Genomic DNA, 241828 nt, shown 5'->3' on the forward strand with positions numbered 1-241828 from the left:
AGGGTTTTATAGGCTTTTCTCAATACCAGAAGATGGACTCCTCAACTATCAGTAAGCATTTCTTTAGCAGTCATGCATTAGTGCTGCGTTTGCTACCCAGTAGGTTATAATGAATAATAAAATTCTGGTAGTCTTAGGCCCAAGTCAACTGCTTTTTCTGTTAAGCTTCCTACTTCACTCAGAATGAGTGAATGAATGAATGAAAGTTTGAATGTTTACCTTAAGGAAGGCAGCTGTTGTTTTTCTGGTAGACATTCAGCTTAGACTACAAATGTTTAAAGTAATATTTTAAAATGCAGTAAAAAGAATCCACATACATTGTTTTAAATTTTTATTTGCTTACAAAAGAGAATGGAAATAGGTTTGCAACAACTTATCTTCATGTACAAAGTAATCCCTGTAGATGAGGAGAGGCAGCCCCTGGAACATAATGCTGGATAAATTGTTCATCAAAATTGGATCTCTTTGCATCAGAGCTGGTAGAAAGTCATTATTTTGCATCAGTGAAAAACCACTGAAAAAAACTAAATCTACCTTTAAAATTACCAGATTCAGAAAGGTTATATTCTAACATTTAGTTTTGGATACCCGTGAAACCAGTTACCAAGTGATCTCAGAGTTGGACAGATCAATTAAACAAGAGGTAGTTTCTCCAATAATGTCCCTTTTTTCTTACCAGCAACATCATTCCCATGGGGGTAGGAGTAAATGGTATAATCTTGGACTCTCTTTGAATTCTTTTTCTGCTGGGGCCCCATTTCCCTCAAACACAATCATATCTGTTTTGTTTATCTTAGAACTTGAGAGAAAGGATTCCAGGGTTCCATTTATTTTTCCCAATTCCTCTTTGAGCACTATTCTCTGGAAAAACAAATTATCTGGCATGCCATTAAAACAGCAAAGGGAAATCATTTCTACGGTGTCATAGATTAAGGGGATTTTTTTAAAAAATATATTTTTTGTTAATAACAATAATATTAACATTATCCAAAGAGGAGATTTAGGCTGCTGAAATGAGCCCCCCAGAAGTAGCATACAAACCACACGACAATATTTTCTCAAAGAAGGTTCCTTAAGAGTTCTTGCAGTTGGCCTTCCAAGTTCTCCTGAGGTTATCAGATCCCGGGGCCCCACAGTTCCATGGCTTCCAGCTCATCTTGGACAGGGGTGAATTCTGGCTGATCCGGACGCGAAGCTAAAGAGGAAAAGTGGGGGTGGGGACTTGATAGGACCCAGAAACCATAAATTGATATTCTCCCCTCACGTGGGTCCTGAGAGACACAGAGATATCCTGCTTGGGCAGAAAGCAGCAGGTGCCTTAACCCAGCACGCCCCTCGCACCTTCCCCATGAGGTTTCAGACAGTTAGTAAAAGGAGGAAGAAAAAGACACATTACAGAAATTGTTAGAAAATTAGAATCATAGCCAACTGCTTAAATATCAAATTTTATTTACAAAAGAAACCCTGAAAACTCAGCAGAATTATGAAAGAAATATAAATTTTAAAAACCAATCTCATGTTAGAAGTCCATCACCAGGAAAGAGTGGGGAGGGTGGGGCAGGGAGGGAGGAGATGCCCACCCCCCTGCGTGGGGATGGGAAGGAGGAAGAGGCACAGGTAAGTAACTTTATCATGGAGCCTCCACACAGGGGAGTTTGGGCTAAACTCTTGGCCCCCGACCATAAATCTCTATTTAGGCTGACATGGAGCAGCCAGTTTCTATTACAGTCGACATTTATGATTTGGTTAAATTCCAATGTTATCACTCCATTGTGTTTAGAGCAGGGTGGGCAAGAGCTGTGAAAGTGGGAAGGCAGGGAAGCGGGTGAGGCAGGGAAGCGGAGTGTCGGTTATTAGGGGCAGGGGCTTGGTGGTGGTGGTCAACAGGACAGTTCTGTATCTGTAGCCAAATGCCCAGGCCAATGTAAATAGAGTGGAGGATTTCCACTTCAGTGCTGGTAATCATTGTAGGGGATCAGATCTTAATAAGGGACGGGGGATTTGAGGGAACAGGGAGGGAAAAGATGAACAGAGAAAAACACATCAGCAAAACTTTGACCAATTCCTCTGGTAACTAAGGTTAAATTTCTCCTGAAGCAGAAAATTTCAATTAATTAACTAATAAGTTCATCACCTCGTAAGCAGTCTCTGAGCCTCTCTCTTGATGCTTCCAAGAGTGGCTATGTCAGAAAAGGAGCCATTGCACGGCACGCCAACATGCAGACTACAGATGCTTTTAGGAAGCTTAATCTTTCAGGCTGGGAGTTAGTGATCAGACAAGGACAGCATGGTGACTTTGGTTTCCTCTTAAAACTATCCTTGGTCACCTAAAATGCATGTAGTGGGCAAGATACCACCCGAAAGAATCTAGGGAGCCCCTCTAATTATGGGGGAAGTTTGATGTTTTCCCAAAACATGAGCAAAGTTTTGCAGGACGTCATGGTCTCACCACAGCAGTCACATAGAATGGAGGCTCCAAAAGAATGTTCAACCATGTCCCCCAAACGAACAAATATGAGATCAAAGGCCAAGTCTATGGCGATCACCATTTGAAAGCAAGGAAGACTTAAACATGCTGTTATTTGGAATTTCCTCTTAAGGTTTTGAAGGAGTAGCCTCTATAGTAATTTGCACTTTATAGAAGATGTCTCTGGATGATTTAAGGTAGTGAGGAGAGTTCAGGCTCTACTTCCCGCCCATAACTGGCCTCTTTTCATGGCATCATCTCCCCATTTTGGTGTAACCGTAGTAAAATATTGCTTTAAAGCCCACAAGGGCAAGCACTTACCTCCCACACCGTAGGCAGAACATGATGACGGGTCACAATATCCAGGCTGACCGGAAGGACCTTGTGGTCCAGGCACCCCCAGATGACCTGGTGGACCCCTTGGTCCGGGAGACCCAGGGGGCCCAGGGCTGCCAGGCCGACTCTCCCCTGAAGGTCCTAGGAAGCACCCACAAATAACATTTCGAGGGTGAGTTTTGAGACCACCAAGAAGTAAACTAACTCTTACAAGAAGTAAACTGGAGGACAATTAGGATGATCTGCTTCCCTCTGCTCATTGAGTTTGTTTTCTTAAACTGGATTGCCTAGGCTGAGGGTCATACTGTAATCACACATCCTCCTGTAGGTCAGTGCTTTTAATTAGCTCCAGAAACTAGGAAGCAAATGTATTCTTTTTTATTGCCTCTTGGATATTAAAGGGAAAGGAACATGCTACTCCCAACCTTCTTTTCTTTATGGAGCTTTTGTTTCCCAATGCAGTTCCTTATGAATCCAATGTACGGACATGAACACACTCAAATCTCACCCTTACAATTAGTGAGAATAGCATGCAAATAAGTACTGGTCCATGGCCTTAGATAATTAAAATAAATTTGTCTGAGTCTGAAAGAAATTATTCTGGAGGAGACAAATGACAAGTCTGAAATTCAACACAATAATACTTACCCAAAATTTCTTTAGGCTAGTTTACATTAATTGAGAACTTAGAGTGCATAAAAATGAAAGAGGATTAAAATTGTGAATTTAAGAAGTTTATCAGCATGAGTTTTTTTTTTTTTTTTGGCTTGTATGTTTTTAGCCCTATGTTCCAACAGTGTTTATAAAGCAGACTTCAATTCGAAATGAAATTCTTCAACTAGAACTGAAATTAAAAGTAGGAACAAACATCACCTTATATTTGAATAGTGTAATGGCTCTCAGACACATTCAGCTCCATTCAGTCAACACTCCCCAACCATCAGTTCTGTGTAATTCATGACACTAGGTCAGTTCCTCATTACTGTCTCTAACAGCAGAAATATTTACACTCAGAATGAATCTATTGCATTAGGAACCTCTTTTAGAAAGAGTATATTCCAAAATCATTATTAGATTGGAACGAAAAATCTGTAAAGCATTTGACTCAATGTGGCTAAGACAGATTATAAATATACAGCTATACTTCTAACAGCAAGTCTGATCATCTGGAGAGCATTCTAAGAGCATGTGATACACAAAACTCAAAACTTCCACAAAACTCATTCAATAAGACTGTGGCGGCAGGAACAACTTGTGCTCACCAAATAACTTTGTGCCCCTCTAGGTTTCATGTCTCCCTTGCAGTTCAGTTGGGGCTCTGTGACTAGTCCCAGACAGTGAAATATGAATGGAAGTGACACGTCATGCTGTTTAGGAAGTTGAGACTGAGGTACCTTCTCTTGGAGGCCATATGATTCATGGTGGAGGTCATGGCTTCCAAAACGGAGGAGTGCTACCCTACCCACATCAAACTGTGTAAGAGTGTGAAATAAAGCTTCATTGTGTCAACCAACTAAGGACTTGGGATTTATTTGTTACCTCAGCATAGTCTATCCTATCCTAACTCATGCAAACAATAAAATCCCAGAATATGCTATAACTTTTTGGCCTTGTATAGGAGGATTGTTACTAACAAATTAGCCTCTGGAGAAAATGAATGAGAAATACAGCCATTTCATTAGATGCAAGAATGTAATGTGGCCATTTTCCTTACCTATGATGTCAATAAATATAAAAAATTACATCTTGCTGTTTTTTGTTGGGTGGCAAAATTTACCTGCTGGTCCAGGAGGGCCTCTTGGACCTTGAGTTCCAACACCTGGACTTCCTTTTTCTCCCTTGATACCAGTTAGACCTGTTTAAAATAAAATTTTTTTAAAAGTTCTCTTTAAAATGAAATCTTGGTAGTTCTGTTTTCCTGGGTTTCAAAAGTACCTCTCTGATGAAGACACTGAAGTGGATTGGTTGGAGGTTATGGGTACCACAGGACTTTTAAAATTAAATTCTGACACTAGTAGCTTATGCAAAATCACATGTTGAAGGCTCGTTATGTATCCAAGCGTGCAGCCTGAGTTTGCTATACTGCAAGTCAGTCTTTCTCCCTCCTACTGAAGTGGTTCAGCCTGCCAGGAACTGCTCTGTGTCTCTGCATGCACCAGGCCATTCAACGTATGCAGTTGGCATTTCACAAGTAACACAATAGAAATCACAAGTTAACACGTCTAACATTTTCCTTTTGGTCCACCCTGTAATGTATCTGCAAAAGGCATGAATTATAATTAGGCAGCAAAGTTCTGAGGAGCGTGAGTTTCCATTAAAACTTGGAAGCTTCAGAAAAGCCTGTGTTTGATTTGGCTGATTCAGCCCCATAAAAATTTAAACCGATTCATGTTTCTTTTCCATCGAGCAGACCGCTTATTCCAAATAATTTACAGTACTATTAACAAACTATACATTTTCACAGGCAAACAACAAAGAAACATACACGTACTCTGACACCTCATCATCCAGATCCTATCACAAGATCACCTGACAGGTGAGAGCACCTATCTTGAGGCCCAAGACAGGGCTGCATTAGACTGGGGTCTGGGTTACCCTGGCTCACATACAGACAGTCTCTGCTGTCTGTTTTTCACATGCAACAATGCTTTGAAATAGCAAAAGGCAGAACGGCCTCTCTGTTTAATCACACCTATTGAGAAATTATGTTGAATTGTCAAAGCCTAGAAAGAAACATAAATAAATGAAAATAGCCAATTTGACAGGTAGCAGGCATAGAAGGGACTTAAAATTTTTACAATTACAAATAACTTTGTTTTGACTATAAATGTAATGTAAGTTCACTGTAGACAAATTAGAAGATACAACAAGCAAGAATCCAGCACTTAAAAATAATCACTTTTAATATCTCAGTTGATAATTTCCAAAAAAAAAGGTGTTGATATAGTATTTTTTCTGAGAATAGCTGGTAAAGAAGACTCTGGTGAGCAATCCATCAGGGTTTTGTGTTTTGTTTGTTTATTTTTGTTTATTTTTTTTTTACACTACACATACAGTAGTTGCTCCTGATTTGCAGCTTTGGCGTCTTCCGTGCTCCTAATAAACACTTCTTGGGGTCAAGATATAATCTGGAATCTTTTTTTAAAAAAGCCCTTTCTAATAGTTGTCCAGGCTGGTACACCCACTGGTATACTTTCCAAACACCCGATTCCATTGCACGTGACCTTGGTGGTGTTATCTGAGCTCACAAAAGACCAATACGTCAACGAGAGCCCAGAGCACTGACCACCGTGCCTGTTCCTACCACCAATTCAGCGGCTGGTGCTTCTCTGAGAAGCCCAGCAGGAAGACGATGATTTCTCCAAAGTAAAAATGCAAACTCATCTGAGTTTTCAAAGCACACGGCTAACTCTGACTAGTCAACACTTAATGCTTGATTGCTAATCAAACTGTTTAGCGAGAAAACCTTTATGGGTAAGTCTACTGGGATTAGTTTAGTAGCTAATTGGAGTTAGTACTTTTTAGCTGATAGGTACAGCCTCAGCTGTCAATGCTTGTGCCCTTATATGCATCTGGGAGTTTAGCAGAAAATGCCTCTTCTTATGCTAGAATTGGAGTCACTTTCCCCACAGGGAACCACTAATTTTGAAAGAATTAGAACATAATAAAATATACTGATGACTAACACCAGGCTGCTCCTGATTAAGTGCGTTGTGACTCAGCGGCCTCTCACGACCTCAGGAGGCCACAGGATCGTCTTGGCAACATGGCTTCCATGGTTCTCCACAAGCAAAAGACATAGATCAGTCTGAACAGGACAACCAGGAAAATATTCTCGGGAATAATCTCCTAATAATAGTTTCCTGACTTATCCTTTCCTGGCTCATAAAGAAAGTAAAAGGTGGGGAAGAGTGGCAGTAGAAAATCTGGTTGTTTTAATTTTCTAATTATGTAGAGAAAAATAAGTGGAATTTGATATTATCTGTAACATAAGTCAAGGTTAGAGAGGAAGAACAAAAATATTTTAGCTCCTCAAAATGCCTTAAATAAAGAAGAAAAAGTTAAATGTATACAATTTTGTGTTATCAGGGAATTTTAGATTTTATTATCCTTGAAGCTATTATTAATATATTCCAAACTACATATAAGCTAAATATATTAACATTTGTCCATATATTCATTTATGGTTCTCATACAAGGAACTATCCATGTCCGTGACAACTGAACTTGGCTATAGACCATTTTTTGGAGTGAAAAAAATTAAAGGCTAAACTTGGAGACTTCAGATCTCTGAAAATACACCTGGCTATATTTTTGATAAGTCTTGTAGGGCCTAATTAAAAAGGAGGGAAAACAAGTGTCCTAAAACATCTTCATGTGACTGTCCATGAGATGCCTGCAGGCAGCAGAGCCTGGGCAAAAAGTCATTCTTTACAGGCAAAACACAGTCATCACCCATCATAAATCTCTTCTGCGAGGACTCAAGGTGGGGCCATCTGCTGTTGAGATGGGGTCGCCAGAGCTGAGTGCCTGTGTCCCTTTCTCAAAGGCACGGAGACTCAGGAGACCCCTTGGGGCTCCCAAATGCAAGAGAAATTCCCTCTTTCCAAAACACCCTCTCACCTTGTCTGCCTCCATAACTCCTCCTCATTCTTCAAGACCCAAATCAAAGCTTCTCTATAACCATAACAGGCAGAGCCATGATGGATTGAAGAGGGCAAGGAATATCTATCTTATTCATGGCTATATCCCTATACTTTATATGGTGTCTTCCACATCATATGTAACTCAAATATTTGCTGAGCAAACTAACAGATGAATGAATGAATTATTTGCTTCTGTAGTATCTTATCCCATTGCATTACCTATTCTCCTGACCATTTGGCCCCAAACTAGGAGCCTGTTGACTACAGGGACCATGCCCTATGTATCTCTCTAGCATCAGATTCCAGGAGAGTCTCACCATTAGTAGGTGGTCCAGTGAATACGGGAAGATTAACTGACTGACTGAGTGCCTACACCAACACTCAGCTGCCTGTTATATGTGGCTTTGAAGGATCAATAGACAAAATTCCTTATTCTAGAGCTTCATTTTTACTTTTCCACTCCTGGGTTATGTAAACACTGCTTCTTTTAACAAGTTCCTTGTGTGGTGTGTGGTGATGAATGTAATTGGCTCCAAATAAGTTTAAGGTTGGGCAACTTTTTTTTCATGAGCATAGATAATTTATATTGTTTATTTATATGAAGATTCAATTTGCCAAAAACATGATTTAGCTGAAATTAAAATACTCTTAGTTTTCTGTGGAGTTGCCAAAATAATAGGATCATCAGAGAGAGGTATCTTCTGTTTCCTTTTTCTCTCTCTTTCTTTATTCTTTATTCTTTCTATACATTTATACTCATACTTTACAGTCTCTTCGAAATCCATTCAAGGCTGCCTGATTCTCCTGTCCACTAATCTAACACTGACCCTCCAATATTTTCTATTTCTGGTCCACAAAAGCAGGAACCTGTTTGTTTTAGATTGTGTTCCCAGTGCCAGTCACATATTAAGCACTCAAGAAATATGGTTGAATGAATGAAATACAAAGTTTGATCGCAGACTTTGACAAAGCAAAAATGTGGCCCACAGTGTATCAACTGTGCCTATAAATTACCTCACTAATTTTTGAATGCCAGATGCTTGACATGTACAAACTCATTTAATCTTCATAAGAATCAAGAGGGCAGGCACTACAATTAACCCTGAAAGAGGGCTAGATCCAGAGAGGTTAACTCACTTGTCCTCAGCTAGGAAGTAACAGAGCCAACATGTCAATGCACAGAGATTGGCGCGGAAGCCTCTGTGCTCACCCACCGCACTCCTTGCCTCTGGGCCCTACGCTGGACCTGCAGGCTGTGTTTCTTGTCTCGTGTGCGGTACTTGTGGCTTCCTGGAACTGCCTGCCAAATCCGTCTGTGCATTCCCTCCGGCCCCACACCCAGCAATCAGCCCTGCGTTTATCACATTTCCTCAGCTACTTCTTCAGTTTGTACGCTCGCTCTCTGCGCTGACCAAGATTTGGGGCTGATTTTAAGAGGATTTATATTGTTCACACTGACTACATATCCAGGGTCTGGCCCTTGGTTGTCTGTTTCCTATTTTCTTTGGCCCGGTAGGCTCTGAGTTGGGAGATTTTACTGATTTTTATGGCCCCCTGACCACACCAAGCACTCCAGGCTGCAGTCTCATGCTGCCCTATGGAGCACAGTGACTCCTTCCTGATCCCAGACATTCTGAGGAACTTCCAGGATCTATGCCCAGGAAGATGTGCAAGGCCCGGGGAATGCTTTCATTGTAATTGTACCAAAAAGTCACAGAAGTTGTAGACCAAGGCTTGCCGTGTTATTATTGTCTGTTGCCTGGGAAACGCTGGTGATAGATTGCAAGTATGGTCTGTTCTTCATTCAGTGTGTGTTGAATGCCTACTAAGTGCAAGGTACTGGACCTAGTACCTAGTTACAAGAAGGCAGGTTCACTTCAATAAGTATTTTATGTACTTTGCAAAGCTCTGCTATTTCTATATGTTTGGTCTATAGGACTAGTACCAGCATGTGGGGCTCCAAGCTTTGTGCTAATATGGCCAAGGCTGGAAAATAAATACATAGTTGTTTACAATGTAAACAAATGACTGCTAAAAGTCTCTCTTCCTATTGCCTTTTTCATGTAACAACTGGCCATCTACTATGCTTTTATAATTCAGGACTCTGCCAAAGAAATATAAACCACTCCAGATCTTTCAGGAAGAGAGAATTTAATACAGAGCCTTGGTAATGTGGGTGGTGGACGGGCTTAGAAGACAAAGATGCAAACCATAAATTAGCAAAACCAGGGAGCTACCATCACCCCTAGGAGTTCAGAGACAACAGGCAAAAAAGATATGACTGGAACCTGCAGCCCAGAGCCTTCTGGTAGGATCTACGAGCAGAGGGAGACAGTATCCAGTGGAAGCAGGAGAACTGAGGGGTTGTTGTGGAGAGAGATACCCTAGATTTGCCCTTTGTCCTTCCCTCCAGGCTTCCTCAATGCCTCCACTGGCTGCTCCTGCCCAAGAGCAGAGGCCAAAGGAGCCTGGATGATAGGGCCATGCAACTATAAAAGAAAGAAGGGCCAACTAAAAGCAACCTGCCTAACCCAGTCGCAATATAAAGCACTGGGACTCCAGAATCCAAAGCACCCTTCCCGCATGTACTAGGTCACCATGCAGTAGGGAAAACAGACAGTTAATGAGTAGTTATAACCCAGTGTGAGGATGGCGGCCATCTGTGGGGAACTACAGAAGTTTCCCACACGCTGATTCCTGAAGTGACGTCCTGAAAAGCAGGAATTAGCCACACAGAGAAGCAAGGGTGGGCGCTGTGGCAAAGGGAAGTGCACGTGTCAAGGCTTGCAGGTGAGAGACAACAGGACATGCCCGGGGGACTAGAAATGGTTTGGTATGGCGTTGGCAGCTTCAGCTTGCTTCCCAAGCAACAGAATAGGAGGCCAGTCTAGGCCAGGGCATTGACAAGCTATGCATGCCAGATGACGGAGTTTGGAAACGACCTCACACTGGCATGGATGGTTTTCACTACCTCCTACCCAATTTTTTGTGTTCATAACATTTTACTCTTTTTCTTCAAAGGGAACCCCAAGTTGTTTAATCTTCAGGCCCCACAAAACATGGATTTGCCCCTGCTGGGTGCTACAAAGCATGATTCATTACTTAAGGCAGACTGGAGTCTTGCAGAGCTCAACTCCACCAATAAACCCTCTGCTAGTCCCACAGAAAAGCCAGAGGAAAATGTACTAAATCATTAAGTGGGGCTACTCAGTGGGCAAAGGAAACCACTAACCAGACCAAGATCAAGGCAACAGGAGAATTTGCACTTCAGGTCTCTCTTTTGGTTTCTCTCAGACAAGACAATACAGTGAGAGGGTCCCTTGGTATTCTGAGCACAGACACACCTAAACTTGGGCGGACAGTGCCAGGGCAGAAGGAAATGCAGCAGAGAGGAAAGATGTGAAGTAGGAAGAGTGGGAGGTGAAAAAATAGAAGCGTGGAGAGAGGAAAGGAGAAGAGGAGGTGAAAAGTCCATCAGCGCACACCAGCTACTGTTCACAGCTGCAGGAGTGGCAGAGGGAATGGGGGTTAAATCAGGCATCAGGAACCCTAGCTTTTTGTTCACCCCCCAGTCTTGCCACTGGTGCTGTGACCTCACAGGTACATAAGAATGTCAGACCAAATGCCAATTTATTACTTTCAGCTCCAAATTTTATTTCTCCTTAAATGCCATTATATTATTTATACCACTGATTATTGAGAAAATTTAAATTATTCAAAATGAGTGAAAAAATGAACAATTTCTATGGCTTAAAAAAATGAACATCTCAGGTTCAGCATGAATATGCAACCAGTGGATGATATTTAAATTAGAACTTGGTCTTCATTCCCTGCAGAACTGAAAAATGGTATCATGCTATCCATGGTGGAAAAGAAAGCTGTTCCAGGGCATTGGTGTCCACGGAGTTTAATATAATATTATATATATAATCACCAACAGTCTTTCATAATAAGCGTGAAGGACCCATTACTAAGATAAATGTATCTTTTATCTAAGATCCTCATCATGTTTTTCCAAACTAGCAAAGAAGTTCAGAAAAGTCAAACTATTTTGCTATATTTAGGTAGTAATTTAATGCCAAAGTCAAATCTAGAACCAATGAAAATGGAAAGGGTTATTAATGAATATGTCTATTCTATGTATCTTTTTGTCAACCTTTAAAAATGCATTTTGGAATATTTATAATATATATTATAATATATTTTTGCTTTGAAATCTATTTTAAAACATTCACTGAAATTGGTTCATCATAGCTAATACAAAGAGCTTTAGTTTTATCATATAAACATTATATTTCCATTTCACTTGTTTATGTTCAATGCCTGGAAATTTAGAAAATGGCAAAGTACATTCCTACATTTTAAAAAAGGGAGTCTCTCTCACTCTTTCTGTCTCTCTCTTCTATTATCCAGTACAACCAAATCTCCTACTTAGAAATCTTACCTTGATTTTTCTGGCTAAATTTACGCATGATGACTTGAAAGGAAATGCTTACATTGTTAACTTGGCAGTAATTTTCTATTAACATGATGTCTCGGGATTGATGTGCTATAACCACATGGGCTTTTGCTTTTATAGCGGCTACAGGGTGAACGAGGAATGGCAGTCAAAAAGCTAGCCAAGAGGTAATCAACACCATAAATCACTTATGACTTATGAAATAACCATTGTATTTCAGGTATTATGAGGAATAAAAGAAAAATATACATCAAATTTGGTCTTTAGGGATAATGTAGACTCATTGGTGAGATAGGATTTACAGAAGGGAAATTATTAAAGGCCAATTCAAGAAAGTATATTCTGCTTGGGTACTGAATGATATGTGTCACACACTAATAAGATTTTCAAAATTTTTAAGCAACAGAAACAATGATATTAGCTTCCATGGCAAAAAGAAAACAGAGTACCAGTTACAGCTTTTTATTATTGCAACAATGTCATATTCTACTAATGACAAAGGGTGGGAACATAATTTAATGGCAATTTAAATTTGTCAATGACTTTTTTTCTCTCATTCTTTGTGATTGTTTGGAAAATAATTTTGTCATGATTGTCATTAATTTTAGAAACGGGAACACAAAAGATGTTAGTATTCTACATCTTTCCATAGGCGCTACTCTTTTTTAAGGTGCTTAAACCTACATCTTGCATTCCCCGCTAAAAAGCTATAACTGCCATTTGAGTGACTTTATAGAATACAGGAGAGAAAAACACATAAATGGTGAAAACAAGCAGTCACAGAGTGAGCCAATCCTTCACAAGTACCCCTCATTTTTCAATGTCCTACACTTGGACAATGTCCGTCATACTGCTTGGAAATCATTTCGACGGATGAAAGCATCACCCTGTTTGGATGGCCAGGCCAGAAGGCCTTGGTTTAATTTCAGAGAGTGTGAATATTTAAATATAATCGCAAATTCTTTGATATGCCTCCCTCCAAAATCTATAGCTCAATTCCTCTCCACCTGAATGTAGGCTGGGCTTAGTGACTCCCTTATAATATACAGAATATGGTAAAAGTAAAAGCTTGTCATTGCTGAGACTAGATGTCACAAAGGCACTGTGAACTCCTCCTTGCTCTCTCTCTTGGATCTCTGGCTCTGAGGAAAGCAGCCACCATGCTTTGGGAATGAACACTCAACCACCCCCATGGAGAATTTTGGGGTTAGGAATGGAGCCCTCCTGCCAGTAGACAGCCAAGGCGTGAGACTCCCGCCAGCAGCCCTGTGAGAGGGCCATCTTGGAAGCTGATCCTCCAGCTCTAGACAACCCTTCAGATGACTGCAGCCCTGGATGACATCTTGACTGCAACCTCATGCAAGAGTCTGAGCCAGATCACCCAGCTAAACCCCAAATCCCTGACCCACAAAAACTGAGATCATATATGTTTGTTGCTTTAAGCCACTAAATCTTAAGGTAATTTGTTACATAGTGACCGTTCGCTAATACATAGAGTTCCTTTCTGCCGCCATAATCAATGTAAAGAGTCAGTTTGTAATAGGAAAAAAAAATCTGAAAGATGATGCAAAGAAGAAAGAAGGAAGGTCATTGCCTGTCTATGCCTTAAGGTGCCTATGCATGAGGAAAACACAATCCATCAAACCTTCCGAGAAAGATATTGTTCTAAAGGGCATTCAATTGGACTTTACCAGATAAGTATTAGGTGAGAAAAGAGAAAACTCTATCTTTTTCTGTTTTTAATCTCTCAGAAAATGAGAAGCAGGGAATGGGTAAGAAAGAAAGGAAGAAGGCAAAATGTATTTCAGCAGATTCTTAACAGCACCGAAAAGAAATATGTCTCATGCAACTGAACATCAACTATAATACAAAATTGCAGGAAAGACTTATAAATATTTAAGTGCTGACCAGCAAATCATAATGAAAGCTCCACCAGTGCTCTATCTTTAATCAAGCTGATCTGTCCCATAGAAATCATTTTTCCAGGAATAAGCCAGGATATACACAGGGCATTAAGAAGTTTCACAGAAATGATCCTTCCCATCACCGCATTCCTGGCTTCAGAGCTGCTATGCTTTAGTATTCTGATTTCTTACCAACATATTCTGCCAAACTGATCTTCAGCTCTAACAGCCCTTTTAAACCACAGGGATACTGAACATAAGAACTCTACTTCTCTCTCCCAGCTTTAAATCAATCTGGACCTCAGTTTTTTCTCTAGGCGTCTTGGCTCTGTTGGCTCACAGTTTAACATGGCCATGAGGGACACAGGTTTAGCTTTTACAGCATTTCCCTGCCCTGCTGCCATTTCTGAGTCTCTGAGAGGGACTGTCACTTATTTATGGTGGTCAGAGCAAGACTGATTCCTTGTCTACTTCTGTTTGCTTAGAGGAGTTCTGTTTGCCAATGAGCATGTGGCTGAAAAGAACAAGGCAATTTACATGTATCTGCATAATGCAATCATGTATTTGGTATGTTAGTAGATTGTCACTGTGAACACAACAGAGACAAATACAAAGTGACATAAGTCTTTATAATGGCATCCTGAAGGAGAAATTGTAGAAAGTCTATTCTACATTGCTCTTAGGATCAAGTTCAAAGTCCTTATGAAGACTCACAAAGTGTGGGTCGCATCATGTGGCCTCTGTCTATGCCGCTCTTCTCCTGGGTTTTACTTTCCTCTTTACTCACCATGCTCCACCCATGCTGTTCTCTCCTCTTGTTCAAAGCAATGGATCTTAGTAGCAGCAGCAGTGCCATCCCTAGGAGACATTCTTGATACTTGTAGGGAAATTTTTGGTTGATGAAAAGATTAGAGGTTGTTTTTACAAGTAAATACATGTTAGAATAAATACTTTCTTACTGATATGCCAAATTCCTACTAAATGTACAGGCCTCAGCTAAAACATCACTGACTTTGTAGTCTAAGTCAGAGTCTCCTTATCTATGCTCATATAGCAGCCTGCATTTTTTCACAGCACTTATCACAACTGAAATTAAACTATTCATGTATTGTTTGTTTAATATCTGTCTCCCAACTAGACAGTAAAGTGCCACGAAAGTCAAGAAATATATGCCCTATTTACCACCATATTGTCAATGCCCAGTGCCAAGCCTGATGTGTAGTAGATGCTCAGTAAGTACTGGGTGAATGTAGGGATAAAGATTGAAAGAGATTAGAGTTTTTATTTGCTTGTTGGTTTCTGAGACAGGGTCTTGCTCTGTCACCCAGGTTGGAGTACAGTGGTGTGATCATAGCTCACTGCAGCCTCAAACTCCTGGGCTCAAGCAATCCTCACGCCTCAGCCTCCCAAGTAACTGGGACTACAGGTGCACACCACCATGCCCAACTATTTTATTTTTTGTAGGAATGGGGTCTCACTATGCTGTCCAGGTTGGTCTTGAACTCCTGGCCTTAAGCAATTCTCCCGCCTTGGTCTTCCAAAACCCTGGGATCACAGGCATGAGCCACGGTGTCTGGGCCCAAGATTAGGTTTTAAGCTTAAGTAGTTAAGATAATACAGCTAGTAAATGGAAAAGCTAAAATCCTAACCTGTATATGATTAGGCCCCAAACCACAGTCTTTCCTTTCCATCATGCCACTCCCAGCTAAAGCAACATCACAAATTAGTGAGGCAAAAATGGTTTCCCTACTAAAATATCAGAAGTAAAACAGAATTGAATTGCATGGTTCCAAGTTTCTCCCCTATTTGCCCTTAGGGTGAGATATTATAATAGAAATATAACTTCTATAGTTGTACCCCAAATTGCCAGATGCATGACTTAGAATTTCTCTGTAATTAATTCCCCTTCTTGGGCTCTTATATAGTCTGGGTACATGCTAAGATCCTAGAAGAATGGTCAGGTGCCAAAACGTGTAACAATGGAAAATGTTTTTATCACATTCATATTTACCCAGTGGATCATCCAGCTTTACAGGGTCATTTGCCTAGGCACGAGTGCCCCAAAGCTCTCCAAATACAGCAAAACAGACTGCACAAGGAGCTTGTAAATAGTATAACTACAACCCATTAAGACATTCTGCTTAATTCAGCAGGTCACATGTTTTGAATTTGTGGTTATTAGAAGTCATCCTGAAATGGGGTTCACATAACCCTACATAGCTCTGGCCTCTCCTCTGTGAAACCCCACTAAACAAGTAATTTAAGGGCAGCAACAGGGCACAGTGGAGCAAGCACAGATATTCTAGAATCACATATATCAGGATTTGGGTTCTAGTCCCCTTACTGTTCTACTGCGTGACCTTGGACAACTAACAATGGAGCTGAACCTCAGTCATCTCACCTAAAATGGGGCTAATACTGATCTCATAAGATTTTTATGAGCATTCCATAACATGCTTAGCAACTGGCAGAGTAGTTGCTTACCAAACGCTAGCACCCTTTCTTCTCAAAGACCACAGTGATATCTTCCTCTACGTTCTGACACCATTGACTTTTTTACTTAAGTCACTTAGCATTTACCATCTCCCAGCGTGTACATTCACTAAGGTTTCATTTTCCTTCCTTATCCAAACCAGGTCTTCCGCTTTACCCAAATGAGATAATGTGTGTATCTCGGTCTGAGCACAACAATTGGCAGATACCTTATGAAGCCTAATAAGTGAAAGTCATAAATAATAGTATTATCTCACACACTGCCAAGCCAAAAAGGCTTACATAGACCCAGCATTCAATAAATATTTTGCTGATTTATTGTATAAAAACCAGATATAAATTCCAGCTGTTGTGGACATCTAATCTAAAACATGAAAATCTATAGTTATCTGGTTCCTCTGATTTCAATAATCTTTGGGGAATCATGGAAACCGAAGGGTTTACATAAAGGCTGAAGTCAGGGAAATTTCCTAATTCTTTTCAAGTAAATAAAGAAACTTGGTTAATACATGGTTCAAGATGCCACTGTGGATAATGAAGATTTAAATGAACAGAGTAAGGAAATGAACAGAGGAATCATCTGGGAATGATACACAGAGATCAGAATTAGAAAAGGAACTATTATCAAGAATGGAATTACCTAAGGCTGTGATTGGAGAATGACCTAAAGTCAGAACAGCCCGCACTGGATTGTCACAGCTCAGTGAAGAAAAGAGGAACCCTTAGTTCCGATTCTACCCCTTCCTGAATTTTGGAATACTGAGAAGACAGGTTATAAAAAACCATTTCCAAGAAAAAAAAAAAAAAAAGAACTATTTCCATGAAGACAGTGCAGGATTGAATGGGGAGAGGTAACCAAAAAGCATCTATGGAGGAGCCGCTTTTCTTTGACATAAATTGACAGTGAAGTACAAGTAACAAGGAAAAGCAGGTGAAAAATTGGGCTGTAGAAGTATGATGTCATGCAATGGAACCTCTTCAACTCTGGGAGCTGATAATTAGACAAATCTAAGTTGGAGTTCAAGCTTTAGGTAGAAAAGTTTAACGATATGAGCTGCAAGATCCTTTTGAATACTTAAATTCCAAGGATTCTCAACATATTACAACCTATGTGAGAAGATAGCTAAAAGACTTCATAAGTATGTGTTCCATGTACACTTAGAAAAAGATTTAGTTTAAGTTAAAGGAGACAAAGGGTTAATAAGGACAGAGAGAGACAACTAGACAGAGCAAAAATATAGTCTTTTGTCAGGTCATAAGGAAAGTCATGAAAAGTCATATATATCACATTGCTAATACGAAGGGAATTTATGTAATTTTTCTTCTGCTCTCTAAAAATGCATATTCTTTGGCTATTTCTCTCATAACGATGGGATTAATCAAAGATATTGCACTAGAATAGTGTTTTTCAAACTGAGATCTGGAAATCCAAGGTCTCTCCTTGGCCTTTTAACAAAAGAAGAAAACAGAACACAATGGTAAGGGTAAGTACATACACTTTTATGCATCCGGATGCATAAACATATTGTGTCATGATGTCAGATGTATTTTTTTTTTACCGTGCTTCATGCTTTTAAAAGTTTTAAAAACTACAATAGAAAAATAAGATGGAGAATTTCTGATGAAAAATTAGGCAAAATGAATGGAATCATGGAGTTTTTTGGGAAGACTCATATGGGGCTCATATAGAGCCGTAGCAGAAAGTGGGTTCAGTTCAGTGCTATGCCAGACAGCTTGACAGCCACATTTCTTTTAATCTTGGTTTGTAGTTTATTGTTTGTCTAAATACACTGTCTAGTAATAGTACTTATTTTTACTCATTACAATATTGTGTCCTTTTGAGATGATAATAGAGGATAATGATAATCATATTTTATACACAGCAGAATAAAATATGGTCTCTGGTTCTTATTTTCAGTCCTGATGTTGGCTGACTTTGAGTCTCTTTTGGCCTCAATATCTTCATATGATATTTATATAAAATGAGAGGATCAGGAGGTAAAAAAACGGCTGAAGAGTCCTCAGTTTTAAAATTCCACTGTTTTGATTTAGTGGAAAGACAGACATTTTCCTCTTTCATTCTTTTCTGGGTATTGGGATCACAAGGCAAAGAATGAAACATCAAATCCCAGCTGCAACTAAAATAACTTTGCTGGGAATAAAGAAGCCCTTGGATGCCGGCCTATAAACCCCAACCTAGTAATGCCCAAACCACACCCTCAGCTGGTGATCAACTAAAACCACCTTCCCTCATGCTTACAGGGCATTTCTCACTTTCTCTTTTACTGTCATCCTGCACGTATTTGTGAGATACAGGACCTTGCTTGTCTAATGTACTCTTTAGGAATATATATCAATACGTATATAAGAAAATTACATTACAAAAATTCATATTTTGAAGGGTTGTCTGAGCTGCTCTTTTAAAACTCCTGGATGATTTTTCTCTGGTCTAATCATTCAAGTAGTCTAGCAGAGTAGGAAAGACTCAGTCTGGCAAGAACAGGGCCAGGATTTCCAAAAAGAACAAAGACAACTTGTGACTTGCTGGGAGTGACTCAGGTGCTGGCTCTGTGCTCCCTGAGTCACATTTTTTCCACCATCACCAACAGCATCAGAGGGTGCCCTGCTGACAGAGGGGGGACACCTTCCAGGCTGCCTGTCTTTGGTGTGTTGCAAGAGAATTATGCCCTTTTCTCTGTCTGCTCATTTTGTGCCCTGACACAGGGAAAAATCTTCAGAAAGAAAAAATCAGAACTGGGTCACAATCAAAGCAACAACTATCTAGTGAGTACCTATTAAGTGCAAAGCATTGTGCAAAGCAATTCAGACCCCATCCCTGTTCTCAGCAATCTAGCTATTCATTAACATACAATGAGAACCAAAATGGGAGGAAGAGATGAGGAGTGCATCAGGTATTCAGGGGGTGGAGACATTTGTGGTATGGAAGGATCAATAAAAATTTCATTCATGAAACAGGCATTAAGGTGAGCCTTGAACTAGGGTTAAAATGTATGGGAGACAAGGAGGGGGGAGGACATTTCCAAAGGGCGAAATGCACGAGGCCTGTTGTCATGGATCAAGAATGAACATGAAATACTATCTTTGTAATCTGCATTTTACACTTCAAATTTTATGAAATGACTATATCCTACCCATCTCACAAAAGTAATATGACTCCCAGAGCAGATAGGTAATAGTTAGCTTTTCCCCAGATCTATGTTCTAGAAGCCGTGTCTTGGAAAATACTTGGTCTCTCTTTCCCACCATTTTCTTCATGGTTAATATGTAGCCTCAACTTTGCACATCTTTTATCTGCTTCTGGAATGGGAGATCTTGGCCAATTATAGGTTCAATCAAAGGAATGTTATTATTGTATTACACAATACTTCTAATACCTGTACATGGTAGAAGAAGAGGCTAAGCAAAATCTCTATTTTAATGAAACTTTAGTAGAAAAGACAAAACATTGCCCCATAAAACTATAAAATAAACTGCTGCCTTATATTATAGGAAGATGGACCACAAACAGTACTTTAATTTGAAATTTATAGCCAACACGCTTTATATACAGACATGTGAACCACATGCTGATATGATTCATGACTTTTCTCAGGACTGCCACTGACTGTTAACCAGTTTGGGCACTCCACAAAAAAGCACCAGATCTACTGGAGTAAGCTCTCTGCTTGCTGTAACATAGGTGTGATGCCATATCCGGCCAGAGGGGGACATCATTTTCTAATTCTTCAACCTGGAAGGGTTAAATTCAACCTTGAATTCATTCTTCCAGAGGGAATAGCTCAAAAGCCTTTCAGAGGTGAGTCTGGGGTTCTGACCCTTCTCTTTCATACAAGTAGATGTGACTTTTGATAAACACATTTGTAGATTACTCGATTTTCTCAAGCTCGAGGATAAAAAGAAACTGAAGAATAGATGGAGTAGAATTAATTTAAGTCCATTATTTCAGACTTTACCATTGAATGAACACCACTGTGATGCTTTGCTTCACAGAGAAGTTCCAGTGAGAGAAGGGGCCCAGCTTACCTCGTTCTCCTGGGGATCCTGGCATGCCTGCATTTCCTGGGAAGCCTGGTGTGCCTGGGGGTCCTTGTTCACCAGGGGCTCCAGGTGAGCCTGGTCTCCCAGGCTCCCCAGGAGGCCCCTGGATGGTCCGGGTGGATGAGGAGTGGCTGGGAATCTGGTTGAGGATGGCTGTGTACCTGGCCATGTGACCTGAGCCACAAAGCAAAAGAAAGCATTCAATGAACACAAAGAAAGGGAGGATGAGGGGTATTATTCATTAAGGCTCCAAAGAATTCTGTTAGATACCCATCAAGGGAAATAGCACATCCCTTGGAAATATTAATATGTTAATTTCCAACTTAAAATTTTTTACATTTTACTTTGGATGATATTAACAACTGGATTGTATTCAAGTTATATCTCATGTGTTTGGAATTCCACAGCTCACGTGAGCATCTCAATAAATATCACCGAGCAGAAAGCATAAATTTTATCTTCACCCTCAATATTTATCTGATCCCCTAAGTCCACACCCAGCTGCCTTTTCTCTAGCATTTCCCTGCCCCCTGCCAAGTTATTTGTCTTTTGTCCAATCCACAAAGCCTCCCCACCCTCTTGCTTACAAATCCCCAGACAAGTGCTCTGTCTCAACTCCTCCCTTGGTTGCCAAGCCCTTTTTCAGGAACCTTTATGTGGGTCTCAGCTGCAGAAACTCCCACTAGCTTTATAAAATAAGATCTGGTACTCTCTCCCCCAATCCCCTTAACTCAATTATGCCTGTAAGAATATAGCTTAATCATTAGAAGTATAGATTTATAAAGTACTTGATACTATAATGCTTCATTTTTCCAACATCATCAGGAGATAAGATTTTTCCCACATAAGTGAATTTTCTAGATTACTATTATTTTTCCCTTTGGAAATGTTTAAAGCTAAATAAAAAAATAGTAACCATTTTTCAAGGAATTCATTCTAAAATATATCTGATGCATTATTTCCTTAAGCAGTGGACTGTGACCATGTCTAGGGACCTCCCTGATGACTCTAGGGCTATTAGGAGGCACGTCAGCTGTTGCCTGGGTGACAAGACGTTTCTGCATTCCAGCTGTCATTGCTTTGGCCTTGCACAATTTCCCATGTAACCCTTCCTAGCATAATTCTTCTGATTAACTGTGAACTAAAGACCAGATAGCTGATCTTACGAGAAACTATATACTAACTAATAAATCAAGTTCTGAGTGGGAGCCTAAGGAGTAAAATTAGAAGCTCAGAGAAAGCTGAAGCAGTATTTACGAAGACGGTTGAGGTACAAGAATACAAGCCTCTGAGGAGGTTGGGCTTTTCTTATCAAGTGCATACAATCTCTTCAATTTCCTTCTCTTACAACTGCATTGACAGGCAAGGCTTTCTTTCATATATATATTGTTTAGGTTTTCTTATCTAACCCTTTGCTGGCTTTCACTTCCTAGAAGTCATTCACAAAAGTCTCAAAATTCTTAAAGGGAAAAGCTCAATTTTGAACCCTCCATTTTATTTTAATTCAGCATATTATGGGGGTATAAAAGTTTAGGTTACGTATATTGCCCTTACCTCCCCCTCCCCTCCCCCAAATCAGAGCTTCAAGCGTGTCCATCCCCTAGACGGAGCGCATCGCATTCATTATGTATGTATATACCCATCCTCTCCCCCAGCCACATCTGCCCAACACCCGATTAATGTTATTCCTAAATGTGCTCTTAGGTGATGATCAGTGAAACCAATCTGATGGTGAGTGCATGTGTGAACCCTCCATTTTTATGCCATGTTTTAAATAATCATATATTTATAGAACACTTTTTTTCTCTAGTGGAATAAGAAAACACCATGAAATCTTTCTCATGTGGTCAGTCAACCATATTAAGATTTATCCCTTATGTTTTCATAATATAACGAACTACTTATTTACATTACACACTTGAAACGAAAAACCTACAAAATAATACAAAATACAGGTTAGCTTTGGATGCATTCTACTACAAAAGTGACAAATGTTCAATTTCCCTTTATAATTTATTGTGTTTTTAAAGATCCTATTTTGTCATTAAACTTGAACAGTTACATTTAACTGGTAAATTCTCTCTCTCACACACACACACACACATACACACATACATAGTTTGGGCGATATAATACAAAATTAAATAAAGTTAAAATACAGGGAGCATCACTACCGTGTCTGAATTTGGTAGCTTTGTACTCCATTTGCCCTGATAGTTTTGTCTAAATAAAAACTCTTCCAAGTCCATGCGGATCTTGACTCCATTCCTCCCCTAGGGTAAGATTTGGATTTATCTCAGAACCACAGATGGAATTTTAGACTCAGCCAATAGGGCTTTCTTGGACATTTGCAGGGCTCCCCTGGCCTAACTCCCAAACTTCCTTGGATTAAAATAAATATGGGGGCAGAGAGTCAAGATGGCTGACTAGAGACATCGCTTGTTGGACTGTCCCAGCTGGAAGGTAGAATATTGTACTGAGGAGAGCAGGGAGGAGTCACAACTCAGGTGTGGATCACAGAAAGAGACAACAGAGATGTCTGGAAACCCCATGGAGAAAAAGCGTGAAGCCGAGAAAGAAGAAGGTAGAGAGGAGAAGATAGTGATGTGGATCAAACTCAGAGAGGCTTGGAGCCCAGTGAAAGGATACCCAGGTACAGGAAGCTCAACAGACTCCTGGGACATTCCTTGCAAAGAGGCAATCACCATGACACACAGTCATCAGACTGGCCAAAGTTAACAAGAAGAAGGAACGCCTACAGTCTGAAGGCAAAAACATCAGATAACTTGCAAAGTAAAACCCATCAGACTGACAGTAGATTTCTCAACTGAGACCTTACAAGCCAGAAGGGATCGGGGCCCCATTCTCAATCTTCTCAAACAGAATAATGTCCAGCCTAGAATTCTATATCCTGCAAAACTAATTTTCTTTTATGAGGGAGAAATAAAGACTTTCTCAGACAAGCAAACCCTGAGGGAATTTGTCAAGACCAGACCTTCCTGGCAGGAAGTACTTGAATCTGCATTATATCAGCACAATAGACACCCACCAGTATAAAACCACCCAAAAGCTAAAGCTCAGAGCCCATATGCCATAATGGCTCAACAGGTAACACAAAGCAAGCAATAAGGTTCTACTCAACAGGATGAACAGAAATCCACCCCACTTACCAATTCTTCCAATAAATGTGAAGGGCTTGAACTCCCCACTCAAGAATCATAGGCTGGCTGAATGAATAAAAAAAAAAATACAAGCCAAGTACCAGTGACTCCAGGAAACACATCTAACCCACAAGAACTCCTTCAGACTCAAGGTGAAGGGAAGGAAAACAATATTCCATGTAAATGGAAACCAAAGGAAAGCTGGTAGAGCCATTTTAATATCAGATAACATAGACTTCAAATCAACAAAGATGATCATTATATAATGGTAAAGGGAACAATTCAACATGAAGACATAACAATCCTAAATATTTATGCACCTAACACAGGTGCACCCAGATTCATAAAGCAAACCCTATTAGATCTAAATGAAGTGATAAACAGCAGCATTGTAATAGCTGCAGACTTCAATACCCCAAAGAGAGAACCGGACAGATCCTCCAAGCAGAAAATAAACAAAGAAACACTGGACTTAAATGGAATTCTAGAACAAATGGGCCTATTCATTTATAGAATATTCTACCCCCAAACTACTGATATACATTCTTCTCATCAGCACGTGGAACATTCCCTAAGATTTATCAAGTCTTAGGCCATAAAACATGTCTCAACAAATTAAAAAAAAATAGAAATTATTCCATGTATCTTTTCAGACCACAATGGAATAAAATTAGAAATCAATTCCAACAGAAACACTGAACTCTACACAAAGTTATGGAAATTAAACAGCCTACTGCTGAACAATTATTGCATCAAGGAGGAAATAAAGATGAAAATAAAAAGATTCCCCAAACTAAATGACAAAGGAGACAGAAGTTATCAAAAAAAAATCTGTGGGATTCAGCAAAAGCAGTACTAAGAGGAAAATTCATAGCCTTGAATGCCTACATCAAAAAGACAGAAAGATCACAAATCAACAATCTAATGAAGCATCTCAAGCAATTAGAAAAGGAAGAGCAAACCAATCCCAAATCCAGCAGAAGAAAGGAAATAACTAAGATCAGAGCAGAACAAAAAGAAATCAATAACAAAAGAATTGGCTGGATGTGGTGGTTCACGCCTGTAATCCTAACACTCTAGGAGGCCAAGGGGGGAGGATCACTTGAGATCAGGAGTTCAAGACCAGCCTGAGCAAGAGCGAGACCCTGACTCTACTGAAAAATAGAAAGAAATTAACCAGACAACTAAAAATATATAGAAAAAGTTGGCCAGGCCTGGTGGTGCATGCCTGTAGTCCCAGCTACTTGGGAAGCTGAGGCAGGAGGATCACTTGAGCCCAGGAGTTTGAGGTTGCTGTGAGCTAGGCTAATGCCACAGCACTCTAGCCTGGGCAACAGAGTGAGACTCTGTCTCAAAAAAAGAAAAAAAGAATTATACAGATTAATGAAACAAAAAGTTGGTTCTTTGAAAAGATAAAAAAATTGACAGACTTCTTGCTAGATTAACCAGAAACAGAAAAGAAAGGACCCAAATAAGCTTATGCAGAAATGAAAAAGAAGATATTACAACTGATACAACATAAATACAAAATATCATCTCTGAATACCATAAAAATCTCTATGCAAATAAACTTGAAAATGTTGAGGAAATAGACAAATTCCCTAGGCTCAATCCTCCCTAGGCTCAATCAGGAAGAAATACAACTCCATAGAAATATAACTCAATACACAAATCAATAGCATTTCTATACACTAACAACAGTCAAGCTGAGAATCAAATCGAAGACTCAATACCTTTCACATAGCAACAAAAAAAATAAAATACCTAGGAATATATATAACCAAGGAGGTGAAAGATCTTTGCAAGAAGACCTATGGATCACTGAGGAAAGAAATTGCAGAGGATATAAACAAATAGAGACACATATTATGGTCATAGTTCGGCAGAATCAACATTGTTAAAATGTCTACACTACCCAAAGTGATTTACAGATTCAACGCAATGCCCATTAAAATACCAACATCATTTTTCACAGATATAGAAAAAGTAATTGAACGCTTCATATGAAACCAGAAAAGAGCCTGAATAGCCAAAGCATCCTTAAGCAAAAAGAACAAATTGGGAGGCATCACTTTACCAGACTTCAAGCTATACTACAAGGCTACAGTAATCAAAACAGCATGGTACTGGCACAAAAACAGACACATAGGCCAATGGATTAGAAAAGAGAATCCAGATATAAAATCATCCTCATATAGTCATCTGATCTTTGACAATGCATACAAAAACATACAGTGGGGAAAAGAATCCCTATTCAATAAATGGTGCTGGGAAAATTGGATAGCCACATGTAGAAGACTGAAACAGGATCCTTACCTCTCACCACTTGCAAAGATTAATTCAAATGGATAACAAACTTAAGCCTAAGGCATGAAACAATGTGAGTTTTAGAAAAAAAATATTGGAAAAACTCTTCTAGATATCAACCTAGGCAAAGAATTTGTAAAGAAGACCCCAAAGGAAATCACAGCAACAACAAAAATTAATAAATGGGACTTGATTAAATTAAAAAGTATCTTCACAGCCAAGGAAACAATCAATAGAGTGACTAGACAACCTACAGAATGGGAGAAAATATTTGTGTGTTATACATTCCATAAAGGGCTATTAACAAGAATCTACAAAGAACTCAAGCAAATCAGCAAGAAAACATCAAATAACCCCATTAAAAAGTGGGCAAAAGACATGAACAGAAGCTTTTCCAAAGCAGATAAACTAATGGCTAATAAACATTTGAAAAAACGCTCAACGTCTCTAATCATCAGAGAAATGTAAATCAAAACCACAATGAGATATCACCCAACTCTAGTGGCAATGGCTTTTATTAAAAAGTCCCAAAACAACAGATGCTGGTGTGGATGTGGAGAGGAAGGAACACTCATACACTGCTGGTGGGACTGCAAACTAGTACAACCTCTATGGAAAGTAGTACAGAGAGACCTCAAAGAACTAAAAGTAGACCTACCATTTGATATAAATTCACACTACTGGGTATTTAACCAAAGAAAAAAAGCCATTTTATCAAAAAGACACTTACACTGGGCTGTTTATTACAGCAGAATTCACAATCCCAAAAATGTGGAATCAACCCAAATTTCCATCAATTCATGAGTGAATTAATAAAATGTGGTACATGTATATCATGGAGTACTACTCAGCCACAAAAAAGTGGTGAACTAATACCTTTTGTAACAACCTGGGTGCAGCTGCAGCCCATTTTCCTAAGTGATATATCTCAAGAATGGAAAAACAAACACCACATGCGTTCACTATTAAATTGGAACTAATAGATCAACACTCATGTGCACAAACAGAAGTAAAACTCACTGGAAATCAAGTAGGTGGCAGGGGGAATGAGGGGATGGATGAAATCATACCTAATGGGTAAAATGCACACTATCTGGGTGATGGACACACTTATAACTTTGACTCAAACTGTAAGCAAAGCAATTCACGTAGCCAAAACATTTCTACCTCTGTAATATTCTGAAATAAATATTAAAATAAAATAAAATAAATATAACTTCTGAGCTGATAAGGTAACCATTTGGGTAATGTCAGCCCTAAGGTGCAGGGTGCTAGTGGGGTGGGGCCCCAACAGCAGAGATAGGCTAGAGCTAGGTGGGGTTGAGAGGACTATTTCATCTCTAGTTGGCCTCAAATTTCCTGGAACAAAACAAATTACTGGCAAAGAGAAAAGCCCACGTGAGTAACCCTCTGGTTAGTCAGTGGGTAGGAAGGAAACATGCAATTTGGGAGTACGTACAGTGCTGTCGAAAAGCTCAAGTTTCAAATGAAGAAATGGAGCAAGTGTTGTATCAAGTGTGTTCTGATATAATTTTTGGCACAAAGCTCATGTGTCATATCAAATGTCACATCAAGCCTCTCCCGTGTGTGTGTGTGCATGCACGTGTGTGTGTATTTTGGCAAAAATCCTAAAGAATAAAGGGAAGTACCTTAGGCTAACCAGAAGGTAACAGATATGAAATGGATACGAAGGAGACATTGATTTAAATCTTGTGAGTTAATAAAAATCAACACCATGTTATCATCTTTTTGAAGGTAGATTCTGAAGATGTAGTCTGGCAGCTTTGAAGTGCTAAGCACTTAAGAAGAAAACATATCCATTTAGAGAAATGAAAAAGAAATAGAAGATTTGATCTGGGCAGTCAAGTTAAATTTACATGGGCAAATAGACAGTTCTTGGACCAATGACACAGAGGAATTTGGCTTCCATATCACTGACTTAGAGCTCTACAGTAATCTGTAATGATCTCCTAGATGGATCAGTGAAGGCTGTTTTTAAAGCTTACTTGTCCTCACCAAGACAAAACTTTGCAGGAACTTTCCTTAATCATTATGCTCATGGGAAAGACAAGCTCCCATTTGGACAAGTAACGGGAAACAACCCCGTTAGCTATAATGCACTTACTCTGGATGAGCTGTTCACATACTTGACGTGCCACTGCTCTCACCATGGCTTGAGACTGCAGGTCACCCTGGATAAGAAAAAAATCATATTCCCGACTTATCCACAACCCAGCCACATGGCCAGTACTTCTAGGATGTGAATCTGACTTGCCCCATTGTTCCCATTAGGGCTCTTTGGCTCCTAGCAACAGGTAGGATTGGCCGCCATGGTGCCCACAGAGAAAGAGTTAGCAATTTGACATTCACGGTTCAAGCTTCCTGAATGTCCGCATTAGATCAACGAGCTCAAGTAAGTATTTCTGGTCCCAGATTCTAAAAAATTTAATAGTTTTGAAATAAACCCATATATATTTAATGCCTTGTTTACAGGTCTTTAGAGCTTATAAAATGCAGCACTTTCTCAAGCAGTGGCTCATTTTAATACTAATAACAACCCAGAGGAAAGATATTAAACCCATTTTATAGCCAAACAGCATTAAACACATTCCCTAAGGTTTCACAGAGGTAACTGGATGAACCTGAGGCCACTGCTATTTCCACTACAGCCAATGGCACAATTATATCAGCAGCTGCACAATTGCTAAAGGGCAAGAGAAGACCCCTCAATTAAACTGATTTAAGTTTTGGGGCCAGTTCTTCGATTCTGCACTTGCCATTGTCTTCCTGGGTGCCAACTCTGGAGCATCAGGAAACACAGGAGCCCTATGCTATGACCTGACATTTGTATAGAGCTTTTATTTTTCTGAAGCCCTTTCACATCCATTATATCATTCTCTCATCAAATTTACTTTGTGAGTTAGATGAATTTGATTCTTCCCATTTTATCCTTAAAGAAATGAGCCCAAGAGCATTGAACTGGCTGGTAGCAGATATGCAACTAGAAATTAGCTCTACTGACATCCAGCCCACAGGGGTTTTGCCACAGGAAAATGTGCCCACAGTCAGATGAGTTGGGGAGAGAGAAGAAGAGGAACATCAATGAATAACCATAGTGGTAAATGGCCATCCTTTGTCAGGCTTAAGCAATGGAAGGTGTGCAACCTGCTGGGGCCAGTAAACAGAGCAACAGGGTACTCACTCGTTCTCCTCGTTCTCCCTTTGGTCCAGGGACACCCTGCAAAAATAAAAAAATTGTCAAGTTACTTATGATACTGCACTCAGCTAAGAATGATAATGCATCTTTTATTACTTTATGAAGACATTTTTCTTAGCTCTAGTAATTCAGCAGCAAAAATAGTTACATAACAACAGGAAATAGCAACCTGTAATCCCACCACACATAAATAGCTCTTTTAATATTCTACTCCTCCAGCCTTTTAATGCAGAGACATGGTATTTTATGGCCACAAAATTGGAGTCATGTTGTAATACTGCTCTGTGACACACATTTCCACTGAGTAGGTCCTTCATATCTTTCCATGCTAAATGCCCTCTATGTATCGCACTCTACTGAAGCTTCATAACTTATTTCACAAATCTCTTCTGAATAATTAAAGTATTTTAATTTTTTAAGGAGTATCTGTAAAGAGAAGGAAAATATCTCCTCCCAATTTAGGAGTTCAAGTAATAGATGAAATCCCACAGACTTTCTGTCTGGCATTATGGCACACAATTTTCCCTAATTCTCCCCAATATGGGAGCTCATATTTACATGAATTCTCAGCTGAATTATTATTTTATGTTGTGGCTTAGCTATTCTTTGACCCATAAGAAACTTTGCTATAACTGTAAAAATTTACCAAAAAAAGGTGGCGTTTTCAGTGTTTCTGAAATGAAATTACACTTATAATGCAAAACATGTGTCTTCAGAAGGATTTCATATTTTTGTTTCAACTCTGAGGCAATGTTCATTGAACAACATTTTTATAGTCACTAGTAAAAAGGAGAGTGAATGGAATTTATAAATGGAATTTGCCACGTTGTCAGACCGTTTCCAGTTGTTACTTCAATCTCAACAGATTCAAAACCAAACTCTGTATCTTCTCCAAAATCTCTATTCAGTTAACAGTTACTGAAACTCAAAAATTCTGGTTTCACCCCATGGTATGCAGGTAAACTGGCTTTCCAGTAAAAGAAAATGCCCTGACTTGTAGTGTTTGCTCATTTCAGGGGTACAAATGCTTATACTACCACTAATTGCAAGCTATTAATATAAATATGCTGTCACCAAAGAGGAGGTTGGGAAGGAAAGAGAAGTGCATAATCGACCCTCCTGAGCAGATACAATTGGCCCACCACTAGTTCTCTTTCTTCTCTCCTTTCTTGCCTCTCTCATGTCTATTCAACACACACACACACACACACACACACACTTTTTTTTTTTTGCATTGCATTGCAATTCCTCTCATATCCATCCCTTCTATTTCACCACCCAGGTGTGACCAGGGCATCTGCCACATCCTTCTAGCTGACTTCCTTAATGAAACCTGTTCCTTCCAATTCATCCTCCATATATCCACTATACTTATCTTCCTCAGGTACCACTAGCACACAACATAGAAAGCTCAGTGACTGTCGACTGATGGCTGCTCTTCCTCTATTTGGAATCATTCAGTGATTCTTAGACATTCATGTGACAAAGCCAAAGTTTGTGAATACAGTCTTTTGTAATTAGGCCCAGCTTCTCTACTTCCTACTCCCCAAAATTACAATTTCTCATTTCCACAGGTCCAGTCTACTCAGCATATGAACAATTTGAAACGTAGAAAAGTATTCAGCATACATCTTATAAATTAAGTACCAATTGTGGAACTATTCCGATGTAGTACTTAGTTCGAGTATCAGTTACTTGACAGCAGATTTTTGTTATTATATGTATTTAATTACATGTCAATGCATGGATTTCTCTTCCCTCTATGTAGATGGTAAGATACCTAAAACTGGGGACAATAACTTATATTCCCCTTGCAAGATTATTTTGACTCTGTAAAGTACAGTTGGTTCTTAAGATATTTTGGACCCTGGAATTCTGTGAATCTCTGAAGAACGTGATGGAGTCTCTGTCTATATAACAGCAGAAATAAACATATATGCACACAAAAAAATAAATAATAACTTATATTACTTTTTATTTCCAAAATGCTGTTCAAGTATTGGAGGAAAACACACACACACACACAAACACTACACAAATCAGCAAACAAAATAAATACTCCACATTTTTAACCTATTAAGAAACTATAAATACTAGTCATTAATATTTAAGCTGCTTCACCATGTCCCAAACACTGTTCTTGGTGCTGTCAGCACGTTAACTCAGCCCTTATAACAGCCCTGTAAGATTAATTTATTTAATCTTTATAACACTCCCATAAAATTAATTCATTTAACCCTTATAACATTCCTCCATGATGAACACATTTATCCCTTAGATTAGCCCTATGAGATATTACTTCCATTTTACAAATTAGGAAAATGATGCACCGAGAGGCTAAATCACTTGGCCAAGGTCACACAACAATGAAGTGGAAAAGCTGAGACCTGAGCCCAAATTGTGGGCTCTGGAATCTGTGCACATCCTGAGTATACTCTACTGCTCCACTGAAAGAGAACATTGTTTTTTCTCAGCAAGTCCGCATCTTCTATTCCAGTGAAGATAATATTTTTTTCCGATTAAAATAAAACAAAACAAGCAAACATACCATCCCCAAAGCCTAACTCCAATAATTCAGAACTGGAGTCATTTTTAAAAATCCATTTTATCTTCTATATTTTTATTTCTGTACCATTATCCTTTTTGACATTTTCATTCTTACCATTTATTCAATTGGCTTGTCTGAAAATGTTTCAAATGTAGAGAATGGAATTATAGTGCAAATCCGATTGATGTGGTAAATGGACAGCAATAGTTATTGGCAACGTCTGGTATGTAAAGATGGAACTGTTTAATTGGGCTGGAAATTTCTCAACTCCAGTCTCATGATGCTTATTACTAAGTAGCTAAAAGACACAGGCAATCTCACTGAAAGATCTTTTTAGTGAAATATCTGTACAGCAAAAAATTATTTTTTATTCCAACTTCTCTGACATCTTTGATTTTTACAAAGCAAAACAAAAACAAAATAAAAATTCCTGAGCAAGTGAAGGCCCATAACTCCACTAAAGTATGCTTTGAGGGAAAACACATTCCCTGCAGATGTAGGGAGGAAAAAGTGGCACATTTTCCTTTAATTTCAGGAACATATGAAATGTAAAGAAAAGAAAATACAGTAGCTACATTCATAGATTCACAGAAATGTAGTGCTGAAAGGAAGAGAAATGATCTTATGGTCCAAGTGCCACATATTAAAGATGTCTGTTAAACAAAATCAAAACAACTTAGGCTGGCTCTGAGGGTCTTCCATGACCTGACCCCTAATCTATAAGAACAATCTTCTAATACTCTCCTGAACATCAGCCTGTCTAGAATGCAAACATATTTTCTTTTCCTTCCTTCAATAAAAACATATTAAGTACCCTCTGTGTATCAGCTACTGAGCTGGGGTCTAGGAACATAAACACGAAAATGATAAAATTTCTGTCCTCAAGGAACTATCACTTCAGTGGAGAGAAAAATGTGAACAGTTTAATGAAGTCCCTAACAGCCTACAAAAGTAAGGGTGGCTTTGCACAGGAGATGTGTAGTCTTAAAAAAAAAAAACAAAAAACACCCTGGAGCTCACCAGACGGTGAAAGGAGGAAAAAGCAGCCCAGACAGGCAAAAGGGCATCCCAAAAGGCAAAAAAGCGTGAAACACCATGGCATATATTAGTGGAGCTTTAAGTAATGTTGTGTGACTCAACCCCAAGGGAAGGGGTGATGGCAGACAAAGTTGGAGGGGATAGCACCACACCTGCTGTGCTGCACATTTGGGACCATCCTCTAGTGAAAGGGATCTGGTGAGGACACTCAAGCCAGGGAATGACACATCGGAGTTGTACTGAAAGATGTTCCGGAAGCTGGATAATGAACTAGACCAAGCCTAAATCGGAGGCTGGGGCAAATTAGAGCTTTTTGTGATAGTCTTGGTGAGGAGTGAGCAGGGCCCGAAATAAAATTTTGGTAGTTGTGATGTAGCTAGAGAGAGTTGAAAAATAGTAAAATGTATAAAAGACAGGGGGTGCCCTGTGTTTCCCTATGTTTTCCTACAACTCGCACCCAAGCATCGCCATCTTTCTGTCTTTGTGGGTGGGAATCTCACCCATATTCCTAGATCTCATTGCAATGCTGCCTGTTTCTGGAGCTGCTACTCACACCCCTCTGCTTAGGAGGCACTCCCACCCCATCTCTCTGTCTCTCTCCCTCTCTCTCCCCAGCTCCCTCTCTCCTTCCCTCTCTCCCTCTCTCTGTCTACCCTCTCCCCAATGCCCGGAACTTTCATGGCAACTTCCTTGTCTTTCCCTCAAGGCATTTCACACTATCTGCCATTGATAATAGTTTCTTACATTGAAAACCTCATTCTCTTTAGATTTTCCATGAATGTGGAAAAATGTCTTGATCACCTTTTGTACCTCTCATAACCTCTCCCCACCATGTAATCTTGTACCCTGCCCACTAAATATTTTTAATGAATGAACTACAAAGTGGATGCTATGGAAGGCTAGATGGTTTGCTTAAGTGATTTGGCTCACACAGCTAGTTCGGGGCCTGTCAAGGCCACATCTAGAAGCCGGGTATCCTGATTTCTGATGCAATGCTCTAGCCTGGACGTATCTAGCCGGCTAAACAGCAGTGAGCAGCCCCTTTATGCAGGTGCTTCATCACTATCTGCCACTACTGCAAAGGAAGGACCATATTGAAGCCAACGCTTAAAACTCAGGAAGGAACTAGGACCTCAGCAGCAGCAAAGAACACTCTGCCCTGGGGAGCCGGCAACTGAAGGCAGAATGCACGAAAGCAAGCGTTTCTGGCACCGGCTGTAGGAAACACGTTGCTATTTTCAGTCTGTCCCTCTTGGTCTCTTTCCCTCCTGCTTTCCTAGACAGACATCCATGGGAAATCAATCAAGGCCAAACACCGTGACATGGAGCCTGCTGTAGCAGTCACACCAGTCGGGCAGCCAGCAGGCATCTGGGAGCTGGCAGCCCGAAACACAGGGAAAAATCTGGGCTGGACAGTTCAGAGGACAACTTGCTTTTGAGAGGAAATCTCCAAGCCTACCGTGGTTTCCCTATCCAGCACCTAGAGAACAAATGGTTTCTGCCTCTGATTAAAAGTGCCGATGCATGAGGGCTCCACCTGCCACCAGCAAGGGCCCTTTTCTGCTGATTCATAACAAAGATAACATTGTCAGCAAGAGTTTTATTTGTGGGTGAAGTTTATTGGTATTTCTGTATGCCCCATATTTAGAGTCTAACCCAGAGCCACAAAAGGCCAGGTGGGTCAGCAGGGTGCTGTCCCACTTAAGGAAGTCCACATCCCGTTTTAACTCTCCAAGACCCTCAGAGCCGGCCCCTCTTTCCTTCGCCCTCTCCCATTCCATCCTTCTTGGATCAGGATCAATCTCTAGCTTGCCCTTTCCTAGCCTGGGTTAAAATAAACTAGTTCTAGGAGATGCCAGCAAGAACAGCAAGATCACCTCATGCATAAATATGTTTTTTCTCCAACAAAATTAACCTAGTTCTTTGGTGTTTTCTTATTTTATTTCAGGATGTCTCAAATTCTTTGATATCTTAAAATTTCCCATGACTTTCTGAGAAACAGATTTAGCATGTACTGTTTCCGACACATCTTTGACCAGGACCCCTTGCTCTCTTAAGCCCTGTTGACATATTCTGGAACTCTGGTTCCCAGGAGCACATTTTGGGAAACAGGCTGAAGCCTAATAGCAGAGAGTGTATTTTTACGTTTTTTTGTTCTGGTATGAAATGGCCTAGAATCAAATGAATAGATAAGCTTGCAATGGAAGAATGGTAGAGACGGGAGCATGCGTGTGTGTGTGTGTGTGTGTGTGTGTGTGTGTGTGTGTGTGTGTACTTGGTAAATTCTTTTAGGATAAAAAGAATGTGTGAGGATAAAGCAGTCAAAATTTTTTTCTGTGATCCCTTACTAGTTTGATTTGAAAAGAGGAGATCTAAAACTGTTTTGGACAAAGAAAGTGTAGTTGGAATAAGTATACAGCTTTATAAAGTGACTACTAAGGACAGCATTTATTTGGATGTGAAAATGAGAATGCATTTGCTAAAATCAAGATGCACGTTTGATGTGCATACCTTGTATGGGTTTGCATACTTGCACATGTGTCATATGAATCATAGCCTAGAAAAACACTCTGAGGATAAAATAATTTTATTAAAATGAGTTTCAAGAAGAAGAGTAACAAGACTACCTGGGTAGTTAGAGGAAGAGAGGCATCTTTCTGAATGAGAACTAACATTTCTGTTATATCTTGTTCACTATGGCAGGCAGAAAGAAAGGCCCCTAAAATTTCCATGCCCTAATCCCCGGAACCTGTGACTATGTTACTCTACGTGGCAAAAGGGACTTTGCAAATGTGACTTAGTAAAGGACTTTGGGATTATTCAGGGAGATTATCTAAAATTATCAATGTAATCACATAGCTACTTAAAAGCAGAGAACCTTTCCTGGCTGTGGTCAGAGAGAGGTGACTAAGGAACAAAAGCCAGAGAGATGCAACTTTGCTGGCTTTGAAGATGGAAGTGGGCCACAAGCCAAGGAATGTGGGTAGTCTTCAGAAGCTAGAAATGGAAAGGAAATAGATCCTCCCTATAGCCTCCAGAAAGGAAATACCGGCACTGTGCTTTAACCCAGTGAGATTTGTGCCATATTCTGACCTACAGAACTGTAAAGATAAATTTGTGTTTTAAGCCACTGAGGTTGCTGTAATGTGTTAAGCAGCAATAGAAATATAATTCATTAGCTTCTTCCGCCCTCATCCATCAGATTTCACTATTCCACAAATTATTATTGTGTTTGCACCAATACCTTTACATGTTTCAACTGTTTTAGTTTATGGATGCAGACTTAGTACTTCACAGGTAATATCTGAATGCTGACTAACCCTACACTTAGAAGGAACAACTTGCAAGTCACCAGAAGATGCCACGTGTGGCTCCAGAGGCCATGCAATGCAATTAGCTCATTTTGCAGATGAGGAAATAGGCCCAGATGTGTTCATTTCTTTTCCTCCCATCCTCTCCCTCCCACTGATGACATTTAAATGCCAACCTGAGACTTAGAAACACAAAAATGGGAGGTGATGAGTTCCGTGCATTATGCTTTCATTTACACCACTGTTCACTTATGTGTGAGTGTGTGCTTTTCAAAAATTTATTTATTTCAGGATATTATGGGGTTACAAACATTTTGGATACATGTTATGACTTTACCACACCCAAACTCTGATTTGGGGTGTGCCTTTTCCCCCCTACAACACTCACCACATCCCTTAGTTGTGAGTGTACCCATTCCAAACCCCTTTTAATGGGAAATTCTGTCTTGCAGAACTTAGAAAAGAAAAATCTATTCCCACTCTAATTAAACCTTGAAGCTCTCAAGCCTTGTATTTTTTCCCCGTGGGAACCAGGCTTGATTAACACATGGCAATCGCACCAATCTCTGCGAAGATGATATTGAGTTTACTTAGCCAAATACAGAAAAAAACAAGCAACAGGAACATATATAAGCAAAAGCACGACTGATTATTCCGTTAGGACCATCTGTCTTTAGCAGTGACATGTGCACAATCTGATTTTAATCTTTATTCTAGGAGCTTCTCCAGTTTCCTTTATGGATTCCCATGGAGCCCAATTCTGAATAAGCATTTCTGACCAGCAGAGATGCTGGTAAATTTAAACACACAAACAAATGTGATGACTGGGCACACGTCCTGACCAGCTGCTATTGCATACTTACAGGCGGTCCCAGAGCACCTTGTGGTCCCATGCTTCCTGTAATCCCTGGGACCCCTGGAGCTCCAGGAATGCCCTAACAGAGAGGCAGAAAAATAAAACAAAGTGAGGACTCGCACATTCTCATCAATGACAGCTAACTTTCAAGCAGGAGTAACAAATATACACCATGATACCTTCCCTCCATGTCATCACCAAGGCTTTAGGATTCATTGCTCATTCCTGTTCCCACCTACCAAAAATGTAGGGAAGACTTTTCTTTTTAAGTCTCCACACTATAGGTCTGGTGTGGTTCTTTCAAATTCAGGCCTTACCTGTGCCTAATAAAAACCTAAATCAATGCAAATGATCTTATGGCAAAGTGGCTCAGAGATAGAATAATCAAGTTATATGGATATGTTATTTTTTAAAGATGTTTTAGGGAGAGTTCTCTACCAAGGGATGAGTTGTTATACTACAGCAAAGATAGCTGCCAAGTGAAAGATTTGGTAAAAGAAAATCTCTCAAAAGAAATAAAATGCAGCTGAGAACGATGGCTCACACCTGTAATCCCAGCACTTTGGGAGGTTGAAGTGGGAGGATTGCTTGAGGCCAGGAGTTTTAGACCAGCCTGAGCAACATAGCAAGACCCCATCTTTACAAAAAAATAGAAAAATTAGCTGGTGGTGATGGTACACACCTGTAGTTCCAGCTATTCAGGAGGCTGAGGATTGATTAAAGCGGGAGCTGCAGGTTGCAGTGAGCTATGCTGACGCCACTGCACTCTAGCCTGGGCAACAGAGGAGACTCTGTCTCAGAAACAACAAAAAAGAAAGAAAAGAAAGGAAATGCTATAAAGCAGAATATGTCCCAGTAGTTTCTGGAAATACTTACAATTGGCCCTGGTGGTCCTGGAGGGCCAGAGGAACCATCCTTTCCTGGAAAGCCCTGAGGAAAAGAAACACAGTGTATGTCAACTAATTGGTTCCTTTATAGACTTTCAGAATAGGCTCACCTAGTTCCTTTTAATATTTGGGGGTCAAGTCCTGCCACTTGCTCTGAACTACCAGGGATTCACTGCTTTTAAACTCTTCCTGGGAATTGTTCTTGGCAAGATTTTTATGTCTGTTGGCTCCATTAAATTGTCCAATGCAAGAATTTTAGGTGTAAGAAATGTACTTAGAAACTTCAACAGGAACTTGTTTCCAGAAAGTGTTTTTATTAAACTAAGCATAACAAATGAGAAGGGGGCTCAAGTGCTGGTAATTAATGACCAGACAGAAAGATGAATTAGTGCCTTTCATGACCTGAGTTTTGGGCAGGTATCTATATTACCTTAGGAATACTAAAATATCTGCAACTCTGCAACTCTTTAGGGGCAAGATGGAGAATAATACAGGAGGGTTTCCTGCTGTGATGATTCAGTTTTGACTGCTGGGCAGATTTGTTGAATGCATGTCATCCCAGGCTTACAAACGCATACATGTTTGCTTCCCATTCCATGGTGGAAGAATTTAAAGCAGAAAGCAAACGATGTTCTTTATAAAAACATCTTCCTAAATTATTGAATATGTGTGTGAGTTATTTTTATGTGAGTGTTAAAAAACATAGCAGCTGGAATGACTTGCTCTTAAATGTTTATAGTTCTTAATTGTGAATGCTGGCCTTTCCAATGCAGTTAACATGAGAGAGGATCTTCAATCTAAATTTTATATTAGGTTCATAAAATTTTGTTCCAAACACCACCTCCAAACATAGGGGGAAACAAAATTTTCACCATGAAATTTGTCCCCTATCAGATTAATTATTAATATTTCCCATCTCAAACCAACTCAGACCTCTCCTGGCATCCTCGCTGTCTCTCCCAACTCCCTTTCTGACATTCCCGCCACTCATGAAAATCTATCTTTTAGGGCTCCCCATCCATATTCACATTATCTCTCCACCTCAAGGCATCAAATAAAAGAGAGTAAAGATAAAGCTGGAAGAAAGGAAATGGTGTGTAAGTTGTGTGTGAGAGAGAATGTGAGTGGTGGCCCAAAGACATGGGTAGGACACATGTACAAAAAAATCACTGGTCAGCAAGGCACTGTATCAAGCCCTCAATCTCAGAATGCTAGTGAATCAGAAAACCAGGTAAGACAGAATGCTTCAGCTCAAGAATATCCATGGTTTCTTTTTTGATCTGGATACATTTCTTGGCTACATTTTGCAGCTGCCTCACAATTATTTTAGAGCCACATGACTGAGTTCTAGCCAATGGAAAGGGCCCGGTTTCAGTCCTGGTCATAAACATTTCTAGTGGGTGATCCATCACTTTCTTTTCCCCTTCTGGAACAACTTTAGAGGCCTCATGTTGGAGATGAGAGTGTTTCAAGATGGAAGGATCCTGGGTACCTAAATGACCATGTGGAGCAGAGACTCTTCCTCCATCTACCCTTGCCAACAGCACCGGATTGTGAACAAGCAATACATTTTTATTTTATTCTATTTCATTTTATTGCATTAAACCACTGAGATTTGGGGGTTGTTTGTTATAGCCCTTATCCAATCCTGATAAGCAAGCTAATAATTTACTATTATTAAATGCTTCTGTTTCTTCACTTCATTCAAAAATATTGTAAGTTTGAGAAAGCTGTGGTGATAAGCCTTGATACAGATTAAGCTATATGTGCACGCACACATACACACAGACACATACATATACACACAGACACACACACATCTTTCCTTGGATCTGCTAACTGCACAACAAAAATTAATACTGATGTAGGTTGAAAGAAATTATTTTAAATGGAGTTTAAATATAGCATGTCCAGGAAGAAGGGCATATGGCAATCAGAATATATGAGAGATAAACAGGACCTCAGAACTCATCTAGCTCAACTCTCTCACATTACAAGGGAGAAAACCTGGGGCCAAGAGAGATCAGGAAACCTAACCATTTTTTAAAGAAAGGAATTTTTAATTATATATTCTTATTTCTTAGATGAAGTTCTCATAAGAAAAAAATGGATCCTGGGCACATATTCAATAACTTAAGGAGACATTTCAAAAAGGACATCTTTTGCTTCCTGCCTTAAAACTCTTCCAGCACTGGACAGGAAGTGAGCATGCACTCATGTATCAGCACACACAGGAAACACAGCCAACACAACGCCCAGCAGTCAAAACTGTGGCATTGCTGCAGAAACCTTCCCTGACTCTTTTCCAGGCTGTGTCCAGAGGGAAAATATTTTAAAAACAAGTGATTTCAAACTTATTCACAGAGGGAGGCAAGCCATGACATATTTTCTTAAAAGAAAACTACAGAAAATTGCATTGTTCCAAGGAAGATCAGCAGGAAATAACACATTTACCCTCCCCTCCCAATGATGTGGGAAAAGGTTTCAGAAAGCAATCATCTGTCAGCGCTGTCTCATCTATGATGACACTGTAAGGATATTCTTGTGAACCACCTTGAATTCACTAGATTCATAGACACCATGTGTGTATTATCTGGAAGGAAAGACAATGAAATATTCCTGCATAGGAGCTTCATCTGGCTGAGGGGCTAGTGCTTTAGTGTAATCAAATCAAAATTGGAGACAGGATAAGATGTCTGTTTGCTCTAAGTTCTCCTATATAAGGAGCATCCTTAGAAGCTTTTCTTTTTTTATTTTGAGGGCAAAAATTATGTTTTATTGACTGTTACATTTCTAACACTTTTGTAGCACATTGCTGGCAGAAAATAGGTACTGTACCAACTTAAATGCTTAATTTGAATAAAATTGAGGCTCCTCGAAGAAGTACTGTATTCTGCTTATCATGTTGAATGACTAAATGTTAAACACAGGTAGAATGAGTCTGAAAATGTATAGGGCAGAGAGGAAGTGTCATTTCACCTTGCTCTTGAACCCTTAACAAGCATGTTAGAAAGGCACTGGGAGTCATCCTACCCCCAGAAGTTGAAATTTCAGTAAAATCTTATGGGTAGTTTCCTAGAAGCAGACCTGGATTCTTGTATAGCTGATTTATTGCTGGAGTGTTCTTGGAAGAAACCTACAAGGTAGTGAAAGAAGCAGGATGGAACAGGGAAAGAAGCTAGGTGGAGAAGTGGGTTGTCTAAAGTTGGGCCTCAGCCTGGTCCCATGGGGAGCTCTGGAGTGTGAATTTCACATCAAATTTGACCCATGATAAGGTTTTATACAACCACATCAGTTACTCATTGACCAGGGGCTGAAATGGCATTTCCAAGGGCAATTCTCTGGAGAAGGGGACGATTGTGAGTTGTTGGCAGTTAACACCCACAGCAGCTGGGGATGTAGTACACCTGCCAGGTAAAGGGGATCTTAGCAGGGAACCAGCAATGTCCACTACAGTGCATTTTATTCTGGCATCCTTTTCCATAGACTGTCATGAACAACTAAACATTTTTACATATAATAATTCAAGAACACAGGTGCTTTCAAGGCCACTGTGAGTTACCTGTTTCCAGCATCCCAAATTAAAATTTTCCTATTACAGATTATTATAACTAGAAGGATGTTAGCCTTAACACCATTTTTAAAGCATCTGTATTCCCCAAAGTTCATCCTAACCCTAGAAAATTAAAGATGTTCACATTTTTCATCTCACAAAATGTTTTTCTTAACATTTGAGTCATACCAGTAAATTCATCTTTGAAATATTTTTATTTACAAGCCTCACATTTGTCACATTATTCAGAAATATTTGCAGAGGTACTACGTGCTGAGCATAGTGCTAGGTTCTGGGTAAACAACAATGAGCAAGGCAGTCACTTTCCAGGAAGCTTACAGTTTTGAAGATAGTCAAACAATGAAAAGAAACTGACAATGTGCTACGATGATAGACTACAGTGTTCCATGGGAACATGTAGGAAGAGCACCTAACCCAGGGAAATTTTCACAGAAGAGGTGGCATTTAAGTCAAGTGACTCAAGATGGTTGGGCCCACTGCATTAGTCTTTCTGTTCGTGTTACCACTGCGATACCCATGTTATAGCCCACCCTGAGCAAGCCAGTCAACTCTGAGAAGGGCAGGATTTGGGTTCATTTCTTCACCTCTTCATCTCAGAGTTAGCAGCAGTAGCAGAAACTTTTTGCATAAAAGCAATAAACTTGGTGAAAAGAAAAATTTTGCAAAAATATCTGTATTTTGCAGAGCAAAATAATTGTCAAATTCTAACTTTGTGATTCAGTTTCACTGTTATCAAACCTCACTGAATGGTCTTCAACCCTTAACAGCTAAAAAAGTGTTTGCCTTTCCCAAAACTTTTCTACATCTATAAATTTTCCATTTCTTATCATGGAGTGAATCTGAGAAGATGTGTGTTTATGTATTAAGCATCCTCATAAAAAGCAGAAACCCTTACTTAAGCGATGCACAATGAATATTAGAAAATAAAGGTTAAACAATAAGCATAGTATGGGATTCACTTAAGCCATCAAATATATATATATATATATATATATATATATATATTTTTTTTTTTTTTTTTGGAGACAGAGTCTCACTCTGTTGCCCAGGCTAGAGTGAGTGCCGTGGCGTCAGCCTCGCTCACAGCAACCTCAAACTCCTGGGCTTAAGTGATCCTACTGCCTCAGCCTCCCAAGTAGCTGGGACTACAGGCATGCGCCACCATGCCCGGCTAATTTTTTCTATATATATTTTTTAGTTGGCCAGATCATTTCTTTCTATTTTTAGTAGAGACGGGGTCTCGCTCAGGCTGGTCTCAAACTCCTGAGCTCAAACGATCCACCCGCCTCGGCCTCCCAGAGTGCTAGGATTACAGGCGTGAGCCACCACGCCCGGCCTATATTTTTTAAAGTGCATGAAATCAGCCACCCACAAACAGGAATGTTTCATAACATGAATAGCTGCCGACATTTTTCCTTTTTGATATTCTCACCTCAAAATATTAATATATACCCACATCCCACATTAAAAATAATTTTTGCTATAAAAACTTGAAAGGATTTTTATAATTTATTTTTGAAAACATTTGATTATGAGTAAGTTATTAAGTTATGGTTGGCTGTGATTTATCAGCAAAAGGAAGTCTAACCTACAATTTGCTTTCAAAATCACTAATATTTGAATGAATACTAAATTTAACTATGGCTGAAACTGGCAAGGCATACTGTTATATAGACATTTAATTAAACACTTATTAATTTCCATTTTGCAGTTTTCTTTTCCATACTGTAGAGCAAATATATATGCTTTTTTCAGGTCTCAAACATTTTTTGTAGGCTCCTTAAAAATTCTGTAGTTTCTAGGTACTGTGCCTATGGTGTCTAAAAAATGAAACTGATTCACCTACAAAGAGTGCTGCACCTGAATTAAAGTCAAAAGCTAGAATGTTTAGGTTTATATAGCTATCAGAAACAGTGACTCATTATGATATTCATCATCCATGTCTTCTTTGACCATGTTAGGTCATGATTCTAACCTTAGGATTTTGGAACACAGGCAATTGTTAAGGTCCTTCAACTGATGCTATACTCTAGGGTACAGTCGGATCTGTAAGAAGCTGGTACCTGATGAGTTTGTTGAAACCAGCCAGACTCAAGCAATGAGGGTTAGAGAAATGCTTGAGAAACCCCTGATGCACCATTTCAACCCTGTGGCATGGCGCTGGGCTGCTGCGAGCAGAGCCGTGTGGCAGTGGGCCATAGGAAATAAGGCTGCTACTTGCAGCAAAGGATTGGGACCAACCACCAGATTAAGAGGCCAAGCAGCAAAAAGCCACAGACTCTACAAACATTGGCCCAGGCTAGAGACCCAAGATCAATTCTTACCCAGGACACTATTTTGGGTCACACTGGGGAATTTTCAGTGACACAAACACATTAATCTTCAAAATGTATGTGTATATATGTACATATAAACATACACATTGATTTATATTTTATATACACATACACTATTTTCAATACATATATATTTATGTATAATTTCAATGTATGTATATATATAAATATAAACATATGTACATTTTAGTAACCTTCAGTGAATTAAAACAAATAACACCAGCAAGAGTCTACCAAACAAATCACTTTGACATACAATACGCTTCACACAGTAAACTATCTAGCAATTTCAAAACCCAGCTGGTTATCAGAATCATCAAGCTTTTTAAAACTATACATTCTTAAGTCATGCCTAAGACCTTTTGCATCTGAATCTCGTAGGTTGAAATCCAGGAATCTGTATACTAAAACATAAAACAAAACATTAAAAAGCAATCTAATGAATTAAGTTAGGGAACTGCTGGTTTACAAATATAAAAAAACATTTGGCCTGACCCTGAAGGGCAGCATTAGAATCAGGGTGCAAAGTAGACAATGTTTGCACCACACCTGTGCCCCAGTAGACATACTGTTAAAGCCAATAATGACACAAAACTAAATATGCCCTAGAAGCTGTTCTCTCAGATGTGCCCAGATATGCCACTACCCAGGTAAAGGTGTAAAGTGATCAAGGGATCATATTTTTGTAAGTGAAGTATCAGTATCTGCTTCTTCAAGAAAGTAACCCAAACTGGGTACCTATTGCCCCCAAACTCTAGGTGAGACATCTTCAGTGTTGGAGTCCTGCTTATCAAGTATCTCTTTTGTGGAAGATTTTCTCACAGTAACAAAATCCCACAGTGATCTTTATCAACTTTATTTTGTGGAAAGAAAGTGTGAAGTGTTGGAGCCAGAGAGATGGGTTAAAATTTGGGCTCTAACACTGAACTTACTATGTGGCATTGTTCTAGTTCCTTCAACTTTCTGAGCTTCAGATTCTTTGTCTGTAAAATGAAGATAACAGTGCCCAGCACTTGCTTTTGGGGATCAGAGAACATGACATTTGTAAAGCCCTTGCACACATTCAATACTTAATGGTAGTGGTTGCTGCTATTTTTATTAAAATAATCTGTCAAGTCTCAATTGCATGTACTATCATCATTGTGGTTAACTGTGCAAAGATTTCCTGGGTTTTTATAAAAATCCAACTAGACCTACAAAGAAGAAAATCAAGTCATTCTCTCCACTACTTTTGTAATATTTTACATTTCCTTTTCCAAAGGAGAAAGATGCTCAAGGGAATCATTATATTGAATCTTAGTATTTCACAAAATATTCCTTAGATGAATCTCTCATCACTGTTTAACATTTATGATAACAATTAAATCCAGACAGTTGACTCAAGTTCAATTTCTCAAGTGCATTTTAAGTTCAACTCACTTATGATGACATGGTACCTTCATCACAAATGTAGCCTTTGTATACATCAAACTCACATAATAAGGAAGCATACTTCTAGTGTTCTTTTAAGATAAAATCTAAGAAAATTTTTTTAAAAACTTATTTTGTCTTTAGACTTTTTTATTTCTTTAAAATCTTCTAAGAAATGTTAATGTGTCAAGTACAGGCATTATAAAGTATTATAAAATGTCCTGGCTTGTTAAGTTTACCTTGAAAATAGTGAACACTAATAATATTAGCTAAAATTGAATTTTTATATAGAAACACTTTATATGAATTAATCTCACTTGAAGCTCTAACTCAGATAAGGCAAAGGCAATATATGTAACCCAAACATTTATACCCCCGTAATATGCTGAAATAAAAAAAAAATGGCCGGGCACGGTGGCTCACACCTATAATCCTAGCACTCTGGGAGGCCGAGGCAGGTGGATCCTTTGAGCTCAGGAGTTCGAGACCAGCCTGAGCAAGAGCGAGACCCCGTCTCTACTAAAAATAGAAAGAAATTAGCTAGACAACTAAAAATATATAGAAAAAATTAGCCAGGCATGGTGGCACCTGCCTGTAGTCCCAGCTACTCAGGAGGCTGAGGCAGAAGGATTGCTTAAGCCCATAAGTTTGAGGTTGCTGTGAGCTAGGCTGATGCCACCACACTCCAGCCTGGGCAACAAAGTGACTCTGTCTCAAAAAAAGAAAAAAAAAAGACTTCTAAAAATAAAGTCTATTAATAAAAAGAAAAAAATGAATTAATCTCCATGACAATTCTGTGGAGTCAAATATTATTTTTTCCACTTTAGTACTAAGCAAAGTGAAGCTTGGAATTATTAAGTAATCCATGTCTTGCCTGTTCTTCCTAGTTTCTCTAAGGACCACCTGGAAGTCCTTAGAGACTAGGAGGGGGAGAAACGTACCACACATTAGAAGAGCTCAGAGATCACAGGATAGGCCCTGAGGTCACAGACACCAAGAAAAGACGAGGAAGGAGACAAGAGGGAGGTGACAAGATTTACAGTGGAAGTGAAAGATGAGACCAAAATGCTTTTAGCTGGAATGGCCTGGAATGAAAACTGGATGTGTAAATGCATTCAGCTGTTAAATCTGAACTTGTACTGTTGCTTTTTAAAGCGTGGTCCTATTGGACCTGTACTCATTTGGCTTCCCAGCAAGACGCTGAAACTTGTTCAATGAAGAAGTCCAGTTTTTGCTGGACCTGCCTATGGCCTCAAGCCCAGAGTTTATTAAGAGCTGCCTCTAAAAGTCAAAGATTCCCCTTTGCAAAAGCCAGAATAATCTAGAAACATTAGAAGAGAAGATGTTTCATCTTCTCCTTTTTACTATTTGTTAAGATCTCCCTCCTTCCAGGCAAAATTCAGGGGTAACCCTGGCACCAGCTTCAGGAAAGTGGTGCTAACCTTTCCCTAAGCTAATAGTCAAGTTGATAGTATTAGGTTTGGGCTATGAGTTCTTGGCTGTCAATAAGAGAAGGCAAAGATTAAAAAGAAGGAAGAATGAGCAGTAGGGAGTAGCCCATCACCCCTACAGCACACCTCACTTACTTACTCTCCAGACTCTCTAAGGAGCTAGAAGCATTGATGAGACACCACCACAAATATTTATTGCAGTTTCCTCTTTCTTTGCCTAGAATAGGCTTCACTCATTCAGGACCAGGGGAAATGAAGGCACAGTAACATTAAATTATTTAAGTGCTCAGAGTGAAAGAAAAACAAATAGTCTTGCCTTCCTGATTCCCTGGGAAATCAAGCCTGATTGGGGAGTTTTCTGGAAGAGGTTTCTCAGTCATTTCAGCAATAAGTCTCAGCATCCTGTGTTCACTCTCAGCCTGTTTTATATCATGGTTGCGATTGTTTTATTTTTTATTTTTTCTGAAAGCAGCTTTGCCTTTTAGGGTGGCCTAAGGCAGAGCAGGAATAATTGTGAGGAGTTTGTCTTTACTTTTTAAGCAGCCCCTCCTCTCCCACCGCCTAAGCAGGGAGACCTGGCCCTCCAAGAGAGCATGTCTTCTGGGGTGCTCCATGCCCTAGGTCTGTCTACCACCACGGAAGTTAGTCCTGGCCTTCTTCTACCTTACAACTCTGCTAAGTAACTATGTAATTGTTTTAGATCTTTGCTATCTTTAACCCCCCCACCCCCCGCTCATTTGACTAAACAGATTGGAGCCACCTAAATACCTCTGTTTTCACCCTCAGTCCCTTCCCTCCTTCCTTCCTTCCTTCCATCCTTCTTTCTCTACTGTCTCTGAGAAGACCCATTTGTTTTTCTGGTCCAGGAGAAAAGTCATTCTCTAGACCTATCTATCTTCTCCAGGTAGATGGTCTACAAATTGTTTCCCTTAGCTATTGACATTCTCTCCTCTTCTGGATTCCTCTCTGCAGGCAGTAAGGGACAGCTCTTTCCAGGTTGAGCATAGTACACAGCACATTGTATCTGCTCAATTACGATATGGCTGATTGAAAAAAATATGTGGTCCTTCCCTCAAGCAGGGTGGCCAAGGTTCACAATCCCAGGAGCACCATTGTGTTTTATTCCGTGTGAATGGCATCCCGTTGAGGTGCATTGGAATGGTACTGCCCTCAAATATCTTTTCTATAACAATCGTCACAGGATTCACATAATCTTTTTTTTTAAATATGGCCCTATAAAGAATGAGTATCCTCTGAAAACCAGTTTAAAAAAGCAAGTCCATTTCCATCTAAGAAATTTTTGAAGCAGGAATTAGGCATACCCTAAAAGTTTTAATTCCAGATTGAGGGAGAGAGGAAAATAAAATCCAAGTACAGATAACTTATCTTTACTACAGCTGTAAGACTTTTAATTCTATAGTAGAACACATGTTTGGAGTAATAGCAAAATATTTATAAAAAGTCTGTGTTGGTATATTGGTTTTAAAAGAAAGAATTCCAAAACCAAATGATCCAGACATTAATCCAACAGGTTTGATTTGAGAGTTCTTTGCCAAGACTGGACTCCATGCACAGATAAATCAAATAAACTCACTGAACAAATCTTTAGAATTGCTGTTTACAGAGTTTCAGCAATCATGAAGGAATCTAGGTGTGTAACCACACAGGATCTTAGCCTGAGCCCCTTGCCAAAACATATAAATACGTCTAGACACTCCTTCTACATGTACACCAACCCAACATAAATCTAACTTTACAAAACACCTTCTTTAGATACATTGACCTAAACATGTTTCACAGACTAATTCCATTTGATGAACAAGACTACACTGAGATTTAAGCAAATGAAAATCTGATGTAAAAAAAAGAAAGCAATAGGGATTTAAGTTTCCATACCTACACTTCTATAGAGTAAAACAATTTCCGTATTCTTGAGCAGTATAGTTACTCTGAGCTAAAGACAGGCCTTGTTTAAGTAAAGAAGCAAGTCTTCTAGCCAATTGTTTGCCAACCTAGTGAGTTGTACCAAACACACCAGTGAATGCCAAATGTGTTGTCTTTCATTGAATTGGATCTAAGTGATTGCCACTCCATTTAATCCAGTCTTGAGAGAAACTGTGGAGCTGCTCACACATCTAAATCAGTGGAGCCCATTCTACTAAGTATCACAAGAATGGAAAAACAAGCACCATGTGTATCCACCATCAAATTGGTATTAACTGATCAACACTTATGTGCACATATAGTAATAACATTCATTGGGTGTCGGGCAGGTTAGAGTGGAGAGGAGAGGATGGGAGCGGTGTGCATTGTCTGAGGGAAGGACATGTTTGAAGCTCTGACTTGGGTGGGGCAAAGGCAATATATGTAACCTAAACATTTGTACTCCCATAATATGCTGAAATTAAAAAATAATAATAAAAATAAATCAATGACAACTTAAGGAAGACCAGCCTCTTTCTCCCTTGCTGAAAATTTAATGACTTACTATTGCCTTTGTGTTAAAGCTCAAAATCTTTTGTCTTAAAAAATAGATGATTTAAGTGACTTTGCGCGCGCGCACAACACACACACACACACACACACACACACACACACACACTGCACTCTAATCTCCACTCATACTAAACTATGTGCAATGCTGGAAATGCCCTCCTTCCATCCATCTCTACTCCTTTGTACATGCTGTTCTCTCTGCTTGCAATGGCTCTACTTTCCTCATTCACCTGGCTAATTTCTCTTTCAATTGAGACTCAGCCTGGATGGTACCTCTTCGGAGAAACCTTCCTTGACCCTTCAAGTCTGGCTTAGTTATCCATTCTTTGTGTTCTCACAGGGCTCTGCCCCCATTATAACCTATAATAAAGTTTTTTATTTAGTTATATTTCTTCCCAATAAGCTATAAACTCTTTGAGAACAAAAACCTCAACTCTGGCTAAGTATGAAAATTTGTTGACTAGACAAATACCAGCGTTTAACTTATCCTTCTCCTGACCATATTTATGTTATTTTACTATTATCTACTTGAATAGGTTAAAAGAACAAATAATTGAATTATACTAAAGAAATGGAGATTTCCATATAAACCATATTATAGCTAGCCATTCTACTTACATTTCAATTCATATGATTCTTAATTTCCTTTAGGTTTGTGCCTTCAGGATTTGAAAGAACTGGAAAAATCTACTAAACCAACGTAATTCAGTGTAAACTATATTCAGGTTATACCCTGAATTTAGAAAGGGGTGTTGCTAATGTGGTAAGTTTTGATGAAAGTTCTCGGGTTTTGATGAAAGTAACGGACATATGCAAGATAGATGGGACATACATAGACAGGAGAAAACAAAAAACAAAAACTGGCATGACTTCCTTCTATAGAAACCTGCCAGCAGCAAAGAAAGACTTGGTGAGAAGTCTACTTTGCTAAGAACCAACTCTGGGCAAGTCCTTACCCTCTGGCCTGGTGAACCATCACGTCCTGGTGAACCAACGCCTCCTGGGATACCCTACATAGAACAAGGACAAAAAAGAGCCAGCTTCACGGGAATGAGTCACCCTCTCACCCCGCTTCCCTGAAATAGATCAAGCCCTCCAAACAAACCTAATAGCACTATGATGAATCCTTTGCAACCACTTAGTATTCAGACATGGAAGTTACTCAGGGCCAAGGAATGTCTCCCACCAGGGCCCCCCTGGGGAGCATCAGTGTGGCTCTCAGAGGCATTTAAGGTAAATGAATATAGGTAAACAGTCTTTAATATGGAAAACACTTAACGGCAAGATCACAGTTCACATTAGAAGCTGCAGCCTTTTTCCCCTTGGGAAACCTCTATATCTGAGAGCAGTAGATGAAAAAAATAAAAATAATACCTGTGGACCAGGAGGGCCAGTATCTCCTTTCTCTCCTTTGTCACCTGTCATTCCCTGAATATCCAAAAGTATACGGAGTTAAGTTCATGTGGGTAAACTCTTAGCCTTTTCTTTTCCTTCTCACTGTTTGAACATTTTCAATATTAAATTGCTTTCACACTAACATCCAAACAGAGCATATTTCACTTCTCACATATGCTATGCCATTTATGTAAACATTCCTATAGAGCTGAATGTTTATATATAGAATAGTTTCAACACGGAATATACAATCTGATATGGCTAAGCCGATACTGTAAATATATGGAAGGGAAGAGTTGAACGTTTCAATATTATTTATAGTTTAGATTTTTAAAATCTCATATCTATATAGATTTGTTTTGTTTTGGCTGGAAAAATATAAAAATGGAATATAAGAATGGAAAAACAAACACAGAACATAGTCAGTAGTAAGACCTCAACAAATGTTTATTATTAATAGTAGTAATTACACAAATGGGCATGTTAATACTTTCTAAAATATGAAAATAACATTGTAGGGCAAAACTTCTCAGCTAGGGAGACACAATCATGTGTGCAAAGAGATTGCTAAAAATGTGCTTAAAAGGATCTGTTTGCTTCAAATATTAATTACAAAGCTTGGTTTTATTCTTAAATCTAGATATCCATAATAATATTAATGAAGATCAATGAATGGAATTGTTTGTTTTTAATGGTACAAAATAGCTTTTCAAAGAAATGTACAATATTGGAAACCTAAATATCTCACTCAATGGACTGCACTTTGATGTCAGTTGAGATAAGGATCATGAATAAATGACTTTCATTAATCCACAGCAACAATTACTACAAATAAATAATGAATAACTTAAATTTGTATAACATACTTTCTAGATGCTATCACATCCATTAAGGATTTAGTCAAACAAGGAAAAGGGTTACACATGTTAAGCCCTGTTTTTCTTTGATAGACACACTGCTTGTGAATGTACCTACTTCCAGAGCATGTACCTGTTTGTTAAAAGATCTTCACCACTGAGCAAAAAATTGGCTAAGGGCACGGCTAATGAATGGACTCTCAATCATTACTCTCAAAGGGACTGAGGCTCATTATTAAAGCACAGATGACAAAAGTTCATTCTTTGTAACCTCATGGAAAATTCATGATAAAATGCATCTGAATGTCTGCACGCAACTTACAGGCATTCCTTGAATGGACAGACCACTTGGTCCTTGGGGTCCAGGGGGCCCCTGAGGTCCTGGAGGGCCCGTTTCACCCCTAGGGCCATCTGGTCCCTGGAAGGCAAGAGAGAAAAGTTATCCTAGAATTAGTTAGACCCTCTGATACCTAGGAGATATTTCTACTTAGGGAACTTATAATTTATTTCCTTATATTGCTTTTCCTAGGATGTGAAATACTCATTGGATAACAAGACATCAAGCCTCAAATGGTTCACCTCCCAGCCAAAATGTCATCAGGAAACCGTATGAGTAAACACATAAGGATTGCTGCAACATTTTTTTTGCATCCATAAATAAGAATGCTGTGCCAAATATGTGAGTAACTAGATCCCCCACACTCCATAACAACTTCAAAAGGCTTTAAGACCACCCTCCCAGTCTGCGGAGGTTCACACTGTCTGGGTGAACTACATTCTCTCCATCTTTACTATTGTCAACTTCTACCTCCAGGGCATTCCTCTCATTTATTGAAGACTTTGCACTTAGCCTCTATTTTCTTCCTCACCTTGATTTTGCCATCACACTATGCCTCTTCAATGTCCACTGAATGGCCCTAGGTTTGATATTACTTGATTTCCTTTCTTTTCAGGATCTGACATCCCTTTCACTTCAGCAAACCTTGCTTGCCTCTATAGTTTGGAACTTGTGGTTTGGCTAAAACTACATTACATCTGTAATCTTAGACCCAGAAAATCTACTTATCCTCAACCTCTTCTTTCCCATCTCATTCTGCGACTCCACCTAAAGCTGTTCTTTTATTAAATTAAGACCTCCAATACCTGGGTATTATCTTAAATGTGAGATTGGTAAATCTATGATTTGGGACAAAGAAGAAAAAGCATAATGGGGTCACGTGTGGGTAAATAGTGAGTGAAGACTGGGACCTGTTAAGAGTTAGGTGTGTGGGAATAACCACATGGAAATGTCCAGCAGTCTGGTAGTGAGGCCAAGGTCTGAGCTGGGATGGATTTTGGAGTAGTTGATGACATGTTTATGGTTGAGGTTATTAAGGAGAATGTGTTGATGGAGTGAAAGAGGAAATGGATAAAAATGAGATGAAAATCAAGTAGAAGGGAGAGGAAGAGAAGCCTAGGAAAGAATCTGAAATTAAAAAGCCTAAGGATTAGGAGGAGAATGCAACTGGGTGGCGTAGTGATGTAGAAAAGGCCAAAAGAGGAGAAAATTTCAAATACAGAAGTGTCTAATTGTGTCAAATTTTGTAGAAATCTCAAATAAGAATTAAACCAAAGTCTATGGAACTGGTAATAAGCAAGTAAATGGTGACTTTAATGAGAGTAACTCATAGGATTTCTAGGGGAAGAGAAATCACACATGGCTGAGAATTATTTGGGAGTCGAGGATATAGAAGCACTGAACAACAACTATTCTTACAAGCATGTGTAAGAGGAAGGGAGAGAGAGCTAAAGTTTTAACATATAAAAAGAGGAGACAAGGCAATTTATAAATATTACTTAGTATTTATTATAGCTTAATAATATATCATTTCAATAGATAATAGTTTAATAATATAGTATTGATGAATTGAGAATAGAGTAGAAGGGCAGAAGTAGGTGGTCCCATTTGATTTTGTAAAATATGAGACAAAAATGACTAGCAGAAACCAGCAATAAGATTACTTTGTGCTTCCAAATTTTTATTATTTGTGGGTCAACACAATAAAAAATATTTAATAATACTTACCAGGATTTTCCATATCAAAAGTATTAAACTATACTTTTACAGTTCTTACACTGTCCACACTGGTGGACCTGTGAGCATCCTTCGTTAAATAAGACATTTTTCCTAAAACCAGTTCATACTTGTATCTGTGATTCATCAAAATCATTACACGGAAATCACCATATCAGTAGCAGTCTTGTGGGAAAGAATAATTGGAGGAAATGCGTGAATCATGGGATTACCAAATATCTATGAACTAATTTATCTTCATGATTAGAACCATCATCCTAATGGATGGATTTAGTCAAATGAAAAAAAAAAAAGGCTCAACATGTTAAGCCCTGTTTTTCTTTGATGGGCACACTGCTATGGGAATGTCAGAAAACAATGGAATCATGTGGATAGAAGCATTGGGACAGGGAGCCAGAATCTATAGGAGCTCTGGGGCCGTGCCCTTGGATGAAACTGAGGAAGGCCCAGGGCATCCTTATTTAAGAAGACGCCTCCAACCACCGGCCTTTCATAAAGCACCATAAGAGATGGAGCCAAGTAAGATACATCAAGTCTGTCTCAGAAAACAAAATAAAACAAACAAAAAAGGAGACATGTTATGGTCTGAGTTTTGAGCTGGCTAGTACCTGATTAATTATCTTTAGCCTTCTTTCATTTACTTCTTTTTTATCCCCATATTTTGCCCTACCTTGTTTCATATGTTTCCAATTTTTTAGCAAAAAGTCTTGTATATTTTCTTTGCCATGAATAAATGCTATGCAAATTTAATAAGTAAGCCTATTGAAGCAGTAAGTCAAAGAGATCACATGGAGCATCATGGTGAAAATGAGATGGGAAGTCAAATTACAAAGCACCTTGAAGGCCATGCCAAAGAGGGTGAGTTGTATTCTTAAGGCAATAGCACATGTCTGCAGGTTTTTAATATGATCCACTATAAACTTTAAGAAGATTAATTTGGGGGCAGATGTGAAGAATCAATCGAAAAGTCAAGCCATGGGGGATAGGAGACTAGTTAGAAGATTTGCCAAAAGCCAGATAGAAGATGGTGAGGCCTGAACTCAATTAGTGGCTGGGCTTCTGCCAGTCCTTAGGATGCTTTTGTGCAAAGTAGAAAAATGTGTGCCTTGACATGGCTTGGTCCTATTGGCTGGTGACTTTATACAGTGTACAACCTGAACCACCACACTTGGTGACCATGGGCAGTGAGAATAGAAAACAGACTGCGTGTTTGATTACACATAGTGGCAAGAGAGGAAGAAGAATCCAAAGCCTGAGAAATTACCTGGAAGGGAAAGATGAACAAGAGAGAGAACTACTTTGGAGACTAAACCACTCAGAACATTGACACTCTTATTTCTGACCCAAAAACCTTTCTTTTCACTGAGTTAGTAAATATTCTTTTTGACTAAGAGCACAGTCTTTAAAAATAAGAGAAATGGGTTAGACATAACTTTTATAAAAATATAAGGAGCTTTAAATTGCAAGGGCAAATTAAGTCACACTTAACTCCAAAATGAGGGCTAGTTTGAGAGGGACAGCGTGCGTGCAGGTGCATACATTACCTTTGGGCCTGGTTCACCTTGTTGCCCTTTTGGTCCTCGGAGTCCTGGACCACCCTGGCAAATAGATGTTAAGTATTAGCTCAAAGACAAGTCTCAAAATAGTATATTTCATTCATTTTTTCTTAATAATATGAATTATGTTAGGATTCTTTTATATCAATGCCAAAACATTGTGTAATGGTAACATTCATCATAATCCTTAACTGGAAATTTGCTGCCCAGCCCCAGCCTTTTCTATGGAAAATGTTCTATGCCAAATCCTTTTAAATCTTGAAAAACTTATAGAATTTATTTATTTAGTGATTATAGAAGACTACTGTTACTAACGGATGCAAAGAATAAAATACACTGTTAATCTAAAATTAGGTATGTTTATGCTATAACTTTGAGATGATTCAATTAAATTGTAAAAAGCATATGAAAGTAGCAACAATTTAATGTTCTCTACTTACACAGAAAAAAAGTCAATTAGTTTAGTGTTTCTGAAACTTCAGTCATTTGCATTTCCTCTCAAGATTTTTGCCATATTAATGCACCGTCTACACTATTACTTAATAATAGTTTTCTTTATATAGATACATATCTACATACAGAATAAATATGTGCATGTATTCTTTGTATATGTTTATGTGTGTCTAAATGTATACATCTATACTCCCTGAACATTTCAATGGACTCACTATTTCACTTAAGTTTATTTTAAAAGCAAATATAGCATTACAGTAAATGGAAAAATGTATTGCTTGCTAAAACTATAAGGTAACATTAAAAATAAATATACTATAAATGATTTTATTAAATTTAGCTAGATTTTGTTCCTGTTGAAGTCTATGAACCAAGCATTTGCTCTTTGATAAAAAGGGAGACGAACAAGTACCAGCAGGGCGCCAGACAGAATTTCTCTTTCACCTGAGCAGAAGGATTGAAAGATCACTGAAAACAGAATAATTTTCTATCTGTGTGATTCAAATTTATTTCATGCTATGTCCAGGATTACTGAATATGATTTTATCTACCTTCCACAGAACACTTATGTCACTTGGGAAAATACTGGATCAAGTGATCTTAAGAATTTCTCCCAGCCCTTTTTTTAAAAAAATCATTTAAACGTACTCCCTCTTCAGTATCAGTTGGTTCCTCATCTTCCACATTTTAAAAATACAGTTAGAAAATTTCATTTTATGTATGTACACATGTGTTTACACAAAATACTGCCTATAATATTTGGTTTTATTTGATGTATACAGTTATATGATATCACATTTTTACATAGTTCTAAGTTTTTTAACTTAATATGCCTTAGAGATTTTTCATTGTATTACATATAGATCTAAATCATTTTTCTTAACATTTGCATAGTTGTCTAAACCCTGGATATAAATCAGTTTGTTTAACCATTCTTCTATTATTAAAAAATTAGGTGGTTTTTTTCCTCACAAGCTTTTGCTATATAAATAATACTTTAATTAGCATCCTTACATAGCCTTTAAGTAAAAATGTTAATATTTCTCAGAAGATACCAAGAAGTAGCATTATAAGTGAAATTTGACAAATATGCAGATGTATTATAAAATTGCATTCCAAAATAGCTGCACTAGTTTATATATCCATCAACAGTTTGAGAATCTGTTTCCCTAAATCTTAATCAACACTGAATATAGTCAAACTTTACATTTTTACCAACCTCACTGATAAAACATCTTACTATTTTTTTAATTTTTATTTCCCTGAAAACTATTATAATTGTATCTTTTCATTACTTTTGTCTATCTGCATTTTATCCTCACTATGACTACCTATTTATGCACTTTACCCGGTTTTCCATTGGGTTACATGTCTTTTTCTCTTTAACGTGTAGCAATTCTTCACAGACAGTCATGTGTCACTCAACAATAAAGATACATTCTGAGAAATGCGTTGTTAGGCAGTTTTGTCATTGTGCAAATGTCACAGAGTGTACTTACACAAACTTAGATGGTATATATATATATATATATATGTATATACATATATTTTTATTTATACATATTTCTTTCATATGGAAAACCAAATGTCCCAGAACCATTCCTGAATATCAATCATTTCCCCTATGTGATCTGCAATGCCAATATCAAGTGTCATATATCAGATGTCTATATATGCTCCATTACAATCTTATGGAACAACCATTGTATACATGGTTCATTGTTGACTGAAACATTGTTATGCAGTGCATGACTGTATTTGAATATTATACCTTTAACTGTTATATATAATAAACACATATATATGTCATATATGTGGCAAATATTTTCCCTAATGTGTCAGACACTGATGGCTGGCTACATAAGAGCCTTTTCTGACCCCTTTCTCTCTTTTATGCCTGCTACTATAAAGCCCAAGAAAAGACAGATATTTGTGCTTTCTCAGATTTTCTTTTTAACCAGGAATGGTCATGTTAACCAGTTTTGGCCAATTTGATCAAGAAGCAACAAGCCTAAAGAAAGCAACGTGGGAAGCTGGAGCAAGCTCAGGTCCTTGATGAAGACCTCAAGCAGCCTCAATTGGCCTTCAGACCATCTACCTCTGAAGCTTTTGTTGAGCAAACAATAAATGCCATTGTTCTAATAACTTGCTGCACCATGTTAGCCAAATTTTCTGTCCCTTGCAGCCTAATGCATCCCAGTTAACATACCCAGTCTGTCACAACTCTTTAATTTTATTTGCATCTCTTAAATGGTTGGTTTCTAACTGAAGATTTTATGCAAATATATTGTTTATCTCACAGATATATATGCCAGAGGCATCAAGTCTAAAAGCCAGGGACCATTTTACACTTGTAACTTACTTTCCACCTTATCCCTGACCCTCATCACTGAGTATATGACAAGAATTCAGCAAATATTTGCAAATGAAAACATCCATCTTTTTAATAAGAAAGGGTTAATCTAGGCAAAGAGAATATGGTTCTTCCACCCATGCCTTCCTGCAATTCTTTTATAGTTTTTATTGGCACATCACACTACTATGTAAATTCTTGAATGAGAAAATAAAGCTATGTTCACTCATCAGACAGGATTTATTACATATTGCTTGGGATACTATTTTTAATTAGTTTATTATACTTTATTTAGAATATAAAATTTCAATATTTGAAAATTTTGAAATATTTGAAAATGTGAATTGCTTTTTTTCTTATTTTACATCTTTGTTTCCCTCGGAGCTAAGCCCTTCTATTTCACTTCTCTGCTGCTTTTTCTCATTAGAAAGTTTGATGCTTAGATCATAAATAAATATTGTATGACTTCTTCCAGCAGTATTGCAGATGAAAAAATTTGAAAACCCTCCAGCTATAAATGCTTATTTATGCAGGCTAAAATAAAATAAACATTATTGTAATTAAGAACTGAATCCTTAAGTACCAAGGATAAAGAAGAAATTAAAAAAAAAACATTGTATACTCATGCACTGAGACTGCTCTCAGGGAGGATAGGAATGATGGTTGAGGCTTGCTGCAAAGCTTGTGTTTTAGAGCCCACACAAAGCTTTGTAATGTGAATTTGGGCCTATGATACGTGATAGAAGGGTTGAATATAAACCATTCTTTAAAACTGAAGAGCTTGAAAGGCTACATTCTAAATGAGCCCACTATCAGGTGGATGACCAAAATGTTCTTTCTCCTTTAGCTATGGATGCAGTAGATAATTTCTCCCCTGAGCAATACTACCTAGGAACTGATTCTCATATAATCTGGGGACCAGAATTTTCACTACTCATGAGGGTAGTGAACAAAACTCCAGTCAAATCTTTAAAGCGGAGTTGATTATACACTCAGGAGCTTAGCAGAGCAGACATAGACATTCTCTGAAGGAACAAAAGCTCAAAATATTCCCAAAGAAAAAGTTTCAAGTAATATAAATTCAAATACACACACACACACGTACACACTAAAAAAATGTGGAGACAAGTTATCATGAGTAAAATCAGCAGAAAAACAAATGGCAGAATCAGAATCACATACATTGCAAATTTTGAAAATATCACATAAAAATATAAGCTATATTTAATATATTTAGAGAAAAATTGTTTTGAAAGTATGACAAAGAAAAGATGATACAAATTACCAGGAAGATTTAAAAAGGTTAATTATTAAGAGATCAGCTATAAAGTATAGTTTTCAAACTAGTGGAGGGTAAAAGAAGAGAATGAAAATAAAATCAAAAAGTGAAAACAAAAGTAAATAAATAAATAAATAAAATTTCAATCAAGCATGATACACACACACACACACACAGACATATGCACACATGGAACAAAAAAAAAGCAAAAATTAAGGAATTAAGAAAAATCCAGAAAGCAAAACTTAAGGCTGTGGATAGAAATCCAAATAGGTCAATTATCATAAACAACAGAATAGACTAACCTACAAACAGAAAAATTGTAAAAACAGGTTAAGAGCAAAATCCAAGCTTATGCTATTTAAAGACAAATTTCTAAAATACAGACATGGAAATGTTGCAACTAAATGGATGAAAAAATATATATATACCAGAAAAGGAATCCAAAATACAAATATTGAAACTATATTAATATTAGATAGATTAGACTTGAGGAAAAAAGCATTACTGAAGTTAAATGGTTCAGTCCACAATGATTCACATAGCAAGTCAATAAGAAGATTACTGCTCTAAATTTTTGGACATTTTAACATAGTCTTAGGATATATAATGCAGAATTATGAAGAGACTTTGACAAATTGACAAATAGAGTGGAAGATTTTAAACTATCTCTCTTGGTAATATATACTACTACACACAATAGCATCACCACCCTAAATTGTCATTATTATAATCTTTTCTATGTATGAAATGTTTCATAATTAAACATGAATTTATTTAAAATGTTATAAAAATGTATATATTTTTAATTTTGGCAAAGAAAACAAGGGAAATAAAACCATCTGTGAGTAACGCAGGTCAAGTCAGCTCTACCTCCAAAACCTACTCAAGCAGACCTTTGTGAGCATACTCAGTACCTAATCCCTAATTATTGCTTTCCACTGCATTTGAAGCCTTATTCCTGAAAGTACATGCAGATTTTCTTTGAGACCATCAGTGACATATACATATGTGTTGTGAACAAACTTTGGCCATAAGTCAATGAACCTCTAATATTCTGAAAGAAAAGCATCTAGTCCTTTTCATGTCTTAGTGTACCCAATCATTCTTGATTCCTACCCCGCTATGTCAGAGACTTTGCATTTTTAACAAGTATCCCTGGTGATTCTGATATAAGCAACACTTTGATAAACCAAAGCATAGCATATAATATTGCTTTTTATTATTCTGGAGCCTGAAGGAGAATATGCAACAGAGTTGAAAATAAATCTGTTTTCAATTCCCAGATTAAACTAAACACATCACTTTACATTTAATTAAAGTTTTATAATGCACATAGTACTTAAAGCATTAACTACTGTCTTAAAGCATTAAATATTATCTCATGTATTCCTCACAATACTAGTAAAAGAGGTGGGTACTATTTTATACATGAGGAAATGGAAGTTCACAGTGGTTCAATGACTCACCTAGTCATACGATTTAAATTTAATGCTTCTACCATTCATTGCTCCACACCTGATTCTTTGGGACAAAGAGTTTTTTGTTTAAAAAAAACAAACTGAGTCCTACATCCAGAGCTTAAAACAATGTTCTTTGGGCCAGAGATAAAGGAGAAACTTCTGGAATATATTTTAGATACATTTAGCAGGTTCGCTGCCTTTTTGTTCAGCTCAGGAAATATGGTACACAAATGAAGGAAAGTTAAGTTGGTGAAGCCAACGTGGAGTGGACTCCCACGCTGCAAGCCAGCTGTCAGTGTGGGCTGTCTGCTGCACACACGCTGCCAGTGCCAGGCTGCCTCTGGCAAGTCAACGTGCAAGGACAAGTCAGGCATGAGAATATTCCTCCTGCAAGGTCTGGGTTTCTTCATTTGCTCCTGCATCTCCTTTTCCTTTGTCTTTCTTCCTTGCTACATTTGCCATTTCCTGACCACAGAACAGCTGTAACATTCTTATCTTAAAGACACACTGATAACCCCAGGTTAGCAGGTTAGAAATAAAATGAGCATTTAAATGTATCACAAAACAATTATCATGGTAAATTCAAAGATAGTGTAATTATTTACACATATTCATATTTTACAAAAATGTTTTTTTCTTTTCCTGTTTCTCTTTTCTTCCTTCCTTCTTTCTCTCCCTCCCCCTTCCTTTCTTCCTTTTTTTTTTCCCCTGTAGGAAGTTCTACAGGAAGTTTTCTGTAACGAAAAACTTCATACACAGATGGAGTACTCTCCCTGGAGAATTAGAAATCTTCCCTTCACATACAAATTTTGATATAGAATGAGCAAAAGAATGGTGTGCAAATCTTACAGGTACAAGTAGAGGGCCCAGTTTGAAACATTCACACAGAAAATAAACCATAGCAGATTAAAGGGCAGATGTTGACTACATGCCAGTATGAGAGAGCATATGGCACGGTAGGGACGAGTATCGTCTCTATGAGTCACAGAAACTTGGATTTGAAGCCCAGCTCCTCCAAGCTGCACTCTTTAGCCAAGTTACTTAGTGTCTCTGTGCCTCAGTTTACTTGTAGGATTAGGTGAATAACAGCCATTCAGTACAGTAGACAGTACATATTAGATACACAAGTGATAGTTACTAACATTATTAAAGAACATTTAAGGCCAAACTAGGCCAGACTTACTGGTGGGCCTGCTGGTCCCAGGGCCACTTCATTGGTTTCAGAACAGGAGCAGGAATGTGGAAGGTCTGGGCAGGACTCGTCATCCCTCTGAAAAGAAAAAAAAATTATATGACCGTTAACAAGACAGTCTATACAAATGCTTTATGGATTCAAAGAAAATACTTTGATTTAAGACATTTTTAGATTTTTAAGTGTTTATTAGTCTAGAAAGGCAGAGAGTATTCACTCCTAATTACAAAATCTTTTTTTTTTGTAACGGAAAATGGATGAATGCCTAGTGAGTCATTGATAATCACTATTATTGAAGGATGTTGCTAAAATTAGCTTGGAAATCCAGATGAGGAAAGAAAGTCAGAAGTGGGTGCAAAAAAAATCCTGGTTACTATTTAATTCAGTTGGAGTAACAGTGCTCTGTGAACTAAAGGTCCTAAAAATGTTCTTCATGCTACAATATTTTTCCTGTTTTGAAGCATAAAAGAAAACTTGTTGGAATGTTCTATCAAAACAACTGCATCTATACTAATACAAAACCAAAAAAAAAGAGCCCCCAAAACAAAAAAATAAAAAATAAAAACAATGTTTAAATACATCAGCAATTCCCTGTGATAATTTCAACAACTGGTTACATTCTGTGTTTGAAAATAAGAAAAACATCATGATGTTGATCTAAGACTTTGGAACAGGAGAACATTTTTCTTTTCTCTTGGGGAATTTTATTGTCATGTGACATTACCAGCTAGATTATTAATGGAAGGCTGAATGTATCTGAATGAGTTACTGGAATGTAGAGAAAGACAGAGCACCTGCTAACAGCTATTGAATAATTCATAAATATTCCAAGTGCAGCAGCAGCCAAAATGAACTCAGCACTGGGATAAGAAATTATAGAACTTCAGAGAGTCCATCAATCCCTTTGGATAGAGAGAAAATGAACCTCATTATTTCAGACTTTGGGGGGAAGTAAAGTTAGAGCTAAATAGAGCACAGATAATAGTTAACTCACTACATTTAAAATAATCTGAGTCTCTGAAATGTTCACAACACAAACCCCCCAAAATACTGAGCAAGAGGCCTGTGTATACTGTCTATACTTTTCTCTAAGTGCTGGACAATAGTCAAAGATTTCAGTTCACTTGATCTTAGCCAAAAGTCTGAGAAGAGATCAAAGATTTCAGTTCAAACTGCCTGCTAACACATCTGGCCCGACATCTGGCCAGATAGAAATAGAAACTTAAGTATTCTGAAAGACCTCAAAATATGTCTGACAAGGGGCCACCTGTGACCAGAGACTCAGTGACGGTTTTGCCATTGCTGCTGGCTTTGTCTCTACTCGTGTCTCCCCACTATGGAATTTATGTCACTTCAGTGAGAGAAGTGAAAGGAAAAGCAACGAGAAGGGCTCCAGTCCTTCCTAGGAAAAGTGGTGATCACGTCTTTGCTTGATACAACACAGGATTCTGAGTGTTTCTCCTTCCAGTTTCCAATCCACCTGCACTTAAGCATAACATCAAGGTGTCTCTGATTTCATTTATCACCAGAGTTTACTAGAAACTTATTTTGATAAAGAAAGAGTAAATTAATTCCTTCTCATACAAAGGCTGCCATGAATTTAATGCCTGCAATATACGTTGTGATCTGGTGTAAAGTCTTGTAAAGTCAAATCTCATAGACTTCCTCACGCTCATTCTCCGGGTTTAGTTATTAAGACATGGCTACTGTCCAACCATGACAGGGTCACCCATGCCAGCCTACTTACCCTAAGAATCCTAAGCCATGAGTCTATTTTTCTGTTTTTATATATACAGGCGTACCCTCATAAATCGCACTTGGTATAAATGACAAAAACATGCTAAGCTTTCTAGGAGCATCATATGCAGTTTATATAGATTATGACTACAGTTCCAAAATTGTATACCAAGATGCCCTGGGGTGCCATATTGAACTCACAGGAATCCTGTGAATATCTTAAAAATGTAAGAAAAACACAGCAATATCCATCACCCATTGGACTTCATGTGAACAGCTAGCTCGAGTTAGTTCATAGTTTCAACATTAGATTTTGAAATACTTTTTTTTTGGATGATGTCCTGTATTTGAATATATAGCTGCTATGATGAAAGACAAGTACCATGGGAAAAAGCAATGTGGAAGAAGTAGTGAGGATGGTGATGCCCAACCTGATTCCAAGATACGAGAAAAGCTGCAGGGCCCAGTAGGCACACACATCCCATTAGTAAAGAATTGTGGTCATTTGAGAGTAAAATAAAAGCATCATTTTTTTTCTTTCAAATTTAGGTTTGTTTTTTTTTTCATATGGCTACTGAGTTGTTGGGATGTGAATATTTAGTAAGATATTTGGACCTATTTACTTCATTAATGGAACAGTAAGGTATTTCTTTTGTCCTAAGGGTACCATAAAAAATGTTGAGATGCCAAGGGCTTTGTGAACCATGAAATTTGGGGACATTCTGAACTATGTGTACATGGCACCCCCTGAATTGTACAATTCACACCATATGTGATCGTATGTTACACATATGAAATCTTGTCCATTTCAGGCACTCCTCCTTCTTAACCTCTTCCTAATTTTAATTATCATCACAATGAACTATCTATCATATGAGTGTTGAAGAATAGCATCTCATTTTCAGAGAAAATTAAATATAATTTTTAAAAATTTCAACAGAGATGAAAGAATTCTTACCAGGCCTGGAAGTTCACAGCATTGGTCTTTATTGGCCCATGATGTGGAGCAAACAATATCAAACATCTGTAACTGGAACTACGATTTAAAAAGAAAATTGTCATTTAATAAAAGATACTTGTCCTTATAATTATAATGATTTCACATTACATATTACATAACAGAACACCAACACTTTTATAACACATTACAGTAAGTAAATCAGAAAGTAACTCCAACAATAAAAAACTAATTTTGTTCCTCAAGCATGTAGTGATCTAAGATTTTGTCTATAATTACTCTTTTCACCATCCAAACTCTCTTCTTGTCACAACCTCCCCTTCCCATCTCTACCTAAAGAGTAAGCTTAGCTTCTCTGCTAAGGCTTTCCCTGTAAAGCCCACCTCAGCTACTCCCAAATGCCTCCATAATCACACAACACTCCATATGTCTCTTTCATGGCACACCTGCCACTGTACAATGCAATTTATATTATCTCCTCCTTAGACTCTTCAGGAGACAGGGAAACACTCATCTTTGTGTCACCTATTATAATATGTGGCATATAATAAGCATTCAGGAAGGCTTATTGAATTAATTCTTACTTCATTCCTTTATGCAAATACTCAGCAAATTTTTCTTCAGTGCATAACATAAGCCACATACTATGTGCACTTTTAGGATACAAAAATTTCAAAAATCATAGTCCTGCCCCAGAAAAACTTATAGGGAGCAAGAGACAGGCACATAAATATGGATACAACATGGTAAGTGTCACTACAGATTTACATTTGGTACTGTGAGAATGTGAGCTAAATGTATGTCTGTTTAAGCCATTGATCATGCTGTAAATATTTAGACAATCTTGCTCCTCAGGCAGTCTTGTTCCACTCAGGGATATTGGTGATAACTCAATGTACATGTTGAAATATACAGAAACATTATTATAACATCATTTAAGGCTAACCCTAGCTTAATGACCCAACCATTTCTAATATATTTCTTCCTCTATTATTTTCAAATATTAAGAGTGTCATAAATTACAGAGCTCACAGAAGGATGAAACTCTTTTCATTTTAACTGCAACCTTTCTTCAGTAAGTGATGTTTTCAGCAAAGGCTAGAAACTATTAGCGCCTTATTTTCTCCCAAAGAATGCTACCCATTTCTTGCCAAGAGGCTTCTAGATGAAAATGAGAATGCCCAAGTAGTTAGTACTATTGAGAGAGGTTACTAAAAATGCATGCAGTATCACAAAACAACCTTTTCTGACAATAAAAAGAATGAAATCAGGCTTTCTGTCATTATACTCAAGAATAACTGTGCCTTATTGCCAACATTCATTTCAACTGACCAATAAAATAATCCTTGAATTTTGAAAGAAAATTTACGAGTCAAAGTATCTTATTTTCTTGATCCTATAGACTACATACATCTATTGGGCTGTTTGCAGAAACATGTGCATGGCTCTCTGTTTTTTTTCTAGATGGTTTAAGGTCCCCCTCCCCTCCACCCAAGGGTGTAGTACCTGAGTCCATACAGGGCAACTATACAATAAAATTATGACCAACAAAAAAAAATAAGTTTTTAAATTTAATACATTTTAAAAAGTACACTACAGCTGATTTTTATAAAGAACAACAGCAACAAATATTTCAAGAAACATAGGGATGCAGAGACTGTGGACTTCCAGTTGTAGTTCCTGACTCCTTTACTGACGGGCTGAGTTTATTTATTTACTTGTTGTTGTTGTTTGTTTGTTTGTTTTTGTTTTGGGGGATAGGGTCTCACTCTGTTGCCCAGGCCGGAGTGCAGTGGTGCAATCATAGCTCACTGCAATCTCAAACTCCTGGGCTCAAGTGATCCTCCTGCCTCAGCTTCCCCAAGTAGCTGAGACTACAGGTATACACCACCATGCCTGGTTAATTTTCTTTTATTTTTTGAGGAGATGGGGTCTCACTATATTGTCCAGGTTGATCTCAAACTCTTGGCCTCAATCGATCCTTTCACTTCAGCCTCCCAAAATACTGGGATTACAGGTGTGAGCCACCATGCCCAGCCAGCTGAGTTATTTTGAACAAATTAATTAATGTCTTGGAGTCTCAGTTCCTTCATCTGTAAAATTAGTATAATATTTAGTAGCTATTCATGTGGTTGTGAAGATTAAATTAGTTAGTATGGAAAAATATTTAGAACAGTACCTGGAACATACTTATTATTAATAATAAATATTATTTTAATGTTCTATGCACAGCCCTTTCATAATTGAATTTTTTAAATATAACATAGAGGCCAAAAAAAGTAGAATCAAAAGGAAAGTGACAGAATTGAGAGAAGAAATATAATAGTAGTTTGTTTCCACAATAATATTATCCATTTAATGTTTTGATTGAGAAAAATCTTAGCAAGTAACAACAATAGCAACCAACATTTGTGGAAAACCTACTACGTGCCAGGCACTATCCAGAACACTTTGCATATATTGTTTAATCCTCAGATCACCACTATGAGGTATGAGGATAGTAATGTCCATTCTGTAGAATAGGACCTGGGATAAAAAAAAAAAAGCTTAAATAATTTAACCACATGTTTAAAGCTTAGTTCTGGTTGAGATTTGAACAGCACACCTCATTTTCTTGTGGTTTATTTTCCAATCAATAGATCTTTAGTCTAACGTTTAAAATGCAGATAGGCCAGCCTAACATTACAATACCATTTTGTCTGGGGACATTTATTAAATGGGTCCCATTATGACAGCATTGGATAGACCCAGCTAAGTCTGCAAGTCAGTCATCCATTAAGAAACTTTCCATTTCTGAATAGTGCCCTCAGTGCAAAAACATTTTCGTGAATGGAAAGACTTACTTAAAGCAAAGGCCTTTCACTAGCCCCAGTAAGCACCAGGATTTCTTGAAGTTTTTCAAATAAACATTCACCACCTAATCACCTATAAGACTAATGTTTACATACAAACCTTTGGCTAGACTTCTGCCGTATTGAGTTATTGGACTCTCATGAGCTCAGTTTATTTATTCAAGGGGTTAAATGCCTACTGAGTGCTGAATGAAGCCAATACTATCATTTCAGGAATGTTACGTGGGCCGACTTTTCTTTTGCAAGTTAGATGATGTCAGCAGCTTTTTCTTTCAGTACAACAAATTTATTCATAATTGTTTTGCATTCATAATAGTTTAGATTCCTCAGCTTTTATTTAGGGACTTCTTTTCTAATACACATTTCTGGGGATTGATTTAAAGAGAAAAAAATATCTCTGGCTTTTATTCCAAAAGCAATGCCATATATATTTGTATCAATTTTTCAGGAGACAGTACAGAGATGTAAGTTAAAAGATCTCATATTTGAGAGCCTTCAAATGCAAGGCAATGTGGCTCAGAATAAATCATACTTTAGGCAACTAATGCAAGAAGCAGTCCTTCTTTACTTTTATAATTTTTTTCTTTGTAACTAATTGAACATTATAAAAGATATATCTGGGCAGAAAAAAAAAGAGGGAGAGACACATAACCTCCTACTTTCCCTTTTTACAATCTCTTTCAAGGGAATACTTAGCCAATTACAAATGCTCATTTTTCATTATTGGACATTTTTGTCTGGGTGTAGCACAAAAGGCAAGTCATTGGGGTCAAATGTTAACATGAAAATAAGATTAAAATATTTCTCAGCAGTTGAGTCATTTTGATCTGTGAATGGGAATTAAAATGTATCCTTGGCTCTACTTTCCACTCAGTACCAGATTTTATTCTCCAATTTTTTTCTAACATAATATAATAAGTTAATAATTTGAAGTCAAGTTGTACCTTAATTTATACAAATATTTAAAGAGCTTTACATTGCACAAGAATACTATAGAAAGAGCACGGAGGACCTACGCCATTTTCTGTTTTTAATTTGATGTCTAACGTTTATTGACTCCATCACTCAGCTAAGATTTACTGAGTTTTTATCACTCATCAGCTATTGAACTGAGTGTTTTTACTTGTTCTCAACCAGTTTATTGAATTTAAGGGAAATTATGAAGGCACTAATTATATTAGGAAATGAAAATTAACAGCTGGTGTACTTGGTAGTAATTAGAATGTTCAGGTATAGACATACTTCGTGGGGTAAGGTTTGACCATGTTTACTTTCAAGGTTGTAATTCAAATAATGGTTGAGTCTTTGAACCTGTCAATGAATAGACAGGGCATATGGTCACCGGTACAGACCAGACTCCCTTCTCTGCCTGCAGTTCTGTAACAATCAGAGTCTGACCAAATGGAAGAAAGCACTAGCATGGAAGGCACATGATCTCACAGAAGTCACGTACAGTCTCTCATCTCACTTTCCACACGTTTTGAAAAGGGACCCCTCCTTAACTTCTTCAAGTCTCAGTTTCTGCATAGATAGAGTACGGACTATGTAAGTATCTCTGGATAGGGTTACTAGAAGATTAAATGAAATAATTTCAGAAACTTCCACACTACCTAGCCCATAGTAGGCATACTATAAATATTAACTACTATTATCATTTTAAGGATTAAAAGAGATCATTCATGTGAAAATACACTAATTTTTTGGGTAATTTAACACTTATTTTTGTATTGTCATCAACTAGTCTTTTATTGATTTCTACATAAAAGCTTTAACTCAATGAATAGAATGATAGATAACTCCATGGCATAACTCATACTTCTTTTATTTGAACAGCAGAGGGCTAAATAAATGCCAATTGGATAATTATCTAAGTATTAGATTTGAAAAGGTAGAAGAAAGACACCAAGAAACATGATCCTTCACCAGCATCTCAAAACCTTTCTAGAATCATCTCATTAGGTATCAGAAAAGGTAGAAGAAACTTCTTGGGAGAAAAATGATTAGAAAGGAGAGGCACAGTTGTTAAGTTTCTTTCCACATGTGTTTTGATGGCTAAGTTAAGCCTGCTTATTAGTTTAGTCCCACTAGGGACTGTCACTGCCTATAAAATCTTGCATTGCTCAACACCAGTTGATTATATTGAGAATGTGAGTAATTTATATACAGTAGTTACTGTATGTCTAAATCCATTAATCTATCTTCCACTCAACTATGTTTTAAAAAGAATATATATTTTTTAAAGACTGAATCTTGAGACTCTTCCACCATCTGGCATTTATTAGATCATTGTTGAATATGGCAGGGAATATGGACCTATTAAGCTACTAATCTCTCTCATAAAATAATTATTCCTCCTAAAATGATCTGAAATATGCACAATACACATTCCCTTTTGTAGGGTATCGGAGTACAGATGTATATCAAGATTAGGTTAGCAATCTGTAATTTCTAAATTACAAACTGAAGATTGGGGCTTCTCTTAGCTTATACTGAAATGATTAAGTAATACCTCAAAAATCTTAGTCTGAGTTTCCAATCACATTCTTGAGATCTAACCTAATATTATCCACTTCAACATAATCAAATTCTTCAATAAGTGGGCAGACTGAAAATCTATTAGTAATCCTTTGTAGACTTCTAGATTCTAACAAAAGCTATGACTTTTTTCCTACTAGCCTTACAAAGAACTCTTTAATTATTGACTTCTATAAATTCTCCTTTGTCTGCCACTCGTTGGAAGTTACCACAGAGGGTGCTCTGTTTAATTGCATTTCTTTCATGGCTAAAAGTAAAGATTTAGCATCGGTAGGCCTGAAACCTAAGGCACTTTTGCTTTCAGAAACAAATTATTTGATACTTAAGTGGTTATTTATTTACAGTTCAATTATTACATACAGTGTAATTTGAAGTACAAATATTAAAATTGTTATCATAAAATTTTAATTGTAAAATACATATTATAATTAGGAGACGGTATGATATATATTGCTAGGCTGCTGTCAATGCCACACATGGAATATAAGCAAAACAAAATTTTAAGAAAAGACATGATACAATACAAACACACAACATTCTATTTAATTGCCATCAAGTGTTTCTTAAGAACTTACTCTGTTCATAGTTACTGATTACTGTGATGTAGGGTAGATGGGAGTGATTTCAAACAAAGACCATGACATAGTATCTATTTTGGGGAATTTATACTCTAGCTAGAGAGGTGAAATTTGAATATATGAAAGAGCAAAAAATACTATATAATTATAAACAATCAAGTATTAGACAAGTGCTACAGGTCTAGAAAAGTTGGAAGGAAAAGGAGATGGTATTATTGACTTCCTTCAATAATAATAGCTGCTCTTCATTGAATGCCTACTAAGTGTCAGGAATTTTGTACTCATTATTTCTAAAATAATAGTAAAATAAGTAAAATAATAATAATAGTACTAAGTGATTTGGGCCCATAATCTCAGACATCTAGAATTGTTTCTCTTTCTTAAATGAGTCAATTCATTCATCCATCCAGGCTTCCAATTCTATATCCATTTATGCATTCAAGATATCCTTAGTTTGCTAATTCTATATTCTTATGACTCTATCATAGGAGTATCTTCCACTAAACAGAAGACAGTGTATTTTCTTTTTTTTTTTTTTTTTGAGACAGAGTCTCGCTCTGTTGCCCGGCTAGAGTGAGTGCCGTGGCGTCAGCCTAGCTCACAGCAACCTCAAACTCCTGAGCTCAAGCTATCCTGCCTCAGCCTCCCGAGTAGCTGGGACTACAGGCATGTGCCACCATGCCCGGCTAATTTTTTCTCTATATATTTTTAGTTGGCCAGATAATTTCTTTCTATTTTTAGTAGAGACGGGGTCTCGCTCTTGCTGAGGCTGGTCTCGAACTCCTGACCTCGAGTGATCCACCCGGCTCGGCCTCCCAGAGTGCTAGGATTACAGGCGTGAGCCACCACACCTGGCCAACAGTGTATTTTCTTAATCAGCATGAAATAGCACAAACTAAGAGGAAAAACTCCTAAATATTATGTAAACACTCTTAAAAGTCTCTTACCATAACTGAGAACAAGAAAACCTTCCATAGCTTTTATATTCTTTTTCCAAATATCTGATCCATAGTTCTCCAGAGCAAAGTAGAAACAAAAGAACTTTTAAAGATATGTCAAAGCTAGGTGTTAAACTAATTAGGACATATCTACCCATCAAGGTCTAAACATGTCCTCTCCCTCATTTGATAAGCATGGGGCAGTTTTAATCTTATTTGTTCATTTGACATAGTATAACATTTCATCTGTACAAGGTGATCTTCAGTTTAAAAAAACTTAGAGAACTACCAGATCTTTCTAAAGTTTCATATAGCTGGCTAATTCTACAGATCTGCGAAAGTAGAAGACAATAATAGTAATTCATGATTATCTTGATTATTCTATAATATAGAAGAAAAATGTAGATTAGAATAGTTGGAATTGTTTACAAGAATAAAATGCCTCACTAATTATAGAATGACTCAAATTAGAGAATGCTGCTAATTAGCTGCGAATACATGGTATTAAAACAAAAATTTGTATACATTATTCTTTTTTGTGGGTAATGAGTGAAAGGAATGTGATTTCTTTGCCAACTGGAAATCTCCCAGATTTAAATTCCATGTTGTATGATATAAAAATATTATCTTAGAATGATTTGCTACTTAATTACTAATTGAAGGGTAAACTTCACATTAGTGATAGCAAAAACCTAGTTTTAACATGCCCAAATCTAACCCAAATTAGAGGCTTATGTCAATATCCTATGTATAATATTCACAAATTTTGTATGAATCTTTATTTGCTTATAACATAAATGAGGTTCATTTACAGTTTTAATTCTCTTTTAAAAAAAAACCATTCATGCCACAAACCATGTGATAAATATTTTACTATTGAAATTGTCAAATGTATTTTGAAAATAAACTAGCCTAATTCCTGGAGCATTCTCCATATAATACAGCAGAAGCATACTGCCCAGAGCTTTGAATGTGCATGTTTTAGTTAATATAAAGATGGCATTATCTATTTATCCATCCATCCTTCCATCCATCCATCCATCCATCCATTCATTCCTTTGTTAAACTTTTTCCCTGGAAAATAGCTAAATATATTTTAAGAGGATTTTTCTCCCTGCAATAATAACACAGCTTCAATTGTCTACCCACTTACTGGTGCAGAGTTTCCATTTGGTCCTCTTGATCGAACCATTCTCCCTAGAACTTCAACACCATCCGATGTGATATTAGCCGATGCATTAATTGCTTTCTCACCCACTTGCTTGCAGTCAATGACCACTCTGGCCAAAGTCTCACTGACAACAATGTGTAGCTAGGTAAAAGTAAAGACGTTTTAGGAGCTAAGAAGCAGGAGGAAATATCAGTCAAATTTCCATAACTGTATGACACATCACAAAGTATGAAAGAGAAGAGAAGGAATTCCGTCACCATGTACTTTATTAGAGGAGAAAATTTCTACTTTTATCAACTCCATGATTTTCCCACGTTCAAGTACCATCTCTATTTTTATCTCATTAATACTTCTCTTTAAAATGACTATGAAATGATTCACTTTTTAAAAATCTAGCTTTACTCAAAAGCAATATCATCTTTGAAATCACAGGATTGCTGGACTAGCTATGCCTCTTCTGAATGCACACTAAATGTAAAAATATTAAAATTAAAAATTCTTGTTGGTTTATCACCAGTAATAATCTAAGGTACTCCCAGTGGTTAGGAAACCACACCTTGATAATACTTATCTAATTTAGAATGAGGGGAGGGGATCCAGAATCCGAGGAGGTAGGAGGAAGGCTTTCTGGTGACTCCAGGCCCAAATGAAATAAAGCCCTTTTGCTTAGTGTATGATAGAATTTTCTCAAACTGGAATCTCAAGAATCTGGAGGTTCATGGTCATATTTTTAGAAATCTATACATTCTTTGTGAAGATTTGTACAAGTCTGTGTGATGATTTAGGTGATAGTCAAAGGTAAGTATATTCTAGATGAACTAGATAACCATACTGTGACCAAATTCTGCCATTAAATTTCAGTGCTTATACATGCATTTCAATTTATGATGGCATTAGCCTCATGAGTACTATAGTACTTGTTTGTGGCAGGCTAATGAGCTAAAAGAGTGTAATTAATAAGTAAATAATGATTTCACCTTAAGTGAAAGCCAATAGAAGTTACAAGTAGCTGTCTAAGGGAAGGGATCACTGTAGTTGAAAGAGAAAAAGTATTGGGTAATATGAATCACGGTTATGAGATCTATGGCAGTTAGTACTGAATTCATACTGTGAGCAGAGGTTGAATGTCAGTGAAATAATGTCATCTTTCCTATTAAAATAGTGTTACTTTTAATTTTATGGGTTTTGTTCAACCTGAATTTATTTTTGTTTCATTGTTGTGTAAGAGCTGAAGGCACATGGATTTATACCAATTTTTATTTAACGTTTTGTTTAAGTTACATCATGATAAAAATAATTTAAGTTAATAGTGGAACCCTTAAGGATCTTTTTCCTTCAAAAAGGAGTTAACCATTACCCAACTAGAGAAATACTGCTGGAGTAAACCCCACCACATTTCTTGCTTCTTATTACAACTTCTATTATAATCATTCAGTATGGTGTCACTTGACTCTTGTGTGGTTTTGAGTCTTGGGACACTTTTCATTATTATAAATTACAGAAATTTTGATGCTGGGTGCTAAAAAACCTAGCATATAATATCTAGCATATAATACTTTGAGAACTCTTAACTTGTGGGGAGATTTTTCATATGTTTAAAAAAATTTTGCTTAACAAAAGTAGATGTTGAAAAGTTTTCAAAAATAAATTGCTTCTTTAGTTGCACTCAAGTGCCCATTTATAAAATTATTAACTTTTTGAAATTGACCTTGAAGCCACACTTCATACTCAAAGTGTGAAAAATAAAGCTAACTGAAAACCAATGAGAAATTAAGGTAAAGTATTTATTCACTTATAAGTCTATGAACAAATCAAATTTGATTTCTACAAATGGAATATGCATTAAGGTTTTCCATTAATAGGTCTATTATAAAGTATTTTGTTACATGATAAGTCTTTTTTTTGTTTGTTTAGCTGTTTGGCTTTGTAAAACTTAAAGTAAAGGAAAGTCTTTCTTCATATAACTTTTAAAACCTTGAAGGTTTATAATTTTAAAATCAATTTCTAATGAACGTCACTTCTAGGTCTTTGGTTCTTTTGGGAAGTAAAGCTTAACATTCACCTAAGACTCATAAAGGATTCTTTAGAATGAGAATTACAAGTTCATCCCTAAACCAGAGGCTAAAATGACAATGTTTCTTTTAACACTCATGATATCTCAAATGCTTTATATCTCTCTTACAATTTTTCTTGACTACTTAGCAATTGACTCTGCATAACCAAGAAAAGAATCATGCCAAGAGGAACTTGGTGAGTAAACAATGCTAAGTGCAAAGAGCTGCTAATGGCACCATTTTGAATCATGAACCAATAAATCTCCACTGTATGTGCTTTTCAGATACCTTTATCTCTGATAGTATAGTCCTATTAAATAGAAAAAAATAACAATTTTATTAAGCAATTGTTCTTATGCAATTATGTAGTATGCCAATATCATATCAAAAACCACAGAAAGTAGCAAAGTTGTGTAAATTAGATTGATTTGACCACATTTTAGGTCATGAGACAGAAGCCAAGAAGAAGATTTCTATGCAACTTTACTTCTCTCACTCTAACAGGGCAGGAAGGGCCTGGTTTGGAGATAAGGGTTTTTTCTGCAGCACGTGGTAAATGCTCTGCTAGTCTTGCATTCTAGGTGCTGCATTTCTAAATAGCCCAGAGTTCGGTGGGATTATTGGTGGGATACAAAGGCAACAATAGATGTTGGAAGAAAGCATGTCTATACCAGTGATCAACACAAGTGTTTCTGAAGTAAATTTTAGGCAACATAGTTCTCTCACAAGTGCCAACTTATTAAAATACGAACAAGTTAGGTTTTACAAAATTTTTCCCTGGGGTAATTTTAATGATGGCAGTAATGTGTTGTATTTGTATGTACATAAAAATATCAGTGCAATCAGTTACCTCTATTGTCACATTTTAAGATGATTCGGCTGGCTGTGCATTCATCTGCATTGGTGACCAGGTAGACCAGCAATCTTTTCTACATCATCATGCAGCAAATGAGCAACCGTGTGTTTAGTAATACAGTATCCTTAACTACATTGTTCCTTAAAAGAGAAAACTGGACCATTCCTATCAATATTTTCTGGAGTGCCTGATTAAAAAAATTCACATTTCTAGGGCCCGTCTCAGAACTACCAAATCAGAATCTCTGGACATTATTTAGAAGCCCGAAGGTAATTCTTACTCCAATTGAAATTTGAGATCATAAGCCCTATGGAATTTTTTTTATATCTCTCTGTCGTTTGCCCAATAACAAATAAAATAAAGAATATAGGTACATATGGCATCACTAACCTTATGAAAACTTCCATAGAAAATTTTTCTAATTTCAGGTCCTTCAAAAGTAGCAGTTTGAAAGTCCCCACTGTGGTCATAGTTGAAATATGTTAGGGTTTTCCCACCATCTATTCAAAGAAAAATAAAAACATCTTAGAAAGAACTAAAATAGGTGAATAATTTTTCTCAAATTCAACTCAAGACTGAAAAGAATGCATCCATTGTTTTGAAATGGAATTTAGAACAAAGTGATGGGTGAGGAACTGATCTACAGTCCTCGGGTTGCTGGGTGCTACAGGCTTTTGGTTGGCTGGATTAACTCATCTAACCAGAGGCAAGGACTGCTACACATACTCTTCCTCTGTACTTCCTTGCCTACACTCTCATCCCCAGCACCCTCTTGGGAGAGATTGTCTGAAGCTGGAGAAGAGACAGACAAAGAGGGAGAATAAAGTTGATTAAATCTTAAGCAATAAACACCGGGTTGTCTTTTTAAACCACTATAGCAACCAACTTTCCCAGGACAGGCAACTTATGCCACCCAAGATGTTTCATTTATTTTGAACAAGCAAACAAAAGCCTTCCTAATCTTAAATTCTTCCTATGACAAGGAATATTTTATTATTTAAAAAATAGGAATATTTTACTCACTAATTCAATCCTACAAGACACTTTAATTCTTCTCTTTCCCTTCAAAAGGAACGAGTTAGTCTTAACCATTTTGAGAGACTTTGTTTTCATGTCCTGGGTGTATATGGAGCTAGTAACATACCATTTTAATTTACAGCTTTCCCTTCGTTTCAATATCAGTGCAAAGTGCTTTCACAATATCATATTTAGTTGTTGATTCATTTCCATGTACCAAAAAGTTCTTTAACAAATACTAGTTGGAAATAAGCTTAAAATACTTTCCTTACCCAAATGTTTGAGTTAACACCTAGCAACACAGCCCCCAAATTTTGTTTCCTAGCTTTGTTGAAATCCTAAACCAAAACCAGATTTGGAAAACCCAGTGACATTAACCAAAAACTTGATGATCCTCTTAAATGCTCATCATGTGCAATATTCAAGAGCATGAAGTTGAGATGCTTCCTTCACTGGTTCTTCTTCAATGTTCCAACCTCCAAACTTTGGAGTTTCCCAGCCTCCAGACTTATTCTCTCTTTCCAGACTCACTCCCTGGGTGACCTTGCCCAGTATCATGGCTTACATACCTCATACACACAACTTCCAAATTTATATCTCCACCCCAGAATTCTTCCTAAATCTGCTGCTGCCAATCTGACATCTTCTCTGGGATATCAAACAGGCATCTCACATTTATCATATCCACGTCCAAAAAAAATAAACTTCTGGTCCCTCTCCTCCCACTGGCCTTCCATGAACCTTGTTCTTTCTTTAGTCTTTACTGTCTCAGTAAAAACTGTTTGTCTTTCTTTTCCTTGCCCACTACTGCATCCAAGAGTTTAGTGTGCTGGCACAAAGTGGGAACTCAAGGAATATTTGTTGAAGGAATGAGGGAATAAATGATTGAATCAAATGCTAATATATAATTCATTGTTTAGTATTTGCACATTGCATAAGGTAAGTGAGGCACTCTGCAATGGACACACACAGGCAAGACGGCATACCACATAGATCACTCATACCTGTGTGTGCAAATGTTATATAAATAAATATACTTACTATCTAAAATGACTCCAACCAGTGGGTCAGAATTTTTATTCAAAATCTCCCAAAGAGCAAATGGCTCCTGGGGAGTATTAGGAAGAATTCGGAATAGAAAACTGATTGTGTAGTCAGAGGGCAATCCTTCTGGATGCAAGTATCTGAAAGTAGAAAAAAAATGTTTTATTGTATCCTTCCTCAAAAAATTATTCCTCTGATTATAAAGCAAATATATTTTCATTACACAGGATTTGGAAAAACAGAAGATTACCGCTAATCCCAACCAGATGATTGCTTTGGTGTGGTAGATTTCTCTCCAGTATTTAAAGAATGTGTTTACATGTTTGTCCACTTTATATCATTTTGTCCCTTTATTTTCTAAGAACCATTTAATAAACATTTTCCATTTCCCTGAATGTTGGTAAGAGCATGATATTTAATGGCTACACAATCTTCTCTGGGTTGGCTATTTCATAACTTATCTAATCAGTCACTTCTCATTGAACATTTAAGTAGTTTTTCAAAAGTTTTAGTATACTAAAAGGATGATCTCTAATCCTTTTATAAAACTTAAGACAATGTTACTTTCTACCATATATTGTAGTTAATTGCATTCCAGCCTGCAGTGTGTGCTGTGATGCACCATCCAGATCTACCTTCAAGAATTAAGAATATGCTACCCATGGTCCTGAGAGTGTTGTCTGCAGATGGCATTCAGACCAGCCCCCCTTCAGTAATTGCCTCTGCTGAAGAAAGATGCCTCTGTCAAGGTCATGCCACCTTTCTAGGGCCCCTCTTTTCAATGACTCATCTTTCAGAATATAAGGACCAGTGCCCCTGATTCCAATGAGAGACAACTCCAAAGGGTCATCTTATTTTCAGAACTCCTCTGGGTGGTCAGTTGAAGCTTTTGTAGAGATGGCTTCACAGTTTGACTTCACCCTCTGCCCTCTGCCCTCTGCCCTATCCTGCTTCCTGCTGTTCCCATCCACAAGGACGCACCCTCATCAACTTCTCACACATGAGTCTCTACCTTAGAATCTGCTGCCTGGGAAACCCAACCTTCTATATCATCTTATCTCTCTTTGTAACAACTAACCAGATCACTCATTTGCTTTTTTAATCCTCCCCAAGCAAATAAATACAGCACTTTATATATAGTAGGAACTCTGTAATAATTATTATGTGAATGAATAAATGTGTGAATATGTGGGAATTTAGCACAAGTTTGAAAAGTTTGGTTTGCATAGATAAAAATAAATATTTCATTTGTTTATTTATTTATGTATTAGTGAATTCATGTGTTCATTCAACAAATATCTATTGAGTGCCTGCTATATGCCAGACATTGCAACAGGCATTTAAGATATATCAATGAATAAAACTGACAAAGATCCTCTGATCATTAATTTTAGGTGTCAATTTGACTGGATTAAAAATACCTAGAAACCTGCTAAAGCATTATTTTGGGGTGTGAGAGTGTTTGCAGAAGAGATTAGCATGTGAATCTGAGTGGACTATGTGGGGAAGATCTACCCTCAATGTGGGTGGGCACCATGCAATTTGCTGGGGAACCGGAGAGAATGAAAACAGGAAAAAGACAAAACGTGTCTGCAAAGTGGCTAGATGATGTGACTTTTACATAAACCTGATACTACACTTCAGCTCTCCAGAGTGGCTGTTGTGACTTCTCAAAGATAAAACCCATTTGAATTACGGCACTATTGTGAGAGCCTGACTGCTGGGTGCAAATCCCAGCATTGCCCTTTAACAAACTGTGTGATCCCACTCAAGTCATTTAGCTCCTTTGTGCTTCAGTTTCATCATTTGTAAAACTGAGATCATTGGATCTACTTCATAGAGTTGTTTGGAGGTTTGAGCGAATTAATATACAAAAACATTTAGAACAATGCCTGGTATACAGCAGTGCATATAAGTATCAACTATTTTTATGTATTTTCTCAGATCAAGAAATGCTAAAGTTCAACCAGCATTATGTGTGAGATTGATGTTTTTAAACAAAGAAATGTAAATATCATCTGCTCTAAACATCATGGAAAATCCTACCAGAAACTACTACAGCATATTTCAAGTTGACATCAATTTCACATTGAGATATAAGAAACAAATGGTTTGCTTTTATATCTTCCAGTGAAAACATACTTGGTTGGCTGGGAAACCAGGGCATCTTCATGGAGTTGGTAACATGGATACAGGTTGAAGGTACCAGGCTCCATGGAAACCCCTTCCACTGAGGAAAAATCCTTTTCTACCAAACCAAACATTTCCATCATCTTAAATCCTAAAAACAAAAACAAAACCCCAATAGGGAAAAAAAATAAACAAGCATGTTAGATTTTCAAATTTCAAGATTTTTCTATTAAGGGTTTAATAAAAAAAAAACAGACACGCAGACCTCCAAGTGGGAGTTATAGAATATATTTGGAAAAATTGTGATAACACATACCTGCAAGATCAATGCCATCCTTGTGCACCAGTGGGCAGGCTGGAAAACCAAACAAACAATATAAAACCCTAATTTAGATTAATTTAGATATTTTCCAAACATACTCTTCCCCTGCTCTGTGAATGGGAAACTAACATAATCTTTCTGGAAGTCAATTGTGGAAGAAATCCAAATCAGATGTGCCTATGGTTTGCTGTGGTTCCGTAAAGATTGAAATGCTCTCATATCCCCAGCTACATCCATAAGGTCATAACTTCCTTCTCTCCTGGGTCCATTAAAATCAACGGTCTTCACTTGACGGCATGTATTGAGAGATGTCTCACTGCTAATGTTGCCCTGATGAGCAGTCTCAATACAGCTTTGAAAAATATGTGATACATCTTTTTAAGCACAGTCACTTTTAAATATAGACTCTCATTTATTTAGGGAAGGTCTTTATCAACCTGAAACTCTAACCACAGGGGAGGGAAAGTTTATTTCTATATGTTCAAAACCATAAAACCTAATGTCTATGTAACAAACAGCTCTGGAAGTCAATATTCTTTCCCCAGATCAAGATGGGACTCATTAGTTAGCCAGTATTAAATATTTCAGCCTTTAAAAAACATCAGTAAGTACAAATTTCAAAGAACTAACTTGCTGATGCGGTTTCGCAGACAAAAGTAATTAACTCATCTTCAATTTTCCTAAAGGCGTCAAAGTCATCCACAAAGAAGACATGGCGTGCACTGGGCTTACTGCCAATGCTAACCAACTCCGAGTAATCTGCATCAGCCACACCAATGGCAAAAATGCTGTAGCCTGTGGCAGAAGAGGAACAGATTTCGGATTACTTTAAATTCTACAAGATATAAATAATGCAATATAAGACATATCCAAATGCTTAATATATGTTTATTTAGGAAGCCCAGTGGGGGTGGATTTTTTACAGTTCATCAGAATTCTGCATGCACATACTGCATTATGTGATCATTATTCCATCATTCCCTTAAGAGATTTTCCATTTTAAAGAAACTCTAAGAGGCCAATGACCCAATCAATGCTTGAGATAAAACAGTTCCCATTTGAGTAACATCTCTATGGTCACACATTTTTAATAGTTATTTTAACATTTATGAGATGAAATATAAGTGACACAGAAAAACTGAGTTTATCTCGTTTTTTTTTTTTCCAGAAGCAAAATAGGCCTGGTACTCTAAAGGGGATCACCATTCAATGCTTGCCAAATAAATATTAAATTACTATTTGCCAGGCATATTTTGTACAATTTAATCTTCACAATGGTCCTTTGAGAATCTCCATTTTACAGATTAGGAGGCTGAGGAGTTCTGTGAGAAGGTCTCCCCCGGCCCTGTATAGTGGCCCTTTTCATAGTATTGCATGCAATTGCTGAAGTTCCTTACCCAGGGCATCCTGTATGTAACAAAAGTATTAGAGGAAATGACAAATTTTCTCTAATAAAACTGTATAATAACAGATCTGTAAACTGGAAGGTATTTTCAAAATCACATTGTCTAGTTAATATTAAGAAAGATTTAGAAACATTTAAGTAATGCTGATACAGCTTATAATTTTTTTCTTGAGGCATAACAGAAGCACATAATTTTGGGGGTGCATGTGACAAATAATACAGTCATATAATTTGTAAAGATCAAATTGGTGTACTTGGGGTATCTGTCACCTTAAATATTTGTCTTTTCTTTATGCTGTTATATAGAACCATTTCAATTCTTCTCTTCTAGCTATTATGAAACAGACAATAGATTATTGTGAACTATAGTCACCCCACTGGTCTACCTAACACTAACAGCCTAGAAAACAACAATGCTAACATTATTTTTGGTAGCTACTATTGTTTACGTGTGTGCGTGTGTGTGTGTGTGTGTGTGTGTGTGTGTGTAAAAAACTTACCCTCTAATTGCATCTCCCTGGAGATTTTGTTCACATCATCTTGTGATCTTCCATCAGTTATAACCACAATAACCTTCGGGATGCCTCTTCTTGTGCCTGACTCTGCAGTAAACAAGTTATCTCGAACATGCTTAATTGCTTTTCCTAAAACAAAGGAACGCAACAGTTCAATTTCACTCCCTGTCATTTTTGTTTTGCTGGGGAGGAAAGGGTGGGAATAAAGTTCTTAAATCTATGAAAAATCTTTTAAAAATTATTATGTCTCAAAGAAAAGCTCATTTCAGTAGTTACTAATAATTAATTACTTTGAGCTTTAGCTGTTCTGTTTTTGATCTTACCCGTTTTTGTATTTCCTCCTTTGTATGAAATGTGTTTAATTGCATCAAGAAGAGTCTCTTTGGTTTTGTAAGCATCAAGTTTAAATTCTGTTCTGGGATCATCAGTGAATTGAACCATTGCAACCTGGAGAATGAAGGTTCATTTGTTTTTACACATATATAGACTTCCACTGTGTCAGAGAGCACATACAATGGCACAATATGATCTACAATTTTAATTTTGTCCTTAACCCATTCCACAATCTCCTTGGATTAAAATTTCATACAAGTTACGTCCCATATTTGAAGACAAATTAGATATCATCTTCTCTCAGCACTTTTCAGGAAATAGTTTTTTAAAAAATCTCTCTCTAAAGCATGTAGGACTTCTGCTACTTCATTTGACAGATTAAAAATGGCAGCCTAAGCCTTGCACCTTGACAAATGTCAGGGAATCAGAGCTAGATTCTTTACAAGGACTTCCTTATGGAGCAAATCTGTGAAGTAATTATTACTATTCTACCCACTTTACAGATGAGGAAACTGAGGTACACAAAGTCAAGTAACTTGCCTAAGATCACAAGAATAGTTAGTGGCAGGGCCAACAGTTGAAGCCAGGTATATCCTATTTCAAAATCTGAGTTCTTAACCACTACAATATACAATTCATACATAAAATTTTCATTTCATACAATTCATACAAATTTCTTTTATTCCTGTGGAAATTTGGGGCCATTTTTAATTGATTTTTTTATTTGTTTTTCAGAGCTATGCTGAAAGGAATAAAGATAGCACCTTCCAAGTGCTTTCTTTGTTTATGTGAGCCTTCAGCTGTTACCAGTTTATCAACATCTACTTCAGATGTCACCATCTTTAGGAAACTCCCAGTGATTCTTCCTTTCAAAAGAAATTTCTCCTTCACTGACATCTCTCAGCACTTTCTCTATTCTTCTCTGATAATATCACTTAAATCCAAATCATCCAAATTTCTTAGCCATTCCCCCACAATATATTCTATTTTTTTTTTTTTTATTTCAGTGTATCTCATCAATACTACCTTAGTCCAGGCCACCACGATCTCTCTGCTGGACCATGAGAGCATCCTCCTAACTGGTCTCTCTGCTTCCATTCTTACCCTGATTAGTATTCACATGCCACAAAGCAGTCAGAATGATCTTTGTTAAAAGCACATCAGAACTTGTATCTTTTCTTCTTAAAACCTTCCAGTGGCCTCCTATTGCATTTATGATGATACGTAACTCCTTCGATGGTCCACAAGACCCAAGATGATCTGGTTTTTGCCTACTTCTTCTAACTTTGCTCATACTCCCACACTCTCATTTACTATATTCTGGCCACAAGTTTTGGTGTTTGAAGTCTCAAAACTCATTTTCATCTAAGGTCCTTTGCACTTATTATTTTCTCTGTCTGGAAATTCCACTCTCTGACTTTCCCTGCACCATGCACATCTCAGTTCAAAAGCCACCTCCTCAAAGAGGCCTTTGCTGACCACACAATTTAAAATAACTCTCATACACGATTTAGAATAATTCCCACTGACGTCTTTAAGTCACGTCACTCTGTTTTCATAGCTCACATCCCTGTCTTGTGAATTTATTTGTTTGCCTATTTATATCTGTCCCTCTCCCTTCTCTCCCTACCTTGAAGAATATGAGCATCACAAATTGGGCATATTGATTGATATTCATTATAACAGTACAGTGCTTGGCCATAAGAAATACTCAATACATATTTGTTAAATACATAAATTAGTTTCATGTTCTGCTTAATCTATGGTAATGTGTGACCCTAACCTTTTCCTTTCAAGATTTTAATGTCCTTGAGGGAAGGGAAAATACTGTGTATGTCATTATAGAAGATATTCCACCCTGAAATATAAAAGAAACATCCCCTGTCATGGCCTTTATATCCTGTTTTAGTTTGCTGAATGCAGCAGCTGTTAAGAAGTAGCATCCTCTGGAGCTCCACCAGGTAACAACTGCTTCCAAACACAGACTTGTCTATCCCCTCATTTAGGGCTGAATCTGATCATTATAGTTCTTTACCTATAATTCCTGACAAATAGCCATAATAACAGCTGGAGAAATAATTTTTGAATATATGGAATGGATTAATGATTGATGGATTAGCCTTACCTGAGTTCCATCTGTGCCAATTTTGTTCAGGGCTCCAACAGTGCTATACAGAAAGTTGATGATCTTATTGAAATTATCATCTCCAATGCTCCACGATCCATCCACCATAAACACCAGATCTGCCTTTGCAGCTTTACATACTGAAGACCAACAACAATTTTGAGTCAGATATAAAGAGAAAATACAGCAGTTATTACACCAATAAGGCAGATAAAGGTTGCCCTCTGGTAACTAAAGCTCTTTGCCAAAGGAAAGACATAAATTTGTTAAGGCTCGTATTCCAAACTTTTGTTCATTATTCTTCTTCACTCCCATTTCTATTCTATATCCAAAGTTCTTATTCATGACTAAAAAGCTCTATTATGCATGAAATGGGGAGGAAAAAAGTCCACTAATCTCAGCCCAAAAGAATAAAAATGAGGGAACAGGAAAACATGGACCAAAGGGATTTGGAGACAGAAGCATAAGCAAACACTGTCTAGTACCTACTGATTGGAAGGAAGGCCAAGCTATCATGCTGCATATCCTGTCCTTTGCTTATTGAGTTAGTAAGTTGACATCAGAGAGATTCAAACTCAGAAGGAAGGCATGTGATACAAGGGAAGCAGATTAATCTACAATTGGATATGCATTTGGGCTGAGGGCATAGCAAACTTTAATTTTAGCCTTGCTCAAAAAATTCTGTCTCTGCCCTTCTGCCACACATTGGATACATGAGAATAACTGTACATTAATGGTAGCTCAGGGAGACTATTATCAGTAGATATTAAAGATATCAACACAACTAAACAAGCAAAAAGAGAAAAACAAAACAACCTACACCAACAGAAATCTACTCCACTGAAAGCATTTTTAAAAAGTTCTTTTTTGGTCTCATGTGCTGTTTCAGATTATCTATGCCTCTCTTCCTCTTTATTAGTGTAGATCATTGTGGTTAACTCTGTTTTATGATGAAGAAAACAATTTACTCTTAGTAATATGAATCTTTTAATCTTAGGCCAGTTGCACACAAATATTCTATGAGATAATATGCCTTTCTCCTTTCTTTAAGAAAAAAAAACTCCCTTGGTTTTTATTTTATTAAGTACAAGTTCATTCCCTTAAAGCTATTTATAATGTAAAGTAAACCATCTCCGAGTGAGGTAATACTCTAGGGACAATACAGATCTGGTGAGGTTGTTCTCATGAGTTCTTTGAGTTATAAAATTTTACAAATTTGTGGCTTGAATTTAAAACTGAAAGGAATCACAAGATCTGTTAATTATAAGTTTATAAAAGAAAACCAGGTTCTTTGTTTCCAAGAAAAGATGAAATGAAGATTAGGTTTCACCTTCGAAATGAGAGAGAATTTTATTTAAAAATATACTAAGTATTACTTTAGTAATATAAATTTTAGTAATATAAATTTTTAAATTAAATGCATTCAGGGCAAATAGAGCCTAAAATGAACCATTGCGTTCAAGTTGCAAAAACTCCACCATCTAAAACCATCATGATGAAAACTTCAGAACCAATGTTTCTACTTTGTCACTATTGGAACTGAAAACAGAATCCTAACAGATGAATTTACTAATTAAACACTTCTGATGCAGATATTATATAATTCTCTAAGGTCAATATTTTTATTTGTAGCTAAGCATGGATGTCATTCAGTAAACATTCAAGAATGCTTATGAAAGACTTTTATGCAATTTGACGGGTCTATGGGAAGAAGGTTGACAAAGCAGAAACATTGGTTCTGAAGTTTTCATCATGATGGTTTTAGATGGTGGAGCTTTTGCAGCTTGAACGCAATGGTTCATTTTAGGCTCTATTTGTCCTGAATGCATTTAATTTAAAAGTCTATAAATTTATATTATTAAAGTAATACTGAGTATATTTTTAAATAAAATTCTCTCTCATTTCAATATTGAAACTAGAGAAACCTAGATATGAAGATGGAAAAAGAAAGAATTTGGCATTCCAGGTAGAGTGAACGACATTAAAAGACGCAGAACAGCATGAGACATGTATAGGGAACACTGAGTTGTACAATTTTGCCATTACATAACATAGTCTGGGACATGATACTGCAAAGTAAGTTGATCAGTGAAGACTTTGCATCCTATGTTAGGATGGAAGTTGAGCTTTATTAGAGTTTCTCATTTCCTCTTTTTTTTTTTTTCATTGTTTCTTTGCTTTCTTATGTCTTTCACTCTGTAGCATTTGACTCTACTGACTTTAAGTTCCTGTGTGACTTAAAGTTCCTGCCACACAGGAAATAAGTTCCTTATTTTTCATTGTACCCTTCGTACTATTGTAATAGGTACTTTAAAATGCTTGATGAATGGAAGAACTCTTCCAACGCAACCTTCCGACCACGTGTTCTACTTTCTCTGACTATGTGTTCTACTTTCTCCTCTCCTTCCTCCAGTCGATCCTCCCCATTTCACCAAAGTTATCTTTTTTAAGCACAGATTTCATCAGATCACCCTTCCTTCATACAAATTTCTCATGGCATGCCATTTCCAGCAGGACAAAGCCCAAACTCTTAATTCTAGCATACAAACCACTTTTTAACTCTATCCCCACTTTTTTCTCTGTGCCACAGCAAAGCACTTATGGTTCCCCAAACACACTTAGCACTTGGGTCACTCTATGATGTGGAGTGTAAACTCATTTTTCAAAATATAAATCAAATTCCTCCTCCTTTATGAGTCATTAACCAGTAGCAGCATTAACATTCTCACTTCTGGGCTACCATAGTATAATCTCTATTTTATAACTCATATCCCCGACTTGTAATCATCTAGGTAAGCACCTATTTTTCTTCAATAAGCAGAGAACAGCAATCATGTATTGTTATTGTATTTCCCATGTCTAGCATAAAAGCTTGGAGAATAAATGCTCATTAACAAAATTTAAAAAAAATTAAGGATGATTCATTTGTTGGGAGGCTTTTTAAAAAAGTACCCTAATGGCTCAGGTAAAAGGTGATGAGGAACTACCATAATGAGGACAGAAAAAACAACTGAGACATTTCAGCCATAAGCTGAGAAACCATTTCCTTCTCTGCAGAATTATAAACTGGATCTTCACTTACAATTATGTAACTAATTCTTCCTTGGTGAACATTTACTACTCTGATATTTTTAATGAAATCAATATTAAGGAATTCTGTTAGAAAATCCACTCTTAGTGTATAGAGTTTATTATTAAATGGATATTTTTAAAGCCCATCATGGTTGATATGCATTTGTATGAAGGAGAAAAATGGGTATCACAATTAATATCTGTTATTAACACCTTGGTTTTAAATGCACAAATAAACAAAACCAACCTAAACATCGACATTGCTATTGCATTATTCTTTTACCTTCTTTTGCTGGTGGAATAGTTGGAGGAAAAGTTGGTGGTTCAGTAGGAAGTGACTCTGTAAAGCAAAGGAAGAAAGAACATCAATTACCCATCACATCTGTAGGGAAGAGTGGGAGGTTATGCAGCAATAATTATTCAGGAGAGTCAATGATTTTGACAACTGTCTTCTTTGAGAATTTAAGAACTATTATAAATCAGCCACAGCCTGTGAAATCTGACTCCATCCATCCTCTGAGCCTCAGACTGGAGGCCTGAGATGCCATTTTGCCACACTTCAGCTCACCCAGCAGGAGTCAAGGCAATCAAACCGTCAACTACAAAGTGGACCTAAGGTTGATTTAAAGCAGGAATCCTGCCAACCCACTTCAGATTTAGTATCTGGCTACTTTCACATGCACAATAAACTTCATTTCCATTCTGCCTAGCTAAGGATTGACCATTAAATCCTTGCTCAATAGCACTTTGCCCCCTTCCCACCCTGCATCCCCCAGGATGTTGGTCACCAGTAGAATTCGATTTACTCTCTATTCTGCTCATACTATCTCCAGAAAACATGCTTTGGTTTTGAGGACCAAATATAAACATTGGCAGGCTAAAGTATGTTAGGATCTTTTCGACCTAGATCACATGGAATGAGAAGTCCATGTACTATCCAGAGGTGTGGTTTGGTTTAAGGACTTGGGGACAGTTAGATTAGAGTATTGATTCTCATACCAGCTCACATGGCAAAACAGCAGGAAGTTATGGTGTCATTAGGTAAACATAATATATTATTTTATTATGTATTCATTTCTAATTTCTGTTTGACACTAAAGATTTGAGAAAAACTAAGAAAATTCTTCTCCCTATCCCAGTTTAGTATTCAGGGAAACCACTCTACTAATCATAGCCCTTCACAGAGGTGATGTCCAGCTTCCAGAGACATTAAACACCACCTAGCTAGAACTATTTGAGCTCAGACAGATGGAGAATTTGCTGAATGTTGTAAAGGCAATTTCTTCATTGGTGGGAAGGTTGGAAGAGGTGAGTTTTAAGGTCTCTTCTAATTCTAAGATCCAATAAAATAAAGTTATTTAAGTAAAATGATTCAACATTAAAAAATGAGGTAACTAAATATTAGCAAATGAAAAAATATCCAAGATTAATTATGTGAAATAAAGCAAGTCACCAAATATAATGGCATGACCCAATTTGTGAAAAATAAAAGATATCTATATAGATATGGCAAAATTTCTTGAAGGAAACCAAGGTAGTAAAAGTATTTCTAGAAAGGAAGAATAGAGAAAGAGGGAAGTTGGTGTACTTTATACACTTCTGTTGTACTATTATGCATATATATCACTGTTATTTTTAAAAGTAATTTTTTAAAGCTAGAAAGTTTCAAAAATAAAAAAAATTGAGAAATCCTAGTATTACAATTAGCATTGCAAAACTTTCTTTTAATAAGTATAAAATGTTTCTGAAGCCAGATTTATTCATCATAACGGGAAGTAGCTGGTCTTCTTAATAATTGTGTATCTTAATTAAATTGAGGCATATCCTAAGTTAGGTCAACAAATCAAGAACCAAATCAATGAGAGACTATGGCAGCCAGATCAATATGTTTGGGCAGAACATCTGGCCAAAAAATCTCTTGGGTAAAAAGAACCACAATGAACTGGTGACACGTGTTTATACTTTGTATGTGGCATACAGATGGTCCCTGTCTTCTAGGATGTGAGAGGCTGTCACACAGAAGAGGGAACGGTCTTGCTCTGCATTGCTTCAGGAGGTTGAACTACAGCCAGTGGGTGGAAGCTACAAGACAGATGCCTCCAACACGAGGAAAATATTTACATCAAACAGAGCTATCCAAATTGGAATTTTAACCCTAGGTTGGTAGTTAACAGTTGGAAAATTAAGGTTCGGGGAGGTGAAGTAGACATGCAGTCTCAAATACAAACGTTTTTAGGGGTCAGGAGAGTAATGAATATGAGCGAAGAACTTAGCCTAAACATCAAGGAGCGGTAGCAAACTCAAGAGCACATGCACTGTCTAAGAAGACAGCAGTTAGTCGGTTCCAGTAGATTGGCACCACGAAGATATATGAGCTCTGGGTTGCAGGATCTTCTGTTTTTTAAAAAAATACTTTAAAACTTAAAAAAAAAAAAGTACAGCCCAGATAAAACACTTCTGATAGTGAGATCTATCTCCACGGCTTTCAGTCAGTGACTCCCAAGAAGATAATAATAATGGTGAAGACAAAAAGTACTGGTTTAATGAGATACAAGGTGAAAGGCTCTTCAGCAGGTACACTTTTATCGGATCTTTACTGCCACCACTGGAATTAAGGGAGTAGGTATTTTATTTTATTGATGAGCAAAAAGAAGCTCAGAGATGTCAAATTGCCCAATGCTAGAAAGGGGCAGAGCACCAAACCTGGTTTGACTCTAAATCATGTGTACAACCAGGCCACTATTAACTTCAAAATTATATGATCTACAAACCATAAAGTGGATTTCCATTTAGCAGTAAAAAGAAACAAACTACTAAAACATTCTAAAACATGGATAAACCTCAAAAAAATATGCTAAATGAAAGATGCCAGATGCATATTATTTATTTCCATTTATATGAAATATCAAGAAAAGGAAACAGTATAATAAAAAAAAATAGATTGCCTGAGGCTGAGGGTGGGACAGGAGACTGTGATGGGCAGGAGAGACTGCTTGGGTTGATGGAAATGTTCTAAAATTGGACTGTAGTAATGGTTACACCGCCCTTTAAATGTACTAAAAATCACTGAATTGTACATTTACAATGGCACTTAAATTTTATGGTACGTAAATTACACCTCAAAAATACATGTGTAATATAAAATGTTGAATATGTCAGTGTTACAAAATAAAGTCTTTGTATTACAAAAAACTTAGATGATTCAATTTATGATAATTTCACCCTCTATTTTTAAAGGTCACACATTGAAGGTTTTTTTTCTGCATACGCCAGAGAGGTTGAAAGATCTCTACATAGGCAGTAGTCCTTTCTAAATGCCATATACATGATAGAGGGGCTGCCCAGAAGGCCCACTGCCCACTACCTGTTCAGACACTAATCCCCAGGAATTTCAAGTTTAAGTTCAAGATATGGAGTTAAGCACACAAGTATCCACCAGAATTCACTACATTTCAAACCACTTTATTGTTTGTGGCCCCTGGGTCAGGAATCCTTGATTAAAAAGTCATTCCAAGAAGTTGACACTCTCCTTGCTCTCTGGAACATGTAAAAAGTGCTTTGTTTTAATTTTATACTTTGCCTTTTCCTTCATTGCATCAGATCTGCAGCCAGCTTGGAAAAAGTGCAAGAGCCTCTTAAGCAGGCAATAACTCTAGGGTCAGCCAGCTGGAACATCTTGGCTCCATTCCCACCCTCGTGGCTGTGGTGCTATGCCATTGTTTTAATGTCAGAACCCAGTCCTTAAACCCCATTTCACACTGCACATGCCACAAATATTCCTTATGGATATGGATCACAATATAAGTCATTGTTTCAAGAGCTTTGCCATCATGTTGCCTTCTAGCCCCTTGTGAGACATACATGGAGGATGGAAAAAAACCCAACCTGATGACATCAGTGGGCCACATGCAGTGAATTCTGAGCTGGGATAAGAGGAGCAAAACTTGCATTACGTATAGTCCTGGGCAGCAATAGCTAATAGTCTTCTAAATGAAATAAGGTTTTTGAACCAAAGCAGGATGCCTAAAATACCGTTTGTTCATGGGGAAGGGGATCAGGAGAAAACACACTTGACTTACGTGTTTTTTCCATTATGCTCACACTAGGTCCCTCGATCTCCTGGAGCTTTGTGTAAACACTGATTTTGTATTCTGTGTCAGGCTGGAGGCCATAGAAGCAATGCCTGGTTGTCCCTCCACCCACAGTGGATTCTCGCTTTTGTGGATCTGTAATAAAAACAAAATAAAATATACACATATGAAATTATTTTAAAAAACAGCCATCCATACATGATTTGCTCCTAAAATGCTTAATACACATACATCTGATAACTCCAGAATGAGTTATACTTGTTTGAAGTATTGTATCTTTTTCCAAAGAGTCCAGATATCCACTGATATTTTTCGATTGAAAATCACATTTTACAAGTTTCAAAAATGAAACTTACTATTACAAGACTCCTGAGTCAATCCTCTACTGAATGAAGAACTATTAATGCACATAATCATATGCACACATGTTAATTGATCTGTTGGACAGGTGTGGATGTGAGGGTATTTATTTTTTTTAAAAATCTGAGCTCCCTTTCATTCAACAGGATTCTCCAAAACATGGTCAAATGACTCAGTGTTGTAATCACTCCATTGGACGTAGCCTACTTTGGTGGCTTTAATTACTGAGCTTCAAAAGGGTTTTCCTCATAGGCATAGAGTGTTTATTTTTTTACCACAATGGATAACTGGTCAAAAGGAAGAATCACTGCTACTGTGAAAACAATTATTCAAATTTCCCTCTAGATTCATCTACTGATTCATAAATGGTATCTGTTTAATCAAAACCTTATAAAGCTTTATTTCCAGGAATTTAAAAACTAGTGTTAAAAACTGCATTGATTAAATATATTATACATATTATTTAGTGGTTAAAAAAGAACTATCCACTCCTTCAAAATGTTACTTGCAGAGGAGTTTATTAAAAATAAACAGAATATAGAAAATATAAAAACAGATCAGTTGTGTTTTAAGTATAAAATGCAAAAATGTCAAATAACCTTTACCTATTTTTCAAGTATCTAACCTATATTTCAATTTATATTTTAATATGCATATACTGAAACCAAATATATGTGTATTACAATATACATATATCATAGTAAACATAATAAATGTCATTTCAAATTTTGTCTGTAGACAAATATTGTGGGTATTAAAGAGTTTCAAAAATAAACTTTATAATATAATCTTTATTAATTTATTTTTCAGAATGAAATACTGTCTAAGCATATATTATGTAAAATGGTGAAATAAAAAAATTGTTAAAATATTTGTGAAGTGATATATTATCGTGAAAGGAGTTTGATAGTAAGCCTGGTTCTCAGGCTCATAATCTCACAATAGTTGTTTCTCTCTAACCCTTAACCACCCTTAAAAGCATCCTGGAAGCTTCTGTGAGCACCTGTAACACAAACATTGCCTGAGTCCTGTGCATGGATCATATCACTCTATCTTGACAAAAGCTTCCAGGAATCAATTCTAGAAATGTATTTTTCTGTCCTTTCCTACTTCATGTAGATACCCATGCATTTAAAGACCATTGAAAACAGAAGATAAATAGATTTTACCGCTAAAAAACATCTATTAAATATAAACCATTAGAAAACTGAAACAAGTACTGTAAGATTAATGGCAAACAGTATCAGCTTGATTTCCAATACTAGCAAAGAGGGGCTACATGAATGGGGTGTACCCATGTTGCTTTTGGCAAGTGTAGTTCAGGTCTAATGGCTTTGCCTTAAAGGAAAACATTTAAACTGATCAAATGATGACTAATATCCTCAATCTTTCATGCCAAAAGCAGAAAGTTTATTTTTTTGGAACAGGGGAAAAAAAAATCTGCTTTTATTTGTGCACTCATTCTTATGAAGCAAGGCTAAATATATTCTCTGAATTATTATTATGCTGATAATGATGCCACCAACTTGACTTACCAGAATGTCCTACAGGTAGATACTGAGGTCCACAAGCAAAGGATATCCAGGACCCATGAAACTACTCTGATATTTATACTCCCCAGGTCTCTCAAATACCCTGATCCCCAATCATAATGTCACTGCTTCAAAAAGTTTAATTTTGAGAATAGGTTTTGTTTCATATGACTTTTTTTAAATCTGGTCCTTGGTAAGGTAGCTTCTCCACTATGTTGCATTTCTCTATCTTTGTCAGTGAATAATACTGCAAAATTGACATCTCAGCACCTAAATAGAGAAGACAAGTGGAGCATCCTTGGAACCTTTTTCTAAGTAGGCTATAAAGAAGTTCACCAAGTTATGGTGATCAGGGAGGGAATGGAGTATTTGGGCCCACATGGCATAAAAAATACATGAAATTGAGGTGAAACACTACTTCCAACCGTAGGTCCCAAGTTTACTCAAAAACAGCAGGCAAGAGGGACAGAGCCCCAGAACATCTGCAGAAGTGATGGGCGCTCTCACAGGGTTCTGAGTTACCCAGGACCAACCAAAGTCTCTCACTTTGGTCTGTCCTCGAATTAACCAAAAGCCTATAATTTAATTTGGCAAGTGCATGACTGACTCAAAAGCAGATTTTTATTTCAGTCTTTCCTCAGAGGACCTTGTCCTTCTGGTAATCTTTTTTTTTTTCCTTCTTGGCCATAAAAATGTCATAATATTTACATGGGTAGAAGACATCTGTTGTTTTTGACTGTCTGGCATCTAATTCCTCTTTTTTTGAATCCATTCCTTCCTACTCTTGGTCTTTATGGCTTGGGGAGGATTGAATACCACCACCACCTCCCACTGCCACCACCACGAGATACAGGGGTGGGAGACAACCAGGTCCAGAAAGCTGGTTTATTTCATGCCCTTGAACTCAATGACAGATTTAGGGGTCTGTGACCCAAACCAGGCCAATATGACTCAGTCCCTGGACTTCTGTTGGAACTATTGAGAAAGAGAAGCTCTCCTTTCATCAACACTGTTAAGCTGGAAGCTGGGAGGGTATAATTCTGGATCTGACTCACAGAGCCTGGATGAGAATGAAGGCAGAGGAGAAAAAAGCAGCAAAATGGAACAGGACTTTATCTTCAAGACATTGCTTGAACACCTAGATCCAGCTGTGCCTGAAGGTAGAGACTTTTGGACTTCTCAGTATATTAGCCAATACATTGACCCTTTCGATTAAGTTCCTTTCATCTAGGTTTCTGTGTATATAACAAACAAACCTGAATGATACAGCCTGGCTACTGTACTCACAGAAACTTTGGACATTTTTAGGTATTGCCTCAGTTAATAACCTCAAATGAAGTAATTTTACAGAAACTGAAGTCCAGAGAAGAAAGCTGACCAGCAGTTGTGGTTATAGTGGAGACTTTTCCACTGATTTCATCTTGGAATAAAAGTACACATGATCAGGCTATGGAACATACATGGCAGAAAAACTGGAACAATTACCTGTCAGACTATAGCAATTTGACAGAGGCATTTAGAAATAGATCGACCTAGAATAAAGCTTTTCTCCAATAGCTGGAGAAATTGGGTCCCATTTCTCCCTAGTCCTAGTGGAAGGACTAAAATTTTTGCAGGGGCAGCGTATATATGTAATACATGGAAGAATGGACGTTTTACCACAGGTCCTTTAAAGGCAGTAAGTCAGGATGGTGACCACATTTCTCTGTAAAACTCCACCTAATTCTTCCCCATTCCAAAGTAGAAAGAATATTCCTTGATCTAAATTGTGTAAGTTAAAATATCTAAATGCATCCCCTACTGCCACCCCAACACTCACTCCGCCACCAAACATTCCTTTTCAAGGTTGTCAATTATAATCTCTTGCTGTCCAGTTGATAAATAACATTCAGTAAGACAACTGGGTGAAGGAGATGTAGGCTAATTTTTCTCATAAATCTCTTAGCTATGAATGTTGATGAGAAGTAATTTGAACAACACTTTTGTTCATTCCTGTTTAATTGAGACTATAAAGTCTCAGTCGAAAGGTTTCTGGCAGCCTAAAAAATAATACTGAGGGAGTACAAGTTAACTTAACTTGAAGATAAAAAGCAAATGTGGATTCATGGTCTTTGCCAGCAAAGATCTTGGCTTCAGAAAGAGCTTATTGCAGTTTTAGCTTACTGGCTGAACGTTATCAGACAAATTAATCATATGCTATGATAAAAATCTCATTGTTGCTTTGCAAATATGCTCAATTAAAAGAATTTAATAAAAAGTACTTATGAATCTTGCTAATTCCATTTATGAAGCCAGTTTTGGTACATCTTTATGTCAATCTATATAGTTATAATTTTTACGAAAGGCAATGAATAGCCACAGGAAGGAAAGTCCCTTCATTTCAACTTCTTAAATGATATAAAAGGACAAAAGTATTGTAGGGTAGTGTGGGAGTGTGGTTATTACACTTATTAGTTTTTTAAGGCTTAACAAATACCACTAAATGTCAACCCTTCCATATTAACATATAACTTGTAGAGATATATGAAACATAACTTTTCAAGATGTTGTAGTTGTTCTCAAATAGTTGCATATGCTTTATCTACTTCTGCTTAAGCATCCCATAAATCATATTTAACACAACCACAAAATCCATGTGACTTCTCCTGACTTTGTCTTCCTCAATGCTTATTCAAGATTAGAGCTACTCCCTTATGTCTAGCCCATGTCAAGCTGGAAGGATGCTGACATGTCACACAGGGAATCAAGGGAGTTGTGACGCAAATCTATAAATGTAATATACCACATAAATAGAAGAAAAAACAAAGACCATATGATCCTCTCAATAGACGCAGAAAAAGCATTTGACAAAATTCAACACCCTTTTATGATAAGAACACTTAACAAAATAGGCATAGACAGGGCCTACCTAAAAATGATACAAGTCATATATGACAAACCCACAGCCAGCATCATACTGAATGGGGAAAAACTGAAAGCATTCTCACTTAGAACTGGAACCAGACAAGGTTGCCTACTGTCTCCACTGCTATTCAACATAGTGCTAGAAGTCCTTGCGAGAGCAATCAGGCAAGAGAGCAGAATCAAGGGTGTCCAAATGGGAACAGAAGAGATCAAACTCTCACTCTTTGCTGATGATATGATATTGTATCTAGAAAACCCCAAGGATTCAACCAAGAGACTCCTGGAACTGATAAATGAATTCAGTAGAGTCTCAGGATACAAAATCAATACATGCAAATTAGAGGCATTCATATATGCCAATAACAGTCAAACTGAGAACCAAATCAAAGACTCAATACCCTTCACAATAGCAACAAAGAAAATAAAGTACCTAGGAATACATTTAACTAAGGAGGTAAAAGACCTCTACAGGTAGAACTATGAAACACTGAGGAAGGAAATCGCAGAGCATATAAACAGGTGGAAAATCATACCATGCTCTTGGATCAGAAGAATCAACATTGTTAAAATGTCTATACTACCCAAAGTGATCTACAGATTCAATGCAATCCCTATTAAATTACCAACATAATTTTTCACAGATATAGAAAAAATTATTTTATGCTTTGCATGGAACCAGAGAAGACCCCGTTTAGCAAAAGCAATTTTAGGCAATAAGAACAAAATGGGAGGTATTAATTTACCAGACTTCAAACTATACTACACGGCTGTGGTTATTAAAACAGCTCGGTATTGGCACAAGAACAGGGACTCAGACCAGTGGAACAGAATTGAGAATCCAGATATAAAACCATCCTCATATAGCCATCTAATCTTTGACAAAGCAGACAAAAACATACTCTGGGGAAAAGAATCCTTATTCAATAAATGGTGCTGGGAAAACTGGGTAGCCACATGGAGAAGACTGAAACAGGACCCACATCATTCACCTCTCACAAAAATCAAATCACAATGGGTAACATACTTAAACCTTAGGTGTGAAACTATTAGAATTCTAGAAGAAAATGTGGGAAAGACTCTTATAGACATTGGCCTAGACAAAGAATTTATGAAGAAGACCCCAAAGGCAATCACAGCAACAACAAAAATAAATAAATGGGACCTGATTAAATTAGAAAGCTTCTACACAGCCAAAGAAACTGTCATGAGAGTAAATAGACAACCTACAAAATGGGAAAAAATTTTCACATGCTACACATCCGATAAAGGACTGATAACTAGAATCTATTTAGAACTCAGGAAAATCAGCAAGAAAAAAATCAAACAACCCTATCAAAAAGTGGGCAAAGGATATGAACAGAAATTTTTCAAAAGAAGACAGAAGAATGGCCAAAAAACATATGAAAAAATGCTCAACATCTCTAATCATCAGGGAAATGCAAATCAAAACCACAATGAGATATCACTTAACTCCAGTGAGAATGGCCTTTATCAAAAAGTCCTATAACAATAAATGTTGGCTTGGATGCGGAGAGACAGGAACACTCATACACTGCTGGTGGGACTGCAAACTAGTGCAACCCCTGTGGAAAGCAATATGCAGATACCTTAAACAGATACAAATAGACCTACCATTTGATCCAGCAATCCCATTATTGGGCATCTACCCAAAAGAACAAAAGACATTCTATAAAAAAGACATCTGCACCCAAATGTTTATAGCAGCACAATTCACAATTGCAAAGATATGGAAACAACCCAAATGCCCAACAATACATGAGTGGATTAATAAAATGTGGTATATGTATACTATGGAGTACTACTCAGCTATAAGTAATAATGGGGATATAGAATCTCTTATGTTCTCCTGGATAGAGTTGGAACCCATTCTACTAAGTGAAGTATCCCAAGAATAGAAAAATAAGCACCACATGTACTCACCATCAAATTGGTTTCACTGATCATCATCTAAGAACACATTCAGGAATAATATTAATTGGGTGTTGGGCAGATGTTGGGGGGTGGGGGGTATATACATACATAATGAGTGCGATGCGCATCATCTAGGGGATGGACACATTTGAAGCTCTGACTTGGGGGGGTGGGGGGGAAGGGCAATATACATAACCTAAACTTTTGTACCTCCACAATATGTTGAAATAATAATAAAAAAATAATAAAAAATTAAAAAAAAGGAAGTTGTGGCCCAGCAGGTCTGTTAGGACAATCTCTTGGCTGGGTTTGGTGAGAATTTCTCCTAGTATGTTCCTCCTATTTCAGCTCATATTCTACAGGGGACATATTTCCCAATGCTCTCAGTACTTTCCTAAACTATGTTCTCTCCCTTATAGATCAGATTGAAAGTAAGATTTATGGATTTTGAATGTAGTAGCCAGGGATATGGGCTACTAAACCCAGGCTTTCCAGACCTAAAATAATAAGCTCTTTGTGCTTTTTTTAAAATGGGAGAACCAAGATCATTTGTCTAGAAAGAATGGACTAAATTTTAAACAATTTTACTAGCAAGTTTGGAAGGTAAAAGAAAAATCATCTGGGATTCTCTAGTGTTTGTTATAATCCCCACAAAATAACAAGACATATCTTTTCTACTGTTTATAAGATCTGATAAATAATTTTCATTATTTGATTTAATCTTCTAAATATTGTTCATTCTGAACATATGAAAAGAGGATTAAAAGACCTCAGATGATATTCAATTTTTTTTCCTGGAATTAGCCTTTTGTTGTTCTTCTTGATATTTTTAATGACGACAAGGAGACATTTTTAGTGTTTCAAGTTTGGAACAAAGTCCCAAATCTTAGACATACTTGTGAACTGTAGGGCTGAAGGACTTGTTCTTCATGGTGTAGATGCATTAAACCTTCTCCAGAATGAGAGTTTGCTGTTCACCAATTATCCTCCCCCCAAAAATAAACACTAAGAAAAACATTAAATTCAAGCCTGATCCCTATGGAGTGAATACCAAAATTATAGTGCCATACAATTTTAATGTATGTTAGTCCTGGCTATTTGGCTGCTACTACCAATACCAGTTAACATTTCTTGGGTGCTTCCTGTGTGCAAGGCACTGTTGCAAGTGCATTACACCAATTAGATTAATCTTCACAGAACCCTAAAAAAATTGGCACTGTGGTTATATCCATTAACAGATGAGAAAAACCCTCCCTTATTTCCTTCCTTCCTTCTTTCCTTCCTTCCTTCCCTCCCTCCCTCCCTTATTTCCTTCCTTCCTTCTTCCCTTCCTTCCTTCCCTCCCTCCCTCCCTCCCTTTCTTCCCTTAACCAGCCAGTCTGACTCCATGTGCTACATGATTGACCACCATACAAACTGCTTCCTCCTGAAAAGACTCTTGCCTAATGTTACTTGTGTGTTGTCCACAGTGATTTGTATAGAACCAAGTACACGAGTGCTTAACAGAAACATAGGTGGTGGATTGTACTTACCCTGGCGGGATTCTATAACTATCCTATAGGCTGTGGCATGACGCTGCATCTGCCACTGAGCACACAAGCTGGTCATTTCAATCTGGTTGGCTTGGAGATTGGTCACACCCAAGAACCCTATAATGAAATAGAAATATAACTGTATCCCACTTCAGACGATGCTACAAATGTCCCCCAAGACTGACATGAACTTATAGTAAAATTTCCATTCAAATCTCCATACTCAGAGATGAGAAATCCATCAACTTGCAATAAGTTAGTGTACAAAAGATAAATAATATTTTATGACTTGAGAAAACAGGTTGCAAAACACTATGCATGCTATGGTCTGTGACATTTGTAAATGAAAAAGGAAACATATATTCACAGGAAAAAGACAAGAGGCAATGGATAGTGAAATTATGGGTGATTTTTAATCTTCCCTCTTTATTTGTATTTTCTAAGTATTTCACAAGGAACATATAATACCTTCATAATAAAAAAGTAAATACAGTATGTGCTTATCAACCAATGAGATAGCCATGGCCTAAACAAAACGGAAAAGCAAAGCACACATAATGGAAATGTTAATCTTTTAATATTACCATGGCTATCATTCTCAAGAGTGGGGTAGATACTGTTGACAGCACCTAGGATTATTTTAATTAGCACACAGCTGAACCATTTTTATTTTTGGTCATTTATGTATTATCTTTAATGTGTATTAAAAATTCTAACCTTCTGTTTGGGCTAATTATATGAGTTTTGAAAAGTATTTAGGTCAAACACTGTAAGTTGATTTGAAGAAATACATAACACAGATGGTGCGGAGGTGTAACAAACTTCGAGAATATGGAACATACATGCTGGAGTTTGGAAAGCACTGCATTTTCCATGGGTGTCTGGGAGTGGTGTATGCCAGTGAGAAGTCCCAGATGGCAGGCAGGCAGCATAAAAACCCTTAAAAGAGTAGAGAAGAAAGTCCTCCGAGTGGCTGGCATGGCATGTACTTTTGATGGATGGTGTGTGTGTGTGTGTGAGTGTGTGCGCACACGCACAAGTGGATGGAGCGATGGCTCTGAGAAAAGACAAACTTCTCTCTGACCCAGCTTTCACGTTGGCCATGTCAGGCTATAGGCTGTTTGGAAAATTTCACCTCATTTGAAAAATGCCAACAAAGATTTTCCAGAAGGAAATCCTATCTGCAGTGGTCAAGCCTATGTGAAAGCCAGGTGCTGACATGCCGCCTGCCAACCAGGACTCTGAATACGCTGAGTAAAGAGCACACCTTTCTTTCCAGGAAGCCCCATCCAGAAAGGGCAACACTGAGGAAAAGAAAAACCAACCACCCAAGGGAAGCAGGGGTTGGGATACAAGTGACAGTGAAAACAAAGCAGCAAAACCCCCGTGGGGCCGCACCGACCGGACATGGCTCTTACATGTCTTCACCAGGCCTGACAGGGCATCGCTGAAGCCGGAGGCCTGGGAGGCAAATATTTTCACGTTGTAATCCATTCCGCTGAGGAGGTTTGTGATAAGAATGGTGTTAATGTCAGCTCCCACAAAAGTTTCCAGTGTTGGGCCTGGAACTAAAGGAAAAAGAGTCTACATTTTAGTTACCACAGAATATGGAAAAATGGAAGCACTCTTGGAGCAAACTGTACTCACTCAACTGCTTTTCAGTTGCCCAGGATCATACAGCAGGCAAACGGCAGGGCTGAGGTCTGAATCTAGTCTCAGCTGGCTCTAAATTCTAAATCCTACATATAGGCCAGCCATGTTAAAGGTTATGTTAGGGACCTAGTCCTTTTCCCAAATATAGCTTTTGCCATTGTTCTTATTTTAAAAAGTTGGTTCACCTTGCAGTCCACCATCCACCAATTGTGAGCTACTATCTTGTAACAGGCAATCAAGGCACTTGCCCAGTTGAAGAAAGAATTCTCAATTATCCCTTCTCGGACACCCAACTTTGTCCCCAGCAGGCACGCAAGCAAATTTTATCATGGAGACCAGGCCATACCTTGCCACATGGGGACCAGCATGAGTGTTACCACCGTAGTTCTATCTACTCCTTTTAGGATTTTTAATACCAGATAGATGATGCTTTTATCCCAAGGCCCTTGATCATCTGCCTTTTTCAGACCTTTGCATCTTCACCTCTGTTTCAACCCAGTAGGGTCTTTAATGAACTATTAAAAACATTTCTTGCTAAATCCTATACAAATTTATTTACCTCCTACCTCCGTTACATGCTCATTCTTTAAGAGTTCTAAGTTAGTGACAAGTTCCTAACATACTCATGTTCATCCGGAAAACTCCTTCCGACAATATATTCATACATTTTGGTACACATGTGTTATTTCAGTAGCGATTTTCCCATTCCCTAAACAGTGCAAATGATCATGTATAGTTCTCCCACTTGGCCTAGAACAGGATTTTTAGCTTCCGAACTATTGACATTTTGCGCTGAATAATTCTTTATTCTGGGGCAGGAGAGTACTATAAGTTGTAGGATATTTAGCCTACCCATTAGATGCCAGGAGCAAGTTCTCATGCCCTCTAGTTGTGACAATCAAAAATATTTCCATTGGGGGACAAATTACACCAACTGAGAACTACTGGCCTAAAATAAAACAAAGCTATTTGAGCTCAGGAAACCTGATAAATACTCGTAAAATGATTCAAAGATCCAATTTAGCAAGACTATCTTGCAAATTAACACATGTCTCAGGCCTAAAACAAAGTGATAAAAAAAAAAAAATTAGGGATGGTTCACAAAGAATCAACCAGGAGCAAACTAGTGCATCATTCTGATTACATCTACCCTAAACTAACTAACACTGACCATGCTAGAAAAACCTTTTCAGAATAGGTAAGAGGCTTTTCTTACTTCCTTAAAAGAATTAATAAAATAAAGCATACATAAAATGTTAGAATAAAATAATTTATCTTGAAAGACATTTTAAGTGTCTACTCATGATACCAATAATATTACAAACCATTACTTACCACTGACGGGTTTGTAGACAACCCTATAGCCCTTTACGGGGGCAGATGGTGGATCCCATGTAATTCTCAACCGGTTATACCATTCCTCTGACACCCGTAAGTTTTGGGGAGCAGAGGAGGGCACTGAACAGGAAAGAAAAGGAAAAGTAGGGATTCAGTGTACTTTCCTTCTGTATGACCTATACTGTTGTCACCAAAACCTAAGCTATTTTCCCACAAGGTTAAAAATATTTACAAGGGAAAGTGCACTAAAACACACAATGAGAAGCCTTTGACGGTCTGAGGTTGTTTTAAATATTAAATATACAGAAAAGAATTGCTTTTGTGACAAAACACTTTTATCTGAAATTCAGAAGTTCATTCAATGTCATTTTGGTCCACTTTCCTTCAGTTAATTTTAAGTAAAATTGAGTTGAATAGTGTTTACTAAAAATTTCTGTCAACATGCCACTCAGTTCCACTATCAAAATACACGTGTACAGCAATATTGAGGATGATGGTCACACAATATTAATGATGATTATTCTCAGAGGTAAGATTCTGGCAATTTTTTTTATTTTTTTGCTTCTTCATATTACCTATATTGTTTGAAGTTTTACATTATTGTTTATCAATTTTTATCAAAACATTAAAGTCATTTTTATGGAGGACCTTTACAAAATTTTATGCATATTATCATTTTGTTGTTCGAATTTAGTTGTGGTTGACCACTGCTTAAAATAAGTAGACCACCCACTAACACTTTGAAATAATTTTACTATATAGAGATTGTTACATGTCATAGCATTTCTGCAATGAGATTTAAGTCATATTGCTATAGCAATATTCTTTAAATAGTCTTTATTTGTGCTAGGTAAATACCACTGAATTTTCTTGTTTAATTATTTAAGTCTACAGTTTTCAAACAGTTGTAGTTTATAGCAGCAAAATACCAAACTATGCTAGAAATTCCAAGATATAGGTCAAATCAAGACACCAATGTACAGGTAAAAGTGAAAAGCTTGAAACTCCTACAGCTCTGCTCTTCCCTGTTCCTTCTCTCCTTCCAAATGACCCCATAGGCAGTATGGGGACTCACAACCCTATGGGTGATCCTTAGCAAAATGTGCAGGCTTGGTGGGAGTCTGGGTGAAGGCACACCTAGCTCAGGCGTGGGGAGGGCAGAAGCAGTGCCAGCACTATTACATGAGAAGATGATACCTATTTGCTTGGTTGAGCAGAAATTAAGACTGTGGGCTGCAGAATTTCAATGACCTGCACAGACTTAGTTAAAAACTCCACATTTAGGTGCCCAGGTACAGAATTCAGCCTTCTGCACCTAATCACATGTAACTATTTGGTAATTATCATGGATTAAAGATGGTCACACATTTTTTGACCCTCTTTCCATTGAGAGGCAGAGGCTATGACTCTCTCTTTGAATCTGGGTGTGCTCTGTGACTACCTTGACTCACAGTCTGCAGCAGAAGCAACACTCTGCTAGTTCCAGGCATGTCCCAGCAATTTCCACTTTCTGCCTCTTGGAACTCTTGCTCTTCTGGTCCCAAGTGTCGAAGTAAGAAATATGACTACCCTACTGGAAAGACCACATGGAGTGGCTCGGAGATGAATGGAGAGAGAGACTCAGCTGAGTCCAGCCTTCTAGCTGTCCCCACCATGATGCCAGGCATGTAGGTGAAGTTGTCTTGTACCCTCCAGATCAACCCAGCCACCAGGTGAATACCACCAGGTGAAGTTAATCAATCCCACGTGGAGAAGAATTATTTCCAAGCAAGCCCTGCCTAATTTCCTGACCCATGCAATAGTGATATGGAATAAAATGATCACTGTTTTAAGCCACTAAGTTCTAGGATAGTCTTTATGCAAGTATAGACAATCCTAACTGTAATGAAGACAACTAAGACTCTGTAGAGCTTTAACCAAGGGTTCTCATGTATCCTCCTCATTTAATGATCATGGCCAATTCTTCTAAAAAAAACGTTGTATGACTCTTCCTCTATGCCACACAGTGCTGCAGGAGCTTGGCACACAGAGGTGGACAAGATAGATTAGGTCCCAGGCTTTCATGATGCTTGTCTTCCAAGAATGGGAGACAGATGACAAGCAAGTACATGAGTAAGCAAGAAAATACCAGAAAATAAATAATGTCATAACATGAGCAGAAAACAAACAAATAAACAAACAAAAACCAGGACAATATCATAGAGAGTGGGAGCTACTTTGCAAGGCACAGTCAGAAAAGGCTGAGGAGGTGACATTGAGCTGAGACCAGAATGACAAGAAAAATGCAGACACGCAAACATCTGGGCAAAGGTATTTCACATGGAAGGAATCGCTAGTATGTAGGGCCTGCGGCAAGAACAACCTTAAAGAGTTCAGTGGCAAGCAGGAAGGGAGGCCTGGCTGGGGGAATTGCTAGGAGGTGAGATCACAGAGATCAGCAGGCTCCAGCTCATGCAGGTTTTGTAGGCTGTGGGAAGGATGCTGGATTTTATCCTGAGTTCAATGGCAAGCCACTGAGCCACTGGCTGGCTTGAAACAGAAGCATGACATGAGGTCATTTTCATCCTGAGAAGCTCCCCAGGCTGCTGCAAGGAGAGTAAGGGATGGCCAGAGTGGGGGCAGCAGGATCCAGCGGGAGGCAAGTGCACTCATCTGGGCAAGATGGACAGAGTGTGGCTTGGACTGGAGTGGACCCATCAGATGAAGAGCAATCGGCCACACATGCAGAATACATTTTGGCGAATCAACAGGATTTGTGATAAATTGGATACTGGAGAAAAAAAATAGAGTGCCTCTTCAAGTCTTAGTTTTTATAGACGAGAAACTGAAGCCCAGAGCAGTTAAGCAGCTTGCCCAAAGTCACATAGCTTGTATGTGTGAAGACAGGATGCCGACACAGATTCTCTGTTTTTAAATCTCTTTTGCTCTTTTCACGACATTATACTGTTTCAGGGTGCACTACAGGGGATGAGCATTTCCAATTAATTAGTCAGCTAGTATCCAAAGGGAGAAAGCGTCACTTACAGGTTTTTCCAGGGGCAGAGACACTGACGCCTTCTCCGTCCGTGTAGATGGGAGTCACCGTGACTTTGTATTCAGTGTCGGGAAGCAGAGGCTTCAGAAGGAGATTGTTCTGGCTTCCAGGCACCATAACCTGAACAGAAAAGCAAAGGACCGTGGTCTCGGTGAGATCCTCCCCTGTTCCCAGTGAACTATAACTTTAGGCATTTTGAAATAATCAAAAGCGAGGAGATGTGCTCAGAGAATGGTGAGAAAAGAAAGGGCATTCGTGCAAAAGCATTTATTTCTGACATTCCCCTCACAGTAACCCTTAGTTTATAATCACTAATATGGAAGGTTTAAATTTGAAGACCTTAGGCTGTAAGGAATATTCTTCTCTCAACATCTCTGCATTTGTAAAGTATCCAGAAGAGGGAATAATGGCCCGTTTAGCTAGCAGGTGTTTATGGACAGGGAGCGTTCATTCTATAACCCAGCCTGCTGCTTATCATTTTTGATTCTTCTTAAGTATCCTCTTGCAAATTCAGCCTTCCATTTTTTTTCCTCCTTCAGAGATAATCAGACCCCAGCATTTCCTTCTTTCAATTAGAAAGCATGGATCCTAGCCAAGAGCAACAGAACCACACACTGAAGCCAAGTTCTCCGAGTTGAAGCATATTTACCAGCAACACTAAAGAATGTGGCAACTTTGTTTTTTATTATTTCTGAAAGGAGATGTCTTCCTCAATCTGGACTCACTGTCACTCTGTGTCTAAAAGGCTGCCAAAAAAGAAATGCAGCGGTGGGGTGGACGTCGCACAAGCGCGAGTGCAACGCACTATGTGGCGTGACAGTGCAGACTCTGGCATCCCGAGAATAGTGTGGACGAGAAAAGCCACATGTTCTCAATGCTGAAACCACAAAACTTTCTGTCTGTGCTCCAGTCGTCAGATGCTGGCACATCACTAGGCCATTTAGGAAACTTAATCACGGCTGGAAAAGCGCTAGGACGTTAAGAACTGACCCAAACGGGTTTAAGGGAGTCACAAGACCAAGACAGCTGGAGATACTTTCCCATTCAAGGGCTGGGTAAGATGCCAGCAGGCAAAGGGCAGTGCTGTCTACTTCTGGATGAAGGAAGGAACCTATAAATCATGGAATAAGCCCTAGAAAGCCTCAAGTTGAACCCAGAAGCAGCTGTTGCTAAGAGATTGCTAAGCTCTTAAAAGCAATATTTTTTAATATGAAAAAAGGAAGTCTGAATTAGGTGACTTTATATTGGATTAATATGATGTTGCTCCTCATAGAAAAGCACATTGAAATGTGCAGGGTTGTATTGATGTGTGGACTTGGCGTCCTGGGAGTGAGATATTTTAAAAGAGGATCTGTTTGATTCTAGGATGATTTGAACGACCCTGGCACTAAAGATACATAAAAGAAGAACTGGGGTTGCCCTGACTTGTGTTATGCCATCCATGTAGCTTCCTTCAGGGTGTTTCTCTTAGATGCAATTCCTCTGGCGTGCAGAACGTGGGCATTCGTTCCAATCTGTCTATTTAGCGAACCACCCATGTTGATGTTCCTTAAGTACATTCATCTCTCAATTTGAGAAGCACGTGGCCTGGGAACCAATCAAATTTAGCCTGTGGAGTACCAAAAAGCAGTGTCAATATTTTGGAGAACTCATTTAGCTTGCCAGGAAGTAGCTGCTGTGATTTATAATATTGACCCTCACCTAGCAATTATTACATGTCAGGTGCTATTTTATGTATTCTAATACAGTATAGGTTAAGTACCCTTATCCAAAATGCTTGAGATCAGAAATATTTCAGATTTCAGATTTTTTTTTTGGATTTCAGATTATTTGTATATACATAATGAGATATCTCAGGGATGGGACTCAAGTCCTAAACACAAAATTAATTTATGTTTCATATATACCTTATACATATAACCTGAAAGTAATTTTATACAATCTATTTAATAATTTTGTGCATGAAACAAAGTTTGTGTGAAATCCTTATGCAAAATTTTCTACTTGTGGAGTCACGACAGTGGCTCAAAAATTTTCGAATTTTGGAGCCTTTCAGATTTTGGATTTTCAGATTAGGGATCCTCAACCTGTAATTTGCTTAATCTTCACCACAATCTTTTGAGGACAGGGTATCATTACACTCACTTTACAAATGGGGAAACTGAGGCCTACAGAGCTGTTGAGTAAAGAATCCTTACTGAAACCCCAGGAATCTGGTCTGGGCCTTGCTTTAAACTTTGCCCTATTAAACTCCAGGACTGCACTGTTTGAACCTTTTCACCCCAATGATAGTCATTCCCAAGAGTCAAATGGAAATCTCCCCTTGGGTATGCAAAGTTCCTTATGCTTGACTTCTGCTTGTTTGGACAAAGCAGAGTGAAAAAATGTGCTCCTACTAAAAACAAATGCTGCCGGTAATAGCAGACGGTGGTTTTATTCCTAAAACAATTCTATAAAATATGCTCATGGTTAAGTGGGATGCAAATATAACCACTAAGCTTCATGTTTTTAATTTTTTCAGAAATGCAACTTCATGTCTGGCTCTAATATCACCCAAAGCTCTTCAGAGCAGCCTGGACCACATCCAGCAAGCTGCTCCTGCAGTGGAAAGAGGATTCCCTGCATCTCATTGTGTTTCCATCTTATGAAGCTCAGTTCTAGACAGCAATTCTCAAAATATTTGTGGCAAAGGACTAGATGTTGGTGGTGGTGTCATTGTTTTAATTCTCATCATTACGGACAAATATTTGTATAAAATACAATGAAATCAAATTGTTACAAAAGTGATCATGTTCTTGGATTGTTGCAGCAATGTTAAATAGCTATCAACATCTCTAAAAAGATTAATCTTAATACCTGAACTTATCTTGTAGGAGACTGAGACACATTTTGAGTAGCCCTACTCTAAAAAATTTCTTGCAATTCAGAATTCAGTTCACAGTTGTAGATTTTGACACTTAAGCACTAGGAAAGTCTGGAATCCTTTCCAGCCTTTTATAAATAATTGAGAGACCTCCCTACCCTGACAACAAAATTCAGGGCAATGTCATTGCCACTCCTCCATATTTCAAAGTAGAGTTGAAAGTCAATCCTTATAAAATATTTGATAAGTACTGCAGTTTTATTTCTAAGAGTTCAAAGATTTTTTCTTGGAAATATTTAGTAGATTTAATTATGTCTAGAAAGTATATAAATACTTGATTTACCTCAACTGGAAAAGTAAATGTAATTTCCCTTCTTTTACATATATTGAAGCTGAACTTCAGTTTATAATGTTATACACATATGCTATTGTTCAACTTCAATACACTATCTTATCCTTTCCCCATGTAAATTTAATAAGCTTTTATAGTCAAGGGAAATTTGGTATTCCTCTTATCTGGATACATTTCCTCTCTTGCTTTTATAATATGTTTTAGCCATCTGCCTTTCCCTGCCATGCTTCATTATTTTAAGATATCATTTGGTCCATGTGATTTCAAGACTTTGACATAAGTCTGCATCTGCCTGCCCTACCATAGATTCATAATATAAATTTACATGACACCCACCTTTTGTCTCCAATAATAACACATTACATTTGTATAGCAGTAACACTTCATAAAACACAGATAAAAATTTTCAGTCAATCCTCAGGTGAGTTCCTGAGAAGGTGCCTGTAAATTAAGTGTGCACATGACCAATTTAATAAAAATTCACTAGAGGAGCTTGATACTTAAAGAATTCTATAATAGTTTCTCTGTATAGCAAAAAAAAAAAAAAGTTTTGCACAGTAAATAATCACCACCAAATTTATCAATATTTTTCATTTTTATTAAAGGTTTGTTTAACTGGGGTAGAATGTTTAAGACTTTTGATCTTTTTTCCCCTTCATGTAGGTGGTCCAAGTATTTCAAAAATAAACAGTGTGAAATGAAAGAAACTAGCAAAGGGAAAATTATCTAGTGACAACCCAAAGTAAATATTATTATTATTTTACCTGGTGTAGCTTACAAGTGCATGCATGAGATTAAATTGTTATTCTTTCCAAATTAGCAGGAATAATTCACTAAGAACCTTAATGTGTTTCTTGGAAAGAGTAAAAAACACAAAGCAAAAAAATAACCTCTCACTCTGGGAAGATTTATGAATCTCATTTTTAGGAATTGAGGACAATAACAGGGAAAATAAAACATCTCAAATTTTATCTTTAATTACCATTCCTAAGCACAATTTTAATTTTTTGGAATTTGTCAATGTATGGGCTGAGTGAATTTATAATTCAACCTATTTTGTTGAAGAATTCATTAACATTTCAAAAGTATTCTCAGACCACTTTCATGGGCTTTCTGGCTATTCACAATATACATGGCTATTCTTGGGGCTATCATTGTGTTCTGTAATGTTTCCTCTCTCGGTCAGAAATAAAAATATTTTCCTTAAAGAATTTTGGGCTGAAATAGTTACATTTATGTAAGCACATAAATAAAAATAATTTCCCATCAAAGGCTTTGTGAATAAAGAAGGTGAATAAAAGATGTTATTCTTGAGCAATAATACATTTTGGGAACTTCTTTCCTCAAGTGTCAAAAATAATACAGCAGAGGGCAAGAAATGCAAGTAATAAAGCTAAATACAGCATATTTCATGACTAAAAAGAAAAATTTCTTTTGGCTACAAACTAGAGCTATCTGGTCTGGCTGGAAACATGCGTAAGACACAATTTTCAGGTTCTAGACTAAAAGGAATGATGTAGTGTAAATTCAGAAAACATAGGAAGGCCATGATTAAGAGTGTACCAGATTTATCATTCAGAAAAAGAAATATAGGTAAAACAACTTAAAGAAAACTCAACATATAAAAATCTAAATCCCTGAGGGGAGACACCGAGGCTTAAGAATAAATTAGAAATGACTATAAATCTGTTCAATAAGAGTTGATGTCAATGAAAAATATAACTATTTGTTAATAGATGGCATTTCATTAGGGACACTTCAACAATACCATTTAGAAGACCTTTCTTATGTGCTTTGCTTAAAAGCTTTTATTAGATTCCCGAGGTCAGAAAAGTTTATCTATATTAAACTTTTATATACATATATACATACATATATACAGATACAAGTGGCCTTTTATGACCCAGCTTTGGTGCTCTAACAGGGGGTCAAGGCATCAGAAGCAATATTGGAAATAATGTTCAGAGGCTTTATCAACTTGAAGCAAGTGGCATGTGGAGCAAGTTTTGGAGATAGAAAGATCATCAAGAAATCAGCAGTGAAGTTTGAATTAACAGGGAACATTAGTTTCTAGAGATGGCAGAGTCACCAAGAAATGAGTAGTAAAGCTTGCATTCATCTCTGGAGATTGCCTTGTTAGCTCTGTTAGTAAAGCCCGCGGAGTTCCTAGTGAGCTGTATTTATACAGACCATTCCTACCACTTCTTCCGCAGGGTCCCCTTGAGCTGTCAGGTAGGTCACCCTAAACTGCTGCACGTTGCTGTCAGAAATGTCCCATTTTACCCGCAGGCTAGAAGTGGTTTCATCACCTACAACCAGGTTTCTGATTCCTGTCTGGAAAACTGGAATAAACACAACCAAGGATTAAAGAACTTTTAACCCATCATAGTCCAAAACGAGCCACAGAAACTATTTGCGGAGTGGCAACAAACATCATTTAGTGTTATCTCCATAATATAGACCCATATGAAGCAAGAGCAGCTCTGCTTTAGTGGTTCATAGGGAGTCATGATACCTATGAGTAGCGACCAAAAATGGGTTTAAGAGATAATCACAAGATGAGCCCAAGGAGCCCTCAAAATGATCAGCTTTGTATATACACTAGTACGGAGAACTGGAGAGGAGCCCTTGGGCTAGTAAACCCGCCCCTGGAGCCCGACAGGGAGCACGCTCACAAGAACCTCACAGCAGTGCTCCGTGGAGAAGCGGGCATGGTAGCCCAGAGCAGGTCAGCCTCCGTGTGCAATCCAGGATCCAGCACACAGCCCGTCCACGTGCCCCCACCCGATTTCTGTTTCTAACACTTGCCACTCAAAGCACAAACCTCCACCCAGGCTGCTTTTATCCATTCAGCCCACATGGATATGATCTTTTCTCTGATATTTGTCCAAACTCCTTTACTCGTGTTCTTGGGCGCATTTATGCTCACCTCCCAAGGAGCCTGCTCGCTCATTTCTTCCATCTTTTTCTTCTCCTTTCTACCCTGACTTCCTTTCTTTCTGTTCGTCTCCTCTGACTGCTCTTTCTCTTCATTCATTTAATAATGCATTCAGAAAATATTCATCGAACTTTTCCTGTATGTCAGACTGTGTTAGGCCTTTGAGATATAGAGTGATTAACTCTTGACAAAAATACTAAAAGGGTCACAGAGGAAGTAGAAGATTGACATTTACATGGAAAAATTGGGGGTGGGGAATACTAGGCAGTGGGAATAGGAGGGAACTTCTCATATTTAGGGCAAGGAGTTCTGGATGGCAGCAGGAAATGGGGGAAGCATAGGAAAGACGGTTGAGGCCAGGAAGGGAAAGAAGCAGTACCCAGGCAGGCAGGACCTGCATGTTATGAAAAAGAGGTTTTAGGGCACAAAGAAGGGCTGGAGAGAGATTAATTGAAGAATGAATGAATACATGAATGGGTAATGGAGAGCCACTGATGTGTGTTTTAGATAAGAAAATAAATATTACCAAACTTGTGTTTTTCCTAGTTGACTCTGACAGCTAGTTGGGAGGTGTATTACAGTGGAAGGGAAAGCTAAGCTGAAGGGGGAAATAGCTGATGTAGAAAGAACAATAGACCAGCCAAGTCTCAGTTACCCAAAGAAATGTAAGGAAAACATGATATGAATAATTCTCAGCAGAGAGCAACAGGAGAAGTCACTGAGATAAAGAGGAGGGCAAAGACCACTGGGGAGGTTGCTATGTTAACATCCTCTGAAAAGTGAATGGGAATCCAAGACAAAGATGGAAAAGGAAGAGAGATGTATCAGTGAGATTGTGAACTACAAGACCGATTGGCAGTTAGTGGTAAAGAAGATGTTGATAGGTTCCAAGAGGAGTGAAATTTGAACCAGTGTGCCAGAGAAAGAAGGGAGGGGCATGTCTTTTTCTAAGTAATAATACAAAATAAATAAAGTTTGGATGATATAACTTCTGTTTAAATCAAACTTTTTTAAATCGGTAAACGGGCTCCTATTTAACCTTACCTGAAGTCACAGGGCTGGTAGGTACTATGGTTGTAGCTGGTTCTGTCCAAACACTGTCAACTAAAAAATATTCATTACTTAAAAATTAAGTACAGATAATAACTCTATACATTTTTGTACAGCATTTTATAGCTTTCAAAGAAAATTTCACCACTAGTATCTCACTTGCTTCCCACAACAAACTCCACTATGGTTGGAAGACAGAAAAGTGAGTTGTAAGTAAGGTCAACATATTTGTTCCACAGGTAAGGAAATTGAAACCCAAAGAAATTAAAATTTCTCATCCCAGATATCAGACTTCATACAAACATTAGAATTACACCTACAAAATTGTGAAACTTCCCAACCACTTTGAAATAGGGCCATAGCCATGATGATTAATGGAAATTAAACAGTGCTGTAGACCAAGTTGTGAAAAGATTGCCAAACAAGACCACCAAGGAGTATATGTGCTTGGGCAATCTTCTATTTCTCTTATCCACCCTGGGCAGACAGCAGAATGAAGTGGGTGTGTGGTGCTCTGCTCAGATCCCTGTTCCAGTTCAACACATCCATCCACCTAGTGCTGGAATACTAGTTGCCAATGGCTCACAGCTCTGGGAACTGCCTTGCCTGAGGTCATAGCCTCTGTCAGGGGATGAGCCACCTCCAGTGCTGTGGAATCAGGGGTACAAAGGCTCAGCCCCTTATCTCAATTTAGGACAACTCAGAAGAGTCATCCCAGCTCTAGAGCTCCTAATAAGATTAGCTGGGGACTCAGTTTCAATTTCTCCTCATGCCCAGTCCTGCTGTCCTCAGCTCCTTACATAAGCATCTCCCAAATGCACTCTTCAATAAACCTTCTGGATGCAATTTTCTGTCTCAGAATCTGATTCCAGCAAATCCAATCTAAGACAATTTAATATGTGGTTCATACCTCATATTTTAAAAATGAAGGGATGAATGAATCAGCAAGTGAATTTTACACAAGATTCTTGGAACCAAGGTCAACTTGGAAAATTCCAGAGACTCTTGGACATGTTAGCCCTAGGTTTAGTTGTTTTCCAACTTATTCATTCATAAATTATTTTATCCATCCATCCACCCATGCATCCATCCATCCATCCATGCATCCATCCATTCATCCATGCATCCACCCATCCACCTATCCCATCTGGTCAACAAATATTTATTGTACAGTTAAAATGTGCCAAGTATTGTCTGAAGTGCTGAGGACAAGATAGATATGGTCCTTCCCTTTATAGTGATCACAGTCTAGGTTGCTAAGATGCTTCACATATGGGTTTCATTGAAGGTGAAGAGATATGAAAAATTCTGGGAGACAAAGAAAAACTGAAGCGTCCGTGGCCAGGACTCAGGCTGATGGAAAGGGAAGTGATGGGGTGAAGAGGGGTCAGAAGGGATGGTGGGAGGGGTTAAAGCCCACTGTGGCCAGACCAAGACTTACGTGTGGTCCCAACCGCAGTTACCACCTCACTCTCACTCCCATCGTCAAGCACAGCCAACAGTGAAACTTCATACTCCGTGCCAGGCTCCAGGCCTTCAATGACATATGAGTCCTGCTCTTCTTTTAAGGCAACCTGAAAAGCATTTGGTGCTTAGTAACTAGGCTTATTTGAATAAAAAGGGGGAAAAATAAAATTAAAAAAAAATAGAAAAAAGGAAAATGTTATTCTGAGCATAAGCAAAAACAACCAAGCATAAAGAAATCCAAGGGTGTTAAAGTCCATTTTAAAGTCAAGCCAGAGACTTTATTCCTTTCAATCCTCTCAGTAAATAATTTAATAATATTGCAAAAGTGGCATTTTAAAGTTTTATTAAATGTCATTTATTAAAGTCATAGAAGCTGAAAATATATAAGGTATATAACTAAAGCCCTGGCAACCATTCATTTTAATCTTTGAAAACTCATATGATTTGACTTTTATAGAACTCCATGCCATAGAAAATATTAATTACTTCTGGGATTCTCAATATAATTTAAAGCGAAGACCAACCCCAATGCAGCAGTCGGTATTCACTCCCAGATAAAATGCTGCAGACTGATTTTCAGTCTGCTTCAGACAACTCACCTCCTCAGTCTTCCCCCCGTAGACTGGAATCCACATCAACTTGTGTAGCCCTTCTTCAACAGAAAGGGGATGCCAGGTCACCCTAAAACTGTCTGTCGTCACCTCATCAATTTCCAAGTATTGCTGGGCTGGAACCTCCTCTGTAAGCCCAGGAAGGAGAATTTTGTCAGGGAATTGAGAAGGGAAGAAAGCCAAAACTCAAGCAGCTCCCGGGGGTGCTGCAGGAAGCACAGACCCTTTGAGGAATCTTTTACTTTGGGAAAGTAGCACCAATCAGTCCACGGCGGCCTCACATTCTGTTTCCAGAATTTACCAACATCATAAATCATGAAAACCATGGAAATGACAAATTTTAAAAGTTTTCCAGTAATTTCCAGAACTCTTAGCTTCTCCATTTGGCTGTTTTCATTAACTGTAAAAAAACAAGAGCTCCATATTCATTATTTTACAAAAATATTATTTTCCAAGGATCTTGAGGAAATTAAAATGGTGCCCTAGGGGCCTGAGAAACGTTCCCTTTTAGCTCTATTTGCTGTCGTGGCTAAATCACTCCCTGGTAATAAGTCCTGGAGAAGAATCTTCACCCTATTAACTTGTACATACAGCAGTCATCCAAAGTGAAATATAATTTATTAGATCTTCCACTACTTCACAGCTTACACACTCTGGGATGTACAACAGAAAGCAATGCATCCAACTACACACAAAATAAATTGTCAAGGTATTGATTTTTATTATTTGAAACCCAGGTATTTAAATCTCTTTGATAGGACACCATGAGAATTCCAACTGGAGTTTGCCTTCATGAGATTTAGTGAAATTACTGAATTTTTCTGTGAACATTATTTCCCAATCCAACTTCTTTCTCATCTCTCTCTAAATTACCTTCTCATTTCCTTAATATAAGACTAAATTTGTTTCCAAGTGCAATCAATGATAAGTTCAGAAACCAAACAATACAGGATTATTACCACCAAGAAGCAAAACAAAGTTTTATATTTTTAGGGTGATTACAGATTTTTAGGGTACATACAGAAAAGGAAAATAATGTATTCATGTCTTATATTTAATTTTAGTATTTAAAATATTACTTATTGTTGTATGAAGATTTCAGGCTCCAGGAAAATCACTATTGGCTATAGACTGATGTAATAGGTTAAATAGTATGAAACTGACATTTTTAAAGGTCAAAAACTGTCAAATATCAGAAATTTTGGAAGTTCAACTTAAGACACATGCTCATATGAATGGAAGAAGGATGTGGAAAATTTTACACCAGGGAACAAAAGAAAAAAGTATGAGATTAGAAAGAGAACAATGTATGGTTTTTTTTAATTGAGAACTTTTGAATTTAGGTGGTCTTTTCTCTTTTCCTTGCTTTTATAGAAACTAATTAGCCAGTACTCATACTAGTCATCTAATTGTTCATTTTTAAATAATAATATAAAAGAAGTAAAAATTAAAATGCAATCTCCTCAAAATCACAGCTGAACAAGATGCTCCAGGTTCTGGTTTCTACATGGCTACTCCAAAAAACCTCTCAAACCATAATGCGGCTTACCTGTGGTGAAAATCCCGGTCAGGGGCTCCGACTGCCCTTCATCATAGATGGAGAAAATGGAAACAGTGTACTCTGTGAGGGGTGTCAAGCCTTTCAGAGGGAATGTAGTAACAGGATCAACTTCAACCTGCAAAAGTGAGATGTCATAATAGCTGTATCTAATACTTTCTAAATACAGTTGTCATTTTATTATTGCCTGTCGTTCACTTGGCTGGCAGCAGATCTATAATCACTGCAAAAAAAATTACTGAATTATAAAATCAGCCAGTTTATATATACACATTTCCAATCTTACACACTTAAGTAGATTACCTATCAATTAATTCTCAGGACAACTTTGCAATAAATATTATTCCCATTCATTACAGATATAAAGTGCAGACAACTTAAGATGATACAAATATATGTAATGTTTCTAGCCAGATCTGCTGGGAGTAGCCAGTTTTTGGCTTCACTGCCTAAACTCTGCTGGCTCCATAGCTAAGTAATACACAACAACTCCTACAAGAGTTGCTCAGGTGAGCAAAAATGCAGAAGAATAATCAGGGAACATTAATTAATACTAAAGAAAACAGTAGGCCGGGCACGGTGGCTCACGCCTGTAATCCTAGCACTCTGGGAGGCCGAGGCGGGTGGATTGCTCAAGGTCAGGAGTTCGAGACTAGCCTCAGCAAGAGCGAGACCCTGTCTCTACTAAAAAAATAGAAAGAAATTATCTGGCCAACTAAAATATATATTTAAAAAAAAAATTAGCTGGGCATGGTGGCGCATGCCTGTAGTCCCAGCTACTCGGGAGGCTGAGGCAGTAGGATCGCTTAAGCCCAGGAGTTTGAGGTTGCTGTGAGCTAGGCTGACGCCACGGCACTCACTCTGGCCCGGGCAACACAGCGAGACTCTGTCTCAAAAAAAAAAAAAGAAAAAGAAAACAGTAAATTTTTGAAATATTCCTTTATCTTCCACAGAAAGACATATTTGGGGAAAACAATTACCAACCTCATTAGGGCACATAAAATATGTGAAGTCCTGAGGATAAGGACCAAGGGTGTAAGAAAAGGGAAGGATTAGAAAGGAGAACTTAACAACAAAGAACAGACCTTGGAAAAATAGACCATGAAGTAAGAGAAGATGAGGGCAGGACCTGGAAGACAGAGCCCTGATGAAGTCCCCCTCCAAGAAAGAGAAAGAACAGACACTGCTCTATCCCTGCGGGGGACGAATTGTGCCCACTGGGTAATTTTTCATCCCTCACCCTCCTCCCACCCTCTCCCCGTTTGAGTCTCCAATGTCCTTTACACCACTCTGTGATGACAAATCTTGATCCTACCCAAGGTTAAGGGGAAGGTCGTTACGCTCACTCTATGTATTTGCTCATAGCAAAGTGACCTTTACAAAAATATAAAATGTCAGTTTCCTGCTTAAACCTTCATTGGCTACCTATTGCCTCCAAATCAGAACCAAGCACCCCGAGATGGCCTCTTGATCTTACATATCTGGGGCACCACCTTCTCTCTGCCACGCTACCAATGGCCCACTGGGCTCCAGCCACGCTGACCTTCTGTCAGGTCCTTTTATTTCTCACCTCAGGGCCTTTGCACATGCAGTTCATTCTGTCTGTGACCCTACTCCCAGCTCTTTTCAGAATCAGGCCTTCCTCGTCTATCAGGACTATGCTTAAATATCCCCACTGCAGAGGAGGTTTCTCTTTCCTCCCATAAGTAGGACTATTTTCTAACAATGCCTGTGTGGTTTCCTCCCTGGCACCAATGACAACCTGAAATTATTTCATTTCTTTACATACTTGTTTACCGTCTATCTCCTGCATGGAGTGTAAGTCCCTTGAGGGCAGGACCCTGTTTAGTTTCCTCATCACTGTATGTTAAATTGTATTTTTTTTTTTTGAGTGAATAGAATAAGTAAATGAAAATGAAAATGGAGGCCCCAAAGAACCTTTTTAAAAGAGATAAGAAAGGGCTCATCTAAACTAAGAACCAGTCCAGAAACCATCTACATCCCTAAGGAATCAACCATAGATCGCAAAGAGTGCAAACCCTGTGGAAAGGAGCTTTCATTTTACCACATCGGAGCCCTGGGCCACACGGCAGGAGAGGCCAGCCCGCCCAGCCTTTTCAGTCTCTCTAGTTGGGAGTGAGGTCATCCTGGAAGTTCTAGTCCAGTCAAACTCCCAGATGAATGTGAGAATCACCCCAGCTGACACCACATGGCAGAAAGGCGCCGTCTCTGCCGAGTTCTGCCCAAGTTGCATAATCATGGGCTGTATTTTAAGCTGGAGTGCTGGTTACACAGCAATAGCGAACCAAAAATATGTACTGTCGTCTTCTGAATCCAGGATCGGTAACATGACAGATCATTCTTAGAATTCAGAGTTTATACCCCAGCCTGGATACTGTCTGCATGCTTTATGTGCATTAATTGACTTAATCCTTACCACAGTCCTGTAGAGTAGCTAATTATTACTCCCAATTGGAAGATGGCAAAAATGAGACTCCAAAAAGTTAAGAAACTTGTCCAAGGGAAACCAGCTGGTACCTAGGACTTAAACACAGGTGTTTCAGCCTGTAAATCCTGTGCTCTTAAACACTATTTAATGTATGGCTTCACTATTTAAACTCATAGAAAATACAAATCCATATTTAAAATGTGAATTCAAGACATATTTTCTTGAACTATACTTATGTATTGCTTTCTGTTGTTTTGAATTGTCATCACTAAGATTTATTGAGCACTTACAAAGTATAAGGAAGTGTATACACACAGTCTTATTTAGAGCCTCTCCCTTTTTCTCTCTCTCCTTACCCCATCAAACCCTAGGTACTTTTATAATAACTATTTTCCACCAAAGAGGAACCTAAAGCCCAAACAGCTTAACTAACTTGCTCTGAGCCATACAATTATTAACTGTAATGCCGAGTTAGGCCTTGACCTTCTAATTCTCAAATCTGTGATAAAGGGGATTTTGCAAAGATATCAAATACACACAAAAGCAGTTAAAATCAAATTTTCTTAGGTATGCCAAGGAACTAAAAGGGAAAAAGTGTGTATCTGTTAAAAAGGATTGAGTTTATTTATTAAAGGATTTGGTTTGATGCTGAAAAGACTATATTTTATATAATTTCAGAATTGATTATTTTATTTCATCAAATCAAACAAAGGCATTTAGGTATCATTTATTTTTACTAAAATATCATATTTTAAACTATTGGTCCTGGAAACCAATTTTGTTGGTAGTATTTTCAAGATACAGGGGAAAAATTTAAGGAAATGATAACAAATGACTATGATCTCATTGTTATGCAACTGTTTCTGAGAATAATTTTCAAAGATTAGCTAAAAGCTTAACTTCAGCCTAATTTTGGAAGGGATGAAGAAAGAGGCCTTGATGAGGAATGAGGGATTTGGGCTCCACTCTGGACTCTGCTGCTGAGTCACTGCTCTTGGGAACTGGCCTCGCAAAGTCTAAAACCTGTGACCTTTGCATTTATAAAACTCCAATGGCAGCACTTAATTCCCCATCATGTTTGCGCGCTTCCCAAATCTTTTCACAGTAAATGCTATCCGAGATGGCTTCTGTCCTTAGAGGTTCTCTCTGCAGAGCACTTAGAACAGTGCCTGGGTGGTGGCAAGCCATTCAACAAGGCTTAGCTGCCATCATCCTGTCATCATCGTCATCACATTTGTTCAAATGTCCTGTTTTATTTTTGCTGCTTGATCTCCAAAGAGTTGGGGAGAGGCGTAATGCAAAAAAGACACAAAGTGAAGAAGAGGATATGAAAGAGGGAAGGTGAGAGGAAGAGGAAGTAAAGCAGAAAAATATTAATGGGGTATAAAGCAAACACCATTATAATGAATTACATGTTATGTACTAAGTAGATTTTACTTGGGACATTTTAATGGTCCATTGCAGAATGTTTTTGAGGATTTCCTAAAAATCCAGTGGCTGCACTGTCTATAAATAGAAGCTTAAATTCATAGAAGTTCTATAATTTTTAATTATATAATTACATTATTTATAAATATAACTGATTATATAAAAGAAAATTTATTTTTATTGTATTAAAAATTATTACCAAAGGAAGGTGCACTACAATGAACAAATATTTATTGGTGATTATAGTTGTGTTATTTTGATTGTTCAGTGAGTCAACATTTTTACATTGGTAAGTTTTATATATAAATAGAAATTGCTGGACTCTCTCCCTGAGTCCCAGGATCTGGCAGCCCCTGCCTGGGTTTCTCTGCAGCAGCAATCTGCAGGAGCTGAGACTGGCTGCACCTTAGGTGCACATACACTCCGTCACATCAGTCCCCGACACATCCTAGTGTCCCTGCCACCGAAGCTCAATGAAGACCGTTGTCACTTATCATTGGTTTTAAATTACTGTCTTTCCTTCAGTAGAAATTTTTTTCTGTACCCATGTCCCTAAAATATACCCCAAGTTGGCCTCATGTTTCAGGAAAAACAGATGAGTGTATTTCTTTGCATTTTTTTGTATTTCTTCACTCATTTATATTATCCACCTCATCCTCCTACACAGGTGAATTTGCAGCCATTGGGAAAGCAGTTGATAGATTACCGGAGACAAAGAGACACCTTTTGCTCAGTATATTTTATTTCAATCTTTCTACTGCTTCAGGCTTCAAAAATAAAGCAAGTAGTCCAAATGACCCCAGACTCATCAGAATTACTTACTCTCCAGGATTTAAGAAGGTTTAATGAAGGATGTTGAACACGCTTTGCTGTATGTTAAAAAATGTGCATTTACTGTTCATCCATTACACAATGTCCCTTAGGAGGACACATTCTGTAAAATATTGCTTGGATTTAATTGTAAGCAAAAGTTTGCCTCTGCATATGAAAACATTTGCTTTATTTGGTCAGAAAATAGAAATGATGTAATCCAACATATTTCCGTTTTTGTCTTAGCTTCCTGGACCAAGATAAGTAAAAATAAAATAAAAATAACCTTGCTATCTTGCTAAAACATATTTCCAAGTACAGAATTTCTGAAAGTATTAGTCACTGCATGTAAGATATTATGTCTTCATGAGTTTTTAACAAGTTTTATTATTTGAAAATATCTTCCTACAAAAAACTTGAATTATTTCTTTTCTAAATTTAGTCTCATCTAACTAGGGTCTTTCAGATGCTTGTTTATTCAAAAGTGGAGGGGTAAACTGATAACACGGCATTACTTCTAGTTTGATGCTTCCATGAATATACATACTTCCCCATCCCCATGCCCTGTGGCATACTGTATTTTCCAGAGATGGTCACATCAATGTATACCTTCCATCCTATGTGCTCCGCTTGTCCTGCAACTGGCATGCTTCTCACCATAGGTGGGGTCTGTGTTTCTCCCCACCTTGAATCCAGGCAGGGGCTACCAATGGAGTGTGGTGGAAGTGACAGCAAGTGACTTCTGAGACTGGATCATTAAAGGTGGTACAGCTTCCACTAGAGCTCTCTGTCTCTCTCTCTGGACATACATCAGGAACTACTGAGCCAACTCTCTGGAAGCTGCATGCTGGAGACATCATGTGCAGAGTCTACCTACAGAGACCTGCTCCAGCTCCCAGCTGTTTTGTCTTCCCAGATCAAGCACCACACATAAGTGTGGAGAAGCCACTGAGATGATGCCAGACCCAGCCACCATCTGGCTATAACCTCATGAGTGCCCCCTCCCCCCAAGTCAGAACTGCATATCCAAGCCCCAACTCCTGACCCATAGAAACTATCAGAGAAAATAAATAATTGGCATTGTTTTAACCCACTAGGCTTTGAGATGACTGGCTATGCAGCCACAAATGACTAGCACACACCGCCTGAAAAATATTCATCATGTTCCACAACTTACCTCATTGATTTCAGTGCCGTCTGCATTATTATACACAATTCGATAACCAATGATCTTTCTTGAAGTTGGGTCCCAGGTTAATCGAGCACTGTTAGAGCCAACATTGGAGATTCTCAGGTTTCTTGGTGGATTTAAAGGCACTTGGCAGTAGATGGAATAGAAAATAATTAAAATTTCAAAGAACATACACATAAAAAAGATAATAAACAGCATCTCTGACTTCTGAACTATTTACATATGAAAAATGTCATCCAGATAACAACTTATAACCCTGAAATAACCAGTGCATTGTCTCACAAAAATTCATAATATTCTCTATTAACAAAGAAAGTTTTCCTTGTAGAGAATAAATAGTAGTAATAAGCTACACATGCTTAGAAATAAGTAAGATTTAGGTAAATTTTCCATGCCTATCACTTTAACCTAATATTAATAAGAAAATGGATCAAAAACAAGAACTTCTGAAATCAACTCTTAGCTATTCCACCATGTGCCTCTGGCAAAACTCTACTTTTCAGCTCCACACTCTCCCACGTGTAAAATCAGGGAATGCCCATCGATCTGCCAGCTCCACATGGGTATCTATGAGACATCCCAACTTAACTGGTCCAAAACTGAAGTGCTGACTCTTGCCGCCTGCCTCTGTCTCCTCCTCATTCAGTCTTTCCCTCTGAGCAAATGGAAACTATGCTTCCCATCACTCAGGCCAAAAGTCTTGGAGTCATCCTGTATTCCTCTTTCTCTCACAGCCCATTTCCAACTCATTGGCAAATCCTTCCGTATTTATCTAGATATGACCACTTCTCTTCACTCCCCTGCTACCATGTTGGTGAAAACCACTATCCAACTCCTCTTGGCTTGGATTTTTGCCATAGTCTCCCAGCCAATCTCCTGGCTTCCATCTTCCCCCACTATAACTATTCTTCAGTGAACCCCTAAGAATGCTCCTTTAAAAACATAAGCCAGATCATTTCACTGCTCTGCACAAAACACTCCAAATGGGCCCCAACATCCTCAGAATAAATCCACAGTTCCTACAGTGGTTTATGTGACCCTACATAACCAGTCCTCTTATATCCTGCTGCCCCCGTCTCCTGCGACTCTGTCCTTTGTTCACGCTGTTACTGAAACCTGCCAGGCATGCTGAGTGCTTTCACATGCCCCACTGTACTTACTCTTATATCAACCACATGCTGCAAGATTATTGTTCTTCTTTCTACAGACTCAAAAAAAAGTTACATCACTTGCCCTTTGTCACCCAGATAAAATGTCAGTTGAGCTGGGATTCCCATTTCAGCTGCTATGATTCCAAATCCTATGCCCTTCCATCTTTATTCTGACCTAGCATTTGCATTTAGACAAGGAAATATACAGGTGGAATTATCTGCAGGATGCCAAAGTTCAGTTCCAGCGTCCATATCACTCATAATAATACAAGATTGAAGAAATATATTTCCTACCTCTAAATAAAATACATGATTTTTTAAGTTACAATTAGCTCTTAAGAGGTTTCAACCTAAACTAGTAGTTCCAATTTAGAATCCCAACATTTATTGGGCTTTTATTACAGCATTTCATCTGAATGACTGTACTGCTCACATGTTGTTTCTTGTCCTGTAACAGGATCGCTGGCCTCTTCTCCAAACATGGCATAAACCGTGACTGTGTATTCGGTATTGGGCAACAAGTCACTCAATTCAATATCTGTGTGGGTCTCTCCAATTTTCATCTGAAAAGAACACATGTTATTAGATCATTTGCCCATGTGCATTATTCATACGGATCTGAACTGAATAAAGGTGAGACCTCATGGAATAAGACTTCCTGTCTCCTCACACACAATCCCTTCATTAAATAGGCTTCAGTCATAATTTTTTAATTGTCTCATGTTGTTTTATATTAAGAACAGATACTATGGAACCATATAAAACTGAAAGTACTCATGTGTGCTGTGTTAGGATAACTCTTTGCATCTGGACAAACAGCAACTGCAGCCAGAATCACAGTGTTTAGTATATGGTCCCCAGGAGAGGGTGGGTGGGATTGAATCAGAAATGTTCTCTTGAGAGCTCCAAGCCAGTGTGCTGGAGGCAGGGCCAGTGGGCATCTCTCACTACTGGCTAATTCTAACCAGTCCTCTGGCTGGATGCCCAGTTTTTGCTTCCAGCTTGACAGAGCTGGGCCAGTCTTGCCACCCCATTCAACAAGGGGGCCTGTCCAATTGGACTGCAAGGCCCTTTCAGTATTCAGAAGAGATAAACCCACCTTGACATCTAACTTGGAAATTTGCTTTTTGATTCTGGGATAACTTTTCTGACTCTTGGATTCAGTCAAACTAGCCAACATTCTCAGTTGTGAGATAACAGAGTGACAGGATAGTTTTATGTTTTGGAAGAGAAAAAAAAAAAAAAAAAAAAAACTCCATAGAGGGTCTGTAGTGTATTATGAAGTTAACATTTTTAATTTTGTAATATCTTAACATAAATAACATAAATGTTTAGAAAACAATATAATACACCTTGATGTGCCCACTCTTCAAATTTAATATCAAAATTCTGTCATATTGACTTCAAATTTTATTTTTAAAAAGAATTAATATACTCAAATAAAACAAGTTCTTTCTCATTCTTGCTGTTCATGGCCTCTACCCTGATGCTGATGTATATCTTATTGCCCTATTTTTGTATTTGTAAACAATATATGGTCCTGTATATTTAACAATGCACATAAAGGGGACCATATCAACACAATCTTTATAATTTGTTATTTTTTTCTCTATCAATATTACAGTTCAAGGTTTATCTACCCATGTTAATTCACAAGGACAGAGTAGATATTATTAATTCTTTTACATATTCTTTGGTATAAATATACCATTATTTTCCATCCCTCTAATGATGGGTACGTTAGTTGTTTGCAATGTTTTGTTTTGATGAAGTACCTGCATTGAAAAATCCTTGCAAGATGTTTATAAAAATAGTATGCATCTTCAACAGGATGAAATATTTCAGAATATTCTCCAAAGCAGCTGTACCAATTTACATGCCCACCAGCAGTGTGGGAGTGCTTTTCCCACATGCCCGTTAACACTAAGGGTATTGCCAGACCTTAATTTTTTTTGCTAATCTGTTGCTTATAAACTAGTTTCCCTTCAATTTTTATTTTTCTCTTTCCTAGTAAGAGGCTGAGTATCTTTTCAGCATCATTTTAAAGTCTCTCTCCTGCCAAAATAACTTAGGCCAACTTTAAATCCAAATAGGCAAAAGCTGGAAATAAGAGGATGCATATCATCGGTGCTCTATTCTTGACACTGTATTTTCGACCTTAAATATTTTGGTCATCAGAGGCAGGTTTTACACAATGTGAGGGAACCAAGTTCCAAATTGCCTCACTTATTCACTCCGCTTGCCTGGTCAAGACACTTCCAAGTGCTAGCGACACTTTCTCCTCATTCCTTAAATGTCTGCATTATAGCTATTGTCTCCTATAAATTAAAAATGAGGCCTAAAATTCTTTCAAAGTCAAAGATTCATCATTTAAAATGGAATAAATTCACATCAATGAGATATATTTGTCTACCTCTCAAATTAGTAAGAAAAAATTTAATTTGTGCATGGGGAAGCACTTATGAACTGCATATAGGAAATAAATTCTATAAAATTTCTCTAGAGCCATTTGATAATACCAAGTTTAAGCCTTAATAACTTCAATATCCTTTGGGGAAAAAGAACTCCATTTCTAGGAATTTATCCTGAGAAAATAATTGAACAATCATGTAAAGATGTATGTTGGAAATATTCACAAAAGCATTATTTATACAGCAAATTATCTAAAAGTCTAATAACATGAGGTTAATTAAACATGACCTGTTCAAACCAACAGTGGAAGACTATGCCTATATAAAATGACTATATCAAATATTCTTTAAAAGTATGGAAAGATATTCACAAGAAATGAAATGTAAACAGTAAGCTACAAAACCATTTCCATTTGTGGTATTAAAAATGCATTGACAAAAACTATTAACTAAATGTTAACAATGGCTATCTCTTGGTGGTGGGATTACAAGGGCTTTTTTTTCTTTTTGCTAATCTGAATTTTCTAAATTTTATCGATTAAAATTTTACAGTAAAGAAAATTTATTTTGAGGAAGTCAAAGATTCAAGGACTCTAGCAGGTGGCAGGTGGTTACCTCTTTTTCATCCCCAGCCAGACCCTCTGTTAGAGGAGCATAAAGGATCAGGTACCCTGAGGCCCCAGGCACTGCATCCCATCTGACCCGCAGACTGTTCTCCGTCACATCGTACAGTTCAAGGTCGGATGCCATGGGCAAGGAAACTGCAAGAGGAGAATTTTTTTAAATGTCCAGCCATTTATAAGCATCCTTGAGAAAATGGAATAATCAAGAAACAAGATTGGCCATATTTGAAGGGTAGAGAGAGATTAAGGGTAAATTGCAAATTCCTGGCTTAAACAGTGCCAGTGAAAAATAGGAAACATTGCTGTTTTCAAATATAATTCTAAGCCCCGCTACTCTTCTAACCATGATGTCAAGTTCAGGACTTTCCCTACACTTGTAGCTCCTTGTGCACACTTCTATTGGAGTGCCTACAGCACTTCATTGCACTGATTTGTTTGCATGTTCTTGGTTTGCATGCCCTCCTCTTAGTGGACTAAAACACCCTTGAAAGAGGAATTGTCACTGAAATGTTTCTGCACAGTGAAGGCATTAATACTCACCTTACAGAATGTTGCCAGGAATAAATCCAACAATTATACAGAGTGGTTATCATAGTGCCTGACACATTGTTATTAGTTTACCTTGTTATTGCATGTGTTGTTTACATTGTTATTGTTCTACCAGAGGCAGATTTTTTTAGATCAATTTTGCATAGAGCCTAGCATGTCATAGGAATTCAATTAATGTTTGATGACTAAAAGCCTGGGTGACAGATTAAGGCCCTGTCTCTATTAAAAAACAAAAAAGATTATCTCTTTCCATGATTCTCAATTCTCTGAGTACGTGTGTGTGCATATGTGTATTGTGTATGTATGTTATCATGTATCTGTTATTATGATAGTGCCCAGGGAATGAATTATTAGTATTCATAAGCTTGTTTTAATTACACTGATATGAACAATGAAAATAGATGTAACATAATTATTTTGGTATTCTACTGGGCAGGAGAGCTATGGAACTCCTTCACTACTTCTACTGACAAATTCAAGCACAGTTCTTGATTCATAGTAGGCATTTACTAAATATTTGCTTAATAAATGAATGAATTTATTAAAATGCATTTTGTACCCTTTATCACCAAATCTCTCTTAAACATACCAGAGATTTATAACATCCTTCTCAATACATTGCACCTGCAAAACTGCAGCTACTACAGGGACTAGCACCACATATAGCATGACAACTATTTTCTATTCATTTGATTCAGGATGTCCATCAATACAACCTAACCAAAATTCCAATTTAGGAAAGGCCACCTAAGCAGTGCTCTACAAAGTGAGAAGGGGAGTAGAATTAAATACATACGTGTAGTTTCAGTTCCCCGTAGGCCTTCGCTAGCAGTGTGGGCATATATTGCAAAGACTGCTATCTGATACTCAGTTAAAGACATCAAGTTTTTCAACACTGTGGAAGATACGCTTCCATCCACCACCACCTGTTTAAAGAATAGTTTGAGGAATGAGAGTATGGAATGTCTTATATGCAGAATTGAAATCAAAAGTAAAAATATCTTCAGCAAGAATGTTTCATTTAGTATTTTCTTATTTGTGCCACACCCTCTTTTCCAGTGTGGCAGTCAACTCTCTTTGAATTCCTTCATGAACCGATGTACCTTCTACGGAATATGTTTAAAAATCCTTTATTAATTCATATCTAACATAAATTGTGTCATTGTTAGGCTAATTATTATCCTGTTCACATCCATTTAATAAGAGTAGATGTGATATTTTTTCCATGGAGCTTTGGGAATCATTTAAAAGGTTTATTAGTCATGAAAAAGATAGAACATTGGAAGCACTTTGATTTTTTTTTTTTGGTACAAATGATTTAAAACTCCATGATCTACTTCTCTAACACTTAAAAAAAAATACTAAAAACCCTGCCATAATACAGAAAAAAATTGTGAAACATGTCGAGGTCAATCAGCGGTTAGAACAACAAAAAGAAAGGAGGATTTCATCATGTTTTAATATGTTCCCTGTGAACTGCTGTACCAAAGGTAGGAAATAGGAAGGATCCAGTCATCTGGCAATAGGTGTTCTCCCCTCTGTTGGCCAAACCATAAAATATGCTGGCAACAGTGGCTTTATCATGGCTTTTCTATTGCACTAATCCTTACAAATGTCCAGGAAACACCAAACCCTGGAGGACTAGTCCATTATAGGACCACATAATTTGGAACAGACAGACTTCCCTGAGGCAGAAAGCTCAGACCCCTCCCAAGTAGAAAGAATGCACAAAAGCAAAAGGAGTCCTGGCCAGATGATTAGTTACTAACACCCTTTGCTTTGGAATTCATTAATTTTAAGAAGAAACATAAGCTGTATTAGAAACGCATGCCTGACCAGTTCTGAGGCTTGTTTGATGGAAAAATGAGAGAAGAAGGTGTAAATGCCATAAGCCAGAGAGATGAGAGAACAATATGGACACGTGGAAATGCATTTCAGTCAAATTATTTAAAATGTTTGTGACAGAATAATCTCCTTATACATGCATTTCTGTCTTGTTCCCACTACTGTACAAGACTTGAGAGAACAAGAAGCATGGTTTGAAAATATTGTCTCATACTGCTTCTTGGCCTTTTGGCTAAAATCAAGTGAAAATACCGTCTCCTTATTACCTCCTCTGGTTTTCCACCTCTGGTGGGATAATACACAACTCTGTATTTTTCCACTTTTCCTGGGGCATGAGTCCAGTTAACCATAAAGCTTCTGGCAGTGACTTCAGAAGTAATCAACTCTGTAGGTGGCCCAATGGTGGCGAGGGCTGAGGCTAAATTAAAGAAACACATCAAGTAAACCTCTTTCCCAAAGTTATTTCTTATGAAGCTAAGAAATGCCATTAGTCAGCAGTGACTATTGATTTCATGCTGCCTCTAAGATTTCCATCTTCAGATAAGTTGATTAAGTTATTCATTCCTGCATATTTTCATTCAAACATTCAAGTGTGTATTAAGTACCAGGCACTATGCTAGGTTCTGAGGATACAAACTTAAATAAGACATAGTCCTTGACTCCAAGAAACTTTCTTCAATTGAATATATTGTAATAAAAAACAAACATTAATTGAGCATGTATGTATCTAAAAGTACTCTACTGTGCCCTTTAGAAGTATTATATCAATTAATTCTCCACAGTTACTATTATTGTTTATATTTTATAGGTGAGAGAACCAAGGCACAATGAAGTTAAATAATTTGACCAAGGTCTCACAATTAGTAAGTATCGGGCCTGAGATTGATATCTGGGCTCTTGTCACAAGGAGCCTGTGTTTGTAAGCACCAGAGAATACAGCCTCTATACTGACGACTTCAATTCAACAAATGACCAATATCTCAAAATTCAAAAAGAAGAAAAAAGCAATTAACATATACTGAATGTTCCACTATGAGTGAGACACCATGTAAACATTTTGTGTCTATTATATACATGTTAAAGTGAATAATGCTATAAAGATTTGGGGCATGCACAATCTGAGTGGAGATGGAATACAATGTAAAAATAATAATAAAGAGTTTGAATGTTAGGAGTTCTCACCCGTTAGGGGCACTTACCCAAAGGAACTTTAACAATCAAAATAATGAAAAACAAAGCTTTGAACACTAACTGTGGCCAGGAACTGTATGACATCCTTTATCATCAACCACATGTAGAGTATTTGTTCTGAATCCTACTGCTTGGATATTCCAACCCAGCCCCAAGAGATCTGGTGCAGGGAAAGGGGGGTGACAGAAGAGAGAAGGACACGTAGCCAAATAGAACCATTTCACATTCCTGGATACGACAGAGGCAAGGCATAAAACCAGACTCTTCTAAGAGAACTTGGATATTACTACCCTCTTCTCAGATCACAGCTCTATAAGCCAGTGTAAGTTGCAGACCAAGGATATTGTGAGGGGCAAGTATAAAAAAATCCATGATAAATTTGCTCCCAGATTGATAGATGTACTTGACACTATTCCTTCAGGAAGTGTAACTAAAAATTCTGACAATTACATAGAAGACAAGCAAAGATCAATGGCTGATGGACATCAGGACATAAGGAACAACACAGTGGTGAGTTCCCTTTTCCTGTTTGACTCCTATATCCCAGACATGGAGCCATGGAGCTAAACTGTCTTATAACCTAGAAACACCAACAGATACAGACGAAAGAAAGAAAGAAAGAAAGAAAGAAAAGAAGAAGAAAGAAAAGAGAAAGAAAGAAAAAGAAAGAAAGAAAGAAAGAAAGAAAGAAGAAGAAGGAAAGGAAGGAAGGAAGGAAGGAAGGAGGAAGGAAGGGAAGGAAGGAAGGAAGGAAGGAAGGAAGGGGAAGGAAGGAAGGAAGGAAAGAAAGAAAGAAAGAAAGAAAGAAAGAAAGAAAGAAAGAAAGGAAAGAAAGAAAGGAAAGAAAGAAAGAAAAAGGAAGGAAGGAAGGAAGGAAGGAAGGAAGGAAGGAAGGAAGGAAGGAAGGAAGGAAGGAAGGAAGGAAGGAAAGAGAGAGAGAGAGAAGGAAGTGAAGGAAGGGAAGGGAAGGGAAGGGAAGGGAAGGGAAGGGAAGGGAAGGGAGAAAAAACCCCAGTCCCAACAAAAGCCTATTCTCTCCAGCCAAAGAACCAGGTAATGGCCAGCCTACCCAGACAGAAAACTTTTAGGCAATAATTGGTCTAGTCTAGACAAACAACACAGGAAAACAAACTGTGGCCCTCACCTTTGCCCATGCCAGCAAAGACTGAATGGAGAGTCAAAAGTTCCACTCTTTCTTGGCTGTATTAAGGTGCCTCAACATCGATCACCACCTCCTCACCCCAGTCAGGGTAGTGTAAGAGAAGATCAAGTAGAGAAGAGATATTCATCCCCAACAGGTGGTAATGAGTCTTTCTCCCCTCAGCTCCATCTGTGATGATATCAGTGGAGACCACTCGAAGAGTCTGCCCGGGCTTCTAACCCCACCTGGTAGTAATGAGGTGCCACTCGCCCTCCACTCTGTGAGGGTGTCAGAGGAGACCTAGCGGTGAGTCAAGACTTTCACCAAGGTCCAGCAGTAAGGAGGCCACAGGCACAGCAGTGTCAGCGGAGGCCAGGTGGGGGACAGTAATGAGGGCATCCTGCTCCTTTCATGGGGGTGGGGGTATTAGTTGAAGCCTAGTGAGTAGCCCCTAGAACTGACTTAAAATGAAAACACAACATATCAAAATTTGTGGAATGCTGCCAAAGAAGAGCTGAGAAGAAAATTTATGGCCTTAAGTTCTTATATTAGAAAAGAAGCATCTTAAGTCAGTAATCTAAGTTCCCACATAGAATCTAGAATCTAGAATAGTAACAGCCAAATAAATTCAAAACCAGCAAAAGGAAGGAAATAATAAAAATATGAGCAGAAATTAATGAAATTAAAAACACAAAAACAATAAACAAAACCAATAAAACCAAGCAAGAGCTGATTCTTTGAAAAGATTTTTTTTTTCCTTAATGGACATACCTCTAAGGTTGAAAAATAAAAAGAAAAAAAAAGAGAAGACACAGATTCCCAATATCAGGAAGGAAATGGGATAGCACTAGGCCCTGCAGATATCAAAGGAATAATAAGAGAATACTATGAAGAACTCTACACACATAAATTCTTCAAGTTTGATAAAATGCACCAATTCCTTGAAAAGTAGAAGCTTTCTCCCTACAATGGGGAATAAAGCAAGGCTGTTTATTCTCAATACATTTATTAACATAATACTAGAAATGGTAGCCAGTGCAATAAGGCAAAAAAAAAAAAAAAAGAAAGAAAGCAAAAGGTACAGAGATCAAAACGGAAGAAATCAAATTATCTTTATTTGCAAATGATATGATTTTCTACATAGAAAATCCTCCAAAATTTAGAGAAAAATTCCTAGGCTAATTAGCAAGTTCAAATAACAATGTCATAGCATACAAGATACATGAACAAATATCAATTGTATCTCTATTTACTAGCAATAAATATGTGTACACTGAAATTAAAAATATAACACAACCAATATCACTCAAAATAAGATTAAATACTTAGGTATAAATCTAACAAAACCTATATAAGGCCTGTATCCTGAAAACTATAAAATGCTAATGAAAGAAATGAAAGAATATCTACATAAATGGATAGATGTGCTATGTTCATGGATTAGAAGAATCAACGCAGTAAAAATTTCAATTCTCCTCAAATTGATATTTGATAATTCATTCAGTGCAATTCCTATCAAAATCCCAACAAAATGTTTTGCAGAATAGAGATTATTTTAATATTTAACTGGAGGGTAAAGGAACTAGAAGGGCAAAAACAATTTTTAAGTAGAATAATCAAGTAAGGGAACTCAAGTCTACCCAATTTCAAGATTTGTTATATAGCTACAGTAAATCAAGGCTGTGTAATATTGGAGGAGGGTTAGAAACACAGACCCAATCAATGGAACAGATTAGAGAATCCAGAAATAAACTCACACAATCAGGCCTCACTTATACTTGAACAACAAAAAATCCAATTAGAAAATGAACCCAAGATATCAATAGACATTTCACCAAAGAGGAATCACAGACAGAAAATAAGCATCTGTATATCCTCTTTGGTGAAATGGAGTTGAACATATGTTCAACTTCATTAACCATGAGGGGAATAAAAATTAAAACCTTAATGTTATAGCATTACACACTTATCAGAATGGCTAAAATAAAAAAACAGTAACAACAACAAATGTTGGTGACAACACATAGAAACTGGATAGCTCATATATTGTTAGTGGGAATGTAAAAAGCTACATTCTGGAAAATAGACTGGTAATTTCTTAATGAAAACTAAAATCAACTAAACATGCAACCAGGATATGATTTAGTCAATGTATTCTGGGCATTATCCCAGAAAAATAAAAACTTATGTTCGTACGAGAACCTACATATGAATATTTGCAGCAGCTTTATTCATAATAGCCAAAAGCTCTGAAAACAGCTCAGATGTGCCCTTCAATAGTTAAACAAACTGTGGCACATCCATACCTTGGAATCTGACACTGCAATAAAAAGGAAAGAGCTGTTGACAAATGCAACAACTTTGATGAATCTCTAGGGAATTATCCTGCATGAAAAAAGCCAATCCCCAAAGGTTACATACTGTATAATTCCATTTACATTATATTTTTAAAATGAAAAAAACCTTAGAAATGGAGAGAAGATTAGTGGTTGTCAGAGTTTAAGGAGAGGATGGGGTGGGGATATAAGTGACAGTGGCTGTAAAAGGGCCACAGGAGTGATCCTGTGGTGATGAAATGCTCTGTAACTTGACTGTATCAATGACAATATCCTGCCTGTGATATTGTACTATAGTTTGCAAGATGTTACCATTGGGAAAAGCTGGTAAAAAACACATGATCTTTCTACATGTTATTTCTTACAACTGTGTTTGGATGTGCCATTATCTCAAAATTAAATGTTTAATTTTTTTAAAAAAGTATCTAACGTAAGTAACACTATGGAGAAAATCATATAGTGTTTAAAGTATCCCTCCCTCATGTCCGAGAACACCTGCCAATATACTCCCTTTTCTACTTTGATGACTCATGTCTTAGGAGAAAAAGGAGTCTTTAGAAAGCCAACATGAAAAACTATAAGAATTTTCATAATCCACAATAGATTTTTGTGCACAGTGTTACCAACATCCACAGGACAGCTCGCTGTCGCTCCTTTTACCTTTAATTTCCCTGTCCTGTTCTTCCACTCTGGAGCAGACAGTCCTCGTCAGACTCTCCACAACCGTGTGCATCAGGTCAAATTCAGCAACGTTGTACACGTGGGTGCTGTCTGGTTCCGAGGCGATCTCCTGCAGTTCATTCAGGTCCGCATTTTTCACCCCTTACATAGAGGAACAGAGGACGACAAGAAGGATGGTGACATTAATGCTTTATTGGAAAGAGCAACTGCAGTGGGCCTGCCCTGACCCAGTCAGCCTACATTGCAATCAAAGCATCATCTGCCACTTGGGTTTTCTTTTTTTGATAATGAAAATTGTATTTTAAAAACACATACATGAAATGAAAAAATATAGCTAAATCTTGTGTCTATTACATAACAGAAAACAACAGCTCTGATTCTAACAAATTATGCATGTAGAAAGAAAATAACCAAGAAAAGAGAGCAAGAATACTTATCACTGACAAGATCAAAGATATTACGAGCCTGTGTCCTGATAAATGGCACTTGGGACCCCCATCTCAGAGGCTAGTTCTTACCCTCCCCCTTTCTGATAAACTTGCAGTCTTGGACTTGGTCGAAAGCATTCCTCTTTAAACAGGAACTATTTGTGTCAGATGTTTTTTTTTTTTTAAATCAGCTTTGGAATCATTTTTAAATGATTAGATATTAATTTTGCTTAGTATATCTTAATAGGAAGATGACTTGATGAAACTAACATCTGTCTTGCAGAAGCGATAATAATTAAACTAGTGTTCTAAACTATCAAAGCTTCAGGTTTAAATTTCTATAAAATAAGTTTAAATTGAGGAATAATCCTAGAAGAAAAATTATATATATATATATATATATATATATATATACATATATATATATATATATATAATTATATAGCATTAAGCCAAAGAGAAATCTTGGGGAAAAAAATTTTTTAACCTACTCAAATACAATTTGTTGTCTAGTAGCCATTGTAATTTTGCTAATGCAAATAGGGAAGTTCTGGTCCTTCCACAATATCTATTGAATTCCATTACGACAGGTCAAGCACAATGCTGGGTGTCTGGAATACAGCTGGGAATAGAATAGGACAGAAAGCAGTGACCTCTAACAGTTGAATTGTGCTTCCTATGCCCAAAGCACTGTAGTAAGTGTTTTATGGATATTAACACATTTAATCCTTACAACCAATGCTATGAGTTTGGCACCATGGTTCCACTATATCATACTGCCTCTCAGAATATTGCATGTTTAAGTGAGTAAACTTTTACCAACAAAATTAGAAATAGAAAAGGAGAGGCACAAAGTTAGGTTTTATGCATGTTAAGGTAGACATTTCTCTTCCTCAAGCCTCAGCAAACAAGGATTTCTTTCTAAACCCCTATCGTTTCAATTATCTGAGGGTATTCAAAGACGGTACTATAGAAAGCACGGAAGAGAAATTACCTAGGGCAACATGAATTACTTCTTAGATTCCTGGCCATGCCAATTAATTTATCTTTCAACCTCAACATATTGAGCAACAAAGCATTAGTTGTCTCTGAGCTATTTGCTTTAGGAGGTTACAAGATAATAAATACTGCGGATTTCCAGGTAATTTTCAGAGAAGTCTAAATCACATCTGGATGAATTAGTTTAAAGTTTTGTTTAAAAACCCATCTATTCATCATTAAAAAGAGCAGGGAATGGAGAGTAAACACATAAATTAACCCCCCATTAAAGTCTTCTGCAGAGATTTCCTTTATTGGACAAAGGGATAAGAAAATAAAAAATAAATCTCTGATGTTTCTTGCCTGAAGGACTTCTGTCTACAATAGCTTCTAAAACACACATTGGAGAATCAATATACCATTGAGTGCATGCTGAAGCAATGGGCTTAGTGCCAGTTATGCTTTTTCATGGCATTCAATCGAAACCAACAAGTTTAGGCTCATAGAACAATATCCTAAGGAAAATAGTCCCAAATCTCTCTCTCTCTCTTTTTCTCTCTCTCTTGCTCACCCTCTCACTCTTGCTCTCTCCTTTCCAAATAAAATAGTTTGACTGTTGCAACTGCACAGAAAAGAGAAGAAATGGTCATAATGACTTTGAAGGAATTTGTTTTGTAAGGATTTTGCCTTGGTCATCTTCGTGCCCTAGCACTCACCACAATGCCTGGCACACAGTAAATAAGCAAATTCTTCTTGAATGAAGCATTCTATAAACCACATTTTGAGTAGCAAATACAGGAATAGGTCAGCGTAATTTTTTTTTCATTGATAACTCTGAAAGATGTGATTTGAAACTTCAGAGTGAGAAATGTTAATGCCAAGCAAATTTGACTCAATTCCTAGGATCAAGCTCACACTTATCTTTAGAACTGAAGTTACCTTATGGTTCAAGTCATTTAATTTGTTGCCCATTTAAGTTCTAGGGCTGTGCTGGTAAATGTGGCAGATATTTATTAGTAACAGTCAGCTTTCTGCCCTGATCTGTATCTGCCAATTTCTGTAGAATAAATACCCCACTATGACTAATCTCCAACTACCAAAGTGAGATCACGGGACGCAGACTTGGCAAGTGATGTGCTCAAGTGGCTCTTGCAAACCGGTATGGGCGGGCTCCTGCACACCATTGAGATATAACACCCACACCACCCCCCTACACACATGCACACAAAATAATAAGGCTATAATTCGCCAAAATGAGGTTTGAACATAACATATTCTTAATTTTCCCCTAGGTTTCTTTTGCTCTTTCTTCGGTGATTGGAAAATGTATCATAGCAGTAATAGCTTACTATAGGATAATACACTTCATTTATTTGAATAATATACTTCTCTTATGTGTATCGTTCATAAGCATTTTGATTTTTAATACTAAGGGTAACAATATTATCTTAGAAATCCTTTAGACCAGCAGTCCACAACCTTTTTGACACCACGGACCGGTTTCATGGAAGACAATTTTTCCATGGATCAGTGGTGGGGGATGGTTTCGGCATGATTCAAACACATTACATTTATTGTGCAGTCAAACCTCTGTGTTAATGAAAATCTCTATTTGCAGCCACTCCCAGTGCTAGCATCACCACCTCAGCTCCACCTCAGATCATCAGGCATTAGATTCTCATAAGGAGCGTGCAATCTAGATCCCTCACATGCACAGTGTACAGTAGTAGGAGTCTCGCTCCTGTGAGAATCTAATGCTTCTGCAGATCTGACAGGAGGCGGAGTTTATGCAGTGATGTGAGCCATGGGGAGCAGCTGTAAATACAGATGAAGCCTGGCTCGCTTGCCCGCCGCTCATCTCCTGCTGTGCAGCCTGGTTTCTAACAGGCCACAGACCAGTACTGGTCCACAGCCCAGGGGTTGGGGACTGCAGCTTTAGACTACTAAATTATTCAACAACCATTTACTAAACACCTGTTAAGTGTCAAGCACTGGGTTAGATGATCGAATGAAAACATGAAGAAGATACAACCTTGCTCTCTAGGAACTTACTGTTCAGAGATGCTGCAGGGATAAAGAAAAGAATCGGAGGGAAAAACAGAGCTATAGCTTCTACAGCTGTTCTCAGACAGTACTTGGAGGGACAATAGTGGGAAACAAGTTCTGAAAAAAATGACTGATCAGAAACAGGCTCTGATGAAATAAAATATATAAATAGGGAAACCTTTTAGGATCTACCTCCAAGGGAGAGAAACTTACCAGTACACATAGAGGGATATGCCAGTGGGTTTACCAGTAGTTCTCAACCCTGGAGACTGTTTTTAAAATACAGATTCCTAGGTCCCTTCTTTCCGGATATTTCAATTTATTAGGACTATTTTACTCTATTTTAGGACCCTAGACTATGTATATTTTATAATTGCATGCAGTATACCTCGCCTAACTGGTATATAATTCCAGAGTAGAGAGTATTACCTTCTGACAGAAGAAATATCTCATGGACAGTTCATGAAAAGAAGATTACAACATATGCAATCTGCAGAGTGACAACAAATGCAGAGTGATACATGCATTTTAATTACACTAAAGATTGATATCAAGAATAAATATGTCGGCCGGGCGCGGTGGCTCATGCCTGTAATCCTAGCCCTCTGGGAGGCCGAGGCGGGTGGATTGCTCGAGGTCAGGAGTTCAAGACCAGCCTGAGCGAGACTCCATCTCTACTAAAAAAAATAGAAATAAATTATTTGGACAACTAAAAATATATACAGAAAAAATTAGCCAGGCATGGTGGCACATGCCTGTAGTCCCGGCTACTCGGGAGGCTGAGGCAGTAGGATCGCTTAAGCCCAGGAGTTTGAGGTTGCTGTGAGCTAGGCTGACGCCACGGGACTCACTCTAGCCCAGGCAACAAAGTGAGATTCTGTCTCAAAAAAAAAAAAAAAAAGGAATAATTATGTCAAACATAATAAAATGGATTATTCATAATAACCAATTTTAAATGTCTTCAGAGCCCTGTTGAGGAATTTGCTGTGGCATTTTGGCAGTGTTGCTTGGGGATCAGGTATTTTTTGTGCTGAGAACATTTTAAGTCTCTACTAAATAGAAGACCTTCCCATTGCCAAAGAAAATGTGAACATTTAATCAAGAGCAAAATTGCATCATGTAAACATTTTGTAGTTATTCTGAATGCATGTCATATATAGTCTTTTCCACAAGCATGACACCTTGTAAAGAGTTAGTTTCAAATAATACTGCATATCTTGAACTTTACTCCTTCTTTAAATAGCTGCAGGATCCTAATTCCTTGAAAATATAAATTGAGTTTCCCCTATACTACCAGAAAAGAGATAGCTATAAAGTGACCCTAGAGAGAAAGTCCTGACTTATTAAGTGGTTGCAAACATGTCCCTGACTTTTGCATGCCACTTTATGCTTTTCATGATGTTTTATGTATGGTACCTCACCTTGAGATCCTCACTCTATGGGATATGTGACACTTGGCGTCACTCTCATTTTAACTGTAAGGAAGCTGGATTCAGATCACCAGGCTGGCTACAAGAGCCAGGAGCAGAAAGTGCTCAGGTGTCCTAGCTTTCAATGAAGTGCACTTCACATTGCATATTGTTTTCAGTGGTTGTATATCTATGCCTATAGTTGAAACAGGACCATAAAAGCACATACCTATGGCAAACAGTTCTACACCAGACTCACGAAGGTTTCTAGATGGTGGAATAATATCATCTTGGGATTTTCCATCTGTGATTAAAATGCCAATTTTGGATACTCCAGTCCTTGATCCTGCTTCTGGTTTAAAGCTATTTTCAAAAATGTAGTTCAAAGCAAGACCTGAGAGAAAACAAGGAAAAATAAACACAAACCAACCATCTCTAATAAAAAGTCTTCTAATTCTGCAAAATATAACCACAAGATGGGTAAGTTATTGAGCTAAAAGAGTTTTTATAGATGTGAACCTTCATTTTTACAATGACCTTGTCCTTGACAGATTACTATTGGAATAAAAGTAATAAAAATAATTGAATACTGCATCATTTCATAAACTAGCATTTATAAAGAGCATTGAATTTGTGGCCAACGAATGTTAATAGGTCTTGTATACAAGAAGATGTAAACCTTTATAATTTAGGATAAAGCAAGAATACCCACAGTAAGGTTATAAAGAACCAAAAATTCTCTTTCTCTCTCTCTTTTAGGAGTAGTAGGGACAGATCTAAGATCACAATTTTACTCTTGCTTTTTGAGTGTGACATTTTCCACTCAGAAAAAATAAGAAATGCTGCAATATTGTTTTGATATTGGTGTTTAATAAATTTTTTGCTGCATTAACAAAAATTCCATTAGATTATGCTTCAAATTGGCAAAGCAATTATCAGGTAGTGGTTTACCTAAAAGTCAATAACAGTATCTATATTGTTTAAGCTATGCATCTATATCATATGCCTGTGGAAGACAATACAGGTTGAATATCCACTATCTGAAATGCTTGAGACCAGAAGTATTTTATATTTTGAAGTTGTTTTAGGGGGCAGGGAGGATTTTGGGATATTTGCATTCTATTTACCAGCTGAGCATCCTCAATCTGAAAATCTGAAATCCAAAATGCTCCAGCGAACATTTCCTTTGAGCATCATGTCAGCACTCAAAAGGCTTGTTTTTCAGATCTGGGATGCTCTACCTGTAGCATGTACTAAGGCTAAAATCTGTACATACCCCTTGTGGTTGTGTCATGAGTTAATTATAATGTAAATATTCCTACATTAATCATTTACCAAAGATGCTAGTGAGCCAAAGATGCACAGATATTTTCATAACTACTGATTGCAGAATAAGGGCAGACAAAATACCTTTGTTGAAAATAAGAAGAAAAAATTTTTTAATTTGAATAACAGAATGGAGCATGGCTGGTGGAGAAAGGCAGTGAAAAGAGATTAAGGAATATGAGCTGACAAAGGTTAGACAGCTATTCAAGGTTGTTGGCCTCAGGAATTGATTCATTTTCTTCTAACCCAGTCAAGCCTTTCCTGGGACATTATCATCACATACCAAAAGGAATGAGATGTCTGGACATTAACTCAATGCTAAGTATGGGGAAAGAGTTATTAAAGAATATTAGGTGCTAGTTTGGTTAAAAAAATGCTATACTTACTCTCACAAAGTAGCAAAATGAGGTAATACAGTTATTCTTCAACAAGATATGCTGCTATAACATGGACTGAACAAAACATACCTGTGAGTGTATTTCCTCCCTTGTATGGAAGGTTTCGGACAGCTTCAATCACCTCATCCTTTGTGCTGAAGGCATTCAAGTGCCATTCTATTCTGGGGTCACCACTATACTGTGCAAGACCTGGAAATAAAAAGGTGGGAAAGCCCACCAGAAATAATGGGTTACTCAAAGATCTGATGAACTATACAAGAAACTAAAATAATTAAGGGCCTAATCTTGGCAACATTTTTACTTTGACTGGCTATATATTTTCAAAAAACACTTCCTAAGATTAATTAAAGGAATCAAGTTGGATATATGTGGGGATTGAGGGAATGTACCTACTAATATTTTCTAGCCATTTAGACATGACCACCCAATTAGGTACTTGGCATTTTTTTACAAAGCTCGATCATGTTTGTAGATAAACAGTCTAGATTTATTTGGTGTTGTTTTATTCTCAAATGAATGATTTTCCTTAATAGCTATTTAAAACTTAAACTATGAGACTTTATACAGTAAAGATTTATTATTTTATTGTTTATAATATTGGTCCAAGATTTACAACTTTTTATTTTATTTTTATCTGAGCTAGAATTAATTTGGCAAAGACTACTTTGTACTATAAAACTATTTCCAATTTTCTTGGTTCAACATTTCTCTGGATTCAGTTGTTTCTTTTAAATAAAAAGAAAACTGCTATGTGAAAACTCTTGAACCAGCTGTAACTTTAAAAGTTTATTATTGAGATTTGACTTTTCAGAAAATTAAAATGTGTTCAATAATTAACTGAATGACAGTATCATAGCAAAAATTAGTAGGAATAAATATTTATTGATTCAAACATGCACTTTTGGGAACAGGAGTACCCTATAATTCTGAAAGTCACTTTGTAAAGAACTTTTAAAATTTCTTAAAAAGCTTCCCAGCAGTTTTACACTCACAGCTGACTGCTGTTGTTAATAATAGAAAATGTACCGATTCGTGTCTTTTCTGAGCCCACATTGAATGCTGTAACCAGGTTTTCCAAGAAAAGACGAACCAGTCTGAAGTTAAATCTTCCAATACTCCATGAACCATCAACCAGGATTACAATGTCAGCAATGGCTGGAGTTTGACAGAAAAATTTCACTTCTGCAAAGCACAAACCAGAAAAATACATGTATTACTGCCGGAACTTCTAAAAGAGCCAGTCTATTTTAATGTTTTTCAGATAACTTAGTGCTAGGAATACAAAAAAGTGCCCATCAAAGCAGCCATCCTTTTACAACCTTTCCCTTAAATGCATTTTACTAGAAAAAAAAATTGTGGTGACGGCTGGCAGTAGAGCCAGTGTTCTGGAAACAGTTAGGAAAATACTGGCAGGTTCACACCATCCTGGCAACTCAGTCTTCTGTGTATTTCAGAAAGTAGTATCTGTGCAAAATCATCCAGCTTTAGGCTTTCGCCTGCAGATTCTTTCCAGGAAAGGTCTTAGCAACACCAGTGTGCGCCAGTCAGCCAAGATGGGAAGATGACCAAACGGCAAAAAGGCGGCTCTCCTATTCTGATAAATCTGTGCTGGAAGAAGTAATAGAAGAGAAATATGGACTTCCTGAATTCAAAGAAAAGTCAGGGCCGTGCATTTAATCTAAGAGATGTACACATACTTTTGCTAAAGTAGGAAGGGTTTTTAGAACACAATGATTGGAAAAAAGCCTAAGAGTTTCTTCAAATTCAATTTTTTTGCATATTGTGTCTATGTGACAATAAGATTTTGTCCCTAAAGATCATTTAAGTAATTGATTTTTCAAATGGCTCAATTAGAACTCAGGATAAAGATCCAGAAAAAGATGCCCAGGGGCTGGAGTGGTACTACTTATGCTATGCCACCAGGGGAGGACCCCACCCACCTGCAGTGATGTCAGGGAAGATGTTGAGGGCAGACGGCTAAGTGTTTACAACAAAGGAAGAAGCTGCCGAATCTAGGGTAAGTCTGTGCTTCACTAGGGGAAACCACCATATCTATTCACAAACAGCCCAGATACTGGAATATTCTTAAAGTGTTTTATAAATCCTTAAAAATATCATAGTATGTTTAATACTTTTGGTAGCATTGTTTTGTACTCTAGTCTGTGCTAGCAAAGGACTGTTTAACTTTGCTGAATTTTTATATTAGGACTGACGATCATGAAATGTGTGTGTATGTGTGTGGGTGTGTGGGTGTGTGGGTGTGTGGGTGAGCATTCCTTGTATCCATTTTAACTTCTTGCTGGTCCACAAAATCCTTATTTAATTTGTTTTTTAACATTGAAATGATAATAAAAATATTTGAAATATAACTTATATAATGAAAACCAAAATACAGAAGTGTGTTCATAAACAAATTCAATATGTTTTTACCTGAACAAAAAATAGTTTTACTACTCTAGTTGGTATAGGCAGTTTATTATACGTGTCTCTGCACCAACCAGGCCACATTTTGCTCAAAGGGTTTTGATTTTTTTCCAGACATAAATATTCATGGAATACCTAGACACTTTTACCAGATGGGGAAAAAATGTATTTGCCAATGAAATACTCCAATCTTTATTATGGAAGCAGAACAGTACAACTCAATCCAAAGTTATATAAAATACAAAGCTAGTGGCTTTGTATTTGGGAGTCAGCCCTACTGTACCACACTGAAAAAAGTCTCAAATGGAATACAGCAAAAAGTCATGGGATAGAAATTAATTTGTTTTTGGACATAACCAGGGAAAACTGAAGTCTGATTAAGCTTCAAGAACCCATTTCTCTCAGTTTTTATAAGGAAAACTTACTCTCAAATGGAATAGTTTTCTTTCTTTCCAAAACTACTGGGGATACTATTTAACTTTTCAGTTAATTGTTTGGGAACAATGTAGAAAGGATCTTAGAAAGGGAACATTTTATGCTTATTTAAAAGAGCAGTAAAGAAACTGGTATTTTCTGTTTTAAAAAATGATTTCCAATAGAAATGTTCTGTTTATTTTCCTCATTCAAGTCATAAATGACTTGGAGATATAAATTCTATCTAGTTCCTAAGCAAGACATAAAATTAATTGACTATAAATAAAAAGATTGATAACTTTAATGATATTAAAATTTTTTAAGTTGGTCATCAAAAGACACCTTAAGGACAATAAAAAGATAAGTCACAACTGAGAGAAGACATATACAATACAAAAAATTGATTCTGTAGGTTGTCTATTCCCTCTAAGGACAGTTTCCTTGGCTGTGCAGGAGCTTTTTAATTTGATCAGATCCCATTTGTTTATTTTTGTTGCTGCTGTGATTGCTTTGGGGGTCTTCTCCATATATCTCAAACGTAATTCCAGCTGCTATAGGGAATTGCTTAAGAAATATACTCAAATTACTGTCTCACTAAAAACAGGAACCCAGATTCAAAACTGAAGACAAATAATATCACCTTCCACAGGCAAACATGTTACCCATTTCACCATTCTTAAATGGAGAGACACCAATCAGAAAGAAAACAGTTGAGTGCCTTAAAATGTGTTAAAGAATCAGGTGGTAGACAAGAAGACATACTTGGGAGCCCAGGTGAATGTTGTGTAAAACCCAGCAGCCAAATGTAATTTAAATCTGCACTAACAAGGAATGAGTAATATGCTTTTATTGCTAAAAATAATATTCCAAATTAATTTTTAAAATAAAATCAATCCTTTTTTCTCTCACCAATGTATTTGAAATTAAAGCAGAGGGACAGAGAAAATGATCTCTTGACCTGTATTTTAATTCAGCTCTTGGCTTAACATGAGCTCTATCTAAAATGTACCCCTGTAATATGCTGAAATTAAAAAAATAAAAATAAATTAAAAAATTAAAAAAATAAAATGCCACTCTGAAAATATAGGTGATGTAAAAAAAAAAATGCCTATGCAGCTGACCTCAATCAAAGGAAAGCACTCAATGCATGGGTTAGATTACAAAGATAACAAGTCTGATGTCACAGATAGAATCAGAAGGAACAATTGCATGAAGTCCTGGAGGAACAATTCCCTTGATGTTCTATACTCTCTGAAGTTTCATGATGAGGAATCCTGGAAGAACTAACGATTTCTTAACATCCTGTATCTGAAAGTTATGTAAATCACTAAATTAAACATTAAGCCTTCCACACTTATCTATTGATTTAGTCCTCACAGTAATGCTATGAGATAGGTAGCATTATTATCAGTCCTGTTTGCAGCTGATAAGTATGACATCCAAGGGCTGTGTGATTTGCCCAAGGTGTCACGCAGCTAAAAAGTGGCAGAGCTAGGATTTGAAACCAGGTCATATGTCCCCAAAATCTATGCTCTGAACCATAGGGCTATATACTGGCTTCAGGAAGACACTATGCATTGTATACATTTAGAAAGCAGGGGTGGGGGAAAAAAACCTCTAATTTAAAGTAGCATCTCCACAGGGCTAGCCCCTGCTGTGTCCACAGCTAGTATGTGCCGGTTGCAAAAGTCTCCAATTATCTGTCTAGAACTTTTTTCCCTCCTAAATATATGCACTTAGAACTGAAGTGACCCATGAAAAGCATCCCTCTACCAATAATTTTAGATCAATTTTATTGCGCCACTGACATCAAGAGAAACTCTAAACCCATGTTTATTAATTTGATGTTATGCAACTAATTGCCTGGATGAAATTTATTTATTTATTGGAAATATATTTACTTAGGGTTTACTATGTGCCAAGCACTATTCTGAGCAACCAGGAACACAACAAAGTTCCTGCCTTCAGGTAGCTTAAATTCTCAGTGAAAGGAAATAAATTATAATGAAACAACATAAGTTCAGATGTGAAAAAGTACTTTATAAAAGTAAACAAAATCACGAGAAGGATAACTGTGTGTGTGTGTAGGCAGGGTATGCTATTTTAATGACAATGGTATGAAATTATCAAGTTAAAAATCTTCTTTTTAACGCAGTAACTGCCATGTGAGTTATATTTAACTCATGCTAGTTTTGAGCCTGGGGCCGGGTAAAGCATATGTAACTCACATGTCTTCACCTTGGGAGCTGCGAGAGCTATTTTTCAAGTTGCATATAACTCACGCACAGAAAACAATAAAAATAACAAATTTTTCATTAAATTAGCAAGGATTGTTTTGTTTTCGAAGTTTTTATTCTATTTTTGTAATAAAATACGGTGGCCCAAGGAAAAAAATTTTTTTTCTAGTGTGGCAGTCAATATATTAAACCATATAATTGACTTACTGACTTTGAGAGGCCTAGGTGGGAGGATTGCTTGAGGCCATGAGTTCAAGACCAGCCTGGGTGACAGTGAGACCTTATCGCTACAAAATATTTAAAAATTAGCTGGGCATGGTGGCTTGTGCCTATAGCCATAGCTACTTGGGAGGCTGAGGGAGAAGGATCACTTGAGCCCAGGAATTCAAGGCTACAGTGAGAACAGACTGAGTCTCTGTCTCTAAAAAAATTTTTTTTAATTTTAAAAAAACATATTATTCTTTTTGTTCTAATGGCATTCAAATTAAAGACCCAAATATGGCTTATATAGAACTGTTTATAATGTATTTATGGATAAAGATATTCACCAACACATTTAATAGAAATAGAAAAGGAGGAACTGACAGAAGACAACTTTTTCTGCCAGGTAAACTCCTATTTATCCTTCAAAACCCAGATTACACTTTACCAACTCCATGAATCTTTTCCCACAGTCCTCAGATGGGACTCATTACTTGCCCTTTACTGCATCTGCATTTTGTTGTGCTCATTACACTGGAATATTATGATTTGCTTCCCTTTCTATCTCCCCGAATAGACTGTGAACTCCTTGAGAGGTGAGGGCTTTTGTGGCTTATCTTTTGGGCCCCTTTGTTCAGCTCAGCTCCTGACATATTGTACATCAATGAACATAAACTAAAAATTAAATTGTGTTGTAAAAAAGAATTCCTCTTTTCACATAATTCATACTTCCAGCAGGGAACTAGAGAAAGGAGCCATGATGGCTCAATTAAGTGTGGTCTCTCCTCCCACCATGTCACACTACCACATTAGGAAAGCGGATTACAGTTATTTAGGGATCAGGGAGATTGTATCAAAGTAGGCTGTCTTCCTTGATATTTTCCCAATGCTGGAGGCTAAGCTGAATGAAAGGAGAGTGTGTACTATTTTTACTCACACTGTCTTAATACACGGTCAGAAAACCTCACAGTGATTTCACCACAACTGGTCTAGGATTCATTTAGTGGCTTTGAATTATTATTTTTTCTATGCCACTAGCAAAATATCTAGCTAGGCCATTCATTAATCAAGACACTTGAAGGAAAACCGTAGCCACAGAACGATTTTTCACTTAAGTCTCCTGTGAGGTTAAATTCAAGCTTCTAAACCAAGAGCAAAAGAAAATCCCTAAGAATTTGGTGCAATAGAACTCTTGAAAGCCCACTGTTACCATGCAGAGATTGGCGCCAGCCCTATTACTGAAGATATTTTTATATTTGCCAAAAGCTCAGTGGTTCTAAAAGGGTTTTTCAATACATTGGCACATTCTGATTTTCATCACATTCCCATGAGAAGCCATTATTGTCCCTACTTTTCAGAAAATAAAATCGAGGTTCAGAGAGGATGTGTACTAACTCATTGGTTATTGGCCAGGAGTGGACATCAAATATTCTGTTTGGTCCAACATGCTTTTTCCAACCTACCATGTTGTTACTATCACAGAAGTTGTCTTCACAGAATGTAACATGGGTGTCCACTGCCATAGCAGATAACATTAGAAATTATCCATGTAGGGGATGTGGAGCAAGGAGCTCATTTCAGTTGTATTTGGAGTTCACATTAATCAGAGTGAGATTAGTACTTATTTAATCCAACCTTGGTCAAGCTATACCTTTCAAAATATCCCTGACACATAACTACCCTATCTAAAACAGCATGCCCCATCACTCTCTTCCTTTATCTTGTTTTATTTTTCTTCACAGAACTTCTTACTTCCTAGAAATATGTTACATAATATGTTGGTTAACTTTTTGTGTCAACTTGACTGGGCCATGGGGTACCCGCACATTTGGCCAAACATTATTTGGATGTGTCTGTGAGAGTGTCTCTGCATGATTTTAACATTTAAATTGGTAGGCTGAATAAAGCAGATTGCCCTTCACCATGTGGGTGGGCCTCATCCAATTGATTGACAACCAGAATAGAACAAAAAGACTCAGAGAGAGAGAGAGAGAGAGAGAGAGAGAGAGAGAGAGAGAGAAGTCCTCCAGTCCTGCCTTGAGTGATACATTGGTCTTTTCATGCCTTCAGGCTGTTAGGTCCAGAGGATGGCAGAAGCGTGGCAAGGCAAGCAAGGAAGTGGCTAAGGGTGGAGAGCAGGAACCGCATTGTAGCTAGGAACCAAATTATGGCTAGGAACTGTTCCCTAGTGGGAACATACACAGTAAGGAACTCCTAGTGACCTTTAACTGACATGGGGCTCATTACCATCTAATTAGCATAACATGGGCAGAGTTTTGTGACGGAGTCTGGGGCAGACACATGTGCAGAAAGGGAAACTGTTACATAACCTAACTTGTTTTGTAACCAGTTATGTAACCTGTTATATAACCCCAACGAGTCAATCACCCCAAAGGTGGGAAACTGCAACCGATCCTGCCAGGAGAAAGCTGGGACAAACTAGTGAGCATCTAAAAGACAGCGTGTGCTCAGACTTCAGGGTCTTTCTTCACTCATGGAGACTGACCCGTTCCATTCTCTCTAGAACATATTTTTATTTTGTGTCATTTTCACTTTCACTTCCTATGGCTTCTTTCTTTTTCCTGTAATAAACTGTGTGGAATTGCTCTATATCTGTGATCTCTCCGTCATCAGCTCAACTCGGTACCAATACTCATTCTTGACACTGGGAACCAGGGGACCAAGGAAAGATCCAGACAAACCTAACAAGACTTCAACTGAAATATCAACTCTTTTCGGGTTTTTAGGCAGCCAGTGTTTGGATTAGAATTTACACCATCAACTCTCCTGGTTCTCAGGCCTTTGGATTTGCACTGAAATTACAGCATTGGCCCTTCTTCTCCAGGTTGCTGCCTGCAGAATTTAGGACTTCTCAGCTTCCATAATCACATAAGCCAACTCCTTGTAATAAACCTCTTTCTACACATGTATATATGGTCCTATTGGTCCTGGTTCTGAAGAATCCTGATATACATATAGTTATTTATTTACTGACTGTGGCAGACACTTTACATTGCTTCCTTTTTTATATTGATAATAAAAAGACCTACCATTTAGTGACAACTTTCATCAGATGCTCTGCATACATCTTTTCCCTCCAAGCCCAATGTTAATCCTATAAGATAGGTGTTCTTCCCACCTCATAGAGAAAGAAAGTTTAATTAACTGTAGAGGTTAAATAACTTGGCCACCGTCACACACTGAGCAAATGGAAATGCTGAATTCAAATCCAAGGCTAACCCCAAATCCTGAACTGTTCGACTCCTATCACAGAAGAGAAGAAAAGTATTTCAAAGGGAAGGGATGGAGGGAAGGAAGGAGAAATGAAGGGAAAGATTGACATGTCTTATAATTAAAGATAGTATGAAATCTAAGCCACACTCATTTGTCCTGTATTCGACCTGGGATGAATAACATCATGACAACTTACAGGAATGTGAAGCCAGTTGCTGCACCACAGTCAAAAGAACATTTCAGCTGTCACTCAGAGCCCTATGTATTAAGAGTAACTGATAATCATGTAAACACCACATTCATCACATTTCTCTTCTGCTCTAAACTGTAAGCAACTGGGAGAGAAGACATGATATTTGTCTTCAAATATTTAAAGAGCTGTCATACAGCAGAGGGATTTAAGAGTATTCTATGTGCTCACAAGGAGTGGGCAAGGTGATAGATTTCAACAGACAGGATGCCCAAAGACCACTGTCTTGGAGAATACTAAGATCTCTGTTAACGAAAGCAAAGGCCGGGACAACCCTGAGAGGAGTGGCTAAGGAGCCTCAACCTTCCCCTCAACTGGCTGAACTGTGGGTCTCTCAAAGTGACTTCTACCTTCTAAGAGTATTTCTTCCCTCTCTACCTACCAGATTAACCCTCAACTATTCAAAGCTTTTGTGCTTTTCAAAGCTCCCCCTAATTCAACTCTACTTGATCTGTCCATATTTATTTCCCATTTCCTCCCAATGCAATTACTTTTCTTTCCCCCAACAGCATCCCCATCTCTGATACTTTTGACTCAATTTTTATCACCCCATCTCTTCTTATCTGCCCTCTCCAATCTCTACCTACCACAATGCAAGATGTCTAAAACTAATTTCACTTCCCTTGAAAATATGTCCTTCTTTTTAAATATTTTTATATGGAGTTTGCTTTAAATTTTTATTTGTACAGTTACCTGGTTATTTCCTGACTTTCTTAAGTTAATACTGACCCAGAGGAGGCTATTTTCCCTGATCACCTCTATTTTAAAATGGAAATTTGCTCAATTACAGGAGCCAGTATATTATATTTCCCTTTATTTTCAGCTCTGTATATAGTACCACATGATTTGGCTATAAGTTTACCTCAATTGTTTAAGTTGATTTTGCACAAAATGCAGCAACTTAATCATGCCTGTTAGTCCAATTCATTAGTAACAAACAGATCCTGACATTTTATAATTTCTAAGGCCAAAAACACCCGCTCAACTTGACATCAACAGTCAGCCCTGCAGGTACAGAGACAAGAAGTTCAATAGAAAATTCTTAGACAAGAAGGAAGGTACCAATCAGCCAAGCCCAAGCATTCCTATGGGAGAGAGACCCTGCCAAAATCAATAGCAGTAAACTGTCTTATTTTTTTAAAAAAAATATGATATTTCACAAGTTCTTTTAAGAATGAAGACATTTGAAAACTTATTTCAGACAAAGCTAAGAATTCTTACTACTGGAGAATTCATAGGTTGGGAATGATAAATTTTGCTGGAAGCTAGAGAAAAGATGTTAAAATTCTTTAAAACTATCTTATCAATGGCAGTGAGGGAGGAACTAGGAGAAAACTGGAGGTCTAATGCTAGAATTTCATCCTCTTGCCCTCAGGGGTGCATAGGTATAATTTCATGCGTAGGTACAGTGTACTTTGCAGGTGTTCAATAATTATTTTCTGAATGACTGATTCTGTCTCATTTTTTTAAATTCCTGAATGCATAAACTATAACGCTTGTCATCAAGAAAAAAAATGGAAGTTTTTCTTTCTGGCTTATAAAAAATTCCTTTAATAAAGACAGTCTTTCTTAATCTTCTCCCAAGAATTTTGAACCTCTTTTCTTGAGTCTAAAACAAGCCAAAAATAAATATTCCACAAATAAATATTGAAGAGCTATAATGTAAGACACAGCTGCATTCTATATGCTAATATTTTCCTTTAGAAAAGAAGACACACACGTATACATACAAAGGAAGGGGAAAAGGAGTGGAAACTGACTTTCCTTAAGTGCCTGCTATGTACCATGCGTGTTATATACATGACAGCATTTAATCCTCTCAACAGCCCTGCATGTCATTAATGATTTATGCTCATTTTACAAGTGAGGAAACTGAGGCTTATAGAGTTAATATGCTTAAGGTCACACAGCTAGGTAGGATGCAAAGGAAGATTTCATTCTAAAAGATGTTTGACCAAAAACCTGTTTGCTGTCTAAGCCAGACTGACACAAATAACAAGGACAATGAGAAAGAAAAAGTTAAATTATGGGAAGAAATAGCTACCGTCATAAAAATGTTATAGTTTATCCTCCTCAACCTAGGGTTGGAAAGCCATTCATCTTATTTTCTGACTTCTTGTCTAAACATGGTTATTCAGACTCCAGGAACCCTAAAATGTGTTCACTGCCTTGCACTAGATAGACTATCTTTTCAGTTGCTCTATGTTTCTACAAAATGTCATAGAGTGCTCAGAGGGTAGAAGTGATGGAGGAAGAGGCTGAAATTACATAAAAGCATGTTTCTGTTACACATTTGCTGTATTAGACCAGTGTTTCTCAACTTTTTAAAATTACCACCCCCATAGGGTGCCTTTAGACATTTCCTAATGAAACTTTAATACCACAGATATAGCTGTTTATGTACTTATTGTATATTTATGTTTTATACATAAAGACAATAAGATTTTTCACTCTTCACTCCAAGAACCAATTTTTGCCCCTTTGGGGGCGATATCACTCCTACTGAGAATGCATGTGTTAGACCATTGTTTGTAAAACAAAATTGCTTTTCCTGAAACCAGGAGCAATTTAAGGCATCTTTATAAAGGTGATCTTAATGGTCAAATTATACTCCACATGGCTGAAACTTAATTTTTTTGAAATTTTTCCATGAGGTGAAAGAAATAAGTTCATCTTAAATAGTATACATATGGGAGATAATCTAAAGAGAATCATAAAATATTTTAAAGCTCCCTATAGTTGACTTGGATGTGTTTGCGCAATTCCATTCTCAATTGAGGTATTTTGGTTAGGGCTGATCCCATGCTCACAGCTCCTGGTGTGGCCAATCAGATTATTGCATTTCCTTGCTCACAGCAGTTGGTTCAGGGATGGGTAGAGGAATCAAGATGGACCAATCAGAACAGCTCTTGAGATGTTTTCTGAAACAAATATTAAAAAGGCCTCCTCCCACATGAGATTGACGTTGCTCACTACTGTGTAATTCTGGAACTCTTGGGGGTCTTCCTTACCACCTTAGAAACTTTGCATAAAAATAAAACCATCTCGGGGAAAGGAGAGCCAGAAGATGGAGAGGCAAGAGGGAGCAACTGACAATGGATTGAGACCATACATCCAACCATGCTTCAAATACATGAGCCAATAAACTCCTTTTACTGCTTAAATGAATTGGAGTGTGTTTCTTTCAACTGAAAGATGGATCATAAACTAAAGGGAAACTAAGTCTAAAAAATAAAAGAAAGGAATCCCACACAGATTCTGAGCACTAAAAATGTATTTCAATGAACTCTTATGAGGACCAATAAATAAATAAATAAATAAACAGTAGGAATTTCAAATTTTATAATATCAATTGCCTTCCTACATTTAGGTGAAAATATTTAAAGTATGTTATGGGTTAGCAGTGTTCCTGGCAGAGAGGAATCATGTCTTTTTTTAATCTCTCTTGTCATGGTTTCATCTAAGTCAATTAACATCACTTTTTTTAAAAACGGTGGTTTTATTTAGTAGTCCAAAGAACTGAAGAACAGATAATAGCACATAGTTAGATCTCCATCATTTAGAAATGGGTTTAAGAAGTCCTTTTCTTCCTACTTGTTCCTCTTCTGTCCTTTAAAATCTCATCTTTGTTTTTGGTATCCTGCAGTTTTGCCAACACGATTCTAAGTGTGGCTTTTTTATTTATGCTTTTCAGATCTCTTTCTGTTCATTGGTCCCTTTTCAAACCTACTCATTTTCTTTGCAATAGTCTTTCACTCTTTTTTTTTCTCTTATTTTGAATACTTCTATGATATCAATAATAATATTATTATTTGTTATACGGTCTTTATGTAATCATTCCATAATTAAAATTCATGGAATTCTGAGTCCATTATTTTTGTGTCTTCTGACTCTTATTCATGGCATATGGTTTACTTCTGTGTTTTGAAATTTTAGATTATGAATTCTTCCTTGGCATTGTTTTATCTGTGGCAATCTTTAGAATCTGAGCTGAGCACATGTGGCTCAAATGTGATTTTGTGTTTGCTTCTACCAGGCATCCCACAGCTCTTACTAGCTTAGAGCAGTTTTTCTATTAATTTCTTGAAGGAGAGGATCTGAGAGCATGTGGTGAGTGTAAATTTGAATACCTAATCTGTGTGTGGCACAGGCCCATGGTTATGCCTCCTCAAGGAGATGTTTTCCTCACGAAGGGCACAGGCATAGACAGAGGGGCTCCCTCATATTCCCCCTGCACTTAGCAGCAATTTTCTAGTCCACCCTAGTGTTGCCGCTGGAACACCATGTGAACTGACTAGCTAATAATAATTATAATAAAAATGAGAATAAGGAAGAGGGAGAGGAGGAGGAAAAGGAGGAGAGGAGGAGGAAAAGAAGAGGAGGAGGAAAAGGAGAAGAGGAAGAAGAAATAGTTCCAACAGAAAATAAGGGCACTGGGACATACCCGTTATCTTCTTGCTGTAAATAACTAAAAAAAATTTTATAAATCACTAAAAAAAAAAAACAAAAATAAAGAGGGTTGGTGATCTTAAGTGAAAAAAATCATTGAGAGAGAAAATGAAAAAGAAATCCTATGCTGCTTTTCCTCTCTGTTTCATAATCTTTTTCAATCTGGTTCTGCATTCTTGTGCAAAACTCCAAAAATAACTAAAGAAAGCTGTTTGGACAACAATGGAGAAATAGCCATTAATGCAAATGTGCCAATATTATGCTCAAAGGCAAATACCACTTTTGTTTGCAAGTTGGTTTTGGAATATTGAAGAAACATGTACAGTAGATTGAAAACAAGTAACTATTTAACTGCACAGCAACTTCTGTTAAGGATCTTAGCTCTTTGCATTTAAACTAAAATTCTAAAATATGTGAAATATGTCTGATTGTATCTGAGCCACTATCAATGTAGACTCTTATACCAGAAAATTGTAGACTTCAGGGAAAACAAAGAGCAGCATAGTCCAATGTACATCATGAGACTACCACATCCTGGAAGAGGGGCTTATAAGTGCTGCATTAAAGCCCTGGGTAAGGGAAGGTCTTTTTGTCTCCAATGGGCCTTACTAATGGTCCCCCTTCAACCTCCTGGGAGCCCTAACTCTGGCCTGGATTGTCACCATTGTTTATAACTTACTTCATAAGACAATTCTTCTACACAACCAGTGCTCTCACAAAGTCTCACTGTACCTGTACACACTTCATGGGAGCCCTCACCTGAACAAGGAAGCCACCTTTTTTCCACAAGCCTCCTGAAAGTTCTACCTCTAGCCCAGGTCTTCATCACCACAATAAACACCTTAAGCTAGCACCCACCTGAAAGTGGGGTCAGGATACACCCCTCCATAAACAACATATCATATTCATTGAGGAAGCCGATGGACTGCTGAAAGAATGTTCCTTCTCCAGATGTTTGTTAGTGTTTATCAGAACATGTGCCAATATTACCCTCACTTTTCCATTGCCCACTTCTTTGTTTTTAATTCATTTCACTCAATCCTAGGTTTTGGAAGGGCAAGAGGAATGTGAATTAAGGCAAAGAACTGAGAAATTAGGACAGTTCAGAAATACATAGCTGTAGCTAATAAATTCTGGGGCCAAACTCTAATCCATAAACAGAAGATAGATTTTACTTTGAATGCCATTCTCTAAGCATGGAGTGACAAAAAAATAATCCAAATCTGAGAACTGGCTTGTAAAATCCTCCATAAAAGATATTAACAAATTTGTTTTACTTACAGAAGCATAGAAAAGATAAGTCAGAAACTAATGAGTTTAGTTGTTTGGAAGGAGTGAATAAAGGTGGGTGGAAGGAATAGAAGTGATAACTTCTTTTTGAGTATTATCCTTTTGTATACTTTTTTACTTTAGGAACCACATTAATGTTTTACATACTCACAAATTAACCCAACTGTATTAAAAATGCATAACAAAACTACAGTGAATAGGGAAGAAAAGAACTAAGCCAAGATCTTTTGAACACATATATACCCTAGAATAAAGGTAAATATTGAACTCTAGTTAATAGATTTGTTTGTCTGTTTTGTAGTGTGTACAGATTAGCAATTCTGAAACTAGTCTTATAATTGGGCATTTAAGTAGATATATTTAGAATATCAGCAGCCATACTTCTTACTCTCTTGAAAAAGAAGTTATAGATACAGAAAGAGGGAGTGCTAGAAGAAACCCTATGATGCGGGTAAAGATAGATATGATACAGTAAAATAGATTGAGAGATAGATGATGTATAGAGAGTTATATAGATAACAGTGTAACACTACAGAAGCAATAGCACATCTAGTACCCACATTTTGGTTTTTAAACACCATTCACCATGAAAAAAAAACAGGACTCCTGGAAGAAATGGTTCATTAGGGGGCCGAGCAGAAAAAGTACAAGAAGAACCTAGAATATAAAGTTTGTGCCAGAAAGTAAGAAACAGTTTAAAGAATGGTGGGGGGGCAGGTTAAAAAAAATAGAACACAGCTTGAAATAGTTTCCACTGAGCAAATCTGGAACAATTTGAGCTCTAAAATAAATAAGGATAGTAACGGATTACAATCCATCAAATAAAATAAGAATCCTTTAGTCCATAACGATATAAACAGAAAAATAAAAGTGGAAGAGGAAAAAAAATCTTCTTTACAGTAGAATGCCAACTAATAAATGTAGAATGAACAATGGAGGTAGAAAAATTACCATTTGAGAAACATAATGGTAACTGACTCACATAAAAATCATCAATGGATGCTAAAACAAATCAGTGAAATTTTAATGAGAAACAGACTATTTACGTAGCCTCAAAATATGGCCTCATAAGTTACTTACTTATTGCAAAGGGAAATATATATCTGGAAGACTTCACCTTAGCCAGGGGTTTATAAATCAAGAAGTTAAGCTTAAACAGTCATGCTGAAATGGGAGACAAGACCTTAGATCCCTTCAAAGTGGGAAGTTGGAATAGATACTTTTCATTGTAAAGGAGGCACCCTCAAAGGGCCATACCTTTAGTGAAATGTTACACTAGAAAAATAACTGCTTTCCAGTCAGGGAAATGACAGTCAAGGAAAGTGTTTGCATTGGCCTGAGTTCCATGTGGGGGAAAATTGTTTCTCCTGTACATTTGTAACCATGGATAAGCCTTGAGTGTCCCACAACAAGAAATTAACATAAAATGCTTCCAGGTTGGCACCAACCAAAGGGTACCTTTCTGGAGGGTGCTCTTAAACCATGTTGTGAAGAATTCCCACACGACTTCACAAACCAAAGTGACACATCATACAAAGAAACAGCACTGTGAATGAAAGTCAGTATAAAAAAGAAACAGAAGAATTTATACTTTAGATAATAGAATTGTTGGGTTCAGAATATACAATAAACATTATTGAAATATCAGAATACTAACAAATGTAACAGAGTACCATCAAATTTTTCAGACTTGATAAAAAAGCAAGCATAATTTCTAGAAATAAAATATTTCCTCATTGAAAAGGGCAGGCATAAAGAGTATATTAGAAAAAAGAAAAAATAATAATTAGTCTTTCAGGTCCTAAAAGACAAATAAAACCTAAAATGTCATTTATAAAATCAGAGAGGTAGAAAATATTAGTATTAAAAAACATAAATCATCAAAAGAGACTATCATAAATCTAATTGAGAGAGAGAGAATGTAAGTAGTTGAGAGAAAGAATATTTGAAGCATTAAAGGCTGAGAGTTTTCCAATACTGGTGAAAGATATAAACGTTGATTCTGGAAGCACAAAGAAATCTACAACTAGACTAATTATATAGTGCCACAGAACACCAAAGACAAAAGACAGCAAGCCTGAAACACACTGAGAGAGAAAAGAGAGATTATCTAAAAAGGAATGATACTTAGACTGAAAACAGGCTTGTCAAGAAAACAACAGGAGCCAGAAAATAAGGAAATGTCTTTGAAATGATTGGAAACAACAACTCCCAACCTGGAATCATCTTTCAATAGTGATGGAGGGGTGAAGATATTTTTGTATGAATGAAAATAAGTTTACCACCACAGATACTCTCTCTGTAAGGAAAAGGAGCATACAGAAAAAGTCTGAGATACAAGATGGAATGGTGAGCAAAAAAACTTGATGGGCAAATCTAGACAAATACTGATTGTTTAAAAAATAATTATAATAAATATAAGCCATTCCTGAGGTAAAAAAAAAAAAAAGTTAATGTATTTGTCAAGAATTGTTTGTAAGATGGGAGATTAATAATTGAATTTAAAAGATTATAAAATTTTGTATTGTTGGGAAATGGTAAGATATTGGTTAGCTTTGGGCTTTGATAAGTTTTGTATGCATGTTAAAATTTTAATTATAACCATACAAAAAAATACAGAAGGAATGAATACTTTCCAGGTCAGTAGAGGGGTAAAATGGAGTTTAAAAAAAGGAAATTTGATCAATTGTAAGTAAGGTGTAAAAGAAAAAAAAAGGACAGGAAAAATGTAGGATAATAGAAAGCACAGGGTAAATGGTAAGTCCAAAATTATCAGTAACTTGAATAAATTTAAGAGAACCAAAGTTATCAAGTAAAATACAGAGACTGAATGATGTGAATGTAACTAAATCTTCTTTTCAAGATTACTCATCTTGAATCTGAGAACACAAATAGAGTGAAAGTTAAAGAGTAGACAACCAACGTATTATGTGAGTACTAAACAAAATAAAGGTGGTGTAGCTATATTAATATTAGATAAAATAGTCTTTGAGGCAAATATTGAATTACTAAGAATAAAAGAAGTCATTACAAAATAGCAAAAAGAAAAATTCACTAGGAAAATATAACAACTCTTATTTTGTAAAGCAAAATTGCCAGAGTTATAAATAGGAATGGACAACTATCAGTGAGGGAGGTTAAAACACACATTTTTCTCAAGGACACATGGTATGGTTTTGAAAATTTACCACACTTAAATAATAAAATGTCTCAACAAGTTTCAAAGTATATTCCTACCCACCACGTTCTCTGACCACAATGCCATAGCTAGGCATCAATAACAAATAAATAGCCTTTTGAAACCTCCAGATGTTTAGAAATTAATAACATATTTCTAAGTAACTCTTGTACCAAAGAAGAAAATCTAGTGGAAATTAGAAAATAGCATGAGTTACATCATAACAGCACTACATCTCAAAATCTATGTGATGCTATTCAAGCAGTACTTGGATATTCATACCTTTAAAAAAATTCATATAATAGAAAAGATTAAAAATTAATGAGATAAATATTGAATGCAGGAGGTTGGAAGAAAGAAACTATAATAAAGAAGTGAATAGTAGACATAAAAACATAAAATAAAGATAGCATAGAAAGGAACTATGAAAATATGCATACACTACCACTGACTAAATTTCAAGGCACGCACTCTAGAATAATTCTACCATATGCACAGAAGGAGACATAAACAAGGACATTTACAACAAATTAATAATAGCAAAATATTGGTAACATCAAGAATAGAAGGGTTCAATACACTGGGGTATATTTGTCCAATGGAATTCTATTCTATACACCAAAGAAAATGAATAAATGGGCTTTATGTAAATCAACATAACTCAAAAAAGTCTATTACTAGATTTTTTTAAAAAGTGAATTGCAAAAGTATACATCCATTATGACAAAATGCATATAAAATTTACATAAACTGTGAATGTATAATTAAATAGTGCTTAAGGATGCATATATATTCAGTAAAATGGCAAAGACACACAAAGAAATGATAAACACTGAATTCAGGGTAGTGGTAGCCTCCTACAAGAGAGGAAAGGGAATCTATATAGATAACTAGTGAGTTTCAACTGTACCATATGTTATTTTCTTAAACTGGACAAACATGTTTATCATATTATTTTTATACATTTTCTATGTATGACATATTTAATAATAAATCATAACAAATATAAGTATAAAATGATACACTATTAGAAGAAAAATAGGAAAATATTTCATAATATAAAAAATTACAAAACCAAGAAACAAAAATTCAGATTAGCACATTTGTTATGAATTTTTTAATTGCATTAAAAATTCTCAAAAAGATGAATATGATTGCAAGGCAAATGATACACCAGAAGAAAATATTTGCAACAGTATAACAATATAATAGAAAAGGGTTTCATATTCACAATATTGAGAAAGTTTCTATACATTCATTAAAGAAAACAAGACAACACAAAACAAAAGTGCACAGGAAAAAGTACAAATGAAAAGTGCTCAACCTCACTAGTAATCAAAAAAATGTAAATTAAATTAATGAGACATTACTGGGAAAATGTTTTAAATATTGAGGATTTCAGATGTTGAAAAGCATATACGAAATAATTCCTGTCATACATTGTTGGCAGAAGTATAAATTATTGAAAAAAATGTAAGTCAATATTGATAGCTAAAGCCTACCATCTATGAATCTGGCAGTCTAAAATTTGCATATGTTTTGACCCTGCCATTCCACAGTTAGAAATATGCTTATTGCAGCATGTTTGTCATAGTGAAAATTAGAAAAGACTTAATGCCCATCAATAGAAGAATAATCAATAAATTATAATGATCAACAAATTACAATCAACAGGGGAATAATCAATAAATATAAATTATACTATAATATCTATAATGTAATAATATAGATATTATACCATCCAGCCATTAAAAGGAATTAGGTAGACTAACAATAATACCTAACATTATTCAATGATAGGTAGAGGGCAGGGTGTAGTGGCTCAGTCCTGTAATCCTAGCACTTTGGGAGGCCAAGGCGGGAGGATCACTTGACACCAGGTAGAGACCAGCCTGAGCAACATAGAGAGACTCCATCTCTACAAAAATTTTTTTAAAAACTAGCCAGATGTGGTAGCATGTGCCTATAGTCTCAACTACTTAGGAGGCAGATGCAGGAGGATCACTTGAGCCAGGAATTTGAGGTTGCGGTGAGCTATGATCACGTCACTGAATTCTAGCTCAGGGGACAGAACAAGACGCTGTCTTTAAAAAAATAAAGGTAGGCAGCATTCTAAGTATTTTACATACATCAACACAACTTATTCCAAATAACTCTATGAAGTAAATCCTATTATCCACATTTTACAGATGAGGAAATAAAGACATAGAAATTTGGATAACTAGTATAAAATCACTCAAGCTTAAAAGTGGCAAAGGCAGGCTTTGAATTCAGGCAGGCGAATGGGAGAGCCCATGTAATTTACCACTGGGTGATACCGCCTCCTGCCTCCTACCTGTACTGACATGGAAAGGTTGCCAAGGGAAAAAGCAATGCATAAAACATAATATGACAGGCTGTGCATACATGTTTGTATATTCACGGGAAGGTGACTGAAAGGTCACATGTCTTGACAGTCACCATGTGTGGGGAAGTAAGGAGGAGTGAGAGGGGCCAAAGGTGATCTTCCTATTAGATCTATGCTGTTTCAATGAGACCAGCAACCATGTGTGTACTGCCTGAGTAATTAACACAACTCCCCAAATGAGCCAATCAAAAGAATCTCTGACCGTCTGGTGAAGATGCTTTACTCCCATTTCCTTTGTCCACAATCTTGCCTCTGGGCTTTGGATCCTTTCTTTTTTCTAAATCTTTAACTGGAAGAAAAGCAGAAACACAGCAACATGTTATGTTAAAGTCCAAAAGAAAATATCCAATGAGTTTTACTAAAACCTTTGAAAGCCCTAAAAGTATTAATAGAAATTAGCTCCATGATACAAATTCATCCCAAATTTTAGAAACTGCTATTTTTTTTTCAACCTTTTTGAGAAGAGGTAGAAAGCACTTAAGAAATTACTTTGGTTGAATCTTCACTATGGACAGGTATATCAAATGAATTTAATTCTGTATATCTCTTATAAAATCAGCGTAACTATCCCCATTTCATACATGTGGGAATGAAGAAGCAGTAGGCTGTGGCAGGTTTTAGCAGAGAATGCAGTGGAAAGTCAAGCTAATGGTGTAGATTGGTATGAACGCTTAAAACTGCCGCAGCTTTCCTGCCATTGCTTGACACCTTGGTTTTCTGAACAAGTCAAGCCAATTGTCAAATGGCAATGGTTTCTGCACAAATAAAATACCTATGGATAGATTCACAGTCTGGCTGTCAGGAGTGGGTTTCACTCTTCTCCCCCCTGCCCTACCCCGAGGTCTCCTTCCACCATCTGGCCGCAGAAAGGAGCTCAAACTAGCTGAGCTCACCAGCAATGGCTCTGTGGACTGGGAGTTTCCTTGTCTGGGATCCAACCTGGGGCCCAAAATGTGGCTTTCCTGTGGAGGGTGGGGTGCTCTGAGAATGCACTACAGCTCTGATCCACACTACAATCTCCTTTCAGCTCTGTCTACGAGGGTTTTCTCACCTCTCAAGATTAGTTCACAAATCTCCCCTCCATGCCCCTCAAGCAACACGACTGAGTATAGAATCTGGCCTGTGGGCCTGTCCCCAGCTCCCCGAAGATCAATCCCTGACCATGCCAGGGAGAAGTGTGCTGGTTCTGAGTTGCCCATGAGTGCTTAAGCGGGTTTGTTGTCCCTCCGCTTCCTGCCGGGTTGTGCTCTGCTCTGCTGGAGCAGCCAGGTGAGCAGCATGGGACTTGATTAAATTAAAAACTTCTGCAGAGCAAAGGAAATAATCAACAGAGCAAATAAACGATCTACAGAATGGGAGAAAATATTTGCCAACTATACATCTGAGAAAGGGCTAATATGCAGAATCTACAAAGAACTCAAACAAATCAGGAAGAAAAAAACAACCCCACTAAAAGGTGGGCAAAAGACATGAACTGAAGCTTTTCAAAAGAAGATAGACAAATGGCCAACGAACATGAAAAAATGCTCAACATCACTAATGATCAGGGAAATGCAAATTAAAACCACAATAAGATATCATCTTACTCCTGTCAGAATGGTGTTTATTAAAAAGTCCAAAAACAATAGATGCTAGCATGGGTGCAGAGAGAATGGAATGCTTATACCCTGTTGGTGGGACTGCAAATTAATACAACCTCTATGGAAAACAGTATGGATATTTCTCAAAGAACTAAAAGTAGACATACCATTCAATCCAACAATCCCACTACTGGGTATCTACCAAAAGGAAAAGAAGTCATTTTATCAAAAAGACACCTGCACTTGAATGTTTACTACAGCACAATTCACAATTGCAAAGATATGGAATCAACTCAAGTGCCCATCAATTCATGAGTGGATTAACAAAATGTGATACACACACACACCATGGAATACTACTCAGCCATAAAAAGAAATGAATTAATGTCTTTTATAGCAATTTAGATGGAACTGGAGACCATTATCCTAAGTGAAGTATCTCAAGAATGGAAAAACAAACACCACATCTTCTCTTTAATAATTTGGAGCTAATTGATGGGCACACATGAACACTAAAAGAAGTAAAAATCATTGGAAATCAAGAAGGGGAGGGGGAGAGGGGAAGGGAGAGAAAGGGAGAGGCAAAAACCTACTTAACAGGTACAATGAACACTATTTGGGCACACTTACAGCCTTGACTAAAGCATTATAAAAGCTATCCATGTAACAAAAATATTTGTACCCCCTTAATATTTTGAAATAAAAGAAAAAGAAGAAAGCAAGAAAGCAGGAAGGAAGAAAGGAAGGAAGGGAGGACGGGAGGGAAAAATACTTGTGGAAATGCAGAAGGAAGCCACTGGCAAGATATTTAATTTAAGTGTTACATTCACTTCATGGAAATAAGCAAATGTATCAGAGGGTGAACTATATAGGGAAAGCAATGATTTCCTTCCAACCATCCTTGTTGCCTTCTCCAGGATATTGTTCCATTAAAAATCCTGTCTTTATCATATGCTCCTCCTCTTTCTTTCCACTAGCTTCTATCTCTTTGCTGAAAGGGTTTGAGATTTGTCATATGCCAAGGTCACGTCACTCTAATTCTATTATTTCTTTCCTTAGAAACTTTTCTTGGCTTTCTGGTACCCAGAGGTTAAATTCCAAGATTAAGAAACAATCAAAAATATAAGATGCCTTGATCCTGCTGTGTCTACTGATCTAATTTTTTTTTTTTTTTTTTTTTTTGAGACAGAGTCTCACTTTGTTGCCCGGGCTAGAGTGAGTGCCGTGGCATCAGCCTAGCTCACAGCAACCTCAAACTCCTGGGCTTAAGCGATCCTACTGCCTCAGCCTCCCGAGTAGCTGGGACTACAAGCATGTGCCACCATGCCCGGCTAATTTTTTTTTTTGTATATATATTTTTAGTTGGCCAGATAATTTCTTTCCATTTTTAGTAGAGATGGGGTCTCGCTCAGGCCGGTCTTGAACTCCTGACCTCTAGCGATCCACCCGCCTCGGCCTCCCAGAGGGCTAGGATTACAGGCGTGAGCCACCGCGCCCGGCCCTGATCTAATTTTTATATCCATTTTTTTAGATCTCATTCTCTGACTTCTTTATAAGTATTGGCACTTTGGAGCACCCCTCCTTTAAATTCTCTTCTTTCTCAGTTTTTACAAAGGCATTATCCTGGTTTTCTCCTATTCCTCTGACCACTCCTTTACATTCTCATTCTTTGGATACTTTTTCTACCTCCATTCCTGAAAAATGATCATATACTAAAGTTGCCTTGCATCTCTGTACACTCCACTTGTAATTTTGCCATCCCACAGTTTTAATTCTTACCCATCCACAGATAATTTCCAAATCTTTACCTATCAACTCCACTCACTCATGGGCTCTGGCCCTAAATTGCCTTCATTTTCTAAAAGAAAACACATCTACAACTTTAATATGAGAAAGATGGTACTGAGAAATGGCAGAGGTACAAACAGATCTAGGATTCTTTTTTCTAGAGTCCTTTTCTAGGGAAACTTCATGCAAAAGATTACCTTTGAGCCAGACTTTGAAAGATGGGCAGGATTTTGCAGGCAATGATTAGCAAAACATCATTCTGAAGAGGAAAAATGTTGGCTAAAAAGAATGCTTGCCAACACAGAGTGTAAAAAATTCTTTTAATTTCATGTTGTCTCAGCATCCATTTTAAATATAAGTTGGACTTTCTCATACCAGAAACAGGGCTCAGTCACACTTGACAGTTTCCAGTTCTACACCCACCCAGTTCCTCAGTGAGGTGGATCCAGATGGCCGTCTTATCCAGCTGCTCCCTGAGGGCCACCACCCTGTTTGACAGCCACACACAGCCTACTTGACTGGCCCCACTGACCCTCACACCTGCAGGGACTTTGCAGATATGCCATGGTGACCACTTTTCAGTCACAGTGTGACCTCCTGGAACTCATGCCCACTTGCTTTAAACCCACCAATTAAAACTCCTCATGGAAAACCTATTTGGATAACACCCTAGACCCAATAAAGGCTTTGACCCACGGGTCCTCCACCCTCCGTGTGCTCCCTGACCTCTGTGTGCGTGGCCTCCAGACATGCTGTGTGACCCTCAGGACCTGTTAGTAATAAAATCTTTATTTCCATCTTGTGTCTGTCCTAATTATTGAAGAGGTGTTCTCCACCTTAAAGGTTATAAATAAAAACATAGGGCCATACCACCAGTCCACTGATAAACAAACAAAAAAACAGCAGCCATTTTGGAAGCTGGGCCACTAGGTCATATATAAGGTACAACAGATGTTACACCAATCTGCTGTCTCCCCCATGTAGGAGCAAAATCTGTTAGAAAACAGACTGTCATGAGCAAGGTGGTATTACAACAATGGCTACCACGCTCTACTGTGTGTTGAAGTAAGTTAATCTGCACAATAATAGGCACAAGTCATCACCCCTATTTGCAGATGAGGAAACCGAGGCTAGAAGTGATTGAGTTGCTTGTGGCAGATTTGGTATCTTAATATCCAGCAGATCAGACATGCTTTTCTGTCTTTAAAATCCAAAGATTGCTTCTTATGCTTCCCTGTGTATCAACATACGGACTCATAAAGAATCCAAATCCCTGAACTGAATGCAAACTGATATCCACAAGGCTTTCGCTTGATCACCATTTTCCTGGATCCAACCATGAATGTTTTCTAGGCAGGGGAGACCAGACTTTAGCTCCATCTCACAGGGAGCAAGAATGTAACCGAAATGCAAAAGGGAAAAGGAAGCTATCCAAACAATTTTAACTTCATTCTTACAAACTGTCACTTGGGTAGAACTAATCCCTCTATCCTGCCAATAAAAATAACATAGCTGAAAATGTATATGCTTACATATCATTTATTTAGCTAACCAGTTAGAATGTTTCACTACAATCATCTTTAACAGAGCTAAGCAAGCTGAAAATAAATGAATTTCCTTCTAAGTGCTTTGAAAAAGTAGCTACTGGGAAAGCTTTTGAAGCCTCTCTGTATTTCCTCTACTGCTCAGTTGGTGGAATATTTTCAATGATCAACTGCAAATCCTTCAGACTACAGGAAAATGAATCATTTCTCCTTATCCCTTTCACTGCTTCTCACAAACTTGAAGTGAAGTGATTTCAGTTCCTCATGTAGGAATGTCGGAAGCCAGAAACTAAAGCGCAGTACCAATAAAATGAGACAGAAGGCTGATTTATACCAAAAATAACATGCAAATCTTTTCCAGAGCTTCTGGACAACATGAATCTCAAAAGAATGTAACATTTACAACATCCACTTGTCTTGCTGACAGGTGGATTTACCGAATGTCATTGTTCAGAAGTTTTAAGAGGTAGCAGGTTAACAAAGTTTTGTCTTGTTTTAATTTTTTTTTAAAGTCACAAAATATGTCTCACAAAACATCAGTCAGAAGAGGAAGGGAAAAAAGAGGGAGGGAGGGGGTGTAGAAAATCTAGATAGAACATTACTACACACAGAGTTCCAGAACTCACAGCCTCACAGATGTGTGGATTAACCCTATGGTAGGATTTTCAAAGCTATTGTTTAAAATAAGAAAAAAACCTATTGGAAATGAAATCTATAATTTGCTTCAAAAATAATAAGGAAAGAGAGGTGTGGGAGTATAGATAAAACAAGACTGGCCATGAATGGGTAATTGCTGAAGCCAGCTGATGGCTACGTAGGGGTTCACTATACTCCTCTGTTGATTTTTTTAATTATGGTTTAAATTGTCTTTAATAATAAGTTGGGTTTTTTTTTTTAAGAAAAAGAGTCTATTTAAGCAATGAAGTAGCAGAAAGTTAACCAGGGTAGGCCTCTTCCATTTGCATTCACAATACAAAAATACTTTGTCTTTCCTGTTTGCAAGCCTACTTTCAGGAAGAGGGAGTTGCTGTAGTCTCTGGTCACTAGAATATCAGGTCTATTGAGGCAGAGATTTGTACTGTGCCCAGTGCCTAGAATTGGGCCTGGCACTTAAATGAAAAAGAAAAAGAATGGATGAATGAATGTCTCCTGACAGACAGAAGAATCGAAGCTAGTGTGGACAACTTTTAAATCCAACATAAGGAAAAACTTCATAATGAAACTGTGGGAACATACATTGGGCTGCCTCAGGGTTTTCTCCCCTGCTTAGAATGTCCTCTGCATGCCCTTTACTTTCTGTTGGACCAGTAATTTTTGAGAACTGGCTCTAACATGAGGCTTTCCCACATCCACCCTTCCCCGGCCCTTCACTGGGGCAGAGAGAACACCTCTTGTCACAGAATGCTATGCATATCTCTCTCTAACACTTATCACATTGTATTTGTTTACAGATTTGCTTGTTGTGGAGACTGGCATAGAACAGGCCCTTAAAAAATGTCAAATAATTATTGGAAAGAGTTAAATTCCCTGTTGTGTAGTTGTTTTAGTAGAGGCTGTATTGGCACTGTCTGGGGATCCTACAGAGGAGATGAAAGCATCACTCATTCAGTCATTCATGTTTGTGGAGCACCTATTATCGATACGTGTCAGGCATATAATATGCAGCTTCAGTAAAAGGAGAAATAAAAATAATTGAGTCACTGTCTTCAAAGACTTCACAGTCTTGTGGGGGACACAGAGAAGTAAATAAGCGATTACAATATGGTGTGATTGTACAACCAGAGGGGAAGCCCTGGAAGCTAAGAAATCATATAGGAGATGCCTGTGTAAGGTGTAGGGGACAATGTCAGGGAAGGTGTTTGAAAACTAAAATATGACGTATAAGTAGGAATTCAGCAAAATGGGGAAAGGGAAGGACAGGAAAGCATTAGAGACAGGAGGAATTCACAGAAGGTTGAACTGAAGGTCTTTTAAGATCTCTACAAATCTAAAAAAATCTAGGATTTTAACCCCTTAGAATACATATCACAGACTCAAATCCAGTGCTGAGACAGAGTCCCATAGCAGTACTTTAAGACCTTTAAATACATACTTCTGAATTGGCCTTGAGCCGGCTTGCTTTCTTTGTCTTTATGGTACGCAATAATTTGAACTGTGTAATTCTGGTCCGGCATAAGACCTTGAATAATTGCTTTAGTTGCAGTGTTCTGGAGATTCAACTGATTAGTTTTTCCACCTATAATAAAACAGAAAGATAAATCAGTTCTAACATATAAAGTTATATGTATACATATATGTATATAGCACATAATAGTGATATAGTTTTCATTCTCATTTTCAGTTGCACTCTTTTTACGTTAGATAACTTAAACAATTTTTTCATCATAACATATTATTGCTTCTATATACTAGGAAGAGCCATCATACAAGATTAGAAGACAGCAGGTTCACAACATTAGATATACCCTTCAAGGAAAGAACTCCACTTAGAAGTGAAGGGAGAGATATGGGCAGGCCAAATATAATTACCCATGCTGGAATTTTTTCTATGGCCTCTCTAAAGCGAGTCAAAGCATCCTTGAAACATGAGAATTTAATTATCTTAAATCTGACCACTGCTAGCTCAGGATGCTGAAGGAACCACTCATTCCCTGGCTACTTAAAAGTTACTTGGTTCATGAAAAGATTCACAATCCCATTACCTCTCCATCAAACTAGACTGACATCTAAGGCTTTCCTGAAAATACTGTTGATTAAATACTCAACATTTATGCAAAATTCCAAATTTTACCTTTCCTCTCTAATTTCTGGCAGCAATTACCATGCCTGAGAAAGGAGAAATAAATGTGCAACCCTCTCTAACAGTAACAATGAGAGGGGTCTGACATTTGCTGAATTAATCAAACATAACAGATTTTAATATCTTTTAATAATATTCCAATAAAATTAATTTTGTTAAGTCTGAAATTTAGTGCTGACATTATCCATGCTGCCTGCTACTAGAGGGCAAAACTGAGTCTTTCTCTTGCCAAAATACATTTCCTTAAAAGCATTTGTGTCTAAGATTTTTAATTTGGTGTCATGAACTTCTTCAATCATTTAAAACTCATCTACTACAAAGTGAATCAAATAAATCTTTCATAATGCATGTTTCACTAAAAAAAAAAGTTCCCCAGAAAACTGTATATTAGAGTCCCTCTTTGAGAGTCATAGGGTGTGTTATTTTATTAAAGGCTTTAAGAATCCTGCAACAAAATAGTTTTAAACTGTGTTTAAAACAGCATTTCCCAAAGTTATTTGACCATTAAACCATTTGGTTGCATAATAGTTATTAGCATCCCAAAGAATATCATGGAATAAGCTTTGAGAGCGACTGGCATAAATGATATTTGGACCATGTCTCATGGTGCTAAAACATCTCTAAACATTTTGTGGCTAGATGTGTTTATTATTCCGTTTATTTACTATGTTTACTCAAGTAGATTCCAGAGTGTCAAGATTGTTTGATTGGCTTGGGCCAATGCAGTAAGGACGTTGAGTAAAATAAACCTACTATTCCTCAAGAAATAATTTGCTTTTATCTTCAATTTTTATTTTGTCACAGGAGATGTTTAAGCAAGAGCTGGACATCCTACTTTTTGGGTGAACTCTTGCAGAGGAGATTGAAGGATCAGGTTGAGGTTTGGTTCAGAGGCCACTCAACTCACTTCTAAGATTCTATGATTCCTCAACAACACTTGCCTAGGGTAATTAATAGTTTGGTATTAACAGTAGTTAATCAGGAAAACTTAAACTACTGATTACCTGGAGAATAATTACCTTTCAAGATCAGACATGGGGGATTCTCAGAGGTACCACAAATTATTAGTAGTAACTTGCATTTAATACTACTCTCCACAAGTGAGTCACTTCTGTAGGCCAACAAGGGGAAAGTTGGCATATAGCATAGCTCAACCAGAAGTCATTCTAATGAGCTGATGGGTACTATTTCTTAATAAAAGAAGTGTCCTTTTTAGTCATCAAGCAAGAAGCTGGGTGTTTCATCTGCTTGTAGCATTTGAAATTTTAAATCAACTATGTAAGATGTCCACATTTGTCAACAACAGAGCATCTGTCTCCCTCATTAAATCAGCTGGGAAAACGTCACCAACAGAAACGAGTCCAGTTCCATATAACCCTCTTTATCACTAACAAAGAGAAAAAAAATATATATTTACATAAATATATATTGCACTAATATGCAATTATTATGTACTATTTGAAAATGAATCCTTGGAGAGGAAATGATAGCTGAGTGCATCTTTATAACAATCATAGGTAACATTTACTGAGCACTTACTACATGGCAGTCACTATTCTAAGTGCTTTATGTTTATTTTAGTCCTCACAACTGGTGCTTCTCAAATTAATGTGCACAGGAATCACCTGGGAATCTTTTTAAAATTTAGATGCTGACTCAGGAGGTCGATGGTGGAGACCAATATTCTGCATTCCTAACAAGCTTTCAAGTAATGCCTGTGCTGCTGGTCCCAGGTCAACCTTGAGTTACAAGATCATAAAAATTCCATTAAGTGAATTACTAATATTGTTTGAGCTTTTTAAAGAAGAAACTGTGGCACTGAGAGATTAACTTGCCTGAATCATGCTACTTATAAGTGACAATGAGACAGGAAAAGGGCAGGCACTGCTTCAGGCATTGCTTTAGGCATTGCTTCAGGAATTGCTTAATTGTGCAGGCAGTGCTTAATTGAGTCAGGAAGTCTAGAGCTGCGCTCAAAATAAGATGGAGGCAGGACAAATTCCAAAGGGTTAGAACCAAGATGGAGGAGAAATCCACTGCTTCTTGACCTTGCAGCTTCATTATACCTTCATTAACATAAAATTACCATAAAAGTTTCTAAGGAAACCTCCCACTCCCATCATGCAGCTGAGCCATGACACTTCCTATTTGACCATATTTGGTGAAAAGGAGGAGATCACCCTCATTCCAGGAAAACATTGCCCCTTTCCAAGAAATAACATTAATATTCCTCCCTTTGTTTAGCATATAATTAAGCCATTGCTTAAATAGAGAGGCTAGAAGAACCATGGAGCTGGTTCTCCTCCACGGAGAGAACTAGCCTCTACTCTGTGGAGTAGATTTTCTATACTTCTTGAATAAAACTCGATGTCACTTTATACTATCAGCTCTCTCCTGAATTCTTTCTTGTTTGAAGCCAATACACTTGGACTTCAAGTAACTTCAGCATTGAGAGTCACTTTCTGTGACAATAGAACCAGATTTTGAATTTAAGCAATCCAGTTATTAATCCCATCTTTGTCTTCATGATGCCCATGTAGCCATGACAATTACCCTACACACTCTGTGTTGTTTTTAGCTTATTATATTTGTATAATAAAAACACAAAATATGAGAAATAAAAATTCAACCAAAATTTAAAACATTTTTACATAACTATTCATTATTGATAAATTTGTTCAACTTATGCCTTTCCTACTTTGTCACTTATTTTCACAATGTCTACTTAGCCTTTATAACTTTAATGTATATTTGCTGAATAATATTCTATCGAGTTAATCATAATTTATTCAGCCAGTCACTATTGGACACCCAAGTGTACTGCATTTTTCTTTAAGTGTCAATGAACCAAAAGTATTCATTCTATGTCTAAACAGAGGAAGTAAAACTTTTTGATTGTCTGCAAATTAAGAGAATTACAGTGAGGGCAAGAGTTACTTTTTACACTTTGGGGAATGTTATGTCCTTGATTGGAGGGTAATATTTTAAGCTCAAATGATTAAATAAAATCCAAGGTTTCCAATGATTCTAAAGTAATGCTTAGCACAATGTGTTTTTAGTTACCTATATATAAAAAGTTGCTAATACTCTGGAAAACACAGTCCATTGTTTTTACCTGAAGCTGGAGTCACAAGAAGTTTGTATCCACTAAATTTCCCTCTTGGAGCTTTCCATGAAATCTGTATACTGTCATGGGATAATACATTATATCTTAACCTTGTAGGTGGAGCCACTAAAAAAGAAAAACAAAAACTGTTTAAACATTGAAACATTGAAATTTCCACTAGATAAGTTGAAAAGTCAAAGTAACATAATCGAAATACAAAGACTTCGTCATCCTCAAAATATGTTCTTTCTACAACCTCATTAAGAGCATTTGTTTCTTACCCAATGGACACTTACTTGTCAAATAGTACTGACCTGATGTCAAAGAACTAAGACTATTAGAATTTAATACTCTAGCCTACTATAGTAATTGAAGCCAATCTTCTTAAATACTTTCATTATGTTATAAGGATTTTTCTACTTGGAACATATGAGCTTTTATAATCTACTCTACTGGGACCTATTGTATGCCTTTCAGTTTTTTGCTTTGGTAATCCAATGTGTTTGATAATATGAGAATTTGAGAAGGCTATTATGGACATGTTATGGTAATAAGATATTCATTTAAAAACATTTGAGAAAGAGATTATAAAGGCATTCAGGATCAAATGAAAGATGATTATGTTTTGTAAACTTGGATCCACTCTTCAAGTACAGCTGATTTATGTACCTGTCAGAAAGATACAAAGCACATAGCCATAAATCAACCCAAAAGGTTTAATCTTTTCTGACAGTTTACAAAAATGAATAGATCTGTATTACTTTTTGTGCCAGTCATTCCAACTTCAAAACACATTTTTGGCTCCCCATGTAAATGTTCCAGAATTTCAAAAAAGAAAGGAAGTTTTTATTATATAATATCTAAATTAATTTGTTAACAAAGAAATGTTAATACTTAACAGAAAAGTTATCACTTATGCCCACTTTTATGCCCAGCCTTCCTTTCTCATTTTAGGAGAGTATAAAGGAGGGAGGAAACAAATATTCTTCTGAATCTATACAGGACATAATAAAGAGTAAGGATATTAGTTTATTCCCAGTTCTGCCACTTACTAGCTAAATAACCTTGAGCAAGAGATTGTTTCTTCCAAAACCTCAGTTTCCTTATTTTTAGAAAAGGTGACAGCAATACTTTCTGCAAAGGAGAGATGGCAACTTTATTTATTTATTTATTTATTTATTTATTTATTTGAGACAGAGTCTCACTTTGTTGCCTGGGCTAGAGTGAGTGCCGTGGCATCAGCCTAGCTCACAGCAACCTCAAACTCCTGAGCTTAAGTGATCCTACTGCCTCAGCCTCCCCAGTAGCTGGGACTACAGGCATGCGCCACCATGCCTGGCTAATTTTTTCTATATATATTTTTAGTTGTCCAGATAATTTATTTCTATTTTTAGTAGAGACTGGGTCTCGCTCAGGCTGGTCTCGAACTCCTGACCTCGAGCAATCCACCCGCCTCGGCCTCCCAGAGGGTTAGGATTACAGGCAGGAGCCACCGCACCCAGCCAGAGACGGCAACTTTAAATCAGATAATGTATATAATGAATGCACTGCATTATAATAGGTCATCAACAAATACTTGTTCTCCTTCTCCCTTATTTCATCTAATGGTTGAGATCAAAGTCTCATTTAATCCTCACAAAAATACATTGCTATCCCAATTTTATAAATAAAGGAACTGAGGCACAGCTAAGAGACTTGCCGAAGTTTACATACTGGAAAGAACAATGAAATGCACTGTTTCTTTGGAAGATGATCCTTTTTAAGAAGTCACCCTTCACTTAGCTAGATGAATGAAGAATTTACTACTGTGCAAACCCTCCACTCATCAAAATCAGTAAGCACTCAAAAACACAATCTTGAGAGTAGATCTTCTTTCTAGTTGTCCTTTCCTACTTCTAAGTAGAGAATGGCAGCCATGCAGAACAAAAACATTAGCTTCTTGTTCTCAATTTGACATGAATGGAAGAAAGAGTTTACATTTCTCTGATTAATAGGAAAGTATGAGTTTATTATATGAACAACTATTTTCAAATGGAAAAGGAAGGTGCCTAAACCTAACAGAGAAACTGTTATTATTTTTGCACGGTCTTCAACTTGGGGGAAAAAATCTGTTTATAGATAGGTTCTTATTACTTTTGGAAGACAATTTAAAATAAGAATTAAAAATTTTTTAACAATGTATCCAAGTTTCTGAGCTAAATCAAGTCAGTGGGCTGGTAGATATCATTGGCCAAGCTTTTGCATGAACGCACTGGTGAAAGAAAGCTGGCATGCCTGGGAACCAAGTGGAAAAGGACAAGTAGGCTGGGGGCTTTGATGTAGGCAGTTCCAAGCGGGTCCACGGATTCTGTTAGCTCTCCAGGTGTGTTGACATCTCAAGGAGAGCAAACAAGTTAACATTCAGGATTACTAGGTTAAAGATTAGAAATCTTTAGAGCATTTTCTATTCATGCTGTTCTTTAAATCAGCAGTCCTGGCCAAGCACAGTGGCGCATGCCTGGAATCCTAGCACTCAGGGAGGCTGAGGCAGAAGGATTGCTTGAGCTCAGGAGTTCGAGATCAGCCTAAGCAAGAATGAGATTCCTGTCTCCACTAAAAATAGAAAAATTGCCGGGCTTTGAGGCACATGCCTGGAGTCCCAGCTACTGGGGAGGCTGAGGCAGCAGGACCACTTGAGCCCAGGAGTTTGAGGTTGCAGTGAGTTACAATGATGCCACTGCACTCTAGCTGGAGTGACAGAGTGAGACCGGGTCTCAGAAAAAATCAGCAGTCCCCAATCTTTTTGGTATCAGGGACCCAGGGACCAATTTCATGGAAGACAATTTTTCCATGGTGGGGGTGGGGGGCTGGGGGGCAGAACTCAGGCGGTGATGCAAGCTACGGGGAGCTGTAAGTACAGGTGAACCTTCCCTGGCCACTCACCTCTTGCTGTGCAGCCGCATTCCTAAGTTTCATGGAAGACAATTTTTCAAGGGATGGATGTGGGGGATGGGAGCCTCAGACGGTGATGTGTTGTGTGGCCCGGTTCCTAACAGGCCACCGACAGGTACCAGGCCATAGCCTGGGGGTTGGGGACCGCAGCTTTAAATGTTGTCTGAGTTTCTAGCCCTCAACATCTCTTTAATCAACAGATAACCTTCTAAACCTCCAGCAGAAAATAATGAGGGCAACGTGGACCATGCTCAAATAATTCAGATGGTGGAACCCAGAGTGGCATTGGCTTCTACTCAATTGCTCAAGGAAACAAAATGTGAAGCAAACACAACACCCAAATCCAGTAATACTCAACTCTTTTATTAATTTACAAACGATTCATCTGACTATAGTCCCATTACAACTTCTAGCGAAAAGCAATGCCACTATTACGTTTTATCAACAGACCATATCTATTGCTTATATAAGCATAAATATTCTCACACTCATTAAAAGAAAATCTTGGTGAGACACAAAGTTCACAATTCCTTTAGGTTTTTCCCTTTAGAGGAAAAACACTGAAAAGAAGAAATGGTAGTTAAAAAAGAAAGAGGCATGAGGTCACAGCTGTGGGTTTCAAAGTTAGCCTTTTCCCCTCTGGAAGGCACTGGGACTTGAGCCCAGAGCAAGGGCAGCAAGACTGACAGAAACACTGTAAGTGCAGTGGAGAAATAATTGCTCTTATCTCATGGAACAAAAATTTGTGTATATTTAATACTAGACCCATGATTTTTCTTTCTGCAAGCACAAAGGAAGTGCTTTCTATACATACACTTAACTTCCAGTAATAATTATAAACGCTTGTATGAACTTGACTCAAAAGTTAACTTGTGTCAGTTCAAATCCTAATGTTTTCCAAAAGACAAATGTCAAGTGTAAAATCTGATTTTGAGCACACACCAAGAACCCAGAAGAAGCCAACAAACTCATTCTTTGCTTGGTGAAATCAAGCTTCCAGTGTGGAATTAGGCCCAGTACAACACTGGTGAATATATGAACTTCATCCTAAAGGGGGATTGAGGAGGAAGACTGAGGAACATCTAACTCATTATTTTCTGCTCCACTGCAAGGTTAGGCTGTTACTGAAAGTGTAAGGGTATTTTTGTTTTGCTGTGTTATATTGTGCTTTGTTTGAGAGGGAATATTTTCCTTAAACCCAAAGAATTTCACTGCAATCATTCCTATAGAAGCTCATAGGCAGGAGAGAAATTTTCAGGTCATTCCATTGAAGCCTTACTATTACCAAGCATTTAGGAAATTCTATTTCATACTACTTATTATTAGGCAGCAGACTAACTTTCTGCTGTCTGCCTTCCTTTCTTCCTCCCTTCCTTTCCTTTATTTCTTCTCGACTCAATTTGAAATCTTGCTGTTTTGACAAGTGACAGCCTATATAAAGATTTATGTCAATAAAATGTTCTCATTAATTCTTAAAAAGCTACTTTTTACCCAAGGATGCTGCAATGGACATCTTGTGTTCCTCACCATCCACACTCACATTCCCTCTGCCTTATTTGACAGCACCCTGGTTTTCTTCCAAGGAACAACACGCCTTCCCCACTGCATCAGGCCTTGGCTGCACTATCAATCAGCTATCCTTTCCTGGCTAAGGGGTGGGAAAACGACCCAAACCAGGTCAAGCTGACTTGTCCAAGAATCTGAACTTGACTCCAGCGATGGAAGGATGGAAAATCGCTCCAGTCATTCCGATGACATGCTCTAAAGAAAATGGTCATTAGTTCCTACAAACTGTATCCCAGGGGGTTCCCAGATTCCTACCCTTTTCGAAGCTTGATAATTTAACTTTTACTTTGATTATATGAGCTACAGCATTACCTACTAGTAATACATTTTTGCTTAAGTTGGCTGGAGAAAGTTTATTTTATTATTAACAACCAAAAATCTCTAACTGGTAGAGATGAACCAGTGCAGATCACATTGAGAGTGTTTTCCTCTTTAAAACATAGTTTAGGGTGAGAAGTTGACATGACAACCAATTACATTTATATTTTTTTAAAGAACTTTAAACATCAAAGAAGTATCTGGCTGTTTTTCAAAGTGATTAAAAAAAAAACAAACCAAGGAGGGAGGCAGGGATGGGTATATTCACACCTAATGGGTGCAGTGTGCACCATCTGGAAGATGGACATGCTTGAAGCTCTGACTTTGGTGGAGCAAAGGCAGTATATGTAACCTAAACATTTGTACTCCTGTAATATGCTGAAATAAAAAAAATTCAAAATTAAAAAATAAAAATGCCCCCCAAAAAACCTTCAAAAATCTTAGCTTTTTATCTCATTTTTTTCCATTAAATGCATAGCCCAAATGTTTTATAAACAGGAGCAATTAAATTTTGGGAGACATATACTGTGGGATATGCTAGAGGGTTCTTTTTATTGTGTTCAGAACCTAATATGTTATAATTTCATGGTCCATTATAAAGATGCTAAAAACAGCGGTAAGGAAAATATTCTCAACTTCCAAATATGTTTGACTACTATTAGCAAAACATATGTGTAAATGTGTTAACACAGAGGTCTTTATAAAGTTAAATCTAGCCTCCATGCAAAGTCTTCAATTTTACATGCCTTGAGGTTTTTAAGTGACAGTTACTTTACCTGCAGTGGTTCCTTCTTACAGCCATCCAAAACAAACACTGCTAGAATCGAGCACATATTTACTGTGAAATTCTAAGAAAGTATTGATGCCATCATTCTGTCATTGCCATATGCATGCTTTTCCTACAACCAACACATTGCTTTTTCTGTATTCCAGTTCATTCCACTTTTCTTGAAAAGAAGATGCTAGAATAATCCAGGTATAAACAATTACTTGAGCCAATGTAGGTCAACAGTTTTTGGAGAGGGAAAGTTTTTCATAAAATATTACATGGAGAGACTAAATGGTAAAGCACATTCTGTTGATTAGCAATTTAAGGAGGGGGGATTTATTTCCTGTATGCCTTTTAATATTAACTATATTAGTTCCCTATTGCTGCTGTGACAAATTGCACAATCTTAGTGGCTTCAACCAAGACATTGCTTATCTTATAGTTTGGATGGTCAGAAATTTGAAATAGGTCTCACTGGACTAAAATCAAGGCATTGGAAGGGTTGCATTCCTTTCTGGAGGCTCTAAGAGAGAAACCATTTTCTTGCCTTTTTTAGCTTCTAGAAGCTTTCTACATTCCTTGACTTGTGGCCCCCTTCCCTCTTCAAAGCCAGCAGTGGCCAGTCATCTTTCTCATGTGGAATCACTCACAATGGCCCCTCTGCCTCCCTCTTCCATATTTAAAGCCCACCCAAATAATCCAGGATAATCTCCCTATTTTAAGGTCAACTGATTATCACCCTTAATTCAATCTGATGTCTGAATTCCCCCTTGCCAAATAATATATTCACAGGTTCTAACAACTAGGATGTAAACATCTTTGTAAGCACGTTATTCCGACTATCTCACTTGACTTTTGTTTCTACTTTGTTCATAAATATGACTCAAAAGATGTCTATGTGGCTTTGCAAATTCGTGTCAAAATTGGCCAAGCCACAGGAACTCACTACTAAATTTGCTTTAAAAGCAGAAAATCCATCCAATAAAGCAATTCATATTCTTTATTTCTTGCTCAAAATCAATCATGTAAATAAGCAGAGTCATGGTAGAAATAAGATGAGGTTTCTCAAAAGTCTCACATATTTTCCTAATCACCAAAGCCACTGACATCTAAAGCCTTTTCTTACTGGGATTTCCTCCAGCATGTACTCACCATCTCCCTTCTTGAAACTTTCTCCAGCCTTCACTTCTAGGCCACTAAGTTCTCCTGATTCTCCTTGTAATTGATTTTTTTTTGACACTTTCAATCAGTCATTTTTCTTCTACTAAACTCTCTTAACTGTTGATGTTCTGCAGGCTTCATCCTCACTCTTTTTTTTTTTTTAGCAAGACATGATCTCACTCTGTCATCACCTAGGCTGAAGTGCAGAGGCTCAGTCATAGGTCCCTGCTGCCCTGAATGCTTGGGTTCAAGTGATCCTCCTGCCTCAGCCTCCCCCTGAGTAGCTGGAACTACAGACATTCACCACCACACCTGGTTAATTTTTAAAAATTTTTTTTAGAGACAGGGTCTCACTATGTTGCCCAGGGCTGGTCTCAAATTCCTGGCTATAAGCAATCCTCCTGCCTTGGCCTCCCAGAGTGCTGAGATTATAGGCATAAACCACCAAACTAGGCCCATCCTTACTTCTTTCCATTAAGATACCCTTTCTAATTCTACCTGGAAGGCTTCAAAAGTCCCTATAAACTAATTCCCAAGTAAAATACAATTCAAATATAATCTTCTGTCCTGATCTTTTTCCCCTAAACTCCAGACCACCAACTGCCTACCAGACACCTCCAGCTGTATGTCCCACGAACACCTTAAACTTCATGTATCTGTCTTAGACTGAACTCATTATCTTCCACTTCAAATACTTGCTTCATCGGTTAATCTCTTCAACAAATGTCTACTATGACTGAAGCATTGTTCTGGACTGGAGATACAGGCACTATAGAGAGAACCACTACCTTTAGTGAGGTAGGGTAAACAGACAATTAAGATGCAAAAGATATAGAAGCAGTAATAGCTCAGGGGTTGAAGGTAAAGGCCTCATTCACTCAGGTCTCTAGCACGAAGCTTCAGAGTTGTCTGTAATGTTTTCCTCTCTTCCATCTGTTTCCATGTTTAATCAGCAAATACATTCTGTCTCTTCTACCTCCTAAATGATTCTTGGATTCCTTCATTCTCTTCTCTCTAGTCACATTGCCTACTTCAGACCTTCAACACCTATTTCATGGACAATTTAATATCTTTTAACTGTCTCTCATACCTAACTTATTCTTTTCCCTCAAGCCCCCATGGGTCACAAATACGAGTATCATCAATATCACTGTTAGAGTGTTTTTCTAAAAAACAGAGCTGTTTAAAATCTTCCATAATCAGCTTCAATCTCTCTTTCCACCTTTGTCTTTTATCACAACCCCCACGTAACCTATAGTATGATCTGTCTACTTATACTTCTGTCTCCCCTGTGGACAGTAAGCTACTTGAAGGAAAAAAAAATAGTCTTATTCAGCTTTGAATCTTGAACTTGATGCAGAGAATTTGCCCCATAAGTGTTTATTTGAAACAGAATTTGGCTAACAATGTACATCTGGTAGACAACATCCTTGAAAGTATCCCAGAAAAGCTGTATATGATCAGTTATTCCATGAACAACCATTTCTGAATTACACTATACTGAGATGGCCTATGAAGGGCTTAGTGATTGGCCTACCCTTTGCTTCTAAGAACCTGTATCTTGTATCCTGAAGTTTAGCAGGTGGGTTATCTAGGATTCCCGTTATCACTTCTCCAATTGTCACAGTTAAAAGCATTCTTTCATCAATGTAAATAAGATAGCAGAATTTGTCTACCACACTGCTCACTGTGTGTCCAATGAAGTAGTTGGAAATACAGTCATTAACCTCAGGTGTATGACAGCTATTTGAGCATGCAAAGAGACAAGTTCCATTCCTTTCTAAACTGTTGTGCCTCACTTTAAGGAAGCAGGTTGTGGGGGTTCATGCATTTATCTTTTCAACAACAATCAATGCCAAACATTAGACATTAACATTCCTAAAACCGTTTTATCACATTTACACTTTCTTACTCAGCTGATGAGTGACATTTCATCACCAACACTTTAGTCTCTGCAGTTACCATATTTGTCTAGCAATGTCACTTTGTGCACTTGTCTGTATTTACTTCAGGGGTTGACACATTTTTTTCTGCAAAGGGCCAGATAATATCTTCAGCTTTATAGGGTATACAGTCTCTGTCATGACTATTTAACTCTGCCATTGTAACATGAAAGCAGCCATAGATAACACATAAGCAAATGAGCATGGCTGTCTTCCCATAAAACTTTATTTACAAAGACAGGCAGTAGGCCAGATTGGGCCCACAGATGGTAGTTTGTCAACCCCAGACTTATTTTATTAAAAAAAGTGGAAATCAAACATAAAAGTACAGATCCCAGTAATACAAAAAGTATATCTCCCAAATTAAGTTTAATTAAAATAAAGCTAGCAATCATTAGAAATGCTTAAAATGGCTTATCAGCAGCCTCTGTCAGACCTTTAATAACCTTTAGGCTATATGCTCAGTATTTAAGATAAGGAGAAAAATTAAACCAGGTATGAAGTACTAGAAATATCTTTTAGACACTCTATGTCAGAAACAAGACATGATTAGGACACACACACACATATTATAATAGCTCTTTATTAATAGAACTCTATTAATAAAGCTCTATAATTACTAAAGATTTATTAATAAGACTGAGTTTGTAACATGCAAATTTGACTTTCACTGATTAAACTTGCATAGCCTTTTCAGAAGCACTTTAAGAATGAGCTATTTAACCAATTGCCACAAAATTGCTATGCTCAGTCACTGGTGAGGTCGTAACCCTCATCAAAGCTATGGTACATTGCTACAGTGCAAACAGTTGCTAAAACTCAGCAAAAGCCAACACATTACTCTGCCTAGAAATACAGTTGAGCCAATGAAGCACTGTTAAGATAAATAAAATAAAAACAATAATCAGAACCAAGATGTCTAGACTCCCAGATCCTCCTGATTCTCTTAAAGTTTTTTATTACCTTGACCCTGGACAATGGTGCAGAAATACGCAACTGCCAAAAGAGCTGGAAGCAGCCAGTACCGCATCTTGCACTGAAAAATCTTCATTTTATTTTCTGCCTTTCACATGGAGGGTAGCAGCTGCCTAGAAACAGAGAATACAGGGAAATTTTTGAGAAGGCTGAACATAAAGTGCAAGTAGTCATCTAGGACAGGCAATAAACCAACATGGATTAATATTGTCAGGAAGTAATTCATTCCGGAGCATCGTGTATTTCACTCTAAAATACAAACTGATAAAAGAAAGGTTTTTTGTAAGATGCTGTAAAAGAATGACTTTTTAGAGAGTTATTTGAAATATTTGGGAGAAACTTCAGGATGTAGTTTGTGACTCTTCTGTAAGAATATAAACTGAAGAATGAATTTCCCAAATGGATAAATTCCATAAATATAAAAACCAATCACAATGTCTTTGCCATAATGTGCTTCTCCCGTATTTATCACATAAAGGTAATAACTCCTCCTGTTGCCTTTTATTGACTGGAAAGGACAAATATATAAGACCTTTCTACTACTGATCAAAGAGAATTTGAAAAACCACTTTGTGCTAATAGCATTAAATCACTAAGTACATGGATTTCTTTCATTGGGTTGAAAAATCCCTAATCTTTCAATCTTTTCTCATAGCTCTTCGTTTTCCTAATATGTGTGGATTTAAAACTCTTCTCAATTTTTCTTTTTCATTAGGAGATCAATGAGAAAAGAGCTACAAGAAAAAGAGAAATGGAAAAGAGAACAAGGGAAGAATGAAGAAAAAAAGGAAAGGAAGGAAAAAAGAAGGTGAGAGGGAGGAAAGAAGGGAGGGAGGGAGGAAGAAAGGGAAAGGAAAAAGGGGTGAATATTTGGTATTAATTTAAAAGGCCAGTCTACAAATTGTAGACTACAACTGTATTGCAGGTCATTACAGAGGAAAAATTCTAAAGTCCTTTCCTCAGTGACTAAGAAAGTATCTCAAAAGTTTTCTCTTACACAAGGTGTATTTTTTTATTTATATATTCATTCGTTCATTCACTCATTCATTCATTTATTCCCCAATATTGTCCCACAAAGGATCTGAAGCAACTTAATAATAAATAAATATAATGTATAAGGTAGGGTTTCCAGATTTAACATATAAAATACAGGATTCCAGTTAATTTCAGCTTTAGGTAAACAGCAAATAATTTTTTAGTATAAGTATGTTCCACGCAATAGTTGAGACATACTTAATACCCCAAAAAATTTATTGTTTATCTGAAATTAAAATTTAACAGAGTGTCCTGTATTTTATTTGGTAACCCTAGTATAAGGGGAAATTTAGTGGGAAAATAATAAAGTAATGAATAAGATGAGCACAGAGAAAATGTATTTGCTCCTGTACAGTTAGTAAAGGTAACCATGAATTTGGCCCCCAATTGTTTTTGATTTTAATTTTTTATTTTTAATTATTATGGGTACATAATAGTTGTATATATTTATAGGGTACATGTGATATTTTGATACAGGCATACAATGTGAATTAATTAAATCAGAGTAATTGGGGGATCCAATTTTTCATGGCAATTATTGTTTTTTTAAACACTAATGTAATTCTAATAATTTTGGCTTTCAGGCCAACCCATCTTCAAATAGAGATGGCAATGTCATATCACTACTTTAAAAAAGATTTCAGTAACTTAAACTTAATAATGACACTACATTTAGCAACTGGTTTCCTTCCTTCCTTCTCTCTCTCTCTCTCTCTCTTTCTACACAGAGTCTCACTCTGTCCCCCGAGCAGAGTGCAGTGGCATCATTGGAAGTCACTGCAACCTCACACTCCGGGGCTCAAGCGGTCCTGCCTCAGCCTTCCCAATAGCTGTGATTACAGGCTGTGCCATAATGCCCACCTAATTTTTCTATTTTTAGTGGAGATGGGGTCTCATTCTTGCTCAGGCTGGTCTCAAAATCCTGACCTCAAGCAATCCTCCCACCTCGGCTTCCCAGAGTCCTAGGATTACAGGCGTGAGCCACCATGCCTGGCCTGGTTTCTTATGTTCTTAAACAACAACAGAGACAGCTCAAGCTTCCTTCTCTCCAACTCCTAAGAAACTAATCAGATGCAAGCACTCTTTGTTATATGCTAATCATTTATGAAAATGTTTTAAGCTTTAAAATGCCTGTAATTTTCTCTATTAAGATATATTTCTGCAGTGGCAAAAAGAAAAACAAATCAATTGAAGTTACCTAACTGCAAACTAAAAATGAATGTGACTGATTACAGGACTCGTAAGAGTTGGATATTAATTTTTCTTGAGGAATAAGAGTAAGAGTACTATTTTAGGTGTCATTTATTTCCAGATGAAAGATATGTTTTTTTTAAGAATTATTATTACAATGATATTTTAAGCCATGTTAAATTTACCTAGTATTTTCATACTATAACTACTTCAAGAGCTTTGATAGTGAAATATCCAGATAAAATCCCCACTGCAATGGGGTTTATACCTAGTAGAGTATAAGCTATCAATTAGTTTACAGAGCTAGGAGCAAAATTCTGTCTTTGAATGCTTTAAAACAAACACTCCATATTGATTATTTACTCCCAAGTATTTTTAAAATTGCTGTCATGCTACTGTCCCTGGTCCTAGATGCTGTTCTTTTGAGATATGCTACACTGGTCCATTCCTTGACACACCATATGTCATCTAGTAAGGCACATGTCAACCAGGCTTTAGACTGGAGCCAGGCCTAGAAAATAGTTTCCAAACAATCCTCTTTCCATCCTTTCAGTCTGGATAGTGTGATTGAAAAAAAATTGCATTGAGTGGGATGTTGGGCTCTGTACGAGTCCTACTACTATCCAATTCTGTGAATGGAATGGGTGGGGAAGATTGGTACAGCCTTGTTGTAGCAGCTACAGTGCTAAAGCTTCTGATGACCTCCTTTGATGAGCTTCCTAATGCTAGAGTTTGGCCTCTGCATCCTTGGGGGCACCACGGACCTGCCTTGCTGGTGGTAGCCACACAGGGCCATACGACTCAGCTGAACATCACTGGGTGAGGAAGTGTGAGGATCACTGTGCATCTGAGTTGGGACTAAGCTCAGGATTTCTTGCTTTCCTTTGTGAAACCACAGTGTCCGTCCTGCTTCCCTGGCTTCCTCCAACTCCCTGAGGGCCATTCATGCTCCTTCATGATTTAGTCCAGGGCCTTGTAGCTGAGCATTTTCTCATCTAGGGAACTGGGGATAGTAGGAGATGACTTTCTGTTGGAAACACTTTTGTTTCATGAGGGCATTGAGGCCTCCATTCTAGTGCAATAGTTGGAAAATGGGCATCGACTCCTGAAATTCAAAACATGATCTCCCTTGTGTTTGATTCCACCGGAGTGATAGGCTCTGATGCTGATGTTGGGGTCATTAGCTCATCTAAAGTACTGCTGGGGGAGGTAACTGCTTCCTGAACACTTCCCATAATGAATTCCTTGGTGAACCTGCAAGAGAACAGCTCAGTGAAGAGAGAGTTGACCAGGACCACTTTAGCTGCATCCTCTTGGGCCTCATCTCTACTTAAGCAGCACCGAATGTTGCCAAAACACACAAAGGAAGGTCCAGATAATGATCTCAACTTGTAGACCAGGGTGCCTTCACTTGGGAATGCATTCCTTTGCTGCTGCTTGCTTTCCCAAATTCCTGTAACATTGACACCACATTCAATTCTTTGAAGACTAGAATCGGGTTCCTATGAAGCAAGACTTAGCCAATGATGTGACTCAGGGATTCCAAGGTTCTGTCCATCTTGGTTCTGCCTGTGTGAGCCTCCTGCACAGAGTGTCCTGATGCCTGAATTCTTGCAGTCCTGGACCAAATTTGTGCAGCTCATTGATGCACTGGATTACCAAAGAATCCCTTTCACTGTCTGCCAATCAGACATTTCCCAGAAAATAAAGACTGCTCAGGGGGCCCTTATCCCAGACTCACTTATCTTCATTGTATTGGCATATTGTTTTTGTATAATGTCAAATCTGTATAGCTAATTTTTAAATCTATATTAATAGTCAAAGTTGGCTTATAGTTTTCTTTTCTTAAAATGTTTTGGTGTCAGGATTATTCTAGCATCATAAAATAAATTAGAAAGCTTTCTATATTTTCATTGTTTTGTAATAGTTCAAGTAGCATAAGACTGACCTGTTCTTTGAAGATCTGTGAATACTTTCAGTGAGAAAATCAAATTGTCCTGTTTCCCTTTCTGACACTAATTCCTGCACAACTTTTTCATTTTTTTTTTATCTTGTTTACAGATCTACTTAAGTGTTTTATTTTTTTGGCTCTAGTTTGAATATTTTTCCATAAAATTATTCTTCTTATCTGTATTTTCAAATTTATTAACACGGAGTTGTATAATCTCTCAACTTAAAATGTTTCTTTTCTGGTTGTAGCTCTATTGTCAGTATTAAGTTGGTGTGTTTCTGACTTCTCTCTTCTCTCCTGAATAGATAAACTATAGATTTCTTGGGTTTGCAGGCTTTTAAGAAGATTTTTATTAAAATATCAGTATTATCTTCTGTTTTCCAATCTATTTGCTTCTGTATTTATCATTAATAATTGTTTCTTTTGCTTTTATGCTTTCCTTTTTAAAATTTTTATTGTTGTTTTTGTGTGCTTTTGTTGAATCCATAATTAATATAATATCATTCTTTATTTGAGGCCATTAATTTGCCACTGAATATGCTTTGGCTGCACCATATAAGCTTTAATTTACTTTTTAACCTGAGAGTTATTTCAGTAAACATACAAAGCGTAATTCTATCTATGAACTTTCAAAGCAATATGACTCGTGCACTTAAAACTCTGATATTTGTATTTTATTCCAGAATAATATGGTACATCGAGAGGAATAAGTGAATTCTATTTCCTTCAAGTAATCATTCATAAAAAATTATTTTAGCAACTATTGTTTTAAATATCCAATAATAGTCTAGTGTGCAACTCTTTTATGTTGCCAGTTAAGGAGAGATCCATATGCTTTTTTTTCCTTTTTTTTGAGACCAAGTCTCACTCTGTTGCCCAGGCTAGAGTGCCGTGGCATCAGCGTAGCTCACAGCAACCTCAAACTCCTGGGCTCAAGCAATCCTTCTGCCTCAGCCTCTCAAGTAGCTGGGACTACAGGCATGCGCCACCATGCCTAGCTAACTTTTTTTCTATATATTTTTAGTTGTCCAGCTAATTTCTTTCTATTTTTAGTAGAAATGGGGTCTTGCTCTTGCTTAGGCTGGTCTCGAACACCTGAGCTCAAACGATCCTCCCACCTCGATCCATATGCTTTGATAATCACATATGTAGTCAACTTAAGATCCTGTAATAAAAGTTTTTAAATGTACTCATTTGTGCTTAGGAGTTCAAAAAATATCTTCCCCTACCAGCCTACCATAGATCCAAAAAGCTAATTAATAAAGAATATTTTCTTGAATTAAGACGTTCACGTATTGGAAGCTCCGTAAAATTCCTAATGAAATAGGCAATACATTAAATGTCTATTCTAAAAGAATAGGCAATATATTAAGTAACTAGCATCTAGTTACTTAATATATAAAATAATTATTAAATTATTAAATTAATAAAACAACCATAAGGAAAATAACCCAGTACAATAGCAACAATAAACTTAATGCATTGTGAAAAATCTTGATAAAAATGTATGACTTGTTTGGAGGACTTTAAATAGCAAATAACTAGTATCTAGTTACTTAATATAGTAACTAGTATCTAGCATTTTACCCCATATTAGTTTATTACAGATTAGCAAACTACCCATTTGTCAGGACACAGAGGAAATAGAGCAAATAGTGCGTTTTGGTGAAATACAAGTGGAAAAGCCCCGGAGCATACATAAAATCCTAATCCTACAGAGGCAACTAAAATAAGATTAGTAGATTATCCAAGGGGATATAAGCAACCCTTGTGTAAACAGAAGGCATGAATACAGGGGATTCAAAAAGATATGGCAGCAGGCTTCAGCCCTATCAAATCAATACATGAGTAAATCTGCCAGTTGCACAGGTAACAACAGAAAAATACAGCAGCAGAATCATTCTCTCAACTGAAATGAAATATTCTTTCTAAGATTTCCTTTCCCAAACATTATAACCATAGGTCTCAACCAACACAAAGCCAGGAGAAGAAAAGTAAGAAAACAAGCCACATTTGTCTTTTTTGGCAAAAATATCTCCTTTTAAGATCAGGAGACTTACACCAGATATCCTATGGTACCATTGTAACGTAGGAGAAAAAGTTCCTCTTACAAGCCACAAACAGCCTTTCTCTGTTCTTATCCGAGCACTGCAGTTCCTGTGTCCAGTTGTTTTGAAGCAATAATTAACATGTAACATTGGAAGTTAATCTGCATTTCATGTACGTTAAATAAATAAATCAATAGTATGCTCATCTTGGCAATTATTTTTGGAAACTGAGTACTATTTACTTGGAAAAAATTGTAGCCATAGCCTATCTTTAAATTCTTCTTTTTTTGTTGTTTGTTTTAAATTAGGATGAACAATACCATATTGGGAGAAGGGGAATTTCAGTTTTCCCAAGCTTTTCTGCCAAGTCCCCAAACTTTATGATAGCAAAGTTGGGGCAAGAAAAAAAATCCCAATCCTAATAAAGTGCCATGAGATATTTTAACATTTACCAAAATGTCAAAGCCTAATTTGTTGAAACTATGCCCAAAAGTCTGTACCAAATAACTCTGCCTTGATTTTTTTTTCTTTTTTGTTTAAAAACATCATGTTAGAAATGGCTACTCAGCTCTAAATTCAGAAGGTATAAACCAAATTTGAGGAAAGTTGACAATCAAGTGTTCTCAAAACACTGTCATAATTTTGTCATGAGGAACTTAAAACTAGGCCATTAGTGCTAATTTGCCCTTCCTCTCATATGTTTGCCTTATTTAATCTCATTTGTACAGTTTAATTTAATAAGAAGCAAAGGCCCTGAGTGCAAGCATTAGACAGTGTTTGCAGGCACCCACAAAACTCCCAGCCTAACAGACAGCCAATTTTATCAAAATCCTTTAACAATATTTATTCTAAAGCTTTCACAAACCCCTCTTTGTCTTTATCTCTCCTTGCCAAGACTTATACAAATTATACATTTATGTATATATACATGTATACATACATATATATATCCAAACTTTGGATAATATTCCATTCAATCAATGCTGACTTCCAAAAAATAAACCATAAATAGAATTCTTGTGGCCATCTGGTATACCATATATCCAGCAGCTCCAGGCCCTGAGAGAGACTGTTATTTACAGCACCAGAATTTTCATTCCAACAGTCACTTAGTGAGAGTCCTACTATACAACCAAAGCACTGCATTTGTGCTTTGAAATACACAAATATTTTATGCTATGTTCCTCTCAGTGAGCTCGCTTACAATTAATTGAAAAGAAAGATTAACTGAAAAGTGAGCCCTTGGTGAGTTCACTTACAATTTAATTGAAAAGGAAGATCACAAGCAATCATATTTCAAAACTAAATAAGGTAAGTATGCAGTAGAAGGGAAAGTTAGCTGAAGGTGGTGGTAGGAATAGAAAACTGGGAGTTAGGGAGCCAGGTGCCAGGATAATTTGCTGTAGATCCCTGACTAACTGGTTTAACCACTCTCTGACTCTTTCCTTGTCAATGAAATGAGCAAGATAATGCCCGTCTTGTAAAATGATTGCGATGATATGGTTAATATAATTAGAATACAGATAACGCTCAAAAAGTTCTAATTAGTGGCACGTTAGCAACGCCTTGAAAGAACACAAAAGAGAAGGGGGTCAATGGATTGCTAGTTGGGCAGATGCTAAAGAAGGAAAAAAAAAAAATCAAGAAGTCTTTATCTCCTCAATCATATTAAGGTTGCCAGCAGTGGTCCCCAACCTTTTTGGCACCAGGGATCCGTTTCATGGAAGACAATTTTTCCATGGACGGGGGTGAGGGGGCAGTCGGGGGGGGGGATGCTTTTGGGATGATTCAAGCACATTTATATGTATTGTGCACTTTATTTCTATTGTTATTATATTGTAATACATAATGAAATAATTATACAACTCACCATAACACAGAATCTAATGCCACCGCTGATCTGACAGGTGGAGCTCAGGCTGCCATGCAAGCGATGGGCAGCAGCTGTAAATACAAATGAAGCTTCGCTTGCCTGTCGCTCACCTCCTGCTGTGTGGCCTGGTTTTTAACAAGCCAGGGACCAGTACTGGTCTGCGGCCTGCGGGTTGGGCAATGTAGGGTTGTGGGGCTAGCTAGACAAAAAGGTTCAGGTAAAAACTGGCCCCCCCAGCGCTGTGGAAGGCCAGGGTGGGAGGTTCTCTTGAGCCAGGAATGTGAGACCAGCCTAGGCAACATAGCTAGTCCCGCCCCTCCCTCCATTTCTCCAAATAAAAAAATCAGCCAGGCATGGGGGCCTGTGCCTGTAGTCCTAGCTACTCAGGCAGCTGAGGCAGGAGGTTTGCTTGAGCCCAGCAGTTGGAGGTTGCAGTAGGCTATGACCATGCTAATACACTCCAGCCTGGGCGACAGAACAAGACCCTGCCACAAAAAAAAAAAAAGTTTAGGCAAAAACTGAATATCCATTTTTATCTTTCTCCAGATGATAGCTCTATACAGGCTTGAAATAATCAACCATATGAAGATATGGGAGACCCAACATAAGAGGAATTCACGGGCTTAGAGAGACTAAGCAGTTATAGTTGACAAGTTCATGCAATGAAGGTTTGAAAGAAATAGTGATATTTAAGCACATTTTAAGCCTAGGAAAAATAAGAATCAGAGGCACATAACAGATGTCTTCATGCATTTGAAGGACTTTCAAGTAGAAGATAAAACAATATTATTTTGTGGAGCTTCTGAAAACAGAACTTGAATCAGTGGGCTGATCTAAATCTAATGGGATGTGGATTTGGATATAAAAAAATTCTCTAACAATTAGAACAGTTTTTTCTTTTACTAGTTCTGGGGCAGAAGCTAGCTATGTTTTACCTGTAAGAGATGTTATCAAAGGGATTTCTGAATTTGGAGACAAGAGAAATGGATAAAATGACCCCTAGGATGCCTTTCCCAACTCTACATTTTTAATATGTTAATGTCCACTTTATAGAAGGAGAATTTTACATTCAATTCATGATGTAGACTACACAATTGGTAGGCAAAAAAACAAACAAACAACAAAATAGGCCTATTATATAACCCCAGTATATTGACATTGGTGGTATTCCTTATTTCTTCTCTCTACTGAAAACCACCCTCCTCACTCCAGAATCACAAAAATTGTTCTCAGAATTAGCTAATGAAGTCCACTTAAAAATAAGCCCTGGAGGAAGTTAATAATTATTACTCTTATCTGTTAGCATCATGATACAGTAGGAAAAAACTCTAAATTAGGAATAAAGAAGACCTACTTTTATTACTATTTGCTTGGTGGTTAGCCTTTTCCTCCCTGAGGGAATGTCCCACTATATTTGGCATAGTGAGCAGAAATCAAGGGGAAAGTTGTAGTCTTAATAGCATCAAGCGTCACAGAGCAGAGTTTAGGGATGCTAGAGAAACTGGAAATTGAGAAGAGAAATGTCAGAATAGTGGGGAGAGACAAAATCTGCATAAAACTTCCCTCAAGAATAATATAAGGATGTCAACAATTACTATTTCCACTCAACACTCTACTAATGGTCCTAGCCAATGTAATAAGGTAAGAAAAAGAAGAAAAAGGCAGAATGGATGGGAAGGAAGAAGTAAACTGTCTTTATTCACAATCAACATGATTGTTTACAAAGAAAATCCTAATGAATCTACCAAAAAAATAAAAAGCTACTTGACCTAATAAGTAAATTTCTGAAGGCTGAAGGATACAAATCAGTAGGCAAAAATCAATCATATTCTTTTATAATAGCAGAAAACAAATGGAAACAAAATTTTTTTAAAAAATTCTACTTATAATAACATCAAAAACTCAAAATACTTAGAAATTAATATGACATGTGAGGTCTGTAAACTCTTCATTGGGCAAAAATGAAGGAAGACTGCATTGCTGAGAGAAATTAAAGAAAGCCTAAATAAATAGCATAGTGTACCATGTTCATGAGTTTAAAAATTTAGTTCTGTTAGGGTATCCTCAAATTAATCTATAGATTTGAAGCAATCTTAATAAAAATCTCAACAAGTCACTTTTTGTAGAAATTAACAAATTGATTCTACAAATTGCATAGAAATGCAAAGGACTTAGAACAGCCAAAACAAAGCCAGATGACTGACACTTCCTAATAACAAGCCTTATTATAGAGCTAGTGTAATGACTACAGAGAGCTGTTGGCATAAGTATAGATGGAATGAAATAATGAGCCCCTAAATAAACCCCAACATATTGGGTCAACTGATTTTCAAAAAAGTGCCAAGACAATTCTATGGGGTAAAAAAAGAACTTTTGACAAATGGATAAGGAAAAACTAGATAAATATGTGAAAAATAGGTTAGAATCTTACCCCAATCTTGGAGTAGGTAAATGTTCTTAAAAAGCATACAAAAAGTACTGAGTGTGGAAAGGAAAAGTGATAATTTGAAATTATTCAAAATTAAAACTTTCTGCTCACCAAAAGATACCAATAAAGAAATGAAATGATAAGCCACAGAAAAATATTTGCAATATATATCCTGGAAAAAGTAAATCCAGAAATAGTAAAATCTCTAGTTATTCTTAAGATTCTCTGAAGGTTTTCATAAAAATCTTAAGGACTAATCTAGATTTCCAGAAGAGCTGTTGATAAAATTAAAATCTCTGGCCTATCTAGGACAAAGGGCCTTCTCCTCTTGAGACTGTAAGGTCCTTGATAGCAGAACATAGACCTTATTTACCTTTACAACATTTACACTAGCTCCAGACCTGACTTATACCATATACTCAAGAAATATTCATTTAATGAATGAATACTGGATGATGCTTATTTCATATGTATACCTAATTTTACCTAGATTTAATTTCTTCTTTCTCTACACAAATTAAATTATTTTAAAGTGTATTTATAAAGCAGCCATCTTTTACTTTATTTTTAGGATTAATTGTAATTTTATAAGTAATATGTGAATACATTTTACCCTTCAGAAAATTAGAATCCTACGGCTAAAGCTAAAGTCCCTTTTGTCTCTTCAATGCTTAATAATTTGAGATGTATCTTTTCAAACTTTAAAAAATACTTCATATATATATTTACACAGATATATTGCTTCGTGTATTTGTTTTTACATGAATCATATCATCTTGTACTTACTGTTCTGTACCTTGATTTTTCTCACTCAACAATATAATTTTTAGATCGACCCATATTGATACATAATGATTTAATTCATTACTTTTATCTGCCACAGTATTTTGTCTTATGAATATACCCAATCTTATTTAGCTATTCCTGTACTTATAGATGTTTTTGGTTGTTTCTATTTTCCCCCACCTCCCATTTTAAACAATGCAGCAAGGCACTCCACTGGAAAAATGTTCTTTAAGACAGTTTGCTAAAAATGGAACTGCTGGTCATAGGGTGCACTTATTTCTTTTAAAGAGTATTAATGTATACTGCCAAATTGGTCTACAAAGAGGTTACACCAGTTTATATACAACCAAAGGTGTATGTGAGTGCCTGTATTTTCATACCATTACCAGGTATGAGATTAGCAGAATTTTTCATGAATGGAAAACTATAGTTCAATGTACATCTTAGCTAAAAGTATGATTGCATATCTTTTCATATACTTAAGATGTCTTTTTTCTGTGAACTCTCCAGTGTATCCTTGATCATTTTTCTATTAGGACTGTTTATCTTTTTTATGAGAAATGTTTTCATTTAATATGTGGCTCCGTTTCCATCATATATATTAAAAATATTTTGTCCAATATCAATTTTTGTTCTTTTTTGTCTTCTATGGTTTATGACATCTAAAGAAGTCTCTTTCTTCAAAATTATAATATCTTTTTCTCACAGGTTAGAAATTCTACTTTTTATTTTCTATTGATCTGTCTATTCATATATGAATACTAAATAATTGAAATATCAAAACTTTATATGTTTTAATATCTTATTTTAAATTTTCCTTCTGGCTATTCTTTAGTTACTAAAATCTCCTCAAAATTGGGATAATGTTAAATTTGTAGGTCAATTTAGGTAAATTGACTTTTTCTTATAATAGTCCATTTTTCCATCCAAGAAGAATGTATTTCTTTCTGCTTATTCAACTCATCTTTATTTCCTCATGAGCATTTTACAGATTTCTTCACATAAATTTGACATGCTAAGTTTATTTCTAGATGTTTTATATATTGCTTATTTCTTATATAAATAGTTTTTCTTTAATCATTCTTAAAAACAGTTGTTTCCTAAATATAGAAAAGAAATTTTATTTTTATATTAATTTTGTAACCTAACACTTTACTAAAGGTTCTTATAATTTCTAACAGTTTAACATTTTTTCAAAGTCTTAAAGTATATAATAATTGATTTCCTTAATTTTTTCTGCAGATGATAGCTTTCCTCCTACACTCCAAATTTTATGTTTCTCATTTATTTTTCCTATCTTATTGCCTTGACTACTATCACCAGAATATTGATACTGGACATCCTATCTTGTTCTTGTTTTCAATAGGAAGGTTTCGTTAGCGTGACTTTGGTCTTGATGATAGATGGCTAGACAGATAGACTGGTAGATAGAAGACAAACAAATATATACCAACATAAATGTATTATGTTAAGTAAATAGCCATCTATGTAGATTTTATTTAGTTATTAATCTGACAAGTAAAATGTTAAAATATTGTAGCAGCTATGGAATCACCTGATTTTTTCCCTCTAACTTCTTAATATGATGAATTATATTAATCCATTTTCTAATACTAAACTTACATGTGAAATATGAGCCAAACTTCATTATCGTGGATTCTTTTTGATGTGTTACTGGGTTCTATTTGCTAATATGTCATTCATATTAGTAAGTACATTGATACTAGTGAGATTAGTGTGTAGCTTTCTTTTTTTATTATGCTGTGTCATGTTTTGATATCAGGATTATTTTTCTGATTTTAACTGAAGTTTTCCTTCTTCTCGTACACTATACTATGGCATTGGTATTATTAATTTTTTTACATTTTTGTTAGCATTCAATTGTAATACCATGGGGATTTGATACTTTTGGAGAGGTTACTTTTTAACAACTTTTAAAACATTTTTGTGTGCCTAATGTTTTATTTATAATTTCCATATAATCTAGGATCAGTTTCAGTAATTTTTATTGTGTTTAAAAATAATCCATTTCATCCACATACAATTCTTTTAATTACCATTCAATTCTTTTAATTTCCCCTAATTTTGTGATTGTTTTCCATTCTCACTTTCTATCTTGCATTTTTGAGCTCTTCCTGCTTTGCTTTTTTAAATACAAAATGCTGTTTAAGAGAAAAACAAAGAGGAAGGGAAAGTAGTAATAAAAAAAGGGGAAATAAAAGGGAAAATGATAAGGAGGATGAGGAAGCAGAGGAAAAAAATTAAAAAATAAGGGACAAAAGAGAAAAGAAAACAGTATAAAAGTAGAAAGGACCCAAGATCACCTCCTTGGCCAGATGTGGGCCAATGTTGCCCAGGTTGGTGCTACTCAAAATAGCTGGTCTGTGAACTGTTTGTTAATGGTCTGCAATGAGATAAGGGAGCTTGTGCCAAAATGTGAGTCGATGTATTGTCTTGCTTCCTTCATCAGAAAACTTTGCTATGAAAAAATATCTCACCTGAACTAACAGTGTGCTTAATTACATATTTGATTTACATCCTTGTACAATTTTATCTCATTGGGTCAGGTAACAGTTTGTGGATGGGCAACAACCAGGAACAGCACTGAACTAGATCCTTCACCAAGGATTGCTCATCCCATCCCATCCCATCAAAACTCTCTAGCTAACTTCATGGCCTCAGGTACCATTTTTACCTTAAGCAAAATCCTTACCCATAATCAAAAAAGTTCAACACACAATAATAAGTAATTAATGTTGATTGATTTGATAATCAATACACAGCGCCAGTGTGTGTACAGCTCACAGTTGACGCACAGAACAATTTGCACTCGGCCTAGGATAAATGATGCTTGAAATTAGTAGATACTCTACTTCCAAGTTGTGTGTCCCAGTGCAAAGCAGTGTCATCCAGAGGAAAGGGCACCATTTTCTTCTCCCAATGTCATGGGCCTGCCCAGAGGAGCTACCTTTTTCTAATCTACAGAAAGGTCCTATTAGGTTAGAAGCAGCCCTGTGAATTACTCAAATACAAGGGATTTTACTGCAAATTAGATTCAGAAATACAGTTGCTCCAACAGTCTTAAACCAGATGGTGTAATTTCTATGTGATAGAAAGCAGAACCATTCCAAAAGTATGGCAAATTGGAATGACAGCTCCTTCTTTACACAGGAATGTTCCATCACCTGGCTTTTTTATTTATCTCTCTTTATTTTTTCAAGGTCTAACATAGCCCTGTGTCAAAGAAATGGGAGATTGTAACTAAAATATATTTCTATAATCAGTATAAAGGGTAGCTGCACGTCTCAGCTTAGACGTCCTTTTCTTCAGGAAGTCTGTGGTCGGATGCTCTTCCTCTGTTTCCTCCAGTAGTAATCTTTATTTTCCATTCTGTAGCACTTAACACTGTACTGTGGTTGGCTACTTGCATTTCCACTTACCAAAGCATATTATTCACTACCATATTGTGAACGCTTAGCACAGTGCCAGTACATGGAAGGAGGCAGGGCTGGGAAGTAGAGGAAGAACAGAAGCAAAAAACCTGCAGCAGAGTATTGTTTTTAAACATCAATTCAGTGTGCTCCTCTTTGCAAAAGCAGAGATGGAAAGCCATCCAGGAACAGATCTTTATCCAATAAAGAGTCCCTTGACTACCCCTAGATATAGACACATCCTAAGACATTCTGATGGACTTACCAAAACCCAGCCTCCCTCTGGACAAATTTTTATAAACAACCCAAGTAATTTCTAGGAGAAAAGAGACAAAACACTGCTCCCGAAAATTCAAAGTTAGGGACACTGGCGAGGATAACTCTAACAAAGTCCCATTGGCAGAAAAGTGTAACAAGACCACTGATTAAAAAATTATCTTGAGGAAATGGGGAGTCTAGGCTCTAAACCTCAACTTAAAGAACTCTCAGAACGTCTCATAGACTCTATGTTCTCAGCTCCCTCAAAAAATGGAGCAGAGAAAGAGAGGAAAAGGGGAAAAGTGGGGAAGAAATTTTAAAAAGTAGAAGGAAGGGGAAAAAAGGAAACAGAAAAAAAGAGAAATGATTTTGTCTGCCAGGTTCTGTACTGAATCATCTTAGACCTTAAACACCCCTATAGGGTGGCTATTGTTAACCCCATTTTCTAAATGAGAAAACTGAAACTCAGAGAGGGTAAGGAACATGCACAAGGGCACAAAGGTGCGAGCTTAGATTTCATCCATGTCGGTCTGCCTCCCAGAGATCCTCCTTTCAGCTACTAAATTGTATGACCCCAATTTATATCATCCAGTCCACAGTCACACACCCCACCTCCTCTCATCAGAGAAGCTGGCTGAGAAAGTGTCCATTGGGATCTGGGTTCAAATTCCATATAGACTTTTCTTAATCATGTACCTGTCAGTCACTTTGTGACCCCAGACAAGGTACTTTTTTTCTTTGAAGGTCAGTGATTGCTAAAGAAGAAATAATATTTACTTCCCCAAGTAATTGGGAGACTTAAGTGTGTTTCTGAAAGAGAAAAAGGCAGATACCCAATAAGTACTCAAAAAATATGCCAACATTTCCAACACACACACACCTGTCACTGGAACAGGGTGCAGTTTGGTCTACACTCAAGGCTTAGTGTATATAAAAGAGTAACTGGATCCCTGCCACTTTTTATTTAGTTATAGAAGTCGAGTAGAATGATTGTTTGCTAACATCCAGCACTGTCTGGGGGCAACTCTGCCATGAAGAAAGTTTATTATTGTCACTTTCGTTTAAACTTTCTCCCCACCACACACACACACACACACTCCACTGCCAATTCCCTGAGGGATCATCTAGTGTCTCCTTTACCAATGGCTTTGTTCTCAACAAACTGTCATAATCCCAGATAATTTGTTAGCTCAGTGGTGCTCAAACAGCACAATCATAGCCTGTAGCAATTCAGGAAGACCCTTTTCCTTTAAAGGAATCTCAGGTTACAATGGACAGGCCAGAAAAACAACAGTCATTTGGCTGAGTTTGGATAAAACTGACTGCAAGTGGCTTTACAGTCACATCACTGCAGAGGCTGTCAACTGAAAACAGGCAAAAGATCTTTGTGTTTTACTAGATGACACTAGGAAATATTTAAGATCAAAAGGGAGTGCACCCCAACGGGTCTTTTTAGTGGGCTGGGGGTTTTCTCTAGTGCCCCTGGAATCAGACCAATTTGTTCAGCCTATTCTTAAGGCCAGCTCTGGCTGATTCTGAAAACCAAGACATGTATAGAGGGCTCCAAAAGTTCTCTGAAATCCTGAGCTGGACTGTTTGCAGCAGGATAAGGGCCAAAAGGCTCCTCCCATCAATCGTGAAGCCTGGGACCCGTCCAAAACTTCTCCAGGAATCCTGATGGGTTCCAAGGAATCCTGCCCAGGGAATTACTAAGAGGCCTCACCAGTGGGGCTCCTGTCCTTTCAAAGGGACCCACAGGAGGTCAGGGCTGCAGTGGAGGTTCAGGTCTATCCTGGCTCAGGGTTTCCCAGGAAGGAGGGGATGCCCAGTGCTTATTGAGAGAATAATAAAGATATCTTGTACATCATGGATGAACCTTGAAAATATTGTGCTAGGTAAAAGAAGCAGTCAAAAAGGACCACCTACTGTATACTTCCACTTATATGAAATGTCCAGAGTAGGCAAAACCATAGAGACAGGATGGCAGGTTAGGGGGAAATGGGGAGTAACTGCTAATGGGTAAGGGAGTTCTTTCTGCGGTGCTAAAAATGTTATAAAATGATGGTGATGGTTGCACAACTCTGCGAATATACTAAAAACCATTGAAGTGTACATTTTAAATGGGTGAATTGTACAATATGTGAAATTATATCTCAATAGAGCTGTTTAAAAAATGAACAAAAGTATCCTGAAGTTTATCTTACAATAACCAAACCATTAGGTCCAGGTTCATAGGAAATCCACCCAAATGCCATTCATTCATTCATTCATTCACTCATTCTAAATTTACCAGTGAGCTCCCTGTGTGCAACCGGACCGCCTTGTCAGCAACAGAACACCAGGTCTCCTCGCTGCACCCAGCTTAAAGCCTGTTTGCTGGGTTTTAACAGGACCCCTTTATTACACACTGCAAGTAAAACGTGACTTCCCTGGCCCTGAGGAGATGAGGGATCCCGGGGCCTTTAACAGGGGAATTTCAGAAAATCTCCTTTTCATTTATGCTCTCCACAGAGCCGCCGAAGCCTTACTCCCGTCTTTCTCTTTTTCCTGCCCCAACTCTCCAAAACTTCCAGAAGAAATGGGGCTGTCGTTAGCAGCTCCAGAAGCAATTTTCCGGGGAAATTGCTCACAGGTCCCTGTGAGAGCTGCACACAAGCTTTGGACACTTTCCATAAGGGCAGGTTCAAAACCGCCCGACCTAAGCAGACTGACCCTGAGCTCAGGCGCCACAGGGCAAGCTTTCCACAGAGGACCCAAGAACCCAGTACCAAGATCGGAGCGCCTGGGGTCCTGGGCTTGCAGGCGGCCTCCAGGCTCCGCCCCGGGACTGGAGACCACCTACTGGCCCCACGCTGCAACCTCTTTGCTGCGGCCCTAACCCTGTCTCGCCTGTGCGCACTGCGCGCCAAAGCCCAGCTCCCCAGTGCTTTTCCGCCCGTCTCTGAGAACTAGGAGGCTTGAAACAGCGAGGAGGGGCCAGAGGGATAAAAGGGGGCAAGTAAGGGGTGGAAAAGCTGGGGCGGAGAGCACCCTCCAACAGTGCAGCCTGGTGGTGCATCTCAAAGCCGCAGTCTCCTGGTTTCAGGCACCAAAGCAAAAGAAGCATCCCGGTTTCCTGGCGCAGAGACGCGGAGGAGCGCCCACTGCCACCATCCTCCATCAACGCGCTCTGCCTAGTTGCTCTCCTTTGCGGCTAGCACCTGGTCCTCAGCTACCCAGATCTGTGGCAGTACCAAGGGGTGGCTGGATGAGTTTTGTCCCTCATGATCTTCATCATCTGCTTTCTCAATCTACCCCAAATACAAAGTAACTAAAAACAGCGTGCGTTCTATGCATACCCTTCAAGACAAATCCATAAACCTCTTTCCCACCAGATTATGGCCTTTAATAAGCCCTTTCTACATGGAAACTTTGGAGCCGCGACTGTCCCGCAGCCAAACGCAGCTTCTTGCAGTGGCGCGCTCACAGCACCCAAGCACAAGCTCCTGGGAGCAACACAGGTATTCCCAGCGTCTCTGCACTCCCAAAGCTCAGCGCCTCCAGTCTCCCTACCCAAGGAGACCTGGTGAAGAGGCTTCCAGGTGCACCCGTCCTATCCCTTCCCAAAGGTTCCCCCAGGCCATCCTAAGCGCGCGCCTGTGGAGAAGGTCCACGGGATTGCATTGTGTCTGCAGGTGGCTCGCTTCTCCAGGTACAGACTTCGCAGCCAAGCCTAAGAAGAGCAGAGAAAGAGGAACTGACCTGTGCAGGGCAAGGTTCCAGCCCAGGTTAGGGACCTCTTGGCGCCTAGAGAAGACCCAAGCTCCCGCCGCGAGTTGGTTCTCCGCAGCGCACCGCCCGTGCGCGCTTCCCTCCAGTACCCTTTTTGAATTAGCCTCTTTCCCTTTCCCCCTACTCCGCCCCCTCCCTCTCCCTCGCGCTCTCCCGCTCCTCCTTCCACTCCCAGCGCCTGGAGCCGCCTCCGCCTCTCCAGCGATTCTCTCCAGCTGGGCGCCCTGAATCAGATAAGGGGAAAGGAAGGCCCGCCGGCGGCCAATTATAGAGCGGAAAGTGGCCGCGGGGGCAGAAGGTGGGGGTGGAAGGCAGGCCTAAGTCCCTAACGCTCCCCACTTTCTCTCCTCCCCCTCTCCCCATCCCCGCCCCACCAGAGAGGTAGAGAGGCCGGGCCCGCGCCGCCCACGCGCCCCCCGGACCCCAGACCTGGCCGCCGCCCCACGTGCGCGCCGCAGCCGGGTGTAGGACGCGGGCAGCGAGCCGCTTTCTCCCCTCCAGTGGGACAGAAGTTAGTGCAGAGCTCGTAAACTAGAACCCCTGGTCGCTTTGGGAGGTCTCGAGCCCTCCCGTTTTCAGGTGCGGTGTGCCCACTTCCCCATTCCCAAAGACCGGCCTGGCCTTCCGAGTCACAGACCCTGCGCTCCAGGTGGAGGAAGGGACGGGACGGTACCACTGGAAAGGTCTCCTTCGGTCCTCCCCTCCTCTCCCTTCCTCTGCTGAACAAATCTAAGTGCTATAAAACGCCAAAGCAGTGATGCTCAAACTTTAATGTGTAGGCGAATGATCTGGAGGTGCCGAAACTGACATTTTTGTAGATTTCTAAAAGGACGAAAGGTCGGGAATTTTGTGTGGTTGGACTCCAGAACCTGCAGATTCCCTCCCTCAGAGATTCTGGTTCAACGGGTGTAACTGAGGCCAAGGACTCTGCATTTATCAAACCCCGTGGTGGCTGTGGTCCAGGCAGGCCACCCTTTAAGAGGCTCTGCTCAGGTATGGAGAACAGGACGCGCACAGGAGCCCCGCACTGGCTCTCTAGGGACTCGGTCCCGCGCCCTTACCCGCTGGTCCCTTTTAAAAAGTTACCATCTTTAGCCATTTCTTTAGCCATGCTAACGCCCTGCCCCTGATTCTTTACAGTCTTGCTCGTTCTGTGCTCACAAATGGGGGGGGGGGGGCGGAGAAGGTGCCTAAAAACCGAGGATTTAGCAAGACCCTATTTTTGTGAGCTCTCCTTGGAAAACTGAAAGGAGAGTATGTCACCACTGCCAAAGGCTGGTGATGGAGAGAAGAGAGAGGGCGGGTGGCACTCTAGAAGGTCTCAGGAACTGCTCCCATCGTGCCTAGCTGAGAATCCAGAAAGAAGGACTGTGATGTTTGAAACCTGTCAAGTTGGTCCTTCGGCCATTCCAACGGGAGCCACCTCCTCTGCTTTCCTGGAATTTGTGTGATGTTTGCATCCCTGCCCATGCGCTGAACTTCCCCGAGGTCCTGCGGTTGGAGCGGAAGGCCGGCTACGGCCCCGCCGCCGCCCTGCGTCCCTTGGTCTGGGTCGGAATCGGCCTTCGCTCAGCCGCAGGGCGCGGCCCGAGCACGGCGCCGCTCTGCTGCCGCGCTCCGCTGAACGCGGTTCTCCGGGGTCAGGCGGCCGGCGCAGCTCTCCAGGAGACACTCAAGGCCAAGGACGCCGGACGCGGTACTGCAAGAGTGAGAGCGCCACCTGGTGTCTGCGCGGGGTTAGGGCTCGAGCGGAAACCGGGAAGATTCCCATTCACCCCAGTTTTACACGTAGAGACTAGAATTCCTGAAATGCAGTATATATTCCTGAAGATAACTACCACTTTAGTTAGCTGTCCTGTCCTCTGCCCCCACACAAGTGCCTATCACCCTCATATTATGTTCCGACTTTTCACTAACAAAATTTACTCTTATATTATTCATTTTTACCAAGATGCATAGGACTAATGTAAGCTTTTCTTGTAATTCCCTTGGGGAAGGTAGTTGCATATTAGCCCAAAGTTTTAGGTAAAAGATGGAGGGAAGTACCACCAATTTAATTCAGGAAATTGGTAATGGGAGATTTCCTGATGATTTTAAAATGTGAAAGATGTGTACAAAAACCCATATGCAACAAATAGGCATGATATTTGCTTGATAAATCTTGTGATGATTTGTATTGAATTAGTCATCATATAAAATGTTATTTTTTGGGAATTCTAACTCATCCTTTCTCCCTTTCCTTTTGACTTCTTGAATTTCACTTTAATATAGATAAACTTCAGTTAATGATGAATCAGAATGGCTGGTTTCAATAAATTTTCCATTTAGTTGCAGTTGTGTGTGAAGATCCAGCCCTTTCAAGAGAGTGTTTATTCAACACTTATCTTAAGGTCAGCCCTCAGAGTCTGGTAGAGTACTGAGACATGAATCATAGAAGCAAGACCTCCTTCAATCTAGGAAAAAAATACATATGAATATCTGGGGCTTTTTCAAAAATATCGAAAAATTCCAGCTTCCCACAGTAATTGATTTCAGGACTCAACAACCCTTTGCCAGAGTCTCATCCTGAGTTAGTGACATGATTATAATCCTATTTCTCTCTAAGGATTCCACACACACGTGGGCGTGCATTCATTCTCTCTCTCTCTCTCTCTCTCTCTCTCACACACACACACACACACAAAACCCTTGTTGCCCCTCTCCCCTCAGTCCCCTGAAACCTTGAAGGAAGACTTTGGACTTAAGCCAAAATTGAATGTCTCTGCCTCTTTCTTGCCTCACTTTGGTAGAGTTATTTTGCCTCTCTGAGCCTAACTCTTCATGTTTAGGAAGAGATTAATCAATTATATCTTAGGGTATTGCCATGTGGATTAAATGATAGATGTATTTATGGACCTGATCCATAACAAATAATTAATACATGTCAGCTATATCACCCAAACTGGGATTGTCACCCTCCTGCCCATTGCACATAGCTGTACTCTCTTCAGCAGCCCCTTCTGGAAGATTCTCCTTCAATATTTCTCAACAGAGGTGCTATTGGCATTTGGGCCAGGACGGCATGACTAACTCAGACTTTGTAGAACAGTTATCACTCCTGGCCCCATGAAACAAATTCCAGTAGCACTCACCCTATCTTGTAGTCATTGTGATAACCAGAAATACCACCATTCCTCAGGCCAGCTGCATGAGTTATTTGCAGTTCTACTCCAACCCCTCTGTAACAGCCAGCTGTGAATTTTCCCCCAGTCCAGCATCCATTCCACCTTCATACTCAGCCAGGAGGCAGGCACCAGCTGATAATAATATACCTAACCTTTGAGTGATAACCATAGCCCAAGTCCCTGCTTTCTGCTCCCCTGTTCCCCCCTCCATGCTGACTACCCCGTTCCTGCTTCTGAGACCCTCATATTTGCCCTGATCTTGCAACAGCACAGCTGGTAACAGAGGGTTGAACCCAGCACAGCAGGGTGCCTTCAGGACCCTGGCCCATAGTCAAAGGCCCATTCCTCTTCCAATGGACTGATGTTCCTGCCACAGCAGCTGTTAAATACTTTGTATCTCAGCCTAGAGTAGCAGAGCTCCAAATTCCTCCAGGAAATTGCCTCCATTCCACTGGATGCCTTTGCAGGGGACTGTCATTCAGCGTGCCCTGTTTTCCTCTAGCCAAGTGTGGGCATATGCTTTAAACTAAGCCAACCAGATACTCTCTCCCTCAGATGTAAGTGGTAGGACACAAGGGCAGAAAAAACCTGTTTGCTGAATTTGTATTTCAGTTTATCCTAACAATGAGGCCTGAAGGAACAATAGCTCCTTATAGCCAGACGCAACTCTTAACATCTAGCAGGAACATACAAATGCAGCAACAACAGTTGTTAAAATATTGAAATGCTTTCATAGTGCTTGGTAAATAGCTGCTGCCCCTCAACGCAGAATGTCCTCTTCATCATCCCTTTCCTGAGACCCCCTACCCCAGATCTCCCTTTTGACCCTTAGATCCACTGAGGGCCTCTAGGTCCCTGCCAAAGTGTGGCTACCGGCATCCATTCTGGTTGGGTTGTCCCTGTACCATCCTGGTTGTGCAGTCTTTTGAATACCAGCCCTATCCAGAGCTCTCACACATCTGGCTCCTGTTCTTCCTGAAGCTTTCATCTCAGCAACCCCACTAGTGCCAGATTTGATGTTTTTCCCTGTTAATGGAAGGAACTCAATTGAGCCAAACATTATTTCACCAATCCTGAAGCTGGGATAAAGGACGTGAGAGAGCTTCTCCAAGCTTATCCAGAGTATTAATAGCAAAATCAACCCTGGAATTCAGGGGTTATAACCCTGGGTTTAACTCCCAGGCCATATCTTTTTCCACTATAGTGTGCTGACCCTTTTCCAGACAATTATAGCAATAGCTCCCCTACTCGTACAGGGTTTTTGCTTTACAAAGTGCATTCAAGTGTATCACCCTGTTTTAATACATTAGCTCTGCAAGGTAAGAATCATTCCAGAGGTGAAAATGATTTTGTCTTCCTCTGTTCTTTGTGGTGCTGGAGCCCTCCCCTTCTCCTTACAATCGCCTTTCATGTTCTTGAACCAGTGATTAAGACATTCCTCATCTTTTCAGCTCCATGGCCCAGATCAAAGTCATGGCTTTAACAGTAGCCAAGTTTTTCATGTGTGACAGCATCCCGTCAGTGTGTGCATGCTGCATAAAAGGTTCCATTCATAGCATAATAGTGCTGGGTCAGGTGTAAGTGATTATATACACACTCATGTACCACACAACAACGTTTCAGTCAACTATGAACCACATATATGGTGGTGGTTCCATAAGATTATAATACAACATTTTTATTGTACATTTTCTATGGTTAGATGTGTTTAGATACACCATTACTTACCGTTGTGTCGCAATTGCCTACAGTATTCAGTACAGTAAAATGCTGGTCAGGTGTGTGGTCTAGGAGCAGTTGGCCATACCATATAGCCTAGTGGGCTGCACCATCTGGGTTTGTGTAAGTACACTCTATAATGTCCCCACAATGATGAAATTGCCCAAGGATGTATTTCTGAGAAAGTGTCCCCATCAATAAGTGATGCATGACTGTATGTGCCAAACGCCCTTCACTTCACAAATAAAGAGACTGAGGTCTAACTGAGTTAAATACCCTGTCCAAGTCCCCAAAAAGAGTCAGTGGCATATATTACTAGGTTCAATATAATATAACAAAAAGCCAAGAGTCTTTCCAATAGTAACACTGTCATAAGAAGAAAAAGAACCTTTATCAAGAGCCTTTTGAATACCAGACGGGTTGGGAGAACTCACATGGACTATTTTATTTTTTTAATTATTGTTTTATTAAAATAATGTATACATGTAATTTTTAAAGTTGAGTAATACTGAAAACTTGTGATATAAATATTTGCTGTCCAAAAGTAACCATTTTGACCCTTTTAGTAGGTTTTTTTCTGACATTTTCGAAATCTCCATACTTCTCAATAACATGCATGCGCTGCTGTGCATCTATTAATCAATTTTACACCTTGTTTACTTATTTCCTGTTATGGTAGAAGAGAATCTACTCTCTTGTGCTGCCGTCCGCTCTTCTCTTTCATCTTCCCAATGTGATTAGATTACTGTATGGGCTAAATCCATATTCAGTGTTTCCATTCATATGTTATGCAAATATTATTCAGATAAAAGCATCAAAATGTACTATGTTTATTTCCCCTTTCTATTTTCAGTTTTTCCTGAAGTTGTGAATTACCTTTTTTTTTTTTTTAGTTTGCTTAATTTTCTCTTTGCCTTTTGCTAGTTCTTCCTACTACTTCCAATAACATCTCAGTACAATGTTCCATAGGGGCACTTAAATCAGGTAAAAAAAATTTTTAGACATTTTTCCTTCTTTGGGCAGTTTTCCCTTTAGACCTGCTGCCCAGCTGTCATCCTGGCTTTAGCTTTCCTACCATACCTGGAAGTTCTTCTGCCTCTCTCTATTATTGGATTCCTTATTTCCTGGATATCATGTCTTCTTCTTTCCCCTTGTTTTGGTTGAGTATATCCTCCAGGATTTGATCTGGTTAAAAATATGGTTTAGTAGTAGCTGAGGTGGTGATGGCAGTTCTAACAGCCTGTGTCTTATGTCACACTGCTTCAGTCTGAATGGCTCCTGTCCTAGTCAGTTTGGGCTGCTGTAATACAATACCATAGACTGAGTTCCATAGACTGGCTTCAACAACAGAAATTAATTTCTCACAATTCTGGAGCCTGGGAAGGTCAAGCCACTGGCAGATTTGGTGTCTGGTGAGGTCCTGAATGTTGATTTGCAGATGGCTGTCTTCTCGTTTCCTCGCGTGGTGGAGAGAGATCATCGCTCCTGCATCTCTTCTTATAAGGGCACTAATCCCATTCATGAGGGCTCCACCCTTATAACCTAATCACTTCCCAAAAGTCCCACCTCCTAATACCATAATATTAGAGATTTAAGCTTCAACATATGGATTTGGGTGGGACACAAACATTTAGTTTGTAGCCACTGCCCTGTACACCTGATGTACAATCATCATTCCATAGGTTCTCTCTGTTTCTTTGTTGTGCTGAATACCCTGTTTGCAATGTGTCACATCTTCCTAGTTATTTACTCCCTCATTTTGAATAAGGACATCCCCTGGTGGTATCCTAGGATAAGTGCATGGTGAGGGGGAGATACATTTTTCAGTCTTTTATAATATTTTACACAAACATTTTTTAACGAGTTTGGGCATAGAACTCTAGTCTAGAAATAATTTTCCTTCAACATTTTGAAGGCATTGCTCCCTGTTTCTTGCTTCCAGCATTGCTGTTATGATCAAGAAGCCATTCTGACTTTTGGTTGTCTCTGAGTGAACTGTCTTCCCAACCTATTCACTCTGGAAGCTTACAGGATCCTTTTTTTGTCTCCTAAGTTTTGAAATTTTGAAATGACATGCGCTGATGTGGGTCCCGTTTCATCCATTGTATTAGGTACCCCATAGACCCTTTCAATCTGTAAATTCATATCTTTTGTTTCTGGAAAAATCTCCTTAAGATTTCATTATTGAAATCCTCCACTGTGTTTCTCAATTTTTTATATCTGAATTTCTTTTTTCAGATAATGTACCACTGAGAGGGATGCTGTAATTTTTTTACTTTTTCTGTCCTGTTGTCTATATCTTTTTCTTTTTGTTCTATCTTCTGGATCTTGTCACTTTATATATATGTACATATATATATATATACACACATATATATATTAGTTTCTCATTCCTGCTATAATATTTTATTTTCTAAGAAATCTATTTGTGTTCTTTTAATGTTTTTCCAGTAGTATACTATTCTTTTTTCATAAGTGCAATCTCTTTGAGGATATTAATGCTAGTTTGTTTGTTTTTTTCCTTAACTTCTCTCTGCATGTATCCTATGTTTCTCAAAAGGCTTTTGTCTCTTTGTTTGTTTAGAATGCCATCTCCCACATTAGGAACTTTACTTAGACTTCTGCTATTCCTTCATGGTCTGCTTATTATTAGTAAGAAAGTGTCACATGGTTCAGAAAAAAAAGTGTATGTGTGCACATGTGTGTGTATTGAGAAAGAGGAAGAAGATGTAAAAAAAATGTTAACAGTTGATGGATTTGTGTAAAGACTATATAGGTATCCTTTGTACTAATCTTTCTACTTATCTGTAGATTTTGATTTTTCAAAGTAAAAACCTGGGGTATAAAAAGATAAAGGAGTAAACACAGAGTGGGAGATTGAAAAGGGGACTGGAAGTTGTGAGTGGGCAGGGCTTTGGGGCCTTACACTGCACTGTAGAGTGACCTCTGAGGTGGGCCCTGTTTGAGGAGCCCTTAGCGTCTGTGTCTTCAGTCTTTCTTCTTGGCCTGACAGATCCCCCAAGGCATGCTCTTCCAATACCATGTCCCAAGGGTAAAGTCTGCTGCCAGAGTTCTGACTGTTGAACAAGAATGTTGGGAGGACTTGGCAATCAGCACCCCATATGCACATGGCTGCTTGATCTCTCTGTTTTCAGTACCACACCTGAACTCTCCCCTGCACAGGTTCACCCTCAGGGTCAATACCCCATATTTTACCACTTCGAATAAACTCCAGCACTCCACCAGGATAAAGAGTATAACTTTGAGGAGGACTAGGGATTTACCTTCTCAAACAACTTCTACCCAATCTTTGTTTTAGCACCAAACCTTTTTATCCCAGAGCTATGAACTGCATATTTATGTCCTCCCCAAAATTCATAGGTTTAATCCCTAACCATCAGTGTGATGGTATTTGGAATTGGTGCCTTTGGGAAGTAATTAGGTGCAAACGAAGTCGTGAGGGTGGAGCCCCCATGATGGGATTAGTGCCCTTATAAGAAGAGAAGGAGACCAGATAAGAAGCATCTTGCAAGGTCTATGAGGTGGTACTCTTATATTCTCCCTTTTCAGAAGCGGGAACTGAGATAAGGAGAGCAGATTACTATAGAATCAGTAAGTGGAAATGAGATAGAACTCAAGCCTAGGTCTCCCCACGACCAAAGCCAACATCCTCAGCACTGTGCTAAGCCATTCACACCCTTTTAATCAACTTAATTTAATGTTGCCTATTCTTTCCTATCTTTTGAGGGGAATTAATTGAAAATTCTGAAGAAGCCATAATAATGACATCCCCAAAGAACCCAGTAAAAACTGTTGTCAAGGATGAAGCACTATTACCTGTTACCTGTTACCTACTATCCATTGGGCAAACCAGGCTGCTGAAGGGAAGGAAAGAGGTGTTAAATGTATTGTACCCTCAACCTAAAGCTACACCTACAGATTATTCCCTGCTATTCTTGCTGCTATTCCCATATATTGCATAGTCTATATCCACCAAGCTAGACTCAGGCCTCTGGTGAGCCTTCCTCTGAGAACCCACACTTCAGAAGAAAATTCCAGATAATATATAACCCCAAGATATATCCACCAAGACTAAAAAAATAATTTAAAATATTATTAACAGGAATAAAACTTTAAACCAAAGGAAGATACTCTCAGGAGACATTTCAAGAATCAGCCTTGGAAGTATTGAAGAGGACCTGAGAGTCTCCACTAATGACATTTTAGATTTTCCACAGAAATGAGAAGGATACAGAGGTAAAAAGGGAGGGAGAGGTGGAGAGGAAAGCTGCTCTTTTAGATGGGGTTGGCAGAGTGACTCTAAGGAGAACCAGCCATGGAACGAACTAACTGGAGGATGGGCAGAGAGAACCACAAATACAAAGTCTCTGAGGAAGGAGGAACAGCAAGGAGGCCCACAAAGCAAGAGAGGAGTGAGCTAGAGGGGTGCAGTCGAGGGATGAAGTCAGAGTGGTAACCGGGTCCAGATGTTGTACATGTTGCAGCCGGGTCCAGACATCATAGATCAAGACTTTGCATTCTATTCTGTGTGAGAAAGGAGCTTTGAACAGAACAGTGACACAGTCAGATTTAACTATCAGGAGGAACTCTCAGACATCCAGATCTAATATTTTCAGGGGCTTCTCTTCTGGAAGTCTTGCTTCTGAAAAGTGATAATAATAATTTTTACCAATTTTTACCAATTAACCATTTTGCTTTCAAAGCTTCCTGAAATGAACTATCACACAAGAGCCTCACCAAAACCCTATAGGTATAAAGAAGAGACTGTAGTATCTTCCAGTCAGAAAAAGAAATGGAGGCCTGAAGAAATGAAATAAGAAAAGGAAGTCTAGTGATCATGTAGCAGGTTCCCAGGCAGCACCACCTCGCCAGTATTGGCATTGACTTGCAGTGTAAATGGCTTGACTTCTCAAGCACCACAAAACTCTTCCATTTAGAAACCCAGAAGAGGATCCAGGACCATAAAGGGTTAGGTATATTCCTTCCCTAGAGCTGTAGGGGAGAGATGCTGACGAACGTTTAGCTTATTCCGAATCTCCTGTGAAGTGAACTTGCCAAGTCTGATCTGTCAGCACTTACGATAATGAAGTAATTTGTGACAGTCTGTGATGATAGAATTGAACAAGATTTGAAAATCTTTTCTTACTCCACAGAACAAAAATCCATTTTGAACAAGGAGGTTTCAAACCAATGATTAAAATCCATGTATCCATCTGATATTTGGAATGAGTACATGTGGCATTGTTGATTTACTAACTGGGGAGCAATTACTATTCATTTGTAATACTGTAAGAACTCTTAATTATTTTACTGAGTAGCTAAACCCAACCACATCTTGGAGAAGTAAATAATTCTGCTTGTAAGAGTGTGAAATTCTGATAAACTTGAATCATCTTTTGGAAAAAAGTTCTCTTTAAAAATAATAAATATAGTTTACATTTGTACAATTGAACTTCACAATTAAAATGACTGTTGGTCATCACAGATAGTCCGTGGGGCTATCTTAAAGAAAGGAATCGACTTGGATGACCTTATACAGTCTTCCCCCCTCCTTTTTTTTTTTATAATTTTATGATGTATGCAAGTGGAATTTTCTTGGAGTCTCAAGTGTATTCTTTTTGTTTTTCCAAACTTTTTCACTAGACAATAGCAGCTGCTTCTACACACAGTTGATCTTATTGGAGTGGCATTTTCTTGCACATTTGCCCAGAAAAGGGGCTGTTTTTTTGTCTTCGGAGCTCATGATCTCCTGGTATCCACACTACATTTTTGTATGTATACTTCCCTGATCAATTCTAGAGTGACTCATTAACAAGATCGATTCTAAAAGAGTTGAAAGTTGTAAGATTCTTCATCTGGAGTTAGTTAAGTTTCCTATAATGAGGTAGTGGAAAAAAAATAAGAGCTAATTCCAGCCAGGGGACACTCATACAAAATAATAGAATCATCTGCTGGAAAGTATTTGGGAAATCATCTCCTCTATTTTCTGCTTCCAGGCAAGGCACCATCTAAGCCATTTCAACTCCTCAAACTACTCAAACTTTTAGAAGGCTCCAGTGACAGAGAACCACATCCTCTGCTCCCTTTACATGGCAGCCTCATTATTGGGGGAAGTCTTTCATTTCTAGAAATCAAATAGCTCTACAGAAGACAGAAGCCTCCACCCAACTGATTTTTCCCAGAGACCAAGGAAAAATATGCTTTCATCTGTACAAAAATTTAATGATTGTGATATACTCTGTTGGCAAAGCTGTAGGGTAACAGCACTCTTATATGTTGCTGATGGGTGTGCAAAATGATGCATGAGGGAAATTTGGCAATATGTAACAAAAACTCAGTACACATTGACCCTTTGACCCAGCAACCCAACTTCTAGGGATTTTCCCTGAAGTCACACTTCTGACAATATGAAAACAAATATACACAATGTTATTTATTAAGGCATTATTCATAATCACAAAATATTGAAAACAACTCAAATTTTCATATGTAGAAAAACGATTGTATGAATTATATTCATCTGTGCAACAGAAAACTGTTCATCTTTTAAAAAGAATAAGGAAAAACTATATGAAGTAATATGGAATGATTTCTAGGATTTATTTTTAAAGAAAACAAGCAAAATACAAAAGCCTGAATGACAATGGTGCTATTTCCTGAGAGAGGAAATGCCAAAAGAGTCTGGAATGAGAGTGAAATAAAAAATGTTGTTTTGGAGTAATTAAGCTTCAAATGCCTTTTGAGCTCTTAATTTCAATACAATTTAATTTATTTGTATTTTCCTTTATGGTTTGTACTCTTTGTATCTGCCTCAAGAAGTAAAATGCACTTTCCCATATGTTGTCTTCTAAAATTATCATTTTCTTGTTTCATTCTTTAATATACCTGGTGCTAATTTTTGGTATGATGTGATTAAATTTTATAATTACTTCTCTAAATTTATTACTAAACATGTACACAATTCTTTTTCTGTGCTGGGCACTATTTTGCACTTTATAAATAGTAACGTTTAACTTTCATAAATATATTATGTGATAGTTATCCTTATTTTACAGACGAGGGAACAGAATTTTGAGAGGTTAAGCAACTTGCCCAAGGTCACTAAGGGAGAAAGCCAGAATTTTACCCCAGACCCTTTAGCTCTGGAATCTGCATGTTTAGTCTCTAATGAACAGCCAAGTGTCCCAGCCAGTTGTTCCTCTATTTCCCACTGACTTGCAATGTGCCAATACCACAATTTGTTACTGTGTAAATATCTTGTTTCCCATAAAGTTCCACCACCTAATAACTTTAGCATCCAGTGATGATTCTTGCATAAGTCAATTTTTACTACATTTGGTGCAAAACGGGGATTTTCTTTCAGTTCTATGTTCACTAGTGGACATTCTATGGTGAGGAAAGCTTTTCTTTTGCTATCTATCTATCTGTCTACTTCTAGACTCATGGATTTTTTATTTTTATTCAATTAATTATAACCCATTTCTATCATAATTTATTCTGATTCTCAAATGATTCCAGATTTGGCCTGTGGAACCACTTCAAACTGGCTCTGTGTCCTTCTGACATGACCTCATCAATTTGTGAGCAGTTCCTTCACTTTCTGGAACAAGATGTTCCAGGCTTATCCTTGTATTTTCCTTTTCTTAGTCTTGGAATCAGCTATTTCTCTAAATTTGGTCTGTTCACTGAAGATTATCTAGAAACTAAGCTCTGGGCACTCGGGATGTCTTTGATTCTAGGCTTTTCCAGTTCACTACCATAAGGCTTCTCCTATTCCATATTTCTGTCTCCCTTCTCCATGGTGAGAAACAACTCCCCAAAACATCAATATATTTCCTCATTTGCTTGATCATGTAATACACACAAGATAGTTTTAGAATCTCCACATCCTTACTGCTACCAGTAACAAACCCACTAAACAGAATTTAAGACTTCTTAGTAGTTCTTTTAGCTTCATAGTAGTGATATTTAATCAAAGAATTGGAGTAGAAAAATTATTTGTATTGTTGTCATTTTCCCTTTGAGTATGGATATATTATTCATTGGAAATATGGTAAAGTTTATTTCTGTTCACATTAAATTTTAGGTTTTTATACCCATCCTTGTTGATTTAATCTTGTATTTTAACTATGCAAAACACTAAGTAGTTTATCATAGTCAAAACAATAATAAAAAGTATATTCAAGAAGTCACACCCTCTCCTGTTACTTTTCCCAATTCATCTCTATGGATAAGCAATTTCTTAGTTTCTAGTTATCTTTCCCGTGTTTTGTTTGTTGGGGATTTTTTAATGCAAAAAATAAAATAAGTAAACACACACACTCACCTCCCCATTGTTATTTCTCCTTCTCATTTATACAAAAAGTAGCATTAATGTATATATGGGAATCATTCTTGATGCCTCAGTCTCTCTTGAATTCCATAGTCCTATTCATCACCAAGACTTTCCAACATCCCCACTCTTGCTACTCTACCAATCTGTTTTCTATATTGAAGTTAAAGTGCTCTTTTCAAAATGTCAATCCCAACAGGTTCCCTTCTACTTATTATTCTTCAATGGCTTCTCATTGCTGTTAGGATAAAGTCAGACATTTCTGACGTGGCCTACAAGCTCTGGCATTGCAGAGTCACATTCATCTTTCCAAACTCACCAGCTCATCTCACTCGATGCTGTACTACATTGCCCCCATGCCAGTCTTCAAGTGTTTTGAGCTCCCTTGGCTTCCTCCTACTATAGGCTCTTATTCTCCTTATCTGAAGTATTCTCTCCCTTACTCTTCACCTAGTGAGCTCCTATTTGTTCCTTAGATTTCAGACAAGTATCCCTTATCAGGAAACCTTTTCTGATGCTCTAGAACCAGGTCAGACCCTCCATGTGGAGGTACTCTTATCAGCTCTTCTGTAGAACTTATCCCTGTTGTAATTTTACATTAATGTAGGTCTCCCCTTGCTAGACTTTAATCTCCATGAGGTTAAGAATAGTTCAATCACCATTAGCATCTTACCATCATCCTGAACCAGTGGGCTTGATAAAATAAGGGATGGTTTTTAAAGACCCAGCTATAATACCAGTTAGGTGGCAGCATCTTGCGGGGCTGGGCAATGTCCACCAGGATGTGCTATGGTTTCTAAATCAGCCTTCAATACATGGAGTTTTTATTCTCATAGCCAGGATTCCTAAGTCCAGATATTAAGGTATGGGAATGGAAGTGTCTTCTCTCACTATTACCCCTAGTGATCCATTAGCAAAATTTTTGCACAGTATCCCTGGAACTTTAGACTCTGTTAGTCTAGAAGCCTTAATTCCAAAGGGAGAAATGCTTGTACTAAGGGACACAACAGTGATTTTACTGAAGTGGACATTGAAACTGCTGGCCACTTTGGGCTCCTCATGCCAGTGAAGCTATAGGCAAAGAAGGGTGTTATTATACTGGAATGTTACCATATTCCTTTTTCTCTGCATCCACACTAGCACCTATTGTTTTTTGACTTTTAACTAATGGCCATTCTGATAGGGGCAAGGTGATATTACATTGTCGTTTTAATTTGCATTTCCCTGATGATTAGTAATGTTGAACATTTTTTAATATATTTGTGTGTCTATTTTCTTTTAAAAATCTTCTGTTCATGTCTTTGCCCACTTTTGATGGTGTTGCTCATTTTTTTCTTACTGATTTGTTTGAGTTCTTTGTAGATTCTGAATATTAGCCCTTTGTCAGATGTACAGTGTATGAATATCTTCTCCCATTCTGTAGGTTGTCTATTTACTCTGTTGATTATTTCCTTTGCTATGCAGAAGCTTTTTAATTTAATTAAGTCTCATTTATTTATTTTTATTGTTGTTGTATTTGCCTTTGGGGTCTTAGTCATAAATTCTTTGCCTATGCCAAGGTCTAAAAGAATTTTTCCAGTGTTTTCTTCTAGAATTTTCACGATTTCATTCTTTACATTTAAGTCTTTTATCCATCTTGAATTAATTTTTATATGTGGCAAGAGATAAGGGTGCTGCTTCATTCTTCTGCATGTGGCTATCCAGTTTTTCCAGCACCATTTATTGAATAGGGCTTCATTTCCCCAGTGTATGTTGTTTTCTACTTCAGACATTGCCTTTTATCAAATAATTCCTCAGCAAATGGGGATATTATTGAGTAAGCTAGAACAGTGCTGTGAGTCTTGTCCTATCTGCAGGGTGCTGTGAAGTTTGGAGAGGAGAGAAGAGACTAGAAATGTGTAAAGGAATGAAAAGAAGACCTTCAAAATGTGTGTACTATCTGACTCAGGAAGTACAGTAATTACACTTACTTCTAAGAATTATCCTAAAAAATGATCATGGTTATATTCAAAATTTAAGAGACCAAGATAATCATAACAACAAAACAAAATTAACAAATTGCATGTTATATGCATTAAGAAGGTCTGGAAGAATATATACCAAGGTGTACACCATGATTTTCCCAGGTAATGAGATGATAGGTAATGTTAATTTTCTTCATTTTGGTTCTCTTTATTGCTAATGTTCTCTACCATTATTGTGCTTAGTTTTTATAATTTTTACAGAGGTCATTTTTACTTCTTAAAATTTGTGTGTGGTTCTTTTCTAAGTTTAAAAATGTTCTCTGCTCCAGGAGTAGAAGTTAAAATTCCAAGGATGAAGAACCTAGTTGCAAAGCAGAGGGTTGGAGAAACACTAAGAAGTGGAACCCCCTCCCCATCCTCAGACCGTCTGTTCTGATATTTAGCCAAGTCTCCTCCAGTCCATACTTCTGCCATGAAATGACTTCCACTGTGTCACCCAGACACCTGCAAGAGGCGGATTGAATCTATGTAAGCAGCAGGCCTGGAAAAAAGTGGAGTGTCCTTGCCAAAAATGAATTAGAATTCCATCTGAGTTTAATTATTTTCCATTTCACCATGGCCAGATTTCCTCCTTGTTGTCTCCTTCCCAAGAAACTGCCTGAAACTTAAGTGCTTAGTCAGGTCTCAGGTATGAACCATCTGGAAAGAAATCATTCCAAGAAGAAACATTTTCCTACCAAAAATGTGTCAGAAGACTCTTAGTGAAGTGTTAGCACTGGGTCCTCAACAGCCTTCAGATTCCCCCAGCTGTGGCAAGAACGAGAAAGATGCCATGACGGATGATGCATGAAAACCAGGAGGGAAGGTCAGTGGGGCCCAGTCCATCACGGGTAGATCTTCCAGGAAATGCATTTCAGTGATGTCTTCCAAGTGTTAAGAGACATGGACTTTTCTATGGAAAGAAAGTATGGAAGACTCTCAAAATCTTTTCCAAAAGACTCTTGACTTAGACTCTTCCAAAACTTATGGTTGGGCAAGTATTTGAATCTAGATGTCTCTGACTCCAAAAACATGTTTTGTTTTATTTTGTTTTATTTTGTTTTTTAAACCATGTGATATTGTCAACAAATTTATTAGTTTTAAAAAGTCTTTTTTAAAAGAGATGATGTAAAAAAAAAAACTTATAATCCCACACACACTCACATACACTCTAAAACACACATACAAAGAAAAATTTCCCTTGGCCGGGTGCGGTGGCTCACGCCTGTAATCCTAGCACTCTAGGAGGCTGAGGTAGGAGGATTGCTCAAGGCCAGGAGTTCGAGACCAGCCTGGACAACATAGCAAACCTCATCTTTACTAAAAAAAATAAAAAATTAGCTGGGTGTAGTGGTACCAGCTACTTGGGAGGCTGAGGTGGGAGGATCACTTCAGTCCAGCAGTTTGAGGTTACAGTGAGCTGCACTCCAGCCTGGACAACAGAGCAAGACTTTGTCTCAAAAAAAAAAAAAATCCTACCAGTGTTTGGGGGAAGCAAAAGCCCAGGGCAGTGAGAGTGGAGGAAAAGAGGAGGTGAGGCAAGGAAAGATGCAGAGCAACACAGTGGGATGTGCTCTGTGGTGGATACTGTTTATTTCACTGCACACTGTGAAAACACAAACCAAGTTTGCTTTGCTCCCAGAACCTCTCTAGAAGAACTGCAAGGAGGAACTGCATCACCTGGGACTAGTCTATGGAAGAGTGAGTGATGGGGGAATTTATTCACCGTATTTCCCTGTCTATCCCTTTTGTCTATGGGTCATGTTTCACTCTGTGAGAAGTTAACTCCTCGGTAGCTCCTGGTTGTGGTATCTAACCTCCAGCAGCTGCTAAGGAAGTCAGATCCCTGCCCTGCTTTGTGGTGTTTCATCCCAGTCTTCAAATGGAAGGCCAACCTGCTCAGGTGAGGTATCACTAGGAGAGAAAATTGGAGGCCATTGAGGATGGTTTCTAAGGAGGGGCTCAATGTGCCTCAGGTGCTCTAATTGGATTCATCTTAACCCTTAGCTCATGGCATGCTACTATTATTCTTCCATACATGTCAAAAATGTTTCTTAATATGATGCAAAATGATGAACTGATATCTATGGACCCATCACCAAGCTGAGAAATAGAATTCTGATAATAAATTACAAATATATATTTATACACACGTATATATAAATTCATACACATACATATCCATGAATATATACATACATGTATAATATGTATTTATGTATTTAGTTTTAGTTCTTTTTTTTTTTTTTTTTTTTTGAGGCAGAGTCTCACTCTGTTACCCAGGCTAGAGTGCCATGGCGTCAGCCTAGCTCACAGCAACCTCAAACTCCTGGGCTCAAGCAATACTCCTGCCTCAGCTTCCCGAGTAGCTGGGACTACAGGCATGTGCCACCATGCCTGGCTAATTTTTTCTATATATTTTAGTTATTCAGCTAATTTCTTTCTATTTTTAGTAGAGATGGGGTCTCGCTCTTGCTCAGGCTGGTCTCGAACTCCTGAGCTCAAACGATCCACCCGCCTCGGCCTCCCAGAGTGCTAGGATTACAGGTGTGAGCCACGGCGCCCGGCCCCATAGTTTTAGTTTTGAACTTGTTTTTTTCAAATTCAGTATTAACAGGATTTATTCATATTGATACATGTGGTTATAATTGATTTTCAGTGATGCATAGCATTCAGTTATGGGACTGAAAAATGTTTGTTTAGTCATTCTCTAAGTAATGGGTTTTTAGATTATTATCAGTTTTCTTCTGTCATGAATAGTGATATCAGCACAGGGATGGAATTGTTGGATCATAAGGATTAAGAATATTCAATCTAATGAGATACTGCCAAACTCCTTTCCAAAGTGGTTGTGCCAATTTACTCTTCCTCTAGCAATTTATAAGAGATTTTGTCGATAACATCTTTCTAAAGGGTGATATTGTTGGCCTTCTTAATAATTGCCAATTATATCAAAGAAATAAATATTAAATGAAATAAATGCATTTCAGTCTCACAAGGGAATGTTACACATTAAAAATCAATTATATATGTAATCAAATATATGCAATGAGTAGATGTAAAACAGTATATTGTGAAGGAATAGTAAAGGCTTTAGGTGCCCCAACAGAGAGAACTCTTGGGCTTGGAAGGAAGTGACCAGGAAACAAATTTCTTTGTGATAACAACAACTACAACAGTAGATAATAGTTACTGACTGCCTGATATATCCAGGCACTCTAATTTTATATATGTGCTGAAGTAAATATGCAAGGAAGGTTTTATTAGATTCATTTTACAGAAAACTGAGGTTCAGAAAGGTTAAGTAGCTTGACCAAGACCTTAAAGCTAATTCATGTTAGGAAATAGGATTCTAACATGTCAGCCTAGCTCTACATGCACAATGACAAGAGTAAGACAGTTTGAGTCATGTAAAGGTTTCTTAGGAAGTTAGGAATCTGGGCAAGGCATCTACAGGTTTCTACCAGCCCTATAGGATTTCACTGTCTAAAGAAAAAGAATAGGAAAGAACAAAGTTATATTGCTAGGATCAGAAAGATAATTTTAAAATGGGATGTTTTTATGTTTCCTGAGTTTTCGTTTGTTTATTTGGTTGTCTAACTTTTGTTTTCTTAATTTTTAGTACAGTATTTTTAAAATTCCTGCCTCTCAATCCCCAAATTTTGGCCAGTGAATTCTGAATGGAAGTAAAACTGTGTCATTTTTGAGTCAGAATGACATGAGTGACTGAATCAGTAACATCCATAGACATGTCTACGATGATGGGAATGTTCCAGACTCTGCACTATGCAATATGGTAGTCAGTAGCCACAGGTGGAAAAAAACTATTGAGCACTTGAAATGTAGCTAGTACAATAAGGAACTGCAAATTTTATTTTACCTGATTTTAATTACTTTTAAATTAAATCTAAGTAGCTGCACGTGGCTAGAGGCTATTGATTACATAGTACAGTTCTAGGGATTTCTTTTTCTTGTGATGACAAATGTTCCATCTAATGGTTGCTCCAGCCTGAGAAAGGACAACTCAGAACAGCGCTTCTCAGTGGTCGATTTTAATATATGTTAGCAAGAAATAAACTGTTGTTGTTTTAAGCCACTGAGACTTTTCCTGCTGTAAATCCTAGCTTATCCTAACTGATACAGGAGTAACTAGATGAGAGCATTAATGGAAGGGTTGGAACCAAGTGTCCCTTGTCCACTAAGGTGGAGCCACTGGTGGTCCTGTATTTCATGCACAGATGCATGGTTCTGCTTCTCTGCACCCTGACCTATACAGAAGGCTCCACTAAGGAAGTTAAATTTGAGCTGTATAGTCACACAGCCCTTAAGGAAGGGGATACATTCTGGGAAATGTGTCCTTAGGTGATTTTGTCGGTGTGTGAACATGGTAGAGAGTATTTACACAAACCTAGATGGCATAGCCTACTACACACCTAGGCTATACCAGGGTGGGGAACCCGTGGCCTTGAGGCCACCTAAAGTTCATTTTGAGACATAAATTATTATCATCAACATTACTATTATTTTAAATGAACCCCTTGTGTTATACTAAGGTCTCTAAAAAACAGAGCCTGAAACAAGAAATAAGATCCTAACACCGACTGAGCACAGTGGTTCACACCTGTAATCCCAATACTTTGGGAGGCCGAGGCTGCTTCTGAGGCCTTCCAATCTCCTTTAGCTCAAAGTACTTGACATGCCAAAGCACCGTAGGTCGGTGTTGGTTGGTGTTCGCTGAGCCCCGACAGTGGGGTCAGCCTGACCTGGCACAGCTACTTCTTGGGAGAATCAATGAGACCTGGGGACAGGGCCACATTTTCTTGATGACAGTGGATTATTATATTGGGACAAAGTGGAGCTTGAAGAGAAGACCTGGAGAGATAATGGATATCTACGGTCCAATCTCCAGAGAAGCTGCTAAATATCATGAAATTCCCAGCGGGATTAGATTTGTGTATCTAAAGGAGAAGAGATGGAAATTTCTGCTCCCAGTTGGAACTGTTACAGATGGGAAGAGACTAAGGAGAAATAACTATTAAATGTCATGTGGAGTCTTGGATGGGACCTTGGAACAGAAAAAGGACATGAGTTTAAAAACTAATGAAATTTGAAGAGTCTGCATTTTAGTTAACAGTATGGTACCAATTTTAATTTCCTGGTTTTGATCATTGTACTATGGCTATGTGAGGTGCTAACCTAAGAGGTAGGTTATTTGGGGACAACTCTACCCTTGAGAATAAATGAATAAAAAGTTGGAATAAATGATTGAAGTATAATTTGCATGTAGTAAAATGCACAAATTTTAAGTATAGAGCTCAATGTAATTTTATGTATGTAATATACTCATGTGACATTTCCCTACACATCCAACCCAGATCTAGATAAAGACTGCTTCTCTTACCCACACATCATGAGTCTCTGGCATTAGAAGTCAAGATTATGGTCACCTTTGTGGGAAAAGAATGGAGTAGTTATTAAGCTAGGGGGAATTCTTGGGCTCTGGGAATGTTCTTTTTCCTAAGCCTGATAGTCGTTACAGGGTTGGGTTCATTTTTTGATAATTTATTGAGCTATATACACTTATGGTTTGTGCATTTTTTCTATATGTATGTTATACTTCTGTTAAAACATTTATTTAAAAAATATTAATATTTTGGTAAATGTCTTTTTAAAAGAAAGTACAGATGGGGCTTCACAGGGAGTCTGAATCGGGGAACTGAGCAATGGAAATCATTTTAAAGTTCTTCTGAGCTCCTAGGCACTGGAATTTGTGTCTGGGTCATGTTCTCCACAATTCTCCAAGAACAAGGTGTCCCCAAGTGACATGTGGTCTACCACAGGGTAGTTCATCTGGGCATCTTCAGCATTGCAAATGTAAGGATGATCACTTTTACAGAGTGAGGTTGGCATTTAGAGGAGAGCTTTGCTCTTTTTTAAAGCAAAGGTCAGAAATGTTTGCGTCAATAGTAGCTGGGCAGGGTCAACAAGTCCACCCTGCAGGTCCAGGGATGATTCTCGGAGGAATAAGGAGTAGTGACTATTGCCTCTCTTCATCATTAAAACGGGAATACAGTAACTGTATGTGCATTTCTCCTAGGGACATTGTAAGAGTTTTAAGGGAATCAGGTATAGTAGTAGCTGTGATCCTTTAGCTACTTGCTTGATTTCAGCAATTGAGAAAATACGCTAGTCAAAAAAAATCAGAACGAAAGTTTTAACAAGTCAATACATTTAATGTTAAGAATTTATTTTAAAATAAAAACAGATTTCTCCTAGTCTGTACCTAATGAGGTAGAGGGGGAAAACCCAGAAACTAAACAAACCCTGCAAAAACACAAGGGGGCAGCATTTCATAAGGTTACAAATGAAGAATGCTGAATAAGCTTTTTGGGGTAAAGCTATACAGATTGGGAACAGACCTTTAAGAGAGTATTTTATCTAATAAGAAAACTAAAGCCCAAAGAGGTTATTATGTGAGTCACCCTAAGCCACCTTAAGCTACAGAGCTCGAGAATGGCACAACAAGAACCTTAGCTAATGTTTCCCACTGTTGATTATTTTGTCACCCCATGTTGTCTCACAGTATTCCTGGATTAAAAATCACTTGCTACACACTAAAAATAATGGGCTTCTCACCAAAACAACTGTGGATACGGTCTCTCTTTTCTGTGGATACCTATTAGGGCATAGGCGGCTGATACGTTGTTACTGAAGATGAATAGTTTAATTTGAGTAAAACATGAATAAACTTCCAGAGCAAAAATATGCTCCCAATGTAATTATGTGTTAATCTTCAACATAAAGGATGCCTTAAGGGATGGTTAGGTTGTGACAGTTTCAAAAATGTATTTTGCAAATGTTAAAGGCGTGCATTTTAATTTCTCCCTTGAGTCACATTTTATTGCATTCTCTCGCCTACTTGCCCTCTTTAGAAAGACAAAAGAAATCAGATTTTATGGGGAAAGAAAATGAAGGTTTGCTATGGTTCTTTATCAATAGAGCCCTTTAGTAAGTCAAGGTTAGGCCTGGTGGACTAATCTCCAGGTGCTCCCCTTTGTGCCCCTGACAGCCAAGCCCCGACTCTTGCTGCTCCGTGCTTAAAGGTAGCTACGATGCCAGGGAAGGAAGAGGAAAACCTCGCCTGCTGTAACTGAAGGGATTGTGTGGAAGACGGTAAGTAGAAAGAAGGAGGATGTCAGTGTCCTGATTTCTCTTCTCCAGGATAAAGCCCGAAGCATGAAGAAAGCCAATGGGAAGAGAGATTTCTACCCTCCCTCTCAGTCAGGACTCTGGAAGCCATAGCCACTTCTCAGCCACCCAACTTGGCAATGGCCCTGTCAAAGTAAACCTGAAGGTCCATGGTGGCTGGTGGCAGGAGTAAATGACTCTGAGCTTCCCCAGGCAATTCTTTGCAGAGTCCACAAGTTCCTGAAAGGCAGCAGAGTGGAGAGCCTGCAGGCCTCCCACATGCCCACTGTGGCAAAGGGTGACAGTGCCCCAAGGCAGAACCTGAGTGCAATGGCAGGGCCAGAGGTTGGCAAAGCCAGAGGGCCAGGCAGAAGATGTGGTGGAACCAGGGAATCTGCAGGTCCAGGAAAAGCCACAGTGAGGCTGAGACAGCCAAGGGGGAGCCCAGGCCCCCACCAGGCAGAGAGAAAACAGATTATAAATGATGACAGCTACAGCCTTGCTAAAGGCTGAGGATGTAGAAATGTCCTCCCACTCAGGCCAAACTCCTTAATTAAGTCACAAGCAGGACAGTGTTCCTCTCTGCCTTTCCTAAGGGTGCCTATTAGCCTACTTCTTCTTTCCTATTTGATTCACTAATAGTCCCTTTATGTTCCTATTTCTTTAGGGACCTCATACCAAGACGCTGTGGTACTGACACGGAGAACAATTTGAATGATGCTGAACTAAAAATCTTTCTTTGTTAGTGCCCGGATGGTCTCCCAAGCTTCTGCACCCCCAAAACATTTTTACCCTTCAGGAGGAGTGCCTTATGTATCTGGCATGCTGCCTCGAAGGTCCAAAAGAAGCCATTGATGTCCCCCACTATTCTGGGAATCTTAGCCCTGGGGACCAACCATCAGTCAGAACTCATCCCCCAGGGTGCATCATGCTTTCATGATAATAGGACTCTCCTCAGCCTGTCCGTGCAGAACCCAGGCGTTCTCTCACGTGCCCAAGGAGAGAAATGGACGCAAACATGCAACTAGGCCTTCACTCTGAGACCCTCACTGTTGTTCTGAGACACTTCAACTGAGATAATGATGCTCCCACAAGAAACAGAGTTCAAAGGACCACAGAGAACACCTCTCCTGAACTGTACTACTACAGTGGCTGAGATTAAAAGTTGGGAAACACCAAGTGTTAGTCTTAATGCTCATGCATTGCAAGTGGCGATATAAGTTAGTACAACCACTCTGGAAAACTGTTTGGCAATAGGTACAAAAACTAAGTATACGCAATTGCCTACAGGAATGAGTGTATATGGCCATCCAGAGCCATATGCTAGCATGTCCATTGCAGTGCTATTCATAATTGCCTCAAACTGGAACTAGCCAATACCTATCAATCAAAGAATAGAAAAATAAAATATTAAATTTTTACATTGAATGTATAATACATTTGGGTATTATATTCTCACAGTGGAATACTATATAGCAATGGGAATGGATTATACACAAGTTCATGCAACAACCTGAAAGAATCTCACCAAAAAAACGTTGAGCAATGGAATCCAGACACAAAAAGAATGTGCACTATGTGATATCATTTAGATAAAGCACTAAAACAGGTAAAAACAAATCTATGCTGTTAGAAGTGATAATAGTGGTCACCCTTAGTGATGAGAAGAGAGTATGTGGGTTGTGTCTTGATTTGAGTGCTGGTCATATAGATGTGTTCATTTCGTAAAAATTCATCAAGCTATACTGTTATGACCAATGCACTTTTCAGTTTTTATGTTAAATGGCATCAGGGGTCAGGTTACCTAGACGCAGACTGAGATAAATATCTGTGTACAGGAAACTTACTGGGGAAGGTGCTCCAGGAACAGGGTCTGTGAGAAAGGAAGGCATGAATGAGCACGGAGAGCAGGTGAGCTGTGAAAAAGTCACATCAAAGGCCTCAGCCAAGCCCACGGGGGGCGCAGGAGCTGGGACAACCTTTCAGGGGTTTAAGGTCTGGATCTGTGCATGCCCACATTGATCACATCTTCTCTTTTAAGCAGGGTCATGTTAAGTCTTGAGATTTCTATTCGGTAAGTCAGTCCTTTCTTTAAAAACGTGGGCTGCCATGGGGAAGGGAGCGTGACCTTAGACCGGGCAGCTGTCTTTAGCAGAAGGCTGTGCTGGAGACGGCGCAGCTGAGGGATCATGGGCCCCAGCTCGCCTAGCAGCCAGGTGAATGAGTGCCCCGTCCAGAAGGGAACCACAGCAGCTACTATTAATACATATTTGAACAAAAAGTTAAAAAGCAAGGATTCTGTCTTGAATTATGAAAGAAGAGAGAGAGGAATCATTTCAAAGAACAAATGAACAAAATGGACAGGCAATATGTACACTGACCATACACCAGTGCCAAAATGATTATATAAACTGCCAGTAATTTGTTTCATTATCCTGAACTCCTGGCCAAGGTGGGCTATGATGTATTTCATTAGCTACTTATCACAAACCAGATGCTAATACGTGTTTGTTTGTTCACATACCACTTAGTTCCAAGAAGAATTTCCTGTGACTTGTCCAGATGTTTATAACCCAGCAAGAGGGACTTTATCCATTAGTATCCCATTGTGGAATCTCCCATTTGTAATGTAGACCTCCAAAGAATGGTTACAACCTCAAGCATTTTCAGCCTTGCTGGCCATTTCCAAAGGGCAGAGCTTGCAGGCGACATTCCTGCTATTCAGTACCGTGACAAGGATAGCCCTCTCTGCTCCAGTAGGGCTTGGGCTGAGCAGGTTGATTATTTATTAGAGTTAAAGCTGCAGTTTTCTGGAAGGCACAGATGACTTTAAGGCTGAAGAGCTCTCTTCAGTAAACACCGTGTTCCCTGTAGTGGCAAGAGGCCCATTGCGAAATCACTGGGTCTCGCTCTCCTCCCTGCCACTGGGCTGAATCACCTCTTTGGACAGGACCCCACAATCACTCAATCAGTCTTCCATTCATCTATCTATTCCTTTTTCTCCCAGAGAAGGGCTGAGCTGGGGACAAGCAGATTGCTGGTGAGTTTTAGCCACCAAGAAATCCTCTGCAATGAGGAAAGGATCATAGCGTGGTGGTAGAAAGTAGCGTCTCTCTCTCTCTCTCTGTTCCAAGTTTCGTCATAAATCGTTGTGCTTTCCAACAACAGAGCTGAAACAGGAGCCAGGAGAGGCAGAACTGGGCACTTGGCCAATCTGGGATAGAAGGGAAGTCTGCCTCCAGCAATCCTCTTTCTCAAACTTTCTCTATGAAGTCTTCACTTTCCTTTCGGTTCCCCAAGTCCCCATTTAAAGCTTAGGGTGCCCAGTGTCCTGTTGCTCTGCCAATGGCTTTTCAGGGCAAAGCCAACAGAGAAGAGCACCACAAAATCAGATCTGTCCTTCTCCCTATGTCACCACCATCATTCCATTGGAGAAGTGCTTGTGGCTCAAAGGAATATGAGCCCTTGAGGCCTCACGTATTTCTAATGGACTATTACAAACTAGACTATAAAGGGATAGAGCAGCCCTGTGGCTCTTTTTTAAAGCAATTTCAAAGGGTTCCAAGGTCACAGGGTTCATGGTTCAATCCCTTTCTCAGGTAGCTCCACTGTGTTTTATGTAACACATAACAGTACCTACATTGCCAGGGGACTTGGCAGCAGGTACTCTATAAAAGGCTGTCTAAGTGGATATTAACAGTTTTGTCTCCAAGAGTAGCCTTCCTTTCTCTTCAAGGAAGTGATACTTCAAACTATTGGGACTATTGATTCATTGAAGTCCTGTGTCTTCAACACAGTAAAGGCATATGACCCAAGATAAACCCGTGGTAAGAATCCATCTCTTTATCCACAGAGATTGGTCCAGGGATAGTATGTGATGTAGGCAAGGCTACTTGGAATTCTTGGGTAGTATATTTCACACTGGAGCAAATGAAAACACAACTTTTCCTGTCTGATTGGTAAACTATAAGAATTTGAGCCTTGGCCGGGTGTGGTGGCTCACACCTGAAATCCTAGCACTCTGGGAGGCCAAGATGGGAGGATCACTTGAGGCCAGGAGTTCCAGACCAGCCTGAGCAATAGTGAGACCCCATATCTACAAAAAATAGAAAAATTATCCAGGTATGGTGGCACACACCTGTAGTCCCAGCTACTTGGGAGGCCGAGGCAGGGAAATCACCTGAGCCCAGGAGTTTGAGGTTGCTGTGAGCTATGATGATGCCACTGTACTCTGGCCTGGGCAACAGAGCAAGACTCTGTCTTAAAAAAAAAAAAAAAAGAATTTGAGCCTAGAGCTTCTGTCATCTGTGTCCCTTGCTAAATAGCCTTATGTAAATAAAGCCCACACAAGACAAGTAGAAAAGAGAGAGAAAGAGAGAGAGATCCTTCATACAGACTTTCAGGTTTATTCATCCTGATTTCCTCACACTAGGGTGAGCACACATCCCAGTTTTCATCAGGCCATCCCAGTTTACACCTGTTGTCCCAGCTTAATAATTAACTTGCACTCTCAGAAGTGTCCCCCGTGGATGATTATTTAATCATTGTTCTATTGCAATGCGGTGAACTAAAGCAACAAGGTTTTTATTTCCCCCTTAAGCTGGTTCAAGCTGGTTTTCTGTGCACTTTTAACCAAGAAACATTCTGACTCATCTACCTCTCTTTTCTAAATTAATCAGGAAGCCTTTTCCACAGTACAACTTCTAATCTGATTGCTTGAACTCTTTGGCAGACACCTGACTCTATAGCTGGTGCTTGGTCTTCACTTCCTCCGTGGAAGTGACACCTTGGGCTCCTCCAAGCTTCTCTGACCACCTTGTCCTGAACGTGAGTTCCTTTACTCCACACCCCACCAAAGGTCAGCATAGCCCACAGAATTCATCAGAAGGCTCTGGAACCACGTTCAGAGAGGAAAAGAACCAGAGTAAGCCTGAGGGACCACCTTGGTGTATAAACTTCAAGTATATTTTCTATCTTTGCATTATCCTGCTCAAAATTCAAAGTCCTGGAAGGGAGTGTCCATTGGTATAACTTGGGAATGGAGCCCATTTGTTCACAAAGAGGGAGTAGGACACCATGATAGACATCCCATAATAACTACAAAAAATGAGGGAGAGGCAATTTACTCCCAAAATACAAGTGCTAGCAAAATAATGGAAATAGGTACTAGGAGACTGAAAATATATTCAACAATTTGCATTTAATAATTCAATAGTATAGCCAGCTATTTGTATGTCTACACTGAGCAAACTCTTAAAATATATGTGATTGGGGCTTGAATTGGAGATGAGGTGGTTGATCTTTCTGGAATAACAAAGAGCCCCAGATATGACCACTCTAAGTAATCATGGAGGTAGTTATCGCCTATTGTGCATTTCTACATTCCATAATCATGGCACAGAAGTTTTGGGCTAGTATCTACAGGAAGGTTGGGGGGGGGGTTCCTGATATACTCATTCCCCTGCCTAAAGTCCATCCTTCTGGGTCCTTCCTGTCCATCAGGCCTGCCCCCTTAGCCAATGTCACATTAAAGCTGGCTTCCAACATCCTCCTATGATCCAGTCTCCAGCTTGAGCCCCTTTTCCTGGTATAAACACCATGGCTCTACACTTCTGCCCTGTTCCCTTCTTTTGGCTTCTAACCTCATGATTTGTTTTCCTGCCTACGGCATATCTCACCTCGCTGACCTTTCAGCACTGCCTCTACAGCTTTGCATTTTGGTTTTCTCGTTTTCCACTATCCTTCCTCCATAAAAGCCCTTGGCTAATGAATAATTCAATCCTGAGACCTTGTGCCTTAGCATTGAACCTTTGGTTCATCCCAAACTGAGATGGAACAAATATGGTAAAGAAAAGTACTGGTCCTGGAGTCAGAAACACCTGATTCATGTCCCAGATCTGCCATGGCTGTCACTGTGTAAATCTAGGATTTAACCTCCCAGCAGGATGATGCCCTGTACCTTTCCAAAATCTCTGCACACAGTTTTGCAGATTTGTTTTATGTGTGGGTCTTCTGCCTTATTTGGTAATTTGTTGTTTTCATATGACTAATTTAAAGCATATCTGTTTTCCTTTAACATCCATTGTATTAGTCAAGGTGGATTCATCTATGTTACAATAACAAATTAATCCCCCAAATCTCAGTGGCTTAACACAATGAAAGTTTGTTTTCTGATCATATTGTGGCCTAATCAGTCAGCATGCTCTCTTCCACAGGTGACTCAGGGATCCAGGCTCTTCCTATCACGTGGCTTCTCTATCACAGCAGAATCCTTCTCTTCCAGCCCCACGTAAGTGGTCAGAGGAGGTGCAAAATTTCAAAGGATATGTTATAGCTAGCCTTGGAATTGTATACATAACTTCTACCCACATACCGTTAGCCAGGACTGAGTCACATTGTCCCATTCAGATGTGAGGGGAGGTGGGAAAGGTAGACTTCTTATGTGCAGGAAGAGGAAACAGGATTGGTGCACAAGTATCTAATCAGTCTATCCCAATTTCATTTGCAGTTGTTGTGTGCCAAAAATAAAACTGCATAATGATAGTATATACTTATAATAGGTATGATGATATTATGCATTTATATGCCAAACATGTAGTAAGCTCTTTACCTGGGTTATCTCAATTTAATTTTGTAACAACCTTATGAGGTGTTTAAGGATTAAATAAACGTGAAAAATAGCTCATGCTGATAATGACTCGTTTTGTTTTTTGTGCATTTAACAATCCACAGGGAAAATGCTCAAATGAGGATATTAAAATAGCACCTGGCTACTGGGAGGCTGAGGCAGGGGGATCACTTGAGCCCAGGAGTTTGAGTCCAGCCTGAGCCACATAGCAAGGCCCTGTCTCTTAAAAAAAATATATACACACACACATATATTTATATGTAGTACTGTCTTTAATTCATATGTTTGAAGATGAATCATTTTATTATGGACTTATGTGCTAGAAACTGTGAAGTATATCAAAATAAGTCTGCTAGGGTCTTCAATCACAAGACAAAACAACTGCAGTCAGCCCTCTGTATGTGCAAGTTCCACATCCACGTATTTAACCATGTGTGGATCGAAAATATTCACAACAATTTTAAAAAGTAAGAATAACAATACAATAAAAATAATACAAATAAAAATACAGTATAACAAACATATACATTGTATGAGATGTTAGAAGTAATATAGAGATGGTTGAAAGTACATAGGACAATGTCTGTAAGTTATATGCAAATTCTATGCCATGTTATGTAAGGGACTTAAACATCTACAGATTCCTCAGGGATCCTGGAACCAATCCCCCCTCCCCCCTGTGGATACTGAGGGATGGTTATGTCTGAATAAAATTAATATGATGTAGACAATTATAAGGGCATACGGATGTGTCGGCTTGAATTCTGTGATTTAAATTTAACTGGGGTTGATTCACAAAGGTCATCACCTAGCTGATGTGGAATAGAACAAAATTCCGGATAATCATGCTCATGACAAATGATCTTGTGCCCCCTTCCATCTCTCATTTTGCCTCCGAATGCATTTTCCCTTGTCTACGTTATGATTTTTGGCTCCATCTCCAATTCAGGTCCAACACCCCACCTGGACTTGCTTCTTGATATGTCTTTCTGCCGCCCAGGTGCTGACCTTGGCTCTATTTCCTGTTTGTCATCCCACATGAGTCCACAGGTACAGCCTCTCCACATGGACTCTCCAGTGCTGCTTCGATTACGTATTTCTGCACCCACACTAATATTCATGCTCTCCCTGTTGCAGCCAGCATTCCAGAGATAGAGTTCAGCATTCAGTGAGTGCTGGAAGAGGCTGCTGGAAGCTGATAAGGAGACGTAACATATTTTGAGTTAAAATGGGGAAGGAAAGGGCAAGAGAGAGGCAAAGTCAGTTGGTGGCCAAGGAGAACAAAAGGCAAGATCAAAAGGAAATGGCTTTGCATTCTAACTCCCAGTCAGCATGAATTTTGAAAAAAGGAAGCTGTACTTGAACTTAATCTAGAGTCTAGATATTAACTGTAAAGAAACATTTCCACCAAGAAAGAAGAGTATTGAATGAGAAGCTGTGTGAGCACTATTTTAATTTTTTGCAGTGGAATTCTCTTTGGGGTGGCGGGGTTAGGAGTGGGGAGGACCCTAGCTGGCAAGTCAGAGGCAGTCTCTGTTCATTCAAGGGATGGTCTCAGCTCCTTATAGAACCCTCTGATTGTCTGACTCCACCAGACTCGCTGGACAAACCAATGCATGCTTTGTTTCTGGATTTAACCTTTTTCATATTAAGAGTTTTACATCATTCGCAGTCATCCACGATGTAGCTGCTGTGAACAAAAGCCATTTCCAAGGAGTCAGAAGAGGGCACTTCAGCCCGTGGTTGACATTGGCTGATAAATCATGTGTGCACTCTGCTCTCTTTCAAGCAGTGGGGAGGGAGCTGGAGGCAGGAAGCCCCCTAACAATTATGTGCATTGTGTTAAGCAACTAGAAATATGCACAGCCATGGAGTGTTTTCTTTGCCCTGGACACTGATAATCTTGAATTGTCTGCAGTCGAGTTCTCTCGTGATAAAACTCTGCAGGAGTCAGTAACTTAGCTAGGATAAAGAGCCGGATGATATGTTTTCCTTTCTAAGTGAAAACCCCAACACACTCTTCTTGACTTCTAATTCGTGTAAGAAAAGCACAACAAATCCAAGAATGAAGGATGTGTCAGAAATTAAAAGACAGCAGCAACTCTTACATCCTGAATTAAGATGAAAGCTTTTTGTCCTTTCAAATATGAACGTGTATGTGTGTGTGTGTGTGTGTGTGTGTGTGTGTGTACATACATGTGTGAATGCAAAGTCCAGCTTTAGCACAGAGCCCTGACCTTATGACTAGTTGTCTTGCACATTGGAGGTCAAGGGGGTGATAGAAGATCAAAGGTTAGTTGGAAATGATGAAGCACTGTGAGAGGCATTAGAAAGTGGTTATTAGGGGCAATATACACAGTAAGTAAAACAGTAATGTATATAAAATACTTAGCATGTACATGGCACATAATGGACATTCAATAACTATTGTTATTGTCAATGAGAAACTCCTCTTATTAATAGAAGCCTGGAATCCTAGGGACTTGCCTTGATTCATTTTATGGTGGGTTGGTGACCTTAAATGTTCTTCTAAAAAAAGGAGGTCCTTTTGCTTCTCCTCCATGCTTGCTGTAAGCCCACTTTCTTTTCTCTAAACTCTAAGACGGACACCAGATGTCAGCCTGGCCTTACTGGTGCCTTAAGGAGCACATAGGGAAAGTAAAGACATACAAGCTCACTTCCAGGAATGAATGCAAAGGAGAGTGCAAGGTCTCTTATAGAACATCTGAGAGAGGAGGCAGGAAACAGGCATCAGAAAACTTCAATTCTAGGCTCACTTACATTTCAGGAAAGACCAGGGACCATTACAAATTTGGAAAAATGTTTTACAACCACATAATTTCATTAATAAATGTTCATCAAGAGGCTACTGTGTGCTGGGTACCTTATTAAGCCCTAGGGATATAAGAGCTCATCGATGCAGTTCCAATCCTCCTGAGCTCCAGGACTTACCAGGTTACATTTTGGTTGCCCACCTGTAGTGATCAGCACTTCATATTTAACATAGCAATGATTCCAGCAAATCAGAAGTATCGATTATTATGTGGAATGGAATGAAATAAAATGCATGCATGAAAACAAAAAGTCTGGGTGTGTGCTTCCAGAACGGAACCTGAAGCAAGCTGGGAGAAAAAGCTATTAATGTTTCAACCCCAGTTTTGGAGCAAAGGAAATCTCAGGAATGAACCAAATGATAGGTAGTAATGTTGAGAGGAAAGAGGAAAGTAGGTGGCATCACTGATGTCCGTGGAAGAAAAATGAGGAGGCAATGGCAGCCACCAGGTAAGAGGAATGAGCCCGAGATCCTCACTGCTCACCAGGGGGCCGGTGTGGTCCCCAACAGCAACAACAAAAAAGTGGGTGCTCTCAAGGAGCGAGTTCTTGGTCTAGATTGTTCTCTCCAACCACGTGCATGTGAGCCCAAACTGGCAGGCCAGGGGAGCCAGACAACCTCAGTAGTCAGAGTAGCTGGGTTCCAACCTGGCCCCACAACTCAACCAGTATGTGACCTTGCGCCACTGGCTAACCTTCCTAGAGAGCTGGGTTCTTTCCCTATAAAATGGGGATTTTATTAGAACCTACCTCATGGAGTTGTTGTGAGGATTAAATGAGATCATCCATAGAAAACATTTAGCAGAGTAGCCGGCATATATTTAGAAGGAAATAAATGTTATTTCTAAGACTGTTTCTCCATCTATAAAATGACAGTGAACTAGCAAATTTACAAGTTCTCTTACAGATATTAAAAATTCGATGATTTCATACTTCTGTTTCTATTTATGGAATGAGTTGGGAGTATGTGGAACACTGATGAGAAGAAGGAAAGCAACGAAGGTGAATGGATAAGTAGGGAAGCGAATGAGTAGATTATCCTGTGCTTGCAATAAAAAATAATATGGACTGGGCACGATGGCTCACACCTATCTCTACATGAGTGAGATCCCTGTCTCTACAAAGAAATAGAAAAATTAGCTGGGCGTGGTGGTGCACACCTGTAGTCCCAGTTACTCAGGAGGCTGAGGCAGGAGGATCATTTGAGCCCAGGAGTTTGAGGTTACAGTGAGCTATGATGACGCCACTGCACTTCAGCCTAGGCAAGAACAGAGTGAGACCCTGTCTTGCTTAAAAAAGAGAGAGAGAGAGAGAGAAAGAGACAGGGAGATTTAAGAGAATCTGAAAAAACAGGTTATTCATCTATTACAAATAGGCTGGTCTGATGTCCATCTTCTTTAGAGTTCATCACACTTGTTTCCCTCTCTTTCTGCTGCTAAATACCAGACCTGGGAGTCTCTCTGATTAATAACTAACTAGCCTTGATGTTCCCATGCCAAAGAGCCCATGGGTTTCCCAAGTTCAAGAGTAAGAGCTACAGGAGTTGAGGTTGCAGTGAGCTATAATGATTCCACTGCACTCCAGCCCAGGTGGCAGAGCAAGGCTCCATCTCAAAAAAAAAAAAAAAAAAAAAAAAGAGTAAGGGCTAGGGCCAGGCACAATGGCTCATGTCTGTAATCCTAGCACTTTGGGAGGCCGAGGCAGGAGGATCACTTGAGCCCAGGAGTTTGAGACTAGCCTGGGCAACACAGTGACACCTTGTCTCTACACAAAAATTAATAAAGAAAAAATGAGCCAAGGTGGTGGCATGCTCCTGTAGTCCCAGCTACTTGGGAGGCTGAGGTGGGAGGATTGCTTGAGCCTAGGAGTTTGAGGTTACGGTGAGCTATGATCACGCTACTGCACTCCAGGCTGGGCAACAGAGTGAGACTCTATCTCAAAAAAAAAAAAAAAAAAAAGAGTAAGGGCCAGTATTCTGCTTCCTCACCTTTCACAACGGCAGAAACACTCAGATCTTTTAAAATCTGGGCTCACAAAGTTTTGGCTACACTTAGATACATAATTTCAAGGTTGAAATAACAGAGCAAATGTCCTCCCTCTCTTCCTTTACCTTCCTCTATGTCCCATCCACTCGGATTGGACCTTAAGAGGTATCAACAGCCGCCTTCGTAAACCTCCCATTATGAATCCGTCTTTTTGGACCCAGGCATCTCAGACTTCAAGGAATGAATTTAATATTTAACCCCAAGGTAGCAAAGGACATTTAGAATAAGATACAGAGTCCCAGAGGCAAAGAGAGAAAGTTGCATAGGCAGAATGACACGCAAAGGAAAAAGAGAGTTGTCAAAGTCCTGGAACTAAGAAAATGAGACACATCAGCCTGGTTCTTTAGAGAGCACTCCTTTATTTTGCTCAGGACACTCATCAGATGTACATGGCATGCAGCAACCTGTGCTTCCTCTCTCTGGCAGCAGAAAATTTGGGCCAATAACAGAAGCACAGGGTGGTGGCGTTGCTTACATAACTCTAACATGAATCTCCAAAACCTCTAGTCTTAGGAGGCTGTCCTAACAGCCAATGGGAAGGATGTCTCAATTAAGGTGTGTTCAGGAAAAGAACTTTCTTTGTAAACTAAATCTATAATATATCCTGAGAAAGTATTTGCTCCAGGATATAAACAAACAGTGCAGAAATGTTGATGACTTTACAGGCTAGAAAACTTCTGGGAGTCTGCTAGGGTAGTAAATAGATAAAATTAAGCAGTTTTTTGAAATTATCCTATATGAGATTTTAGCTTTAAAGATCGTTTGGTAAGTCATTCATTTAAAATTTTTAGTGTCAAAGGCTAGGTAGCTCAATAAGGATCCAATGCAAAATTATGTTTGTTCTCTCCCAATTGACAGCCAGAAATCCAGAGCTTTATTTTCTGCTAAGCTGTGAATCTCTTTATTCTTTAGTACCTGAAGAACATAGTGAAAATGACAGATGGGTGATTTCTTTTAATGTACTCAATTGAATAGAGTTAATTATATGTATTTTTCTAATCCTTGTATTATTTAGTTTTATGACACAATTAAAATGGATACTGCCAGTGATGAAGATATGAATCTGTCAAGATGACATATAATTAGCATGATATAATACTAATAATGATAATAGCTGCCAATAGTTAATTTTGGAGCACTTACTATGTGCCAGACACTGTACTAAAGCTTTAAATGTATTAACTCATTAATCTTTATAATAGATTACTAACATACTTCATATGAGATTACTATCCCATTTAAAAATGAGAAAACTAAGGGGCAGAAAGACTGGCATGAGTTCCAGTCCTAGCGACACATTAGTTGGTGTGAGTTTTGGGGAAAATCACACTCTTCTCTTTCTCTTTTGCTTAGTAGGCATAAAAACAAGAGAAACATCTAATTATTATGTAATATGGATCAGAACAGGGTTAAGCCTTTTACATGCATCATCTAATTTACCCCTCATAGTAGTCAAATGGGTTAGGTTCCGTTATCCCCATTTTACAGAAAAGGAAACTGATTCCCAGAGAGCTTGAATAACTGGATGCACTGCTAAGTGCTATAGCTAGAGTCTGAACCCGGGTCTGTATGTCTTCAGAGCCATGCCCTGAACCACTATGACCTTTCCAGCCTTGGTTCCTTTAGAGTTATTGTCTCCTCTGCCTGCAATGCTCTTCTTTCAGATTTCTCAAAGGTTGGCTCATTCCCATACTTTAGGCATTAACTCAAAACATCCGGTTTGCAAAGGCTTTTGCTCAGGGCTGTTGCGCTACATAACTCCAGGGGGCGCTGTTCACATAGACTGACGAGGATGATGCCCATTGGAATTCTGTAACCAAGAAGCCCTGTTTTTACTCATCACTGGGACGAAATCTGGTCACTCTCTATCACTGCATTTGGTTTCATTTACTTCTTAGCACTTACTCCTATCTAAAATTAACAATTTTATTTATAGAACTTACTTATTACCCGTATCCCCCAAGAATATGTAAACTTCATACGGACAGGGATCTGTCTTATTTTCTATTTGTCAAACACTAAGTGACATTCCATAGTAGGTGCTTAATAAATTATTTATTGGGCGTTCCTGAATATGTTATACCAACTCCAGTAATCCTTGCCTCACTCAAATCACAGAATAAAAAGAATGAAAATTTTCAAGACTTCCTGGGTATTATGAAGACATTGATGTCATAAGTTAGGATGGCAAACTACTTCTTAGAATTTCTGTCCTTTAAAGCAGTGGTCCCCAACGTTTTTGGCACCAGGGACTGGTTTCATGGAAGGCAATTTTTCCACGGACAGGGAGTGGATGGTTTCAGGATGATTGAAGCACATTACATTTATTGTGCAGTCAAACCTCTCTGCTAATGATAATCTGTATTTGTAGCTGCTCCCCAGCCCTAGTGTCACCACCTCAGCTCCACCTCAGATCATCAGGCATTAGATTCTCAGAAGGAGCGTGCAATCTAGAGCCCTCGTATGCACAGTGTACAGTAGGGCTTGTGCTCCTGTGAGAATCTCATGCGGCTGCTGATCTGACAGGAGGCAGAGCTTATGCGGTGATGCGAGTGATGGGGAACAACTGTAAATACAGATAAAGCTTCACTGGCTGGCCCTCCGCTCACATCCTGCTGTGCAGCTGGGTTCCTAACAGGCCACCTCCGGTACTGGTCCAGGACCCAGGGTTGAAGACCGCAGCTTTAAAGTTTATGAGCTGTGCAGCACCTTAGAACTCTTAGTATCGTTGACCAAATAGACATTTTTTTTCCACAAAAATTAAGAAGTCTCAAAACATCAAGTATTGGAGAAGATATTGGTCAACACTTTTATATATCACTTTTATATTTTGGTTCAACCAATTTGGAAGCTATTTAGATGTGACTTTGTAAAGCTGAGCATTCACATTTCCTATGACTCAGCAATTCTTCCTCTAAGTGGATACTTGAGGGATATTCCTTCACTTGTATCCCCAGGAGGTGGAGTGATAATGTTCATGGTAACCCCATTCATGACAACAATGCAAACAACCCAAATGCCCGCTGACAAGAAAATAAATAAATAATTTTTGGTCTGGAAATTTATAAAGCTGTGAAAAATGAATAAATTGTAAATATAAACAAAGATTTGGAAGAAACTTAATATAATATTGGATAAAAACAAGCAAGTCCCAGAAGATTATATAAAACTTGATGTTCTTTTAATGTTCATTTAAAAACCTAAACAATTATTAAGTCAAAAAAAGCAAGAAAATTGTAAACTCAACATTCCTCACGTGTTCTCCTTGGATAAGAAAAAGTGGTTGGAATACAGTTAAACGTAACTTATTGTCAGTATTCTGGTTTTTGGGTTGAATGGTGGTTTCTAGCATTAAACCACCTGTTTTGACACCATGATTTCTTATTTCCCTTATCCATGGAGACTTCTAGAAAACAGGCCCAAAGCTGACTTTTGCAGGATGAGCTGGATCCAAGGGCGTATCTACTCATTTTTGTATTCCTAGTGCCAGTGTATAGTGTTCAGCAAAACACAAGTCTTCAACAAGCTTTCTTGAATGAAAGAATGAATGTGTGAGTGAATAAAGACAGAATATTTAAAACTTCTTTTGGTTAATATTGAGGGTAGTCTGAATAACCACTCACCCCCATATTCTACATTGCCCCCCGACATGGAATTATGTAACTGATTTCCTAATTCATTGAAAAAAATTAACATTCTCCCAGAGTAGTAAACAAGCCTATGATATTTTTCCTTATAGAATATTCTATAGTACCCATCAATACTGACCTGAGTAGGGAGAAAATGATTCTGAATCCAATATAGTACAGAAAAAGCTCTTTAATGCACTTTTTTTTTTCCAGGCAAAAGACCTTCAGAAAATGTCCATCATTAAGTAGATTTACAAATGGCACTTTTGGCTACATAAGAGAATTAGATATGAGTCCCAGGTGTTTTCTCTGATAAGTTAGTAGATCAGCTTTATAATGAAACCCTTTCTTAGGATTAAAAAATGGCTATTTTGTTTTAAAAGACAGGAAAAGCTGAAATCCTAAAGTCATTGTTTTAAAAAATGTAACATTTATTTCATGCTATACTCCTATATGTTTTCATACAATAATTTCAAGTATTATACTGGAATTTTTAATAAAGGGAGCAAACAAATCTCAATTTAAAAATAAAGATATATATTAAGTACATTTATTAATACATTTGATAACACCATATACTATCTTTGATGATAAACTTCATTTTGGTACACGGCAGATTTGTCCTTTTGGTACTGAACTGAAGAAAAACACATGACACCTGAAATTTTTCCTTAAATAAGTAAACCATGATCAACATCAATAGATTTCAACCAATTATCAAAACTGAAATGTTTTAGAATTATTCTGATCATTTATAATCAAATTAAACAGGATTAACACTCAAGAGGAAAGAATACTTAATATCATCAGTGTAAAATAGGTCTTGAAAGCAGATTATTTTCACAACATATTAGAAAGGAAGGAGTATTTGGAAATGTAAGACTTCAGTTTAAAGTGAAAGCAGTGACATTTTTAGTATTAATTCCTCTCCCTCCAATACAATCACCTTTTATAAGATAGCATGAAATTGATCAAAGTTGATCACATCTAATATATGCAAAGATGGATATCTTCTTCATGTTATCCACCACTTCTCAACTAGTCTCCTTGTTAATTCACACAATTGTTTAACAGAGATTAATAATAAAACACCAGACAGCAGAATTAACCCAAAAGGCAGCTGTGCTTTTCTCTCTACAACAAAGCATGGCTTTCAAATTTGCACACACTAGGCTAACGAAGAAACAAGTACTTTCATCTCCATCACAAGAATAAACACATCACACAAACATCTGAAAAATCAGAAGTGATTTTTAAGGGAGCAAAGAGAGACATTTCAGAGGTTCTCAATGACTGAAACCTCATACACTTCCCTATTTGAAGATTATACCCACAGACATGTATATATATGAAATAAAAGCTCTTAGAAACACCGGTTATTGTTAATTAAGGATAATTCTTGGCGTTACATTTAGAAAGGGGGTTTTAAAATTTTAAAGCAGGACAGCTGTGAAGATAACAGGCAAAATATTTACATTTTTATGATATGATTTAACAAACCAAGACCTGAGCCAATTAAAATATCTTCCCTTTCCTTCACAGGCACATGGCACTGCTCTCATTTTATGAATAGCCCAAAGCCACCCTCTCTGCACAAGGCTACAACATAAAGGTCATAGGGCCGGAAGGCAGGAGACTGGCATTTGGCACAAGCTCTGACCCCGCAAGCTTCATGACATGCCATGTGACCACTCCACACCTCAGTTTCTTCATCAGTCAAATGAAAAGACTAAAGCGTGCTCCACGTGGCCCTGTGTGGCGCTATCATTTTAGGGTTTTCTGACTTTGAAGTTTTCATCAGGCACTAGGCTTTATTCACAACTTAATATTACACTTCTGCCCAGTGGCTGGTCACTAATTTGCACCTAGATAGCCAAAAGCTTCCCATAACCAGGTAACCTCTTGGGCCTTTACTCAACAAATAGCGGGCAACTACTCTTGGTGGATTAAAAATGGTTCCAAATTCTTTGAAGCTCTTTCCAGCAAAAGGTGGAGTCTACTTCCCCACCCCCTGATTCTGGGCTAGCTTTGTAACTCGGTTTGGCTCTCAAAATTGTGGGGGTGTGACACCGTGTAACTTCCAAGCAAGTTGAGAAAAGGCCTTGTGGTTTCTGTTCTCACCCTATTCAGTCTCAGATCTCAGCCTGGGGAAAGGCCAGGTGGCTGGAACTGAGGTACCTCAGCCAATAGCCCCAGCCAACTTCGAGACATGCATGAGGCCATCCAAGATCAACCAGCCTCCAACCAACCTGCTCACTGACCACAAATGTGTGTGAAGAGCCAACTGGTGCCCACAGAGAACCAGCAAAGTTCTGCCAACATTGCCAACTGGTAGGATCATGAGCAAATAAACGGTGTTTCCATAAGCCGTCATTTGAGGTGGTTTCTTAGACAACAAGGGAGAGCTGACACATTACTCTGGGTCAGGAACTGTGCTGGGTGAAGGCAACACCCTGGGTACCAAGACACAGTCCATGTTCTGCAGATGCCTAAGAGTCTAGTTAAGGAGACAGACGGTAACAGGGCAATTTCAAAGGAAAGGGAAGTTCTATTAGGTCAGGGTCCAAGATAACGGGTAATGCAGGCAAGAAGAAGATGCTATTTCTCGAAAGACATTCCTTCTTCTTTTGTCAATTAATGAATACCTGAGGACAGAAAGCATTTAAGACTCATCTTTTAAAGATGCTATAAAATTTTTTTAAAAGCCAAGTGGTAAGGTCTCTCACTTACTAGTCATGTGGCCCTGGGCATGTGACTAACCTCTTTCTGAGTCAGTTTCCTCATCTGTAAAATGGGAATGATGATGGTATTGACCTCACAGGTCAATAAGGACAAACAACGTAAAGTCTTAGCACAGCACCTGGCACAAAATAGGCCCTCAATATAAGGTGCCTAAATGGGGAAACACTGGGGGCAGGGCGTAGCATGGACTGTAGCATTAAATAAACCTGTGTTTGAATTCAGCCTATATCACTTAGTAGTTCTTGCAGCTGTATGAACTTAGAGAACATTTTTAATCTCGCTCAGACTTAGTTTCCACATCTGAAAAATGTGGGTGTTAATATCTACCTTGTAAGGTTGTGATGAGGGTCAAAAGAGATCTATGCATTAAATGCCATTGTGTAGAGCCTGGCATACAGTATAAATGCACACACACAGAGGCCATAAAATTTCTCAAATGCAGATCAACAGCATTAACGTTAGACATCCTATATTACTTCAAAATCCTATTCTCTGACTAAAGCTACAGATCAGAAAAGTTGGCTTACCAGAAATATATATATGTAACATGTTTAGCATGGTATGTCCACCCACCAGTATCAGCACATTATGATAACCTATCACAAAGAGATGACTGAGGTGCAACACTCATATTTTATTTTGTTAATCCATGATAAGAAACCAACCTCATTGTTCAGATTCATTATTTGAAATGAAGAAGAATTTAGCATTCCCTGATTCCCGAATTTGGCACTTTGAGTAATTTCCTCTATACATCAAGCCCCCAAATGCACTCTTTTCTAGACTAAAAAAGAAAACACGCATATATACAAATGAGCTGAAAAGTTACAACACAAGATGGTGATTTTGGTGAAAAATAATCCCCCCCCCCAATAAGCAGCATGTCATGTCTTAGAATATGTTACACTAGCAAGCTAGTAAAAATTCAGGCTAAGGAGGCAATTTGGAGTTTCAAGTTTTATCATATATGGGCCAAGTTCTAGAATACATCCTTTAAAAAGGGACACCTTCAAAGTGAAATCTTGCCAGAAGGCTTGATTTTAATTATATGTGTATACACAAACGTCTATTTTAACATTCAACATATTCAGGGTTAATTCTAGAAAGCTGCTGTAGCTGATTTATAGAACATAATGATTTAGGCTCAGAAAGAGAAAAGAGGGGCAAAGAATTTTAAGTAGTATCTCTTTATCTACCCCTCCACCCAGAGCATCACAAAGTTTTTGTGTGTTTGTTTTTTAGCTAATGCCATAACTGAAACATGTGTTAAATTAAAAGTTGATACTAAAAGCAGGGATTAAGAAAAACTCATGGCCAGGTGCGGTGGCTCACACCTGTAATCCTAGCATCCTGGGAGGCCA

The 241828-nt window shown here is 38.0% G+C and overlaps 1 protein-coding gene and 1 pseudogene across 1 annotated transcript; both read right to left on the bottom strand.

Moving 5' to 3' along the window:
- Positions 1-318: 318 nt before the first annotated feature.
- COL14A1 (collagen type XIV alpha 1 chain) lies at positions 319-200367 on the bottom strand. The gene is made up of 48 exons (XM_045560831.1): positions 200135-200367; positions 181381-181505; positions 171739-171855; positions 167916-168059; positions 161114-161200; positions 141854-142009; positions 140897-141016; positions 139333-139497; positions 134222-134383; positions 129160-129311; positions 127845-127974; positions 126492-126637; positions 123899-124028; positions 122300-122439; positions 116427-116553; positions 114866-115005; positions 114241-114373; positions 112794-112853; positions 111002-111153; positions 105587-105716; positions 102560-102682; positions 100990-101139; positions 99572-99688; positions 91300-91446; positions 87504-87560; positions 84149-84288; positions 82014-82137; positions 81676-81819; positions 80401-80565; positions 79765-79803; positions 79461-79599; positions 77316-77458; positions 75648-75757; positions 72330-72488; positions 64274-64351; positions 61570-61656; positions 54827-54880; positions 51531-51626; positions 50331-50384; positions 49913-49966; positions 37679-37732; positions 36810-36881; positions 29035-29070; positions 27958-28024; positions 20350-20538; positions 4581-4658; positions 2789-2944; positions 319-1195 (listed from the first exon to the last, which is right to left on the bottom strand). The coding sequence occupies exons 2-48, from the start codon at positions 181466-181468 to the stop codon at positions 1116-1118; spliced, it is 5391 nt and encodes a 1796-aa protein (XP_045416787.1). The 5' UTR covers positions 181469-181505; positions 200135-200367; the 3' UTR covers positions 319-1115.
- Positions 184304-185176, bottom strand: LOC123644391 (annotated as a pseudogene).
- Positions 200368-241828: the final 41461 nt, after the last annotated feature.

Source organism: Lemur catta, chromosome 9 (assembly GCF_020740605.2).
Source record: "Lemur catta isolate mLemCat1 chromosome 9, mLemCat1.pri, whole genome shotgun sequence".
Classification (NCBI taxonomy): Eukaryota; Metazoa; Chordata; class Mammalia; order Primates; family Lemuridae; genus Lemur; species Lemur catta.

Bases quoted from the DNA above. Each gene is read 5' to 3' on its own strand.
- COL14A1 (XM_045560831.1), bottom strand. From the start codon at position 181,468: ATGAAGATTTTTCAGTGCAAGATGCGGTACTGGCTGCTTCCAGCTCTT. The intron at 84,289-87,503 runs GTAAAAGAATAA...GTTGGTCTTCAG, and splicing joins TATTCCACCAGCAAAAGAAG to TATGTAAAGCTGCAAAGGCA. The intron at 51,627-54,826 runs GTAATGTATGCA...CTTGCCTTCCAG, and splicing joins AAGGTGAACCAGGCCCAAAG to GGACCAGATGGCCCTAGGGG.